Genomic DNA, 273,922 nt, shown 5'->3' with positions numbered 1-273,922 from the left:
TCGGTCCCCCCCCCCCCTCTCAATGCTGGTCCACCCCCACCCCCACCCCCACCCCCACAAACGCCGGGACTCTCTCCTCTCCTCTTCCCCCCCCCCCCCCCCCCCCACTCCTCACTCGCTAGGTCATCTGAACGGCGTCACCATCATCAATGGTTGACGCCGTTATCCGGCACGGAGAATGTCTGTCTGATAAAAATCAATGACATCCCGCCGGTGGCAGCTGTTTTCAGAGGCTGCCGGCGGGATTTGCACAACGCTGGTTTTTGGCCGTTCGGAGAATTAAAAACCCGGCGGGAGCGGGAATAACGCCGCCGCCGGCCGATTCTCCGACCCTGCGTGGGGTTGGAGAATTTCGCCCCAATTCTCCATTTGTCAGCTGATGTAAATTAAATTTAAAATTCTAAATGTGTATTAAAATAAAATGTGATAATTCCAAATTATCTCTCCTGCAGTGTAATTATAAGACTGTAGTGCTATGTTAACATCAAGGAAGAATGAACCTTTGTGGGCAGAATTTAGACAGCGCCAAATTATTGAACCATAATTCATGAGGGCTGCGTGATTTCCTGTGCTGAAATGAAAGTGCAGTCATTTTACTATTTAGTACTCCTTGAACCCCCTCCCCCTGTCCCATTGACTCTTGAGCTTTTGCAGCACCCTGTAAAGGTGTGAATGGATGTCTATATTAAGTATTACATTGATTAAAACTCATAACACATGATTAAACAAGAAAATCAATGCTGTTCTTTTTATTCTCCAACATTTGTTGTCCATCCCTAATTGCCCTTGAGAAGGAAACAAGCAGCTAACCTTCTTTCACTGCCATGGTCCATGTGGTGCAGGTACATTCAGAGGGCTCTTATGGAGGAAGTTTCAGGATTTTGATCCAGCAATAGTGAAGAAATGGTGATATACCACGCGACAAGATGGTGCAAAGCTTGATGAGAACTTGCGACTTTTGTAATTCGAGATGGCAGAGATCTTCTGCAGGATTCTCCATCAGTGGGATCCTCTGTTTTGCCGGCAGAGCACCCACGCCTGTGGGTTTCCCGACGGCGAATAGACCGTGAGAACGAGAGAACATTAGGCTTTATTATCCATGAACTCGCCTGCCAGAGTCGGCTGTACAAATGAGTGCCACCCACAGGTAGCCGGTCTATATATGGCCCCGGTGAGGGCGGAGCCAGAGGCGGAGCCCACCAGGGTTCCAGTGCAGTACCTGGAAGTAGGCCGTGTCATCACTTCCAGGTCATAGGTCACAGCACAGTACAGACAGTTCATACTTAGGTGAATACATTCACCACAAGTTGTTTGTCTAAGTGCCACATGAAAAAATTAGCTGAAAGCTGAGGAATGGGGAAGAAACTGGCTAAAGGATGGGAGATAATCATGAGTACTGCTTTGAAGAGATTTGTCAAAGTAAGTGTGCACCCCAAGGCTCAGTGTTTGAAACACGACACTTTCTACTTTTGATGAGTAGCCTGGATTCAGAAAGTGGCCAAATTGGTAAATCATTCCAAACTGGGAGTGACAGTGGAGTTGAAGAATGCAGCTCATAAATTACAGAATTAATTGCTCATAATATATAAATAGATAGAATAATATATGGCCCTGAATTTTCAGGATGGTGAGCGCTATCCATCCCACTACCTCTGACAGGCCCACTGCCATTTCATGCTCAATTGAGCATTGATTGGCAGTAGCCGGGTCTTCTGTCTTCCCTTGGAAGGAAGTCACGCCTTGAGATTGGCTGACAGCTCTCAAGCCCACTCAGGCACAGCACTGCAGTGGCTAGAAGAGGTACTGCAGCACACTGGCTCAGCCTATGTCCTGGGACTGCACTTGAGGTATCCATGCAAAATTACACCCTGCCCCCCCAGTGCCTCAGAACCCGCATTGAAATGTCAAAAACGTAAATGGCGCGATTCAGCAGACTTAAGTTAAAGTCCTCTGAACAAGAGTGCTTAACGGGGTGTTTCTTGGCACCTGCAGCGCCGAGAAACATCTCGCTATTCAATGGCACTTTGCCATTTTTTGGGGTCCAGGGGAGATACTCTCCACCAAGGCAGCACTTACAGGGATTTCTTGCTGGCCTGCTAAAGACTCAAAGAACAAAGAATAAAGAAAAGTACAGCACAGGAAGAGGCCCTTCTGCCCTCCAAGCCTGTGCCGCCCATGCTGCCCATCTAAACTAAAATCTTCTACACTTCCTGGGTCCGTATCCCTCTATTCCCATCCTATTCATGTATTTGTCAAGAGGCCCTTAAATGTCACTATCGTCCCTGCTTCCACCACCTCCTCCAGCAGCGAGTTCCAGGCACCCACTACCCTCTGTGTAAAAAACTTGCCTCGTATATCTCCTCTAAACCTTGCCCCTCGCACCTTAAACCTATGTCCTCTAGTAATTGACCCCCCCTACCCTGGGAAAAAGCCTCTGACTATCCATTCTGTCTATGCCCCTCATAATTTTATAGACCTCTATCAGGTCACCCCCCAATCTCCGTCGTTCCAGTGAGAACAAACCAGGTTTATTCAACCTCTCCTCATAGCTAATGCCCTCCATATCAAGCAACATCCTGGTAAATCTCTTCTGCACCCTCTCTAAAGCCTCCACATTCTTCTGATAGTGTGGCGACCAGAATTGAACACTATACTTCAAGTGTGGCCGAACTAAGGTTCTATACAGCTACAACATGACATGCCAACTTTTATACTCAATGCCCCAGCCAATGAAGGCAAGCATGCCGTATGCCTTCTTGACTACCTTCTCAACCTGTGTTGCCCCTTTCAGTGACCTGTGGACCTGTACACCGAGATCTCTCTGACTGTCAATACTCTTGAGTGTTCAACCATTCACTGTATATTCCCCACCTGTATTAGACCTTCCAAAATGCATTACCTCACATTTGTCCGGATTAAACTCTATCCGCCATCTCTCCACCCAAGTCTGCAAATGATCTAAATCCTGCTGTATCCTCTGACAGTCCTCATAGCTATCCGTAATTCCACCAACCTTTGTGTCGTTTGCAAACTTACTAATCAGTCGCGTTATATTTTCCTCCTAATCATTTACATGTCGATTGGTTTAACCAGGTCAGTCAAGGCAGCCTTGAGGAGGGGTTTATAGAATGTATCCGCGATAGTTTCCGAGAACAGTATATAATGGAACCTACAAGGGAACAAGCGGTCCTAGATCGGGTCCTGTGTAATGAGCCAGATTGATTAATGATCTCATAGTTAGGGATCCTCTCAGAAGGAGCGATCACAATATGGTGGAATTTAAAATACAGATGGAGGGTGAGAAGGTAAAATCAAATACTAGTGTTTTGTGCTTAAACAAAGGAGATTACAATGGGATGAGAGAAGAGCTAGCTAAGGTAGACTGGGAGGAAAGACTTTATGGTGAAACAATTGAGGAACAGTGGAGAACCTTCCAAGTGATTTTTCACAGCGCTCAGCAAAGGTTTATACCAACAAAAAGGAAGGACGGTAGAAAGAGGGAAAATCGACCAAGGATATCTCAGGAAATAAGGGAGAGTATCAAATTGAAGGAAAAAGCATACGAAGTGGCAAAGATTAGTGGGAGACTAGAGGACTGGGAAATCTTTAGGGGGCAACAGAACGCTACTAAAAAAGCGATAAAGAAGAGTAAGATAGATTATGAGAGTAAACTTGCTCAGAATATAAAAACAGATAGTAAAAGTTTCTACAAATATATAAAACAAAAAAAGAGTGGCGAAGGTAAATATTGGTCCTTTACAGGATGAGAAGGGAGATTTAATAATGGGAGATGAGGAACAGAACAGGTTTTTTGTGTCGGTCTTCACAGTGGAAGACACAAATAACATGCCAGTGACTGAAAGAAATGAGGCTATGACAGGTGAGAACCTTGAGAGGATTGTTATCACTAAGGAAGTAGTGATGGGCAAGCTAATGGGGCTAAAGGTAGACCCTGGCCCTGATGGAATGCATCCCAGAGTGCTAAAAGAGATGGCTAGGGAAATTGCAAATGCACTAGTGATAATTTACCAAAATTCACTAGACTCTGGGGTGGTCCCGGCGGATTGGAAATTAGCAAACGTGACACCACTGTTTAAAAAAGGAGGTAGGCAGAAAGCGGGTAATTATAGGCCAGTGAGCTTAACTTTGGTAGTAGGGAAGATGCTGGAATCTATCATGAAAAAAGAAATAGTGAGGCATCTGGATGGAAATTGTCCCATTGGGCAGATGCAGCATGGGTTCATAAAGGGCAGGTCATGCCTAACTAATTTAGTAGAATTCTTTGAGGACATTACCAGAGCGGTAGATAACGGGGAGCCAATGGATGTGGTATATCTGGATTTCCAGAAAGCCTTTGACAAGGTGCCACACAAAAGGTTGCTGCATTAGATAAAGATGCATGGCATTAAGGGTAAAGTAGTAGCATGGATAGAGGATTGGTTAATTAATAGAAAGCAAAGAGTGGGGATTAATGGGTGTTTTTCTGGTTGGCAATCAGTAGCTAGTGGTGTCCCTCAGGGATCAGTGTTGGGCCCACAATTGTTCACAATTTACATAGATGATTTGGAGTTGGGGACCAAGGGCAATGTGTCCAAGTTTGCAGACGACACTAAGATGAGTGGTAAAGCAAAACGTGCAGAGGAAGTCAGGGGCTGGTTTAGCTCACAAGGCTAAATCGCTGGCTTATAAAGCAGACCAAGCAGGCCAGCAGCACGGTTTGATTCCCGTACCAGCCTCCCCGGACAGGCGCCGGAATGTGGCGACTAGGGGCTTTTCACAGTAACTTAATTGAAACCTACTCGTGACAATAAGCGATTTTCATTTCATTACAGAGGGATTTGGATAGGTTAAGTGAATGGGCTAGGGTCTGGCAGATGGAATACAATGTTGACAAATGTGAGGTTATCCATTTTGGTTGGAATAACAGCAAACGGGATTATTATTTAAATGATAAAATATTAAAACATGCTGCTGTGCAGAGAACCTGGGTGTGCTTGTGCATGAGTCGCAAAAAGTTGGTTTACAGGTGCAACAGGTGATTAAGAAAGTGAATGGAATTTTGTCCTTCATTGCTAGAAGGATGGAGTTTAAGACTATGCTGCAATTGTATGAGGTGTTAGTGAGGCCACACCTGGAGTATTGTGTTCAGTTTTGGTCTCCTTACCTGAGAAATGACGTACTGGCGCTCGAGGGTGTGCAGAGGAGATTCACTAGGTTAATCCCAGAGCTGAAGGGGTTGGATTACGAGGAGAGGTTGAGTAAACTGGGACTGTACTCGTTGAAATTTAGAAGGATGAGTGGGAATCTTATAGAAACATATAAAATTATGAAGGGAATAGATAGGATAGATGCGGGCAGGTTGTTTCCGCTGGCGGGTGAAAGCAGAACTAGGGGGCATAGCCTCCAAATAAGGGGAAGTAGATTTAGGACTGAGTTTAGGAGGAACTTCTTCACTCAAAGGGTTGTGAATCTATGGAATCCCTTGCCCAGTGAAGCAGTTGAGGCTCCTTCATTAAATGTTTTTAAGACAAAGATAGATAGTTTTTTGAAGAATAAAGGGATTAAGGGTTATGGTGTTCTGGCCGGAAAGTGGAGCTGAGTCCACAAAAGATCAGCCATGATCTTATTGAATGGCAGAGCATGCTCGAGGGGCCATATTGCCTACTCCTGCTCCTAATTCTTATGTTTATGTTCTTATATACTACGAACAGCAACGGTCCCAGCACTGATCCCTGCGGAGTACCACTCGTCGCAGCCCTCCAATTAGAAAAGCTCCCTTCCATTGCTACTCTCTGCCTTCTCTGACCTAGCCAGTTCTGTATCTATTTTGCCAGCTCACCTCTGATCCTGTGTGACTTCACCTTTTGTACCAGTCTGCCATGAGGGACCTTGTCAAAGGCCTTACTGAAGTCTATATCGACAACATCCACTTCCCTACCTGCATCAATAATTTTTGTGACCTCCTCGAAATACTCAATAAAGTTACTGAGACACGACTTCCCATTCACAAAACCGTGCTGCCTCTCGCTAATACTTGCTTCCAAAATAGGAGTAGATCCTGTCTCAAAAAATTCTCTCCAGTACTTTCCCTACCACTGACATAATGTTCACCAGCCTGTAGTTCCCTGGATTATCCTTGCTACCCTTCTTAAATAAAGGAACAACATTAGCTATTCTCCAGTCTTCCGGGACATCACCTGAAGACAGTGAGGATGCAAAGATTTCTGTCAAGGCCTTAGCAATTTCCTCTCTTGCCTCCTTCAGTATTCTGGGGTAGATCCCATCAGGCCCTGGGGACTTATCCACGTTAATATTTTTCAAGACGCCCAACACCTCGTCTTTTTGGATCTCAATATGACCCAGGCTATCTACACACCCTTCAACAGACTCAATATCCACCAATTCCTTCTCTTTGGTGAATACTGGTGCAAAGTATTAATTTAGTACATCGCCCATTTCTTCTGGCTCCACACATAGATTCCCTCCCCTGTCCTTCAGTGGGCCAACCCTTTTCCTGGCTACCCTCTTGCTTTTTATGTACGTGTAAAAAGCCTGGGGATTTTCCTTAACCCTATTTGCCAATGATATTTTGTGACCCCTTTTAACCTTCCTGACTCCTTATTTAAGTTCCTTCCTACTTTCCTTCTATTCCACAGAGGCTTCTTCTGTTCCCAGCCTTCTAGCCCTGACAAATGCCTCCTTTTTCTTTTTGACGAGGCCTACAATATCTCTCCTTAACCAAGGTTCCTGAAATTTGCCATATTTATCCTTCTTCCTCACAGGAACATGCCGGTCCTGAATTCTTTTCAACTGACATTTGAAAGCCTTCCACATGTCAGATGTTGATTTACCCTCAAACATCCTCCCCCAATCTAGGTTTTTCAGTTCCTGCCGAATATTGTTACAATTAGCCTTCCCCCAATTTATCACATTCACCCTAGGACCACTCTTATCCTTGTCCACCAGCACTTTAAGACTAACTGAATTGTGGTCACTGTTCCCGAAATGCTCCCCTACTGAAACGTCTACCACCTGGCCGGGCTCATTCCCCAATACCAGGTCCAGTACAGCCCCTTCCCTAGTTCGACTATCTACATATTGTTTTAAGAAGCCCTCCTGGATACTCCTTACAAACTCTGCCCCTTCCAAGCCTCTCGCACTAAGTGAGTCCCAGTCAATATTGGGGAAGTTGAAGTCTCCAATCACAACAACCCTGTTGCTTTTACTCCTTTCCAAACTCTGTCCACCTATCTGCTCCTCTATCTCCCGCTGGTTGTTGGGTGGCCTGTAGTAAACCCCCAACATTGTGACTGCACCCTTCTTATTCCTGATCTCTACCCATATAGCCTCACTGCCCTCTGAGGTGTCCTCCTGTAGTACAGCTGTGATATTGTCCATAACCAGTAGCTCAACTCCTCCACCCCTTTTACATCTCCCTCTATCCCACCTGAAACATCTAAATCCTGGAACGTTTAGCTGCCAATCCTGTCCTTCGCTCAACCAGGTCTCTGTAATGACAAAAACACCATAGTTCCAAGTACTAATCCAAGCTCTAAGTTAATCTGCCTTACCCACTATCCCCTGGTATATGCCCGATGTATTGGCCATCTATGACCCTGAGCAGGATAAAATCCGATCCACCTACTGTAGTGATATGTATATGTAAATGTAAATATGGCCATGTTGGACACCTTCCGTACCCCCTTTCTCTCTCTCAGCAGCCGCCACACTGGTTTCATGATTTTAAAAGCACAAGTGAACCTTGCTGTCGGGAACTCAGCCCATCAGAGGCGGAGAATCGTGGAGGCCCCGGAGAATACCGGGTCGGGCCCGCTAATGACATGCAAACAGTGTCCACTGTACGTTCATTAATGAACGCATTGACGCAGTTTTTGAGGTGTTGGAGAATTGTGATTTGTCGTCAAATTGGCGCCTGCCATGATTTCGGGGTCAAAACCGATTCTCCACCCGCTCGCGTTTCCCGATTTCAGCATTGACTTATGGAGAATCCCGCCCACTATCTGCAAATTCGGAAAGGGAGCTACAAAAAACAAACGAGGAACATCTGAAGAAATCTTTCAGAACTATAAACCGGCAACAGGAGAAGATGAAAGTTTGAAAACACCTCAGTATCTTCGAGCAACTGGTAATGTAGATGACAATTCGCGTGTATTTAAGCAACAGCTCACGTTGTATGTGGCAGCCTTTGGATTACAAGTGCAGCCAAATGAACAAAAAATAGCGTTATTGCTAACTGCAGTATGCCCCCAGGCAATAGAGATTTACAACACATTTGTTTCTAAACGGGAGGAAGATAAGATGGAAAAAGCTTTGACGCCATTATTAAGAAGTTTGATGAACATTCCAAAAATGAACAAACTTTTAAGCAGTACATATTTAGAACATACACACACAGCAGGCATGCGAGTCCTTTAATAGCTTTCTTACCGACCTCAAACTGAAAACACAAACTTGTAACTTTGCGACGTTAAAACCCTTGATGATTCGAGATTAGATTATCTTCGGAATTAATAATGATAAGGTGTGTGAACATCTCTTATGGGAGAATGAGCTTCAGTTAGAAGACGCAATTAAAATTTGCCATGCGAATGAATTAGCTGCATTTAAATGCATGATGTTTTGGCATGAAAATCGGGAGAGATGCTGGTACAATTGATGTTACGACGCACTCAAAAATAAAACATGGTATCAGCAGCGGCGACCATTTTAAACCGAAGCAGCCATTACGCGTAAAAGATGTGGAAACAGGTACCTACCGGGCGGCACGGTACCACAGTGGTTAGCATTGTTGCTTCACAGCTTCAGGGTCCCAGGTTTGATTCCTGGCTTGGGTCACTGTCTGTGCAGAGTCTGCACATTCTCCCCGTGTCTGCGTGGGTTTCCTCCGGGTGCTCCGGTTTCCTCCCACAGACAAAGATGTGCAGGTTAGGTGGTTTGGCCATTCTAAATTGCCCTTAATGTCCAAAAAGGTGAGGTGGGTTACTGGGTTACGGGGATACGGTTGAAGGTGTGTGCTTAAGTATGGTGCTCTTTCCAAGGGCCGGTGCAGACTCAGAAGAGGGCCAAATGGCCTCCTTCTGCACTGTAAATTCTATGTAAATTCTAATGTCCAGCATAAGGGAAAAATGGCACCAAGTCCAAAGCAAAAAACGTTTTGGCAAACAATGTTTTACAAACAAGAAAGTTCATCCAGAAAATTCTATCAATACTATTGATGACATTAACTTAGAGGGCACATTTTTCATCGATGTAATCTCGAATGAAGACAGGACCAGCGAAGCCAAACAGAGTAAAATGTTGCCTACAGAAGGAAAAGTTATAACAATGATATTGCAAAAGTAACAGAAGATAACTGGACAGTTTTGGTGTTAATAAATAAATCACTCATAAATGTTAAATTACACAAAGGAGCAAGAGCGAATCTCATCAGCATCAGCGATATTGAAGCTATGAAAATAAAACCCCAAATATTAAACAACTAAATTTTCTTGAAGGACTGTAACGGTCAGAAAATTGACACATTAGGCATGTGTGAACTCGATGTCTAAGTAAAAGACAAGTTCACAAAGTCAAATACTCCATAGAGATCGCGAATTGCTGCCAGATGTTGAAGCATGTGAAACACGAACTGGTAAAAAGAGTGTATAGCACTCACTGTGTACTGAGCACACACAAGGGATTGGCTTTATCAGAAACTTTTCAGGGTTCTGGTGTTCTGCCTTGCACCTACAAGATTCAACTCAAGAATGATGCTCAACCAGTGATACATGCTCCACGAGGAGTTTCAGCAGCATTACATGACCATCTAAAAGGTGAATTAGACAGAATGACAAATCTTGGTGTGATCAAAAAGATCAAAGAGCCGACAGATTGGGTCAATTCGATGGAGTGTGTGAAAAAAACAACATAATGATCTCAGGAAATGCATGGATCCTAAAGACCTCAATGCAAGCATATAAAGGGAACACTATCCAATACCTAAGAGACAGATCACAAGTGAGATGTCTGGTGTGACATACTTCAGCAAACATGATACTTCACAGGGATTCTGGCAACTCAAGTTAGATGAAGAGAGTACTAAGTGTGATGATATGCATCACTGTAAACACACAAGGGGTTAATGTAAATACACTATGACTAAGTAAACACTAGAGGGAACACCAGAGACGTCATGACATGCAGACATACAGCTAATGAACACATAGAATAGGAAACAACCAATGGGTGGTCAAGACACCCAGAGGTGACACTACCACAAGGGGGCATTACACAACCCACATATAAAAGGACAGGGCACACATGCTCTGTCTCTTTCCACAGGCAACACTTAGAGAGCAGGACAGGGGCAGATCAGAAGCATCACACCCACCATGTGGCTTAGAGAAGACTGGTTAATTGGACTGAGTTACTATAGCAAGATTAACAGAAGAGTTGAACTCATAGAGAACTGTGCTAATGGTTCAATAAATCACATTGAACTTACTTCAAGGTCTGGAATATCTTTTGGTCAAAGCTGCATCGAGTTGCAGCCTGTGTTATCCCAAAGTACATAGCACAATATGGTACCAGTTGTGCTTGTTCAACTCAACAAGGTCCGTGACTACCAGCAACAGCACCCAGGCAAGTTGATTGAGATTCCGGTTCCTCAGTAGCTCAGGTACCACGGAGGACAGGGGCAGATCCGAAGCATCACACACACCACGTGGCTTAGAGAAGACTGGTTAGTTAGCCTGAGTTACTGTAGCAAGATTAGCAGGAGAGTCGAATTCATAGAGAACTGTGCTAATGGTTCAATAAATCACATTGAACTTACTTCAAGGTCTGGAGTATCAAGCTGCATCGAGTTTCAGCCTGTGTTATATCAGAGTACATAACACAACAATAAGTATTGTATGTTCAGTACTCCGTTTGATAGATATTGCTTTCTTTGTTTGTTCTTTGGCATAAGCTCAGCATCAGAAATCTTCCACAGAGCGATGGAACACGTTGTTGAGGTCATTCAGGATGTTCGAGTATATGTCGATGTCATCATCCTTTGGGGTTCCACACAAGAGGAACACAATGAAAGGCTAATGAGAGTATTGCAGAATGTCAAGAAAAATGGGCTATGTCTCAACAAGGTCAAATGTCAATTTAGTGTGAATGAAATAACGTTACTCGGAGACAGGTTGACTGCTTAAGGAATAAAGTCTGATGACATGAAAATATAAGCCACTATGAATATGCCTCGACCAACAAAGAAAAAGGGAGTACTGACAGTAGTACTAGGCATGATTAATTTTAGTGGTAAATTTATTCCAAACCTCTGACAAAGACTGCATGTCTGAGAGAAGATCTAAAAAAAAAGTGAATTACTTCACTTGGACAGACAAACATGAACAAGAGTGGATCACAGCTTTAATAACAACTCCAGTTCCAACATTTTCCAACCCGATCAAGTACACCAAGATTTTGACAGATGCAGCAAAGGATGGTTTAGGTGCAGTTTTGCTGCAAGAGGAAAATGGACGTGATTGGAAACCAGGAGCATATGCATCCAGATCAATGGCAGAGTCTGAATGTCACTATGCTCAAATTAAAAAAGAATATCTAGGATTAGTCAGCGGATTGGAGAAATTCTACAGTTACATGTATGGCCTACCTACTTTCCTTGTAGAAACAGATCACGAGCCATTGGTAGCCATAGTCAAGAAAAACCTTAGTGAAATGACACCTCGCATCCAAAGGGTGGTGATGCAACTTCAGAGGTATGACTTTGACTTGATCTATACACCGGGAAAGCACTGCAAAAGATTCATGAGGGTCACCTTGGATTCGAGAAATGCAAGAGAAGAATGCGAGATACGGTATATTAGCCAGGAATAAATAAAGATATACAGACAATGGTGGAAATGTGTACCACTTAGCTCAGGGCTAAATCACTGGCTTTGAAAGCAGACCAAGCAGGCCAGCAGCACGGTTCAATTCCCGTAACAGCCTCCCCGAAGAGGCGCCGGAATGTGGCGACTAGGGGCTTTTCACAGTAACTTAATTGAAGCCTACTCGTGACAATAAGCGATTTTCATTTCATTTCACTTGTCAATGATACTAATATCGACAAGCAAAGGACCCGATGCAGATCGGCGAAATTGTGTCAGTTCCTTGGCAAAAGGTGGGGATAGACTTATTCTACCTTGAAGGCAAAGAATATTTGCTAATAGTCGACTACTATTCAAACTATCCTGAAGTAGCATAGTTGTCAAGCTCATTAGTGAATTGTGTTATTCTGCACACAAAAGCAATATTTGAACGTCATGGCATTCCACAGGTCGTTAGGAGTGACAATGGTCTGTGTTTCAATTGTAACAAATGGAAGCCATTTACACAGCATTATGGCTTCAGACATGTAACATCGGGTCCAACATATACTCAGTCTGATGGCAAAGCGGAAAAAGGTGTGCAGATAGTTAAACAACTGCTGAAAAATCCAAGCTAATCCATATCTAACATTGCTCAGCTATTGAGCATCACCTTTAAGTAATGGTGTGTCACCATCCAAACTGTTAATGAGTCGAAAGCTACCAACAACTCTGGCATGCCATACCAAACAGCAAGTAAATGACTAGTCGAGGAATCAGCTGCAATCTCATGAGAAGAAGCAGAAGAGTTACAATGACAAGTCAACCAGGGCTCTGAAACGGTTAAATCTGAATGATGTAGTGAGGGTGGAGGATCCTGATGACTGGTCAAAATGTGCAAGCATGTTTCAGAAAAATCCGAAATCTTACACTGTAATCACAGAGCAAGGACAGGTATTGTGGAGAAACAGACGGGCACTGCTGAAAGATAAACAACCTGTTGTTCAACTGCAAGCAGACAATGTCGATGAAAACTTGTATCCTTCAAAACCAACACAACCCCAGAGGAAGAATCAAATATCATTGTACAGTCTGAAGTTCCAAACAGTTATGTGGTCATACCAGTTTACCTCCAGAAATGCAAGACTGTCAAGAAGATTAATCTGATCTACCGAACAAGGCATAGAAAGAAACCTGAAAGACTGAATCTGTATTTGAACAATACAGCTGGGCATGATATAAATTATTGTGATATGCATACCATATATAATATTTATTGAAATTATGTATGTATGTTTTTGTTCAAAATCTCAAGGAAAGGGTATGTAGTGATCTGCATAAGCAATTGTACATGTGAATATATTTAACCTCCAACCACTAGGTGGCAGGCAAGTTATACCATGTCACACTGCAACCTAGGGGAAGTCTGTAGAAGAAGTCATCGTGGTTAGTTGTGTCTGTGATTGTTCCAGTTGTTAGTATTAGTTTACAACCTTTGTTTTGTTATACAATAAGAAACTTGACTCGTCTAGAACTAGATGTTTTTTGGTGCATTGACTCAATCATTGCCCATGCACTAGAACATAACAGCCTTTTGACCTGGCTGCTCACATGGAGATACCTGAACCCATTCGCTTCCATAAGCCCATATTTCTCCTTCAGTTCCCCCAGATTAGCGAATCAACCCTCTAAAAACAAATCTCCCACCTTCTCCAACCTCTTTTCCTTCCACTCCCTAAACCTCGCATCCAGACTGGCAGACTCAAATAACTGGTTTGCACAAATGGGAGCTAGCCTCGAGGCAGCCTTCAAATTGACTGAATTACCTCCAAATTTTTAACGTGGCTCCTACCACCAGGTTAGTCGAGTGTTTCTTCAGCACCACTGGGCGTGGAGCCGTTACCCATGCCCCCAGGCATGCCTCCTTCACAGACTCTGCTTCCACCTTGACTCACAGCTTGTCCGAATCCCTGCATCACTGCAGCACTTATTCAGCATTGGCCTCTCAATAATAATATTGAAAGTTTGGCAATGCCAAACCCCTGCTTGTTTCTTCCTCTGGAGCATCGTCTACCTGATCCTCGGGCCCCTACCCTTCCAAATCAACCCAGTCACAAGCCGGTCGATCTCCCTGAAGAACACCTTAGGCAGGAACACTGGGAGGCACTGAAATAAAAATAAAAATCTTGGCAAGATATCCATCTTAACCAATTGCACTCGACCCAGAAGGAATAGTGGGAGACCGTCCCACCTTTGCAGGTCTGCCTTAACCTTCCCCACCAGACTCATGTAGTTCAACCTCTGGAGTTTCCTCCAGTCCCTTGCTATCTGGACCCCCAAACACCGAAAATGACTTCCTGCTAGCCGGAATCACAACCCACCAAGCCCCCTACGTCGCCCCGGTGCCCCAACCACCAAGTGTTCGCACTTTACCCTGGTAGGATTGGGAATACAAATTCAAACATCAGCAGCACTGATTTTTCTTTAACTTATAGTTACTGGGTAATTGATATCAATTTCCATCTTAGAAGTAACACTGAATGAATATTTAACTAAGACATTGAGAGTCATCAGGAAAAGGAAGTGAGATATGATAAAGTTATGCCTAGAAGATAATAAAGTGGTCAATATATCATAACAAGGCAGCCAAATGATCAACAACGGAGGGTAGTTTGGTAGGTAAATATCCAGGAATTTTGGATGAATAACCTTTGGGATTTGGAAGTTGTTCAGAAGCTGTGCAGAAAATTTCAATTGAAGTTAAAATGAGTTGGCAGTAAAGTCTATGATAGAAAACATTGCACGTTATCTATGGAGTAAAAAAGATTAATGGACCAGATAGACTTTCATCATTGCAAGTAGTCTGGGCTCTTACATCCTTCAAGACATTAAACAGGCATTAAAAAGAGGAAGAATAGCAGAACATCACCTCATCTGTGGTTCCAACTAAAATCCTTTGCAAAGCAGAGGGAAATAATTGCTAGAACAGGAGATTAAAGGGACATAACTTTCATGTTGCACTGCAGTTCAAAAAGTAGTATGCCAAGTCTGTCACAGCTGAACTGTATGAACTGCTGAGAACCGAACCAAATGTACCCTGTGCGTTGAATCATCTCAAAGTGTGGTGAAGGCTTTCTAGCTATATAAATATTTTATGATTTTTTTCTGAGTTACCAGCCATTGGAAGCATGGAAGAGATTGAGAGGGGGTTTGATCCCATGAGATATAAAGCTTTAGAAATGGTTTTGATCCATTATAGCCTTGCTGCAGTCTTCAAAACAGCATAATTCACATTGAGCGTATTCGGACTGTGACAGATGAAAGATTGAAACAGGTGTGTATGAATCAACATTAATGATTAATAACATGAATTAAACTAACCTCAAACCAAGCTCAGCCAAACGGAATAGTCAGAACCAACCAAAGGACAAATAACAAAGAAAGGTACAGCACAGGAACAGGCCCTTCGGCCCTCCAAGCCTGTGCTGACCATGCTGCCCATTTAAACTAAAATCTTCTGCACTTCCAGGTTCCGTATCCCTCTATTCCCATCCTATTCAGGCATTTGTCAAGATGTCCCTCCAAAATGCATTACCTCACATTTGTCCGGATTAAACTCCATCTGCCATCTCTCCGCCCAAATCTCCAAACGATCTAAATCCTGCTGTATCCTCTGACAGTCCTCATCGCTATCCGCAATTCCACCAACCTTTGTGTCGTCTGCAAACTTACTCTTCAGACCAGTTACATTTTCCTCCAAATCATTTATATATACTACGAACAACAGCAAAGGTCCCAGCACTGATCCCTGCGGAACACCACTCGTCACAGCCCTCCAATCAGAAAAGCACCCTTCCATTCATACTCCCTGCCTTCTATGGCCTAGCCAGTTCTGCATCCACCTTGCCAGCTCACCCCTGATCCCGTGTGACTTCACCTTTTGTACCAGTCTGCCATGAGGGACCGTGTCAAAGGCCTTACTGAAGTCCATATATAACCATTGAAGTTGGCGGAGCAAAGTGCACTGAAAACTGAAGCGGCTTGAGTAAAGAGTACCAATTTGGAATGTAAAGGCAATAGGGCGAGACTTCTGCCTTTCTCCCATTTCCCATTTGAACTCACCGCCAGACTTCTGTTTAGTCTGCTATCGGGGCAGCCTAATATTTGTCATCTTTAAATGCATAGCCTGAATTTACACGCTTCCTTGCCAGCGAATGTTTAGGCTGGAGGGGGAGTGTGAAATTGAAGGAATGGGATTCCCTCTGGTTTCCTGTCCAGCCTGACTTGCAGCAATTTCATGCTAGGGTGGGCAAGGCCTCAGCTGCGATGTCCACCCTTGTCCCAGTTGAGGCCCTTAAGTGGTCAATAATTGGCCATTCAAGGACGGTTTCCCATCCAGCCTCAATTTTGAGGTGACAGGAGGATTTACCTGGCGTGGGGGAAGCCTGAAAAGAAACAGTGATCTATTTCCAAGTCAGGATAGTGAGTGGCTTGGAGGGGAACCTTCAGGTGGTGGTGTTCTGTTGTATCTGCTGCCCTTGTCCTTCTAGATGGAAGTAGTTGTGGGTTTGGAAAATACTGTCGAAGGAGCCTTGGTGAGTTTTTGCAATACATCTTGTTTATGGTACACACTGCGTGCTACTGTGTGTTAGTCCCACAGAGGGGTGCAGTGGTTAGCACTGCTGCCTCACGGCGCCGAGGACTCGGGTTCGATCTCGGCCCTGGGTTACTGTCTGTGTGGAGTTTGCACATTCTCCCCGTGTCTGCATGGTTTCACCCCCACAACCCAAAGATGTGCAGGGTAGGTGAATTGGCCACACTAAATTGCCCCTTAATTGGGACAATTAAAAAAAAACGATACCAGCCACAGAGACGAGCCTGGCCTAGCCCAGCACTGCGCCAAAAAAAAGACACATGCAATTATGTCCCCAGGATCTCTCACACAACCCCAAACTATACCTTGTCGAGCCTGTGCCTAGCCAACCCCATCTGGGGCAGGGAACCACTATACACACACAAGGAAAGGTAGGATAATACTGTATCCCTGGCCAGGAGAGGACACCAATCCGAAGGAAGAAGGGCTGGCAAGAGACTCACTGATGGAAAGAAGGCTCGTCCTCCTCCCACAAGCCACCCTCCCCTCCCCCGCACCATCCTACCAGGCCATGCCAAAACCAGCACTATGTTCGCCCAGATGAGAGAAGGAATAAGAGACCCCCAGGGAGGGAATACCCAAACCAATTTGCGGAAACCACTAACATGAAAAGGATACCCACGGCCACCCTCAAATTGCCCCCAAACTCAACCACGGATTCTGATTCAACTTCACACGACTCTAGACAAGACATTATCAGCTCCAATAATGCCGAAAAGCAGATCCATAGAGAGGCCAATGTAAGGAGAAAAGTCAAACTCGATGCACGCCAGAATGACAGGGAGTGGGATAGCTTGATCGTGGTTTCAGACAATGCTCGGCACAACATCGAGGGCCGAAGGGCCTGTTCTGTGCTGTACTGTTCTATATTAAAGGAAGAGTCAGACAGAACGCAGTCCTACCCAGGATAACCCCAGGCAATGGCAGGCATTCCAGAAATGAATGGGTGAACTCTAAAGTTGTTTATTCCTATTTGGCGCATGAGTAGAAAGTGAACTATGGCCAAACCATGACTTACAAGGAAAATCAGAAATAATAGTAGATGTGAAGAAGAGGCATACAAGTTAGCAAGAAAAAGCAGTAGACCAGAGGATGAGGAACAGATTAAAATGCTGCAAAGGCAGACAAAGGAATTGATTAAGAAGGGGAAAATACAATATGAAAGTAATCCAGCGGGGAACATAAAAACTGACTGTATAAGTTTCTATAGGTATGTAAAGAGAAAAAAATTGATTGTAGGCCCCTTACAGTCAGAGACAGGGGAATACATAATGGTGAACAAAGAAATGGCTGAAGATCTAAATTTGTACCTTGCTTCTGTCTTCACAAAGGAAGATATGAATAATGTATCAGAAGTTCTGAGAAGGACAAGTTTTAGTGAGGAGCTGAAAGAAATTAGCATTAGTAGAGAAATTGTTTTCGAGAAATTAATGGGATTGAAGGCATATCAATCTCCAGGGCCTGATAATCTTTCTGGCAGAGTACTTAAGGAAGTAGTCCTAAAATAGTTGACCCATTGGTGGTCATTTTCCAAAATTCCTTGGGCTCTAGAATGGTTCCTACAGATTGGAGGGTAGCGAATGTAACCCCGCTATTCAAAAAGGGAGGTAGAGAGAAAACAGGGAACTATAGAGCAGTGAAACTAACATAGGTAGTAGGGAAGTTGCTGGAGTCCATTATCAAGGATTTTGTCGCATAATATTTGGAAAGCAGTGGAATTATCAGACAAATACAGCATGGATTTATGAAAGGGAAATCATACTTGACAAATCTACTGGAATTCTTTGGAGATGCAATTAGTAGAGTTGACCAGGGAGACCCAATGGATGCATCTTATTTAGACTTTCAGAAAGCTTTCAACAAGGTCTCATATAGCAGATTACTCTGTAAAGTTAAAGCGCATGGAATTACGGGTGGTGTTTTGAGATGGATAGAAAGCTGGCTAGCAGACTGGAAGCCAAAAGTTGGAATATATGAGTCTTTTTCCGATTGGCCAGCAGTGACTAGTGGGATATCGCAGGAATCTGTGCTGGAACCCCAACTGTTCACATTCTATATTAATAATTTTGATGTGGGAACTAAATGTAGTATTTCCAAATTTGCAGTTGATACAAAGTCAGATGGGTGGGTGAGCTGTGAGGAGGGTGCAGAGATGCTTCAGTGGGATTTGAAAGGCTGAGTGAATGGGCGTATGCATGGCAGATGCAGCGATAACATGGATAAATGTGAGGTTATTCACTTCGGTAGCAAAAATAAGGCAGATTATTATTTGAATTGGTGTAAATTGAGAGGTGGTTACTCAGCGAGACCTTGGTGTCTTAGTGCATCAGTCGTTGATACACGCAGGTACAGCAGACAGCAAAGAAGGCAAATTGTTTGTTGGCCTTTATAGTGAGAGGATTTAGGTACAGAAGCAGAGATTTTTACTGCATTTGTATAGGGCATTGGTGAGGCCACATCTGGAGTATTGTGTGCAGTTTTGGTGTCCTTATCTGAGGAACAATGGCCTGGATCCTTCCCTACCTGGCGGGGCGGGGGATCCCGGCGAGAACCACTCCGGCGTTGGGCCTCCCCAAAGGTACGGAATTCTCCGCACCTTTAGGGGCTAGGCCCGCGCAGGAGTGACTCCCGCTCCGCCGACCGGCGCGAATGGCTTTTGGTGCCCTGCTGACCAGCGCCACGGCTGGCCGAAAGGCCTTCGCCAGTCGGCGTGAGTCCGTGCATGCGCCGGAGCATCAGTGGCCACTGACCTCACCCCGGCGCATGCGCGGTGGAGGGGGTCTCTTCTGCCTCTGCCATGGTGGAGGCCATGGCGGTGGCGGAAGAAAAAGAATGCCCCCATGGCACAGGCCCGCCCGCTGATAGGTGGGCCCCGATCGCAGGCCAGACCACCATGGGGGCACCCCCTGGGGTCAGATCCGCCCCGCGCCCCCCCCAGGACCCCGGGGCCTGTTCGCGCCGTCTGCTCCTGCTGGCTCCAGAGGTGGTTTAAACCACGTCGGCGGGAGAGGCTTGACAGCGGCGGGACTTCAGCCCATCGCGGGCTGGAGAATCGCCGCGGGGGGGCCCGCCAACTGGCGCGGTGCGATTCCCGCCCCCGCCGATTCCCGGGTGGCGGAGAATTTCAGCCACGGCAGGATTTACGCTGGCCTTGGGCGAATATCCGACCCTGCGGGGGGTCGTAGAATTCCGCCCAATGTTCTTGGTATTGAGGGAGTGCAGCAAAGTTTTACCAGCCTGATTCCTGGGATAGCAGGACTGCCATGTGAGGAGAGACTAAGTCAGTTAGGATTATATTCATTGGAGTTTAGAAGGGTGAGAGGAGATCTCATAAAAAGTTCAAAATTCTAACACCCATGCCCCCACTTTGGTGGCTCCGAGTCCCACCAGCACAACAAAATCCACCTCCGGGCTATCAGGGAGGCAAAGGCTACCATGTCAGCCTCTCTCCCTACCTGCACTCCCGGATCCTCTGACATCCGAAATATCGCCACCCACAGGCTCGGCGCCACTATACTCCCAAGATCTTCGACATTACGTTCGCAAACTCTTTACAAAATCTTTCAAACTTCGGACATGCCCAAAACATACGGACATGGTTCGCCGGACTCCCTGCTCACCGCCCACATCTATCTTCACCCCGGGAAAAAATAGCTCATCTTAGACCCCATCATATGAGCCCTCTGCACTACCTTAAACTGTGTGAGACTCAGTCTTGCACACGACGGAGCCGGGTTTATCCTCCGCAGCTCCTCCCTCCACATCCCGCTTGCATCGTCCCTCCCAACTCCTCCTCCTACTTACGCCGGACCTCCTCCACAGGGGAGCCCTCCCTCTTCATCATCCCCATTATCTCATACCTTGCCCTCGCCTATCTCATCCTTGGACAGAAGCTTGTCCTGGAGCGCTGGAGGCACAGCTGCGGGAACGAACCCAACTCCTCACAAACTCCCTCACCTGTAGGTACCTGGACTCATTTCCCATCGGCAGCAAGTACACCTCCTCAAGCTCCTCCAATTCTGCAAACTTACCCCCCCCCCCCCCCCTCCCCCCCCCCCGGCCACAAACAGGTCTCAAAAATACTCGATACCCATATGCCCTGCCTGAAACCCGTCAGAACAAACCTGTGGTTGCCGCAAATTGGCACCCACAGGGACATGCCTTCCATCCTACAGTGCTGCCAACATTGATTCTGGCAACGTAGTTGCCGAGACATTCCTTGTCTTATTATGCTCCATATAATTCCGGAAAGCCACCCTATCCTCTCACAGACCGCCTCATAACCCCACATCCGACCTCCACTGCAGCCTCTGGGAGCTCGCCCTCGCAAATCCACCCAGTGTGGCGTACAGTTAGGCACCATGATTGTCGAATACCATTGGAGGAGCTAATGGGGCTGAGGGAAGTGATTGATAGCATTAGTAGGATGAAGCCCGGGAAGGCTCCGGAGCCAGATGGCTTTCCGGCCTAGTTCTATAAGGCGTTTGCAACGGAGTTGGCACTGCATTTGTTGGGGATTTTTAATGAGGCGTTGGAGAAGGGGAAGCTGCCGGAGACACTGACACAGGCGTCGATCACGATAATCCCAAAGAAGGGGAAGGATCCGTTGGAGGGTGAGTCTTATAGGCCCATTTCATTGCTCAACACAGACAAGAGTGTGCTGGCTAAATTGGTGGCAAGAAAGATGGATGGATGTGAGGACCAAACGGGTTTTGTAAAGGGCAGGCAGCTCTCCAGCTGTTAAATGTGGGTATGACTCCGTTGATGGGGCGGGTGCTGGAGGTCATTGTCTCTATGGATGCAGAGAAGAATTTTGATCAGGTGGAGTGGATCTATTTGAGATCTTGAGATCCGTTGCTGTTTGCGCTGGTGATTGAGCCCTTGGTGATGGCCCTCAGGGTGTCAGTGGAGAGGCAAGGGATTGAGGGGAGAAACAGGGAGCACCAGGTGTCACTGTATGCGGACAATCTGTTGTTGTTTGTGTCAGACCCGCTGGAGAGTATGGGTAGGATCATGAGAATATTGGAGAGGTTTGAGACCTAATCTGAAGAGCGAGATGTTTCCGATGAATGCGGTGGGGCTGGGGGCCAACTTAGGGATGTTGCCATTTAAGATAGCTAGGGAAAGGTTCAGGTAACGAGGGAATGGGCTACGATGCACAAGTGGAATTTGCCAACGTTCGTGGAGGAGATTAGGGGGAATCTCAAGAGATGGGATACACTACATCTGACACTGGCAGGGAGGCTGCAGGTTTTGAAAATGAATGTGTTGCCAAGGTTCCTGTTTGTTTTGCACACCCTCCTGAACTTTCTCCCGACAGCCTTCTTTCAGAAATTGGAGACATAATTTCAGAGTTCATATGAGCAGAGAAGGTGCCGAGGGTAAAGAAGCCTCTTCTACAGAGGCAGAGTTGGCACTCCCGAGTCTGCTGCACTACTATTGGGCAGCGAATATGGGGAAGGTGAGGTGATGGTGTGGGGGTTGGGGGTGGGGAGGGGGGGGGGAGTGGGTCAAGATGGAGGAGGAACCTTGTAGGGGGGATTATGCTCCCGTTAGCTTCAGGGAACTATACGGGGAGCCCGGTGGTACAGTCGATGGTTAGGGTATGGAATCAGCCGAGGAGATACTTTAAGTTGGAGGGGATGTCAGTGTTGATGTCACTGTGAAGGAACCACAGGTTTAAGCTGGGGGAGATGGATGGATGGATGTACGGGAAGTGGAGAGAGGTGGAACTAGAGAGGGTGAGGGACTTGTATCGAGAAGGGCAATTTGTGGGTCTGGATGATTTGCACAGGAGGTTTGAGTAGGTTTGAGTTGCCGAGGTGAGTGAATTAAATATATGCAGATGCGGGACTTTGTAAGAAAGGAGTGGAGGGTGTTTCCCAGGTTGCAGGGATGTACCCTATTGTAGCAACTGCTGCTCCTGGATGAGTCGGGGGACTGTAATGTAATGTTCTTATCAGATGGCCTGATCTATATTATAATACTTGTAGCTAAAGCAATAAACGATTTATTAACATTAACTGTGGGTAAACTATATATAAAACAACTGATGAATAACAGTATGATCATGCACAAGCAACCTCTTTCTCCACCTTCCTCCAGCCAGTCTGAGGGGGTCACCTGACTCTAACTTTCACTTACATACTAATAAGATTCCTAGTGGTTAGTCGGTGAATTACAACAAAACCATATCACTACAGGTAGGATTGGAGACATATATGGGTGGTTGGGGGAGCACGGGGTGCACAAGTGGTGAGGATTAAGAGCAAGTGGGAGGAGTTGGGGAAAATAGACAGGAGTCTGTGGTGTGAGGTGATGCGTAGGGTGAATTCAACCTCCTCTTGTATAAGATGAGCTTGATTAGTTCAAGGTAGTGCATAGGGTAGGGTGCATGTAAGCCTATTTGTGACAAGATTACTATTATTATATGACTCAGGCGAGGATGAGTGGGTTCTTTCAAGGGGTGGCCGACGAGTGCGAGAAGTGTGGGCGGGGGCCGGCGAATCATGCGCACATATTCTGGGGTTGTGAGAATCTGGAGAGGTCCTGGGAAGCGATGTTTGGGACATTGTCTAAAATTGTGATGGTGGAGGTCAGGCTGGACCCGATGGCGGGATCTTTGGAATATCGGAAATGCCGGAGCTGATGGAGGGGAAGGGAGGCAACGTCATAGCGATCGCTTCTGTAATTGCCTAGCGTAGGACAATGTTGAATTGGAGGTCGGATACGGCATACAGCTAGGTGGCCTAGCTGAGGGACCTGTACGACTTTCTCTGGTTGGAAAGGATCAAATTTGAAGGTGTCGGAGGAGGACTTCCAGACACGGTTGGGGCTGTTCATGATAATGTTTGAGGAACTGCGTCACGGGGATGGATAGGGAGGGGGTTTGGGGGTCAAAAGAAGAAAATTGTACAAACTGTGAGGTTGTGGGGTGTGTTGTTGTATATGTTACTGTTTTAACACACATTTGTAATAAAATACATTTAAAAGAAAAAGATTGCCGAATACTCAGCCCCAACCAACCAACCCCGCTAGCAGTGCCTTGTCCAGGACAAAAATCAATCCAGGAGTACCCCTGTGGACATGCGAAAATAACAGAAATCCCTTTGCCCTCGGCCTCCCCCAGCCTTCCATGATCAGCTGACGCGTGTCCAGGCCTGGGATCTTTGCGAGGACTCGCCTCAAACTTCACATCATTCCAATTTGGAGCATAAATGTTCACCAGCACCAACCTCCCGCTTACCGTCACAAATCTATCCTCAGGGTCTGCAACTATACTCCCCACCGCAAAGAACACCCTCTTATTAACCAGCACTGCCAACCGACTCATCTTCATATCCAGCCCTGAATGAAACACCTATTCCACCCATCCCTCCCTCAGGCTTATCTGATCCACCACCCTTTAAATGGGTCTCTTGCAAAAATACAATGTCCGCCTTCAGACTCCTCAAATGCTTGAACACGTGCAACCTATTAACCGGCCCATTTAGTCCCTGTTCATTCCATGAAATCAGCCGGATCGGGGGGGAGGGTGCGAGGGGAGGGTGCGGGCCCCCTCTCCTCCAGTCAGCCATATCTCTGCTTTAACCAGTTTCCCCAGGCCCACATCCCAAGCCCTTCACGGTCCTCCCCATGATGTCTGCTGCCATCACCCCTGAAGCAACTGCGCCACACCAAATCCGTCCACGTCAGCAACCATCCCTACTCCCCACCCCTCCAACAGAGAAAAAGAAAAAGAAAACCAACCCTTTCCCCCGCCCCCATATCAGACCTATTCCCCGCTTCACTCCCATTGACTAGCCTATCCGCTAGCATGGTGGCCCCCACTCGAGGCAACTGCCTTCCCCCAACCTCTCATCCCTGTTCCTCCACATTCCCACTTATATCCACGACCCCACTAACCCGCATAATATAAAACATGATACAATATTCAACCCAGCTGAAGAGCATCAACATTCTCCCCACTGGTATCTCCATGTCCAAAGTTCTTACAAGTCCTACAAGTCTCTCCACTCGCAAAAACCTGTTCGCCTCCTCCAGCGTGTTCATGTGGAACTTCTGGCCCTGGTATGTGACCCACAGCTGGGCTGGCTACATCACCCCAAATTTCACTCCTTCCTTGAACAGGACCGCTTTAACCGTTCTCAACCCAGCCCTGGCCAGCTCCGCAGTCAAATCCTGGTAGATCCAAAACACATTCCCTTTTCAAGTGCACTTCCTCATCTCTTTCACCCACTGCAGAATCTTCTCCTTGTCTAGGTATCTGTGCAGTCATACCACCATCACCCTCGGCTGCTCACCCTCCTCCTCAGGGACCTGTGCGCTCCACCCACCTCGAGGGGTCGGTCAACTACCCTGTCCCCCGCATCACAAGCATGTCCACTACATACTTCTATCGCACTCCTTGAAAGCTCCTGGTCTGACTGTTGCCACTTTACAGTTGCAATTCCTGTTTGATAGGGTTGAGATATGCCCACCCAGAGGAGAATCCTTATCTCTGTCTGTTCCTGTACTTTGTACCAGTAATCACCCCCTGTGATCAGGTAACAAGGACCAAACAATCCTGCCTCAAGTGGAACCACCAAATGTGCGACCACTCACTCTATGGCCGCCACCGCAAGTCCATTTCTGGACGTTTTGGTCCCACTCTTTACCTTTACAGGAACATGTGGGTCCTGTACTCCCTCTATTTAGTTTTTGAATGATTTCCACTGCTTTGATGTGGATTGTCCTACTAGTAGCTGCTCTCAGTCCACTTTGGCCAGATCCCGTCTTATTATATTAAAATAAGCCTTTCCTGAATTCAAAACCTTTATTTCTGGTTTATTTTTGTCCCTTTCCATAATTACCTTAAATCTCACCAAGTTATGGTCACTATCATCAAAATGCTCCCCATTGACACTTCCACCACCTAGCCAGATTCATTCCTTAAATTTAGGTCCAGAACTGCCCGCTCTCTTGTAGGACGTTTCACTTGCTGGCTCAGACAGCTCTCCTGGATGCACTTCAAGAATTCCACCCCCTCTAAGCCTTTCACACTTTGTCTATCCCAATTAATATTGAGGAAGTTGAAATCCCCTCCTATTATTCCCATATTTGTTTACACTTCTCTGAGATTTGCCTATTTAATCTGCTCTTCTATCTCTCATGATGGTTTGGGGGTCTATATATGCTCACAGCAATGTGATTGGCCCTTTTGTTTTTATGTTCCACCCATATGGCCTCAATTGAGGAGCCTGCTATCATCCCTCCTCACTGTAGTAATTGATTCCTTGATTAATATTGTGACACCACCGCCTCTTTTATCCAACCCCCCCCCCCCCCCCCCCCAGTCTCGCCTTAAGATTCTATGCCTGGAATATTGAGCTGCAAGTCCTGCCCCTCCCTCAACCATGTCTCTGTGATAGCAATATCATACTCCCATGTGTTAAGCAATGCCCTTAATTTATCTGCCTTACCTGTAAGACTCATTGCATTAAAATCCAGCCTTGCCATATTCCCTTGCCTCTTAATATGTCTATCTACCCTCTGCCTTCCAGATCAACTTGGTTTTTCTTCTATATTTGGCTGTGCATCACCCTCTACTCACCACTGTACTTCCACTCCGAATCCCATCCCCTTGCTAAATTAGTTTCAACCCTCCCAACAGCACTAGCAAACCTCCTCGCAGACATTGGTCCCATTCCGGTTCAGCTGCCACCTGTGTGACCTGTGCAGGTCTCACCTTCCCCAGAAATGGCCGCAGAAACGACTGTCTGCACTCCTCATTATTGCGTTTCCTATCACTATTGCTCTTCCACTTTTACTCCTCCTCCCTTGTGCAGCTGAGTCACTCAGTGCCGTGAACTTGGCTTCGGTTGCACTCGTCGGATGAACCATCCACTCTCACTGTATTCCAACGCAGAAAATGGTTCATGAGTGAGATGCACCCTGGGCTTTCCTTTTTTTAAATATAAATTTAAAATATCCAATTCATTTTTTCCAATTTCCAAAGTGGGGGCCAAACCTACACAAACACGGGGAGAATGTGCAAACTCCACACAGTGACCCAGAGCTGGGATTGAACCTGGGACCAATATGAGGCGACCGTGCTAACCACTTGCACCACTGTGCTGCCCTCTCTCTGGGACTTTCCTGACTATCTGCCTGCCCCCTCCCTTCTTCTGAATGGTGATCACCCATTCCCCCTCTGCCTGCACTTCCTTCAGCTGCAGGCTGACGACGTTTAGAAATGTGCTATCCACAAATCTCTCAGTCTTGCGGATGCACTGCTGTGCCTCAAGCTGACACTGAAGCTCCGAAACCCGGCTCTCAAACTGGTCAAACCAGAGGCAACAGTACCTCTTGTGCTTTGCACTGAATTCCCACTTAGCTCTAAAATCCCAACTGTACTCATTCTGACTGTGCTCTCTTCCAACTGCTCGTGCGCGAATTTTACTGATTCTACTGCCTGTGGAAGTAGTTGAGTCGGAAACATGAGGGACCTTTAAGCGGATATTGGATAGGTACATGGATTATGGTAGAATGATGGGTTGTAGATTAATTTGTTCTTAATCTAGGACAAAAGTTCGGCACAACATCGTGGGCCGAAGGGCCTGTTCTGTGCTGTTTTTTTTAATGTTCTATGTTCTTCAACGCGCCACCTATTTCCAGTGTAAGTCCAACCTCTCACCAGCACAATATTTATGCCAGCACAAAAGACATTAAAGGTGTCATAAACTTGCCAATTAGTTCATTGATGCATTGCATATTCAACAAAATCAACCAGAGCAGTTATGCACCTTTAACATAATAAAGTATAAAGGTAATTGAGCAGAAATTAATTCAAACTGGCTGATGTTTTCCACTGCAAATGTATCTGTAGCTGTTAGCTGACACAAGTTTGATCATTGTATGCCAATAATTTGCCGATTTCAGCTTGCAACAGCTATAACTAAAGGCAGCAGCTATATCAAGAAACCTGAGCAGAGGTGACAGACAGCTTTACGCCAGCAATTGGCAACACATCCAGGAGCAGGAAGGTAGATGAAAGTAAAGGTCTCTAGGAAGTCTTTTTCTTTTCAATTTGCTTCTTGGTATAAATTGATGCTGTATTAACCGAGAGAATGTCCAGTTTTGCCAATTATCCACTAAAAGAACAATAAAAGTAAACATTAGACTGATTCACATTCAACTGCAAGTGATCAAATGTGAAATAGCTTTCTGACTGAGGCTCCATAATGCTCATTAACTTTGATTGATGTTGTTAAATAGCAATCTTCACTGCTATGCTGGAGACTCGGCTGTGTTTGAATGAATTACTGCAAGGCACAGCTTTTGATCTTGTAGAAGATTTTTTAACTGATTTGGAATGAGGAAACTGGCTCTGGGTTCAAAATCAGAGCTGGTAATTTCTCATCAAGCTGGAGCTAGAACCAACCTTCTAAAATTATGCTCCTTTAGACAGTGATATATTAAATAATGCAATGTGGTTTGAGGCCAGTATCAACACAATGGAACCTGTCATTGAAGCCAAGTGGTCCAATCTCAATAGTGACAAGAGAGATCCGAGTAAGAGAACTTTCAATGCCCTAATAGCCATTCAAAAGTAAAGTCCAACAGACTGCTAGGCAGTGAATCAATGACTATTGGTTACACCTTTGCCAGAATATCCATATAACCTTCAATACAGGGAACACCACCTTGAATTGCACACTCGGGAGGAAACTGTCACAGAAGCTCCAGGCACCATCGCAAACCCTGTCTCTGTCATGGCAGAGCTGGAGATCAAACTCGGAGTGGAGAAACTTAGCAAAGGTTTTGATTCACTTATCATGGCAAAGCTCCATACTGCCTGAACCCAAACAACTGGGAACCGACATTCCTACAGCAATTGTGTAATCTTCTCTGTCTGCAGTGTCTCCGGATATGTGTGTTGCAAAGATTGTGACCCTGTACAAGAACTAGGTTGACCGCAGCAATTGAAACAGCTACTGAGGCATCTCCCTGCTGAGTACTGTCAGAAAAGTATTTGCCTGTGTTTCCCTCGTCAGACTGCAGATCATGGCTGACCACATCTATCCAGAATCCCCGTGTGATTTCAGAACTGGAAGATCTGCAGTTGACATGGTCTCCTCAGTCTGGCAGATGCATGAGAAATGCTATGAACAAAGGAGACCATGATATATTACCTTCAGTAATCTCAGCAAAGCACTCGACCATGTGAGTAGAGGTGATCTATTTAAGCTGTTGGAGAAAATTGGCTGCCTGCTGTTCCAATCCCAGCAGATGTTAATATTGGACAAGTCAGATCCTAGAGTGAAACCTGGCTTGATAGATCCTAACTTTTTTTCATGAATAGTGGAGGAAAGTTACTGAACAAATTCACAGGAGTCTGCTGTGAACGTTTAACACAAAGAATAGAATATTTATTAAACAGAAAAGGTGTACGATATTACATCACACAGAAAGGGTGGGAAAATCTCAGTACAAACACAAGATGATCCAAATATTCACCTAGTCTTTCATCCCAGCAAATATATTTTCAGACACATACACATTCAGAAAGATAAAACAATTTACAATATCTACCTTATACCCTCACATTCAGGTAAGTATATGGTACATGTGAATTAAGATGTGAACCTTGGTCAGACACACCATACATTAAAGTAAGTGACAGATGCGACCAAAGCAGATTCGGTGGATTTCTCAACAACCTCCAAAGACTTTTGTCTCATTGTGAACCAACCAGCTTCACTGAAACCTTGTCTTTCTCACAAAGATTTTCAATTTCCCCATTTAAAGAACTCACCGTGGAATTCTCCCCAAATATTGCTCCCATTTGGACGGCCTAACAATGCCCCACCTCGCAGAGTTTCAATCTTAACTCCCCCTTCCATGCCCTGCTCCCTGAGACACACTTATCAAAATAGCGCTGAGTTATCAGATGACCTGACCTGCTTTTTGCACTGGTTCAGGGCTATTTCCCCAAAGAACATATAAAACATGAAATGCACATGTGTGACCATTTCCCCATGCTCACCGGGAACTGGAGTCCCCAACCTCCAAAGGTAAGTATTTGAGTTTCATCACACCAACCAATGCTGCTGAGTGTGATATCCTGCTTCATAACATCATGATGTGAGGTCAGCCATGAAGAGGCAACAATGGACCGCTTTGAAATCCATGGTACAATCAGAAGGGGATTGTGTTCTGGCATATTCATCTTTTTGCTGCAATTGTATATCTTCAGGTCATTTACTTATCTAGAACTGACGGAAAGCTGTTCAACCTTGCTTGTCTGAGATCCAAGACAAAGGTAAGCCAAGTCCTTATCAGAGTGTTGCTCTGTGCTGCCAGTGTCACACTAACATTCCATACTGAGGAACTCCTGCAGTGGCAAATGGCCAGACTTTCTCATACCTGTGTTGCACTATCAATTACGACGAGACGAGAGTAGAGTGTAATTGAGGCTTTATTAAGCAGAGATGTGTAGCCTCCTGCAGCTGCTGCCGAAATGGCTGAAGCTTGGTGAGCACACACATTTATACTCCGCCTACTGGGTGGAGCCAGCAGGCAGGGATCTACCCCGTACCTGTAGTACAGGAGCCTTACATACACGCATCATGCAAACAGTGGTGACTACCACATTCACCCCCTGTTAAAAAAAGAGTCCAGCGGGTTGGTGGAAAACTATGTACTGGTATGTGAGCGTTTTTTAAAAAACTATTTATATTGTATGTGAGCATTCATGTTGTATGTGGATGGGTGGCGCCGGGGCAAATGGAGGGGGAGGGGGGTGTGGGGAACCAGCTGGTGCCTTGGCGATGTCGGCCTTGATACGGTTGAAGGCCTGGTGGGCCTCAGCCTTGAGGGGAAAAACTGTGGAGTGGATGAGTGGGCGGACCTTGTCCGAATTGTTAGGGACCTACTGGGCACAGTATGAGAAGAACCCCAGGCATCGTTTGAGGGCCTTGGGGCAGTGGGGGAGGGGGAGTTCCATGAGGGGGTGCATGCGATCGGGGTCGGGCCCTAGAATTCCATTTTGCACCACATTGCCAAGGATGGCTGAGTGGTTGGTGCTGAACGCACTTCTCCTTGTTATACGTGAGGTTCAGGAGTTTGGCGGTGTGGAGAAATTTGAAAAGGTTGGCGTCATGGTCCTGCTGGTCGTGGCCGCAGATTGTGACGTTATCTAGGTACGGGAAGGTGGCTCGCAGTCCGTACCAGTCAACCATTCGGTCCATCTCCCGTTGGAAGACCAAGACCCCATTATTGACGCTGAAGGGAACCCTAAGGAAGTGGTAAAGGCAGCCGTCTGCTTCGAACGCAGTGTATTGGCAGTCCGCCTTCCGGATGGGGAGCTGGTGGTAGGCAGATTTCAGGTCCACTGTGGAGAAGGCCCGGTAATGTGCAATCTGATTGACCATATCAGATATGCGTGGAAGGGGGTACACGTCGAGCTGCGTGTACCGATTGATGGTCTGACTGTAGTCAATCGCCATCCTGTGTTTCTCCCCAATCTTTACAACTACCACTTGGGCTCTCCAGGGACTGTTGCTGGCCTTAATGATGCCTTCCCACAGCAGCCGCTGGACCTCCGACCTGATGAAGGTCCTGTCCTGGGCACTGTACCGTCTGCTCCTGGTGGCGACGGGCTTGCAATCCGGGGTGAGGTTTGCAAACAGGGAGGGTGGGTCGGCCTTAAGGGTCGTGAGGCCGTACACGGTGAGGGGTGGTAGGAGTCCGCCGAATTTTAGAGTTAGACTTTGGAGGTTGCACTGGAAGTACAGGCCGAGTAGCAATGCAGCGCAGAGGTCGGGCAGGACGTAGAGCCGGAAGTTGCTGAACTCTACGCCCTGGACGGTGAAGGTGGTGATGCAGTACCCCCGGATCGCCACGGAGTAGGATCCGGAGGCCAGAGAGATTCTTTGGGTCACGGGGTGTACCGCGAGGGAGCAGCGCCTTACCGTAGCGGGGTGGATGAAGCTCTCCATGCTCCCGGAGTCGAGAAGGCAAGATGTCTTGTGGCCATCGACTTTCAGCGTCGTTGTCGCGGTTGCGAGGTTGTGTGGGTGGGACTAATCGAGCATGATGGAGGCGATCTGTGGCTGATGTTGGTGGGCCTCGGGTTGGTCGGCGGCGGTTGCGGGTGATGAGCGGCCAGATGAGGTGCCAGACGAGCAGGGGTCCTGAGGCGCCGTCCAAAATGGCGTTGAAGATGGCGGCACCAACAGGGCGCACGTGGCGGGTGGCGTTAAAGATGGAAGCGCTCACGGGCCGCACGTGTTCTGCTGAGAGGAAGATGGCGGCGCCCACGGGCCGCACATGGGCTGCAGTGATGAAAATGGCGACGCCCATGGGTCGCGCAGGAACAATGGGACTGGATACAGCAGCGATGGACTGGGCCTGGCAGATCGCAGCAAAATGCCCCTTCTTCCCGCAGGTCTTGCAGATTGCGCTCCGCGCCGGGCAGCGCTGCCAGGGGTGCTTTGTCTGCCCGCATAAATAGCACTTGGGCCCCCTGGGGTTGGCTGGCTGCGGCTTGGGGTTGGTTGGGAGCGGCTGCTGGTGGGGCCCACGATGTCCATGAGGGGGGTGCTGTGCGGTCAGGGGCGTACGCTTGTACATTACGGGATGCTACCGTTAGTGAGGTCGCGAGTTTCTTGGTCACCGTGAGGTCGAGCGTACCCTCTTCTGAAAGGCGCTGGCGGATGTACGCCGTCCCTATACCCATAACGAAAGCGTCCCTGATTAGGAGTTCAGTATGTTGAACGGCCGAAACTGCCTGGCAATCGCATTTCCTTGCCAGAAATCGTCTAATGACTCATCGGGGAGTTGTTGCCGGGTGGACAGGAGGTGCCTGGCGTAGAGTTTGTTGATTGGCCGGACGTAGTTCTCTTTCAGAAGCGCCACGGCCTCAGCGTAGGTGGGTGCATCCCGGATAAGAGGAAACATATCGGAGCTCAACCGTGTGTACAGGATCTGGAGTTTCTGTGCTTCAGAGGGTTGGTTTGCCGCTGCTCTGATGTAGGCTTCAAAGCAAGCTATCCAGTGGTCGAAGGCCAACGTGGCGTTGTCTGCTTGAGGGTGCACCTGCAGGCGATCTGGCTTGATGCGTAGGTTCAACGTTGTAAAATCTCTGCTTAATAAATTGATGCACTATCAATTACAACGAGATGAGAGTAGAGAGTAATCGAGGCTTTATTAAGCAGAGATGTGTAACCTCCTGCAGCTGCTGCCGAAATGGCTGCAGCCCGGTGAGCCCACACATTTATACTCCGCCTACTGGGCAGAGCCAGCATGGAAGGGATCTAGCCCCGTACCTGTAGTACAGGAGCCTTACCGTGGGCGAAATTCTCCGACCCCACGCAGGGTCGGAGAATCGGCCGGCAGCGGCGTTAATCCCGCTCCCCAGGGTTTTTAATTCTCTGACCGGCCAAAAACCGGCGCTGTGCAAATCCCGCCGGCAGCCTCTGAAAACAGCTGGCGCCGGCGGGATTTCATTATATTTTTGTTTCCACAAATCTCCGGCCCGGATGGGCCGAAGTCCCGCCGACGTGGCCATGGGTCACGTCGGCGAAAATCACAGTAGCTTTAAAACGGCGTCAACAATTGATGATGGTTGACGCCGTTCAGTGTCGGGGGGGGGGGGTTGCGGCATCGGGGGGGGGGGGGGGGGGGGGGGGGGGGTTTGGGGGCAGCGGCGTGCAGAGAGGGGGGGGCGACGGATGCCCGGGGCCAACGCACCATCACCCCCCCCTCTGTACGCCGCTGCCCCCTACCCCAACCACCCCCCCCTCACCACCCCTACCTCCCTCCAACGCCCCTACCCCCCTCCCCACCACCCCTACCCCCCTCCCCACCACCCCTACCCCTTCTCCACCACCCCTACCCCCCTCTCCACCACCCCTACCCCCCCTCCAACGCCGCCCCCCCCATCTCTCGCAACGCCGCAACCCCCCTCATCGCCGCAACCCCCCCCTCTCAACGCCGGGTCCCCCCCCTCAACGCCGGGTGCCCCCCCCTCAACGCCGGTACCCACACCCCGTCCCCCTCCCTCTGAAGGCCGGTACCCACACCCCCCCTTCCTTCCTCCTCCCCCCCTTCCTTCCTCCTCCCCCCCTTCCTTCCTCCTCCCCCCTTCCTTCCTTCCCCTCCCTCCTTCCTCCTCCCCCCCCCCTCCTCCTCCCCCTTCCTTCCTTCGTTAGTGGGGGGGGGGGTGCGGCGTTAGTGGGGGGGGGTGCGGCGTTGGAGGGGGGTAGGGGTGGTGAAGGGGGTAGGGGTGGTGAGGGGAGGGGGTTGGGGTAGGGGCAGCTGCGTGCAGAGGGGGGGCGACGGTGCGTTGGCCCCGGGCATCCGTCGCCCCCCTCCTCTGCACGCCGCTGCCCCTACCCCAACCCCCCCTCACCACCCCTACCCCCTTCACCACCCCTACCCCCTCCAACGCCGCCCCCCCTCCAACGCCGCCCCCCTCTCTCAACTCAACACCGCAACCCCCCCTCTCAACTCAACGCCGCAAACCCCCACCCCCCTCTCCTCTCCACTCAACGCCGCAAACCCCCCAACTGTCTCTCTCCCCCCCCCCCCAATGCCGGTCTGTCTCTCTCTCTCTCTCCCCCCAAATGCCGGGTCTGTCTCTCTCCTCCTCCCCCCCCCCCCCAAATGCCGGTCTGTCTATCTCCTCCTCCTCCCCCCCCCCAAAACGCCGGGTCTCACCACTTCCGCAGCTGGTGAAACTGACGCGTATCGCGTCAGTCCGCTGCTGGCCCCTCCAGGAACTGAGAATAGCCGCCTAAAAGAAGGCCCCCAAGCCGGAGTCATCTATACCAATTTTGCTCGCCGGAAATCGGCGTTACGACGGTCTGCAGAGAATTTCGCCCCGTATTACCTCTCGTATACGTATCATACAAACAGTAGTGACTACCACAACCTGTAAGGAGTTTAGTTTGACTATCACCATCAGGAAAACAAACGTTTTGGTCCAGACGTGTTACTTTACTCACTTTGTTAATAAGAATACAAAGGCAGATTAAGTGCTTAAGCAAATTGATAATTTGCTGATAATGGATCAGCGTGTGAAAATAAATAAAAATAACCATAATATTCTCACGGATATTGAACAAGCAAGATTTTATTATATAAACAAAGCAAACAGGATTACTTCAGTATTTTTTGGAAATATATTTTTTCTGTGAAAACTTTAATCATGTGAGTGCCACCATTTCACTTTCTGTTGGCAATAAAAAGACAAAACTGCAAAGCTAGAACATAGAAAATCCTTCATCGGAACTCAGAAACAGCTCTTATCCAAATTATTAGGGCAAAATTTCTGTTGTTTGCATGCAGTGTACCTCATCACCCTATTTTAATTGTTAATCTTTTCTTCACAAGTTTAGTGTCTGTAACACACCACAATACATCAGAGTAAATTTCCAACTGGCTAACATCCATTTCAGAACCCAGTTTCACAATGATAGGCTTGGTCCCACTTCATAGTTTCAGGGACCCGACTCTCTTGTCCCTGTGTGCTTCCAATCAGTTCAGGTCAATGTGACCCAACTGAAAGTGATGTCCCAACGTTTTTATCTGAGCTTCCCCAAACTGATTTGTTTTTAAATTGTGAGACAGTCAAATCCGTGCCCAATCCAATTGCGCACTTCTGATTGTCGCTGAAATATGCAGTATTTCAGTCAGGAGAATGAATTCTTTGTGCACTGCAGGCACCAAAACATGAAACAATATGAGGGCCACACCGCTGATGGGAACCTCACCTGCCAGTCATGCAAATCAGAAATATGGGTGTTGGCCACCGCTCTAACAAGAACATTTAGTAAATTGTGGGCAACGCATGTCTAAATGTCTGCTTTGGGCTGTCGGTGAACAAAGCTTCCACCAGTAGCCTGGACTCAAAGTCACCCCATATTGAATTGGGTTTTGCCGACTGAGGAAGTGCTCCGAGTAGGTGGTACAATTAAGCTCAAAGCAAAATTTGTCTTTGTGGTTGTGGTAAAATCCCAAAGGAAGATGTGGATATTTTTAAGTCGCAGACATAAATCACATTATTTGCAGTTGATCTATTCTTATTATTTATGCAAATTTAGCCAACAGAAAGAGAAACAATATTTTGAGACAGAAGATAATGACATTAATTCTCAAATTCTTAAAACATTGTTAAAAGATAACCCAAATTATCCCTCATTTATTAAATTAAAATGATTAATACATTATAAAAACATGTTTATACAGCAGTTATAACAAGCAAAGGCACTGCACAGAAGTGTAAATCAGACAAAGGTGCTCAACCTAATAAGCATAGATTAGGAAGTGTGATTTGGGAGGGGAGGAACTCCAGAACCGAATGTTTGGATGCCGATAGTGGGGTAGGAAGGACTGGGGGATGCACCAAGAGCCAGAGTGGAAGGAAGCCAATGTTCTTGAGGCTTGTAGGGCTTGAGGCTGGAGACAGGGAGAAAGTCCGTGAAAGGATTTAAACATAAAGATAGGAATGTTAAGTTTGACACATAGAGAATTAAGAGTCAATGTGGGTCAGTGAGTAATGAGGTGATAGATGTGAAGGACTTGGTGCCGTATAGAATGCAGGCAGCAAAATGTGGATTAGCTGATATTTATGAAGTTTGGAGAATGGGTGGCTAGCTAGGAGATTAAAGGTGTAAATAAGTCTTGCGAGACAAAGGCACAGATAAGAGTTTCAATAGCCAATGGAATGAACAAAGGTCTGTGCTGGGGAATGTTACTAAGGAAGTAGTAAAGGATATGTAGTCAGATGTTCAACTCAGAATCAAATAAGTCTTAAATAAGTCTGATAGAGGGTGAATAGGGATCAATAGTGATCAATTCAGTCAGGTCACATCTGGCCATTGAGTGGTTGAGTATATGATATGGTGAATATACTGTCCAATTTACCAAAAGATATCAATCAGTTTTATGTTACGTGAAGAAAGAATTGACTTGAATTTATATACCTATCGTGTTTACTGATTGATAAACGTTAGCCAGCAGAGAGGAAGAATTCAAGACAATAGCAATACACGGTCAATGCTGCGCTAAAGTGCCACCCTAATTGTATGTGCTCAATTTTCTGAGCGGGGTTTGAACCCACAACCTTAAACTCAGAGGTGAAAATTCTGCCAAATAGCCAAGGCTGAAACCACTAATATTTTTTTTAAAACAAAAATACTAATCACTTCCCGGTGTCCTTGTTTAGTCTGTTATTGAATTAAAGATTTAATACGCTATACCAGAATGTTTTGTTAATTAGGAATTCTTATCTTATTCATTTATAGTAACTCTGCTCCCAAGTATGACACCTCTTGCAGCAGTTGTATTTTGAATGAGAACTGTACGAAGGTCAATAAACATTTAACATTTCACAACTAATAAATACTTACAGAATTGTAAAAGGACTCAAATAAAAAATCCTGCAACCTTATGGCTGATGAACAAACAGTTGTTCCAAAGTATTGCACAGTGGTTGAGACTCCGTGTACATTAAAAGCAGTATGTTGATCCAAATTGTTTCAATTTCAGTATCACTGCAAATGACTTTGCGTTGATGCCATCTTCCGGCCCAATTTCTGTAGCTACATCTTGGAAAAGCCAGTTGCTAATGCTCCTGCTGATATAGTGCAGAATGCTATGCCAAGAATAATATAGTTCCTCAGTCCCTGTGGAGAGAAGAAAATTGTGAAACAGAGATTCCTAACATATGCGCAGCGACTGACAGACATGCTTATTGTGGCACTAAATGATGGATATGAAAGTATAAATCACTGATAATTTCAGTTCATCACAAATTCTACTGGGAAAAAAAATCATTTTTGGGTTCCCCCAAAATTGAGTAATGTCAATGTCTTGAACTCCAACAAGCTTTTAAAAAAAAGCTAATTGCAATATTCACACGTTTTTGTTTTACTGAGTATTATCTATTTTATAGTTTTTCCTCGATCTTTATAGATCGATCCCCTGCCCACACCAAGCGCCCAGATGTTTATAGACATCAGCTGGTACTCCTTCTGAACATACAGCTGGTACAAATGCAAAAGCTGCAGCGATTTACTCACACCTTGATTTCTGCCTCCCTCTGCTCTCTACCCCCTCATTTATATATCGCTGAAAAAAAGTCATGTTGAAGCTTTTAGTCTTGCACTCGTTCGCCAAAATACCAAATGTAAAGAGAACAACAATTTATACTTAATGAGAAGAGAGTGCTAATTTGTTGACAAGTGAACTTTGATTGGAAGAGGCATTGCCATGGAGAATGCACAAGTTAACTGATGACTGACAGTCAACTGCCAGGCTTTGTTTAAATTGAAACCAGACAGGTTGACTGATTGGTCAAGATATGAACTTGATCACTGGGGAATGAACCAGAGCATGGCTGTCATTCATTTTGTTCAGTTAAAACAGATGCAATGTGTGTACATGTCCTTTCTGACTGCAAAGAGCAGGCTCTGTGAATTAAAATATGTAGCTTCTCACACATCTGAGTGTGCAGCACTGTAAGCATGACTGATAGCATAAGTCAAAACACCATGTCCAATATTTTATGTGATTTCACGATTGGACGTTCCTTAGTGTTCTAAGAATTATGCTGACAACCAATTTAAGATTATCAGTCAGGCTCGCAGTACAGCACACTTATCCGTGTTAGATGCTATGTGTATTGATACCAAGAGACTGTTCCTTACAGTCAGAAAGAGCATGTGCACACATTCTGCCTGTTTCAACTAAACAAAAATAAATGACAACCATGCTCTGGCTCATTCCCCAGGGCAATGCCGTGACCAATCAGTCAACCTGGCTGGTTTGAATTTAAACAAAGCTTGCCAGTTAATTGTCAGTCATCAGTTAACTGATCAATTGCCATAGCAACACCTATACCAATCCGAGTCCACTTGTCAATCAAGGAGCAATCTCCTCCCATGAAGTATAAATTGTTGTTCCCTTTACATATAGTATTCTTACAACTGTCCTGATGAGTGTTAGATGAAAAGCTCTGACATCTCATTTTTCAGTGATACTCAACTTCTGTACTACCAAATGACTATTTAAGATAAATTTGCTTTCATTATAGTAGTTAATGGATAGACGATACTGGGAAATGCTGTATCCTATCATTCAGCACTGCGGTAAATTAATGTTCTAACATACTGAGCTACATATAGTGTTATTATACTTAAAGAACAAAATATCTTAATGCAAGCTACGCATGCAGCATTTTCACTTTGAAAGGAGTGAAGGTTAATGGCCACTTAACAAGCATTCTATATGTTTTAACAATTCATTACATGCAAAGTTCATATATCATTGCATTTATTTTAAGATTTATTACCTTAATAATAAAAATACATCTTTCAACAGAAACAAGCTGATTATATTGATAAGTTTTATGACATTCATGGAATCATCTCAGAAATTCACAAAAACTGGTTGGTTTTAAGATAACTTTTTGTGCAATGTTTTGACCATGCTGCTCAATTTTATTGAATTTCCAAACACACTTTATGATGTTTATCGAGTTCTTTTGCAAAGGAATTAATCAATTATATCATCATCTGTTTTGTTTGGAGAGTGAAAAGGCCATTATGTTCCAGCAAGCTGACAGGAAACATGGGCGCAATTCTCCGCACTCACGACTCACGGAGAATAGCGGGGTTCGTAAAATTTTACGGCCACGCTAGTCTGACGCCCTCCCGCTATTCTCCCCCCCCCCATGCCCGATACGAATCGCTGCCGCCGTTTTTTTATGGCCAGCAGCGATTCTCAGCTGGCCGATGGGCTGAGTTCCAAGCCCTTTACGGCTGTTTTTACGAACGGCAAACACACCTGGTCTGGCCGTTTGTAAAAACGGCCGTAAAGTGCCGATTTTTAAAACCATGGCACCGATTGGCACGGCAGTACCACGGCCGTGCCAAGGGTGCCATGGGCCCGCGATCGGTGCCCACCGATCGCGGGCAGCGGGTCCGATACCCGCGCACTCTTTGTCCTTCCGCCGCCCCGCTGTATCACTTCGCGGGGCGGCTGAGGGGCATCCCGGCCCGCGCATGCGCGGGTTTCGCACAAATGCGCGATGACATCATCCGCGCATGCGCGGGTTGGAGTCTTCCAATCCGCGCATGCGCGGCTGACGTCATGTGACGCGTCAGCCGGCGCAAACTCTGGCAAGCGGGCTTAACGAAATTCGTTAAGCCCGCGATGCTGGAGTTTACGGCGGCGGCATGCTAGCCCCGACCGGGGACCAGAATCGGTTCCCGGTCGGGGAGGGGGAGGCTGGCGTCAAACCCGCCCGGATTTGACGCCAGCCTTACGATTTCTCCCTCTCTGGGAGAATCGCGCCCCATATATTTGAGATTTTAACTTTTATTTGATTTGTAATATTTAATGTTTGATAGCAATCAGAAAACATTTTTGAGATAAGCAAGGTATGAATTGCTTGACACTGCAAACACCATTTAATCTGAGAGGGTAACTTAAGTCATGTAGCACTGATACAAACAGGTTGTACTTCATTTTTTTTAAATAAGTGTGTATTTTTACTTAAGGAGCTGGCATTCATAGAAAATAATTTTGCAAACTATGGGGAAAAACACATTTTGAAAATATGTGTATGTTTGTAAATAAACAAAAAGAAACAATATTTTTCAACACTACTTTTGAAATAGTGAGTCAGGTTCTAAATATTCATAAAACAGAATGTATTTAAGAAGTATATGCGTGAGTACTGTGGGAATCATGATGTTTTATTTAGTAATCTAAATTGATTAAATGGATATTACATAGTTGGGCATTCAAAGTTTTTGTAGGTCAAATGAAGCACGGACTATTACTGATACACGCATGTGATGATTCAATTCAGTTATCAATGAAAGAGCTTGGGGTGAATTCTCCGCTGGCAGGATTCTCCGTTCTGTTGGCAGCATACCCTCGCCTGCGGCATGGGGTGGCTACAATGGGAAATCCCACTGGCCAGTGGCAGGAATGGGGAATACTGCTGCCAGTGACAGAGCGTCGCCAAGAAACACCCACTAGGGAGGCAGAGAATTCACCCCCTTGTATTTATGTGGCACGTCTAATAAACATGGGATGTCCCAAAGAAGTTCACTGCCTAAGAAGGAATCTTGAAGTGCTGAGATTGTTAACCATGATGTGGAGATGCCCGCGTTGGACTGGGGTGAGCACAGTAAGAAGTCTTACAACACCAGGTTAAAGTCCAACATGTTTGATTCAAACACTAGCTTTCGGAGCACTCAGGCGAATCTGAGGAAGGAGCAGTGCTACGAAAGCTAGTGTTTGAAACAAACATGTTGGACTTTAACCTGGTGTTGTAAGACTTCCTACTGAGATTGTTAAAACATAGGGAAATATGTCAGAACAAGTCCCACAACCAACAATGAAATAAATGATCAGATATTCTGCTTCAATGAGGTTGAATGGGAGATCAATATTAACCAGGACACTGGGAGAGCCCTCTTGTGCTTCTTCAAATAGCAGCCTCTCCACCTGAGAGAACAGAGGGGGAAAGGAGAGGGATCGATTTAACATCTCACCTGAAAGATGGCACCTTTGACAGTGTCCCTTTCCCTCAGCAATGCAGTGAAATGTCAACCTAGATTAAATGTTCAAATCGATGGATTGGCTTGAACCCAGATGCTACTTTCTTACTCAGGTGTTGGTCACTGAGCCAAACCAGTGGAAAAGAATAACCACAGGTAGGGAAGTCACGTGGTCAATAAAGTTGCTGCAAGGATTTAACAAAGGATCAGCTGGACTCGAAACGTTAGCTCTTTTCTCTCCCTACAGATGCTGCCAGACCTGCTGAGATTTTCCAGCATTTTCTCTTTGGTTTCAGATTCCAGCATCTGCAGTAATTTGCTTTTATTTAATAAAGCTGCTACGTTTCATGAAACTGTAGAAAGAAAGAATATAGAGTCTAAATACTTACTTTTATTTCTTTGAACACTATCACTCCCCATAAAGCAGCAATGAAGCCTGGTACCTGAGAGAATAAGCTTTATTAATACATTTGTATATGGTTATCATGTGAATAAAAAGTTAATTTGTTTAGAAAATGAAACCTTGTTTAATGTAGTACACAACTCTTGAAAATTAAATATGGAATCTTAAAAATATTGTTTGGGAATTACAAGACTGCATTTTTTGCCTGCATCACAATTTAAATCCATCTGAGTGTTAAAAGTTGTCGTCTCTCAGATATCTAATAACCAAAAAAATGATTTCAGCAGAGCATAGCGGCAAAGGAATACAATCAACCATTTGGTAGTTCCTTAATGATTTTTGTTAATGGCTATTCTAATTAATTTTCTGCTGCATCCAATTTTAATTCTTATAGTAAACAAAATGTGCACTATTAAAAAACACACACTGTGCTCCATCTGTGCCTCGGTACTAAGGTCCTCAATTACAATATTCAGTATTGAAATTATATAGAGTTGCAAACTTCTTTTGAGATATTAGGTTTTATCAGCTGCAAGTGTTATTACACAATGCATAATACACGCACAGAAATGAAATAAATTAATACTATTGGTTAATAAATCACTGCTCAAAGTTAACTAAACATGTAAGTATTACTATTATATACATGTCTCCAAAAGAACAAGTAGGGCCTTAAAATCCACTGGCTTCTGACATTCTCCTGTCATAAACCGTGGTATGCCCATGAATTATTTTTGTTTATTCGTTCATGCTGCTGGCATTTATCGCCCATCCCCGAGGGCATTTAAGAGTCAACCACATTTCTGTGGCTCTGGAGTCACATATAGGACAGACCAGGTAAGGACGACAGATTTCCTTCCCTAAATTACATTAGCTTTTACAACAATCGACAGTGGTCAGTGGTGGGATTCGAACGCGGGTCCCCAGAGCATTACCCTGGGTCTCTGGATAACTAGGCCAGCGACAATACCACTATGCCACTTTCTCCTAGGCCTGTGTCAGTTATTCCATTGGTGTTGTTTGGTGCAGAAACTCTGTTCAAAAACAGGAACCCCCACCTTCATTATCGGAGGATTTTCTGGAGTATCGGGGAGCCTGAGAATGCAGGTTCCCATGTTCCTGGGTTCCAGTGGGTGGTTAGTTTGTCGGATAAAGCAAAGATAAACCAGCCTCCTGGCTAGCCGATCTGGGCTCATCAGAAGGCTAAAGCTAAGATCTATACCTTCCTCCTAAGACAGGATCTATAGCATGCATCTCATTAAGGACACATGTGTAGCTCTCAACCTTGATCGATCCCATTTTGATGCTAGTTAAATGGATTGTTTCTTTCATGTTTAAACTCTTATTAACATTGTACTTGAGAAAATATTCAATTAACAACTTTTTTGGAAGAACCCTCAAGATGTTGTTGAATGTCTTTCTGCCCAATTTCCCAATAATAATTGGCATTTGAGCAACTGTCAGGGTCACAGAGCTGCAGATTCAGGAGATTGAAGATTGGAGAAATTAGAAGTTGAGTGGTCAGGTCCTGTATGTAGAAAATACGTTTTCTTTTTAAAAGAGAATTGTAAAAATTATTTAAAATGGAAAACTTAAATAGAGGTAGAAAACTTGAAAAAAGCTATTTGTATTATTTTGAGGATCTGATTGGTGCATGAAACAAGGGCCAATCAGCATTTCTCGCAGATCTCTACAAATATTAGACATCTATTTAGTGGCTTCAATATCCTGAGGTCAGAGGTTAATTCTTGATGTCTTAAATTTCTGTGGATTGGCAGATGCTTGGCTCCTCCTATTATCTCAAGAATTCTCCAAATTACAGGGCATCCAAAGGTTGGAAAAACAGCAGTGAATAACTAGATTTCTTCCTGTGAAGTTTACCAATTTGGTGGGTGACTGGGGGATATGTAGGTTGGCAGGATGTACAGGATCTTCCACTGTGATTTTACAAGGACAAACCAATTAAGGATGGCGAACGGTTCATGGTTCTGGCAGCTCCCTCTGAAGCACCATTTTTATAGGTGCATGTGCAGCATTCAGGCAAGCTGCAGACGAAGGTCAGAAAGGAACGGCTGACAGCTTTGGAGGGAGTGGAGGAATGGCTTCAACATCAGGAACAGCCACTCCAATTCAGTCACCCCTCCCTGGAGGTGCTCCTGCAAGCATCGAGAGAAAGAGAGATGCCCTGTTTCTCTCAGAACGGAGGAGAATATCAGTAACCTTGGCCAAGAAGACATGGCTGGAGGTGGCAGCGCAAGTCAGCAGCTGCTGAAAAAACCTGGATCGAGTTCAGGAAGAGATTTAATGACCCGGTGCATTCTGAAATGGTGGGTGGCATTTAGAGTTAAAACTGGAAGCCCAGCATGAATTAAAAGATGCCCATGAAATGTAAGACCATGTGGTAGACCCAAGTTTGGGCCAATACCCGTGCACCCAAATCCCATGGTCAGTAATAGGTGAAGGGTGCACTTAGTGACACATGGTGAATGGCCATGTCACCATGCAATTCCAATGCCTCAGAGTGACAAGTACAGGTGGGCAATGAGATGGGAGTGACATGATTCATGTCCATGCTTGCAGGAGAAGCTTGCTAATAATGCCTGGGAGCATGAATGGACCAGAGTGCAGTGTCTTTTATTGCCCTGTGACACTGATGAAGGAGGGATGTGTAACTAAGGATGAGACAGGTGTGGAAGCAATGGAGAAAGAGAGTAAAATGATGTTTGCATCCATCATTTCCTAGACCATTTGTGGGCCACTGTCAGCTCCTCATCAAGAGGCACCAGAGGTTAATTATTGGGCCAGTTGTTTTCCTTAAATCATGTATCTCCAAGCAGGTACAGATGAGGAACCGACCAGAGCTTTTGCGAAGCTCAGAGGATGCAGTGTCATCACTTTATTCCAGCTCACCCTCTACATGGATACACTCATATCAGTGGACATTGTGATACTTGTAGAACAGGTAGCACAATCTGGTGAGCTCTGTTCAAAGGAGTAGTAACCGAGGTAGTGACAGCTGCATCTCGTTCACCTCAGCCGAGTGAGGAGAGACCCTCTGATGCTCAGCTTTGGGCAGATAGTGAACCTCGGGGCCATCAGCAAAACGTGAAACATGTGAACATATGTCAGTGTTTCCAGAGTCAATACAGTCCCATTCACAAACAATGGAGGACAACATCCATCTGTCAGGTGAGTGCATGACACCAAGAGTGGCAATCCTCATAGAGAGGCAGATGAAGCACAGCACCGAGCTGATGCTGATGTTGTGCACAGACGTCCTCCTGCATCGCAGCGACGTGTGGACAAGATGGGTCAACCACATCTCCAGCTGACTCACTGCAGGCAAGCATGTGAGTGCAAGTGGGCACTGAAAGGGCAGAAGAGGGGCAGGCTTAAGGGGTAACTCCTCTCAAGATCTTTTGATATGTGAAGGCATACTCTCTCTTGGCCCTGCTAACAGGGACAGATACTCTCCATGCTGGTCTGATGTTAGAGGCGACCCCTGCACAGATACAGATAGCCTTAAATCTAAAGGGCCTCAGTAGTTTCAGGCATTGAGAGGACATAATCCATGGCTATCTAATGCTCCAGAGCAAGAAAGGCAGAAGCCTTACCCAGCTAACTCCATGCACAGGGAGAGCAACTCGCTAAAGTGACCATAAGCATGCACGGTGTGTGCAAATTCATGGATAATCACTTGCTGTCTCACTGGATGATAGTTTGTTAGCTGAAGAAACTTTAATGTTTAATAAGAGTTAAGGGTCTCAAAATTCAATGTATAATAATTTATGTGTTTATTTCTGTGCAACAGTTATCAGTGACCATACGTAGTAGCAAATATAAGGGCAGTTTGTTAAGCTGAGCAGCTAAGAAATGTATGGGTTGACAGAAAGCTTTGACATATAATGCACAGGGAGATGGTAAAAGTCTCTCAGGAAAGGTCAGCCAGGCTGCTTCTGGGAAGGAATTCCTTGCTTAGGTGGCCCCTTGAAGCTCTCCTTACATAAAGCGTCTGATGATCAGTGGGTCACAAATCCTCCTGCATCGCTTGACATTGTCTAATGAGCTGGGCCCCATGGTGCCATCTTCATCAACTGGTATCTATTGAGGTGTCTTATATTCAGTTTCCTTTTCTGAGGATGCCTCTCGCTCAGTGTCTTCCTCAAGCTCTAGTGCTGCTCCCCTCTTGAGGCATCAGGTTGTGCAATGTGCAGCAAATGGCATTGATGGGGTGTACCCTTGTGAGTATATTTTACTGAGCCCCAACTCTAGCGCGGTATCGCAACCTCATCAGGAGGCCAACAGTCTTCTCAATGGTGTTCTTTGCAGCAGTTATATACGCCTACTGCCCATGTATTCGGGTTGTGTACAGGGATCAGAAACCATGGCCGGGATTCTCCCCTACCGGGCGGGGCGGGGGGTACCGGCATGTTGGAGTGGCCCACTCTGGCGTCGGGCCACCCCAATGGTGTGGACGTCTCCGCACCTTTAGGGGCCAAGCCCTAACCTTGAGGGGCTAGGCCTGCGCCGGAGTGGTTGCCACGTCAGCCGGGGCCGAAAGGACTTCGCCGGCCGGCGGAAGTCCGCGCATGCGCCGGAGCGTCAGCGGCTGCTGACGTCATCCTTGCATGTGCAGGGAGGGGGTCACTTCCACGTCCGCCTGGTCCTGCTGATGAGGTAAGTGGTTTGATTCACGCCAGCGGGACCGGCATGACAGTGGCGGGACTTCGACCCATCGTGGGCCGGAGAATCGCGCTGGGGGGGGGGGGCCTGCCGACAGGCGCGGCGAGATTCCCGCCCCTGCCGAATCTCTGCTGCCAGAGACTTCGGGAGATGGCGGGGGCGGGATTCACGTCGGCCCCCGACGATTCTCCGACCCTGCAGGGGGGGTCGGAGAATCCCGCCCCATGTGTTCAACAGGTATCCCTTAACCCCCAGTATCCAGCCAAAAAGGTATTCAGCTGGCCTGAAGAGCTGAGGCACTTGGACTGTATGAATCTAGGACTTTTGGCAGCTTCCCAGAAACTTTCCGCACAGCTGCATGATCCACTTATGGTTGTCACAGATGGAACTGAACATTGAGGGAGTGGGACCCCTGGATCTGTGCAGGCATACCCTTTCTTGGCCTTGTTGATAGGGACACCAACACTCTGGAGGCGCTGGCTGCTTTAAGGGTGTCTTGCTGACCACCTGAGTACAGTTAATGATCCTCTACGACCTTGAGACTACGTGCTGCCGCAGGTGGAGAATTGTAATAAATGCGTGCTGCCACTAGGAGCGCTGGCAAGCAACAATTCATATCATGGAAATGGGGCAGCATGCAGTCCACGTGCAGCCCGCCCGAGGCCAGGCCCTGCGGGCATCTGATTCACTGGTGCCGGGATTCGCGTTGAGAGCCTGACAAGCTGGTTACAGCATACAAGGAGGCCATTCAGCCTATCAAATCCGCATTGGCTTTCTGGAAAGACAATTCATCTGCTTTCCCCATATCCCTGCAAATGTTTCCTCTTCAACTGCTTAACCAATTCTCTTTTGAAAGCCACAATTGAATCTTTTTCCGCTACACTCTCAGACAGTGCATTCCCAATCTAACCAACTCACTGCTTCAAAAACATTTTTGCATGTCGCCTTTGGTTCTATTTCTATACATTTTTGTAAAATTATTAAGTTTGTAATGTGTCCTTGTTTTATATAAATGTAGACGAGGTGTCAAGCACTCTCAAAACCTTCACCTAAATATAAATGCACAGAGCATGCTGAGGGAAAAACTGGAAAAACAGGATTCTTCCTCTGTTAACACTGCTCTTCGGCTAACACAAATCTGTACGGATTGAAAAAGGTCAATAAAATAGTTCACAATATGTTTTAAAAAGCAGCCATTCCCCCAAATCTTATAGCATATAAACAACGCTTGATCAACTTACAGCAGTGATTATCGGAAAACTAACGACCGCACTGAGGAAATTATTTGCCAGAAACCAGCAGCAGTTGGCAATAGCCCACATCACTCCTGAAGCAAAGCCTAACAAAGAAAATAACATGTCAGATGTTAATAGCCCTGCCTTTATTTTGCAACGCTACTGAAGTTTCATCAAGTATCATGCAGTTCTAAAATATATAGTTTTGAAGCTAAGCCGAGACAGAAATTTAATCTTTATTTTCTTCCCAGTTGCGTGTTCCAGCATCTCTCGCTACCACATACATGTCTGTATTTTGGTAAGCAGTGCTGTAATTTCACAGAATCGCACTCTAAATGGGACATACATAGAGGTAATTAATAATGCCAGTTTAATACACTCACTCCTGAAGTTCAGGTCTTGACTGATGAACAATTGTGGTGGGTAACAGGGAAAGTGCATCAACAAAAATAAAACTGATTTGCGGCAGCTCATTTCCCCTTTCTTCAGTTATCAGCAATGCCTGGAATATTCAACAAAATATCCAGGGTTGTTACTGTACCACTAGTTGGGAGTTAGATTGGACTGCTGCTACAGTAGATACTGGCTCCACTTTAAATTCCGGGAATAATTGGCCTGCAAGAGGGCTATAGTAGAGTTTAATCCAGGAAGTGGTTGAAAATCAATGTGGCGATTTACTGCTCCGACAAGGGAAGTGAGAGATTCTTAACAGAACAAAGGTTTAATTTTAAAAATTCTTCCAACCATGCAGGTGAATAATATAATGCTTTGGCACTACGGGGCAATCAATTTCCACTGACATTAATTACCTCTCCTTCCAATCATTGTTTGGGCCTTCTTAAGATTCAATAAAAAATCATACCTGTTCTAAGGTTGCTCAATGGCTTCAGCTGGGCCTAACAAAGAGAAGTCCAGAAAGAGCCCCAACAGCAACTCCCCTTCAAAGGGATATTCTGAGGTTGTGAAATGTGCTATATCAATACAAGTTCTCGATTTCCTTGCAGGTATTAGTTTTCAGAGACAGTGGGACCACACGTGCAGAACAAGATGCGGTTTAAATAACCCTATGATGTACCATCAATTGAACGCGAGACGAGTTGCTGTACAAAAGTATGGCTTTAATCAGCTAGATGTTAGCCCTGCGGTCGATTACAGTATATGGACGACCGCCGGGGGTACTGGGTATTTATACCCCGCCCTGGAGGCGGGGTTAACTCAGCCACTCGACCAATCGGGGAGCCGTCACATGACTGGTCTCAACCAATCGGTCGAGAGGCACATGACCGACCAAGGCCTATGGTAAGCCACTGTTCTGCACCAATGGCAGGCAGCTATGCTAATCATACCACCACACCCTATAATGAAAAGATTTGAAGTGAAGGATACAGAAGAGAGCGCAGAGAAGATGTACCAGGGTGATGCTTGAAATGCGTCACTATACATATAAGGAAACAATGAACTGCTAGGTGTCATTTCACTTGAAATAAAACTGTGGGGAAACCTAAAATTACGAAAGGTTTTGATAAGAGTGCATAGAAAGAATGTTTCCTCGTGTGGGGATGAGCAAAACCAGATACCATCACTATAAGGCAGTCACTAAGAAATCCAATAGGCAGTTCAGAAGAAACTTCACTAACCAAAGAATGAGGAGAATTTGGATTTCGTTACCACAATGAATGGTTGAAGAGAACAGTGTAGATGCATTTAAGGGGAAGCTAGATAAACATGAGGGAGAAGGGAACAGATGGCTACAATAGTAGACTTACACGCGGGAAGGTGAGAGGAGGCTTGAGTATGGCATAAACACCAGCATGAGCTGGTTGGTTCTGTTTCTATGCTGAATGTCCGATGCAAGTGTGACAAATGGTTTAATTCAAACTATGACATATCAATGATACCATTGCTTAATGATGATTTTAGATGACAGGGATGTCAAACATTAATAATTTTTAACGTATATTTAGTTCAGAGACACAGAGGGTCCCTGTAGGGGAGGGGAGGTTTCCTTAGTTAGCGGGTCTCTGCGGGAGTCCCTCTAGCGAAGGGCTCTCTCTTTGGAGGGTTTCCTTCAGTTAGGGAGTCTTGGGAGGTGGGGGAGAAGTCTCCCCATTTAGTGGGTCCCTGGGGAGGGCGGTCTCCCTATTCAGGGGGTTCCTGAGGTAGGAGTCACCCGAGTTAGGGAGTCCTCTGGGGGTGGGGTGGGCAGGCTGGGTCATCCCTGTACTTGGGGGTACACCCAGGCAATCGCGGGATGGGGGCTGCTTTGCAGTGCGCAGAGTGGGGTGGGGAGGGGGTCGGCGTCCGATGGGAATTTGCTATTGGGCCACTCGCCAAAATGGCGGCCCAATAGTGGGATTCCCTCGGGAAACCCTTGTATTTCTTGCCATGCATCAATTTGCATGGCAAGGGTTATGAATTGCTTCCCTATTTGCGTTCCCAGGGGGAGCATAAATCGGTTGCAATTCTCCTCCAGTGGAAGAACATTGGGCAGGACTCACTGTTGGCCAACGTCAAAATCACGAAATGTGATGGGGCGGAGAATAGCCTCCGATGCCAAAATCGTGGTACAGGCTGATTTGACGCAAAATCGGGATCCTCTGGCACCGTGAAAATGTTGTAAATGCGTTGCTCACCACGCGCCGTTTAAGCACTGTTGGCATATCATTAGCGGGGTTGACCCTCTATTCTCCGGGGCCTCCACGATCCACCGCCGCCGATGGACCGAGTTCCCGACGGCGCGGTTCACCTATGGTCTCAGCGGTTGGGAACCGGCGTGGCAACTGTGGTCTCTGTTCAGCGCCGCCACAGTTGGCTGGGAACCGTGCTGCTGGCTGGGGGGAGGGGGGGGGAAGGGGGGGCTTCTGCGGGGGCTGGGGGAACTGGCCAGGGGGTGGCCAAGGGGGCAATATTTGACCGGTCGGGTCCTCACACGGCCGGCGCTATGTTTTATGGCATGACCACTGTCGGGGAGCTGGGAGTTTTACTTGCCGTGGCTGCCAGCCCCTCACCAGTTGCAGGATCGGTGAGGGTTTGGCGCCGATTTTTTCAGCGTAAAACGCCACAAATCCTGTGCTGGTGTCAACACTTAGTCTGAGAAATGGTTAATCCAGTCCATAGTCTTTCAAACAGAGAATCCCGCCCACTTTTCTTTCATTCTTCTTGTCAAAGTGGATAGTTCACATTTTCTACATCCCCGTCTACCAAATATTTGACCACTCAGTTAACCTGTCTAAATCCCTTTGTGGACTCTTTTCCTTCTTGACAACCTATTTCCCAACCAATCTTTGTGTCATCGGCAAATTTAGTGACCATACATTCATTCCCTGCATCCATATCATTGATATAGATCACAGATAGTTGTGCCCGCTGTATTGATCCCTGTGGTGCATTGTGCTAGTTATAGCTTGCCAACCAGAAAATAACCTATTTATCTTTAATTTCTGCTTCCTGTTAGCTAACCAATCCTCTAACCATGCTAATATAGAATTAACTTTTTCTTAGTGTCGTAACCTTTGACACGGAACGTTATCAAATACCTTTTGGAAATCCAAGTGCACAACAGCTATGGGTTTCCTTTTATCAACCTCGCTTGTCACTTCCTCAAGGAAATCTAATAAATTAGTCAAACACATTTGACCTTTCACAAAACTATGTTCACTCTGCCTAATTGTATCATGATTTTTTCAATGTTCTGCAATAACCTTTATAATAATGGATTCTAGCATTTTCTCCATGACAGATGTTAGGCTAACTAGCCCAATTTCCTGCTTTCTGTCTTTCTCCTTTTTTGAATAGATGTACTACATTTAAGATTTTCTAATCTGTGGGACCTTTCCAGAATCTAGGGAATTGTGGAACACCACAAACAATGCAACTTTTGAGTTGAACATCCATGGGGCGTTGTGGGCCATCAGCAACAGCCAAATTGTACATAGCCCCAATCTCATGGCTCAGCGTATCCCCATTCCACCACTACCATCAAGCCAGGTAATCAACCCTGATTAAATGAACAATGCAGGAGGGCATGGCAGGAGTAGAACCAGGCATACCCAAAAATGAGGTGTCAACCTGGTGAAGCTACAACACAGGACGACTTGCATCACAAACAGTGAAAGCAGCAATTGATGGACAGAACAAAGCGATTCCAGAACCAATGGATCGGATCTAAGCTCTTCAGTCTTGCCATCTCCTGTCATGAATGGTGACGGACAATTGAACATCTAATAGGAGGAAGAAGCTCCACAAATATCCCCATCTTCAATGAAGGGGGAAGCACAGCACATTATGAATCATTTGCAACAATTTTCAGCCAAAAGTGCCAAGTGAATGATCCATCTTGGCCTCCCCCTGAAGTCCCAAACATCACAGATGTCAGTCTTCAGCCAATTAAATTCACTCGATGTGATATCGAAAACGGCTGAAGGCACTGGATACTGCAAAAGGCTATGGGCCTGAACAACATTCCAGCAGTAGCGCTGGAGATTGGTGCTCGAGAACTGAATGGGTTTCCTCTGGGTGCTCCAGTTTCCTCCCACAAGTCCCAAAAGATGTGCTGTTAGGTAATTTGGACATTCTGAATTTTCCCTCTGTGTACCCGAACAGGCGCCGGAATGTAGCAACTAGGGGCTTTTCACAGTAACTTCATTGCAGTGTTAATGTAAGCCTACTTGTGACAATAAAGATTATTATTATTATTCCATTCAGCTACAACACTGGCATCTACTTTATTAGATTTCCTTGAGGAAGTGACAAGCGAGGTTGATAAAAGGAAACCCATAGCTGTTGTGCACTTGGATTTCCAAAAGGTATTTGATAACGTTCCGTGTCAAAGGTTACGACACTAAGAAAAAGTTAATTCTATATTAGCATGGTTAGAGGATTGGTTAGCTAACAGGAAGCAGAAATTAAAGATAAATAATGAATATGAAGAGACACCATTACTCAATCTTAGTCGCAACGACTGACACCAAGCTAAAATAAAATATAATAAAACAAGAATCGCAAATAATGAGACATGAGACTCAATTCTGCAGTAGCGGAGGTGCCAGCTCACCAAAGGGAGAGGTTGCACATTGTTCAGCTGCATAGGAGTCAAGTGAGGACTATTATGAGCTCAGCTACAGAAGAAAGGTGATGAGTATGTGAAACCAAATATTTTGTGCACTGGAATGCCTGTCAGAATAGCAGTAGTGTGCCCTCTCAGGATGACTGCATGCATTCTCCCACCCTTGCCACTCCAACAGAGCACCTTGAATGGCCAGTCAGCCAGTCTGCCCAAAGTGCAGTCTGAAGCCTGGCTTTCTAGGCTAAGGACAGGTGAAGGTTGACTTCCAAGGCCATCTAAAGTTGCCTCAATTGCAGGTCAGCTACCATCCACATCTGCAGCCACTGGGTCAGAACCTCATTTGAAGACTAAGTGGGGCAAATGTACAAGAGAGCCATGAAGGGAAGACAAGTGGTGATTTTTTAAAATTTTCTTATGCATTATGTCGTACCTAAATTCATAAGTTTGGATTGCAATGTGCAGGAGAACAGCAGGAGATACAAAACTCTGAGAACACGGACAAACAGACTCAAAAACAGCTTCTTCCCTGCTGTAACCAGGCTCCTAAACGACCCTCTTATGGACTGACCTCATTAACACTACACCCCTGTATGTTTCACCCGATGCCAGTGTTATGTAGTTACATTGTGTCCCTTGTGTTGCCCTATTATGTATTTTCTTTTATTGCCTTTTCTTTTCATGTACTTAATGATCTGTTGAGCTGCTCGCAGAAAAATACTATTCATTGTACCGTGGTACACATGACAATAAACAATATCCAAATCCAAATTTTTTAGTTGTTATTTTTGTGTTCTTGTTTTATGTACGGTAGCTCATTAATATTTCAAGGAATCGTTCAGGCTTGTATCTTATTATTGCTGTAGAAGATGTTTATTTTAACTTTGTTTTTTTGTATTACATATTTCAGTGAGTTTGATTTTGATAAAGGAGAATGCTGCTATCAGGATATGGACAATAATCATTATATCCATCCTCACCTCCAGCTATAAGTTTTCGGAGCCCATGGATTTCTTTGGCACTAAAATCAAGATAATTTGGGCAGTTGCCTCTGCCGCATCCCTCCCTTCCAGTAGCTTACTGGGTTATGTGTCCGCTAAAGCCATCCCTGCCCTAGACCTGAACTTGCATCTTTCTCTAGTTTCTCCCGTATCTCCCATTGTGCCCTCTTTGAGCTTATCTTGCCCATGAGACTGATCTCTTGCTCCCTCGACACTATTCCCATGAAATCACTGACCACTCAACTTCCCATCCTGGTCTCCACATTAGGCAGTATTTTTTTATTGTTGTTTTTTTTAGGCAATATTGTTGATGGTTCTTGTTCTTTGGGTGTTGACCCTTTGCCTTTTACGTATACCATCACCCACTCTTTGACCCTATTGTCCTTGCAAACTACCATCCCATTTCCAATCTTCCTTTTTTCTCTAAAGTCCGTGAAGGGGTTGTTGCTTCCCAAATCCATGACCATCTTTATGTTATTTGGCTTTCGATGTTTGAATCTCTCTAATCTGGTTTCCAACTTGCCACAGTCCTGAAAAAACTTTTAGCAAAGTTACAAGTGACATCCCATGTGACTTTGACAAAGGTAAACTACCCCTTCTTGTCCTTCTCAACTTGCTAGCAGCCTTTGACATGGCCGACCGTCTCTCCACCGTAGTAAAGTTGGGTGAGACTAGTCTCAACTGGTTCCATTCTTACCTATCTAATTGTAGCAGACTATCACTGACAATGGCTTGTCTTCCCAATCCCACAATGTTTTCTCTGGTATCCCTGAAAGATTTATCATCCTTGACTCCCTCCGACTTTGCATCGACATGACACCCCTTGGCAATATCATCCAAAAGCAAAGAGTCAGTTTTCACATGCACTCTGTGAGACACAGCTCGACCTCACCACCAGCTCTCTTGATTTCTTGGTTGCTAAATTATCAGCCTGTTTATCCGACATCCAGTGTTGGATAAGCAGAAATTTCCTCTAATTAAATATTGGGAAAACTGAAGCCATTGTTTTCAGGGCCCAGTGGAAACTCCATTCCATAGCTATTTACTCTATCTCTCTCCTGGCAATAGTCTGAGACTGAACCACTCTATCCATTTGACCCCAAGATTAGCTTCCATCCACATATTCGTGTCATCACTGAGACTGTCTATTTCCACTTCTGTAACATTGCCAACTTCAGCTCACCAACTGCAAACCTCTCATTCATATTGATGCTACCTCTAGACTTTACTGTTCCAAAACATATCAGCTGGCCTCCCACATTCTACCATCTGAGGCTATCCAGGTTCGATTCCCGGCTTGGGTCACTGTCTGTGCGGAGTCTGCACATTCTCCCCGTGTCTGTGTGGGTTTCCTCCGGGTGCTCCGGTTTCCTCCCACAGTCCAAACATGTGCAGGTTAGGTGGATTGACCATGCTAAATTGCCCTTTGTGTCCAAAAAGGTTGAGTGGGGTTACTGGGTTATGAGGATCTAGGGATAGGGTGGCGGTATGGGCTTCGGTAAGCTCTCTCCAAGGGCCGGTGCAGACTCGATGACCTCCTTCAGCTCTGTAAATTCTAGTTCCACAATTCTAATTCTAGAACTTTGCTGCCAGTGTCTTAATTTGCACTAGTTCTGTTCCCTTATCAGCGCTGGGCTCATTGACCTACATTGGCTCCCAGTCAAGCAATGCCTTGATTTTAAAATTCTCATCCTTGTTTTCCAATTCATCCATGGCCTGACCCCTCCCTATCTCGAATCTGCACAAGCGCCACGACCCTCCAAGGTATGTGGTCATCTAATTATGGCATCACTGGCAGCCATGTTTTCAGTTGTTTACACACTAAGCTCTGGAGTTCCCTCCCTATTCCTCTCAGCTTCGCTTTCCTTCTCAAGACACTCATTAAACACTTACTTCTTTGACCAAGTTCCTGATTACCTGATCTAATATCGCCTTGCATGGCTTGATGTCATATTTTGTTTTATAATGCTCCTTGGGAGGTTTCAGTAGGTTAAAAGGACTTTGCGAATACAAGTTGTTTTTTTTTATCACCCCTTTAGCTAAACAACTTGTCTCAAGGACAAGAAATAGCGTTATAGATTTTTAAGAAGTATTATTAGCAAACAAAATATTTTAAATTTAAAAAAAATTAAAATACTTGTATGACATCCAAATTCGTACCTGGCAGCAATACTTTTGGGTAAACCTTTGGCTTGTTCTTCATTATTGCACAGTATATCACAAAGTAGATTGTACTCGTCAGAAATATGCCACTAAAATGTGCAAATACGTAGTCCAGATCTGGGAAAAAAACATATTTTTACAAAAATCCTTATTATCAAGTTGTTAAAAAAATTCTGATATATAGTTCAATCACAATATTGATGACACTTGGATGTCTATTATGAGTGTATGAGTGTATTAATTTAAAATGCATTAGAATTAATATTGGTCTTCAAACTGAAAAGTAAATGACCTTTTAATGAAATGAATTTTGTCTGCAATAGAAAGAAAGACAAGCATATTCACTAGTCTGTTTTAGTGTACCGTAGAATCTGAATTGAAAAAGATACTTCGATCAAAAGGCAGAAAATTATTTAAATAATTGTCTAAAATTCCCTGGGGCTCCGCCTGCCTCATTCCGTAACTCCGATGGGAGACCAGTGAAAACATCTTCCACAGTGACACGGTGGTTAGCATTGCTGCCTAACGACGCCAGGGACCTGGGTATAATTCTGGCCTTAGGTGACTGTGGTGTTTGCCCTTTTTCCCCCCGTGTCTGCGTGGGTTTCCGGGTGCTCTCGTTTCCACCCACAGTCCAAAGATGTGCTGGTTAGGTGGATTGGCCATGCTAAAATTGCCCCTTAATGTCCAAAGATGTGCAGATTAGGATGGGTTACAGGGATAGGCAGGGGAATGACCCTAGGTAAGGTGCTCTTTCAGAGGGTCAGTGCGGGCACGAAGGGCCGAATGGCCTCCTTCTGCACTGTAGGAATTATTTGGTTCTATGTGTCCAGTCCAACAAGAAAGAACCAGCATGGACCTGGTTCTTGGAAATGAGGTGGGCCAGGTCGATGAAGTGTCAGTGGAGGAACATTTAGGAGGCAGTTATATTACAAGGTTTAGGACAATGGGAGAAAAGGAGAATTGTAAAATTACAAATGCTTCAATAAAATATTTTCTAAAGAAAAAGAAAAGGACAATTGTAAATCCAGAGTAAGAATAATTAACTGGGGGAGAGCCGACTTCAATGGGGACAAGAACTGAGCTGGGCCGGGTCGGCTGAAACCAAAGTTCGGCAGCAAAAACTGTAGCTAAACACTGGGCTACCTTCAAAACAGAAATGGTTTGGGCACAATCAAGGTATATCCCCTCAAAAGGGAAAGGTGGGGCAGACACATCCAGAGCTTCCTGGATGAAAAAGGGAGAAAGAAATTAAAATAAAGAACAAATATGTTTACATAGATTTACATAGATATAGAATTTACAGTGCAGAAGGAGGCCATTCGGCCCATTGAGTCTGCACCGGCTCCTGGTAAGAGCACCCTACCCAAGGTTAACACCTCCACCCTATCCCCATAACCCAGGGCTTTTCACAGTAACTTCATTGAAGCCTACTCGTGACAATAAGCGATTTTCATTTTCATTTCATTTCAGTAACCCCACCCAACACTAAGGGCAATTTTGGACACTAAGGGCAATTTATCATGGCCAATCCACCTAACCTGCACATCTTTGGACTGTGGGAGGAAACTGGAGCACCCGGAGGAAACCCACGCACACACGGGGAGGATGTGCAGACTCCGCACAGACAGTGACCCAAGCCGGAATTGAACCTGGGACCCTGGAGCTGTGAAGCGATTGTGCTATCCACAATGCTACCGTACAGGTGTCAGGTAGAAAATACAATTAAGAACCAGGTGGAGGTTCAGAGGGAAAGTGAGAAAACAAATGAGAGAAGTGAAGAGGAATTATGAGAAATACTGGCAGTCAGCAGAGCATAAAGGGGAATCCCAAAGTCTTCTTTTGACCGATAAATAGTAAACGGGTGGTAATAGGAGGAATAGGGACAATTAGGAATCTAAAAGGGAATTTACACATGGCGGTCAGAGGCATGTCTGAGGTGTTAAATGAATACTTTGTATCTGTCTTTACCAAGGAAGCAGATGCTACCCAGGCCATAGGTACAGAGGAAGGAACTCCGTCACTAGAAGGATTCAAAGTTGATAAGGCGGAGATATTGGATAAACTGTCAGTACTTAAAGTTGACAAGGCACCAGGACCGACTGAGCTGCATCCAAGGATATTGAAGGAAGTGAGAGTGCAGTGCACCATCCATAAGCTTTCAGTCTTCCCTCGACTCAGGGGAGGGGCTAGAGGACCAGAGAACTGCAAACATTATGCCCTTGTTGAAAAACGGTTGTCGGATAGGCCCAGTAATTACAAATCTGTCAGTTTAATTTTGGTGGTGGACTAGATTCTGGAAACAATTAGTCGGGATAGATTTAATAATCACATGGCAAAATGTGGGTTGACTAGGAACAGCCAGCATGGATTTCTTAAGGGAAAATCATATTTAACTAATTTGCTGGAATTTATTTGAAGAGGTCACGGGGAGGGTTGATGAGGGCAATGCTGTTGATGTGGTCGACACAGAATTCCAAAGGCATTTGATACAGTGCCACATCATAGACCTGTGATAAAAGCTATGCTCATCGAATAAGAGAGATTGTAAGAATGTGCATGCAGACTTGGCTGAGTAATAGGTAACAGCGAGTAATGGTTATTTTTCAGGCTGGAGGAAGTTTATAGGAGAGTATCTCAGGGGTCGGTTCGGGACCCTTGCTTTTCCTGATATATATTAATGGTCTAGATTTTGGTGTGCAGAGGACAATGTCAAAGTTTGTGGATTATATAAAACTTGAAGCATTGTCAACCGTGAGAAGGGCAGTGTCGAATTGCAAAAGGACATAGACAAATTGGTGGAGTGGGCAGATCGGAGCCAGATAAAGGTCAATACGGAGAACTGTGAGATGGTTCATTTTGGTTGCAAGAACATGGAGAGACAAGATAAAACAAGAGGTACAACTCTAAAGAATGTGTAGGGGCAGAGGTACCTGGGTGATTCTTTAAATACATTCAAATTATGTGGACCTTGTATCCCTAAATGCAAGTTGGTCAGGACTAGGAACTAAGAAACCAAATCTACCAGAAAGAGAGGGAAAATGGTAGAGGGGAAGGAGCAGCATTAGTGATTAAGGATAAAATCACATCAGTCACAATATGAGATAAAACAATGAGAGGTAAACAGGCAATGGAAACTTTATGGGTAGAATTAGGAAATACAAAATAATTTAAGACTCGTTAACAAGCCTCTGAATGTATAAATGCTGATATTAGACAAGCGTGTAGCAAAGGCAGAGTAGTTTTTAAAAGAAGTTTAACTTTCACATAGCACTGGTCAAAAAGGTAGGGAATTTCTTAAGCATATCCAAGGTAGTTTTTTGCAGCAATGTTCCAGAACCAAAACAGGGGCAAGCCAAGTCATGTCTAAGAATGAATAATGAGTCAGATTTAGTTAACAGCCTAATGATGTGTGAACATATATCCAATAGTGATCATAATATGAAGAAATTCAAACTCCTGTTTGAAAGAGAGAAACTTGTAACAGCTATTAAGATTCTAGATTTAGGGATGGCTGACTTCAGTGGGATGAGACTGGGTCTGTTCACAGTAAACCGGGCATATCTGCCAGTAGGTAAAATGACAGATGATCAACGTGAGATGTTCAAAGAACTTAATTTGACTCAGAATCATTTAATACCCTTAAGAAGCAAGGGCTGTTGTTTAGATATGAGAGTTACAGGAAGATTCAAGAATTGTGTAAAATCAAGATTAAAAATGACATTGGGATAAAATAAAGAAATCATATAAAAGAGGAATTGTTGAGTGGAGCTGTCTGAATGGGTGTTTTTGAAAATTTTTGATAGTGACTTGAGAAAAATGGTATGATAATAATCCATTATCAAAGATTTATAGCAGAGAACTTAGGAAACAGTGGCAGGATCGGACCGAATCAGATTTATGAAGGGGAAATCATGCCTGACAAGTCTACTGGAATTCTTCAAGAATGTAACTAGTAGAGTTAATGTGGGTGAGACAGTGGATGTGGTGTATTTGGACTTTCAGAAGGCTTTTGACTAAGTTCTGCATATAAGATTAGCGTGTGAAATTAAAGCGCATGTGATTGGGGGTAGTGTATTGAGATGGATAGAAAACTGGTTGGCAGACAGGAAACAAAGAGTAGAAATTAACAGGTCTTTTCCAAATTGGCAGGCAGTAACTAGTGGGGTACCACAGGGATCAGCGCTGGGACCCCAGTTATTCACAATATATATATTAATGATTTAGTTGAGGGAACAAAATGTAATATCTCGAAATTTGCAGATGACACCAAGTTGGGTGGGAGGGTGAGCTGTGAGGAGAATGCAGAGATTCTTCAGTGTGATTTGGATAAGTTGAGTGAATGGGGAAATGAATGGAAGATAAATTATAATTTGGATAAATGATAGGTTATCTACTTTGGTAGCAAAAATGAGAAGATAGACTATTACCTGAATGGCCGTAAATTAGGAAAGGGGAATGTGCAATGAGTCCTGAGTGTCCTCGTACACCAGTCACTTCAGGTAAGCATGCAGGTGCAGCAGGTGGTAAAGAAGGCAAATGCTATGTTGGCCTTCATTGCGAGAGGATTTGAGTACAGGAAAGGGATATCTTGCTGCAATTATACTGGGCCTTGGTGAGGCCACACCTGGAATATTGTGTGCAATTTTGGTCTGCTTATCTGAGGAAGGATGTCCTTGCTATAGAGGGAGCGCAGCGAAGGTGAACCAGACTGATTCCTGGGATGGTGGTACTGGCGTATGAGGAGAGATTGAGTTGATTGGAATTGTATTCACTGGAGTTCAGGAGTCTTGTAGAAACCTAATAAAATTCTAACAGGACAAGGCAGGATATATGCAAGAAGGATGTTCCTGATGGTGGGGGTATCGAGAATCAGGGGTCACAGTCTCGGGATTAGGCTATTTAGTTGGATGATCAGTCATGATCATAATGAATGGCAGATCAAGCTCAAAGGGCCAAATGGCCACCTCCTACTCCTATTTTCAATGCTTCTACATAGAAATAGATGTTAGAACTAAACAAGAAGTGAGTTCAAAGTGAAGAGAGAAGAATAGATGTTAAAAGCCTAGTCTGAGAGGTTCTCGAGATAAATGAAAAGGACAATGTATGTAATAGGAGGATAGATGAGTACAGCAGGTGAGAAGCAGATACCATCATAGCCATGCCCAGCTGGAGAAAGCAGGCTCTCCCAAAAATAAGTATGGATTTTGATACAATATGGCAAATAAAAACAGCCAATTACATTCTTACCAAACTGGCTCGCATCTTTATATTTAGTTTCATTCTTCAGGGCATGGTTCTTGATATAAATCACTGGCACAAAGCTGGAACCGTATAATAACCCTGAAATCACTGCAAGGAATGATCCTCTAAAGCAAAGGGGGAAAAGCAAGAATCAATATGATAAAAATATAATATTTTGCCTGGTCCACATTTTCTCCAATTTTTTCCGAACGTTTTGGGTAGGAATCCTTTATCAGAGCCATGTTCAGTTGGAGGAGGTCGTTTTGAGTTGGCATTTCTGGCAAGGAGCCTTGTCCACCTGGAGCACATATTGGCAATTTGAGTATGCATTTTAATGGTCAGATATTCATGCCGAGCATACAGCCAAATTTGCAAAGGCTGAAGTTTTCCGCTGGGAATAAAGACTGGGGGCTGGAATGAGGCTATGTCCCCACGCCGGCGTGGGAACGGTGGCGTTTTGCAACAGAACAAAATGGCATAAAATGGCTACCTATCCTCCGTTTGGCTGGGGGCTAGCATCAAGGCAGCGTAGAGCACCCGGCTCTAGCTGCCGATATGGCCCGGAGAATTGTTGGGTCCGTGGCCGCGCATGGACACGGCGGCGGCCTGCAGCGGATCCGGCCTGCGAAATAGCGCTCCCCTTTGGTGGGCTTGAGCACCCCAGGCCACCCCCCCACAGTGCCCCAGCCCCTGGCAAAGTCCCCCCTGCCTGCAATCGGCCCTCCCCCGATTGTGGCGGCGCTGGACTGAGTCCGCAGCTGCCACGCTGAGTTCCCGACGGATGAGACCATGAAAGACCCACGCCGTTGGGAACTCGGCCTGTTTGGGGCAGAGCATCGGGGGGGGGGGGTCTCAGGCTACGTCCCAAGGCCATCGATACGCTGCTTTGGAGGGGGCAGAGTACCACGAAAGCGGCGCCAACCCCGATTTGGTCGCAAACTTTGATTCTCCAACCGATCACCGAATGCGATTTCAGCGTCGGAAACCGGAGAATCCTGCCCTGGATATTTTGCAAGACATTACTATTGTTGAAAAAAACATGTAAAGCCATCTTCAGACAAAAGATCAACAGCTATATCTTCTCTCTCTCCACTTTTGCTGTCCTGATGTGCTGAGTGTTGAAAACATTATTTGCATGTGTATTAAAAGCTGAAGGTGTTCTTAAAGCACAGGAAAGAAATGTTTTGAAGCAGATTTTAAAACAAGCACGTGAGATAAAAAATAGCTACGAGCATGTCACATCAATGCAATATTAGTGCCTCTTCAGTGTGTTGCAATTTGTACATCTGGAGATGAGAGCTTGACAATTTGGAGGCCAAATTAAGCTAAATGTATCAATGAATGACGGGACTATATTATTTGGAAAAGAATGTGGCCAACAGATACTTTTTTGCAGGCCTTCCCTTGGAATGCCCATTTGAAACAAGCAGTGTACGTTTGGAGCTCAGATGCTCCGGCTTTGTTCTGTAGAGGCCTCTGATCAGAACGAAAATTGGAGCCACAATAAGCTCTGTGAAGTTTGTACAAGTTCTCCGTGAGCCATGTACTTCCCCAGTGCACAGGCTTACAAAGTGAATGTTGGTATAGTCTCAACACAAACAGCACAGAGCTTGATTTATCTCAAGGGCTGCAAACACCATTGGATGAACAGCCTTTTATATCACTTGCAATGCAATCTACAATACTTACACAAGCCTTTTCTTCAGGGGACTAAGGTTGTCTACCCAGGATTCATCTGACAAGCCAGCTTCTTCACCAGTATTTATGCTCTATGTTTAAAAATAAATGTTACAGACTCCCCAACAGTGTCAAATTTCAAGCTGTAACAGGAATTAATACAGTCTTAGCAAATTGCAAAATCTCGAAGTCAAAATAAGTTGAGAAACTTTCTTTATGGACACTTGTGCTCCTTTATCATTTCTAGCTTACAAAATAGCCATTATGCATTAGAGCTCATGGGGTGCAGTTTGGCATGCATGGAATCCACATGGGAAACGGAATGGGGATGCCAGATAGTCATGGAAAATGAGTAAAATCTACAATCTTAAGTGTTGGATTCAACAAGTATAGAGGGGGATCCTTTAAAATGTTAACTAAAATATACTGGAAAATAAAATAATTCTTGAATTATTGAATTTGTAGAAATATGATTAAGTTATAAAATTGGCTAAACTTTTGGATATGTCCATGACTGTCTCAAATGTTGTGAATAATGTACTGCAAGTAGGCTGTATGAGGGTGATGCACTATCAATTATGACGAGACGAGAGTAGAGTGTAATTGAGGCTTTATTACGCAGAGATGTCTAGCCTCCCGCAGCTGCTGCCGAAATGGCTGCAGCCCGGTGAGCACACACATTTATACTCTGCCTACTGGGCGGAGGCAGCAGGCAGGAATCTACCCCCGTACCTGTAATACAGGGGCCTTACCTTAATATCCCTTGTATGCTGTACATACAATACAACAGTGGTGACTACCACATTCACCCCCTGTTAATAAAAGAGTCCAGTGGGGGTGTTTAACATTTTAAGGAAAAGTTCAGACGATTGAACGCCTTGATCCGTCGTTGCAAGCGCCGCAGTCCCGGTGGCGATTCCGGCGTCGGTGGCTCTGGGAGCGTGTCGATCTCATCTTCATCCCCGGGGTGGGACCAAGGGGAGGACAGATCGTCCTGGAGCGGGGGCTGTGGTGGGGTCTTGGCAGCTGTCGGGGTACACTATGTAGGCGTACTGCGGGTTCGCGTGAAGTAGCTGTACCCTCTCAACGAACGGGTCCACCTTGTGTAGCTGCACGTGCTTGCGGAGGAGAACGGGTCCTGGGGAAGGCAAAGAGCTGTTTATGGGGAGTTTCGTTAGTCGCAGTGCAAAGGAGCGACCGAATGGAGTGAAGGGCGTCGGGGAGGACTTCCTGCCAGTGGGAGGCCGGGGGATTTCTGGACCGTAGGGCCAGTTGGACGGCCTTCCAGACCGTCCCATTCTCCAGCTCCACCTACCCGTTTCCCCGGGGGTTGTAGCTGGTCGTCCTGCTCGAGGTGATGCCCCTGTTGAGCAGGTACTAGCGCAGCTCATCGCTCATAAATGTGGATCCCCAGTCGCTGTGGGCGTAGACGGGGAAACCAAACAGAGCGAAGATGGTGTTGAGGGCTTTGATGACGGTGGCAGACGTCATATCAGAGCATGGGACGGCGAAGGGGAATCTGGAATATTCGTCGAACACGTTAACGAAGTATGTGTTTCGGTCGGTGGAGGGGAGGGGCCTTTGAAGTTCACGCTGAGGCGTTCAAAGGGGCAGGAGGCCTTCACCAGGTGCACACGGTCTGGCGGTAGGAGTGCGGTTTACACTCTGCGCAGACCTGGCAGTCTCTGGTGATAGCCCTGACTTCCTCAATGGAGTAGGGCAGATTGCGGGCCTTTATGAAGTGATAAAAGCGGGTGACCCCTGGGTGACAGAGATCGTCGTGCAGGGTCCGGAGTTGGTCTACTTGTGCGCTGGTACAGATACCTCAGGAGAGGGTATCGGGGGCTCGTTGAGCTTACTGGGGCGATACAAAATCTCGTAATTGTAGGTGGAGAGCTCGATTCTCCACCTCAAGATCTTATCATTTTTGATCTTACCCTGCTATGTGTTGTTGAACGTGAAGGCAACCGACCATTGGTCAGTGAGGAGAGTGAATTCCTGCCGGCCAGGTAATGCCTCCAATGCTTCAACGATAGCTTGGGTCTTCTTTTCGATGGAGGAGTGCCGAATTTCGGAGGCATGGAGGGCGCGTGAAAAGAATGCCACAGGCCTGCCTGCCTGGTTGAGGGTGACGGCCAGAGCGACGTCTGATGCATCGCTCTCGACTTGGAAGGGGAGCATCTTGTCGACCACGTGCATCGCGGCCTTGGCGATGTCGGCCTTGATACGGTTGAAGGCCTGGTGAGCCTCGGCCGTCAGTGGGAAAACGGTGGAGTGGATGAGTGGGCGGGCCTTGTCCGCATGGTTAGGGACCCACTGGGCGTGGTACAAGAAGAAGCCTAGGCATCTTTTGAGGGCCTTGGGACAATGGGGAAGGGGGAGTTCCATGAGGGGGCACATGCGATCGGGGTTGGGCCCGAGCACTCTGTTCTGAACCACATAGCCGAGGATGGCTAATCGGTTCGTGCTGAACACGCACTTCTCCTTGTTGTAGGTTAGGTTGAGGAGTTTAGCGGTGTGGAGGATTTTGGAAAGGTTAGCGTTGTGGTCCTGCTGGTCGTGGCTGCAGATGGTGACGTTATCCAGTATGGGAAGGTGGCCCGCAGTCCGTACTGGTCAACCATTCGGTCCATCTCCGGTTGGGAGACTGAGACCCCGTTAGTGACGCCAAAGGGAATTCTAAGGACGTGGTAAAGGCGGCCTTCCACTTCAAACGCGGTGCACTGGCGGTCCGCCTTGCGAATGGGGAGCTGATGAAGGCCCTGTCCTGGGCACTGTGCCGTCTGCTCCTGGTGGCGACGGGTTTGCAATCCGGGGTGCGGTTTGCAAACAGAGAAGGCGGGTCGACCTTAAGGGTCGTGATACCGCAGACAGTAAGGGGTGGTAGGGGCCCACCAAATTTCAGGGTTAGGCTGTGGAGGTTGCACTGGAAGTCGAGGCCGCGTAGTAAGGCAGCACAGAGGTTGGGGAGTACGTAGAGCCGGAACCTGCTGAACTCTACACCCTGGATGGTGAGGGCTGCGATGCAGTACCCCCTGATCGCCACGGACTGGGATCCGGAAGCCAGGGAGATTTTCTGGTTAATGGGGGGTACCGTGAGGGAGCAGCGCCTTACCGTATCGGGGTGGATGAAGCTCTCAGTGCTCCCAGAGTCCAGGAGGCAGGATATCTTGTGCCCGTCGACCTTCACTGTCGTCAACGCGGTTGGGAGGTTGTGCGGTTGGGACTGGTCGATCGTGATGGAGGCGAGACACGGCTGGTCGGCGGTGGTTGCAGGTGATGAGTGGCCCGATGAGGTGGCCGACGAGCAGGGGTCCTGAGGCGGGGAAGATGGCGGCGCCCACGTGCCGCATGTGTTGTGAGGTGAGCAAGATGGCGGTGCCCACGGGCCGCACGTGGTCTGAGGCGAGGAAGATGGCGGCGCCCACGGGTCGCACGTGGGGGGCGCAGGGACAATAGCGGCGATCGAGCGGGCCTGGTACACAGCAGCAGAATGTCCTTTCTTCCCGTAGGCCTTGCAGAGCGTACTCCACGCTGGGCAGCGCTGCCGGGGGTGTTTTGTCTGTCCGCAGAAGTAGCACTTGGGTCCCCCGGGGTTGGTTGGCTGCAGCGCGGCGTCGGCCTGGGGTTGGCTGGGGGCGGTCGCTGATGGGGTCCTTGATGAGGTGTTCACTGGCGGGGTCCACGATGCCCAGGAGGGGTAGGCTGTGCGGTCGGGGGCATACGTCCTGTACATTGCATGAGGCGACTGTGAGTGAGATCGCTAGTTTCTTGGTCGCCGCTAGGTCGAGGGTAGCCTCTTCTAAGAGGCGCTGGCGGATGAAGGCTGACCCTATTTCCGTAACGAGCGTGTCGCTAACTAGCAGGTCAGAATGTTCAACAGCCGAAATGGCCTGGCAATCATAGTCTCTCATCAGGGCACACCAGAAAATCTTCCACAGACACACCGGGGAGTTGATGCCGCGTAGACAGGAGGTGCCTGGCATAGATTTTGTTGGCCTGCTGAGTGTAGTTCTCCTTCAATGGTGCCATGGCCTCAACGTAGGAGGCGCGTACCGGATGAGGGGAAAAATATCGGAGCTCAGCCGCGTGTAAAGGATCTGGAGCTTCTGTGCCTCTGAGGGTGGTTCTGTCGCAGATCCAATGTATGCTTCAAAACAAGCTAGCCAATGTGCGAAGGGCAACTTGGCGTTGTCTGCTTGAGGGTGCAGCTGCAGGCGATCAGGCTTGATGCAGAGATCCATTGTTGTAGAATCTCTGCGTAATACATTGACGCACTATCAATTACGACGAGACAAGAGTAGAGAGTAATCAAGGCTTTATTACGCAGAGATGTGGAGCCTCCCGCAGCTGCTGCCGAAATGGCTGCAGCTCGGAGAGCCCACACATTTATACTCCGCCTACTGGGCGGAGCCAACAGGCAGGGATCTACCCCCGTACCTGTAGTACAGGGGCCTTATAATACGCCTCGTATGTGGTATATACAATACAACAGTGGTGACGACCACAGAGGGTACATTCAACGAGTTCGAATCAATCTCGAAACTGAGACCAGAGGTGACCTAGGGAGTTTGAATGTGGGGCAAGAGTCATGGGAAAGATAATTAATTTGGAGTAATAGATTAATGTCTAATTAACCAATCACCTACGAAGTGACTGACATTTTCCTGAATAAATCAAGGAAGTCTCAACTGAGAATTAGGACCAATAAAACTAAGTAAGGGGCTAAGCCCAGATAAGGATTCCCTGAAGAAAATGAACCGTTTTACTGATTAGAGAGAAGAATCCTTGAAGCAATCATGAAAATTACTTTTAAAAAGGCTTTTGGTTAAAATTACTTATAATTTGTAAATCTGGAGTCACTATTATTTTGAAGTTTTTTTCTTTCACTCTTCAGTGTCTCAAGGCCATTTCAATATACACGCTGAAAAGTTTTTCGATTTAATTTTCTGCAAATGTACCAAATGAGTTCTTAAAGAAATAAACAGTGCTTTGTCTATCTATTCAACCGGACTGAGACCTGGGGCGGGATTCTCCGACCCCTGCCGGGTGGGAGAATCACCGGGGGTCGGTGTGAATCCCGCACCCACCATCCTCCCAATTCTCCCCAAAAACCCGCCCGCCTCGGAGAATGGCGGGGTCCGGCGTGACTCAATGGGTGCTGGGGCCGCCCGAATTCTCCGGCCCGCGATGGGCCGAAGTCTGCTCGTCTGGTGCTGGTCCCGCCGGAGTAAATTAGAGTAGGTCCCTTACCAGCGGGACCTGGCGTCGCGGGTGGGCTCCGGGGTTCCCCGGGGGGTCGCGGGGTGATCTGGCCCCAGGAGGTGCCCCCACGTTGGCCTGGCCTGTGGTCGGGGCCCACCGAACCGCGGGCGGGTCTGTGCCGTGGGGGCACTCTATTCCTCCGCAGATGAACACTCCCACGCATGCGCGGGGATGACGCCAGCATGCGCTGGCGCTCCTGCGCATGCGCCGACTCGCGCTGGCCGGCGGAGCCCGTTCGGCGCCAATTAAAATGAAAATCGCTTATTGTCACGAGTAGGCTTCAATGAAGTTACTGTGAAAAGCCCCTAGTCGCCACATTCTGGCGCCTGTTCGGGGAGGCTGGTACGGGAATTATGGTATGCCAGCTGGCGGGCGCCAACCACTCCAGGGCGGTCCTAGCCCCTGGTGCGGAGGATTCCGCACCTTTGGGGCGGTCCGACGCCGGAGTGGTTCACGCCACTCCGTCCCGCTGGGACCCCCTGCCCCACCGGGTACGGATGAATCCTGCCCCTTATCTATGAGCGAAAGATAAGGGAAATCTTACTGCAGTAAAAAAAAATTGTTCAATCTTCAGAAAAATAACTTTTGCAATACTATTTTCCAACCAATGTATATAAGAACACAATAAATTATGGAATAAGAAAATGCCATCAATTCTATCAGAGTTGCTACTTGCACAAACAACACACTTAGGATTTGCATCAGTCAATGAATTTCCAGATGCATCGCAGACATTTAACAGCAAGACATGTGTATGTTAGTAAATCAGAAATAGTCTCTCCAGAGGGCTATTAAATGTGGAAGGATGTAAAACTTTGAAAACTATAATTTCAAAATTTACTGAGACCAATGAGCTGCTTCTTGTGAAATAGATGTTGTCTGTCGCGGATAAAATTAAATATGCTAGAAATCTGAAATAAAACAGAAGGACCAGAATTCTCCAGCCATTGGGATTCTCTGTTCCCGCTGACAGCACACTCTCGCCTGCAGGTTTCCCGAAGGTCTGGGGTAATTTCAATGGGAAAGTCCATTGACAAGCGGCGAGAGTAGAGAATCCCACTGCCAGCAAACAGCGCGTCACCGAGGAGCACGCAGCTGGGGGTCTGGAGAATCCAGGACCAAGATGCTGTAAACACTCAGCAGGTATGGCAGCATCCATGGAGACAGAAACAGAGTTAATATTTGAAGTTGTGATCAAAATTCCGTATTTTATTTCAGAATTTATTAGTTGTTTGTTTGAATCATTACCTGAACACATTTACTCATGTCTATATTTGAAATGTACTTTTTGATGGAAAAATCTATCCGAAGTTAAATCTTGATAAATCAAAGCTGTAATCTAACTTCAGGCCTGCCTGCCTCCCCTCACTCTGTAATAATAATCTTTACTATTGTCACAAGTAGGCTTACATTAGCACTGCAATGAAGTTATTGTGAAAAACCCCGAGTCGCCACATTCCGACACCTGTTCAGGGACACAGAGGGAGAACTCAGGATGTCCAAATTACCTAACAGCACATCTTTTAGAACTTGTGGGAGGAAATCGGAGCACCTGGAGGAAACCCACGCAGACAGGGGGAGAATGTGCAGACTCCTTACAGACAGTGACCCAAGCTGGGAACCAAACCTGGGACCTTGGCGCTGTAAAGCAAAAGTGCTAACCACTGTGCTACCGTGCCGGCCCTATACCTGATCCCTTTCACCATCGCTCTCCAATCCTTCACTCTATTGTCCCCCTGTCTTGGCAGCTCCTAATGCTAGTGCTGCTGAAAGAAAAATGAGTAAATACTAATGGAGAACAGGAGGTCAAGGGTATAGCACATAATTCAAATGTTCCCATTTTCCAAACAATGCTTCCTCTAATATTGGTTTGCTATGCATGGTCTGTTTGTTGCACTGTGTGACCCTTTAAGACTGTCCCACAGTCACACATCTGCGTTTTTTGATGGGAATAATGCTTTGTATAGACTGCTTGTTCCCTGCATTTCTGGATTGCTATGTGGTTGCACTCCTGTGCAGCCCACAGGGAACATTATTTGCTGCGTGTAGTAAAAAGTCATAAAATTGAAGGAAAAAAAGTATAGTTATGTATATCAATCACGTTTTTTGAATTAAAAATAGAAAATGCTGGAAATACTCAGAAGGTCAGACAGCACCTATGGAGAGAGAGAGAGGGAGCAGAGTTAATGGTTCAGGTTGATGACCTTTCTTCATAACCATTCTGATGAAATGTCATCGATCTGAAATATTGGGCAGTATTTAATGGAGGCCAGAAGTCTTACCCCAATCAAGCACTTGACTTGCCACCTGCAGATTTTCCCCGGGATCAAGGACCCAAGGGGTGCATGTCCCGCTCACTGAGAACTGCCAGCCAAACAGGGAAAGTCGTTGAGCTGGAATCTGGGTAGGCACGCCCAACACATAATGGAGACGGAGAAGCATCCAGACTTCAGTACACTTCATAGAGATGTGCAGGCTCAGAAGGGGGTTGGTGTGATCGATAGTGCACAGTAGGGGTTCCCAAACTGGGGTCCACGGAACCCTGGAATTCTGTGAAAGGCCCCCCCAGGGGTTCCGCAGGAGTCATAGAGTAAACGCCACCAACAATCACAAAGCACGCAAGATGTCCGCCTGAAAACCTTTGATTTTGTCATTTGCTGTTCGGAATTCAAAGGAACGCAAAAAATCAAATTGGCTAATCGGTGCCCTGCCTTTTTGAGAATTGGCTGCTGATTGGCCGAAAATGCTCTGCTGCTGGGGCATAAAAGTGGCAAGCAGCGAGCAGAGCGGCAACCAGAGATGGAATTAGCGTGGTGACCAGAGCGGTGGTTAGAAGCAGCGACAGTGGCATCTGAAGAGCACCGGCGGCATCTGCAGAGTGGGAGGAGTTGCGACTGCATTTGAAGATATTGATACATAGCGTGTCATATTTTATATACCTGCTGGCAGAAGTGAAATGTCTCCTAAAGTGGATACTACTTTCAGGGGTTAATGTTAAGGGGCCATGGAGGGGATGCACTGCCTGGGAGGGTGGTAGAGGCGGGCTGCCTCATATCCTTTCAAAAGTACCTGGGTGAGTGCCGGCAAATGGGATTAGGTCGGCAGGTAGGTGTTTTTAATGCGTCTGTGCAGGCTCGATGGGCGGAAGGGCCTTTTCTGCACTTTATTATTCTGTTATTCTGATTCTATGGCCATGGGAGGATGGCTGAGTCAGGGATTGATGTTAAGGGGCCATAGGAGGATGGCATAACCTGGGCTTAATGTTAAGGATCATGGTTAATGACATCAAGCGAATATGTGAGCAAAGGACGCAGCATCACTCGCACACTGAAGACGACAGGAAGGTCAGCCTTCATTTTATTAGCAAAAATGGACTTTGTGGCAAAATAGGGTCGCCGACTGTTATAACCTGCCTGCTTACCATTGGCTGGGGACTAATGACAATCCCACAATCCTCTGGGAGTATGAGCTTCCCCAATGAGGGGGCGGAGAAATCATTAGCAGACTCCCTGCATAAATAGAGCTGGCCAGTTTGGAACCAGCGGAGAGAGAGGAGTGAGCAGCAAGGGAAGTTGCTGCTGCTGTTGTATATATATATATATATATGTTATTGTAAATAAATGTTATTTCTTTGTATCCTGAAAACACGTGCTGGATTCTTCGTGGCCCTCACAAAACCGACGTTGCGAGAATGTTTGGGGTTGCCCGAAGCTCTTGGGAGGTCACTAGGGTTTCCGCAGCTCAAAGAAATTGGGAAATGGTGGTGTACAGAATACGAGGAACTCAATGAGTTAGAGAACAAGGGAACAGATCCTATCCAACAGATACAATACTGCAAGGTTATGAATAAAAATGGATAGAATGATAGGCGGAGAAGAAGGTTCTAGTTGTTATGATCCATGTTGGAACCAATAACATACAGATAAGCAAACAAGACGTTCTGTTTCGAGAGTACCAGGAACTATGAGGTAAATCAAAAGTGGGGCGGGATTCTCTGTCCCCCGCACTAGTTTTCTGATGCGGCATGCCCCCTCCGGCAGTGGGATTCTCCGTCGCATCAGGTGGCCAATGGGGTTTCCCAATGTGGGCAGCCCCACGCCGTCGGGAAATCCCCGGGCGTGGGTGTGCTGCTGGCGTTATGGAGAATCCCGACAGTGGAGAATCCAGCCCGTGGAGTTTAAGGGTAATATCCAAATTATGGGCAAATCAATTTAGGGACAAAGAGATTAGGGAAATTAACACTGCGATGACCTTTCAGTGAGAAAAAAATTGTAATTTCTTCAAAAGGTCTAATTGTTCTCAAGAATATTTGAAAAGTATGGGGTCACGTGATGCGAGGCAGGGTGGTTGTTCCGACTCTGCGTGTTTTCTAATCCGTCGTTTCATTCTGGTGCACATTTACTTGATTTCCCTGTGCTACGTGGCTTGTGCCATTTCCCTGGAGGCTTCTGATTTGTTGTTTTGGTGAGAAAGAGCCAAGTTTTAAAATGCTAAAATCCTCGTTCACCCGTAGCAGTTGGGAATGGAGCAGTTGCTGCTAAGCAGGCTCTCGTCTTGACGGTGCCGTGCGCATCGGATGATGGCCACCTTCGAAAATATTGCCTTGACTGAGAATGTCGGCCCTGCCGTGCAGGTTTAGAGTTCATTTCGAGGGATTGCAGGGCACCTTTAGAAGAGCGGTGGAGGCGCGCAAAAGGGTTCTTACACTCAAAAGCACTGTCCCTGGTCAGGGGCCGCGTTCGTGTCGTAGAATTCCTGCTGCATGGTGTATCGGTTATCCTGATGGGTTCAGGAATGGGGGCCAGGTCAGATGTCCTGCTGAGCCGAGTGTCTGGTGAGAGATTAATTTCCAATGGAGTTCCAGAATTGGCTGCCATGCTTTGGTAGTCTTCATTTGGAGGCTGGTAGAATCAGATTCAATGCAGCACACTGGGTCCTGTCTGTGAGGCCAGGTGTTGGTTGGGCCCACTGAACATTGTATCGTCCAGTTCTTGATGCTTGTCGTGAGGGAATGGAGGTGGCCGAGTGGGTCGAGTCATTGCCCCAGGCTGTGGACAGCCTGGGCGTCGGAGAGACGGCATGGTAGAAGTGATGGTGTCTCGTGCTTTGATCAATGGAATCCTGGAGAGATCCTGGACAGTGTTTATTGATCCTGACTTATCCTTACGATTTGTGCGACATGGAAGACATCTTTATCCTGCAATCTACCCTGCAGTTCTTCGAGAAGTTGATTGTTACTCCCTGTTGATCATGCTGTTGCTTTTTTTATTATTGTCTTTTTTCCTATAGGGGCGTGCAAAATGTCAGCCTGATGGCCTGTGCTGTTGATTATCCTCACCGTGTGTTGGAGGTTCATTTTGGATCAATTATAGGAAGTGTGATTTGTGCACAGTTTTACTCCTTCTGGTCATTGTCGCTAATTCTTGTGGTTGAGGGAAGGGAGGGACTTTTGTCATCCCCCGCCTTGTTTATGAAGATGACGAGCGGAGATGGGTTGGGTGAAGGGTGGGTGGATATGGTTGATTGTGTTAGTTCAGTCCACATGGAGATTGAGGATAGCACCGCACCCCCCCACTCCCCCAACCCCCACACACACACACACCCCACCCCCCAATTAGAGATAATCCATTTCAGATTTTTCTTTTGGATTAATATTCTTTGACTTAAGAATCCGTGTCTTCATCCTTCTTTGGCCTGGGCAGAGTCTGTATCCTGGGGAGGACTAGGTTCCTTCTGTCTCTTCCTTAAGTTGAATTTTTTGTTCCGTACATTTGGATCTCTCTTTGTGTTTCTCCCCATGGCTTTTGTGGTGGTTGGGTTGTTGAGGAGGGAGGTTCCTCTGGATGTTCTTTCTGCGAGAGAGGTCTCTTTGAGCTAGGCTGGGTGTCCCCCTCTCTGGGGGTTCTCTTCTCTTCTTTTTATTCAGGTGAGTAATGCGTTGGCTTTTACCCTGGTCTTGCGCGGTGGTTTGAAGGGTTTCTGTATTTGTGCCGGGGAGGAGAAAGTCAGCCCTCCCTCCCAGGACACCTGATTATTGGGTGGCTTGAACAATTCCTCCTCTTCTCGGTTGGTAGCCCCCCCACCCCCTCTTGGCTGGGACTGGAATAATCATCTTCTTGAATTGAAAATTGAATTGAAATTGAAAATCGCTTATTGTCACGAGTAGGCTTCAATGAAGTTACTGTGAAAAGCCCCTAGTCGCCACATTCCGGCGCCTGTCCGGGGAGGCTGGTACGGGAATCGAACCGTGCTGCTGGCTTGCTTGGTCTGCTTTGAAAGCCAGCGATTTAGCCGAGTGAGCTAAACCAGCCCCAGTGGTGTGTTGTTCTGGATGGGGTTGGAAAGGTACAGATTTGACTGGGGTGCAGGTTTCTTGGGGTGTGCCGGAGGCCCGGGGAATATAGTGTTTATCTGTCATTTGGTGCTGGGATAGGCCAGGCCCTGTGCTGTGGCTGTCATCCTGTTGCCTCTAGGGGCTCAGGCTCTCCCCCTCCAAGGGTGTGAGGAAGGGCTTCCGTGGAGGCTGAATTTTGTTTCCCTGTCTCTCTGGTGCATAAGGGTCTGGGGGTGGTTGAGTTCTGTGCCTTGGTGGATATCCTGTGGTCCCCCTTTAGTGTTGGGTCACCCTTTGGATAATTGAGTGGCCTGTTCTCCTCTTCACTGGTGGGTGTTGTCATCTGGTGGGATAGCCTAGGTGGGTCTGTTTTTTTTTCGCTCTTCCTTCCCTTTTTTTCTACCTTGGGAGGCCCTGTGGGCTTGACCAGCGCCGGCTCTAGGGTTGCTGGCGCCCTGGGCAAGCTGAACTTCGGCGCCCTTGGGGGGGGGCGGGGCCGGGGGGGCGGGGCCGGGGGGGGGGGGGGGGGGCGAGGGGGGGCGGGGCCGAGGGGGGGGGGGGGCGAGGGGGGGGCGGGGCCGAGGGGGGGCGGACCCGCGGGGGGGGGCGGACACGCGGGGGGGCGGACGCGGGGGGGGGCGGACGCGGGGGGGGGGGCGGACCCGAGGGCGGGGCGGGGGGGCGGACACGAGGGCGGGGCGGGGGGGCGGACCCAAGGGCGGGGCGGGGGGGCGGACCCGAGGGGGGAGCGGGGGGGGGGGGCGGACCGAGCCGGGGGGCCGCCCTGGAGGCGGGCGGCCACCGCGCATGCGCTGGTTGACATCGGCCCAACTGCGCATGCGCGGGGCCCGAGTCTCTGGCGCCCCCGAGCACATCGCGCCCCGGGCGACAGCCCGAGTTGCCGGTGCCTTGAGCCGGCCCTGGGCTTGACCATAGTCTGAACATGTTGCCACTGTCGCCGGTTCTCTCTTCCGCTCCTTTCTTTATAATTGCGGTTCTGCCCTCGGCTTTGGTTTGAGGGTTTTGTTGCATTTGGCAGTATGTCCGCAATTCTCGTCGAACTGGGGTCTCCGCGTATTTTCTTCTGTTTTTGCAAGGGTGGGTATGACAAATCCATTCCTGGCTCCGACATGGGTGCAGGTGGTCTGGAATCTGAAAAAGGAAGACTGTGTTGGGTCACTGATGCCACTGGTGCTGCTGGAGTTGAGGGGGATGTGTGTTGATGCGTACCCGATCATGGTGTGGGACGTTTATCCTGATCTTCCGTGAGGATTGTGAGGCTGCGTGGCGTGAGAGGGTGTGCACCATTTTGTCACGCTGTCCTGTTTTCCTGATCTTATCCTGTTTTTCCCTCAGTCTCTGGTGGGGCGATGTGGGGATCTGATTTTATCTAATAAACCAATTGTGATGTTGTTCTCCTGTTCCATACTGTGCTCATGTGGGTTAAGCCGTTTCTGTTTTTTCCTTCCTTGATTTGGGTGCTGTATTTAGTTTGTTACATTTATAATAATAATCTTTATTGTCACAAGTAGGCTTGCATTAACACTGCAATGAAGTTACTGTGAAGAGTCCCCAGTCGCCACACTCCGGCGTCTGTTCGGGTACACAGAGGGAGAATTCAGAACGTCCAGATTACCTAACAGCACGTCTTTCGGGATTTGTGGGGGGAAACCGGAGCACCCGGAGGAAACCCACGCAGACACGGGGAGAACGTGCAGACTCTGCACAGACAGTGCCGGGATTCGAACTTGGGACACTGGCGTTGTGAACCAACAGTGCTAACCACTGTGCCACCTTGCATACTTGGTTGTGTTATTTTATAAAATGTAAAACCTCAATAAACATACTTCAAAAAAATGTGAAAAGGGCTTTTAAGAGTTTAGATCAATTGCTATTTTCTTGAATTATAAGAAATACTGTTCATGTGACCTGGTGACCCTTGACTTTGAAGCAGCACCAGACACAAAGGAGAGCTGCACCACATGGGAGAACAGACAAGGCACATCTACAAAGAGCTGTGTGTGTCAGCAGTTACTAGGACAGAAAGCCAAAGGATTTTACAGCATCCCGTGGCGTATTTTCTGGTGGCAGAGGTGGCTTGCCATTGGCTATCGGCGGGGATATGCAGTGATGTCCATGGCGTTTTGCAAGCCTCACCTGTCCTGCGTCGGGGAACCCGCCGCAGGGGATCGTCTTTGGCGGGAGCAGATGATCTGCTGCTGTTGCTGTTTGCCAGAGCCGACCAGACTGTTTAACGAGGTTTATTGAAGGAGTGGAAGGGGTCTCTGTGGAATCTGTGTCATCAAGACTGTACCTACATAAGGAGGTTCTGCAGGCATGTGCTGTACGGGCGATGACCACCTCCAGGGACCTCAGATGGAATACAACTACTGGTGAATGGGACTTGGTCAAACCAAATGAATGGGAAAGTAAGAGACCTACATACAAGAAGCCAAGTTAGAAATATATGTAGTGCCATGAGTCTGGAGTGGGTGCTGTGGGTGATTGTGGTTGTTTAAGCCTATGTAAAGTGTTGTATTGACTGTTCAAAGTGAAATTTACCTTTTTATTTGAAGTATCATTTGCCTGTTAATTCATGTTCAAATTTGCATTGGTGCTGATTCGTGTCGAAGCAAAAGTTGCAGAAAGTGAAATCTTGTTGGTAATTTCTTCATTTGGGGGTCACAGAATCATAGAACTTACAGTGCAGGAGGCTTTCTGGCCCATCGAATCTGCATCGCCCCTTGGAAAGAGCACCTCATTTAAGCCCACACTTCCAACCTATCTCCGTAACCCAGTAACCCCACCCAACCTTTGGTAAATTTGGTTATTTTGGTTCACGGGTCGCCATTGGGATTGTAACAATATGTGGCTGAAGGAGTAGTCTGGGGGACAGGGGTTCCATTTCATCTGACAGGTCGGAACCTTACCGTCAGGAAGGGCTCCACCTGACTGGCTGGAATGAGGGTTCCAGCGGAAAGGATAAATTGTGTGGTCACAAGGAATTTAACCTCGTAAATAAAGGGGTGCTAAAGTGTAAAAGCAAGTATAAATAATATATCAAAAATAAATGAAAGGGAAGAGAGTAACAAACAGGAATTGTTGTGCTTTCAGTTCTCCAGGTAAAGGGGGATACTAAAATATGGAAGTAATTAAACCAGCAGATAAATAAGAAACATTTAAGTAAACAGTTTGTGCCACTAAAGAACAAAAGAGGAAACAGCAATGAAGAAAATGATAGCACCAAAGAGTGATAAATGCCCAGGAACATATGGGGCGGGATTCTCCCACCCCCCGCCAGGTGGGAGAATCGCAGGGGGTCGGCGTGTATCCCGCCCCTGCCATCCTCCCAATTCTCCTGCCCCCCAAAAACCGGCCCGGAATGAGTCGCGCCCCCTGTCTCGGAAAATGGCGGGGTCCGGCGCGACTCAATAGGTGCCGGGGCTGCCCGAATTCTCCGGCCCGCGGTGGGCCGAAGTCCCGCCTGTCTGTAGCCGGTCATGCCGGCGTAAATTAGAGTAGGCCCCTTACCGGCGGGACCTGGTGGCGCAGGCGGGCGCCGGGGTTCCTGGGGGGCCGTGGGGGGATCTGGCCCCGGGAGGTGCCCCCATGGTGGCCTGGCCCGTGATCGGGGCCCACCGATCCGCGGGCAGGCCTGAGTCGTGCGGTCACTCTATTCCTCCGCATCGGCCGCTGTGGTCCTCCATGATGGCCGATGCGGAGACGAACCCTCCCGCACAAGCCCGGGGATGACGCCAGCACGGGCTGGCGCTCCAGCACATGCGCCGACTCGCGCCGGCCGGTGGAGGCCCTTTGCCGCCAGTTTAGGTGGCGCTAAGCCCCTATCCTGCCAGCCGGCGGGGCACCTACCATTCCGGGGTGGGCCCCTGAAGGGACGCCGGAGTAGTTCACGCCACTCCGTCCCGCCGGGACCCCCCGCCCTGCCGGGTACGGGAGAATCCCGCCCATGGTTGCTATTCCAAGGTTTTAAAGAACGTAGGTGAGAACATTGCAGATTTGAATTGTAATGTTCCAAAGTGCTCGTGATTCAAGAACCATTCCTTTTGAATATAAAACCAAACTGGTAACTGCTATTTAACAAAACTGAAAGGTGAAAACCAGGGAGTTATAGTTAATCTAAAGTCTGATTCAGAAAATTACTAGTTTTTATAATATAGGGTGGGGGTGACTAACACCTCGAGATTTTTCAGCTGGTCAGAGTCAGCTTATATTTGTAAAAGACATGTCATGCTAAACAAATGTGGTCAAATTTTTTGAAGAGCTGACCAAAGTAGTGAAGGGGGGAATATCTATCAATGTATTTGAGATCATAGAATTTACAGTGCAGAAAGAGGCCATTCGGCCCATCGAGTCTGCACTGGCTCTTGGAAAGAGCACCCTACCCAACGTCAACACCTTCACCCTATCCCCATAACCCAGTAACCCCACCCAACACTAAGGCCAATTTTGGACACTAAGGGCAATTTATCATGGCCAATCCACCTAACCTGCACATCTTTGGACTGTGGGAGGAAACCGGAGCACCCGGAGGAAACCCACGCACACACGGGGAGGATGTGCAGACTCCGCACAGACAGTGACCCAAGCCGGAATCGAACCTGGGACCCTGGAGCTGTGAAGCAATTGTGCTATCCACAATGCTACCGTGCTGCCCCAACGTGATTTACAAAGGCATTTGATAGAGTCACTCATAAAAGACTATCAGCTAAGGTTGAAGCAGATGGAACTGAAGACAAGTTATCAGCCAGCATGCTAAGCAGCAGGAGACAGAAAGTGAGGCAAGTACTCTAATTGACAGGATCTGATGAGTGATATTCCGTCGGAATCTGTTTTGGCACCTCAACTATTCAAAGTACTTACGGACAACTTAAGATGATGCGATCAAAAGCCACATGTCCAAGTTTCCTGATGATACGGAGATTTGCAGCATTGTGGGTTGTGCAGAAAGAAGCACTAAATTACATATATGTTATTAAATTAAGTGAATGAGCAAAATTGTGGCAATTGGATTTCAATGTAGTCAAATACGAGGTCATGCACTGTGGGTAAAAATAAATATAAAAAAGGTAGAACCGAATACTCTCTAAATGGTGAAAAGCTAGCAGTAGTTGAGGTTCCAAGATACGTACAAGTCCAGATACATAGGTAATTGAAATGCCAACAAGAGGGACAGAAAGGCTAAAGGAATGCTGGCCTTAACAGGCGGGTCCTTCCTGTTCTCACTTTTCACCCCACCACTCTCCACATTCAAAGGATCACCCTCTGCCATTCCTGCCAACTCCAGCATGATGTCACCACGAAAGCCATCTTCCTCTCACCACCCCGTCAGCATTCCGCAGGAACTACTCCTTCCACAACACCCTGGTCCACTCCCCCATCTCTCCCAACCCTTCATCCCCTTTCCATGCTACCGTCCCATGCAATCACAGGAGGTGCAACACCTGCCCCTTTACCTACTATCTCCTCGCTGTCCAAGGGCCCAAACTATTCCTTTCAGGTTAAGCAGCATTTAACTTGGAGCTGCCCAATGCAGCCTCCTCTACATTGAAAAGACTAAATGCAGACTGGATGACCGCTTTGCGAAACATCTCAGGCATGACCCCAACCTTCCAGTTGCTTTCCATTTCAACTCATCATTCTGCTCCCATGTTCACAAATCCGTCCTCAGCCTACTGCCGTGCTCCAGCGAAGCCGAACACAAACTGGGAGACCAATACCTCACCTTGCCATTAGGCCTTCCCGACTCAACATTAAATTCACAACTTTAGGCTGCGAACTTCCTCCTCCATCTTGATTCCCCAATTTTGTTTTCTGTTTTTCCGTTCCCCTGACTTATCCTAAACCAACCCACCCCTCCCCAACATGGCCTCTGCCCCTAGTTGTTCTGTTTTGCTCCCACTGAGGGCTGATCTGTTTTCCTTATTTCTAGTGTTTTCTGTTTTTTACTTTTGGAGTGTAGTTATGCTGAAAGCATTGCAAAATGCGGAGACAATTTGCGCACAGCAATTGTTATAAACAGCAAATTAGGTGAATGAGTAGGAATTTTTCGTGGTTCTGATTTTGGGAGGTGTGTTGACCAGAACATCAGAAGAACTTTCAACTAGGCTTTGAATGTCTTGTGGGTCTTTATTTTATCTGAGCAAGCACCTCAGTTCAAGTCCCACCTGAAGACAGCACCCAAACTGCAGCACTCCTTCAATATGGCACCAAATTGTCAGCTTATGTTATGAACTCAAATTCTGGAACCATCATAACTTTCTGACTTGAAAAAGTAACAGTGCTACCAACAGATGCACAAAAGCCCAAAAATACCTTACTGTTCCTGTTTGGTGTGTTCCATCATTATTAAAAGTTATTTGGATACAACATTTACAGAATGCAGAGTCAAAATGTAAGGACAATCCAAAGCAAGGAATCTATTTAACTTGCACTACAGCAAACTCTTGTGTGTAAAGGAGTTTCTCCAAGACCAACTCCACAGGGAGCTGTTACTCACGTTATCAATCAGTAGTGTTGATTCAGAACTGTTTGCAGCATTCATATCACTCTTGACAAAGAAAAATATGATGGCACTAAAACAGAAAATATTTAAATCAATACTTTAACTGAACAAATCAAAAATATCAGACTTCAAAATTCAGTGTAGCTTTAAACTAACTGCAATGTTATATCTTATTCGAACAGTATTTGAAGGATTCAGATGAATAGATTATTTTGCTATAAATTCCTTTCATCTCTACATTGTTATTTATAAATTGAGTAAGAATTGTTTATTAATTAGAATATCAACACATACTTTTTTTCAAAATTGCAAATATACAAAATTCCTTCACATATAAGCTATAATTTCCAGGACAATGCACATCTTACAACTCTAGCTCATAAAATGAATACAAATTGCATCAATTACTCATATTTCATTCACAATGGTAGTCAGGTTTACCTCGTAAAAGACAGAGCTGCTCCAATGTAGTTCAGCCAAGGTTTTGCTACTTCTTCTGGGTCAATGCCAAACCAGCCAAATCTGAAATAAATTATACAGGACAGTTCTGACAGAGGGTCATTGATCTGAAACGTTAACTCTTTTGCTCTCCGCAAATGCTGCCAGACCTGCTGAGTAATTCCAGCATTTCTAATTGTTCTGCACTTGTGCCTTCAAAACTCAAATCACCTGAACCACACTGCAACCAAACCGGAGTTTTCCACAAAAGTACACTGCTCCTATGGAAATTGATTATTTTTTAAAATAATTATTAAATTAAAGCGTTCCTGCGCCTATTAAGTTTGGGTCTGTAAAGTGATGAGGGAATGTATCAGAAAGGAATGTTGCACCTGGAGTATTGTGTGCAAAAAGAAAAATAATCTTGGGTGCACAAAACCCTTAAGACATTACGAGATGTTATCAATACCTTTCGTTTCAGTCAATTCCAGATAAGGGAGATGTAGTCTTCAGAATCTTGGTCTTTGGAATCTTTGTAATAAAGACCAACATCCCATTTGACTTCCGAATTACTTGTTGTATCAGCATGTCATTTTTTGTGATTCATGAAGAAGAACATCCAGACACCTCTGTACTGCAGTCTCTCTCCATTTAAATAAAATTAAAGTTTTTCATCTTACACTTATCAGGACAGATGCAAGTATACCAAATTTCATAGGGAATTACAATTTATACTGTGAGAAAAAAGGTGCTGATTCGTTGGCAAGTGGACTCTGATTGGTCAGATAATTGTCATGGTGAATGCACTAGGCAACGGTTAATCGCCAAGCTTTTTAATTGAAAAAGTGCAATACCTCGATATGTTATTTCTGTTTTCAGAGGGCAGGATCCTGCGTATGAATATAGAGATAACTTCCAGCAAGTGTAAGTAAATCACATAGCGAGCCCAATTGATAATCCCAAATCAGTTGTTTGTGTGTAATCATTGGCACACTTGGGACTGTTCAGTAAGTGCTGTCCAATTGAATCACACCTAATGTTGAACACTGTGGGTAGAATTCTCCGATCCCCCGCAGGGTCGGGGAATCGCCTAGGGCTGGAGTAAATCCCGCCCCCGCCGTGCCCGGAATTCTTCGCCACCCGGGACTCGGCGGGAGCAGGAATCACGCCCCGCCGATCGGCGTGCCCCCCCGCGACGATCGGTGTGCCCCCCGCGGCGATTCTCCGGCCCGCGATGGGCCGAAGTCCCACTGCTGACAGGCCAATCCTGCCGATGTGGTTTAAACCACCTCTGTGCTGACGGGATTGGCGGCGTGAGTGGGCCCCTGTGGTCCTGGGGGAGGCCGGGGCAATCGGACCCCGGGGGGTGCCCCCACGGTTGCCTGGCCCGCGATTGGGGCCCACTGATCGGCGGGCGGGCCAGTGCCGTGGCAGAGGCAGAAGAGACCCCCTCCACCGCACATGCGCCGGTGGTGACGTCAGCGGCCGCTGACGCTCCGGCGCATGCGCGGACCGGCGAAGGCCTTTCGGCCAGTTTTGGCACCATCAGCGGAGCGGGAGCCACTCCAGCGCGGGCCTAGCCCCTAAGGTGCGGAGAATTCCGCACCTTTGGGGAGGCTCGACGCCGGAGTGGTTGGCGCCACTCCACTACGCCGGGACCCCCTGCTGCGCCAGGTAGGGGAGAATTTTGTCCTATGTTCTGAGTTTTTGCAAGCACGGGCTAGTTAAATATGATCAGATTCCTTTCCATAATCCATGTAATTTTGGAAGATTACAACCAATACATCCACCATTTCAGTAACCACTTCTTGTAAGACCCTAGAATGCAGGCCATCAGGTCCAAAGAACCTGGCAGCTTTTAGTGCCATTAGGTTTCCTGGTACTTCTTTCCATAGTTAAGTCCCTTCCTCCCTTTTGATTTTCTATAATAATATAATAATCGCTTATTGTCACAAGTAGTTATTCTTAGGGTGATTTTTGTATCTTCTACCATGAACACAGATATAAAAAACTTATTCAAAGCCTCTACCATGTCCTTGTTTCCCATTGCCACGTGGGCAGCACGGTAGCATAGTGGTTAGCACAGTTGCTTCACAGCTCCAGGGTCCCAGGTTCGATTCCCGCTTGGGTCACTGTCTGTGTTGGGTCTGCACATTCTCCCCGTGTCTGCGTGGGTTTCCTCCGGGTGCTCCGGTTTCCTCCCACAGTCCAAAGGTGTGAAGGTTAGGTGGATTGGCCATGATAAATTGCCCTTAGTGTCTGAAAAGGTTAGGTGGGGTTACGGGGATAGAGATGTGTGGGCTTAAGTGGTGTGCTCTTTCCAAGGGCCAGTACAGACTCGATGAGTCAAGTGGCCCCCTTCTGCACTGTAAATTCTATGATTATTAATTTTACAGTCTTGTCCTTCAAGGGATCAACATTTACAATAGCTACTCTTTTTCTTTTGCGATGAATGTAATAAATTGTTATATATTGGGCTGGATTCTCCCAAAATGAGACTAGGTCCCCATGATGGTGTAAAAAAGGTGGAGATTTACTCCCGAAATTCCAATAAAAAAGTTGAGCTAATTCAATGCCCTGCAGGGGGCTCGCAGGGACACGGGGTAAATCTAGCAGCTTTAGCTGCGGATAGGGGCCCCTGCACTTCCGGTTCAGAATCCGCACATGCGCACGGCAGCGGCCTCGCCGAGCTCCATGGCGGACTCGGACCATGGAGACACACACAGAAAGGAGACCCCCCCCTGATCGGCTGCGCACCCAAGCCTGAAACCGCACAGATCTAATCCCCGGCCGCTTATAAGGCCCCCCCGGCCTCCGAGCCCCACGCCCCGACCAGGACAGCATCCCAACCAGCAATAGGTGGTTAGTTTCACACCGTCGGGAGCGGAGGTTTGCTGGGCGTGCAATGGGCCCTGGCTGTGCGCCGTACTCCGTGGTCATGCCATTTTTCGGAGAATTGACGGACTGGCGCCGGGCCCGATTATGGCGTGAAAGTGGATTCTCCGCGCCCACGGCCCCGGCGCCGGTCGCGATTTCGGCACTGGGCTGCGGAGAATCCAGCCCGTTGTATTATATGTATTTGTTGCAGTAATGTTTTAAAAGTTTTAGTTAGGGAATGTATATATCAGCTCTAGTAATTCTTTAAAAACAAACCTGGTTTAAAAAAAACTGAGGGCGGAATTCTCCGCTCCCCACGCCGGGTGGGAAAATCCCGGGAGGGCCGGGCGACGCACGACATGCCCCCCCGGGATTCTCCCACCCACCGCTCGGACGAATCGCCGCTCGCCATTTTTCACGGCGACCGGCAATTCTCCGGCCCGGATGGGCCGAGCGGCCTGCCGTTCCCGATCGGTTCATGACGGCGGCAACCACATCTGATCGCTGCCGTCGTGAACATGGGCGCCAAAGTGCCGTGTGAAGCTTGTGGGGGGTGTAGAGGGGAGTGAGCACCATGGCCGTGCTCGGGAGGCGACTGGCCCGCGATCGGTGCCCACCGATTGTCGGGCCGGCGTCTCAAAGCGACGCACTCTTTCCCCTCCGCAGCCCCGCAAGATCAAGCCGCCACGTCATGTGGGGCAGCGGAGGGGAAGACGGCAACCGTGCATGCGCGGGTTGGAGCCGTCAGCCAATGTGACGTCAGCCGCGCATGCGCGGGTTGGAGCCGGCCAACCTACGCATGCGCAGCTGACGTCACATAGGCGCCGCCGTCGCGTCATTCTCGGCGCGCCTGACACAAGCGTCAAGGCCCGGCCACCGAGAATAATGGAGCACCGGAAAATTCCCCCCCCCATGATGTTTCGGCCCTCAATTTCAGTCATCCTTTGCTGGTTTCTCAAATGTTATCAATCTTCTGGCCGACCACTAAGCTTTGCAGCATTGTATACCTTTTCTTTCGATTTGACACCATCCGTTATTTCCTTATACAGTCACAGATGGTGCATTCTTCTTGTAGAGTCCTTCTTTCTCAATTGAATATACTTTTGTGGAGAGCCAGGAAATATCTCTGCAAATGTCTGCCAATGCTTATCTTATCATTTAACCCATCTTACCAGTCCACATGTAGCCAACTGTCTTCGTGCCTTGTAATTTCCTTTACTTAAAACACTAGTTTCAGACACAAGTTTCTCTCTGTCAAATTTTATCATGTTGTTATCACTCCTGCCTACAGGATCCTTTACCATGAGATCATTAATTCATTCTGTCTCATTACACATTGCCAGATCTAAAATTCTGTTCCTTAGTTGGTTCCAGAAAGAATTGTTCTTAGAAATTGTCCCAAATACAGTCAATGAACTCATCCTTTGCCAATTTGATTTGTCTAATCTATTTGAAAATTATATTTAACAGTGAATATTGCCATTACTTACAAGCCCCCATTTATTATTGATGGATACTCAGTCCTCCAGTGTAGTTACTGTTAGGTGGCCTAAAATTTACACTCACTCCCCAGTGTGTTATTTTTCTTTCTATTTCCTATCTAGATCCATGCTTCAGGATTTTCCTTTCACAGGATCTCCGCTTCGCTGGCAATGCATCCACGCCCGCAGGTTTCCCAATGGCATGGGATGGCCACAATGGGGAACCCCATTGGCCGACTGCGGGAACGGATGATTCCACTGCTGGTGGGGGCCAATGCGCCGGAAAATCCCCCCCCCCCCCCATGATGTTTGGATGCTAACGAAAATGTTTTACGCAGGAATCTATTTTATGTTCAAGATTCAGTCAATATTATGTTCAGACAATTTTATGGGATCTGTAGAAAAAGGCAATATCTGTGGAATGGCTGTAACTGGTGTCTTTTGATAATTCTAATCTGCTACCTGCTTGCTTAGCTTTCCTGTACTCGTGAGGACAGCTTTTTTTCTGTTCACTCATGGAGCATGAGTATCATTGGCAAGTCTAGCATTTATTGCCTAACCCTTGAGAAGATCATGCTTCGAGGCTCTGCAATGCTCACTTGATGTAATTCAGGGTAATACTAAGAGTGAAGTTCATGGATGAGGTCATTGAAATGACCTACCAGCTGAGCTTCGTGAAAAATACTATCGTAAGGAAGTTTGGGAGAGCAATGAGACCTTGAGCTCAGCAACTGTAACCCTACTGGAGACAGCTCATGGCTCTGTGAAGGCTAAAAGTATATTTTTTCTAATAAAATCTGTAAAATTTAAGACTGAATTTAGAACTTTCATTCCTGGCTCAGAGGCAACAGCTCTATATGATTCCTCTAAAAGTATTTATTAACAAATGCTTACAACAGAGGTTGAGGAGGTGTCTGATGATTTATTATTACACGTTTGAATGTTAGAAACCAAGAAAGAACTGAAGCAAGGATAACAGCCAGTAGGATAGGAAAAGCATGCGAAAATTTACAAATAGAAGGAAAATTACTGGGAGTAAGAGTAGGGTTGCCATCTGTGGTTTCATCGCATGACCTCCCTCCAGCCATTAGTCAGCCAACACATCCATCCTTGTGACACACTGCCTTCCTCTGCTAATTGGAAAGCAAAGAGACCCAGTGGATGATACTTTTTAAAAAAATATAAATTTAGAGTACCCAATTATTTTTTCCAATTAAGGGGCAATTTAGTGTGGCCAATCCACCTATCCTGCACATCTTTTGGGCTGTGGGGGCGAAACCCACGCAGACACGGGAAGAATGTGCAAACTCCACACGGACAGTGACCCAGGGCCGGGATTCGAACCCGGATCCTCAGCGCTGTAGGCAACAATGCTAACCACTGTGCCACCCTCAGTGGATGATACTTGACAGTCAGCCAAACATTCATTTTGGCCCATTTTCACCATGTTTACATCTGGTAAAGAGAAACGTTCAAAGAAAATAACAAAAAAAAAACAATCTTTTTTTAACACCCCAACAATTTTTCTCCAGGGTTGCACATCGTGTAGTGTCCTGGAGATTAATCGTCAATTCCTGAAAACTTCAGCCCAATCCGGGAGGGTTGGCCACCTGAATTAAGGGCGAGCAAAGACATTACATTTGGCAGAGGTAGCATCAGTTGGTCTCAACGGGGTCAGGCATACTATAATATCCGAGAAACAGAAGATAAAAGTTGATGATTGTTGTGATGATGAACCGGAACGGCGCAGTGGAAGGTGATTGTTTCCCAAGATCATTAGGATTGAGAATTAGAAGAGAAACACAGGCCACAAAAAGAAATGAGGACAGCTAGCAACCATACGATCAGATTGAAAGAGGGTTGTGATAGAAATCTAACTTTTAATATACAAGTTTAAAGGAAGCAATAGTTCAGAATCAAAATGATTTATTAAAATGGTTCAGAATTAAAATGGTTTATTAAGATCACACAGTTCAAACAGACAGTGAAAACTGCTGAACAGCACGAGAATGATCAGATTAAAATTCCAGACAGAAGCAAGGACACATTTATTAGTATGTAAATCTGGACAGTGTTCCCAGGCCAGTTTTCATGACAACGAATAAAGTTTGGTGGGAACGAAATATCTCAGTCACAGCATATCTAAATTTTATGGACTGACATTTCAATTGAATTAAATGAACTGTAATTATTATGACCCAATCACAGATAGAAAGGGGACAGAACATTGATGACAGCAATTACCTTAAAGCTAGGTGACGGTTTTGAATAATTCATTCCGGAATCATCTCACTTCATTTCTTTAACTATTTCCTGCGCTTTGCTCTGAAAGCCGTCATTTTGTCTATTTTCAACTTCTCTGTATTGTGTATTTTGATTTGAAGAAATCATCAAGAACTGTAATTTGTATTGAATTCAACTCAGTCATCTGTATTTGCTTGGACAAAACAAACTTTTAAAAACTCTGTATTTGCAAGCAAAATGACCCAATCAAGAGACATTTTAAAACTGACTGAATAAAGCTACAATTTACTTCACGCATGAAGCTCAGTTTTATGTTCTGTTGAGTGATATATAATGCGGCGACACACAAGATATATTAACCAAGTACAGATCTATCAGGTTGGAAAAGAATAATGAATAGATTTAGCAGATATATTTTTGGTAAAGAACCAGAAATGACCCAAGGAGCAGGATAACTGAAGAAAACAAGAGGCACTCACAATTCAAAGAGATGCCATGAATGTTCAGTATAAGTTGGAGTGAGAAGAGGAAACGGCCGATTAAGCAGATACAATTCTTTGTGGTCACAGAGACCACAACACATTGACGCATGTTTCTTTGTTACAGATCATGATGTATACCGCAGGCTTTCAATGCCCTATTTCCGATATTCTCCCCAACTCTACAGAAAGCATCAATACTTTAGATACAAAGCTGTAGGCACCAGCAACCTTCCAGTATTTTGCCCAAAAAGTTATTATTTGTACGTTAGCCTTAATATAGAAGCATCAGCAGTTATTTCAACTCTATCTTCATTTATTGGCTGCAAATATCCGAGATCACTGAATAGAAAATCAGAATTGGAACACATGCCTACTTTCCCCTTTAACCCCAAATCCCAGGGATACCAAAGCCAATGGTTGGCTTCCTTATCACCACCAGCATTCATCTGAGATCAGGTTACCAAGCACCAGGATCAAACGTTAAATATCACTAGTTCTTATGAATCATTACCCCATTTGACTGTGTAGTTATCAATGTAACATCACAAGAGCTCAGTCTCCATTTTCTTTATAAGAAAGGAATTTCACTCACCCAAACAATTTACAAAGCAAAGTTACTGAGTATCCAAATCTGAAAGGGCTCTTGGTGATTTATTAATCACCTCAAATACATATCAAAATCATGCATGGTTTTAATATCCATTGTAAAAGTTAGCTCTTTAATACTCCGAAACTTCAACTTGAATTTTGGATACTTCACACAATTTTCATTTTTACCACTAAGTCATAATTGTTATAAAGATACAGGGCAGGATTCTCCGTTCTCCCACGAAATAGAATCGCGCCTGGTCTGTGCTCTTGCTAGCTAACAACACTGTTTTTATATATATATATATGAGATAAGTGCGAAAGTGAAAATGCTGGAAAACCTCAGCAGGTCTGGCAGCATCTGTAGGGAGAGAAAAGAGCTAACATTTCGAGTCCAATGACTCTTTATCAAAGCTAACAGTCAAAGAATGTGGGGAATATATATATATATATACTGTGGAGTGAGAATGAAAGATGAGTCCCAGCCACAGAAGCCCAGGGAAACGGGGTGCTAATAGCCACAGAAACCAAGGAAAAAGTGTGCTAATGGCAGTCCCCAGAGAGAACAAAAGGTGTGAGAGGCAAAACAGCAGAGAAACTAACATCAGAGGGTGAACTGTGACAGATGGAGATGTGGGGGGAGGGTAAGGGGGAAGCAAAGGGGAGAGGGGTAAGGAAAGGTGGATAAGATTGGGGCGGGTTAAATATATATTCAGAAAGACAAGAAAGAAAGAAATGGTAAGAGACAGTTGAAATGAAATGGGATGAAAACAAATGGGTCAAGGTGGTGTAGAGCTAATCATCTGAAGTTGTTGAATTCGATGTTGAGACCGGAAGGCTGTAGCGTGCCCTACCGGAAGATGAGATGTTGTTCCTCCAGTTTGTGTTGACCTTCACTGGAACATTGCAGCAGGCCAAGGACAGACATGTGGGCATGGGAGCAGGGGGCGCGATTCCCCCAACGGGAGACTAAGTGCCGACGCCGGAGTGAAACCCGGAGTGTTTAATTCCGGCGTCGGAGGTCGCTCCTCGCCCCCTATTCTCCCCCCCCCCCCAGGGGGCTAGGAGTGGCGGCGCGTGAATTCCAAGCGCCCGGCCTTGATGCTTGCGTCAAAGCGGCGCGCCGGGAATGACGCGGCCGGTGGCGCCGAAGTGACGTCAGCCGCGCATGCGCGGTTGCCGTCTTCCCCTCCGCCGCCCCGCAAGACATGGCGGCTTGATCTTGCGGGGCGGCGGAGGGAAAAGAATGCATCTTTTAGAGACGCCGGCCCGACGATCGGTGGGCACCGATCGCGGGTCAGACATCTGCTGAGCACGCCCGTGGTGCTCGATCCTCCCTCCGCCCCCCACAGGCCCCACACTCACCGGTTGCGCGCTGTTCACGCCGGCAGCGACCACGCGTGGTTGGCGCCGGCGTGACCCGGTCGGGTTCGGCAGGCAGCTCGGCCCATCCGGGCTTTAGAATCGGCGGTCGCCGTGAGGAACAGCAAGCAGCGATTCTCCGAGCGGAAAAACGTGGCGTGGCGTGATTCGCCCGGCCCTCCTGCGATTCTCCCACCTGGCGTGGGGTCCGGAGAATTGAGCCCAGGGTCTTTTGCTAAAATGGCAAGCAACGGGAACGACCCATTTGTTTTCATCCCACTTCATTTTAACTGTCTCTTACCATTTCTTTCTTTCTTGTCTTTCTTAATATATATTTAAACCCCCCAATCTTATCCACCTTTCCTTACCCCCTCTCCCCTTTGCTTGCCCCTTCTCCCCTCCCTCCCCCCACATCTCCATCCACTACAATTCACCCTCTGATATTAGTTTACTTGCTGTTTGGCCTCTCACACCTTTTGTTCTCTCTGGGGTCTGCCATTAGCACTCTTTTCCCTTGGATTCTGTGGCTATTAGCACCCTGTTTCCCTGGGCTTCTGTGGCTATTACTCACCTTTCATTCTCACTCCACAGTATAAATATTCCCCACATTCTCTGACTGTTAGCTTTGACAAAGAGTCATTAGACTCGAAACGTTAGCTCTTTTCGCTCCCTACAGATGCTGCCAGACCTGCTGAGATTTTTCAGCACTTTCTCTTTCGTTTCAGATTCTAGCATCCACAGTAATTTGCTTTTACCTAGGAGATAAGTGCCTTAATTTCCTCTTTTTCTCAGCAGAAAGTACTTAACTGCTTTTGAAGTGGTGATGACCTGTCAATCATAGGTAGATGTTTATAAACATTGTGGTTAGGTTCACAACAGGGGTATTTGAATTGCATTCAAGGGAACTTAAAATAACCAATCTAGACACCTGGTTGTCTGGGAGCTATTATCCTGTCAATTATAACCTATTTAAAGCTATTTCTCTTTGAAAGTGAAAAGAACCCTCACAGATCAAAGGATCTGAGGGGTTTTAAAGCCTTGTGATGTGTTTTGGCTTTCCATGAAGTTACAATTGCTGCTTTCAGCACTCCTGTCAGAGGCAGCAGGTGTAAGGAATAGGTAAGTGAAAAAAACAGTGATTTCTCATGCTGCTGTCTGGAATGTTCTTTAGCTTCAAGGGGTGATTAATGGGGGGAGGGGTTGTCTCTGGGTAATTTCATGGGGGGGGGTTCTGATAGGGGATCTGGAGAACAAGATTTGTGTTGTGGGGGGGGCCCGGCGATGGACTTCGGAGGTACCCAAGTCACATACTTAACCCATTGACCCACCACGAGCACCTGGGCCATGTTTAAACATACTTTCACCATTCCACGACCATGTGAATCCTGGCCAAGAGGGCTTGAGCGTCACAGAGGTGTGAAGAATTGGGTGTTGAAATTAACCCTTTGCATCCTCCTGCTGGAGGGGAACAGGAGCATTGGAAAGGATTGGCTCCATTTTTTTCCCAATGCACGATTCTCTGTAGCATCGGGAACTCCGCTAGCAAAGTGGTGGCGAATCCACCCAACAGTTCTCCTTTACAGAAAAATCTTCCTGCAAACCACCTGGTATTGACTTAAGCACCAGAAACAACAACAGCACACCCATACCTCACCTTATTAACACTCAAGAGGATTGTGTCAAATTTGGAAGAGCTTGCCCACAGAGCAGTCAAACAACAGCCTGATGTAATCATATTTACTAAATTATACCTTACAACCGATGCCCACTTGGTGGCACTACAGGGCAATGTAAATCAAAGATTACATTCAATTTTCAACACACAACAGTTTCAAAAGTATACGTCAGCTTAATGACTGCAATACTTTTTCTTAAAAACCTCATTCCTACGCCAACTGCCCATCCCTTTCCACAAGCTGTCTCAGCTAGATTTTGCTTTGGTAAGTTTATCTTAACTTTAAGAAACTGATAGAGTATGTATAGGATTTACCAACATACCTGCTCTCCTTCAGTCCTCACTAAACTAGAGTGAGAAATCTGCTGAGGGTTCCCCACCACGGTCTACTGCAAGCCGATCTTCATTGGTCAATATATGCATTGGGATTCTCACAGTTCTTCGTACTTTAAGATTGGCCTGATCGGCAACCTTATAATTAGGGCCCAAGCCATTTGTTCAGAATGCAAGCTTGATGCTAAAATAGGGCACATCAAAGGCATCCTGTGGGATTATGGCTACCCTGATCAGATCATTTTGCGCTGTATATCGCACAAATTCATGAAGGGGCCTAAGGTCATCACTTTCAGCCCTGAAAATTGCTCAGTCTACCTCAGATAACCCTGGAAGGGCAAGGTATCTCAAAGATTGGAGAAACAGGTGAGGCTAGCTGTTCCACGCTGCTGCAATGCAGTAGGAACAGGAGCGGTATTCACCGCTATGAGGATGCTGCCGACAAGCCAAAAAGACGTTCTGCCCATCATACAAATGAGTAATGTGGGATATGAATTTCAGTGCCAGTGTGATGCTAGTTATACAGACCGTACATCCCAAAGGCTGGCGGACCATAAAAAAACAGCATGTCCCTTCGCCGGTTGCAACGAGCAAGGTACAGACTGTACCGAACCATCCCATTTTTGCAAAACTCAAAACACTGTGTCCAACATTACATGTTATTCCGTGATTGTATCACATTTGCTAAATAATTCGCAGTATGCTAAGAATTACATTCACAAACAATTTAAGATTGTCATTCGAGCTCACAGCATGTTGCATTTGCATGTATTGGAAGCTACAGGGCCCTGTTATTTGCAGGCAGAAAGAACATGTACACACATTACGCATGTTTCAGCTAAACAAAATAGGTGACAGCCATTCACTGGTTCATTCCTCAGAACAATCAGCTTGACTAATCAGAGTCGAGCTGCTTGGTTTAAATTTCAAACAACACTTGGCAGTTAACTGTCATTCACTATCAACTGGGGCATTCTCCATGGTAATGCCTCTACCAATCAGAGTCCACTTGCCAAGCAATCAGCACTCTCTTCTCCAACAGTATAAATTTGTTGATTTCCCTTACATTGTATTCTTGCAAATGTCTTGATGAGTGCAAGATAAAAAGCTTTAAAAAAACTATTTTTTTTTTACAATTGATATAAATAACTTGGATGAAGGGACTGAAGATATGGTTGCTACATTTGCTGATGTAACAAAGATAGGTCGAAAAGGAAGTTGTGAAGGAGGCATGACAAGGCTACAAAGGGATATAGATAGGTTAAATGAATGGGCAAAGACCTGGCAAATGTGGGAAAATATAAAATTATCCATTTTGACAGGAAGAATAAAAAAGCACCATAAGGGTCTCAGGTTCGATTCCCGGCTTGGGTCACTGTCTGTGCGGAGTCTGCACGTTCTCCCAGTGTATGCATGGGTGTCCTCCGGGTGCTCCGGATTCCTTCCACATCCAAAGATGTGCGGGTTGGGTGGATTGGCCATGCTAAATTGCCCTTAAGTTAAGTGGGGTACTGGGTTCCGGGGATAAGGTGGAGATGTGGGCTTAAGTGGGGTGCTCTTTCCAAGAGCCGGTGCAGACTCAATTGGCTGAATGGCCTCCTTCTGCACTGTTAATTCTATGATCTAATGAGACGTTGCAGAGCTCTGAAATGCAGAGGAATCTGGGTGTCGCAGTACATGAATCACAAAGGGTTAGAATACGAGATCAGTAAATAATTAAGAAGGCAAATAGAATGATATTGTTTATTACAAGAGGATTTGAATATAAAAAGGAGGTTATGCTTCAGTTATACTGGGTTACAATGCACTTATTGGTTTCCTTATTTAAGGAGGAATATAAATGTGTTGGCCGCAGTTCAGAGAAGGCTTACTAGACTAACCTGGAATGGGTGAGTTATGTTATGAGGAAAGGTTGGACAGGTTAGGCTTATATCTGCTTGAATTTAGAGGAGTTAAAAGGCAATTTGATTGGAACACATAGATCCTGAGGGGTCTTGACAGAACGGGTGTGGGATGGAGGTTTCCTTTTGTGGGAGAAACAGCGGTCCCTGTTTAAAAATAAGGCGTCGCCTATTTAAGAGAGAAATTAGGTGAGTTTTTTTCTCACAGAGCGTCATGGGTCTTTCGAATTCTATGCTTCCACCGCCTTTCGAGGAAGTCTTTGACTTTTTTCAAGGCAGAGGTAGATAGATTCTTGATAAGTAATGGGGTGAAAGGGTATGGGAAAAGGCGGGAATGTGGACAGGTCAGATCAACTGTGATCTTATCGAATCGCGGAACAGGCTGGAGGGACTTCACATGTCCATTAGTTATTATTCAATCCTCCATACAAGCAATATTTCAACTGCTACATTAATACCCACAGCAGAAAACTGCCATCATGTGCGACTGAATAAAGGCTTTTTTTCTGCCCCGCTGCTTGTGTCTCTGGATACAATTATAAAACTCACAGTCGCATGCCTTGAAAAGTCAGTCCAATTTTTATTTTATGAATATTAAGTGAAGATAATTGCTTCCTCTAATACCTTTGCTAGAAATATACTGGAATGATAACTAATCCCAGTTTTACTGTCCAACGTTAACTGATGGAAAGATCATGTAGTTCACTACATTGACACTCCATGCCTGAAGGAATTCCGCTTTAATCTACAGCTGACAGTGGTAGAAACAAATTTGTTCCATTTTACTCTGGTTGGCTTTAATGCATGAAGGTTTCTATTTACAGACTTCACAGTAAAAACACAGGCTGTCGAGTGCATCAGAGACTAATTCAGGAGGCCAGAATTTACCGAAATAAAAGCTGGCTACTATCTCTTATTACCATCGAACAAGGAAATTGTCTGGCAAGTGTTCTGAAAATTAACAACTGGCAACTTCTCAGAGTAGTTTATTATTTATTGAACCACATTTACATGCCTGAAGCAGACACTGTCCCATGACACTTAACCTGAAAACAGAACTTGCCAGCTGGAAGCATCAAGTACGTTTTGTGTGACTCGACATCTATAACACATGGAGAAATTCAATGTCTGCTGCTCCATCACGTTGCCAAAATTTATTATCTTTACAGACTTCTATTTTACTCACTATCACAGTGAAGGATGGCAGTGCAAGGGAAATGTAGAGCAAAGCTTCCTGGGCACTGAGCTCAACTTACACAAGGTTACATGACTAGTGTGACATTTTCATTTCCTATTCCAAGCATTGTGGCCTGAATGAGATTGCCAATTCAGTGAAAAGTAATAGTCAATTTTGTACTGCAAATTAATGCCCACAGGAAGGTAGACACAAATTACCCAATTCGCTTTACAGATATATGCAGGACTTATAATCAACAAAACCAGTCTGAGGGTTTTCATCTAATCAGTGTGAGCATTATTTGAGTTAAACTTGCCAGGATGAATTGAGTGTTCTGATTCATAATTCCACTGAAGCCCATGTTTGATCAATTTTAGTTTTTTTCTAACGAGAAAACAATTTTAGCAGGTTGTGTGGTCTGAAGTCATGTGTGTAACCACACTGCATTTGTAATTCTCTTTTGAAACTGAATAGTTTCCAACCTCAAATCAGGAGTTTTAGGGAAGCTTGGTTAAAGCGAGGTTGGCAGTGGGGGCAGGGGGAAAAGGCTGAGAGGTTCAAAACTGCGAAATCAGGCCAATTGGGCAAATGAAAATGGGGACCATAGGTTTCAAACCTCAAAGTGGACATTTCACCCATCAGATTTACAACAATGAAAACCAAGTTCATCGCCCATTTGTGCTCATGATTTTCCTCTGCTTCAAATATTTCACTAAAGTTTCCTTAAAAGGGTGAAGCGATCTCTGCCTTTACTGTTATCTGATGTGAAGCATTGCATATTCAAAGTAAATTCAATAAATAAAGAAATGGGCAGGATTCTCCCCTACCCGGCGGGGCGGGGGGTTCTGGTGACGAATTGTCCGCACCTTCAGTGGCTAGGCCCGCCCCGGAGTGGTTTGCGCCCTGCCGACCGGCGCCGAAGGGCCTCCGCCGGCCGGCGCGAGTTGGCACATGCGCGGGAGGGTTCGTCTTCGCATCAGCCATCGCGGAGGACCACAGTGGCCGATGCGGAGGAATAGAGTGCCCCCAGATCAATGGACCCCGATCGCGGGCCAGGCCACTGTAGGGCACCTCCCGGGGCCAGATCCCCCCCCCCCCCCCCACCCGCCCGAGAACCCCGGAGGCCGCCCATGGAATTGGGTCTCGCCGGTAGGGGCCAACCTTGATTTACGCCGGCGGGACCCTCATTAAACAGGCGGGACTTCGGCCCATCGCGGCCCAGAGAATTCGGGCGGCCCCGGGGCCCATTAAAGTTGCGCCGGTCCCCACCATTCTCCGAGGCTGGCGGCGCGATTCACGCTGGGGCGATTTTTTGGGGCCGGAGAATTCAGAGGACGGCGGGGGCGGGATTCACACCGACCCCCCCCAGCGATTCTCCGACCCGAGAACCCCGCCCGTTTCTTCTCACTTCTCTCCTCACTCTCAAGTGGCATTTCAAATTGATGAACCCTCATTAATGGTTTCCTAGCCTGGATTTAGGGAAACACTATTAAAAGCCTAATTAATTGTTTAAACTCTCTTACAATCTCCTCATTTTTCTCTGATATCAATTGTGGTGAATATACACAGTTTATTCTTTATGGCCTAAATGGAGGAGGGTGGGAGAATGGGAGGATTCAGGAAAGAATAAATTCAAAATGACATTCATAGCTGAGGTGATGTCAGGAAAAATGAGAAAAAGTTAAAACAAAAGGCCCGACAACCGAACACACAAAGCAAATAATACTTGACCTTTAGAAGAGATAGACGAAATGAAAAAAGAGGAAGAGCAATCCTGATAATAAAGGATAAGATAAAGAAAGTAGAGAGAAAGGGACCGCGATTCTCCGCAACCACGATGGGTGGGAGAATAGCGGGAGGTCCGCTCCCGCACCTCCCGCTATTCTCCCACCCCCCCACAAAATGGCGTGTCCGGTTTTCCGACACGCCGCTCGGAGAAACGCGGGCTGCCGTTTTTCACGACGGCCCGCGATTCTCCGACCCGGATGGGCCGATCGGCCTGCCGTTCCCGACCTGTTCACGACGGCGGCAACCACACCTGGTCGCTGCCGTCATGAACATGGCGCGCCAGTTAAGTGTGGGGCCTAGGGGGGGCGGATCGGGGATCGAGCACCACGACTGTGCTCAGAAGGGGACTGGCCCGCGATCGGTGCCCACCGATCGTCGGGCCGGTGTCTCAAATGGACGCGCTCTTTCCCCTCCGCCGCCCCGCAAGATCAAGCCGCCACGTCTTGAAGCCAGGGACAAGGCCCGGCCACCGAGTTTCCCGGTACGGCCCACCTATCCCCCCGGGTAGGGGGCCGGGAGGCCGCAGTCGTGAACCTCTCCAGGTTTCACGACGGCGCCGGGCCTTGCGGAGAATTCCGCCCAGGATCTCGGCTCAGAAACCCAAGAAGTATAATCAATTTGGATGAAACAAAGAAACAGCAAGGGGCAGAAAACATTGGTGGAAGTTGTTTATAGGCCTGCTAACTGTAGTTGTATGTACCACATAAGAGGTTATTACACAAAATTAGGATTCATGGGATTGAGGGTAATGTATTAGCATGGATTAAGGATTGGCTATTGGACAGATATAGTAGGAATAACCAGGACAAACAGGATTGGCAGACTTTGACTACCGGGCACCGTAAGGATCAGTATTTGGGTTCAGCTATTTGCAATCAACGTGAATGATTTAGATAAAGGGACTGTATGTATTATATCAAAGTGTTCTGACATTGCAAGGTTATGTATCAAAGTAAGTGCCCAGGAGAACACAAGAGACCACAGAAAATACAGATGGGTTGGGTGAGTAGGCAAGAATATGGCAGGTGGAATACAAGAGGGTAAAGTGTGAACAAAGAACAAAGAAAAATACAGCACAAGAACAGGCCCTACGGCACTCCACGCCTGCCCGTCTAAACTAAAATCTTCTACACTTCCTGGGTCCGTATCCCGCTATTCCCATTCTATTCATGTATTTGTCAAGATGCCTCTTAAATGTCACTATCGTCCCTGCTTCCACCACCTCCTCTGGCAGCGAATTTCAGGCACCCACAACCCTCTGTGTAAAAAACTTGCCTCACACATCGCTTCTAAACCTTGCCCCTCGAACCTTAAACCTATGCCCCGTAGTAACTGACCCCTCTACCCTGGGAAAAAGTCTCTGACTATCCACTCTGTATATGCCCCTTACAAGTTTGGAGACCTCTATCAGGTCGCCCCTCAACCTTCTTCGTTCCAGTGAGAACAAACCAAGTTTATTCAACCTCTCCTCATAGCTAATGCCCTCAGTACCAGGCCACATCCCGGTAAATCTCTTCTGCACCCTCTCTAAAGCCTCCACATCCTTCTGGTAGTGTGGCGACCAGAATTGAACACTATGGGGCCGATTCTCCGAGCCCCGCGCTGGGCCGAAGTATCGGAGCAACCATGACGCCCCTATGCCGGTGCGTAATTCTCCGAGGTGCGGAGAATCGTTGCCATTTGCAGCGGCACGTTCGGTGCGGCGCCGGCCGCTAAACGGCGGGGCCGCTGATTCTCCGGCCCGAATGGGCCGAGCGGCCGCTCCGACCTGACAGAGTCCTGCCGGCACTGTTCACCCCTGGTCGCTGCCGGCGGCATTTCTGCGGGAGGAACAGTCGGGGGGGCTGACTCTGATGGTGTCTGGCCCGTGATCAGGGCCCACCAATCGGCGTGGCGGCCTGTCTGTCGGCGGGCCTCCATTCCTCCGCCGGCAATGTTATATCCCTGCGCCATTTCTGTGCGGGGTGGCCTGGGGAGGACAGCCACTGCGCATGCGCTAGTTAGCACCTGCCCAACTGCACATGCGCGGAACCCAAGGCGCCACATCGAGGCCCCGCCCCCACAAATCATGCCTCACCCCTACCAGCCCCACTGAGGCCCCAGAATGGGGTCTAGCAATGGGCGCCGATGCCGGAGTTAAACATTCCGGTTTTTACTCCGGCGTCGGCACTTAGACTTCCGTTGGGAGAATCCCGCCCAATACTCCAAGTGTGGCCTAACTAAGGTTCTATACAGCTGCAACATGCCCAAGTCTCCAAACAACCTAAATCCTGCTGTACCCTCTGACAGTCCTCATCACTTCCGCAATTCCACCAACCTTTGTGTTGTCTGCAAACTTACTAATCAGACCAGTTACATTTTCCTCCAAACCATTTCTATATACTACGAACAGCAAAGGTCCCAGCACTGATCCCTGCAGAACACCACTAGTCACAGACCTCCAATCAGAAAAGCACCCTTCCATTGCTACTCTCTGCCTTCTATGACCTAGCCAGTTCTGTATCCATCTTGCCAGCTCACCCCTGATCCCGTGTGACTTCACCTTTTGTACCAGTCTGCCATGGGGGACCTTGTCAAAGGCCTTACTGAAGTCCATACAGACAACATCCACTGCCCTACCTGCATCAATCATCTTTGTGACCTCCTCGTAAAACTATATCAAGTTAGTGAGACACGACCTCCCCTTTACAAAACCGTGCTGCCTCTCGCTAATACAACCCCTTGCTTCCAAATAGGAGTAGATCCTGTCTCGAAGAATTCTCTCCAGTAATTTAAAAGTTATCTACTTTGGTAGAAAAAACACAGAAGCATAATATATATTGAATGGTGAGACACAGGGAAATGTTTGTCTCCACAAGAACTCGGGTGCCCTTGTAGAGGAATCATAGGAAGTTAACATGCAGGCACAGTAAGCAACTAGAAAGGCAAATTGCTCATTAGCTTTTGTTGCAAAAGGCATTGGAGTACAAGAGTAAAGAAGTCTTACCCCATTTAGACAGATGTTGGTGAGGCGACAGCAGAAGTACTTTGTGCAGGCCTGGTTACCTTATCCAAGAAAGGACATACTTTCCCTAGAACGAGTGTAACAAAGGTTCACTAGATTGGGATGAGTGATTCGTCCTATGAGGCGCGACTGAGTAGACCCCGGGATAAATGAGGCAATCTAACATCAACATATAACATCCTGAAAAGGTTTGAAAGGATAGATGCTGAGAAAATGTTTCCCCTGGCTGGTGAATCTAGAACACAGATCACAGTTTCAGAATAAGGGGCCAGCCATTTAGGAATGAACGAGGAGAAATTTCACTCAACGTGCAGTGAATCTTTGGAATTTTCTATCTCAGGAGAACTGTGGATGTACAGTTGTAGAGTATATTCAAGATGGAGATTGATACAATTTTGGATACTTAGAGAATGAAGGGACACAGCTATGGGGTTGTTTAGCACAGGGCTAAATCGCTGGCTTTGAAAGCAGACCAAGCAGGCCAGCAGCACGGTTCGATTCCCGTAACAGCCTCCCCGAACAGGTGCCGGAATGTGGCGACTAGGGGCTTTTCACAGTAACTTAATTTGAAGCCTACTTGTGACAATAAGCGATTTTCATTTCATTTCATTTCATAATGTGGGACGGTGGCTAGATGTGGTAGAAGATCACCCATAACTGAATGGTGGGACAGGCTCTAAGGGGTAAATGGCTGACTCCAGCTCTTATTTCTTGTGGGTGAGATGCAGATGGGAAAGAGGTAATGTGGGGCGGGCATTCAATGGTCTCATTGGTGGGGGGAGGGGGTGGTCTCTGTAGGTCACAGTGTAATAGGTTCAAGGTAGGGAGGAGTCAGGTCTATGTGGGCATCGATACATCAACAGCAAAAGGTTCAGGAAGTAGGCCAGGGATATCTACGACTATAATAATGGGACCAAAGATTATTGGGGATGTTGACACCAGAATAACCCTGGTGTCAGGGTCAAGGATGTCACTGAGTGGCTGAAGGAAATTCTGAAGGGGGAAGGGAAACAGCCAGAGACCCTGGTCCATATCCGTAACAACAATGTAGGTAAAAAGAGGGATAAAGTCCTGCAAGCAGAATATAGGAAGCTGGGAAATAAATTAAAAAGCAGGATGTCAAAGGTAGTCATCTAAGCATTACTCCCAGTGCAACTTTCAAGCAAGAGCCCATGTCCATGTCATCCACCTGAGGCATCTGCACACAACTGCTAGATCGCAGATTTCTAGCAGGAAATGCAAGGACCAACATGTGTCAGCGAGGTCAAAAGTTCAAAAACATGGAGGTGGGAGGGTGGGCATTATATTTGGGGTGATATGCAGATGCACACGTGGATAGGAGATAATGCTACAGACATGCAGCAGGGCATAAGAGCTCAGAATTTGGGCTCATTGGTAAAACACACTCAAGGCTGACAGAAAGTAAATGCAGGACAATGAAAGATTTTCCATGTGTTTGACATAAATTGAACATTCTACAAAACAGAAGCAATAAATCAAGCAGCCTCCATGTTCTACACTCATGACTCAACATCAGATGATCCTTTGCTGCAGATCTGCGTGTTGCCTTGGCCAACCACAAAGTTATTTGTGGGTGTAACTTCACTCATGTCGGTACTGAGTACAGAACAGACAGAGACTGTTATGAGATGGTTCTACACACCATAGTGCTGAGGTACAGAATGGGACATCTGCGAGGAGGGGGTGCAGGGGTTGGATAGTTAGGGGGGTGAAATTTGTGACACTGGAATGACCACAAAATGTAGCATCAGATGAAAGAGGAATACACAAAATAATAAGTGGAATGAGTGGAGATCTATTTACAATAGTGCAAACTCCGTACAGATTGTGAACACCCACACAACCTTGGCATTTCCTTTTTTTTTTAAACCCTCGTCTTGGTGCACCCCTGATATCCATAGCAGAGGTGGAGGCAACCTGCTGACTGTTACGTGTTGTCTGTAATGACCTTGGCGGGTGCCCTCTGGAGGACTCAGGGCTAGAAGGCTCCAGCCTGTTTGAGTCTCCTGCTGTGGGGCAGGTGCACTCTCCTCAGCCTGTGGAGCTGCAGTTGTTGTGGTCGCAGGCAGAAGGGATTCTGATTAGCTAGACACTCTCGGAGTCACTTGGGTTCATGGCCCCAAGGTGTCCAACTGCTAGTCCGCCTCCCTGTGGGCGCCCGAGGGCCCCTGGCTGACTCACTGAGGAGAAGGTGCACCTGAGTGAGGTCGAGATGACCTATCCTCCTCTCACTTAGCCACCAGTAGATCATATCTGTGCCTATAGCAATGGCTTGCAACTCCTGGCATACTGCAGGCCTTTTGACCTGGACAAAGATCTCCATGGCAGTCGCCATCCTACCAATGATGACCTTAGAGCGCTGGCATGTCGGTGCAATGACCTCAGACTGAACACAGACAGATTCCCCCATTTTTGGTTGCAGTCTGTTGACCATATTTGACAACCCTGCCTGATATTAATGTCTCTGTCGTTGCAGCTCCAACATCTGTGTTCAGACTGAGCCCACAGACTCAAACACAGTAGAATTCTGGCCTCTAGCAGTCCTCAGTGATTGAGACTTTGAATGTCCCTGCCTCGGATTGCTGTGAACCAGAATCTGTGCTGTGCTCAACAGATGGTGACCCTGAGCCTGCTCCGCAACTAGGTTCCACCGAGGTATTTCTCTTTGTGCTGGGGTGATTGCGGGTGAATGCAGTGATGGCTCCACATCTAGTAGCTCCTGAGGATCCTCATCTGAAGTGGTTAGGGGGCTGCGGCTGAGGGGCTGGCTTTCAGTGGGCCTCTTCTGTTTCCTGCTGGTGCCTGCCAAAGAGAGAAGGGATAATTAGTGTTTTGCTGCATAGTCATTAACATTTCAAACACTCACAAGTTTGTTGGGTGAATGACGCACGAGTGATGGGTCCTCACTTGCTTGGGAGTTGCTGGTCTCACCGTCAGCGCAGGCATTATCCCAGTCCTTGCCGGCCAGCTTTGCCTTACGCTATTCAAACTGATTGAAGGGCCAGAGTTCAGGCAACCCCTCTCCACTCTGGGGTCTCTGCCTTTTGTTGTGGGCCATCTTGTTCTGCATTAATACAGATGATCAGACTGTGAGCAGGATGGATGCCAAGGCAGATAATAAAGATGCTTGCCTTCTGTGGGTGCTGAATGAACCTGTGTAATGGCTGGGGAAGTGAGCTGCACAGGATATGAGCACAGTAAGAAGTCTTACAACACCAGGTTAAAGTCCAACAGGTTTGTTTCAAACACGAGCTTTCGGAGCACGGCTCCTTCTTCAGGTGAATGGAAAGGCTTGTTCCAGAAATGTTTATATAGACACAGTCAGAGATGCCCCGGAATGCGAGCACCTGCAGGCAATCAAATCATCAAAGATGCAGAGAGAGAGGTAACTCCGGGTTAAAGAGGTGTGAATTGTCCCAAGCCAGTTCAGTCGGTAGGCCTCTGCAAGTCCAGGCTTGTTGGTGGGGTCACATCATGGCACAGGATATGAGAAGAGATGAAGATGTCAAAGTGTGTGAAAGTGAATCAGTGGTGACATCTCTTGTGCTGTGGGTGTGTGACAACCCTATGGAATGTAACCCTGTGAATGCCTTATGGCCTAGTGAGAGTTAAAGTTGAGAGTGCGAAAAAGAGTGACCTACCCTGGTGGTGGAAATGAGATTATTCATTATTTTTCTGCACTTATTGGTGGACTGCTTCTGTGCTGACTTGGTGCTGGTCACCTCCTCCCAAGCCGGAGTGGTGAGGTTGTTGAAATGAATGAAAATCGCTTATTGTCACAAGTAGGCTTCAAATGAAGTTACTGTGAAATGCCCCTAGTCGCCACATTCTGGCGCCTGTTCGGGGAGGCCGGGACAGGGATTGAACCGTGCTGCTGGCCTGCCTTGGTCTGCTTTCAAAGCCAGCGATTTAGCCCTGTGCTAAACCAGCCCCTGCGCGTGAGTGAAAGAGAGAAAGAGAAGTTGGACCTACTTCTCCCATCACTGGGGTAAAGGACATCTTGGTGTTCCCCCACTGCATCCAGAAGTCACGTCATCACATTGTTTCTGATCTTGGGGGAACTCTGGTCTCTTGCCTTTGAAGAACATAAATCTCTTCGATCACTCTGCACACAGTGAAGGATGTGTGCGAGTGCAGTTCAAATATAGCATCCGAGTAGATGATCCGATGAGGTCACGGTGGGGTGGACGAATCACAGACCATCCGACTATGAGATCCAGCATGCTTCCTGCTCATGCATATTTAATAACCTGAAAATCGGATGATCTGGCACAAAAGTCCGCCATTTTGGCTGGCTGGAAATGGGCCGCTTTTCATGCCCACCACTGCACTTGGGCAGAAGTCTCCTAACCAGTCCATGGCGGGTTTGGTGGTGGTGCAAGCACGATGAATCAGGTGGGAGCCAAAAAGCTAGAAACCCGACAACATAAAATCACGTTGCAATTCTCCCAATGGCGGGTCACTCTTCCCGTTGGCTGGTGGTGTATACGTCATTTGCATCTCATGAATGCTCATTAAAACAGCTACCACAGCACCCCGTCAGGTCTTTCAATCTTGCATCGTGCCTGCCTTGGCGTTAAATCTAATTGTTAATGAGTGCACTGCGCATGGCAGTCCTCAGTTCACCAGAAACTTTGGGGTGAGTGCAACAACCTTCTGCCATAATGCTGCGCGATGCTCCTCCTGATGCGCTGTTCACCATTCCGCCAGGGCAGACCAGTTCCTGCCTCCACCTCCATGCCGACACGGACAGCACCATGCTGCTGAATCCAAGGACCCTCCTGTATCACTGAGACAGATCAGTGCAGCACCTGGGGTTGGGGAGTGCAGGGGTCTCCTTGCTCCTAGTGCCACCCAGCAGTGTTTAGCTGGACAGGACTGAGCTGTGGGACTCATGATGCCATAGTAACAAAGGTCCAGAACTTCGACTGGGATGGCGCACGAGTCAAGAAAGGCAATGTGGAAGGAGGGCTGTACAGGGTGGGGGTGGGCCAAGGGCTCATGATTACAGGCAGAGGAACAAGGACGTGGATGAAGAAGATGAAGAATGGAAGGCAGCAGAATGACTGAGGAGAGGGAATCTGGACCCCAACAAAGCTGCATGAAAAGTTCACAAACAAAGAGGTCAAAGGAATACCACATCGTTCACTGGAAGGGGATGGATTAAGTCTCCAGATGCACTGGGTAGAGGTCCGATGGAGCATGGGCACTTTGCAGCTGATGGGCTCAGGGGGAGGGTGGTTTAATCGAGGAACAGAATTCCTCTTGAGGCTGCTAGCCTTTTCCCTCTAAATTGCTGACGTACTGTGCAGTCTGGTGAAGACAGGTGGGCCGAAGAGAGTGATATAGATGTGCCAGAATGGTGTTTAAATGCAACACCGGGACCTTCAAATCCATCAGCTGATGGTGGGCAGGGGAATCAGCTGCCCACCCGCCAGGAGAGTCAGAGAGGAACTCACTTGTGTTTAATTAATGAACTTCCAAGCGGAGAATCTGACGTGGGATCCTGCTAATTTGGTAGGTGGAACAGGTGGTCCGCTGGAGCAGCCAGCCACTTCATTTAGTCCCAAAATGGGAGAATTCTGTCCTCAGTCGCCAGAGCGGAAAATCCTGGCCTATGTGTTCGACAGCAATGAATTCAAATTGCACACAGCACTAAATATGACCAACCAATGCCGTAAACAATTACATTTTTAATCTTTTACTCTATGCTGCTATTTATGAAACCCGAATTCTATGGTATCATCTTTCCGAACGTACAGTTTCAAGGAATAATCTATATTACATCTTTAGGCCTGTTGTGTCATGATAGAAAGTGCCTTTTCATTGAATTTATGCTCCATTCATCATGTTACATTTCTGCTAATCTGTCAAAGTCTTCTATGGTTATCCTTGCCAAACCTTCTCATTTTGTTGAAGATTACGTAGACGTATTAAATAATTAATAATAATTAATGTGGCTATGCAAACCCGCACGGGTCCCAGTTTTGCCTGCCTCTTAATGGGGTATGTGGAACATTCCTTGTTCCGGTTCTACTCCCACCACATCCCACAATTCTTTTATCGGTACATCAACGATTGTTTCGGTGCTGCTTCATGTTTCCGTCTAGACCTGGAAATATGTATTAATATTGCTTCCAATTTCCACCCTCTATCACCTTCACATGGTCCATCTCCAACACTTCCCTTCCCTTCTTTGAGCTTTCAATTTCAATTTCTGGGGATAGACTGTCCTCTAGCATCCATTACAAACCCACGGACTCCCCCAGCTACCTTGACTGCCGCGCTTCACACCCCACATCCTGTAAGAACTTCATCCCATTCTCCCAGTTCCTTCACTTCCGTCACATCTGTTCCAATGAAGCAACTTTCCAACGGTGCCGCTGACATGTCTTCATTCTTCCATAATCATGGTTTCCCACCCACTGTGATCGACAGGGCTCTCAACCATGTCCGACCCATCTCCTTGTACTCTGCTCTCACCCCTCCCCCCACCCCTACCAGAATGCGTGTAGGGTCCCTCTTGTCCACATTTTTCACCCTATCAGCCTCCGCATTCACGTTGGGACCGTTCTCTCCGGGATATCCTGCTCCACTTCTTCCTTCATCACCCCCAACACCTCATCCCTTTCCCATGGCACCTTCCCAGGCAATCGCAGAAGATGTAACACCTGCCCCTTTACCTCCTCCCTGCTCACCATCCCAGGGTCTAACCACTCTTTTCAAGTGAGGCAGTGCTTCACGTGCGCCTCCTTCAATCTGATCTGTTACGTTTGCTGCTCCCAATGCATCTACTCAACATTGGAGAGACCAAATGCAGACTGGGTGACCGCTTTACAGAATATCTCTGGTCCATCCGCAAGCAGGACCCAGACCTTCCTGTTGCAACTCTCTGTCTTTGGACTCACATCCACATGTCTGCCCTTGGCCTGCTGCAATGTTCCAGTGAAGCCCTGCTCAAACTGGAGGAACAGCACCTCATCTTCTGATTAGGCATGCTACAGCCTTCCGGACGTAATATTGAGTTCAACAACTTCAGACTGTGAACTCTCTCCACCACCTTCACCCCATTTTTTTTTCTATCAATTCATCTTCATTTCTTCCATTGATCTGTTTTTCCCTCACCACTGTCCCCCCTCCCCCCACCCCACTTGGGCCATCTGTTTCCTGTCCCGAGTTGCCCTTTGACACGCTGCTCACCTTTGTTCTTCCATTAACACATTCTGATCTCTATATGTGCCTCTATCAGCACCCTCTTAGCCTTACTCATCACATTTACATTCCTTTTGTCTCTTTGTCCATCTCTACCTAACGTTGGCCCTCTATCCAGCTCCACTGCTCCACCCCCCTCCCCCACAACAGTTCTCCTTTCTCTCCCCACAGATGCTGTCAGACCTGTTGCGATTGCCCAGTATTTTCTGTTTTTGTTTCAGATTTCAGCATCCGCAGTAATGTATTTTATTCAATAATTAAACCTGACTCAATGACCAATGGTCGGAGGGTTCCCAAACTTCCCGGGTGGTATTCTCCGCTCCCGATAAAAATCGGGATGGCCGTTGTGAAATCGGCCGAGCTTCACGACGGCCTCGGGGCCCGGAAATGACGCGGAAACGCCGCTTTTCAGATGTCATCCACGTATGCGCGGGTTGCCGGTTCCAACCTGCTCATGCGTGGATGACATCAGCGCGCAGACGGCACGAACCCGCGCATGCGGGGTGCCGTCTTTCTCCTCCGCCGGCCGGCAAGACGTGACGGCTTGATCTTGCCAGGCGGCGGAGGGGAAAGAGTGCGTCCGTTTTGGACGCTGGCCCGACGATCGGTGGGCACCGAACGCGGGCCTGTCCCCTCCCGAGCACAGTCGCGGTGCTCCCGTCCAAATCGGGCCCCTAGATGCCCCAAACGGGCATCTGGCGCCCGTATCATGAATGCAGCGACCAAGTGTGGTTGCTGCTGTGGTGAAACAGGCGTGAAGGGCCGGCCGCTCGTGAAAAACGGCGAGCGCCGATTTTTCCGAGCGGGGGAGGAGAATCGCTGGGGGCGCCAGGGGGGCGTAAAAAATGTCGGGAGGCCCTCCCACGATTCTCCCACGCCACGTGGGGAGCGGAGAATTCCGCCCCCCCAGCTTGCACTAGCCCATGGGATTACACATTTGGTTTAGTTTTAAATAGATTGTCTCTCCAAATTAGTTACTGAAGATATTTTAGACCTGGGCTAACCACTAAAACTTGAAAATATGTCAGAAGAACACTTAGACTATCATTTTCACACACTAATCAATCTCAGATGTTACCATTATGACTGAGGTTTTCCTCAGCTAAAGACCAACTCTATCCACGTATGAAATGTAATTTGCAGTAAGGTGCTTCCTGTAAGTTTTTATACTGATACTGAAACTGGAAACATTATTAAAAGCTACAGTGATAAAAGTGTCAGAGAAGGGGGCCTACATCATTGGAAGAAATCCTCCCACTCGTAATAAAATATTTTCACTGCAATTGTATTCTCTAAACCAAAGCGGGCAGTGATGGTAACAGATAACAGAAGTGTGCAAGTAGCTATTCAGACTTACCTAGAACTTGCCCACCCCATCAGTAGATTAAATGCAGCCCAGATTAAAACTCCAAGACCTAAGCCAATGGTTTTCAGAATCGGAACAACAGTAATATTTCCTGAAAAGAAAACAGAGAAGAAACAAACATAATCAGTTCTTGCCTCACTGTGTCCTCACTTTCCATCCCACCAGCCTCATATTCAGGAGATCATCCTCTGCCATTTCTGCTAACTCCAGCACAATGCCACCAACAAACACATCGTCTCCTCCCTTTCCCTTTCAGTATTTCGGAGGGAATGCTCCCTCCATGACACCCTATTGCACTCCTTAGTCACTCCCAACATCCTCTCACTGCCTTGGTATTTTTCCATCCAAGCTCAACTAATGCAACACCTGTCTTTTTACTGCCTCCCTTCTCACTGTCCAAGGCCCAATAACGCTTCCAGGTGAAACAGAAATTTACTTGCACTTCTTTCACTTCAGCATACTGTATGCACAACTCACATTGTGGTTTGCTCGATGTTAGGGAGATCAAATGTTTTCCCACTTGACCGAACACCTCTGTTCAGTCTGCAAGTGTGATCTGGGTCTTATGAAGGTCTATCATTTCAATTCTGTACTTTGCTCTTACGCTGACTTCTCTGTGCTCGACCTCCTGCAGTGTTCCAATGAAGCACTTTACAGCCTTCAGGATGCAAAGTTGAGTTCAACAATTTCAGATAGTTTGCTGCCCCCATTTTGTTTCCCTTTGCTGATGACATTCATCATTGTCATTCACACCCCCTCTAGACACATCTTTTCTTTCATTACTTCTCCCATTACAACTCCCTTTGGCTTTGCACCACTAACTCTATTATCAATTAATCTCTCCTGTCTTCCAACCTATCACTGATCTTTCATTATTTTTCTACCCCTCCCCATTTCATTGCTGACACCCATTAGGTTTCTGACTCCAACAAAATACTTGAAATAATCAGCAAATCTGGAAGCATAAGTTCCGAAGAAAACAAAGTTAACATTTCAGGTCTGTGATCTTTCTTCGGAACAAATTACATTTCTAAATGTTCCCAATTCTGGTAAATGGTAATTGACCTGAAATGTTAACTCTGTTCCTCTCTCCACAGATGTTGCTTGACCTTGATGGGCTGAATGGCCTAATTCTGCTCCTGTGTCTTATGGTCTTATGACCTGTTGACTGATCCCAGCATTTTCTGTTTTAAATCAATTCTTTAAATTAGTATCAACATTTGTGAACATACCATAAACTGAACTTTTACCAATATCTTCTGCAAGCAATGAATATGAAACTGTACTCTGCACCCATGTTGGAATAGAGATCTACCTACTCACAGCACTGACATTTGTATTGCTGCCAGTATTTTGCCATTTACAGCAACAAGGCCCCAGGATCAAGTCTCCATCCTGGGGTGGGATTTTCTGCCAGTGAGATCCTCTGGTGCCACCAAAGTGGGTTTCTCTGATGGTGGCTATATGGTCATTATTACTTTGCTATTTGTTGGTTGCTGTGTGCAAATTGACTGCCACGCTTGCTACGTTACCATGGTGACTGTATTCCAAAGGTACTTCATTGGCTGTGAAGTGACTTGGGGCATCTGGTGGTCATGAAAAGTACAGTATAAATGCAAGCCTATCTTTATCAATTTTTTCACATCAAATATTGGGTTACCACTAACTTGCTGATGCTTCTTTTTACTCCGATATTACTTAGACCATAAGACCATAGGACATAGAAACAGAATTAGCCCACTTGGCCCATCGAGTCTGCTCTGCCATTCAATCAAGGCTGATATTTTTCTCATCCCCATTCTCCTGCCTTCTCCCCATAACCCCGATCCCCTTATTAATCAAGAACCTATCTATCTCTGCCTTAAAGACACTCAGTGAATTAGCCTCCACAGCCTTCTGCGGCAAAGAGTTCCACAGATTCACCACCCTCTGGCTGAAAAAATTCCTCCTCATCTCGGTTTTAAAGGATCGTCCCTTTAATCTGAGATGGTGTCCTCTGGTTCTATCTTTTCCTACAAGTGGAAACATCCTTTCCACGTCCACTCTATCCAGGCCTCACAGTATCTTGTACGTTCCAATAAGATCCCCTCTCATCCTTCTAAACTCCAACAAGTACAGACCCAGAGTCCTCAAACGTTCCACATACGACAAGTTCTTCATTCCAGAGACCATTCTTGCGAAACTCCTCTGGACCCTTTCCAAGGCCAGCACATCCTTCCTTAGATATGGGGCCCAAAACTGCTCACAATACTCCAAATGGGGTCTGACCAGAGCCTTATACAGCCTCAGAAGTACCTCCCTGGTCTTGTATTCTAGCCCTCTTGACATGAATGCTAACATTGCATTTGCCTTCTTAACTGCCGATTGAACCTGCACATTAACCTTAAGAGAATTGTGAACAAGGACTCTTTGTGCTTCTGCTTTCCGAAGCATTTCCCCATTTAGAAAATAGTCTATGCCTTTGGTGCCACGCCAGCCGGGGCCAAAAGGACTTCGCCGGATGGTGTAAGTCCGCGCATGCGCCGGAGCGTCAGCGGGTGCTGACGTCATACCGGCGCATGCGCTGGGGAGGGGGTCTCTTCCGCCTCCGCCATGGTGAAAGCCAGGCCACCGTGGGGGCACCCCCCTGGGTCAGATCGGCCCGCGCCCCCCCAGGACTCCAGAGCCCTCCCGCGCCGCCAATCCCGCCGGTCAGGTAGGTGGTTTAATCCACGCCGGCGGGAGATGCCTGTCAGCGGCGGGACTTCGGCCCATCGTGGGCCGGAGAATCGCCGTGGGGGGCCCGCCGACCGGCGCAGGGGGCCCGCCAACCGGCGCGGCGTGATTCCCGCCCCCGCCGAATCTCGGGGGGCAGAGAATTCGGGATACGGCGGGGGCGGGATTGACACCGGCCCCGGGCAATTCTCCGACCCCCTGGGGGGGGTCGGAGAATCCCGCCCCTGGTACCAATGCCCCAGGAATTTGAATCCCTCCGTCTTGCACCATCTCTCGAGCCACGCATTCATCCTATCTATCCTGACATTTCTACTCTGACTAGCTCGTGGCACTGGTAGCAATCCTGAGATTACTACCTTTGAGGTTCTACTTTTTAGTTTAACTCCTAACTCCCTGAATTCAGTTGTAGGATCTCATCCCGTTTTTTACCTATATCGTTGGTGCTTATGTGCACCACGACAGCTGGCTGTTCACCCACCTCCGCCCCCAGAATGTCCTGCAGCCGCTCCGAGACATCCTTGACCGTTGCACCAGGGAGGCAACATACCATCCTGGAGTCTCGACTGCGTCCGCAGAACAGCCTGTCTATTCCCCTTACGATTGAGTCCCCTATCACTATAGCCCTGCCATTCTTCTTCCTGCCCTGCTGCGCAGCAGAGCCAGCCACGGTGCCATGAACCTGGCTGCTGCTGCCTTCCCCTTGTGAGCCATGTCCTTCAACAGTATCCAAAGCGGTATATCTCTTTTGCAGGGAGATGACCGCAGGTGACACCTGCACTGCCTTCCTACTTTTGCTTTGTCTTTTGGTCACCCATTTTCTATCTCCCTCGGTAACTTTCACCTGTGGTGTGACCAACTTGCTAAACATGCTATCCACAACGTCCTCAACATTGCGGATGCTCCAAAGTGAGTCCATCCGCAACTCCAGAGCCATCAAACGGTCTAACAGGAGCTGCAACTGGACACACTTCTTGCACGTGAAGGAGCCAGGGACAGTGGAGGTGTCCCTGAGCTCCCACATCATACACGAGGAGCATGACACGGGTCTGGGATCTCCTGTCATGTCTTAAACCTTCGGTTAACTTATACAACTACACTTCCAAAAAACAAAAGTAAAAATAAATAAATAAATAAATAGACAAATGAAAAGAAAAACTACTTACCAGTCACTTACCAGGGATACAAAGCACCTCCTCCCAACCCAGCTTCGAATTCCCACCTAGCTTCAAATTCCCAAACCACTTGCAGTCGTTTTAAAACTATTTACAAGATGATCACATGAGTATCATGGTCTTTTAAGCTTACAGTTAGGCTGCCCTGAGCCCTACAAGGCAAAGCAGGCCTGAGAACAATGGGACTGTGTTATAGCTGGCCTGCCCTTTCACTTCTGTAAATTAAGTAAAATGTTGTTCAGCATAATTTCAGCAGGTGTAAGCAGCTACTTTATGTTTGTTGGGCAGCCATATCCATTTTCATCAATTAGTACAGCTAAGGGGGATGTGAAAGTCAGATTTGCCACATATTAACTACTGCTAAAATAATTAGAGATATAAACTGAAGAGATGAACCGCTGAAATATTATTTGCATGTCAGCTATTGTAATTTAATGAAGTGCATTTATTTTCCTAAACTGTTGAAATAGCTGCTTTCCTCAAATGGAAAAGCAATTTTGCAAAATTATCGTGCAATCGAAAATTAACTTTGAAATAGATTAGCATTCCACAAATGTAAATAAGTACATGACTTATTATCTACTTATTCAATTGACCAATTAAACAGCATCCAGCAGAGGGCAGCAGAGCAGAGCTACTGATCAGCTGTTCTGGGGAAATTTGCATACGTGCAGTGCGGTCAGCCTAAGTAGAAGGTGAATCTGCGAAGGGGACCCGAGGAGTTTGAGTGAGGGCAATCATCCAGCAGAGGGCAGCAGAGCAGAGCTACTGATCAGCTGTTCTGGGGAAATTTGCATACGTGCAGTGCGGTCAGCCTAAGTAGAAGGTGAATCTGCGAAGGGGACCCGAGGAGTTTGAGTGAGGGCAATCATCCAGCAGAGGGCAGCAGAGCAGAGCTACTGATCAGCTGTTCTGGGGAAATTTGCATACGTGCAGTGCGGTCAGCCTAAGTAGAAGGTGGTTTGTGGAGAGGCTGTTGGCAAGTGACAGTTAAACCCGAAACACTTCGTGAGTGTTTCCCACCCTACCTCCTCCTCTAACCAACCCCCCCACCCTACCTCCTCCTCTAACCAACCCCCCCACCCCACGGTGGTTGGGAAGCGGGAGCAGGGGCCTGTCGTGAAGGTGAGTGAGTGCCTTTAAATTTGCTTACCTTTTGAGCGGGAGCAGGGTTTGAGGTAATATCAGGTAAGCTCTTCCTTTCTTTTTCTTTTTCTTGTTATTTTTTAAATCTAGAGGTGATGTCAGGGAAGGCAGTACAATGCTCCTCCTGCAGAATGTTTGAGGTGAGGGACGCCGTCAGTGTCCCTGCTGATTTCATCTGTGGGAAGTGCACCCAACTCCAGCTCCTCAAAAACCGTGTTAGGGACCTGGAGCTTGAGCTGGATGAACTTCGGATCATTCGGGAGGCAGAGGGGGTCATAGATAGGAGCTTCAGGGAAATAGTTACACCAAAGACTGGAGATAGATGGGTAACTGTAAGAGGGACTGGGAAGAAGCAGTCAGTGCAGGGACCCCCTGCGGTCGTTCCCCTGAGTAACAAGTATACCGTTTTGGATACTTGTGGGGGGTGGGACTTACCAGGGGTAAGCCATGGTGTACGGGCCTCTGGCACGGAGTCTGTCCCTGTTGCTCAGAAGGGAAGGGGGGAAAGGAGTAGAACATTAGTAATTGGGGACTCAATAGTCAGGGGCACAGATAGGAGATTTTGTGGGAGCGAGAGAGACTCACGTTTGGTATGTTGCCTCCCAGGTGCAAGGGTACGTGATGTCTCGGATCGTGTTTTCCGGGTCCTTAAGGGGTAGGGGGAGCAGCCCCAAGTCGTAGTCCACATTGGCACTAACGACATAGGTAGGAAAGGGGACAAGGATGTCAGGCAGGCCTTTAGGGAGCTAGGATGGAAGCTCAGAGCGAGAACAAACAGAGTTGTTATCTCTGGGTTGTTGCCCGTGCCACGTGATAGTGAGATGAGGAATAGGGAGAGAGAGCAATTAAACACGTGGCTACAGGGATGGTGCAGGCGGGAGGGATTCAGATTTCTGGATAACTGGGGCTCTTTCTGGGGAAGGTGGGACCTCTATAGACAGGATGGTCTACATCCGAACCTGAGGGGCACCAATATCCTGGGGGGGAGATTTGTTAGTGCTCTTTGGGGGGGTTTAAACTAATTCAGCAGGGTCATGGGAACCTGGATTGTAGTTTTAGGGTACGGGCGATTGAGAGTATAGAGGTCAGGAGCACAGATTTGACTTCGCAGGAGGGTGCCAGTGTTCAGGTAGGTGGTTTGAAGTGTGTCTACTTCAATGCCAGGAGTATACGAAATAAGGTAGGGGAACTGGCAGCATGGGTTGGTACCTGGGATTTCGATGTTGTGGCCATTTCAGAGACATGGATAGAGCAGGGACAGGAATGGTTGTTGCAGGTTCCGGGGTTTAGGTGTTTTAGTAAGTTCAGAGAAGGGGGCAAAAGAGGGGGAGGTGTGGCGCTGCTAGTCAAGGACAGTATTACGGTGGCGGAAAGGATGCTAGATGGGGACTCTTCTTCTGAGGTAGTATGGGCTGAGGTTAGAAACAGGAAAGGAGAGGTCACCCTGTTGGGAGTTTTCTATAGGCCACCTAATAGTTCTAGGGATGTAGAGGAAAGGATGGCGAAGATGATTCTGGAAAAGAGCGAAAGTAACAGGGTAGTTGTTATGGGAGACTTTAACTTTCCAAATATTGACTGGAAAAGATATAGTTCGAGTACATTAGATGGGTCATTCTTTGTACAATGTGTGCAGGAGGGTTTCCTGACACAATATGTTGACAGGCCAACAAGAGGCGAGGCCACATTGGATTTGGTTTTGGGTAATGAACCAGGCCAGGTGTTAGATCTGGAGGTAGGTGAGCACTTTGGAAACAGTGACCACAATTCGGTGACCTTTACATTAGTGATGGAAAGGGATAAGTATACCCCGCAGGGCAAGAGTTATAGCTGGGGGAAGGGCAATTATGATGCCATTAGACATGACTTAGGATGTGTTGGTTGGAGAAGTAGGCTGCAAGGGTTGGGCACACTGGATATGTGGAGCTTGTTCAAGGAACAGCTATTGCATGTTCTTGATAAGTACGTACCAGTCAGGCAGGGAGGAAGGGGTAGAGCGAGGGAACCGTGGTTTACCAAAGAAGTGGAATCTCTTGTTAAGAGGAAGAAGGAGGCCTATGTGAAGATGAGGCGTGAAGTTTCAGTTGGGGCGCTTGATATTTACAAGGAAGCGAGGAAGGATCTAAAGAGAGAGCTGAGACGAGCAAGGAGGGGACATGAGAAGTCTTTGGCAGGTAGGATCAAGGAAAACCCAAAAGCTTTCTATAGGTATGTCAGGAATAAAAGAATGACTAGGGTAAGAGTAGGGCCAGTCAAGGACAGTGGTGGGAAGTTGTGTGTGGAGGCTGAGGAGATAAGCGAGATACTAAATGAATACTTTTCGTCAGTATTCACTCAAGAAAAAGATAATATTGTGGAGGAGAATGCTGAGACCCAGGCTATTAGAATAGATGGCATTGAGGTGCGTAGGGAAGAAGTGTTGGCAATTCTGGACAAGGTGAAAATAGATAAGTCCCCGGGGCCGGATGGGATTTATCCTAGGATTCTCTGGGAAGCCAGGGAAGAGATTGCTGAGCCTTTGGCTTTGATTTTTAGGTCATCATTGGCTACAGGAATAGTGCCAGAGGACTGGAGGATAGCAAATGTGGTCCCTTTGTTCAAGAAGGGGAGTAGAGATAACCCCGGTAACTATAGGCCGGTGAGCCTAACGTCTGTGGTGGGTAAAGTCTTGGAGAGGATTATAAAAGACACGATTTATAATCATCTAGATAGGAATAATATGATTAGGGACAGTCAGCATGGTTTTGTGAAGGGTAGGTCATGCCTCACAAACCTTATCGAGTTCTTTGAGAAGGTGACTGAACAGGTAGACGAGGGTAGAGCAGTTGATGTGGTGTATATGGATTTCAGTAAAGCGTTTGATAAGGTTCCCCACGGTCGTCTATTGCAGAAAATACGGAGGCTGGGGATTGAGGGTGATTTAGAGATGTGGATCAGAAATTGGCTAGTTGAAAGAAGACAGAGAGTGGTAGTTGATGGGAAATGTTCAGAATGGAGTTCAGTTACGAGTGGCGTACCACAAGGATCTGTTCTGGGGCCGTTGCTGTTTGTCATTTTTATAAATGACCTAGAGGAGGGCGCAGAAGGATGGGTGAGTAAATTTGCAGACGACACTAAAGTCGGTGGAGTTGTAGACAGTGCGGAAGGATGTTGCAGGTTACAGAGGGACATAGATAAGCTGCAGAGCTGGGCTGAGAGGTGGCAAATGGAGTTTAATGTGGAGAAGTGTGAGGTGATTCACTTTGGAAAGAATAACAGAAATGCGGAATATTTGGCTAATGGTAAAATTCTTGGTAGTGTGGATGAGCAGAGGGATCTCGGTGTCCATGTACATAGATCCCTGAAAGTTGCCACCCAGGTTGATAGGGTTGTGAAGAAGGCCTATGGTGTGTTGGCCTTTATTGGTAGAGGGATTGAGTTCCGGAGCCATGAGGTCATGTTGCAGTTGTACAAAACTCTAGTACGGCCGCATTTGGAGTATTGCGTACAGTTCTGGTCGCCTCATTATAGGAAGGACGTGGAAGCTTTGGAACGGGTGCAGAGGAGATTTACCAGGATGTTGCCTGGTATGGCGGGAAAATCTTATGAGGAAAGGCTGATGGACTTGAGGTTGTTTTCGTTAGAGAGAAGAAGGTTAAGAGGTGACTTAATAGAGGCATACAAAATGATCAGAGGGTTAGATAGGGTGGACAGCGAGAGCCTTCTCCCGCAGATGGAGGTGGCTAGCACGAGGGGACATAGCCTTAAATTGAGGGGTAATAGATATAGGACAGAGGTCAGAGGTGGGTTTTTTACGCAAAGAGTGGTGAGGCCGTGGAATGCCCTACCTGCAACAGTAGTGAACTCGCCAACATTGAGGGCATTTAAAAATTTATTGGATAAGCATATGGATGATAAGGGCATAGTGTAGGTTAAATGGCCTTTAGATTTTTTTCATGTCGGTGCAACATCGAGGGCCGAAGGGCCTGTACTGCGCTGTATCGTTCTATGTTCTATGTTCTATATTTTTGATTTACAAGGGAGTAAAGAGTTATGAGGGTCAGGCAGCGAAGTTGAGTGAATAACGTGGTCAGATCTTTGCTCGAGGGGCCAAATGGCCTACTCCTGCTTCTATTGTCCAGGTTCTTAATACCATAAAACTACTAATTGATCAATTGCGTGGTGTATGATGATATTAAGTGTGGCTTAAAATCTGACACAGGATCAAATTAATTTCAAATCACTGCGCCAATTCAGGACCGTGACTTTCCCGTTGCTTGCCGATTTAACAAAAGACCCTGCTCCCAAGCCCATATGTCTGTCCTTGGCCTGCTGCAATTTTCCAGTGAAGCTCAATGCAAACTGGAGGAACAACACCTCGGGCGGAATTCTCCGCTCCCAGGAAATCGGGAAGGCCGTCGTGAACTCGGCCTAGTTTCACGATGGCCTCGGAGGCCGCTCCTCTCACCATATTCACCCACACCTGGGGGGCTAGGAGCGGGGCTCCGTTATTCTCGGCGGCCGAACCTTGACACTTGCGTACCCCGAAAATGCGCCGAAAATGACGCGACAGCGGTGCCTATGTCTTTTTTTTTTTCTATAAATTTAGTGTACCCAATCATTTTTCCAATTAAGGGGCAATTTAGAGTGGCCAATCCACCTAGCTTGCACATTTTTTGGGTTGTGGGGGCGAAACCCACGCAAACACGGGGAGAATGTGCAAACTCCACACGGACAGTGACCCAGAGCCGGGATCGAACCTGGGACCTCAGCGCCGTGAGGCCGCAGTGCTAACCCACTGCGCCACCGTGCTGCCCTCAGCGGTGCCTATGTGACGTCAGCCGCGCATGCGCAGGTTGGCCAGCTCCAACCCGCGCATGCATGGCTGACGTCACGACGGCTCAAACCCACGCATGCGCGGTGGCCATCTTTCCCTCCGCTGCCCTGCAAGACGTGGCGGCTTGATCTTGCGGGGCAATGGAGGGGAAAGAGTGCGTCGCTTTGAGACGCGGCCCGACGATCGGTGGGCACCGATCGCGGGCCAGTCCCCTCCCGAGCATGGCCATGGTGCTCACTCCCCTCTCCGCCCCCCACAAGCTTCAAACGGGCCTTTGGCGCCCATGTTCACGACGGCAGCGACCAGGTGTGGTTGCCGCCGTCGTGAAACGGTCGCGAATGGCAGGTCGCTCGGCCCATCCGGGGCGGAGAATCACCGGTCGCCGTGAGCAGCGAGGTGGGAGAATCGCGGGGGGCGCCGGGGGGGGCGTGAAATGAGTCGCCCGGTCCTCCCGCGATTCTCCCACCCGGCGTGGGGAGCGGAGAATCGCGTCCCTCATCTTCCGGTTAGGCACACTACAGCCTTCTTTTCTCAACATCAAATTCAACAACTTCAGATGATGAGCTCTACCCCACCTCGACCTATTTGTTTCCATCCCATTTCATTTTAACTGTCTTTTACCATTTCTTTCTCTCTTGTCTTTCTTTATATATATTTAACCCTCCCCCATCTTATTCACCTTTCCTTACCCTTTCTCCCCTTTGTTTCCCCCTTCTCCTCCCCCCACATCTACATCTGTCACAGTTCACCCTTTGATGTTAGTTTCTCTGCTGTTTGCCCTTTCACATCTTTTGTTCTCTCTGGGGACTGCCATTAGCACTCTTTCCCCTTGCTTTCTGTGGCCATTAGCACCCCGATTCCCTGGGTTGCTGTGCTATGACTCATCTTTCATTCTCACTCCACAGTATAAATATGTCCCACTTTCTCTGTCTGTTAGCTTTGACAAAGGGTCATCTGGACTCGAAATGTTAACTCTTTTCTCGCCCTACAAATGCTGCCAGACCTGCTGAGATTTTCCAGCATGTTCTCTTTGATTCTCAAACCATTTGTTCTCCAATGCATCAGAATAACTGTTAAAAGCCAAAGGAAATTGGGTCATTTCTCTTGTAAGTCTATTCATTTCAGTGCTACGGACCAAGCTCTAGTCAGAGCATTTTAGACTGCCAGGCTTTTCCGAACTACTCCCAAATCCAAAATTATTGAAATGTTTTGAAATATTCAAGCTAATATTATCTCAGTGGTAGATTACTACATGACATGCAAATGAAGCAACACAGATCACAAAGGTCCCAGGTCTCATTTGATTCCAATGGTGAATAATCTGATTCAGTGCATCAGTAAAAGCACTAAAATTGGTCTCAATGATATTGTGCTGGGGAGGCTACCATTCCTGAGTACTATCTTATCTGCAAAACATGCAATTATTCAGGAATAGACTTGGCCTAAATTAGAACAGTTTGCCCACACTGCCTCAGCTCAACCATGACTAGTAGTAATTTGGATTAGGTACGGGTTGCTGCCTACAATCTTGGAACTACACCCTAGCATTAGTGAAACCCTCAGGAAAAGTGGGAAGAAAATTGCTAAAGAAAATACGTTCCTTGGAGAGTGTTACATGGTTTTCTGATGAACACGTTTAATAAATCTCTGATTTGTTTTAGTTGGTTAAATTAAATGATTCATCTGTCATAGAATTACTGGTATCTCATGTTTAATGTTCCTTTTCTACAGAAATTAATCTCTCAATAACTGCAGAGAAATGCACCAAGTCCAAGCCTCAAGACATCACCATTCAAAATAAAGCATTTTGATTAGGACAAGTGGGACAAACACATTAAAAGCTTGGCTGTGCAAGTGGAATGGAATCACCAAGGTACTGGAGAGTCAGCTATTACTGTTCAGCTGAAGTTGAGATTGAAGTGTTAAAACAATTAGAAGTTAAGAGGTTGTGCCTAAATTGCATGAATTGAAGCAAATCTTCATCATCAGCTAATGTCAAAGAAACTGAAAGAACAAATTGCCCACTGCAGAATGCTGAACAATCCATGACTGAAACTGTTCTGATAGCTTGTTAAAACATTTTTCAAATTAAGGGGCAATTTAGCGTGGCCAATCCACCTACCATCTTTGGGTTGTGGGGGTGAGATCCAAGCAGACACGGGGAGAATGTGCAAACTCCACACGGACAGTGGCCCGGGGCAGGGATCGAACCCGGGTCCTCGGAATCGTGAGGCATCAGTGCTAACCACTGCGTCACTGTGCCGCCCCTGATCTGATAACTTCTAAATAAGACAATGAAATGTACCTTGCTGAGCTCTCTGCTTTTTCCCTTTCTAGAAATCGCAAGAATTTTTCTTTATTCAATTTAGCCAGTAGAATGACATTATCATTTATTTAGCTTTTTGAATTGTTTTTGAGAGGACCCACTTCATGCAGAAGGCACTGCATTACCTTAAATTTCTTTATAAAAGTAAATCTAGTGAATAAAGCTGGACAATGCCTAACCATAATGTCCAAAAGTATACATTTGGAGAAGTACAGGCCAATAAATAAAAGGCAGCATGGATTTGTTAAAGACAAATTGTGTTGAACTAACTCTGTGCTGTTCATTTCTATGATTCTATGAACTGACAAGACCTAACTTTCTGCAGTGAGTTTGTTTCATATCTACTGTACAAAGAAAGCAACATCGTGCCATTCAATACAGGCAGCAAAATACCATTTTCCCAAAGTCAGTGGCATTTCGGACATCAACTCTGCATTTAACCACATAACTGCCCCTCATCTGAAATTGCTGCACATTTGTATATACATAACAGAGTGTTATCGCCCTGTTATTTTGTCACCAAATTCACAAGTGTCGAATATTCCAGTTATAAAGGTCAACCTTAGTCAGCAAATGCAATATCATTCACTTTTACAAAGTCCAAGATACTCAAACATAAGATGCAGTATGTGCACTTACCAGTAGCCCAGACAAAACCGCCTAACATAGCAAGAGGCCAGAATTTAGGGCACTTCAATATTAAATTCACAATAAGAGATACAATCCATATTGCTGAACAAAGAATCCATTGAAAAAACATCCCTAAAAGAAAACATAATGAGATTTGTATTAACATTCTGATACACAGCGAGGGTACTATTTCTTGCCTCCTTTCATTCTGTACTTTATACACACTTCAGGTCATTCAAAACTCTACAAAACACATCAATCCCACTTCAGGTTTTCCCCTATCCTTTTCCACTTAAATTGGCACATTGCCTCAAATTTCAAAATTTTTGTATTTAAAACTCTCTCTACCACCATAACATCCACCACCCAACTCCTTGCCCATGTCGACCCATCTACATCTCTTTCTCGAGCCTTCTGTGCATGTTTACTTCCCTCCTTAGCAGCTATAACCCACAGCTTACTATTGTCGGGGTGGGGGTTAAATGAAATTCACAGGGGCATGGGTTCCAGCATATGGAAGCAGAAAAGAGGAATAAGGTGCATAAAGTTAGAATCTTAGGTAGTGCGAGAGAGGGGAAAAGTTCCACATTGAACAGGTATGAACTAAGAGGAAATAGTAAGTTATTAGGTGGGTTCGCAGCACAGGAGAAATTAACTAAGTCTAAATTAGGGGGGGGTCACAGTATTGATTAAAGAGAGTATTACAGTGCTGAAGAAAGAGAATATCACAAAGGGGCCGAGGACAGAATCTGTTTGGCTTGAGCCAAGGGGGAAAAAAGGTGCAACTACACTATTTGATGCAGTTAATGGGCCACCAACCAGTGGGAAAAATGTAGAGGAACAAATCTGTAAGGAAATTAGAGAGGTGAAAGAATTTTTAAGTAATCATAATGGGTGACTTTATCCGAGTATAGATTGGGATAGTAATATTGTAAAGAGCAGAGAGGGGCAAGAGTTCCTACAGTATGTGCAGGAAAATTTTCTACAGCAGTATATTTCTGCTCCAACATCAAAAGAGGTGTTGCTGGACCTGGTTATTGGGAATGAGTTAGGCCAACTGGACATTATACCATAAGGTTCATTGGTGATGCAGAGGGACAAGAAACAATCCAGATTAAGAACAATTAAATGGGGTAAGAATAAATCTGGGTCAGGCAAACTGGAATTAACGGTTGGCAAGCGATGCAATATCTGAACAATTTGCTGCCATTGAAGAATAGTTCAGGCACCAAAAAGGTACATTCACAGGGCAAACAAATCCACAGCTCCCGGGTGATAAAAGAGATAAAAATTAAGAAGAAAACGTGTGCTGATGACAGATGTCAGGTGGATAATACAGCCGAAAATCAGACTGAACAGAGAAGGTTCAGAGGGGAAGTGAAAAAGAGTACACGTAAAGCAAAGTGATACTATGAATATACTAGCAGTTAATATTATAGTAATCTTCATTAGTGTCACAAGTTGGCTTACATAACACTGGAATGAAGTTACTGTGAAAATTCCCTAGTCGTCGCAAAGTTCTAAAGTCCTCTATAAGTATATAAATAGTAAAAGGGTGGTAGGAGAAATGGGGCCAATTAGGTACCAAAAAAGGATTCGAGCACACAGGCGGAGACATGGCTGAGCTTTTAAATGAATACTTTGCATCCGTCTTTACCAAGGAACAAAATCATGTGCAGGTCATGGTGAAAGAGGAAGTAATTCAGACACTTCAAGGGTTTAAAAGTGATAAGGATTAGGTATTGGATAGGCTGTCTGTACTCAAAAGTGCGTAAGGCACCGGAACCCAATGCAATGAGGTTGAGGGTAGTAAGTATGGAAATTGTACAGGCACTGGCCATAATTTTCCAATCTTCCTTAGATTAAGGGGTGGTGCCAGAGGACTGAGAAATTACAAAAAAGGGTTTGGAAGATAATACTTGCATCTGCCAAAAATTATCATCCCCGTCTGTACATGGTGATATCAAAATTCACATAACTGTTTATATATTTGTGTATATATTTCTTGCATGTACATTAGTAAACTTCTGTGAATGCTGGAAATAGAAATAAAACCAGAAAATAATGTAAACACTCAGCATCTGTGGCGAGAGAAGCAGAGTGGCAAAAGCTAAGATTATAAGAAGGGATGGAGTCAAAGGGAAGTAAAGGGAAAGAAAAATCTAGAGGGGCATTCATACCAGTAAATTGCTCGAACCAAATCACTTTCCATAAATCCTACCTGTCCTGCTCAGCATTTCCAGCATTGTCTATTTTTATTACATGCATAATGATCAATAAACACTTTAGGTGATGATTATGTTAGTTTTGAATATTACAATTGTGACCGAGATTAACTAACAAAAATGGAAGAAATACGGCTGCTGTGCAATTGTGTTTTAAAAACTCTGATTTTCATACAATCATATAAAGTTTTCAGCAAAGATGGACATTTACCCCATCCTGCGTTTACTAGCTCTTGGCAATCTGGCATGTCTAAATTTAATTTGAATAAAGTGTCAATTTTGAAGAAATAATGTATAATCACCAAAATAATAATGGGGTGCAGCAGGTAGAATACAATAGTTTGTTTACCAAAAAACAATAGGAATTAACTCTTTCCCTGTTGCAGGTGAGGGGGAAGGTGGGAGAGATGTAGAAATGAGATGGAAAGGGAAGAGGAGAAGATAAAAGAGGAAGTAAGACATTTTCCTTCTGAATTCTAATTTATTTGTTTAAAAATAACTGCAGTTTAAAATTTTAAAAAGCCTCTGAGGAAAACTGATAGGGTGACAGAAAGGGAATTTGACGGTTATGGATTTGCAATACTCAACCTTGATTGGAAGAATAGGAGTGAGTATGAACTGAGTATGATGAGAGTGAATTGATGATTAAGGATGAAGTGGCTGAAGTATGCAGACGTTGAATGGGTTTTTCAAATCGGAGATAAGAGAATGGGAAGTTTTTTATTATTCATTCATGGGATGGGGGCATCACTGGATAGGCCAGCATTTATTGCCCTTGCCTGATTGCCCTTGATATTCTGTAAGAAACAAAACTGATGCATGTGCTGTTAAAAGATTGGTTCATTATTATCCCTATTAACCCTCTCTGCTGGTACATGCGTTTGATAACCTTAAGTGGACTAAATGCACAATGCAATTTTCAATACGCCACATCCCTCCACTGTTGTTTATTCTTTCACGGGATGTGGGTGTCACTGGCTAGGCCAGCATTTATAACTTATCCCTAATTGTCCTTGAGAAGGTGGTGAGCTACATTCTCAAACCGCTGCAGTCCATGTGTCGTAGGAACATCCACAGTGCTGTTAGGAAGGGAGTTGAAGAGGTAGGGTATTGGACAGGGAAAATCATGACTGATCAGGTCAGAGACATGCAAAATAAAGCAGCCGTAGTATTGGCAGCCCAACAGCCAGCTCAAAGGAAACTGACTCTGTCCATTATCAGTGCGCCTGGGCTGTCATGTGTTCCATCTACAAGATGCACTGCAGACATTCAACAAGGGTCTCTTAGCCAACACCCTCCAAACCCATAATTTCTACCATCTATAACAACATGGGCAGCAGGCACATGGCAACCTGCAAATTCCTCTGCAAAACATCCACCATTCCAATCTGGACATATATTGCCATTATTTTACTGTTCTTGAGTCAAAATCCTGGAACTTCCTCTCTAACAGTACTGTGGGCATAGCTACAACTCATGACAATAGCAGTCCAAGAAGGTAGTTCATCTGAAGGACAATTAGTGATGGACAATAAATATATTTGTCTGCGACACCCACATTCCATAAAAGAATAAAAACTGAGATGGTCCACATTTTCTATTTAAACACTCATCCCAATATCAGCTGTTGTTGGCTCCTTCACCAGTCATGCTTTTCCCTGTCCAATGATATACAGGCCAAGACTGCTTTATCCAAAACCCTCGGGGTCGATTGTTTCAGATTTCAGATCATTTTGGTTTTTGGTACCACATATAGTCGGAGGCTTACTTACATTACAATGGCCGAAGCCTGGGCTAGCTATTCTCTAAAGTAAATAAAATGGCCAGAAAAGTGAGATGCATCACTGAATAATACATACAGGGTACCAGCAATACGTTCCCACAAGTGGCGGCATCTGCAATTCTGCTTGTAGGAGAGGGTGCACAAGGTAAACGGTGCAGATAATTAATTAAACTGCCTGCGATATAGGTCAGGTGCGGTCAGCGAGGTTCGTGTCGGATCGGGTCGTGTCAGCTTGGTTCAGAGACTTCCTACTCTAAAGATTGACGAGGTATGTGTCCGGTTTTTAGGTTTAAAGATAAAGGATACTTGACCTGTTATCATGAATCTCTTCTCATCCAAAAAAATTCAAGAAACAAAACAAGACAAGAAGAGTTAAGGAAAGTGAAGCAACAGATAAGAGAGAGAACAGAGGCAGAAGAGACACAGAGGTACAGCAAGAAGTCGGAGACAGATAAGATAGTGACTACATTTTATGATTAACCATATGCAATGGAAAATTAATTAGTTACTTAAAACGTGTTTCAGCTCAGTTACAGCATGGCCACAGCTTTGTGCATTTATTGCAGACTAGATCAAAATTCAGAGTTGTGTGGATGCTTCAATACTTGTTTTGGATTTTCACATTTTCTTTTCGCACTGATTGATTAAATGTTAATCATAACTGGTGCAAAGTGGAATGAAACAAAAACAGTGTTGTACAATTACCATCGCCGGTATCAAATTTCTTCACAGGAACAAAATTGCTCCCAAAAAACACGACTGAAACAGCACAGGCAACAAATCCAAATGCCAAATGACTTTCATTCGTCCCAGATGCTTGTCTTGTGCTGCTTTGTTTCCCCACGATGACTGTGGACCGGTCCCATGTAAGCGCAGCTGTGATATTGGGCCTTTTCCAATCATCTGCAAAAAATTGTAAATTCCATCGGATGATAAATGTATGCAGCAAATCATTAGTTTTATACACTGCAAGGCAACGGGAAGGGGACATAAAATCTTCAAAACAAGATTGCACAGAATATTTTCATAACAATTTTTCAAACATCTTAACTATCACATTACAAAGTGCAGCTGGATTTTAGAGGTGGATTACAAACAAAAAACAACCTACAGAGTTAGGAGTGCAATATATATCTCTCATCTCCATGGGGAGGGTGGTGTCGCAGTGGTAACGTGGTCCTGGGGACGCAGATTCAAATCCCACCATTTAGCTGGTTGAATTTCAATTCAATTAATAAACTCTGACCATCAAAATACTGTCGCTTGTCGTAAAAACCCAACTGGTATGGACATGTAACCTGGAAGCACATATGTCCTGAACACCATTTCGTTTTTAACTTTGAGAGGGCGTCCGTGAGATGAGGAAGGGAACGTGGAGAATGAGCCAGAGGATTGTCTGGGGTCCAGGGAGTATAGTAAGATGGTGATTGGCGTGCGCATTTGTGGGGTGAGATAAGAAATGAAAGCGAGCACAAAAATTGGTGTGGGGGAGGTGGTTTTGAGGTTATCTGGAGAAGACACTTCTATTCCTCCAAGCCCTCATGCAGTGCTCCAAAAGGTACTTACTTTATAGATCTAACCCTTCTTACCTCTTTTTGCCTGACAGCTTTCCTGAGGTTCTGATGTATAGGCAACCTTCCCAGCGTGGATTAAAAATGGAAAGATTTTTAAATCAAGGTACACAGCCTCCTTAAAAGGTTTCAATGATCGATCTGCCTCCTGTGAGAGGATCAGTTGCCTGTCTCCCCATCTCACCTCTGTTAAAAGCAGAAGTGCGTATCTGAGGTGGGTCGGGGCTCCTGTTTCAGATTTGTTTTTAAACTTCATACCCAACTAGCACCCAACCAAAACCCATAAGATTATTTTAGGGTCTAAGTTACCCCATACATTTCGAAAAGTCACTTTTTGTTTGTAAAGTGATCTGGGACATTCTGAAGTTGTGAAAAGCAAGTCCTTTTCCCTTTAACTTAAAGGAATAATACAAAATAGAAAGACTCTCAACTTGTTCTCAATTGCTTACAGCAAAAAAAGTTAGAAGTCAGTTTTCTTTTATTCCTTTCACGGAATGTGAGCACAATTGTGAAGGACAGCATTTGTTGCTCATCCCTAATTGGCTTTGCAAAACGTGGTGGTGAGCCACCTTCTTAAACTACTGCAGCTCACATGATGCAGGTACACCCACAGCGCTCTCAGGAAGAATTTCTGATTTTTGATCCAATGACAATGAAGAAATGGTGACATATTTCTTGCCAGGCCAGTGTAATAATCCGGTGTAATAATAAGGCAGCTAAACGGGATTATTTTACCTCAAATGATAAAGCCGGTACCACGCCATACAACACTAGTGTCCCAGCCTGGGACTACTGGAACTCTGGTCTGGGAGCAGCATTTAAAGGTCTCACTAACAAGTCCCAGCTGGGTGGGCCTCCACTTGCTACTATGGGAACCCGTACTCTACAAGCCCCATGGAGAGATCCCCTGGATCCCCGGTCCCCTGGAAGACCTGGAAAACTGATCGAGGCGACAGAATTTGAGGATTGTGGGGCTGCCCGAAGGAGTTGAAGGGCCGAGGCCGACTTGAGTATTTTGCTGTGATGCTGGCAAAACTATTGGGGGAGGGGGAGGATCCCTCCCAATATGAACTGGATCGGGCTCATTGGTCGTGGAGGCCTGTACCAAAGGCGAGTGAGCCGTCAAGGGCTGTGACTCTGTGCTTCCGTAGGTACAATGTGAAGGAGAAGTCCTGTCCTGGGCCAAACAGAAGCGGATGGTGCAATGGGCTGGAGTTGGTATACATGTATACCAGAACTTTATGGTGGAGCTGGTGAGGAGGCGGGCTGCTTTCAACCGGGTGAAGAGGGCACTGTACATTAGCAAGGTGCAGTGCAGCATTGTACATCCAGCGAAGCTGAGGGTGACTTACAAGCTCAAGGACATTTATTTTGGAACGGCGAAAGCAGCGGAGGAGTTTGCGAAGGCAGAAGGAATATGGCAGAACTGAGAAGTGGAGAAATGGCCATGTGCCGATGTAACCTCATAACTGTATTTTCTTCTTTTTTTGTTTCACTGCGTGCGGGTGTATGGGCTAAAGGAGCCAATGTTGCATATATTTGGACAAAGGAAGTGATGGGACTTTCACTCGAAGTGAGGGCTCTTTGGGGTGTAGGTGGATATGCGGGGTTTGTGTGCTAAAAGGGGATTTCTGGGCTTTCCGAGGGCCGGGCAAGGGGGAAAGGGACCCAGGCGGGGGCCTCCATGCTGGCCGGTTTAAGCCGGCCAGTGAATGGGAGTGAGGTGGGGAGAGTGGCTGTGGCCATCGGAGCCTGGCAGAACAGGGTCCAAGTGGTCTAGCCGGAGTGGAAAGTTGGGGAGAAGGAACCGAGGTTGGGGGGAGGAGTTTTACAAGAGGCAGTGGACGGGACGAGTTGGAGAGGGTGGGGGGGGGGGGGGGGGGGGGGTGTGATTTACAACTCTCGGGTATCATGTATGGTACTCTTTCAGAGGTTGGACGGCATTGAGTGTGTGTGTGTGTGGGGCGGGGGGGGGGGGGGGGGGGGGGGGGGTGGACTCTATGGGCGGTCCCAGACTCCTTTTTTCTTTTTCTCCTTTGTTTTTTGTTTCCACCGTGGGAGGGTTTGTTTTATTGGATGCATATATTGACAAGTGGGCCGTTGTTTGGAGTGGTGGGAGGATGGGATCGTTGTTATTGTTAAGGAGATTGATTTTGTATTTGTTACCGTTTACTGTCTGTGGGTGGGGTGTAAATTTTGAAGGAAAGTGTGAAAATGGAGAATAAAAACATTTATTAAAAATAAATGTGGTAATGCCTTTCTAAGATGGGGCATATATTTATGTCCCAGAGTCCATTTTATAAAAACAGCAGACAGTGGTGGGTGAGATAGAAGTCTCTGGTTTTAATGCCAATGATCCAGTATGTTTTTTCTTAAAAGGAAAGTCTTCTTAACTTGAGTGGCAACCTTCAACGATTTGTGCACATAGACTCATTAAAATTGCACCACTTAGTTATACTTTCTCTCACTTGCAACACAATGTCACCAGCCATCACATCTCCCCTCCTCTATTGAACATTGTGAGGGGACTAAGAACAAAGAACATAAGAAAACAGGGATAGAAATTCTAGCTGTTTTAGCCTGCTCTGCGAGATAGGAATTCTAGCTCTTTTAGCCTGCTCTGTGATTCAATAAGATTGTGGCTGATCCAATTGCAGCTCTACCTCTACTTTCCAGCCTGTCCCCATAATCTTTGATTCCCTTGTAGACCAACAATCTATCTAACTCAGCTTCGAACATTTTCAACAAGTCTGCTTCTACTTCTCTCTGGGGTAGTGAATTCAAACATTAACAACACTCTTTGGGAATAAATTCTTCCTCCCTGTTTGCACTGCAATAGCATGGTCCACTCGATCATCACCCCCAGTACCTACTCCACTTCGCCACAGTGCCAACCCACAATGTTCCATGGAAAGATATATTCAAAGTCCGAATTGAACCCAACTGTTAATAATTCAATCCAAAGTCTCTGTGGATGGTTGTCATCGCGGCACAAAGTTTATCACCAGCCCTTTAAGGGAGGGGGAAAAAGCAAATAATTTATTTGTTCACTCTGAACATGAGCTGCACCCCTGTTATATTAAACATCTTAAACAGGAGATTTGGTGTGAGCGACAGGCATTAACTTCCCATCTAAATGTTGACATTGACTTCACCCCTCTGTCATTTTTAAAGGTTTGAAAATTTTTCATCTCCTTAATAATACCTGTAAAAACCATTTCTTTTTTGTTTTTACTTGCACTCAGCCCACAGTTCAGAGTTTCCTACCTTGAACAAAAGAGCTCAATTTCCTTCTAATTTGGCTCCCCTTTTTACGTATTTACTAGGTTTGTGTCCTATTGGCATTTGCACGCTTCAGCCTTATTAGTGAATAATTCCCACTGCACGATGAATTGCGGTCAAGCTGGATGCTGGCCTAAAGCACAGAGTTCAAACAACACTCGAGTAGTAAACCTTGAATGTTTTTTTTGTTTTTAAATATATTGTAGCCATCTGGGATGGCCACTTACAAAGTAAACATGGACACTTGCAAAGACTCAAGGAAAATAGGCCAATACAGGATTCAGGCAAATCCAGAGCCTGAATGTATATTTGCTGACAGAGAACCAGACCCTAGCCGATTTGCATTCTAATGACCCATTTCCCCAGGACAAAGGATTGGTACTCAGGTATCAGATACAACTCCAGACACATTGGCGCCACTCCCTTCACCCAGGAAGCCCAAACAGCCAAGGTCAATGACCGCTCAGAACACGCCCAGCCATCAAGGCACCCACCCCGTTATTGGCTCAAATCTAAGGCAGTAATCGAAGCCTGCCGAATTATTGGGTCCAAAGCGAAGGACTACCCAAAAGAGCGCGAAACCCCAAAGGAGAAAGAGATACACTGCCATGTGTTCGATCTCTTTTGGCCCTGGTACACTGGCACTCTTCGGCTCGGCCTATACCTGAAGCCAACTGCAGCACCACGGCCAGAAGCAAGTTCAAGATCAACAATCGCTACCAGACGGATGAGCCCAGCAGAACCAAAGTTACCTCTCCAGACCCAGCCACTCCAGATCCGAACAAAGGTCTTGTTCCTCTGCCAAAGCTGGATGCCTGAAAGTTAAGTGCAGATTGTTGTAGTGTTAGGTGTAGTTTAGCTTGTAGTGTTTTTATATTGCATGTCTGAGTGAATCTTGTGTATAAATAAACTATTATTGAACTTGAACTAACTGACTGGTTGTTGGGTCTTTGATCAATATCCAGTTGGACCTTGTGGTGGTATCATCTGATACCTGGCAACTCTGAAAAGCAATATTACTCGATATTATGAAGGGCAACATTATTGGCATCTCCGTTGGAGAATTGGCAACAGTTATTAGTGACGCGGGTAGGATAGTATTCCACTCATCAAAATTGACAACAATATACCAACCCATTATTAACTGGATAGTGAGTGCCACCATCGCTGTCAAAGTATGAAACTAGACTCTCCCTGCTTTCTGCCACAGCACTTGCTCAACCACTGCTGAAACACAGATAATTTTAAGCCACTCCATCACTTGTGGCACAAAATGGAAAAACACAGACAATCATAACACAACTTTTGTTGTGTGTTCATTTTTGGGATGTGGGCATCATTGACAAAGCTAGCTTATTTCAAGTAACCTTGTAAAGGTAGGTGATAGAGTCACCTTGTTGAAGCAGTTCCACACAACAGAGTGGCTTGCTATGCCTCTTCACAAGAGTGGTTAAGATTAACCAGGATAGTGTTGAGGTGGAGTCAAGATATAGGTCACGCTTACAGGTGGTATTCGCCCAAGAATATTAAAGATATGGATGTCGTGGGCCCAAAATCCCGTGAAGATCACTGGCGAGATTTGATGGCGCAATTGTCCCCGGCCCCCTCCATTGACGTAACGTGCTTCCTGTCCAAAAAGGTTGGGACCTCATTTAAATAAATTATAACATCACTACTGAGCTACTCCCCTATATCGTCCCCCACATTGGGATAGTTTCCCTCGTCAATATGGCATGATGCCAGCGAGGTTTACAACAGGTAAAAACGGGAACCAGGCACAGGAAACCCACCATAGGAACAGTACCCTGGAATTGGCCCCTGGCACTGCCCTGGCATGGCTCACAGAACATGGCACTCTGGGAATCCCCTCTGGGGATGTCCCTGGGGGTTCCCATGTCCATGGGGGGGTGCAGCCATGAGGGGGGTGTTGCCCGTATGCCTGGTGGTGGGGGGGAGGGGGGGGGGGTGGGTCTTCTTTGTGCACGAGGGGTCCTAGCACTTTTGTTTAAATTAGAGAACAGGGCGCCCTTCACGGCATTCCTGACATTGCCGGCTTTTTCCAGCCCTCCCTCAGCAGCATGACGGCTGGGGCCATGCCTCCCAATTCTTTTCCATCCAAGTGTTGCACAATATGGTGAGAAAATCCAACGAGCTAAACGCCGCCTTTCTCACCCGAGTCAGCACTTGGATGGAAAAAGGGAACATTCCACCCGATTATCAGCTTTTTACAACAAGATGATCATAAAAACTGAACTCAAATTCTTAAACTGTAGTGGTAGTATTTGAACTTCAATTCCCTTGATTGTTAGTCAAGGTCTTTAATTGCAAGTCCAGTCATAAAATCCCTTCACTACAATGTCCCTACCATCTACCATGATTGCAGTTATAGGTGTATGACACAAGGCTTTGTTGGGCACCTTGGGTGAAATCATTTCTGGGAACGATTTTTCTATGATTTTTCTCCTAATATCTTTGTATTCTCCCTTGTCACGCTCTTCTCTACTTTCCATGTACTCAGTGCATGCCTCTTTCCCTCAATTTTTACTCCATGTCTTTACTGAGCCATTAGTGTTTACTTTCTTACTTTCTTCTTTTTTTTAGTCTCATACACTTGCCTGGACTCTGTCAAACACATTTTGAAATGTTTTCTATTGCTGACCAATAATTTTGCCCATTTTATTTTTTCAAGTATGAATCTCAGCTCCTCAAAATCAGCTCTTATCCAATCCAAAACTCTGGTCTTTGTCACGCATGTGCCCTTTGGAATCTAAACCTAAAGGTTGTCTGCATGCGTAATTAATATGTCCAGTAGATAATGTACTTAAAGCAGCCAATAATCATGGTTAAGTACATCAGTTGTTTGAGCACCTAAGTAGCTGGGCCACGTGACAAGGAAGGTCCTCGGATTGATCCCCAAAATGAATAACCCAGCAAAAGGTGTTATAATTGGTCTTGACTCCTCTTGATTTAGGAAGAAACAAAACAAAATGAAATCTAAAATTCCCACTGCTCTTTGCTATCTAGCAAATTTTACTAGAGGTACAAAGATGTGGAAGTCCAAACTGGGCAAAATTAAACTCATAAAATGGAAAATGGCTTCTTAGGGACATAAGGAATACACAGGAACACAAAAAATAGAAGCAGGAGTAGGCCACCAAGCCCTTCAAGCCGACCACGTCATTCAAATACTATCATGGTTGATCTATGGCGGCCGCCAGTCCTTTTCTATGCCATTTCCCCATAGCCCTCTATTCTTCTATCTATAAAATATTTATCCACCCCCCCATCAGAGACACCCCCCATCAGAGACACCCCCCCATCAGAGAACCCCGCCCCATCAGAGAACCCCGCCCCATCAGAAGATGTGCTTTAACTTCCTCTTTTTCAGCAGCAGCTGTCAATCATAGCTCAATGTTTATAAACATTGTGGTTAACTTCAAAGCAGTGTAATTAAGATGCATTCGATGTGAAGGAATATGAAAGTAAAGAATCCAGACCCCTGGCGGTCTGGAAGCTATTACCCTGTCAATTACAGCCTACTAAAAGCTATTTCTCTTTGAACGTGAATAGATGTCTAGTAGATCAAAGGATCTGAAGTTTAAAGCCTTGTGATGTGTTTGGCTTTCTATGAAGCCTAGGACACGTGTAACAACTGCTGCTTTCAACACTTACGTCTTGGGCGGTAGGTGTAAGGATCTGTATTGTGAGAAAGCAGTGATTTTGCACCATTTCTGCCTGCACTGCTCTTTAGTTTCTGGGCAGGAGTGACTGATGGGGGTTTCTGTCAGTGGGAATCTCTGATAATGGTGTCTCTGATATAGGGGAGGGGGTCTCGGATATGGAGGGTCTCTGAGATGGGGGTGGGTCTGTTGTGGGCCTAATGGGGGGATCTGATGGGTGGGTCTCTGTTGGGGGGGTCTGATGGGGGAGGCTATGGGGAAGGGTGGGCAGGACTTGCACCGTGGGGAGGGGGCCCTCTCATGTGCTTTGGGGGCACCTACCATCTTGACCCATTACGGGGTTCAGAGGGTCAGGGCCACCCTTGAAAATACTTCCACCAATCCACGTTCAGGTGAATTGTGGCCGAGGCGGCCGGTGCATTATGGGGGCGTGGAGAATCGGGCTTATAGCTCATTAATCGGATGCAAATGTGTTCAAATGACCCATTCACATCCTCCCACCAGCGTGGGGCATGTAGCTCGCTGCCACCACCGGCTGGGGACTGGAGCATTGGAACGGTAGCCCGCCGCTCGATTCTCCACCACATCGGGAAGCACGCGACCAACAGCTGGTGGCGGAGCATCTACCCCCATATTCTTTAACATCATTGGTCAACCAAAATAAAAATGTAATTTAAGATGACCATTTGATTGAGTGTGTGTTGTTATTTGACAGGGAGAAGTTCAAACATTAAGCAATCTTTGTACAAAGATATTCTTGATTTTACTCCTGAACGGCCCAGATCTAACATTTGCCCTTGGTAGTCCTAGACTCCCCGAGTGGGAATACTCTCTCTCTGTCTGGCCTATCTACTCCACTTAATATCTTGAAAACTTTGATCTAATCACTCCTTTAAATTAATCTTCTAAACTCCAGGAAACACAACCCCAGCTTGTGTGATCTCTCCTAAATCAACCCTTGAAGTTTGGATAACATTGTGATAAAACTGCACTTGCAGTTCCCCCAAAGCCAATATATTCTTCCTCAGAACTAGTGCCAAAAACTTCTTGCAGGAACCCAGGCATGGTCTAATCAAAGTTTTATATAGCTGGTGCATGTCTTCTATGTGCCTGTATTCTAGTCCTCTAGATGTAAAGAATAACATTGTATGAGCCATTTTGATTAAATTCTGCACCTGCTCATACATTCTAATGATGTATCCACACCCGGCGTCACCCATCCCTCCCACCACATACTATTTCTGGCTTTTCACCATCTAGAAAGTTCCTTGTTCTCTCCTTTGTCAGTCCAAACTAAGTATGTGCTTAGCCTGCTCTGTATAGCTCAGCACTAGGTTAGGACTGGAATCAGGTCTCAGCCTGTTCAGGGTGGCTCAGAACCAAAGTGGGCATGGAAAGCAAACCTAGCTTGCATTGTAGGCCCATAGCAGACCAGACATGGAACTTGGCTCGGCAGCAAGCCAGAGATGGAATCAGGCCATGCCTACTGAGTCGCTCAGTAGTCACTGGTTAGTGAGGCACCAAGGAAATTAAACATGTGCTTGTCTGTAACTGACAGACATAGAACATAGAACAGTACAGCACAGAACAGGCCCTACGGCCCTCAATGTTGTGCCGAGCCATGATCACCCTACTCAAACCCACGTATCCACCCTATACCCGTAACCCAACAACCCCCCCCTTAACCTTACTTTAATTAGGACACTACGGGCAATTTAGCACGGCCAATCCACCTAACCCTCACATCTTTGGACTGTGGGAGGAAACCGGAGCACCCGGAGGAAACCCACGCACACAGGGGGAGGACGTGCAGACTCCACACAGACAGTAACCCAGCCGGGAATCGAACCTGGGACCCTGGAGCTGTGGAAAAGACGCTGTATCTTTTTTTTTAAATAATTTTTATTCAAATTTTTCAACAACAAATTTTCTCCCAACAGTAAAGTAAACAAGGTGTAGAACTAAACAGAAAGAAGGACCCCGCCCCCCCCCCAGTACAAAGCGCTAAATTAATAACTTAATAACAATACAAAAAAAGAAGAGAATAGCAAACACACCATCGCAAAAACAAACCCCCTTAACAAACCCCGAGCCCGCCGCCCCTCCCCCTCCTCCGGTTGCTGCTGAGATTGACCACCCTCTAACCCTCCGCCAGAAAATCGAGAAAGGGCTGCCACCGCCCGAAGAACCCTTGTACCAACCCCCTCAGGGCAAACTTAACCTTCTCCAGCCTGATGAACCCGGCCATGTCGTTAATCCAGGCATCCAGGCTCGGGGGCTTCGCGTCCCTCCACTGTAATAGAATCCTACGCCGGGCTACTAGAGACGCAAAGGCCAGGGTACCGGCCTCTCTGGCCTCCTGCACTCCTGGCTCCAATGCTACCCCAAAGATCGCGAGCCCCCAGCCTGGCTCCACCCTGGACCCGACCACCTTGGACAAAGTCCCCGCCACCCCCTTCCAAAACCCCTCCAACGCCGGACATGCCCAGAACATGTGGGCGTGGTTCGCCCGGCCTCCCGAACACCTCCCACACCAGTCCTCTCCCCCAAAGAACCGGCTCATCCTGACCCCAGTCATGTGCGCCCTGTGCAGCACCTTCAGCTGAATTAAGCTGAGCCATGCGCAAGAAGAGGACGAGTTCACCCTCCCCAGGGCATCCGCCCACCTCCCATCGTCGATCTCTTCCCCTAGCTCCTCCTCCCACTTCGCTTTCAGCTCCTCCACCGAGGTCTCCTCCTCCTCCTGCATCACCTGATAAATTGCCGAGATCCTACCCTCACCGACCCATGTCCCCGAGAGCACCCTGTCCTGCATCCCCCTAGGCGGCAGTAGCGGAAACTCCGCCACCTGCCGCTTGACAAACAGCCTAATCTGCATATACCTGAAAGCATTCCCAGGGGGGAGGCCCCACTTCCCCTCCAACTCCTCAAAAGTGGCAAACTTCCCATCGAGGAAAAGGTCCCCCATCCGCCTGATGCCTGCCCTGTGCCAACTCAAAAACCCACCATCTATTCTTCCTGGTGCAAACTGGTGATTGCCCCGTATCGGGGCCCACACTGAGGCCTTCACTTCCCCCCTATGCCGCCTCCACTGCCTCCAAATTTGAGGGACGCCACCACTACCGGACTTGTAGAATATCTTGTAGAAGATCAAAAATAGCAGGAGCTACCGAACGTGCGGCGTAGCTCCGCATCACCGCAACCGGAAGTCGACAGGCGCTGTTTCCACGGACTGTTTTAACATGCACCTTGTCTTTACTGATCGAATGCTTTATTCAGACTGTTCTATTGTATATCTGATTTCACCTGTTACTCAATGATTTTTGATAGCCATAACGAACAAATATTAAAATGCAATTAAGTAGACAGTTGGTTGAAGTATATTGAAATTCCAACTCGGAAGCTTCAGTGCAAATTTGGTCCAAGCCAAAGTGACAAACTTCTCATCCCTGCGTTGGTTGCAAGAAACCAGAGCAATCAGTGCCATTCTGGCCCCAAAGGTGCAAATTCACAGGTCAAAACTATGTGGACCTGGACAAAACTCCTGGTTGTATTTTTTAGGCACGGGCCAACCGACACTGGCTGCTGGGAGGCAGGGGATGGGAGGGGTTTGGAAACAGGTCTGTCCAGACCATTGGTATAAACCAAACAATGCTAACAACACCATTATCATGGAAGATAGAAAAAAAAAATCAACTTGGGGAATATTTGCACTGCTGGATGCGGAATCACTTCCTTTAAATCACAGTAGACCTGCCATTGACAGCAAATCTATCGGGAGAATGCTGGAAAATCTCAGCAGATCTGGCAGCATCTGTAAGGAGAGAGTCCAGATGACCCTTTGTCAAAGCTAAAAGGCATAGGAAGTGGGAGATATTTATACTGTAGGATGAGGGAATGAAAGATTACCCAATTATTTTTTCTATTAAGGGGCAATTTAGCGTGGCCAATCCACCTACTCTGCACATTTTTGGGCTGTGGGGGCGAAACCCACGCAGACACGGGGAGAATGTGCAAACTCCACACGAACAGTGACCCAGAGCCGGGATCGAACCTGGGACCTCAGCGCCGTGAGGCGGTATTGCTAACCACTAGGCCACCGTGCTGCCCTGAGGGAATGAAAGATGAGTCATAGCCACAGAAACCAAGACAAAAGAGTGCTCATGGCAGTCCCCAGAGAGAATAAAAGGTGTGAAAGGCCGAACAGACGAGAAACTAAGATCAGAGGGTAAACTGTGACAGATGTAGATGTGAGGAGAGGGGGGCACATGGGTGAGAGAGAGATAAAATGAGAAAAAGCGGGGGGGGGGGGGAAGAGGAAGAAGTAAAGGGGAGAAAAGGCAAGGAAAGAGGGGATAAGATAGGGGAGAGAGTGGGGGAAAATATATATAAAGAAAGATAAGAAAGAAATAAAAGGTAAAAGACAGTTAAAATGAAATGGAATGAAAACAAAGGGACTCGGAACGTTCGCCCTTTTCTCTCCTTACTGATGCTACCAGACCTGCTGAGATTTTCCAGCATTTTCTCTTTTGGTTTCAGATTCCAGCATCCACAAGTAATTTGCTTTTAGACAGCAAATCTATAATATAGTTACCACTCCCAAGAGCAGCCAAACCAGTTATGCAAGCTGTCCTACCCGAATGGGAAACGTCCTCTTTGTGACAGCTGACGGCAGGTACTCTGAAGGCGATGCTAAAGCAGTACACCACTGCCCAAAATGCCCAGATGTTCATTTGGTCTGTTTGGCATAACATTCAAAATGGAAATTATTTCCTGAAACCAAAGAAAACATTTTCTAAAATTGGACTGTGTAAAGTTTTTTATGGAGGCCTCAAGCATCACCCGTGTAAGCCAGTAAACTATGAGGATAAAATTCACATCAAATACCGCCTTGCGAAATAGAACAGATTAGGTGTGGTTACCTCCCATCCCTGCAATTCAGTGCCTCAACAAATAATTTGTACTGTACTAGAACTCTGACCTAGATTTGGAAGTCAAATTTGTAATTTCTTTACAACAGAATAGCACTGGAGGATTACAAAGTATTTTGCCCTTTTACGACAAAACAAAGCTCTACCAGATCATAAATAACTTTGCTCGATTTGCTCCAACCAAGTTGCTAACAAGAAATAAAAAACGTGCATTTAGAACCTCAGGCATCCCAAAGTGATGAAGCATTTTTGAAGTGGAGTCACTGTTGACAAGCAACAGCTTTGTCTGTGAATAGTGTCAATAGTGCTACAGACATGGCAATGTTTCGTCTCACACAAATAGAAAGGTGTCTGTAAACAGAAAGGTGCTTTAATTTGTTTCCTTTTTAATAGGTAGTGGCGGATTTCCTAACTCCTCAGTTTTTTTGCGTGATTGATTTCCTACTCATACCCCATAGCAAACTCAAGGTAGGACAAACACAAAAGGTTAGTTTATTGCAACATCCCCCTACGTACACAACAGTAAAGGCAGGGATAGGACAAAGGTTTTGCAATACAGAGGCCACAGAGTAAATAAGTATTGGTTCACATATGACCCAGACAGTAGAATGCAAGTCCCGTGAGGAATTCCTTCAGGGGGGTTTGCAGGCTGAAAACCGGTGGTGCAAGATTCGCTTTTCCGGCGTCGCTGACATCACAAGATGAAATAGGCATGTGGAGGTGAATCCGTTTTTTCAGACGATGCTGCAGAACTTTCAGCAGGGTCAGGGTAGATGGGGCCAGTTGTCCAGGCTGGCCCGAGCTCCTTCTGTGAATAAACAGCAGACTGGTTTGCAGCCCAGGAAGGCAATGTTAACCTGCTCAACAAGCCAGAGTTAATACTTCCAGCTGCACAGGGGCACCAGACAAGGATGCCCACTGTCCCCGCTGCTGTTTGCACTAGCAATCGAACCGCTAGCAATCGCGCTCAGGGCAGCAAAAAATTGGAGGGGGATCCGAAGGGGAGGCAGAGAGCACAGAGTCTCACTCTATGCAGATGACCTGCTCCTCTACATCTCGGACCCACAAAGCAGCATGGACGGAATCATTGTGCTCCTGAAAGAGTTTGGAGCCTTCTCGGGCTACAAACTCAACATGAGCAAAAGCGAGATCTTCCCAGTACACCCGCGGGAGGGGGAGGGGGGGGGGGGGGGGGGGGGGGGGGGGGAGCACTAAAGGGGCTGCCGTTCAAACAAGCCCGACTCAAATTCCGCTACCTGGGGATCCAAATAGCCCATGACTGGAAAGGGATCCACAAATGGAACCTCACCAGCCTGACGGAGGAAGTAAAAAAGGACCTGCAAAGATGGAACACACTCCCACTCTCCCTCGCGGGGAGAGTTCAGACGATCAAAATGAACGTACTGCCCAGGTTCCTCTTCCTGTTTAGATCCATTCCGATCTACATCCCCAAGGCCTTTTTCAAAGCGCTGGACAAACTTATCATGGCGTTCGTATGGGGGGGGGGGGGGGGGGGGGGGGGTAAAAATGCTAGGATCCCAAAGAAGGTCCTACAAATACAGGGGGGGGCTAGCCCTCCCGAACCTACAATTCTACCTCTAGGCGGCAATAGCCGAGCGAGTAAGGGGATGGATCCAGGAGCCAGAAGCCGAGTGGGTGCGTGCGCAGGAGGCCTCCTGCATGGGGACCTCCCTCCGGGCCCTTGCCATGGCAGCACTCCCATCCCCACCCAAAAAACACTCCAGCAGCCCAGTGGTGACAGCCATCCTCCAATCCTGGAACCATCTGCGGCAGCAATTTGGCCTGACCAAAATGTCGGACAAAGCTCCCATCTGCAACAACCATAGGTTCACACCAGCACTGACTGACGCCACCTTCAAAAGATGGAGGCAGGACGGGGGGACACTGACAGTCAGGGACCTATACACGGACGACAGGATCGCAACACTGGACGAACTGACAGAGAAATTTTGGCTAGCCAGGGGGAACGAGCTACGGTACCTGCAGCTCAAAAACTTCTTACGAAAAGAGACAAGGACGTACCCACAACCGCCACGACAGACACTACTGGAAGACCTACTGGACGCAAGTAGACTAGATAAAGGGAACTGTAGCGACATGTATGACCGACTGGTAGAAAGGGACGACACCGTACTGGATGCAACAAGAAAGAAATGGGAGGATGACCTGGGGATTGAGATAGGGTGGGGACTCTGGAGCGAAGCACTGCATAGGGTCTACTCCACCTCCACGTGCGCAAGGCTCAGCCTGATGCAACTAAAAGTGGTACATAGAGCCCACTTAACAAGAAACCGTATGAGTAGGTTCTTCCCGGAGGTGGAGGACAGATGTGAACGGTGCCAAAGTGGCCCGGCCAACCACGCCCACATGTTCTGGTCTTGCCCCAGACTTAGAACATAGAACAGTACAGCACAGAACAGGCCCGTCGGCCCTCAATGTTGTGCCGAGCAATGATCACCCTACTCAAACCCACGTAGCCACCCTATACCTGTAACGCAAAAACCCCCCCCTTAACCTTACTTTTTTTTAGGACACTACGGGCAATTTAGCATGGCCAATCCACCTAACCTGCACATCTTTGGACTGTGGGAGGAAACCGGAGCACCCAGAGACACACCAACGCACACACGGGGAGGTTGTGCAGACTCCGCACAGACAGTGACCCAGCCGGGAATCGAACCTGGGACCTGGGAGCTGTGAAGCATTTATGCTAACCACCATGCTACCGTGCTGCCCCTTGTGGAGTACTGGACAGCCTTCTTCGAGGCTATGTCCAAAGTGGTGAGGGTGGAGCCATGCCCGATAGTGGCGGTCTTCGGGGTTTCAGACCAGCCAGATCTATTCCTGGGGAGGAGGGCGGACGCACTTGCCTTTGCCTCCCTGATCGCTCGCCGTAGAATCCTGTTTGGCTGGCGGTCAGCAGCACCGCCCAGAGCTGCAGATTGGCTGTCCGACCTATCGGAATCTCTCCAAATAGAGAAAATCAAATTCGCCATCCGAGGGTCAGACGACGGCTTCCACAGAACGTGGGAGCCATTCATGTAATTGCTCCGGGACCTGTTTGTGGCCAACGAACAAGAGGAGGAATAGCCAGGTGGCCAAGAATCAGGGGAAAATGGAAGGGAATCGGGGGGGGGGGGGGGGTGTTACGGGTTCGTTATGGGGGTTTAATGGCAAGCTAAGGCCCAAAACCAAATTGTAAATAAATGCCTATAAACATGTGCCTCGGCCATATTGGGGAATGTAAAATATGTATGCCGGTTAAAGGGGGCGGCCACAGTTGTTATTATGAAGATGCTTACCTGTAAATATACATGTTAATTTTTGCGTGTTTTTTTCTAATAACTTGTAATTTGCTGGATATAAAATATCAAAACTCAATAAAAAACATTTTTTTAAAAACAAGCCAAAGTTTAGATCATGTGACCTTACCTCTCCACACTATCTTCAACAAAAGGGTGTTTATCCAGTGTCTGGAAATTGGCTGTGTTCCAGGCTGAGAACGCCTCAACCCTTATAGGTTGAAACAAGTGCTATTTGTTGAGGGTCTGGTGTTTGGGTAGTTATTATTTTCATGGACAGAAGGGGTTTAATTTAAACAGAACTGATTTCTCCTCTCACTAACCATTCGTAGGCAGAAAGGTGTGCTTGATTTTGATTTCCTGCTTTATAAGTCTTGGTGTATTTCCTCCAACTCTTCGGTTCCAATCCTCTATGAATAACCCCACAGCAAACCCAAGTTAAGGTCCAATAAGAGGGTTGATTTATTTTACACACACAAAAAATTAGGAGGGGTTTTTGCAACATCCCCCCCCCCCTTTTTGCACTCATTCAATAAAAGAGGGTTAAGGCAAAGGAAGGGGTACAGGGCAAGACCATTATAAAAATAAGAGTTATGGTTTTATGTGAGTCCTGAGTCCAGAATCAAAGACCCAGCGATGTATTTCTTCAGAGGATGGTAGGCTGACTGTTGCAAGGTGATCTGTCTTTTCAGAAGCCAGAACTTCCATGATGGGAGAAGGCACATAGCAATGGGATAATCTTGAAGGCACAGACACAGAAGGTCCAATATTCCTGTAGTTCACAATGTAGGTGAGAGCCAAGTAATATTAAACCTGGGCATGAGGCTCTTTCTACTGCTATCTGTGAGGGATGGTAAATGGCAGACAGAGGCAGGATACTGGCCTGGAATCCTGCTTCTCTTTTGAGGTCAAACAGTGACTGACTGAGTTCAGTTCCACATAGCAATATTACAGGTTCTCGCAGCTTGTGGGAGATGACGTGGCATATCTCTCACTTCTTCTTCGAGGTGTTGGAAAAAGGATGTGTAGTCCCAGGTCTAGATTCTTAAGGCATTTAATAGAGGAGTCAGGGACCCGCTTGACCTTGGAGACAGAGTGACCCTGGTTTCCAGGATCCTTCTTTAGAAATGTAAAGCAGCATTGTGCAATTCCGGGGAGGGAGGTGTATTAGCAACATCTTTTTGGAGATAATGAGTCTCTGTTATTTGTTTGGAGGTAGAAATTCACCGGGTATGAGCCATGGCTAGTCAGGGTAAAGGCTTGTCCATTATTAAAATAAAAATAATAATTTTATTGAATAGCCAGGTTGACGTATATTTATTTTCCTTCCTGTCTTCTGGCTGGGACAACCCTCTGACTCTGCCTGGCTTATCAAATACAAATGGCCTTCATTTGGCCACCTTTGAAGTTGGGCTGTGCAGTCTGCATGTGGACGTTTAGTAGCTCCTCAGAAATAACAAGGTGTTACATTTGGTTTACAGGTGCAACAGGTGATTAAGAAGGCAAATGGAATGTTGTCCTTCATTCCTAGAGGGATGGAGTTTAAGACTAGGGAGGTTATGTATAAGGTGTTACTGAGGCCACACCTGGAGTATTGTGTTCAGTTTTGGTCTCCTTACTTGAGAAAGGACGTACTGGCACTGGAGGGTGTGCAGAGGAGATTCACTAGGTTAATCCCAGAGTTGAAGGGGTTGGATTACAAGGAGAGATTGAGTAGACTGGGTCTGTACTCGTTGGAATTTAGAACGATGAGGGGGGATCTTATAGAAACATATAAAATTATTAAGGGAATAGATAGGATAGATGCGGGCAGGTTGTTTCCACTGGCAGGTGAAAGCAGAACTTAGGGGGCATAGTCTCAAAATAAGGGGAAGTAGATTTAGGACTGAGTTTAGGAGGAACTTCTTCACCAAAAGGGTTGTGAATCTATGGAATTCCTTGCCCAGTGAAGCAGTTGAGGCTCCTTCATTAACTGTTTTTAAGGTAAAGATAGATAGTTTTTTGAAGAATAATGGGATTAAGGGTTATGGTGTTCGGGCCGGAAAGTGGAGCTGAGTCCACAAAAGATCATCCATAATCTCATTGAATGGTGGAGCAGGCTCGAGGGGCCAGATGGCCTACTCCTGCTCCTAGTTCTTATGTTCTTATTTTAAAAACTACAAAGTGGGTTATTTTGTTCTGGTGACTCAGACACAATAACTCACAGAGGATTGGCCATCTTAATGGTCACTGTTTAGCCAAAAGATTCAGTTTAAAATTACGAAACAGTAACGAGGATACAGTTTTTAAAAACTTAGAGAATTAGGTTCTGTTCTGTCACAATGGAGAGGATTATCCAACGTTAATTAGTACTTCTCAACTGTCAGCTAACTATGCTTCACCAAGAGTCTGTTGAGCAGTGGTCACTTTTGTTCGGCATAGGTATCAGAGGATATGGAGAAAAGAGGCAAGAAGCATGGAGGTACAGATGAACCATGACCTAATTGAATGTCAGAACAGTCTCAATGGATGAATGGCTATCCTTATTCCTATGTTTCAATGTCCTTCTGTATTCAGAAAGGTAGGATCAGAACAACACAAAAGAAGTTCTACGGAGGAGCCAACAAAGTTTGGATAATAATGGAGGATATCATGGCCATCCATACAAAATACTGTAGAAGGAGGAATGACACACCACATTTTAAACTCCAGTAAGATGGAGTTTGAGACTTTGGCTTGGGTCATCTAAATGCTCTGAGATGCTTTGTGGATACGATTAACATCAGTAAGGCGCATTTCTACAAATCATCTCTCCCTTGGGTCACAGAGTCCTGTTGATGTAGCTTTCCAGAGTTCCTTTTCTAATGACCAACCAATAACATCTGCTTCATAGTTTGGCTACTTCCAAGAAAACACTCAGCTCTTTAGAGTCTCCAAGCTATTCACACAGCTTTCCAGATTTTAGACCTTTTTTGCCAGCTCGCACAGTGCCTCCAAGAGCTTCCGTCTCCCTTTCTGCTAAACTGACCTCTTCCTGAGAATGTTTTGTTTCTCTCCCCACAAAAAGTCTTGTTGTCCCTGTCAGCTTTCTTTTTGTGATGGTACCTGTGCGCTGATCACCTGCAGCCTCCAGCTCCCCTTTTTGTAGCTCTCATTTATGCCTGCCAGCCACAGGGCTTCTTTCAGAACTTCCTTCCTGTTGGTACTCATTTCAGGTCATGGGTCACCAGGACACATGGATCAGTATTTATTATCCAAGAAAATTACAAGTGATCCCTTTACAATTGATGCACACTATTAAAGTCCTTTCTAAACATTCTTAGAGATTCCACAGACTTTTTAAAGACAATACAAATTTTCCTACTGTACTACTTTCAGGTCAAAGATAATCAGAGTTTTCCAGTGCTCTTTAAATGGGGGAAGGAAGGAATGCTGTATTGTCACAATCTAACAACCTAAGCGATTCCTATTTTGACATGTGGAGAAAGTAATAACTTGCCTTTGTTACAATCCCAGTTGATGTTATAACTGGACAGGAAGATCACAGAATGGAACCCTGGCTCAAAAGATCGTAATGTTTACTTTGTTTGAAAAACATGGAGGAACAGAGTCACAAGACCCCCAAATAGGTTTATCAACAAGAAATAAAATCTGTTAAACATGAAAAGTTATTGTACAATTATTATAAAATATTCCTTTACTCCCCCCTTAGCTAAACAATTACACACACATTTTAAGGCTATCACGGATTTCAAAGTACATCTTAATCTACAAAGTCTTAAGTCCCCTTTAAGAGCACAAGATGACCGTGGTCAAATACATGCACTCTGCTCTCAACCCATGTTAGTGTCTGTGGATATCTCCTCAGAATGCCCCCAGGTGATTGCCTTATGATTTTTCAAACTCTACTCCTAAAAACGTGCTTTAAAATCTTCTCACCTAATAATGCATTCCCTTGGTGGTTTGCATTCCAAAATTCAGTCCAGGTATTACAAATAACTCTTTTAACCCAAGCTTCCACTCCACTTTAACAGTGAATCCAGTCCAAGATTTTATACCAACCCCTTTAGGATTTCTTTGCCTTGACTGCTTATAAATTGCTCATAATTGCTTTAACTCTCGATTCCTAGACTGTGTTAAAATGGCATCAGGCATTTGATTTATCTTTGAAGGCTGTTGTCCCACTTTAAATCTGGTTACTGTAATTGTCTCTTTAACACCCTTTAACTAGATGGCACGGGGCACAGTGGTTAACACTGCTGCCTCACAGTGCCAGGACCTGTGTTCAATTCCGACCTTGGATGACTGTGTGGAGTTTGTATGTTAACCCCGTGTCTGCGTGGCTTTTTAACCGGGTGCTCCAGTTTCGTTCCACAATCCAAAGGTGTGGAAGTTAGGTGGATTAGCCATGCTGAATTGCCCCTTAGTGTCCAAAAGGTTAGGTGCAGTTATGAGAATAGATGTGGGCCTGGTGGGGTGCTCCTTCAGAGGGTCGGTGCAGACTTGATGGACCGAATGGCCTTCTTCTGTACTGTAGGGATTCTATGAATTCTTCTGGAAAATACCTTCCACTTAACTCCAGTTGTCTTAATGCTCTTCCTGTCCCAATTCCCTGACTCTTTGGACTGTAACTTGTACATTAAGAAGCCTGCCTCTTTCCATTTCTTCTTCTGGTAGAGCTGAGAGATGTTCACTCCCCAAGGTCCTGTCTCCAACTACCCTCAAATTAGTTAATCTAATACTTAAAAGTTTCCCTACCTTAGCGCCCCAGTTGTGAAGCAACACCACGGGCTGGATTCTCCGCCCTGCCATTTTTCAGCCTCGATCCGCCAGCGGGATTCTCCGTTGCGCTGACCGATTAATGGGGTTTCCCATTGTGGGGCAGCTCCACGCCGTCGGGAAGGCACCGACACAACAGAGAATCCTGCCGGCGGAGAATCCCGCCCTACATATCTCTGCTGGCCTATTTATTCTTCATGCCGCAGCCCTCCCCAAGCACAATAGAAACACATTTGGATTTTAACCAACCCTCACACATATATAGCATGAATCCAACTGTAGGCTTTACCCTTCCAGGCACAAAAACATTAAATTAAACACACTTACAATTCTTTCTTATTTCTTATGTTTACCAATGCAAATCCCATAAAACTACCTTTGATTTCCTCACATGTTTATGCAGTACACCACCATAGTAAAATATTCTAAGGTACTTCACAAGGGTCCTTTCAGACAAAAGCAGGGATCAAGCTGAAGGAAAAGACTTGGGAATAAAAATATTCTGGAAATGCTGGAAATCTGAAATGAACACACAAAGTGTTGAAAAATCTAGCTTGTCCGGTAGCACAATTGCAGAAAGAGTTTATGGGCGCGATTCTCCCAGCCCCGCGCCGGGCCGGAGAATCGCCGCAACCACACCATGCCGCCGTCGCGCGATTCTCAGAGGTGCGGAGAATCGGCGGCATTTGCGCCGGCGTGTTTGGCACGGCGCCGGTCGCTGTCCAGTTGGGCCGAGCGGCCGCACAGGAAAAGCAGAGTCCCACCGGCGGCGTTCACCCCTGGTCACTGCTGGCGGGAACTCTGCGCGAAGGGTCGGGTGGCGGCCTGTGGGGTGGAGGAGGGGGGGGGTCTCCTTCCCCGGGGGGGGCCTCCAATGGGGTCTGGCCCGCGATCGGGACCCACCAATCGGCGGGCCGACCTCTTCCCCCCCCGGGCTTACTTTGTTGCGCGGCCGGCCCCTAAACCCCCACGCCATGTTGCGTCAGGGCCGGCGCGCTGAAGAAGTCCCCCACGCATGCGTGGGTTGGCGCAGCGCCTATTTGGCGCCGGGAAGGGAGGCTGGAGTGGCGTGAACCGCTCCAGCGCCATGCTGGCCCCCTCGGTAGTCTACACACCCGTTTCACGCCGTCATGAAATGCAACAGCATTCACGACGGCGCGAACACAGTCTCCATTTCGGAGAATCGCGCCCAATGTTTTAGGTCAATGACATTTTGTCTGAACAGAAGGTATTAGATGGGCAACTCAAAGCTTGGTCAATCAAGACAGTGGGTTTTGAGGAGGGTTTTAAAGAGGAAGAGGGAGATGGAGAGACTGGATGGAGCTTGGGAAAAGGGGGAATTCCGGACACTAGATGCATAGACAGTTGAAGGCATGGCCACCAATGATAAGGTGAAGGGGGTGGGGGATGCACAAGAAAACAGAGCAATGTTGAGTTGTTGGCGGATCATGGGCTGGATTCTCCGCAGCCGCGCTCCCGGCACCGCTGAAGCGCTGACCGGGAATCGCTCGCGCACGACCTTCGCGGCACGGCTAGGGGGCCATGGACAGAGGCCCCCTCCCCGCGATTCTCCGTGTAAAACTGTCCGACTTCCCCACGGCGTGGTTCTAACAACATATCGGCTGTCAATGGGGGTGGGGCGATCAATCAGCGGGGGAAGGGGGCCTCATGGACGGCCATGGGAGCGAGCAGATGGCGTTGATCTGCATCGCGCGCGATCTCGGGGGGGGGGGGGGGGGGCGGTCCTACATAAATATGAAGATACAAACTTTAAGTTGGAGATATTTAAATTATTGGCATGAGTGAGTAGGGCCAAGTGAGAGATATTTTAAAAATCACATTTGTTCACGGCTAAAGAAGTTATTTATATTTAACAATGTCAGATTTTGTTGCAACAAGGTAGTCAAAGGAATCCGCCATTAATTATGTTCCTTTTTCGCATTTATGATTTGGGTTCTTTGTGCAGCAAGTTGTTGAAAGTTTGAGGAAAACAGAACACCTGGGGCCTGACTGAATAGGGCAAAGAAATGAATCCCCTTCACCGTTAAGAGTAAAGGGCTGTGAAATAAATAATCCCAAAACTAAGAAGCAAGTATATGGGTGAATTCAATGCCGAATCAGGTACAGAATGAGAAACAATGAGAGAGTAAGGAAGATTGGATTAGGAAAAAGTTAAACTAAAAGTTTAAATTATATTTTAAAAATCTGACAGTTCATACCTGAACGATTGAGACTCCACATTTGTAATAATTAATTTCAGTGCCAGAAGTTGATTATCAGTAATGAACACTTATCACAACATTAAAAAGGTACTAAGACTTGAAATGACAAGACTCGACTCTGTGGCAACTTTGGTTCGTATCTACTACCATACAAATCCACAAACTTCATTCAATGAATTTCAATGATGAGACATGCATCAAATTAGCATCATGAAGCCCGTGGGTAAGCAGAACAATTCAGACAGCAATCTTTGGATCTCCAGATTTAAACCTTGCAATTTGTCCCTCAGCTGAAGTTACTGTGCAGTTTACACATATACAACAGCAAGGGGGTGAGGAGGATATACAATGGCGGGAGTAATCTTGTGAAATCCCCCACTATGCCCAGCAAATAAAAGGCATTCCTCAATATAGGGCCCAATCCCCCCTCAACATCTCCTCCTCAGTCCTCCCCTTGACATATCCCTCAGTCCCCCCCTTAACATCTCTCCCTCAGTCCACCCCTCAACATCTCCCTCTCAGTCCACCCCTCAACATCCCCCTCAGTCCACCCCTCAACATCCCCCCTCAATATACCCCCCTCAACATCCCCCTCAGTCCACCCCTCAACATCCCCCCTCAATATACCCCCCTCAACATCCCATCAGTCCACCCCTCAATATCCCCCCTCAGATCCCCCCATTGCCCACCAGATTCCCCCCACTCCCAGATTCCCCCCCCCCGCAGATTCCCCCATTCCCCCCCCAGGTCCCCACCCCCCCCCCCCCCCCCCCAGATCCCCACCCCCCAGATCCCCACCCCGCAGATTCCCCACCCACCCACCCCAGATCCCCACCCCGCAGATTCCCCCCATCCCCCCCCCAGATTACCCCATCCCCCCCCCAGATTACCCCATCCCCCCCCCAGATTACCCATCCCCCCCCCAGATTACCCCATCCCCCCCAGATTCCCCCCATCCCCCCCAGATTCCCCCCATCCCCCCCGCCAAGATTCCCCCCCGCCAAGATTCCCCCCATCCCCAGATTCCCCCCATCCCCCCCCCCAGATTCCCCCCATCCCCCCCCAAGATTCCCCCCACTCATTCCCCCCCCAGATCCCACCCCCTCCAGATCCCCACCCCGCAGATTCCCCCATCCCATCCATCCCATGCCCCCTCCCCTGGACATTGCCCACTCGCTGAGACTCACTCTTTTCCTCCGGCCAGCTGTTCGGCGTTCACGTGATGAATGGTTCCACCTCCAGGAAGGAGCCCTCAAATATTCCCAGTCGGCAGATCCTCGGGCGGGAGAGTCTGTCACTCAGCGGGAGTCCGGGCCGAGAGCCGCGCTCGGAGCTGTGAGGCTCGGCCCCCTTCCCGCGGGGCGGGGCGGGGCGGGGCGGGACGGTTCGTTCCGCTCTCACAGAGTCCGACAGCCAGTGTCCACTATCTCCTTTCTGCCGATTGCCTGTATGCATTGGTGGTTCAGTGGTAGAATTCTCGCCTGCCACGCGGGAGGCCCGGGTTCGATTCCCGGCCAATGCAACTGTTTTTATTTTCTTCCTTCAGAGTACATGTAACTTTAAACTAATTTATTTTACTTTCGTTAAGGAGGAGAGTTGGCACAGACATGGCAGGCTGAATTGCCAGCTTCTGTTATGACCAGTCTTATGAGATAGATAAGGTAAGAAGGGAGGACAGGGAGCATTATTGTGAAAGAGAATATTACACTGCTGGAGATAAGCAGTGTTTTTCAAACTTTTTTGCCCGGGACCCATTTTTACCAACTAGTCATCATTTGGGATCCACACTGGCTGACCTTCGTGACCCACGACGCCCAAACTTCGCCCCCCACCATTTTTGCTTACTTTTAATGTGATAGGCGAGCCTGCTTGGTCCTCACGATCTTATTTGCTTTGTCATTCAATTTTACATTTCTGCTAAGGATTTCAGTTGATGATTTAAGATCTCACTACATCCATTCAAAAAAATCAAGAAGTTTGTCTTCAAACTCACCATGCTTATGAGGTTTTGAGGGTTTTAATCTTTCATTTGCCAGTACTTCCCTGCAGATAACACACATGAACTTTTCATCCTCATTTACAGTAGCACAAATAATAAACCCATACCTCAAGAAATCATCTTTATGCTGCTTTATTCCTGTTCTCCACTTCTTCTTCATGGATTGTTCACCAGATGCCCTGGAGCTCACACCAGCAGCTGGCAGCTACAAAGTGGAGGAATCTCTCTCATGCCCAGTGCACCTGCTGTCAGTGTATGGGGCGTGTGACCTGCTCTCTGCTGCCACTACTAGTTAGAACATGCCATCGATTATTTTAAAATAATCTGCTCCTGGGTCAGCACACTGATGTCAGGAGAAGGCGGTCAGCCTTGCTGGGCTCCGGGCCTCCACACTACTGAGGAGGCACGCATGCGTGGGATGGCTGTCATTCAGAAAGCTGGTCGTATCCGTTGGGCACTTCTTCCCGCAATGGGGAACGCTGAGACCAATGGCCCCACAACCCACCTGGAGTCAAGGACAGAATCTATTTGGTTAGAGTTAAGAAATAATTGTGTGTCTTCTGTAGGCCATCAACCAGCAGGAACTAGCACCAACTAGAGGAACAGAATTGCAAATAAATTACAGAGATGTGAAAACCAAATTATAGTTACAATGAGCACGTCTTGTTGGGCTATGTATAGCTAGCACCCTTGCCCCTGAACCAGATTCTTCAGGTTTGAGCCCAGCTCGAGGACTTGATGGCCACAGGCCAGGTTCCCAATCTGTAAATCCTTCCAATACACTTATTGCAAGCAGCAAGAGTTCGAGAGATCGGATTGGATTTGTTTATTGTCACGTGTACCGAGGTACAGTGAAAAGTATTTTTCTGCGAGCAGCCCAAACTGATTATTAAGTACATGAAAAGAAAATAAAATAAAATAAGAAGAAAGAAAATGCTAGTCAGAGCTGCTTAATGCAGAGTGGAATCCATTGAGCTGTCACCTCTGGTGATAGGCTGGCGACCAGTTCCATGGAAGCAAACAAAAATGCTTTGTCTGCCTCATGTGTCATGAGGAATGGGAGACTTCGGAAGGTTTAATTATGCTAACGATTAAATAATCTAATAACATCCTTGACTGGGTGTAGTAATAGCAGAGTGGGGGAAGAGTTTCTGAAGTGTGTACAGGAGAATTGTCTGGATCATATGCTTCCAACCTAATAAGGAACCATTGCTGAATCTTGTACGAGGAAATGAGGTGGGTTAATTGGATCAAGTGACAGCAGGGGAGCATTTAGGGGGCTTTGATTCAGGTTAGCTATGGAAATACAGAAGGAGCGACCTTTAATTGGGGGAGGGCCATTTACAGTGGAATCAAAAAGGATCTAACCCAACTAAATTCAAATCAAAGACTGGCAGACAAAATTGTAAAGGAACAATGGGCTGCCATGAAAAAGGAAATATTGCAGGTACAGTTGAGGTACATTCCCACAAGGAAGAACAAACTAAGCCAGAGGTCGTCAGATGATGAAATAAATAAAATGAAACAGGAAAAGGATGTGTATGCCAGATTATCATTACAAGTGAGAATCACGATGAATATAAGAGAGTGGAAGTGAATAAAGTAGCAAGAGAAGCAAACAACATGTATGAGAAGAGGCAGGCCAATAACACAAAAGGCAATCCAAAAGTCTTCCATTGGCATGTAAATAGTAAAAGGATAGTAAAAGGAAGAGTTAGGGGCTAGAAAGGGAATCTAGGCATGGAGGCAGAGGGCATGGTTGTAGTGTTAAATTAGTACACTACATCTGTTTGTACCACAGATGAACATGCTTCCAAAGTCATAGAGAATAAGGAGTAGTTGAGATTCTGGATGTCCTAAAAATTGATAACTCGAAGGTACTAGAAAGGTTGGCTGCCCAGAACGTTCATATGTCACCAGCATGAAATACATCTGAGGATACTGAAGGAAGCAAGGGTGTTAATTGTGGAAGCACGGTGCATAATTTTCAATGGTGCCAGATTACTGAAGAATTGTTAATCATAGAACCATTGAATCCCTACAGTGCAGAAGGTGGCCATTCAGCCCATTGTGTCTATACCAACCCTTTGAAAGAGCACACCACCCAGCGAGCTCCCCCGCCCTATCCTAATAACCCCTTAACCTAACCTACACATCTTTTTTGGACACTAAGAGGCACTTTAGCCAATCCACCTAACCGGCACACCTTTGGACTGTGGGAGGAAACTGGAGCACTCGGAGGAAATTCAAACAGACATGGGAAAATGTGCAAATGACACACAGAAGTCACCAAGGCCGGAATTGAACCTGGGTCTCTGGCACTGTGCTAACCGCTGTGCCACTGTACTGCTCCTAAATGTTACACCTGTGATGTTACACACTTGTTGGAAAAGTGGTGCAAGAATAATTCCAGCAACTACAGACCTGTCAGTTTAACTTGTCTGGCCTTTGACCCTCTAACCGCCATGAAATATTTGCCGATACCAATCTACTAATCACAACCTTGTATTCATCTTTGGTGTCCTTGTTTCTAGCAAAACTGTTACTTTTTTACTCCTGGTCAGGCCTCTACTAAGAGACTAAGATCTTCACTCCCTTAGGCTACATATGAACTTAAGAAATTAGGAGCAGGAGTGGGCTTTTCAACACCGCCAACATGCTCCGCTATTCAATAAGATCATGACTGATCTGATTATAACCCCAAATCCACATTCCCAATGACTTCTACTAGCCTTTAACTCGGGGCCAAAGATGAGTCATGTTTGACCTGAAATATTAACTTTGTTTCTCTCTTCACCTATGCTGCCAAACCTGCTGAGATTTTCAAGCACTTTCTGTTTTTATTCCAGATTTCGAGCATCCACATTATTTGGTTTGTATTTCACTGGTGCTCAGTTTGAGTTGCGCCAGGGCCACTTAGCTCCTGACTCCATGACAACCTTGATCCAAACAAGGACATTAGGGGCTGAACTCCAGAAGTGAGGTGAGTGTGACTGCCCTTGATGGCAGAATTTGACCGAGTCTGGCATTAAGGAGCCCTGGAAAATTGAAGTCAATGTGAATCAAGGGGAAAACTCTTCATTGGTTGAAGTAATATAACACAAAGGAACATGGTTATGGCTGTTAGCAAATAATCATCTCAGCCGCAGCACATAGAATCCTTACAGTGCATCGAGTCTGCATCGACCCTCCAAAAGAAGACTCTACCTAGGTCATTCCCCTGCTGTATATTCATAACCCCGCATATTGATCTTGGCTAATCCACCTAACCTGCACATCTATGAATTACCTTGGGGTAAAGTCCTCGGCCCAATTATCTTCATCTATGCTACATAGAGAGCTCTGGTTAGATCACATCTGGATTACTGAATGTATGAAATAGCAACATGAACAGGCTATTGGCCCTTCAAGTCTACTCTGCCATTCAACAAGACTGTAGTTAATCATTTACCTCAGCTCCACCTTCCTACTAACCCCATATCCCTTAATTCCATTATTACCCTAAAATCCATCAACCTCGTGCACTCATTCCACTCTGTACTGTCTACTGTGTTTAGTTCTATGCACCATACTTCAGGAAGGATTGGTCTTGGAGGTGACGCGGTGCAAACATTCCAGAACGATCCTGGGACTAAAAGGCTTAATTATGGCTTGTATTCCCTTGAATATCGAATATTAAGCCGTGTCCTAATTGAGGTGGGTTTAAGATGTTTAAAGAATTTAATAGGGATTTAATAGAGTGGAGTGAACTATTTATTTCATTGGAGTGACTCTGAAGTGATGCCATGAAGCTCTTTGTGAAAAGAGTGGAAATCTGGATCTGTCCACCATGAAACATTGTTGAGGCTAGACTGATTAAAATATTTAAAAACTGAAATTGATGTGAAGGGGGTGAGATCAGTTTTAAGATCAGAACATGCAATAACCTACTCTTGTTCCTATGGCGTGCCATAACTGGCTCAATACACAGCAGTGCCCAATTGGTGCTAACTTTTCCATGTTGATGAAGTCAACATGAGCTGGGCTCTCAGGAGAATCTGATGAGTTAACCGGCCCTGTCTATGAAAGAAGCCACTTCAGAAAACACGTGATCTGTTCAAGAAACTCTACGTTGCAGGAGGAATGGAAAGAAATGATGTGGCGCTCAACCAGAAAACTAAAATTGAATGGAACGCGATGACACAACTGACTGGATGTCATTTAAATAGAGTACTGGTGGCGCTGGCATTCAGAGCTCCTCGGTAGTATAGTGGTTAGTATCCCCGCCTGTCACGCGGGAGACCGGGGTTCAATTCCCCGCCGGGGAGATGCTCATCACTTTTACATTTAAATTATTTACTTATTATTTTCGATATTAACTTCCAAAATTAACCCCCAGGAGAACACGTATTTTATTTGGTGTATATATATACCATATGTATATTAGATCATATAAATTAAATTCTCAATGCGCGCTCAGCCTTGAGATGACCTTGTCAATGCTGTAGGTGCCACTGTAAGTTGCTATTTAGCTGATGAGGTACATGGGGCGGTTCATGCGCTACTGGATACAGAGTCTCCACCACTACCAGCTCCATCTGAAGCTGTTCCCCGTGAGAAGCCTCGACCCTCTGCGGAGGAGGAAGAGCGAAGTTATATACTGAAAGGAAAATGATTAATCTTGTGAAACTGAAGCGGGGTAATGTAGTAGGGCGGGGGTGGGGGGTGTTAGAGGATGAGCCTGAGGAGAAACTCTCAATCATTCTCCAGATCCACGGCGAAGGAGTTGGGTGGGGGACAGCAAAAAACTCCGCTGCCATCGGCAGAACGGAGGTCACTCTGTCCATCAAATTAAAATAGGATAAGAATTATTTACCTCTCTTTTCTGTTTATTTCACTGCAGTTTAACGCAATGCTGCGGCTGATTTTTAAAAACAATAATCTTCCCCAATTTATCGTCACATAAGTCTTAGTGCCAAAGTAACTCTTAATATTCCGGGTAAAATTGCTACAGTAATTTTAACTCTTGTCAGTGGCGGCTGGATTGCAAGAATTATTGGCAGGTGTCTTTAAACGAACCAAGAAGTACGAGGAAGACGTATCTTGCTCAGGAATCGTCCTAAAATAAAATCAGTAAGATGTTCAAATAAAGACATTTTAAAATATATCTTGGATATGTTCGTCTTCCTTAATGGCATAGGAAATTTAATTATTCCGCAAAAAATAATCTCTATGAATTTGTGAACATGCATTTATTGCTCTTCCACAATACTTTTGAGGTTTCAACGCTTCTCATTTGAAACTATTTTCTATATGTCAAATAGATTATCCCTTTCTACACACGACAGGCAGGGTCATTTGTGAGAGCAAACTGAAATAATGCAAAATATGAATTGGTAACTGTTGAACTATGTGTTTTAAAGAGGAGCAGGCTATTTGCCCCTTCGAGCCTGCTCGGTCAGTCAATAAAATCAAGGCATTCTGATTGTGGCCTTAACTCTGCACTCCTGCCTGAGTGCAGACAAGAGAGGCAAGGGTTATGGGGGAGCAGCCCATAACCCTTGCCTCTCTTGTCGGTCAGACATCAGTCCAACTGAGCCTTGAATATGTTCAATGATCCAGCCTCCACTGCTTTCTGGGGTAGATAATTCCAGAGATTAACGACCCTCTGAGAGAAGAAATTCCTCATATCCCTCTCAAACTGAGGACCCTTCATTTTGAAAACTAGTTCTAGATTCTCATGTTAGGGGAAAATGCCTACTGTTTAAACCACGTCTCCAAAAGGAAATGTGATACAAACCTGCTCCAGAGATACAGGTTATATGTTGAGAAATGTTGAAGGGAAGTCAATTTACCAGAGGAAAGGTTGAGGGCTCTGGGTCTGTACTCGTTGGAGTTTACAAGGATGAGGGAGGATCTTATTGAAACTTACAGGATACTGGAGGCCTAGATTGAGTGGACATGGAGAGAATGTTTCTACGAGTAGGATAAACTAGAACCTGAGGGCACAGCCTCAGGCTGAAGGGACGATCGTTTAAAACAGAGATGAGGAGAAATATCTTCAGCCAGAGGCTGGTGAATCTGTGGAACGCTTTGCCGCAGAAAGCTGTGGAGGCCTTATCACTAAGTGTCTTTAGGACAGAGATAGTTAGGTTCTTGATTAATAAGGGGATCAGGGGTAATGGGGAGAAGGCAGGAGAATGGGGATGAGAAACATATCAACCATGATTGAAAGACGGAGCAGATGCGATGGGCCGAGTGGCCTAATTCTGCTCCTATGTCTTATGGTCTTATGAATACAAATTTATGCACCGAGGATTATGTGGCCTGTAGAATTGTGACCCACTTTTGGAAAGTTTAACAGAATGGTCATGTGCACACTATGTTTATACAGAGAGACTTGATAAGGGCAATATAAATAAAACTCACAATCTTTTGCATTTAATCAAGATTAAGAACTATTATAACTATAACGTCTATTTATGACATTCCCAGATATTTAAAGTTCTTTTGAGACCATAAGACTATAAGACATAAGAACAGAATTAGGTAATTCAGCCCGTCGAGTCTGCTCCGCCATTTGATTATGGCTGATATGTCCCTCATCCCCATTCTCCCGCCTTCTTTCCATAGCCCCTGCTCCCCTTTTTGGTTCATTTATTTTTCTCTCCTTCTGGCAAAGAGACAGCTTAAATATGATGATGACTTCGCTGAACCTCTATGGTTCGATTATTAAATTTAAACTATTGTTCGAGCTGGAGTTCAGAAGAATGAGGGGGGATCTCATAGAAACTTATAAAATTCTAACAGGACTAGATGCAGGGAAGATGTTACCAATGAAAAATGAAATGAAATGAAAATCGCTTATTGTCACGAGTAGGCTTCAAATGAAGTTACTGTGAAAAGCCCCTAGTCACTACATTCCGGCACCTGTTCGGGGAGGCTGTTACTGGAGGTGTCCAGAACCAGGGGTTACAGCCTGAGGATTCAGGATAAACCATTTCAGACAGAGATAAGGAAACACTTCTTCATACAGAGTGGTGAGCCTGTGGAATTCATTACCTCAGGAAGTAGTTGATGCTAAAACTTTGAATATATTCAAGAGGCAGCTGGATATAGCACTTGGGGAGAATGGGATCAAAGGTTATGGGGAGAAAGCAGGATTAGGCTATTGAGTTGGATGATCAGCCATGATCGTGATGAATGGCGGAGCAGGCTCGATGGGCCAAAAGGCCTCCTCCTGCTCCTATCTTCCATGTATCTATGTACATGTGTACATGTTTTGAAAATATTTTCAAAATGGACCAAGGTCAGCAATTTTATTTCAGAAATAAATCTTGTAGAACGGTGGATATTAAGGTCTGTGCATGGTGTGCATCAAATATTATTCATCTTTTTATAAAAAAACATCTTTATTAATTGCATTTCAGTTGCCTGTGGATTATCTATGACCCGTTCTGTTATTTATAATTTCTCAGGAAAATCAATTACCCCTCATTGCTCAAAAGATCAGTGATGTTAATTGGCCTGGGTGATGTTGCCCAACTACTTACTGTAGGGTCAACAACTCATCCCATGAAGTCAATGATCTTACTGTCGTTTCCCGCTCACTGCATGTTTGTCAGTTCAGCTAATGCTGCAACAAGGGGCCATTTGGCGAACAGTTGCAACTGGACTGTTCTTCCACCCCTAAAATAAATAACACTACAGTCTCATCAGTATCCACCGCTGAACTGCTCTTGACTATTAAAACATGTTAATTTTCTCAGCGAGGAGAACTGTTCGGAGTTGGAGCTGTCCTGTGTTTACAGACACCTGACAATTGAAGCTTTCGCATGAGAAAGGAAATCGATCAGGATTCGGGAGTGTTGTTTAAAATTCACAATCTGTGTTGAAATGACCTGTGGCACACGTGCGGGCCAGCGGCTGCCAGAAGAGCAACAAGACAGTGAAATAAAAACACAACAATGCTGGATAAACTCTGCAGGTCTGTCAGGCTGCATTATGCAGACAGAGAAACAGAACGTTCCCAGTCCATTTGACCCTTCCAGTGGAATAAGTCATCCCGCAGAAAAGGAGTCCAGTCTGGAACAAAAAAAATGAGTACAATTAGAAAAAACATAATGAGCAAAATTAGAAAGGTGCACAATTCTCTGCTACATGTTTCACTCAGAAAGGGTGCCTATAATCCAGAATACAAATTGATATGTGAAAAGGGAGTTTGACCTACCCCTCCCTCCCTCTAAATGTTGATACAAATATCTCTGTTGAATTAGCGCTGTGTAGTTACTGCCCGGCTCCTGTGTATGTCTCCCTCGCTCTCTCTCACACACACATTGCTCTGAGACCAGTTGGTAGAGTTGTCTCCATTCATTCCCTTCAACTTGCTGTTACACAGGGACTCAGCCCAGTCTGGGTGTCCCGATTTCCATATCTGCCAGGTCGCGAGGTGAAAGGCGGATCGTCTTTGGGAGTCATGTCCCCTCTCCGGCCCGTGGAAACCTCGGCTGCCACCTTCATCCCAGTCCATCATGTTGGATCACCGCAAGGATGACTTGTCCGAGACCCGGCAAACTCCGCTTCTTTCTGTTCGCCCTCTGCGCCTGGATGGTGAGTGGGAGGCGCCCCCGGACCAAGAGGAACTTGCTGATCGCCACAGCCTGTCTGCTTTATGCATCTTTCGTTGTGATGCGGGGCGATGTGTTACCCCAGGACCAGCCTGGTGAACATGGGGACGAGGGAGACGGCCAGACTCTCAGGCTGCTCCACAGCAGCCTCCCAGCGGGGGGACATCAGCAAGAGGAGTCCACCCTCAACCCCAACGTGGTGTACATCACCATCAGGTCAAAGAGGAGAAAGCCGGCCAACATCAGGGGGACGGTGAGGCCGAAGGTCAGGAAGAAGCGCTCCGCGAAACAGGCTGTGCAGGACAGTGAGGATGAGCAGGCGGCTCCTGTGCTGGGGTGGGGTTGGCAGGGTGACCAGGGACTGAGCACAGGGATGCCCACCCACACCAGGGAGGGGAGAGGGAGCTGGGGAGACTCTCCGGGTGCAGCGGGCTGGCCATCCAGCGCCTCTGGCAGTAACATTAGGATTTACAGCCAGAGTGCCCCCCTTTGGTTCTCCAAGCAGGACATCTCTGCCATGCGCCTCCTGGCCGATTGCAGCATCTCCCGCATCCACAAGGTGGGCCGGCCCGGACACCGGCCTCTGCTGTTGTTTGAAGGGATTGGCAGCGAACACCCGAGTGAGGGGAGAGCCTCCGCCCCCGGGGGTTTGAGCCAGGTTCAGGGCTGCAGACAGCCGTGCGGGCTGGTGAAGAGACCCGGGGATATCAGCGAGGTTTTTGCTTTCCACCTGGACCGGATCCTGGGTCTGAACAGGAGTCTCCCCGCTGTGGTCAGGAGGATCCGCTTTGTGAAAGGTGAGAGCGGATCGTGTCATTGGTAAACTGTGTTTTAGGCGACTATTGTTGCGGGAAGATAGATTTCATCTTCAGGGACTGGCTCATACTGGAGCCCAGGCTGGTGAACCAGGCGGTGTCTCCACCCAGACTGCCCGGCTCAAACAATTCATTCCAGCTTTGACAAAGAGTCATCCAGACTCCAAACATTAGCTCCCTTTTCTCTCCACAGATACTGTCAGACCCGCTGAGATTGTCCAGCATTTCCTGCTTTTGTTTCAGACTCCAGCACCCGCAGTGATTTGTTTGCAAACATCCCTCCCATTGCTCAGCACCCAACTAATGACCCACATTCCCAAAGCCCAGCCAACAATTAATTGCATTTCAAATGCTTGCAAATTTGGCAATGATCCCACTGTCTTTATGAAGTTATCGGTTTATAAAGTTATCATTGTGGAGTCAGGGAAGAGGCAGGGGAAAGGACAGAGAGTACACCAGCAGATGTGGCCAGAGGTTGCGGAAATGGTATAAAGACAGGTGGAGTGGTGGATTTCTCCCATGGTCCTATGGGGGTCAATGGTGGCTGTACGGGGAGAATTTGGCGGCAGGGCGAAAATTATTTTCACGCCGGCGCGTATTTCCCGCGGTATCTTCTGCTGGAGCCCACCACAGGGGCTGGAGGCCAGCGGGAAACTGATCTGCATCCTCCCTATGGGATGCAGATGTAGGCCCAATGGGAATCTTCTGCGCAAGCCCCATTCGCCGCGACACCAGCGGGAAAACACGCCAGCGCAAAATACCATCTGGAATAACGTGGCGTGCAGCTGTTGGGACTCACCTGGGGCTACCACTGGAGTTCAGGATGGAGGCAGTCAACAACTCTGGACCCCAGCACACCGCAGCAGTGGGTGGGGGGTGGGGGGGGGGGGGGTGGCATCTACAGGTGCACCTTCCAGATTCAGTCGGATTGAGGAGTTCCACCTTCCAACCTCAGAGTATTCCTGGAGATCCATCTTCTTTTACAGGCGGTCTATCTTCTTTCTTCAATCGTGGGTCAGTGATGTTGGATGCCTTTTTAGTACGGCACCTGGGTACGACAGTGGACTACACACCATCAGGCCTGTTCTGCCACAGAATATACACAAAACATTTGGAGCATAATTAATGAGGTTGGGCTCAGAAGATATGATGTGGTTTCCTATCCGCCTCTGCAGTGGGAAACACTCAGCAATCCCGCCCCCTGCCTCTGCCACGGGACTTAGTCCCAGACGGGAGCATTCCACCCTCTTTTTCTGAATGCGCACAGCATTTGTAACAAAATGAATGAATTGTTACACACGTATCGCAGAAACATGGTTGCACGGTGACCAATACTGGGACCTGAATATTGAAGGGTATTTAGAATTTCCTAAGATAGTGAGCTGGGAAAAGGTGGTGGGGTAGCTCTGTCAATTAAGGATGTGATTAGAACAGTAGTAACGGTGATCTCAGCTCAAAAGAGCAAGATATAGGTCAAGATTCTCCACTTGGGAGACTATGTTCTCCACACAAATCAATCCAGTATCCCTCGCCATGCAAATTTATGCATCGTGAGGAATATGAGGGATTCCCAAAGTAATCCAGCTACTGGGCCACCATTTTTAAAGAGAGTTAAGTGAATTCCAATGATGCCCCTTCATGCTTCAGTGATTTTTAAGTGCTGAGCTGGAAATTGATAGCACTTAACTCTCTCTGATATGGTTGCTGTTTGTAAGCATTGTGGTTTCAGTACCTAGACTTGAAGTATGGTTTGTGGAAGCTGTCAATCACAGCTCACTACAAGAAATTAATGAATGGCTTGCAGTTAATGGACCTGAGGGGTTTAAAGACAGTGTTACAGCTGTAATATTTTTTACTGCCCCTGTCTGGATGGCTCTCTAGCTTCCACACAGGGGTCTTTTTCTGTGAGGTCCCCGGGGGGAGGTTCCTCTCATTAGGGCCCTGTAGGCGTCTCTCTAGTTAGGGGATCCCTGTGAGTGGTCTCTTTAGTTAAGGGTTCCCCCTATTTAGAAGGTCTCCATGGGGGTCACTTTAGTTAGGCGGTCTCGGGGAATCCTTTTAGGTAGGGGGTTACTGGGGGGAGGGGTTTCCCTAGTTAGTGGATTCCTGGGGTTTTCCCATTTTAGAGTGTCTCTGGGGGGGCAGTGGGGGTGTCTGATAGTGGAGGGGTGGGCGGGTCATGCATTACATGGGGGAGGATGGCACTCAAATGTACTTTGGGGGCAACTCCCTTAAGGCGCCCACCACGAGGTCCACCATATCAGGTTCACGTTTGGTGATACCTGTAGTAATCCCCACCCACACGATTCCCAGCCCCGAGAACCGGAGAATCACAGAGGCCCGGATATTCTGGTGTCTGGCCCGCTAACTGGATGGAAATAGGTCCTAATGATCCATTGATATTCTCCTTCTGGCGCACGGTCGTGATGCCCGATCCTGCCGCCTGCGATGGGTTGGAGCATAGTGGTCAGTTTGCTGACCGGCATGAATCTCAATTTTGGCCAGACGCTTGATTCTCCGCCCAACCGTGATTCCTGATTCCAGCGGGGCACAAAATCTAGCCCATAGTATTAGTTTGGATAGAGATGTGAAATATGAAAGATAAGAATTCCATAGTTACAGGGTAGAACAGAATATACAAGAAGAAATAAATGGTGCTTGTTAATCTATATGCATATTGGGCAAATCAGATTTGCCAAAGTAGCCTTAAAAATAAGTTCATGAAGTGTATTTGGGACAATTTCTTAGAGCAGTATATTCTAGACCTGGTCATGAGCAATGAAAGAGGATTAATTAATAGCCTCATAGTAAAAGAGCCTCTGGGCGACAGTGATCATGACAAGATAGAATTTCATGTTCGGTTTGAAAGGGAGAAGTCTGGGTCTAAGACCGCGTCTGGGTTTTAAATCTGAATAAGGGTAATCATAAGGGTTTGACAGCAAAGCTATCAAAAATGAATTGGGAAGCTATGTTAAAAGACAGGACAGTTGAGATGCATTGGCAGGCATTTTAATAAAACAGCTTAAAACTTTCAGCAAACATATATCCCTGCGCATAAGACAACTAGGCTTCAATGAAGTCACTGTGAAAAGCCCCTAGTCGCCACATTCCGGCACCTGTTCGGGGAGGCAGGTACTGAAATTGAACCCGCGCTGCTGGCATTGTTCTGCATTGCAAGCCAGCTGTTTAGCCCACTGTGCTAAACCAGCCCCATAAGTAATACAGGGAAAGAGTAACTAAAACTAGTGTTGGCCCTCTATAAAGTGAGTTTGAGGACAGGATAATGGAAAACAAGGAGATGATGGAGGCATTGAACAGGTATTTTGTGTCTGCCTTCACAATATTTCCCAAAGATAATTGAAAATCAAAAGGTAAAAGAGAGGGAGAAACTTAAAATAACTACCATTAGCATGGAAACGGTGCTGGGAAACCTATTGGATCTAAAGGCTGACAAGTCCCCAGGTCGATATGGCCTGCACCCTCGGATCTTAAAATAAGTAGATGCAGGGATATTAAATGCCTTGGTTATAATCTTCCAAAATTCCTTAGTTTCTGGAAGTGTCCCAGTATATTGGAAAATAGCAAATGTAACACCTTTATTCAAGAATGGAGGAAGACTGAATGCAGGAAATACAGACCAATTAGCCTAACATTCATCATAAGAAATTGCTGAAATCATTATTAAGGAGGTTATAGCAGGGCAGCACAGTGGCACAGTGGTTAGCACTGCTGCCTCATGGCTCCGATGTCCCAGGTTCCATCCTGGCCCTGGGTCACTGTCCGTGAGGAGTTTGCACATTCTCCCCGTGTTTGCCTGGGTTTCGCCACCACAACCCAGAGATGTGCAGGGTAGCTGGATTGGCCACGCCAAATTGCCTCTTAATTGGAAATAAAAGTAATTGGGTACTCTAAACTTATTTTTTAAAAAGGAGGTTATAGCAGGACTCTTAGAAAATCATAATGTGATCGGTTTTATGACATAGCTGTGTGAAAGAGAAATCATATCTAACTAAGTTATTAGATGGTAGCCATGATGTGGAGATGTCGGCGATGGACTGGGGTGAGCACAGTAAGAAGTCTTACAACACCAGGTTAAAGTCCAATAGGTGTGTTTCGAATCACTAGCTTTCAGAGCACAGGTTGATTGACCTGAGGAAGGAGCTGTGCTCTGAAAGCCCGTGATTCGAAACACGCTTGTTGGACTTTAACCTGGTGTTGTAAGACTTCTTACTAAGTTATTAAAGTTTTTTGAGGCGGCTATAAGCAAAGTGGATAAAGGGAAACGTGTAGATGTGGTGCACCAAAAGGCATTTGATAATGTGCCATCTCAAAAGTTACTTCACAAGATAGCGCAGGGGATAACCTTTAGCATGGATAAAGGATTAGTTAACTTGCAGAAAGCAGTGTTTCGGGATAAATGGGTCCTTTTTTGGTTGGCAAGCTGTAACCAATTGAGTGCCACAGGGATCAGTGCTGGGGCCTCAACTATTTACAATCTATATCAAAGATTTGGATGAAAGGACTGAATGTATGGTAGCTAAACTTGCTGGTGACTCTGTGATAGGTGGCAAAGTAAGTTGGCAAGAGGTGGTAGAGAGCCTGAAAAGATATATGGGCAGGCTATGTGAATGGGCAAAACATTGGCAGGTGATATATAATGTGGAAAAATGTGAACTTGTTCACTTGGGCGGGAAGAATAGAAAAGCGGTATACTATTTAAACGGAGGGAGATTGCAGACGTCAGTGGTACAGAGAGATCTAGGTACCCTGACACACAAATCACAAAATGTTAGTTATTGGGAAGGGGAAAATGTAAGTGATTAGGAAGGGGAATGTAATGATGGTGTTTATTGCAAGTGAAATGGAATATAAAAGTAGTGAAGCTTTACTCATCTGGAGTACTGTTGTACAGTCTTGTTGCCTTATTTGAAAAAGTATATAATTGTGTCAGAAGCATTTCAGAGAAGATTCACTCAACTCTTTCCTGAGACAAAGGGCTCATCTTATAGAAACATAGAAAATAGAAGCAGGAGGAGGTCATTCAGCCCTTCGAGCCTGCTCCATCATTCATTGTGATCATGGTTGATCATCAAGTTCAATACCCTGATCTCGCCTTTCCAGCATATCCCTTGGTCCCTTTAGCCCCAAGAGCTATGTCTAATTTCTTCTTTAAATTACACAAAGTTTTGGCCTCAATACTTTCTGTGGTAGCAAATTCCACAGATTTACCACTCTCTTGGTGAAGATATTTCTCCTCACCTCTGTCCTAAAAGGTTGACTCCTTATCCTCAAACTATGACCCCTAGTTCTGGGCTCCCCCACCATCGGGAATATTCTTTCTGAATGTACCCTGTCCAATCCCGTTAGAATTTTATGAATGCCTTTATGAAGAAAGTTGAACGGGTTGGGCTTTGGAGTTTAGGATAATGAGCAATGATCTAATTGAAGCATATAAGATTCTGAGCGGAATTGGTAGGATGGATACCAGGAGGATGTCGCTGCTTATGGGGGAGACTAGAACTAGGGCACATAGTTCAAGAATCAGAGGAGATGGGGAGAACTATTTTCTCTCAGAGGATTGTTAATGTGGGAAATTCTCTTCCTCAGAAAGTAGTGGAGGTTGTGTCATTGAATCTGTTCAAGGCTGAGCTAGATAGATTTTTGATAGGCAAGGGATTCAAGGGTAATGGGAGGGAGGGAGGGGGGGGGTGGGGGGGGAGGGGTGGGGGGTGTGGTGGGGGGGGAAGAAGTGAAAGTGGGGTTGAGATCGCAATCAGATCAGTCATGATCTTATTGAATGACAGAGCAGGCTCTAAGGATCAAATGGCCTACTCGTGCCCCTAAGTCCTTTGTTCCTATGAGTCAAACCAAATAATATGAGACTACTCCAAGTATTGTGAAGCTAACGTCTCCAGGATATAGAATTTCATAGAATGTACAGTGCAGAAGGAGGCCATTCGGCCCATCGAGTCTGCACCGGCTCTTGGAAAGAGCACCCTACCCAAGGTCAACACCTCCACCCTATCCCCACAACCCAGTAACCCCACCCAACACTAAGGGTAATTTTGGACACTAAGGGCAATTTATCATGGCCAATCTACCTAACCTGCACATCTTTGGATTGTGGGAGGAAACCGGAGCACCCGGAGGAAACCCACGCACACACGGGAAGGATGTGCAGACTCCGCACAGACAGTGACCCAAGCCGGAATCGAACCTGGGACCCTGGAGCTGTGAAGCAACTTTGCTATCCACAGTGCTACCGTGCTGCCCAATCTCTCACCTTATTTGACTCTTGAATCAATTTCAACCGTTTTTGGGACTTACACTACATATTTAGATGTGGAAACTGCTTTAAATCAACACGAAATGTAATTTTGGTCCTGGCATAGGAATAAGTGTATATCATTTAGGCCGTTCAACCTGCTCCATCACTCATTGAGATGATGGCTGAGCTACAGTCAAACCTTGTATCCATGTTGCTGTTACACCTTTAGTTCAACTTTTCTGACAAACCTATTATGTGTCCCTTCATCAAACACTTTTTGCAAGTCTATATACACCATGGAAAGAATTCTCCGCCGCTCACCATCAGTAGCGGGGTTCTCAATGTGGCAGAGAATCGGGTGCTAGGGAGAAAAATGGGATCAGCACCAGGCTCCGATCTGTTTCCAATGCTCTGGCCCCATGCTGGTGGTGGGATCGAGGCCATTATCATTAAGACCCATGTGCATCCACTTACTAGGCCAAGCAGCAGAGCCTCTGAGTCCGCACGATTCTCCGGTCCTCTGGCTGGGAATCACGTGGGCGGGAATCAATACAAGTATTGCCCAGTGTGGCCCTGACCTGGCGGACCTCGCCAATGGCCAACGGGGTAATTCCTCAAGGGAATTGCCCCCAAAGTCCATCCAAGGACCACTCCATCCCCACCCCCCGCAATGCAAGACCTGCGCATCCCACGAGACACCCTCACCACCCCCCTACAGCCCCCGAGACCCCCGAGATAAAGAACCCCCTTCAGAGTCCCCCTAAATAGGGAGACGCCCCACAGACGCTGCTGAAATGAGACCCCTGTCAGGAAGCCCCCCCCCCAGAAAAGAGACCCCGGCCAGGAAGACCCCCCCCCACCCCACCAATCCCAGAAATAGAAGCCTGCAATTCACTTCTGGCGGGAGAACATAGGGCGGGTTCTCCGATTGCCGGCTCCGAAATTGCATTCGGCGATTGGCCGGAGAATCCCTTTTGATGCTGAAATCGGGGGCAACGCTGCTTTTCGGATGCTCCGCCCCTCTCCAAAAAGGCATCATCGGTGAGTACATCGCATGCCATTGGGACGTCACCTGAAGGCCCTCCCCGATGCTCCGCCCCGACGTGCCGACTTCCCGACGGTGTGGATCACTTGTGGTCTGAGGTTTCGTCAGCCTTGCGTGGTGGCTGCGGACTGTGTCCAGTACCACCACAGATGGGGCGGGGGGGAGCCGTTCCCCTGGCGGGGGCTCGGGGCACTGGTGGGGGGTGGTCCGGGAGTGGCGAGGGGGGTTACAGGGGAGCACTATCTGACAAGCTGGATCCGTGCTTGGCCGGTGCCATGTTGTACAGCAGGATCGCCGCAGTTCGCCGTCGTGCGCATGCGCTGCCATGGTCCCAGCCATTCTCACGTTTGTAGATTGTATACCCTTTTACTCCTGAGGTATGATCACGACATCCCCCCTCCCCCTCATCACCACAATCACAACCTGCGCCCTCCCAGCCTCAATCGCTGACCTTCCCCTTCACCGGATTGCTGGGAATTGTTTACCAATGGGCTCTGGCTGTGGGCACTTGTCACTGGTCTATCATCCCAGCTGCAGACAGGCTGTCAATTTGGCCAAATGTCGGGCAGGAAAGACATCAATAAATGATAATAAGATCCTTCAAGTAACTTCAGCCATCCTCACACACTCCCTGCACCCCTATTAGTATTGGAGCCACGAAGACAGTGAAATAAATTTGCTACGATTACACCAGAAATAGGAAATTACTAAAGAAAAATAAAAAGACTCACATTAGATTGCCACTTTCACAAGTACTTTCATGACTTTCCCAAGTACTCTACAGTCAATTAAGTACTTTTCTTTATGGAGTGGTCACTGTTTCAATTGAGGAAATTCAGTAGTCAATTTGTGCACAGCAAGTTTCCACAAACAGCAATGCGATAATGATCAGATAATCTCTAGAGTAGGGCATGAACCCAAAACCTTCTGCTTCAGCAGCTGGATTACTACCAACACAGCTACAGTTGACACATTATACATTGCATCATTATGTATTGTATAAAATATGAAGGCAATTTAATATTAATGATATAATATGGATACGGAGGGAGGGATTTTTCAGCCGCACTCTCCCGGTGACCAGAAATTCCCACCCGAGATCAACGGACCTTTACATGGTCCCTGTCCAGTCCCTGGCGATCTTGCTGCCGGCATGACCAAACAATTCTGCCCCATATTATGTTTCAGAGGATGTGCATAATTTATAGTTAATTGTCTCAAACAGCCACTCCTTTAAAAAACAATCTTCATCAATGTATAATTAAAAGTCATTTCCATGTTATATTTGTATATGTACACATCTGAACCCTAATTCAAAATGTATTTCTCAAATTTGTGTATTTGTGTTTGTTTTCATTCCTTGGAATTTAAGATGAGGGTGAGAAGAAAGAAATAGAATGAAGGAAGCTGTATACATTACTGTTACTTTCGGATGAGTAGTTGGGTAGTGACTTAATGTCCTTGTATTAAAATCAGGACCGTGCATAAAAGATCAGTTTGGGGACAATGAGTCTAAATCCAATCTCCTGAATTGTAGTGTCTAAGGCATATAGACACGAATATGTAAAGGCATATTTACCAAAGGTCACATAAACCTTGTTGACCAAATGATAGGTAACGCTGGAGCAAATGACAGAAAATGATTATAATTTCCTGACACAGATGCCATCTTGGCATATGAGTCACTAGGCAACGCATGAGCAAATTGAGCACATTCTTGTACAATGTCCGAATCGTCGATTGATATTTTAATTTAATTTGAAGTCAACATCAGCTCCTCCTTCTCCCATCTCAGCCCTGACACTGAGGGGGTGAGCGAGGAGGTGGGAAGACAAACCCTGGGGCTGGAGGTTACTGTGTATCACTCACATTCCCAGTCTTACAGTAAAGCTGAAAATCCTCTGTTCTCCTCATGCTTCTCCCTCCTCTACCAAGTACAATAATATACCATCATTGTCTAATCATTTATGCAAGTTATAAAAATAGGCTTTTTCACCCTAATGGCTCAATTAAATATGATGTGGAGAAAGATATTTGATGTTGAGGAATCGGCTTGTACCATTGGGTAGATATCCTTTTTTACTGGATCTACTCAGTGATTCTGACTTCCTTGCTGTCTTTAATTGCAACTCAGTGCCAAAGTGTGAAGATTTTACTGACATCTTTTCCATAACCATCTACATTTTGCAAAACTTCCTTTAAGTTTTCACCTCCAGTGCTTTCTGTTTGTATGATGTGTGTATGAACTTGCCTGTGTCATCAAACTGCTGTTCATATTATGATAATGTCCTGGGGTGTATAAGCCTTTGAAAATTTGGAGCGATATGAGTGGCAGTACTACTTCGGGCAATGTAACCATTGTGAACTCTGAAAGTGAATGGTTTCAGATCAGTAAGCAAAATTTAAATGCAACCTATATAAACCTACACTATTCTTCTTATGTTTGCCAACTTAAATATCAGTGAAAATCAATGCAAAGTGTGAAGTGGAATTACACCCCACAAAATTATCACTTGAGTTAGAGTAGAGATTAGAATTTGTGTTGACAGGGTGAGAATGAAACAAAAATCCAGGGTGGGGAATTGAGAGTAATGGCTCGGCAGATCTTTAACTGAGGACTGCCATTCGGAAAAGTTGTTGTTTTTAAGTATCTGATTTTGATCCCAGCACAGTCTCTAATTATTTTTATAAGCTGACCTAACTCAGTCCAGAGCTGTTCAACTTGTAGTGTTAGTAGAGGAACGTTTGCTGTAGACGGCAGATTGGGATTGCGATGTGCAATCACCCCACATTGCTTTGATATAATGCTGACAGCGCAGCACCTTCATGCACCCTGCACATTGACATTGGGAGGCACGGTAGTACAGTGGCCAGGACTGTTGCTTCACAGCGCCAGGGTCCCAGGATCGATTCTGGCTTGGGTCACTGTCTGTGCGGAGTCTGCTCGTCCTTCATGTGTCTGTGTGGGTTTCCTCCGGGTGCTCCGGTTTCCTCCCACAAGTCCAGAAAGACTTGCTATTTAGGTGAATAAGACATTCTGAATTCTCCCACTGTGTACAGGCACTGGAGTATAGCGACTGGGGAATTTTCACAGTAACTTCATTGCAGTGTTAATATAAGCCTACTTGTGACAATAATAAAAAGATTACATTATTATGATTTTTGAATGCAGCCGGGCATGAGGGACTGAATGCTTACTCCTGCCCCTATTTCCTACTTCCTGACCCTGCTGTATCATCAGGGACCCAAAATTGATACATGCTAACACTACTTAAAGCTGGCTTGTACTGCATAACTTTATTCTGCTTCTTTTAAAATTAAGGTGCATTGTGACTGTAGGACAGTGGTTCCCAACCTTTTATATGTCATGGCATACCTCTATATTATAGAAACATTTTGAGGAAAACCTCCTATTTTCTCTGTCTTCTCTTACTGGGAACTTTACTTCTCCCTGTCCTCTTTCCTGTTATTTTTATTTTACCTTTCCCTGTCTCTCTCGCTTCTCCCAGGGCTTTTGTGCCCTTTTAGAGTTTTCAATTTTTGAGCAGGCGCAATGGGAGCTTTGACTTCAGCTCCAAGTCCTGTTGGTCATGCGCATGGGCCTGACCAACAAAAAAAATCGAAATCATTCATGTACAGCTCTTTCTCAGCTGGCGCCAAGATTTGTCAAGTCTTGGAGATGCCAACCATAGAGCTGAAGTCTCAGGTTATTTTTGGTTTAATTACCTGAATTTTGAATCATTTTGAATCTTATTTTTTGTGGCATATTTGTGGGGTCTTCACGGCCCGGCACATTGGTTGGGAAACACTGCTGTGGAAGGGAGTCGGAGACCTTTGGTGCTAAATCTGACCTCAGAAAGACAGAGGAATGGCTGGATATTGGAGGGCATGGGTACCGATGTTTTCTGATGCTGCACTGAAGGTTTTGGTGATGGAGCTGGAAAAGGGGCGAAATGTCCTGTGTCCAAAGGGGGTCAGGCAGTCCTTGGAGACACAGAGTGAAATGGCAGTGGGAGCAAATAGCGACAGAGGGCAATGTCAGTAGCTGAGTTGCAATGGTCTGCATGTAGTGTGGCAAGATGTTTATATCTTCACACAAGTGTTGAAGGTGAAGAATGCATCTTCAAATGCCTTGCTTTACCAACTGTACGACTAGCTTCAGCCACTGCTCGAATCACACACCCCTAACACTCACCTACGAACAATACCTATAAATCAGGATTCATATATAAAATGCATATGCTTCACTGCGCCCTTGCGTACTTAACATTGTTCTAAGTTTCACACCCACACCTCACAGCTTGCATACACTGGCAGCTATTCAACCATGACAGCCACATTATTCAACAAGACTCACTGACACACTTCTCTCTCTCTTGCAGGAGAAAGTGATGCGCAACCAAAATCAGCAAACACTAATGGGAGGAGAAGTGCACCATCATGCTTGAACCTCCATGGAGGAGACAGTGCTGGTCACTATCAGAAGGCCAATGCTGAAGCAGTTGCCAAAGGCAGGGATGAATACTTTGAAGATGATAGTTTCTTCTCACCACACAGTTCCTCATCTTGCCATAATCTTTTCTAACGTTAAAGCTGCAAATGGTTTGGGCATGCACCTCATAATTTTCCACATTCTTGTGCCTATCCAATTTCAGGCAACCAAGAAGTGCAGCTTGGCCAGGCAATGCAGGAACACGAAGATGTGAGTGAGGATCATCACACAGTTATTCAATTTCACAGACCTAGCCACCAGCTTAGATATTGACACTGCATGTATCTTAGAGGATAGACTAGAGGTGGGATCTGCATGTGAGAAGATATCAGGCACGGTGTGCTGCAGGACAAGGATGGTGCAGTTGCCAGTTTATCGGAGTACAAAACTGCACCCGAGTTCTGCTGCAGATTACAGAAGAAGGTTAATGGGAACACTCATCGAAATGCCAGATACTTTGGTAGCTTGCTGGAAGGCCTACGTTAGTGTTGAGGAGCTTGACACCAACTTGGCACAGGGCTTTGCGTAGAGCTTGTAGTCCATCCTTTCTAGCATGGAAATGGTGAAAACTCTACGTGATGCAGTGTCTGATGTCCAATGCCTCAGCTTCCATTGCAGCACAAGCAGATCTAGCAAAAGCCTAAGGGCTGCAGTGAAATCCACCATTCTAATCTGTTCACTCCAGACTGTCTTCAAAATTCCTGTTTAGTACATCAATATTGGTTTAAAAAAAGTATTCTGAAAGGGGTTAAGGAGTTTATTTTCTGATGGCTAAGATTGGAAACTTTGATTATCATTGTTCAGCTGAGATTGGTATTATACTTGTCAGTTAAACTTGACAAATGCTGGGCTGCATGGGCATGCTGAAAGGAAAACTGACATTCCTATCTGGGTGTAAACTGATCATACTTTTTTTTTAAAGATATTTTATTCCAAACATACACAACATCAGCAGAATGCACAGTCCCTCACAAAGCATAATCAATAGTTTGTACAGTTATTCCGCTTTTAACAGGATCCTTCGCCAGGCAATCAGAGAGGCGAAGGCCACAACATCGTCCCGCTAACCCCTTCAGCAGCTCCGGCTCCTCCGAAACCTCAAAGATCGCCACCATAGGGTCTGGCCTGATTTCCACCCCCACTGTCCTGGACAACATCCCAAACACTACCTCCCAAAGGCTCTCCAGCTTCTCGCAGCCTCAGAACATGTGCGTATGGTTAACTGGCCCCCGCCCACACCTCTGACTGTATTTTATAACAGCGTTACAGACTCCAGTTTCCAAGCTGTGATATTTTGCCCCATAATTTGCAATGGGTTTGTGTACGTTATTTTGTTCATGGTTTTGGTAAAAAAATGTGTCCCCAAATCTTGCATCTTAGTTTTTTCCATATGCATCGACAAAGTCATCTACCTTGTACCTGATAATTGATTAATATAGTTAGATAGAGCACAATATCTATTCATTTCAATTATGTTTCTATTTCTTTAAACATATGATCTAATGTATTCATCAAAGATAGTTTGCAAAATTATTCTGCTGTGGATCTTAAAATATCTGTCTGTATATCCCCACAGTCCATATGCAGTGGATGATAATAATGTATAACAGGCAGAAGACAGAACATTCCTGTGGGGTGGGAGGTTGAATGTTTTCGTTACAGTTAGAGTTTCCTAATCACTGTTTCCCTGTCAACAGTTTCACCAGACTTACCTTCAGCAGGCTGCACCCTTTCAGAGCTGGCAGCGCATGTCTTAAGTTGCATTGCCCAGGGCTAACTATTAAGTCGATTCATTGCCTACTGGAATTTGTTTGGTGTTTTTACTACATCTTCTGGCATTCTAGAAAGCAGAAAATGTCAAATGCTAAACCCAATTTTTTCAGACTAAAATAACAAATATAAAATCTATTTAAAATGAATAGTTCACAATAATAACGTTTTTAGGCAAATTCCAATTATCTAATTAATTTATAGAAAAAATAAAACTCTTTCCAGTCATTCCACTCTTACCTATTGAACCCTGGCATTCCTACAGTGCAGAAGGAGACCAATCGGCTCATCGAGTCTGCACCAAGCTGCTGAAAGAGCACCCTACCTAGGCCCACTCCCCTGCCCTTTCCCCGTAACCCCCCCTAACCTGCACATCTTTTGACATTAAGGGGCCATCTGACATGGCCAATCCACCTAACCTGCACATCTTCAGACTGTGGGAGGAAACTGGAGCAAACCCATGCAGACACAGGGAGAAAGCGCAAAGTCCACACAATCACCCAAGGCCAGTATTGGTGACATTAAGCTTAACGCACAAGTAACACGGGTTCTCCTGATGTGGTATGGCCTTGGCTGTCATGTTAGAGTAATTTCTTTAGGTGTTCACTGATCATCCATTGGAGTTACAGCGGCGGCTCAGGAAGCCTCACATTCTACCACAGAGGGCCAGATTTAATCTTCAATCCATGAAGTAAATTCTTGGAAGCAAAATATCCTATAAAATTGTGAGCAGTGACAGGATACAAAATACACATTCTTGTTAAAGAAAGATCACCAATTATATATTGGGAAGCCTTGAGAATTAAAAAAAAGGTTTAGAGTTCCACTCTATTTTTAATTATGTTAACAACAAACCAACTCTTAATTTGCAAATTGTAATAACTACTTTGAATGTTCTTATGTTGTGCACACAAAAATGTTGTGTGGAATTGTAGTTTAGCTTATTTAAGCCAATTATGCTTTTATATTTAGTCTGATTGGTGCTTTTATCATTACACCTGTGATTCAACTCACCACCAAATTGGGACCTTGGGATCATCATGGAAACTGCAGGAATAAAACTACAATCTAAAAATAATTATTTATATGCTGTACTATAAAATGTTTATATTCTATAACTATGAAAATAATTATTTTGAAATCAGCACTGAACTACCTGCAATCCAAGTAAACTTCACCAGAAGTGCCACAGTGGATGATGAAAGTGAAGTTATGCAAGGCCATGCATGCAAACTCAGCCAGCTGCAATCATGGCTTCAGATAGTGGTGTTCAAGAGGACATGCAGGGTCTCGCAGCAGTCCAGCAGTCTGATCTCCAACAGGTTACCAGAATTGCTTGGGCATTGTTTTTACAGAGTACCAGCCTGCTGCCATGTCTCCTGATAGCATTGTTGTTAATCTGCCAGTGCCCTTGCTGTTGGCTGTCAGCCAGCCTGCTCAACCTACTGCCACCCACACTACGATAGTTGCAAATTTAGGCCTTCTAGGCCAACAGACATTTGAGGTCATCCTCCAAGGCATCTGAATTTCAGTGGCCTTCCACTGTAGCTACTGAGTTAGTACTTTTTTTTATTCTTTCATGGGCTGTGGGCATCATTGGTAATGCCAGCATTTGTAGCCCTTGAACTGAGTAGCTTGCTAGGCCATTTCAGAGCCGAACATATTGATAAGGATCTGGAGTCGCATGTGGGTCAGACCAGATAAGGATGGCAGATTTCCTCCCCAAAAGGACATTAGTGAACCAGCGGTGTTCGTTTTTACGACAATCGATGGTAGTTTCATGGTCACCATTTCTGAGACAAAGGGCGGAATTTGATAAAGTGCCAACACTTTATCTGTAAAAACAATGCCCAAGCAATTCTGGTAATCTGTTGGAGATCAGACAAAAGTATCCCCACTTTGTCAAAAAAAGATAAGGGGCGGGTCCCAAGACATCACGCTGGTGGGGCAGGCTCCTGCCGGCAAATTGAGCTCTTGAAAAGGGCGCCCTAATGTAAAAAAACATTTAAAAAAGGAATATCCCACGCTCATAGATTCCCCTCCAGTACCTCCCAGACAATGTACATCCTCCCCCCCAACTGCACTTCATGGACATGGAACCCAATCCTCACCACGGAATGCTCACCATGGAACTGCCTCCACCACGGAATCTCTGGCACCTCCTCCTCAGGACCCCCTCCCCCACCCCCCACCCCCGGGACTGCTCCGGAGCCTTTAAACGTTGGGTCCCCATTATGTCACTGGCGCGACGTGGGGCCAATTGAGCGGAGAGGTCCTGCCAATGTCAAAGTTGTTTCGGGTTTCCCACTCGATTATCTGCCCCCTCTGTCGTTGCCAGCCCCCGAAAATGGGGTTGGAAAATCCCTCTCAAGACTTAAAATCTGAGTTTTTCATTAACTGAATTAAAAGTCCACCAGATACCTTCGTGGGATTTGAACACATGTCTCCAGAATAGATTACTCGTCCAATGACACAACTACCACAGTACCATCTCTCATAGTACATGGGACCACTTATATTGGCAAAGGCACCTGTAAGACAGGGGCTGGGATTCTCCATTCTCTGTTGTTAGACTGTCGAGTGGAGAATCCTGGCCAGGCACTAAAGGTGTGCATATGTTTGATAAGTTTACGTTTGTCAGCAATATGGTTTGAATTCACTGATAAATTTGGTTTGGAGCGTTTATGCTGCGGGACTTTTTATTTTTGCATTGTGGACAAGAAGGTAATGTATTAGTCAACGACAGAAATTTGGGGCTGATGTTACCAGTATTGATTTTGTTCTTCATGTGCAGTCAGGGCAGAAAGGCATTGCCTCCTTTTTCTTCCTCCTCCTCTGCTGCACTAAGGCCATGCAAAAGTATGACTAATTTACAATTGTATGCAATATGGGAGTGGAATCTCTTTTGGTTCTGGTATATAACAGTGTGACATGCGGTGTCAAAACGTGATGCACATGCAGTGAACGACACGCTGAGTCACCGGGGTAGACTACAACCCTCGAGAACTCTCATGCTCATTCTGCCTGCTTGTTTTTAGCAGGGGAGAATTAAATATAGTTAGCTGTCTGAATAGAGGGCCTCAGTGGCCTCCCTAATGAAACAGTGGATGCAAACTGTGCGATGTTGCAAATATCTCCAGCTCCAAACTGCAATGAACTGGAGGCATAAATATTAATTGCGATGGCCAATGTCATAGCAACTGACAATGCCTTACCTTCAGTGAGGACCTCTCACACATCAATCTTCACTGAGGTTCAGGTAGAAGCATTGCTTTTTGCAGCCCTGGGTGGATATGGGTGCCTACTCAATGTTCCTTCCTCGGTCTTCCCCCCACCTCTTCCAGCAGCTTGACCCTGCTCTGTGTGGCCTCTGTTCATTCGCTCAGTCATGCTCTATTCCAAGGTGAATGCCTACTCGTGCACCCATGTCTGGGAGAAACTTGTTTGTGCAGAAGCTTTGAAGTCAGCACAAATCGTTCCAACACCTACAACACAACTCCCTGTTGGCTTTTGAAAGAACTGTGGGAAACATCAAAAATGTGTTAAATTAGAGCAGCGGCCTTAACAAATCAATTAGCAACCAAGTACTTATTGAACTCTTTATGCAGCATTGGTGGATGAGAGTCCTTTCTGCTGCTTTATACACGTTCAGTTATGTAAGGTCAAAAGAAGGTATCAACTACAGTTGGCAGCACTAGCATCAAATCAACAGAGCACGGTGATTGCTGCCATGATCTGCCTCCTCTGCATACTTCCAACGGATGTTGGCTGTACATCCGAACACCTTCACCAAAATGGCGTGAATTGTGGCAGAAATGTGTGCACAGCAGACACCACTTTGATCCCCATAAGGCGCCTATTGTGTCCAAGCAACGGATGCTGCTGAGCTCAGTTTTGTGTCCATTGCTTCATAAACAATTACTGTAAATAGGAAAGTGCAAAGCAATTGGACAAGTAATGGATATGCAGGGGTATGGCATTAGTTACGATATATTTGTACAGAAAACTCCAAGATAGGTCACATTGAAGGTTTATATATCTCTTTGGAAATGGATTTGGTAATGTCTGGATGTACTTTGTATGGGCGGATGTGTGCTTTCAGGCATTGTGCTTTATGCGCACTTTCAATTCTCATGGCAGGTTGCAGCTTGCTGGCTTCTGTGCTTCAACCTCATGTATATATGGTGCAGAACAGAAGGTAAATGACCTTTCCCTTTTTCAAAGGCTGAATTGTTGCAGCCTTGAAAGCCATATAATTGTTCCTTACTCCACTGACTTCATGAATATTGTTAAGTGTTGCAAAGTTGATATCAAAGGCTGAATTTTCAGGACTCCCCGCAAAGTCAGGAACAGAAGTGGGGAAGCCCCAAAAGGCATCAGTAATTCTGACGCCAGTGATAATCAGCAGGGTGGAGGAGGGCAGGAATCCAACTATTTAAAATCTCATTAAGAACTTGTCAAGATGTGGCAGGGCAGGCAGAGAAAGCGATTAATAGAGCACAGCGCACAGGATCAGACAGGATTAGACAGGATCAATGAGAATGGTCCCACAGAAGAGGAGCTTTAATTAGCAGCTAGGTTGGCAAAGTTAGGATTGTATCCCTTGGAAAAGAGCAGACCGAGAAGAGATTTAAGGAGGTACTCATAAGCAGGAGCAGTCCATACAGAGTAGATAGAGATAAACTATTCCCATTAGTGGAGCGATCGAGAACCAGAGAGAACAAATTTAAGATAATTGACAATAGAAGCAAAAGTGACTTGAGGAAAAACAATTTCATTATGAGTGGTTAGGATCTGGAATGTACTGTCTGTGAGTGTGGTGGAGGCAGGGTCACTGTCTGAGAGTGTGGTGGAGTCACGGTTACTGTCTGAGAGTGTGGTGGAGACAGGGTCACTGTCTGAGAGTGTGGTGGAGACAGGGTGACTGTCTGAGAGTGTGGTGGAGGCAGGGTCACTGTCTGAGAGTGTGGTGGAGGCAGGGTCACTGTCTGAGAGTGTGGTGGAGACAGGGTCACTGTCTGAGAGTGTGTTGCAGGCAGGGTCACGACCTGAGAGTGTGGTGGAGGCAGGGTAACTGTCTGTGAGTGTGGTGGAGGCAGAGTCACTGCCTGAGAGTATAGTGGAGGCAGAGTCACTGTCTGAGAGTGTAGTGGAGACAGGGTCACTGTCTGAGAGTGTGGTGGAGGCAGAGTCACTGTCTGAGAGTGTGGTGGAGGCAGGGTCACTGTCTGAGAGTGTGGTGGAGGCAGAGTCACTGTCTGAGAGTGTGGTGGAGGCAGGGTCACTGCCTGAGAGTATAATGGAGGCAGGGTCACTGCCTGAGAGTATAGTGGAGGCAGTGTCACTGTCTGAGAGTGTGGTGGAGGCAGGGTCACTGTCTGTGAGTGTGGTGGAGGCAGAGTCACTGCCTGAGAGTGTAGTGGAGGCAGGGTCACTGCCTGAGAGCGTGGTGGAGGCAGGGTCACTGTCTGAGAGTGTGGTGGAGGCAGAGTCACTGTCTGAGAGTGTGGTGGAGGCAGGGTCACTGTCTGAGAGTGTGGTGGAGACAGGGTCACTGTCTGAGAGTGTGTTGCAGGCAGGGTCACTGTCTGAGAGTGTGGTGGAGGCAGGGTCACTGTCTGAGAGTGTGGTGGAGACAGGGTCACTGTCTGAGAGTGTGTTGCAGGCAGGGTCATGACCTGAGAGTGTGTTGCAGGCAGGGTCGCTGTCTGAGAGAGTGGTGGAGGCAGGGTAACTGTCTGAGAGTGTGGTGGAGGCAGGGTAACTGTCTGAGAGTGTGTTGCAGGCAGGGTCGTTGTTTGAGAGTGTGGTGGAGGCAGAGTAACTGTCTGAGAGTGTGGTGGAGGCAGGGTCACTGTCTGCGAGTGTGGTGGAGGCAGGGTCACTGTCTGAGAGTGTGATGGAGGCAGAGCCACTGTCTGAGAGTGTGGTGGAGGCAGGGTAACTGTCTGAGAGTGTGTTGCAGGCAGGGTCACGACCTGAGAGTGTGGTGGAGGCAGTGTCACTGTCTGAGAGTGTGGTGGAGGCAGGGTCACTGTCTGAGAGTGTGGTGGAGGCAGAGTCACTGTCTGAGAGTGTAGTGGAGACAGGGTCACTGTCTGAGAGTGTGGTGGAGGCAGGGTCACTGTCTGAGAGTGTGATGGAGGCAGAGTCACTGTCTGAGAGTGTGGTGGAGGCAGGGTAACTGTCTGAGAGTGTGTTGCAGGCAGGGTCACGACCTGAGAGTGTGGTGGAGGCAGGGTAACTGTCTGAGAGTGTGTTGCAGGCAGGGTCACGACCTGTGAGTGTGGTGGAGGCAGAGTCACTGTCTGAGAGTGTGGTGGAGGCAGGGTAACTGTCTGAGAGTGTGGTGGAGGCAGGGTCACTGTCTGAGAGTGTGTTGCAGGCAGGGTCATGACCTGTGAGTGTGGTGGAACCAGATAATGATCCAATTCCCTTTTGAAAGCCACAGTTGACCCTGCTTCCACCAGACTCACAGGCAGGATCCCTGAAAAGGTAAAAAAAAATGCACGGCCACGAGGACAGGCAGAGCAGTGACCTGAGGTGAGGAACTCCTTCAGAGAACCAGCACTGACACACTGGGCCAAATGGGTTCCTACTGTGCTGTAACTATTCTATCAGTCATTCTATTAAATATAAATACAGATAGCAGGACGGTGGGGAGGTTACCTGGATACTTTCTTTCAGGATGTAATCACATTCCTTTGGCTACATATTTCTGATTTGGTTCATGGTCCAGGACAGGAAGATGTGGCTGTGTATAGGGCAAGTATGGTCCCCGCAAAGCAGCAATGAAGGGATGAAGGGAACTACCTTATGAGCAAAGAATACAATAGATTAGATTGAAAGATGTGCACATAAATCGCTGCTTCAACCTGGAAGGAGTGTTTGGGGCCTTGGATGGGAAGGATAGAGGAGCTAAAAGGGCAGGTGTTCGATCTACTGTGATTGTGATTGGGCGGCATGGCGGCACAGTGGTTAGCACTACTGCCTCACAGCGCCAGGGAACCCGGGTTCAATTCCGGCCTTGGGCGACGGTGTGGAGTTTGTACTTTCTCCCTGTGTCTGCATGGGTTTCCTCCGGGTGCTCCGGTTTCCTCTCACGGTTCAAAGATGTGGTGGTTAGGCGATTGGCCATGCTAAATTGCCCCTTTGTGGCCAGGGATATGTATGTTAGGTTATGGGGTTACGGGGCTCAGTGGGATGAACGGGGGCGTGGACATGGTAGAATGCTCTTTTGATGGGTCGGTGCAGACTTGATGGGCTGATTGGCATCCTGCACTGTAGCGATTCTATGATTCTATGAATGGAAAGATGCCCTGGGAAGGGATGTTGGATGTGATAGAGGATTGAACTAGGAGAGCATGGAGGAATGGTCCCTTCCGAAATCTGGAAGGAATGGGGAAGATGTATTTGGTGTCGACATCATGGTGGAAATGATGGAAAATTATCTGCGAAATACAAAGGTTAGTGAGGAGAAAGGTAAGGACAAGGAGAATTTTATCATAATTCAGGAAGGGGAGAGTGCATAGGTGCAGGAAATGTGGAGGACGTCGTTGAGGGCCCTGTCAACTACAGTGCGGAAGGATCCTTAGTTAAGGAATAAAAGAAGAAACCTCAAAAGAACTGGTGTGGAGGGTTGCATTAGCGATGGAGATGGAGCAACCGGCAGAATGGAATCGAATCCTTACTGGGTTTAGGGTGTGAGGAAGTGTATTTGTGGAAGTCAGTGGGTTTATAATGAATATTAATTGATATTAGTGATAGCCCATCACCAGCTCAAAGGATGCCAAAGCCCCAGCTTTTTAAAGTATTTTCGTGAATTCTCCTTACAAGATTAAAATGTTGAATATCATGAGGTGAAAAAATACTTACCTGGAAGCTAGATTAATTAATAATTGAAATACAACATGACTACGCACCTGGAAGAAATAATCTGGGATTTGATTCACACAATTCCCGGGTACTTCAATAAACTATTTATAGGCGACAAGTACATGTAGACAAAGGAATTTTTAGTGGAAAAGATGACAACATCTATTCAAGTTGTTTGGCAGGAAGTCTGTGCAGATGTAGATTTTTAAATTATGGATGGAATTCTCCCAAAAATGTACTAAGTCTGGAATTCTCTGGTCCTGCAGGCAGGGCATCCCTGCCCAAGGGTTTCATAGCCGCATGGGATGGCTTCAATGGGAAATCCCATTGGGAGGCCGGAGAATCCAGCTGTAAGTGTCATTTTGGACTGGAAAACCAGTGCGAATCAGGCCGGCTGTTCCGGCAGGATTCCCATCACATTTCTCCCACATTTCATGATTTTTGTTTGGAGCCAGGGTGAACCCCACTGGAAAAGTGATGTGTGGGATCTGAAGTCTGTGCAAACCCGCTCTCACAGAGATCGGGGTGTCTTTTTTAAAGGGTCTCCAATCTCAAAATAAGAATGCAGCCCCCACCTCAAGGTTTGCTGGCATTGGAGCCTTCCCAAAAGGTCCTCCTTTAGGCTCTGCCCCCTTCGAGCCAGCATTGGGCCCACCTGCAATCGACTTCACTAGGAGCCCCGTCCCATGTGTACAGCATTCCTCTGTGGGTTTGTCAAATGCCCCCCTTCATGCACCCCAGTCATGCTTCACATTCATGCCCCCCTCTACAACCATGCCCACTTTCAGCCCGCCCCTTGGCAGTGCCCTCGGCACTTTGGCAGTGCCAACCTGGTTCTATGGCAGTGCCAAACCTGCACCCTAGCAATGCCAACCTGGCACCCTCGCACTGCCAACCTGTGCCAGACTGGCACTGCCAGTGTGCAGGGTGCCGGGTGCCATGACCCAACCAACCTTGGACTCCAATGGCCTCCCAGTCCCCTGGCTTGGTCACCAGGTCTGTCTTCTGGTGATGGAGACCAGGGACGCAATTCAGCCCGAAAATTTCAAAGTGTCATTTTGCGCAAGTTTGGTGGTGTGTTTCGTTTCGGCTGCAATGGCGAGATTGTGGCCTGTATTCACCCATACTGAGCCCCAAAAATGAGCCCGCACATGAATTTCAGCATGCATGGCTCGCTATCTGTCTGAATTGCCCACGTCACGCCTCAGCTGCTAGCTGCTAACAAGGGCGAGCTGTTTTTGAACGCTCCCGCAAAACGCACTCCCAGTCAAGAAACAAGGATGGCAGCGTGAAGACATTCTCCTCGCGTTGGGGATGCTGACCTGGCCAGGCTTCTCATCACCATGGATGAGAGATGGGAACTCTGTTCCTCCCATGGGGTGGGAGAACCAGCAGCAGGGTCAGTATTGCCTCCAAAGGCTGTGGCAGCTACAATGAGTGGAGGCAGCATGACAAGGAGGACCATCGTCCAATATCAGAAGAAGACAAATGACTCCAACGAGCTGCAAGGGCAAGTTACCACCTCTCTCAAGAGTCCTGCCTGCCATCCCTCAGTTTCCAACCCCCCCCCCCCTCCCCAACACCCCAATCCACTGGCTGACACCTCACACGCACCCGACATCCAATTTTTAAGCTTGTTCCTCAGAACCCCCTGGCACCCACCAGCACAATCCCTTCATGTCTATGGGTAGTGCCCACACATGCCACCTGCTATAGAGCCCCCTGACCCATCATGTGTGTGGCTCACAGTGTTCTCACTTTGTCCTCAAGGAGAAGATAGTACATAAAAAGAGGGAAAAGGCGAAGATGAGGGGGAGGAAATCCAAGGATCCGAGTCCTTACCTCCCATGAGAAATGGATCCTGGAGTTTACAGGGTTGACCGAGGAGACAGCAAGGTTGGCCAGCACCAGAGAGGTGAGGATCCACTGCCACTTCATCCAGATGACCTGTCCCAAGTGAGTTGTTGATGTCCAACAAAATGATCCTCTCTCTCATTCACGACATGTCCATTGTCTTGCAGGATTGCCATCTGAAGAGGCCAGGATATCCGGAGTCATCCCTGTCCCACCATCCAAGTGTCCACCTCAGAGGAGAGCACCAAGGAAAACATCGACGATGCGTCAGAGATTTCACCCGCACCTCCCACCAGCGCAGAGAAACACACATCAGTGGGTGACATTAGTGGGCAGGCTTCTGGGGCACTCTCTGGTGAGCAGCACACAGTTGCTGATGCACATCAGGTGGAGGCAGGAACATCCAAGGGAAACAGGTAGTTGGATCCCAGGACTCGGCTGGGTCCCAGCCAGATGTTGAGCCTCTGGACAAGATTCTCATTCAGGAAGGGGTGTCAGTGACATTCCAGTGACTGCAAGGCCGATTGGAGAAGTCCTAGCGTCTTCAGGTGCAGGAGATGGTGCTGGCAATGCGTGGCACCGAGGCCAACACTGCTAGGGTGGTGACCACAGTGGCAAACCTGGAGCATGACATCTTTATCGTGAGTCCAAGGCATGGCTCAGTCTGTGATGACCATGGCTGAGGGCCTTGACATCATGTCCCAGTCGATGAGGGACATGTCCCGGCCACAGATGGACATTGCCGAGGAACTCCAGAGCATGGCTGAGTCATTAAGGACCATCGCTGAGGCTGTCGACACCACAGTGCATCCAATGTGGAGCCTCCAGGACTGGCAGTGCCAGATGACTCAGAGGTTTCGGAGCTGGCTCCAGCTGCCTCTCTGTCCCATGGAGTCACCCAAGGCCCAATGGACACCCTCAGTGAGGAGGAAACGCTGGAGCCCAACCCAGGGCCTTCCACCAATGAGACTACAGCAGTCTCCAGTTCTTCTGAAACCACCCCTCCTAACACCGGTGCATCTCAAGGGCAGCGGGCAGAACAGGGTAGCACAATGATGTGACACCGATAGAGTCAGCTGGGGCCCTCTGCCAAGGGCATCAATGGCAACAGGGCGCAGTAAGCAGCAGGCTGCCTCTACCTCTGATGTGCATCCCAGGCACACAACTAGGTGCAGCAGTTGACCATGAAAGATGAAGAAGAGTGAGGAGCACTGAGTGGGCACTGGTGAGGTCACTGTCCGTAGCTTGGGGGGGGGGGGGAGGGTACGATAGAAATCTGTCACATTAAAATGTTCACCATTAAAACATGTCACACCTGATACATGTGACGCCTCTGTCATTTTAGTCTTCACAGCAGGCATGTCTGCACCCCCAAACCCTGTCCCAGCTGCTCCGCCTTCACCCCCCACCCCCGCATCCCACCCCGACACAGTAGTCCAAGATCAAAAGCCCCCGCCTCAGAGGATGGGTGTGAACATGCTGTCAGCAGAAAGACAAGAGTCAGACTTTAGCAATAACTGAAGAGCACCAGAGCTCTCCTCACAGTGAGTGATCCTCACTCTCCTGCTTTGTATGGTGACCCACTGACAGTGTCAACACAGGCCCATCACCCTGCAGTTATGTTACATAGACCCTCAGGGGAGATCAGAGTAATCGGGGAGAGGGGGTGCAGTGCTTGGGATGGAGGGGGGAGGAATGAGGAGAGGGGTGTTGAGCTGTCAGATATAGCCTAATCCGAGGAGAATCTGGAGACAATGAGGGCCTCACTGGTACTCCTGATATGCCAGCACCTTGCCACCACCTGTCTTCCATCCATCAGTTCCTCCTCGGGCTCATACTCGGGTCCCTCCTGGTCAGCCTCCTCCTCTTCAGATGAGGCCGCATGTCCCTCTGCCTCCTCCTCCTCCTCAAGCATGTTTCCAGGCTGCTGTGCCAGATTGTGGAGGGCACAACAGACCAGCACAAAGCATGATACCCTCTGGGGGAGCATACTGTCGGGCTGCACCAGAGCACTCCAGATATCTGATATCGATATCAAATTTCTAAATATCTGAACAATTTAATAATTAATTAGTTAATTAATTTTAACAAGGCCAGCGGAAAACATTCACAAAATCTATGGGTGCGATTCTCCGCACCCGCGAAAAATCGAGAAGTTGGCCGTTAAAACGGGCGCGTTTTACGACGGTCGGGAAGGGTCCATTTCCCGACGTATTCATGTCCGGGAAATGAGCTAGGAACGCGGCCGCGTCAATCACCTGCGCGATAACGACGGAACGCGACGACGATACGACCACGTCCACGTGACGCCGCCTGACGCCGTAAAAAGGCGCGGGCGAGCACAGAATCTGTCGGCCATGATGTCGGAGCTCAGGAGAGCTGCCCCTCGGTTTGTTGAGGCCGATGTCGAGACGCTGCTCGATGCCGTCGAGCAGAGGAGGGGCATCATCTGCCCGCGTAGAGGGCATCGCCAACCTGCCAGCGCTGTGCGCCAGGCCTGGCGTGAGGTGGCTGCCAGCGCCGGCCCTAGGGTTGCTGGCGCCCCGGGCAAGCTGAACTTCAGCACCCTTCGGGGGGGGTGCGGAGCCGGGGGAGGGCGGGGGGGGGGCGGAGCAGGAGGGGGGGGGGCGGGGGGGGGCGGGGCCGAGGGGCGGGGGGGGGCCGAGGGGCGGGGGGGGCAGGTCGGGCCGAGGCGGCGGGGTGGGGGGCGGGTCGGGCCGAGGCAGCGGGGGGGGGCGGGTCGGGCCGAGGCGGCGGGGGGGGGGGGGGGGGGGGGGGGGGGGTCGGGCCAAGGCGGCGGGGGGGGCGGGTCGGGCCGAGGCGGCGGGGGGGCGGGTCGGGCCGAGGTGGCGGGCGGGGCCGAGGGGCGGGCGGGGGCGGACGGAGGGGGGGGCCGCCCTGGGGGAGGGCGGCCACCGCGCATGCGCTGGTTGGCACCGGCCCAACTGCGCATGCGCGGGACCCGAGTCTTTGGCGCCCCCTAGCACATGGCGCCCCGGGCGACTGCCCGAGTTGCCGGTACCTTGGGCCGGCCCTGGTGGCTGCTGCCGTTAGTGCTGTTGGGCAGACCCCTCGCTCAGCAGAGCAATGCAGAAAAAAGATGCACGACCTCACCAGGGCTGCCAGGGTAAGTGCCAAGAGGGTGCCCCCTGGTCACAACCATCCCTCCCTCCTTAACTTAATCACCCACCTCCCCCCCTGGCACGGGGGGGTGGAGGGGGATTGGGGCAGAGTGAGTTGAGGGTGGTTACAAAGTTGTCACAGACCCAGCACTCTGGCCCCCGTGGAGAGATGCAATGGTCTTATGACAACTTGACCCCCAAACTGTGCCAGTATCTGAACGGACTGCTGATACCTGCCGTTTTGTAATGATCTACCTATGTACCCTCCCCCAACAGGCCAAGTCCGCTCACAACGCCCGTGAGTGGCACCAGACTGGAGGGGGTTCACCCAACCTGCACCCCCTCACCACATTTGAGCAGAGGGCACTGGACCTTGTTGGGGGGTCTGGCACCCGGGAGGTCGCGCTATGCGAGGTTGGCGGAGCTGCAACAAGTGAGACAACCCTCCATGACAAACACCTCCCCCTCCCACATCCTCTGTCCCTTCACACACCCTGCCCACTTGGCCACCTCCCCCATCCTCTGTCCCTTCACACACCCTGCCCACTTGGACACCTCCCCCATCCTCTGTCCCTACACACCCTGCCCACTGGGACCGTCCAGCGCCCGGCCGAGCGAATCTAAATAAGCCGTTTCATTCTCTTCCCTAGGACGTGATGCCGAACGACCAGGGCCGTCTGCCTCCAGGCGGAGACACGCATCTGGCCCCACCTCACCCAGGGCTGCACAACATTCGGTGCCCTATCAGCAGGGAGTCCCATCCTCCCTAACAGAATCTGTGGAGCAGGACGCCCAGAGGGCGGCGACACAGCAGGAAACAGAAATGGCCCGCCAACTCCCTGTGGCCTCTCACCTGGACGATGACACAGAGGAGGTGTCAACCCAAGACGACCTCGAGCTTGCGGCACAGCTATCTCCCACACCATCCACCATCCCAGAGACACTCACCCCGGCGGGCTTATTTAGTGATGAGCCTCCTGGGTCACAGTCTGGTTCGCACATCACAGCTGAGCAGGTACAGCAGGTGGAGGTCGGAGCAGACGAGGGCCCGGACTGGCGGAGGCCAGGCCAGGCCCAGCATGCAGCTGGCTCCCAGACGTTTTCTGAGTTCCTGGAGTTTCTCAACCCACCTGCACAGCCGATGCCTCAAGAAACCCAGGGAAACAATGACGGGATGAGGGCTGTTTTCCAGACTCTGCAGACGCTGTTAGAGGAGTCGAACCGCGTCCACGAGCAGGGAGTGGTGCCGCTCATGGCAGCAACCCAGTCCGACACCGCACGGATGGCATCCGCGGTGGAGGCAATGGGTCAGGTTATGCAAGGCGTTGGGGTTAATGTGCACGCGTGATCCTCGGCCCTGGACAGGGTTGCCCTCTCACAGGCAGCAATGTGCCAGAGCCAAAACGACATTGCCGGCACCCTGCGGGCCTTGGCCCAGTCTGACCAGGTCATGGCCCAGTCGCAGCAGTCAGTCGCCGAGAGCATCAACCGCCTGACACATGTGCTGGATGGCGTCGTGCACTCATAGGTTGAGGTCGCACAGTCCCTGGCGGGAATGTCTAACTCCCTGGACACCTTGTCTGCAAACGTTCGGATCCTGGTGGATACCGTCGCTGGTCTCCAAGACTGGCAGCGCCAGGTGTCAGTGGCTCGACGGGGCACCTCCCCGCTCGCACCTCTGTCCCAAAGTGAGGCCTGGGAGCCACCGGGCTCCCCGAGGGAGGAGGAGGTTTCGGGGCCTGTCCCATTAAGTCCATCACGGGACGTCCCGGAATTCTCGGCCTCCCCCCGTCCCATCCCTGGTGAATCGGGTGGGCAGCAGGCAGAGCAGGGTGGCACAATGTCACCCGAGATGCCCGCAGAGCAGCCTGGCCCATCAAGGCCAGGTCGCCCCAGGAAACGCTTGCCGAAGGAGAAACAAGTCGAAGGGGGCGATTCGCAGCAGTCCTCCTCCACTCCTGCTGTATCATCTGGGGACTCACGTAGACGTAGTGGTAGGGCCCGTAAGGCAACAAAGTGAGACACAGAGTAAGTTGGCACGGGTGAAGGGCACAGTTTAGTTGTAGGGGCTAGGGCACCTGTAAATTATTGTTAACATTAAATGCACTGTTCCACCTTACTTGTAAAACCGTGTGATTGTTCCACAGCCACAGGAATCATGATGGTGACCGAGTGTCGCTGGGGTTGACGAGCGGTGAAACTTCGGTGCCGGGTGTGCAGTCCCTGCCCCTCCCCCCACCCCCTCCCACAGCTAGCCCACGCGGGCATGTGATGGAGTGTCGGTGACGAACTCAGCGGCCACCAAGGTGGATGGTTCAGCTAGTGCCATGGGTCAGACTCTCTCTAACGATTCTGAGCTCACAGCTCTTCGCAGAGCGGGCTGTCATCATTCCACATGGCACTGATCACACCCGCTGACACAGCCATCAATGTTGTGCCATACCGTCTGGACCCAGTGGTAAGGGTGATGTCGAAGTGGAGCAGTGTACACTGAGGAGGGGGGGGGGGGGGGGGTGTGGTTGGGCGGGGGGGGGGGGGTTGTGGTGGTGGCAGTTGTGTGTTGACCCTCTGCACGACTAGCGATGCAGGTGGTGGTTTGGTGTTCAGCGGGGACGTCACATGCGACGCGTGAACCGTGCTGCCACCAAGGCGTCGCGTGCCCGCCGTCCTCGCCGGGTCCGTCGTGCCGCCTCCTGGACATCACCAGCACCTGGGTTGTGTGTGCGTGCTGCGCCCGCCACTCCACCAGCCTCCTCCTCCTCCTCCTCCTCCTGCTCCTCCTCCCTCTCCTCCTCCTCCTCCTCCTCCCTCTCGTCCTCCTCCTCCTCCTCTGTGCTGGCACCACTGCCACTGGCTTCTCCCGCCGCCTCCTGCAGCAGGTCATCTCCCCTCTGCATCGCGATGTTGTGCAGCGCACAGCAGACCACAACAATGCAAGCGACCCTGTCGGGCTGGTACTGCAGGGCCCCTCCGGAGCGGTCCAGGCACCTGAATCTCATCTTCAGGAGGCCAAGGCAGCGCTCCACCACACCCCTGGTTGCTGCATGGGCCTCGTTGTATCGGGTTTCCGCATTGGTCTGAGGCCTCCGTATAGGCGTCATCAGCCAAGACCTCAGCGGATAACCCCTGTCGCCTAGCAACCAGCCCCTCAGCCGGGGGGACGTCCCTCAAACATCGCAGGGATGAACGACTGCGCCAGTATGTAGGAGTCATACTGGGAACCTTGCACAGACATTCATGATCCTCATGTGGGGGTCGCATACCACCTGGATATTCATGGAGTATGTCCCCCTCCTGTTTGTGAACACGTCCCTGTCCCCTGCAGGCGGGCGCATGGGGACGTGGACACAATCGATTGCCCCCTGCACCATCGGTATCCCGGCCACTCTGGCAAATCCACAAGCTCGTGAGTCTTGAGTTGCTCAGTCCTTGGGAAAGGTGATGTAGAGGTCCGCGATGGCATAGAGGGCGTTGGTCACATTCCGGATGCACCTGTGCACCGATGACTGGGAGATCCCGGAGAGGTCCCCGCTCGGAGACTGGAAGGAGCCGGTCGCATAGAAGTTAAGAGCGACCATCACCTTGATGGCAACCGGGATCGCGTGTCCTCCCCCTGTTCCACGTGGGGCGAGGTGCGCCACGAGGTGACAGATAAGTATCACCGTCCGCCTACTCAGCCGGAGTCTCCTCCTGCAGGTGATGTCCGTCATTGTTAGGAAAGACATCCGGGCACGGTACACCCTCAGCCTTGGTCGTCGCCTCTGGCGCCGTGGCTGAACCCTCACTCTCTCCTCTTCCTCCTCCTCGTCCCCATGCTGCTCAATGACTGGCAACTCCTCGGCCCTTCCCTCTGCTGCTGCAGCTGGCCCTGCATCCACTGCGGGTTGTAGGTGTGGATGCTGCTGCATCGCCAAATGCAGTGCAGCGGCCCCAACCACTGCACAGAATATAGCCATTCTGTTCGCAGACATTGTGCTAACCTACAGAAGGGTGGTGGGGGGCAGAGAAACGGGACATGTTAGACGGAGGTTAATCGACACCTCGGCAGCCGCGTGCCACGGGATACCTGTGTGTCCTGGTGGCCTGGACGCGCTGCTGATATGCGGGCAGCCTAACCCCTGGTCACTTTCTGCATCCAACGGGCAGTTAACTACGTCCTCTTCACCGGTGCGTCAGTGGCCTGTGGCCGTAAGCCACAGGGCAAACAGCGGCCTTGTCCTTGTGACCGGCACACCATGGCATGGTGGCAGGCATATTGTAACGGGGTTGGACGGGTCACTCGCTCACTCTCTCCCTAACACCCCCCCACTCTCACTCCTCCCCCTCCATCTCCCCCCTCCATCTCCCCCACTCCCCCCTCCGTCTCCCCCACTCCCCCCTCCGTCTCCCCCACTCCCCCCTCCATCTCCCCCACTCCCCACTCCCCCCTTCGTCTCCCCCACTCCCCCCCTCCGTCTTCCCCACTCCCCCCTCCATCTCCCCCACTCCCCCCCACTCCCCCCCTCCGTCTCCCCCACTGCCCCCCGCTCTGGACCCCCCTCCCGTTCTCAGGGATGCTTTCCCCGTTGTGGCCAGACTCCAGCAGTGCGCTGAGCGGTGCGCTCACCTCCTCGAAGCTCTCGTCAGCCAGCACGACTGGTTGACGAACTTGAAAAGCAGGTGTGTTGGACGCCGTGTAAACAGTGCGTGATGACGTCGGGACGAGAATAGCGGGGGGCCAAAAACTAGCAATTCTGGTCGTGTCGGGGGCGCGTTCGAGGCGTTTAACGGGAATGGCGACTTGGAGTTTGTGCGGGGCTCGGAGAATAGCGGGAGGGCGTCGGACCAGCGTCGCCGTGAAAATTTGCGCCGCCCGCTATTCTCCGACCCGTCGTGAGTGCGGAAAATCGCGCCCTATGTATTTTCCTCTACCTTGGTACTAGATCACCCAACAGTGTTGCTTTCCTGAGGTGACAGTTGCCAGTGCTGGGTGTGGGGGTATGGGGGGGCGGGGGGAGGGGGGGCGTAGAGGGGCGCAGTGCTTGGTGTGGGGGTATGGGGGGCGGGGGGGGGTGTGGAGGGGCGCAGTGCTGGGTGTGGGGGTGGGGCGGAATTTCAAGTTTGACTCTGGTCGTTATGTTTAATGTTATTTTGGGTTTGGAAACATATACAACTGCTGTACATGTGGGATATTCTGGTAGATTGAATTGTTCACTTTGATCAGAATTCTGCTTTGTTTGCCTGTACTTTATCTGACAGATTTGGCACAACCTCTGACATACGCGGTGCAGTTTAAAATCTCTTTAGCAGGGCCTCTGCCATAAACTGGAATGTTTGAAATTTTGTGAAACACCACTTTTATATTTTGCTTTTGTAGCATTTTTGCTGATGACAATATGTCAGTAAAACTGGGAGTACAATAATGTTTTACATCAAAATTTCATCTGAAATGTTATCCTTTTTTTGATTGTACTGATACGGTTATATTTTTGCTCCTGTCGTTCAGGAAGTTCCACTGATCTGGTAATACTTGCAATAGTTCCTCTTCCTGCTTATGCTCCATTGCCTTTGGTGTTCCCACAAGGGGCCTCACGATAGCATGGTGGTTAGCATCAATGCTTCACAGCTCCAGGGTCCCAGGTTTGATTCCCGGCTGGGTCACTGTCTGTGTGGAGTCTGCACGTCCTCCCCGTGTGTGCGTGGGTTTCCTCCGGGTGCTCCGGTTTCCTCCCACAGTCCAAAGATGTGCGGGTTAGGTGGATTGGCCATGCTAAATTGCCCGTAGTGTAAGGTTAATGGGGGGATTGTTGGGTTACGGGTATATGGGTTACGTGGGTTTAAGTAGGGTGATCATTGCTCGGCACAACATCGAGGGCCGAAGGGCCTGTTCTGTGCTGTACTGTTCTATGTTCTAAGGATTGATCCTTTGACCTCTCCCGTTTCTTATTTACATACTGACCCTCGCCAAATCATCCCAAAATACTCCATTGATTTTCTCATGGATGCTGAAAACATCCAGATCGACCTCACCGCCGTCTCTCTCAACTCTTCCACTGTTGCTAAATTATCAAACTGTTTTGCCCAACATCCAATGTTGGATGAGGAGAAATTTTCTCAAATTAAACATTGGAAGACTGAAACCATTGTCTGCAGTCTCCACCATAAATTCCATTCCCCAGCTGCAGACTCTATTCGCGTTTGCTGACAGCCGTGTGAGACTGAGCCAGGCTGTTTCAAATTTTAACCTGAGTTGAGCTTCTGACCGCAAACCCATGACAACATTGAGGCTATCCATTCCATATCATGACATCATTTACCACAGCCTCGACCTCAGCCTTTCTGCCGTTGAAACCCTCATCTATGTCAGTGTTTCTCAAATATGTTTTCCCGGGACCCATTTTTGCAAATCGACCGACCATTAGGACTCATGCCATTTGACCTGGGCGACCCACGCCGGCCGACCTTAGCGACCCACACCGGCCGACCTTTGCGAAACAAATCACGTTCTCTTACCTTTAATGTGAAAGGGGAGCCTGCTTGGTTTTCACAATCTCACAGGAGATTCACAGGCGGAGAGGTCAATACGCATATCAGATGCAGATTTCAGTCAGTTCCTTTGTGCCATCTTCACCTTTGTAAGAACAGAAAATCCAACCTCTCACATGTATGTCGTCGTGAAGGGCAACAGTAACAAAATGCTTGTTTTACTCAGCACTGGATACTCCTGAGAGATGCTACTCCAAAATGCTGACAGCCTCATGGGCTATTGCCATGTTTTTAATATGCTATCACAGGTCAGGAACAGCAGCAGAGTCTTTTCATTTGGAGTCAGCTGTAAGTTAATAACTGACTCTGAGATTTCAACCTCATTGGAATTTTTCACACACCAGTTATTTTTCAAAAGCTGAAACTTCTTATCTCATTTGCCGGTACATCTCTGCATATAACACACATGGGCTTTGCATCCTTATTTGCATTGGCACAGTTCGCAAAAGCATACATCAAGAAATTATCTTTATACTGCATTGTTCCTGAATTAAGTTTCTGCTTTGCTTGCTGTTAACCAGAGACTCTGGGGCTCTGTACAGAGCTAACACTAGCACTGGTCTGTCCTGCCCTGGACTCTCCTAAGCAGCTCTGTCCAGCAGATTCAGTTGTGAGAACCTGGCCAGTAGGTGCACTGTCTATTTTTGTCTCTGGCCATTTCTTACTTGTAAGGACATGATTAATCTTCATCATCCTCTTGCCTTGCTTGCTAGCAGCCTAAAATGGAAGAAGTTCTCCTCTGTCATTTGGTGCCAAAAGCATGTACATCCAGGGTGCTTGACATCAGGCTCGGAATTCTCTGACCCCCCGCAGGGTCGGGGAATTGCCCGAGGCTGGCGTAAATCCCGCCCCCGCCGTGGCCGGAATTCTCCGCCACCCGAGAATCGGCGGGAGCGGGAATCACGCCCCGCCGGTTGGCGGGCCGCCCGCAGTGATTCTCCGGCCCGCAATGGGCCGAAGTCCCACCGCTGATAGGCCTCTCCCGCCAGCGGGAATTGGAGCACCTTTGGTGCCAGCGGGATTGGTGGCGCGAGAGGGCCCCCGGGTCCTGGGGGGGACGGGGGGGCAATTGGACCCTGGGGGGGTACCCCCACGGTGGCCTGGCCCGCGATCGGGGCCCACCGATCGGCGGGTGGGCCAGTGGCGTGGGGGCACTCTCTTTCTTCTGCCGCCGCCATGGCCTCCACCATGGCGGAGGCGGAAGAGTCCCCCCCAACCGCGCATGCGCCGGTGGTGGCGTCAGCGGCCGCTGACGCACCAGCGCATGCGCGAACCGGCAAAGGTCTTTCGCTTAGCCCCAGCACCAGGCGGCGGACGTCAAAGGCCATTGGCGCCGGTTTTGGCGCCAGTCAGCGTGGCGCCCACCACTCCGGCACGGGCCTAGCCCCTAAAAGTGCGGAGAATTCTGCACCTTTGGGGAGGCCCGACGCCAGAGTGGTTGGCGCCACTCCGCTACGTCGAGACCCCCCGCCCTGCCGTGTAGGGGAGAATCCCGGCCCAGATGTCTGTGCAGGACACATGACCAGCTCACTGCTGCCACTTCTGGCCAGTAGATTCCACAAAGCCTCATTTCCTTATTATGTAAAAGGTGGCAGCGGCTGCCATTCTCAATAAAGATGCGGGTTGCAGTTGTTGGGCACTACCTCTGTGATTGGGACTGCCCTGGAAACCCCACACCGATCGCTCCGTGACCCTCCGGACAACTGCCCACGACTCACCCGCGTGTTGCGATCCGCACTTTGAAAAATCCTGATCTATGTTATTGTTACCTTTTGATTTGACTATTCCATTACATCCTTGGCTGCCTCGCCCCTCTGTAAATATGAGGTCAGCCAAAAGCCTGTTGTCCGTATCCTTACTCACACCAAATCTCATTCACACATCATCCCTGTGCTTGTTGACATTCACTGGTTCCCAGTTAAGCAACATGTTGGTTTTCAAATTATCATCCTTGTCTTCAAACCCCTCCGTTGTCTTTCTCCATCCCTATCTCTGTAATCTCCTCCAACCCGACAACCCTCTGAGATATCCGAGACATCTAATTCTGACTTCTGAAGCCTCCCCAATTTTAATTGTTCCACTATCGGTGGCAGTTCTGGGTCAGAGCTCTGGAATTCCCTCCCTCAACCCCTCTGCCTTTCCACCTCGCTTTCTGCCTTTAAGACCTTCCTGAAAACCTCCCTTTTTGAAGCAAGCTTTTGATCATCTGACTCTTAAGTGGCTCAGTGTCATATTTTGCAACATAATGCTACAATGAGTGCCTTAGGATTATTTCAAGGTGATATATAATTGGGCACTCCAAATAATTAAATAAAACAGGACATATTTCCAGAGGAAATGCATGAACTATTCTTGCAAATTTTCCACTGCCTCAATGATGGAAAGTATATAATTTTTCTGAGGTAACACTCGATGGGCTAGATTCTCTGATTTTGAGGCCATGTCCTGAAGAAGTGTCGAGTTTTACCATGAAAAAGTCGGTGGCGCCCCTGCACCGATGCTCTGCCCGTTGGGGGACGAGCAGCCGTGCCACGTAAACCCTCTGGCGTTCCCGACAGAAACGGCTGGAGAATTGCCGGGTTTGTGGCTGTGCATGCATACGGCGATGACCTGCAGCGGTCGCATCGTACAACATGGCGCCAGCTGCGTACGGACCAGCCCTTCCAGACAGTGCCTGTCTTTAACTGCCCTCGCCAACCCCAGACCACCCCTCACCAGTCCCCCCAGCCTCCGCCGAAGTCCCCCGGGCAGCAGAATTGTGGTGGCGCTGGACACAGTACCGATTTCGGTGTCAAAAGGGATTCTCCACTTAATCGCAGAACATGATTTTGGCATCGGCAAGCGGAGAATCCCGCCCTATGTTCCCGGTTCCCCATTTCCATTCATTTGACAGCACTTTCACCGTTCGGTCAAAAAATGATGTGTTCACGGTGTTGACGTTAACACTCTCTGCAACAGATGGGACAGAGTCAGGTTAGAAATGTAAAAATGGGAAATGTGGGGCTGGATTCTCTGCCACCCATTGCCGGTAGCGGAGTTCCCGATGCGGTGGAGAATCCAGCATCGGAGGAAATACTGGATTGGCGCCCGGCTGGATTCTCCATGATTTCATGATTCTCATAGAATTTACAGTGCAGAAGGAGGCCATTCGGCCCATTGAGTCTGCACAGGCTCTTGGAAAGAGCACCCTACCCAAGGTCAACACCTCCACCCTATCCCCATAATCCAGTAACCCCACCCAACACTAAGGGCAATTTTGGACACTAAGGGCAATTTATCATGGCCAATTTATCATGGCCAATCCACCTACTCTGCACATCTTTGGACTGTGGGAGGAAACCCACGCACACACGGGGAGGATGTGCAGACTCCGCACAGACAGTGACCCAAGCCGGAATCGAACCTGGGACCCTGGAGCTGTGAAGCATTTGTGCTATCCACAATGCTACCGTGCTGCCCTCTAGGCCGGGATTCACTCAGGCATGGATTGGCACAAGTATTTGCCAGCATGGTCTAATGCGGTTGTCCTCGCGGTGGGTCAATGGAGTAAATATTAAAGGTCGGTGTCTCCAAAGTTCTTCGGAGGGCCCCCTTCCCCCAGAATGCAAATTCTGACAGATGTCTGGATTGTTTATTTTCATTTCCCTTCCCTCTTGAATGGATTGTATGTAGCCTGCTGTGAAACTAACAAAAATGTTGATAATCGTCTGGGGGTTAAGTGCCTTCACTTCCTCTTTTACTCAGCAGAAAGTGTTTAATTGCTTTTAATGTGGTCATGAGCTGTCATTCTTGGAATTATAGAATCCCGAAAGTGCAGAAGGAGGCCATTCTGACCATCGAGTCTGCACCGACCCTTTGAATGAGCACTGAGCACATATCCACTCCACTGTCCACCCTGTCCTATTCCATAACGTAACCTGCACATCACTGGACATTAAGAGGCAATTTATCATAGCCAATCCACCTAACCTGCACAGCTTTGTACTGTGGGAGAAAACCGGAGCACTCTGATGAAACCCATGAAGACACAGGGAGAACATACAAACTCCACACAGAGCGACCCAAGGCCGGAATTGAACCTGGGTCCCTGGCACTGTTACATCATACCTAGATGTTTGTAAACACTGTGCTTAGGTCTCTAGTTGGGGGGAATGCTCTCTATTGGGGTTTCTGGCCGATTCTCTGGCAGGGATCTGGTGGGGGTCTCCGGTGGATTCTCTGGCGGGGATCTGATAGGGTCTCTGGTGGGAGTCTCTGGTGTGTGTCTAATGGGGTGGTCCAATGGAGGGTTCTCGTGGGAGTCTCTTGTGACGGTTTCTGTTGGATGTCTTATGGGGGTTCTGATGGTTAGGTTTGATGGGGTGATCTGGTGGGGATATGATAGGGGGGTCTGGTGGAAGGCTTTGATGGGGTCTATTGGGGGTCTGGTGGGGGTCTATGGTGGGTCCCTGATGCGGGGTTTGGTGGGGGGGGGGATTGGGTCACCCTCACGTATGAGTACTGTGGAGGGGGTTGTGTGTGACCCAGCAATTCCCCTGGTGGCGGGGGGAGGATGACTCTACTTATCAGTGGGGCTAAGGAGGAGTTGTGATGCGGGGGTGGTGGAAAATGGGGGTGCTGCTAACATTTTGAATGGGCAGTCCGATCGTGGGATTTGTGACAGAATCCCTTGTGAATCACGCCATGTATCTATTTGCCTGGTAAGGGACAGTGAATCACTTTGGGCACTGCTCCCAGTACCAGCACAAACCAGAAGTGATTCAGCTCTGGCAGGAGGACATAGTCTCCCAAAAGGAAAATTGTGAGCATGTCTCAAACACCCAAGTATGTGTACTTTGCCATTTGTTTGACAGTGGATAGCATGTTGTGCAAGTGCCCACCCTTGACAGGCGGGGCACTTCATAGACATATTTTAATCAGGCTCCCAGAGTGCGAATTGGGAATCACATTTAAATTATACAGTAGCTGACACGGGATTTTCAGGACTCAGGAAACCCAATAACGAAGTGCTGGTGGGATGTGCCGCCTCCAGAAGATAAGTACTTTCTTCAGAACTCCTGGTGGTTCATGAGGAGGAGAAAATTCCCCACCGCCCTTCAAGGAAACCTTTGACCTCTCTTCTATTGATGATAACCTCCCCTCCTGCAAACCTTGATTGTTGTTCCCACTCTCCTGATTGTGCATCCCCCACCCCACAAGTGTCCCAAGCTGTGCCATCCTGCCTATACCGCTTTGTTCCCTGACACTTTGCTCATCTCCCTGTAAATATCAAGGACCCAAACCTAATTGCAGAACTTGAGCAAATAATCAAGGTTGCTACTTTGTTACAGTGCTGAGATCATGCTGCATTATCATAGAATTTGCAGTGCAGAAGGAGGCCATTCGGCCCATCGAGTCTGCACCGGCTCTTGGAAAGAGCACCCTACCCAAGGTCAACACCTCCACCCTATCCCCATAACCCAGTAACCCCACCCAACACTAAGGGCAATTTTGGACACTAAGGGCAATTTATCATGGCCAATCCACCTAACCTCCACATCTTTGGACTGTGGGAGGAAACCGGAGCACCCGGAGAAACCCACGCACACACGGGGAGGATGTGCAGACTCCACACAGACAGTGACCCAAGAATCGAACCTGGGACCCTGGAGCTGTGAAGCAATTGTACTATCCACAAGGCTACCGTGCTGTCCAAAGTTGTGTCAGAGGTGTGATGCTATCTTCCTGCCTACCAGTTCTGGTGGATTTGTAGCATCCCATGGCAATTTTTGAAAGTGAAAGCAGAGCCCCCAGTGCCCTGACATTCATGCCACGCAAGTGCCAGGCAATGACCATCTCCTACAAGAGAGGATCTAACCACCTCCCATTGACATTCAATGGCATTATCATCGCCGAATCCGCCACAATTAATATCCTAGAGTTTACCATTGACCAGAAACTGAACTGGACTCGCCACATTAATACTGTGGCTACCAAGGCAGGTCAAAGGCTAGGAATCCTATGGCGAGTAATTCACCTCCTGACAGCCCCCAAAGCCTGTCCACCATCAACAAGTCAGAAGTGTAATGGAATGCTCTCCACTTGCCTGGATGAATGCAGCTCCAACAACACTCAGGAAGCTTGACACCATCCAAGACAAAGCAGTCTGCTTGATTGCTCCCCCTTCCACAAACATTCAAGCCCTCCACCACCGATGAACAGTGGCAGCCTTGTGTACCATTTACAAGATGCACTGCAGTAACTCACCGCGGCTCCTTAGACAGCACCTTCCAAACCTAGGACCACTACCATCTAGAAGGACAAGAACAGCAGATACCTGGGAACCCCACCACCTGGAGGTTTCGTCCAAGTCACTCACCACCCTGACTTGGAAATATATCACCGTTCCTTCACTGTCGCTGGGGCAAAATACTGCAACTTCCTTCCTAACAGCACATTGGGTGTACCTACACCTCAAGGACTGCAGCAGTTCAAGAAGACAACTCACCACCACCTTCTGAAAGGCAACTGGATATGGGTAATAAATGCTGGCCTAACCAGCGGCGCCCATATCCCATAAATTATTATTTTTTAAAAATTGCTCTCACTAAATGTGCAAGGGCAGTCTTGTTGCACAAGGGTAGTGTTTCAGTGTCTCTACCTCTGAACCAAAAACTCCAGGTTCCAGTCCAACTCTAGGACATGTTGGCTATGAAAGGAGCATTCAAAATGTGGTTGAACGGACTGATTCTCAGACTGGGGCACCTTCCACTATTCCCAACAGGGAAAAAAGCGTGTGTATGTGGGAAGATGCGCTACAAAAAAACCTTAATGGGCTTTCTAGTTTATTTCAAAAGCTGGAGATAATATTGTGTGCTGTTGGTTGCTGGTGTACCTTTTGTAAATTTGATCAGACAATCCTAAAACATTTTTCCTCTTTCAAAGATGGCCTACCTCGTCCAGTTATTACCTGGGATCCTTCCTTGTCAATCAACGATAATGACACCCAGTCTACAGTCAAATTGAATTGGATATCTTACCAGCGATCGCTAAAATGGAAGTGTTGGGCCCATGGCAAAGTTCCGAAACCAGATTGGAGTTGTACTGATATCCATCACTACGAATGGTGCAAACTAGCTCTTTTTGATTTTCTACTTCAGGTGAGGAACAACTTGACAGTACTGTCCATTCCCAATTTCATAAAAAACCTCCTCCAAAAAAGACCCCAAATTAAAAAAAAATTATATTTCATGTATGTTTTGTAATGCTTAGTCCTATGTATCAATTTCTCCCAAGAGTTAAATTTCTAATTTATTAGATTTATATAGTAGTAAATACTTTTCTTTGACTAATCGAGGAAGATCAATGACAGAGAATTGAAGAGTTTATGATTTTGGATCATAATAATAATCTTCATTGTCACAAGTAGACTTACATTAACATTGCAATGAAGTTACTGTGAAAAGCCCCTCATCGCCACATTCCGGCGCCTACACGGAGGGAGAATTCAGAATGTCCAAATTACCGAACACCACGTCTTTTGGGACTTGTGGGAGGAAACCGGAGCACCCAGAAGAAGCCCACACAGACACAGGGAGAACGTGCAGACTCCGCACAGACAGTGACCCAAACCAGGATTCAAACCAGGGACTCTGGTGCTGTGATGCTACCATGTCGCCTGGGTCATTAAAGTTTACAGTGGGTTCTCACGACCTTGCACTGTAACTATGATGTATGATCAGGGAAACAGCATCAACAATTATTTTTAACCATTTACGGTGCTTCCCCATGCAATTTTGTGTTTTTTGACCCAAATCAATCGAGTCAAGATTTCCCCCTTGCGAAATGTGGCAATCATAAAATTAATATGACTTTTCCCATTAACTTCACTAAAAATTCTCCATTTCTCACAATAGGAGAGCAATCCCAGAAAAACAGCATAAACAACTATAAACATTGCTCTGGGGTGATGGTAGGAGATCAGGGAACCTCTGGAAATTCTACTACTGTGTGTTTATAAGAAACACACTTCTAATTATCTTAATGGAAATTTCCTCTCAATGTTACTACTTGATCCTTTGGTAAATATTTTTTTCCCTATTTCCTTGAATCAAATGACATTTATTTGGGTAGTATTCAGCTTTCAGCACGAGGAAGAGAGATTAAAAATCCCCCAAATTATTTTGCTTTGGACCACTACAGCATTTTCAATTCAATGTCTAGGTGGATGCAAAATTAGGCCAAAATTAGGTCTTACAGGCAAAAGAGCAAAGGAGTAAGTTACTGTTTGCAGCCGGAATCTAGCCTGCTAGCTGGAGAACAGGCCCTGTGTCACTTCAGTTGGGGCAGACCTGCTAGTATTAATTACCCCTCAGGTACTTAATCGGCAGGTGTCAGGCTTTCCCTGGGATTAAGGGCCCTGGGGGCTGAAATCCTGCCCTGAGAGCTGTCAGAGGCAGCTCTCCATTCCCATCAGAGGACAATGATCAATGAGGGAGCCCAAGGCAAAGGAACCCCAGGGGCTCTGAAGAAGAGTCATATTTGACATGAAACGTTAACTCTTTCTCTGTCCCCAATAATGCCGCAGACCTCCTGGGTTTTTCCAGCAATATCTGTTTTTCCCCATGTCAAAGTGTGAGGATGGGATTGGGATCATGGGCTGAGGGTCATGGGAGAGGAATAGTAGGGGGCTTGGCCGCAAGGACGGTGGGTGGCACTCAGCGGCCAACACACCCCTGGCCTTCCTTGCACCCCGTACTTTCTCAGTCCCTTGATCAGGCACTGAGTGCCTTTGAATGAGGGATTGTCTCTGACAGCCCACAAGCTCGTCTCTCCTCATTCTTTCCACCAAAATGTATCACTGCACACTTCTCTTCATTTAATTTCTTCTACCTTGTGTCTTGCCCAATTACTTTTCTTGAACAAGCAAAACATATTCAAATCCACACATTCCTCATTGATTTTAGAAAGCTGTCAATGATAACCATGTGCTCCAATATGCAAAATGCTGCAACAAAAATGGCAATGTACCAGTTTGGGCTCAAGATTCCCGACATGGTGAGATGCTAATTTGTTCACTCCCATTTGAGAAAACGCTGGGATTAATTGTGATATCGAGAGCATAAAATAGACAATGGGCTGGATTCTCCACCACTTGCTCCTGGTATCAGACATCTGGATGGGGCGGAGAATCCAACGTCATCCAAAAATTCCCGTTTCGACGCTCCGGTCCCCGGCTGGTGGCGACTTCGAGATTCGCGCCCTGCGCCACTGGGATGATGTGAATAGATTAAATTGACCCATTTACTATATTAATGAGTTGGGCACCAGATTCTCCAAGTCTGTGTGATTCTCCGGTTTTCTGGGCCAGGATTCACTTGGGTGAGAATTGGCGCAGGTATTTCCCAGCCTGTCGCTGGTGCAACTGAACTTGTGGTGGGCCAGTGAGTTAACTCTTTCAGGGAGTTGCCCCCAAAGACTGTTGGAGGGTCCCCCTTCCCCGCACAATGCAAATTCTGTCCATCCAACACTCACAAGACCCTCATAAAGAGACTCCCCATTAGAGAGACCCTCCACCAGAACCGCCCACCCCCATAAGAAAGACTCCCACCAGAGGCCCCCCATTACTTTAAGGGCAGCACGGTGGTACAGTGGTTGGCACTGCTGCCTCACAATGCCAGAGACCCAGGTTCGATTCTGACCTCGGGTGACTGTGTGGAGTTTGTACACTCTCCCTCTCCCTCTGTCTATGTGGGTTTCCTCCAGGTGCTCTGGTTTCCTCCCAAAGTCCAAAGATGTGCAGGTTAGGTGGATTGGCCATGATAAATTGCCCTTAGTGTCCAAAGGTTATGTGGGGTGATCATAGAATCATAGAATTTACAGTGCAGAAGGAGGCCATTAATCGAGTCTGCATCGGCTCTTGGAAAGAACACCCTACCCAAGCCCACACCACCCTATCCCCATAACCCAGTAACCCTACTCAACCAAAACTAAGTGCAATTTTGGACACTAATGGCAATTTAGCATGGCCAATCCACCTAACCTGCACATCTTTGGACTCTGTGAGGAAACTGGAGCATCCGTAGGAAACCCACGCACACACGGGGAGAACGTGCAGACTCCGCACAAACAGTGACCCAGCCGGGAATGGAACCTGGGACCCTGGAGCTGTGGAGCAATGGTGCTAACCACGATGCTACCGTGCTGCCCATTTAGGGATAGGGTGGGCGATTGGGCCTAGGTAGGGTGGCCTTTCAAAGATTCGGTGCAGATTTCATGGGCCAAATGGCCTGCTTCTGCATTGTAGGGATTCTGTGATTACACACATTCCCACCAGAAACCCCTTCATTACAGAGACTTCTGCCTAGAAGCTAGAGAGCAGTCCGGATGGAGAAGGTGAAAAGAATCACTGCTTTAAAACTCACCTGTACAATACACCTACTGGCTCAGGCAGAGAAAGCAGCACATGTAAATTTCTAAAAAGTTAAAACCAGCTGATTTAAACTCTCTCAGATCTTTGATCTGCAAGCCTTTCATTCACATCAATGGGAATTGGTTTTACTAGGCTCTGATTGACATCTTACTGATAGCCAGCTGTATGGATTCTTTAATTTCATTTCCCTTCACGCTTGAATATACCTCAAGTACCCAGCTGTGAAACTAACTGCAATGTTTATAAACATCTAACTATGATTGACTGTTCCTGGAGTACATCAAAGCAGTTAAGTTCTTTTTGCAGATCCCCTTCTTTACTGGTCTGGCTTGGTAACAAACCCACCGTTGCCCAGTCAAACCCCTGGTAAAAGCATGCATATTGTTAGCGAGTACCCAGCTTTGATCATTTGTCCTTGCCACCTGTGGAGCAGATTAAAATAGTGACAGATAAAATAGTTCCATTGGTGGTGAATGACCTGGGTAATGTTAACTGTCTGCCCATCTGGATGGGCTCCCTGGGATTCAAACCCATATAAATAGATGTGATGAGTTCTGGTTAAACTTTCTGCACCCTCAGTTGGGCAATGGTGGATGACATAGAGTAATTAAAGGACGATGAAAATACATAAAAATTGAGGTGTGAATTTCTTTGAAAGATTCATTTCTAGGTTAAGAAGTAATATCCTTGATACAGAGTAATGCTTAAGTTATGTGACATGTTCCATTGAACAAACAATGGATTTAAAGCCATTTCAAGTTACCCAGAGTGGAAAGGCATGATGATTCAATGCTTTTCAAGGCTGAGCCTCTTTTTCATTTCCTGATCTTCCTTCGGCCATGAATCCATGCTGTCTTTTTGCAAAAACCTTGAAATAATTTCTCCCAGTCTTTTCTAAAAGTACGTTCTGATGATAATTTCAAACAAAAATTAAATTCCATGAGAAGCAGAGTGGTAGCTAGTCTTTTGTGCTTACGTCATATTTACTGGTCTGATAGCAATTAGCAAAGGAAATCCTTTTCTAGTGCTCTTCTGTGTATAAACGTTCGAAACAATCAGCTTTGCACTTGTTTTTCTTCTGTGTGAGCAAAAGTTATTTGACCCTTCAAAGTTCAAGTGAACCTTGAATAGTGTGAGATCTTGTGGAAGTGCAGGCAGAGCATAACAGGCATCTGCCGTTCTTTCGGAAGTCGCATCAAAATGTTCCGGAAGATTAACAGAGGAGTTGTGCCAGTGAAAAGAAAGCTCCTTCAAAGGGAATACGACATTGGGGAAGTCAGAGAAAGAAGTGTGCAATAAAGCAGCAGAAATCTAAAGGCTAACATGCAAAACAATGGAGCAAACATACATTTTCTGTTCTCAGCTAGGCATCCAGCAAACCCAGAAAACCATCACCATGTTTAGGAGTCTTCAGCTCAAACTACTGAAAAATGTATTCAATTAGAGCTTTTATTTGTCAAAAATGGAGTGCACACTGTCTCTCCATCGGAGGATATCCCTCACAATTTATGTTCAGGACTCTGACCCCAATATTCATGGAGAGGCCTCTCTATGATTGTTATTATGGTGAAGTGGCTGAAAATTATAAGTTCATTTCCGTGGGGGCAGGATTCGAGGCAATTTGCGTTTTGCACATGCATGTTTTATGGAGGCAGCTGACTATTAGAAGCATCAGCTCCCTTCAGTGAAACCAGGTTACGGTAGCCCGGAAGTGCAAAACCTGAAGTGTGCAGATAGACAAGGCAAGAGCAGATTGGAACTTTGTGGATTTGTTTGGATAGTTCTTTGGATACCTCTTTGCAAAGGTAAGGCACTCTTTGGATATCCTCCCAGGAGGTCAAGTGCCCTCTGATGGAGTTAAGGTATCCTTTGTCGGGTGTCTTCTGGGACAGTTAAAAGTTGGCATGAATGTGCATAAAAAGTGCCTAAACTCATTAACTGTAAAGCAAATTGGAACTGTCAGCCGACCCTGTCAAGATGAACTGTCAAAAATGAATTGGGGACCTGTCAAAAGTCTCTCAAGAACCAGTCAAAAACATCTGTAAGGGGGACCTGACAGAACTGTCAAGAAGAATTGTCAAAAAACACCTGAGAAGAGGGCTTGTCAAAACTGTCAGAAAGAACGGCCATAAAGCCCGTTGAATGCAGCTGCCAAGCTGTCAAGATATTTATAAGTCTTGCCGATTAAATATTTGAAAATAATTTTTGCATTGTTTTAAAAAAACGCTTGCTGCTTCACTCCGTATGTTGACGTAAGTGAGAGGGTTTCCATTACTGGATTAGTGCTGCATGACTAATTTCATAACCATGCATTATCATAATTGGGTGCCTATCATTCCACAGTTTGATTGACATTTGCAAGTAGTTATGAACTCTTTGAAATGGAAGTATGAATTTCAATGCTTGTTGTTATAAGGGATTGTGAACTTTAATGACAAGTTTGTTGTTATAAGGCATTATATATTTGAAGGAATGAAAGTGTGGAAGTTTTTGTATTATAATAGTTCCCCAATATAATGAATTCTGCAGTAGGCACCACAGGTGGAATCTTGGCTTTCATAGGTGCCAAGGTCAGAGGCATAAAGGGCATGTACCTTGGTTGGATGGTAATATGCCCAAACCCCACCAACCTTTCCGACTCCACACGAAATACGTTCGGGTTGGGAGTGAAGCAGCAAGCATTTTTAAAAAACAATGCAAACATTATTTTCAAATATTTAAACGGCAGCACTTTTAAATATCTTGACAGCTTGGCAGCTGCATTCAACAGGCTTTATGGCAGTTCTTTCTGACAGTTTTGACAAGTCCTCTTCTCAGGTGTTTTTTGACAGTTCTTCTTGACAGTTCTGTCAGGTCCTCCTTACAGATGTTTTTGACAGGTCCTTGAGAGACTTTTGACAGGTTCTCAATTCATTTTTGACAGTTCACCTTGACAGGGTCTGCTGACAGTTCCAATTTGCTTTACAGTTAATGAGTTTAGGCACTTTTTATGCACATTCATGCCAACTTTTAACTGTCCCAGAAGACACCTGACAAAGGATACCTTAACTCCTGCCCCAATGCCAACGAAGGACCACTCACGGGCCTCATTCCACTTCCGCTGGAATTAACTTAGGTGGTGAAAGGCCTGTTGCCATGCGGTGTGCACAACGGCCGCTACCTCATGGGACGATTGTCATCTCCAGGGGCTGGGTTCCTAGATTAAAGGCAATCCGTGCCTGATTGAGAGACAGGATATTGGGAAGTGGGGAAGCTACTGAAATCCACACATGCCCTTGCTGCTGATCACCCTGTCCCCCAATCCCCCACTGCCCTCCACCCCCCGGGTCACTTTGTGATCCTGGGATTGTTCTTCCAATAGCTGTCACGGCCTTCTTTGTGCCAATTTTTGAGTGCAAAATCTGGCAGCCTGTTATTGGTTGCCAGCGCTTGACCGCCAAGACTTCCACCCCTGGGAACCTGATTCTAGAGGAAGGCCCACCACTGGCCTCATCACTTCCTGATTGGCATATGGTATGATGAGCCTTCTAGGAAAGGAACAGCATGGATCTCTTGCTGGCTCTCCAGCTGTCAGATGAGACATCTGATGCTTCAACAAGTTTTGGCCCTCAGAAATATATTTGATAGAATTGTATTTTATCATACCTCTGCATGGGTCCTGAGGTCTGCCCATGGTGGATATTGGATTAATTGGCACGGTATGTGTACGGACAAAGGGTGGTGGGTGGGGGCATGGATTGGCATGAATTAGCACCAAGTTATCATTTAGGCTATGAAGAGTCTGGGGGTGGATACAGGGCATGCGGTGGCATTTGTTGGCATGGATGGGGCATAGGAAGTGTGTTTGATGGGTGAGGGCTGGCGCTGTTTTTTTTCTTTTTTTGAAAAATATTTGGTCATAGTTCTGAAGCCCCAAGACAGACATTCCGCACAGCCCACCTCCGTACCTGGATGCCTCCTCAATTCTTCCCAAGTCACCCGCTGTGACCTCTACTCTTGCCCCCTCCCATGGACTGAAATTCCAACACCTTGGGGGTGGGAGGGTGGGGGGGGGGGGGGGGGTCCAATTTGGGTTTGTGGAGCTGGGAGTTCTCCCAACTCTGCACACCCAACCTGGGGACACAATTTTGGGCTATTTGCTCACATGTAAGCTCCAACTGTTGTATCAAGATTCAAGAGTTTCCTCTTTACCCGTCCAATGGGAATCTGGTGGAAGTGCGAATATGGTCTTGGCTGCCACAGGTAGACATTAGGCAACAGTCACAGTAGTAGTCACCAGTCCTCATCAGGTCTGGCATAGCATGACTGTAGTGAGAAGTAGAGTTCAAATTTCAGGCCGATGACTTTGTCAAAACTGGAAGCAGTTGGAGATATAGCCCTTTTAAACAAGTACAGTCCATTTAAACAAGTACAGGGGTCTTAATACCGGTTACATCCCTCATTTGTGAAATATTTACAGCATTTGTTTAAGTTTATTATTAATGAAAGGGAACATTTCCAGCAATTGATAGGATCTTCTCCTATTTTATTTTAATGATGTAAATGAGACAGTGAACAGATTTGTCATGAAAATATGGAAAGTCAAGCCAAGGTTAAAATAATTTAATGAGCCTCCTGATATTTAGGTGGAGACCATTTCACACTGACACCAGAAGCCCAGTGTTTGGCACCATTTCCACTCATGTATTTATCATATATTAACAGAAAAGCCTGCTTCAATGTACATAATTTACCCAATAACATTGATATAATAAGATGCAACGTATCTATAATTTTATCTTTCGTGTCACATGTAAGGCAGAATGACAACCTCTATCAGTGCCTTTAATAGATTTGGCACCAAGTGGGCGTTTGCGGATTGCAAATATTTTTGCTGTACCAGGAATAATTTTTGCAGTTTTCATCAGGAACGTTGACCTGAATATTGCTTCAAAATCAGAATCTCATAATTCAATATTTAAAAATGAATCTGAGACAAATTAGGTCAACTGCTTAACCCTTTGGATGACATTTTAATTTAAAATATTATGTGTAAAATTAAGCCATGATATAGAGATGCCGTCGTTGGACTGGGGTAGGCACAATAAGAAGTCTTACAACACAAGGTTAAAGTCCAACAGGTTTGTTTGGAGTCACTAGCTTTCGGAGCACAACTCCTTCCTCACTTACCTGATGAAGGAGCTGTGCTCCGAAAGCTAGTGGCTCCAAACAAACCTGTTGGACTTTAACCTGGTGTTGTAAAACTTCTTACTGTGTAAAATTAAGGCCTGGACTTTTGCTCCCAGGTCAGGGACATCTCCTGGCTCCGTAAGCCCGGCCTAGGATAAAGAGGCTCAGAAGGTCTGGCTATCGTTCTGTGGTGGGGGCAGGAAGGTGAGTTGGATGAGAAGTTGGGCTCTCCAAGTCTCAATCATGTGCGGAGGCTGCTCGGTGCAAATGTGGGCTGGGCAGAAGACCTGCCTCTGTTCCCTGGCACTTTGTTGAAGTTATTTTCAAAATGAATAAAACAGAAAACAGCCCTCCGGCTCTAACCTCTCACACTCTTCATACTCCTCTGTACACTCCCCATGCCAACATATGCAATCTCATACCCCCAAACGCCTTCATGGCCCTCACTCGATGCCTCTCTATCACTCCCATGCCCTCTTCATGCCTTAATCCAACCTATGCCCCCACTCATCCCCATGCCCCTTTGTAGCAGCTATGCAAACTTAGTGCCTACTTATGCTGACCCATACCACAGCCACCATCTTTTGCTGTTATGTCTTCCATGCAACTTGTACAGAATCCACAATGGGCAAACCCGAGATGCCATGCTGACATAAAATAAAGTGTCCATTATTGATGTCACTTTTACAAAATTATTTCATTCATTAAAAACCATTCAATACATTGAAATTCCTTCAATCAAGCTCTTACAAAAACAACCATTTCACTTAAGAACTCATCTCTTCTGAAAATAAATATTTATATTCTATAACCATTTGGAGCTGCCAATCAATTTGCTCACTTAACAGACGTCCCACTGTGTTAATGTTCTGTTGTAAAATCAGTCATGCAACACAAATCCTAACATGAAAGCCCTCAGTTTGTGTCAACAGAGTCAAATAGAACGCTGTGTTTTTTCTAACCGCACATATTTGTTTCAAAATTGAAAGCCCAGCAGAGGTAAATGACTTGTCAGCTTTGACAGTTCCAATAATATTTGACAGTTCCAATGAGTTTTGATGGGTCTTTGACAGCTTGACAGTTCTTTGGCAGTTTTGACAGTTCTTTGAAAGTTTGAAAATTCTGTAGGCGAAATTTAGCCACCATGTTGCGTCCGGTGTGGATTTGGCACAATGGGCGAATCCCACGGGAGCTCGGTTTTGGACTCGGTGCCAGGCATTGGGCCAATCGTGAGTCACCCTTACTTGTCGTGATCCAGGTTAGCATATTTAAATGAGCCTAATGGCTCATGCCTGGGTGGCACCTACAGAGTTCTGGGGCAGTTACAGGGTGACAGTGCCAAGGTTCCCAAGTGCCAGGTTGGCACTGCCAGGGGTCAGGCCTGGGGGGCCTTGCCCATTAGAGGGGGTGTGGGGGGTTTCCATGGGCCATGACAAGAATGGGGAGGGTGACTAGGGGGTCCAGAAAATGGGGGAGGGGCCCTGGAAGGGGGGGAGATCGGGACAAAATGGCGCTTCACTCTGCGAGGTGTTCAGCCCACTCGCGGGAAATTTTTTAAAGTATGGTATCAGCAAGGAGAAATTCCCACAGGCCCAAAAAACTGACAAAGTAGTGGTGAATAGGGGATGAATCCTGGTGCTGCAGCTGCTGAGAAACACCCCGTCAAATGGGCCTAAAACGGGACTTTGTTTCAAATCCGTTGAATTCTGCCCTTTAGCAACGTGACAGTTCTTCGGCAGCCTTGTCAGTTCTTTGACTTCTTGACAGTTCTTCGACAGCATTGACAGTTCCAACAGGTTTATACATAATCATGTCTACTTTTAACAATCCCAAAGCAAACCTATCCTGGTTATGAAGAGAGGCCAGTTAGGTTGGGGTTGTTTTCCTCAGATCAGAAAATGCTGAGGGGGGACATGATCGCGCTGTACAAAATTATGAGGGATATAGATAGGGTAGATAGGAAGGAATGTTACCCCTTAGTAGAGTGCTCAATAACCAGGGGGCATAAGTTTGAGGTAAGGGGCAGGAGGTATGGAGGAGATTTGTGGACAAATGTTTTTACCCAGAGAATGTAAGAATCTGGATTTCACTGCCTGAAAGGATTGTAGAGATGGGAAACTTCAAGAAACATTTAGACGAGCGCTTGAAACCTCATACCAAGCAAGGCTATGGACCAGGTGTTGGAAAATGGGGTTAGAATAGGTAAGTGCTTGATGGCTGACACAGACATGATGGGCTGAAATGTCTCTATTTGTGCTGAAAAACTATAACCCTATAACGCTCCCAAAGGGATATCTTACCTGTTCCAAAAGGTACCTCTCTCAGAGCGCACTTGACATCGCCCAAAGGTGTCCTGGGACTATATCCAAAAGGGTACCTTAACTTGTCAAAAGGGCCCTAGTAATCTAAATTAAACAAGGTTCAGACCTGCTCCTACCAGCTCTCATCGGCACACTTTGGGTTTCAGGCACCTAGCTCACCAAAATCACACATGGGTGGAGACAGCAGCTGGTTTGTATGGGCACCAGCCTCTGTGAACCATGGATGAGCAATTTGTAATCCATCACCACTCTGCCCCCTCTTCCACCGCCCCCCCCCCCTCCCCCGCAACGGAAATGGCAGAGGATGGGATTGTGTCTGGAACTTTCGGATGCAGACCTTTACTGGCAATTTTGAGCTTCTCTGTGGAAATTCAGGCATAACTGTAGAGGATATGTTTAGAACATGACTATAAAATTTATTCAAGCTCTGGAAATAAATTTCTTCATGCCTTTGTCAATAGAAACTAAAGGTAGGCATTCACAGTATTGAGCACTTAATAAGCTTTTCCTGTCTTGAACACAATTATGATAGACAAGTACAACTTGTATCATTGAAATGATTGCTGTGTGCTGTAATCATATTCAGAATTATTGGGTGTGAACGTCCCAAAAAGGAACAGTGGGCGGGATTCTCCGGCTAATCACGCGACGCCGCTCCGACACCGGTATGCCAATTCTCCGGCAACCTAAGAATTGACGCCAATGGCCGCTCAATGCGGACCGCCCAGCGATTCTCCCCGCGCAATGGGCCGAGTGCCCATAGGGTTCGGCCGAGTCCCACCGGCGTCGTTCACGTGTGATCCTACCCGGCGGGACCATGCCGTTCATGCTGTGAGGGGCGGCCTGGTGGGGGGGAGGGGTGTCCGACTCCAGGGGGTTGTCCACGGTGGCCTGGCCTCCGATCGGGCCTATCCCAGTGGGATCCTATATTCCTGTGCGCCGGGCCCCTGTAGGTCTACGCCATGTTGCGCCGGAGACGGCAGCCCATGCGCATGCGCGATCTCGCGCCAGCCGTGCTGATGCTGGTATCGGCAGCTGGAGATCTCCAGTGCCGTGCTGGTCCCCTGTGCGGCGCAGGATCACTGATCCCAGGGGCCAGATGACGCCGGTGTAAAAATCTCCGGGGTTTACAACGATGTCAACACTTAGCCACAGGATCGGAGAACCCCGCCGAAAGTTCCCGAGTGAGCGCGCTTAGCCGCGTGTTTCCCGGCACTCACAGTGTGCCGGGAAACAATTGTGAAATTATTGGTGTCACAGCAGGTGCGATGAAACATGCAATCCCGCGACTCGCTTTGAATAAGGGAATGGGGAATGCGTGACCTCTCTCCAGCCCAATTGCAACAAGGGAGGAACCCTTGGCCCCCCCACTGCCCCCAACACCCACGACGATCAACCGCGGCCCGATTGTATGTGTGTAAAAATGCCAGCTTGACACCTTAGCAGTGCCAATCTGGCATCCTGGCAGTGCCTCTGCCAGGTGACAGTGGCACCTGTGAATCTTGGCAGTGCCAGGCTGGCACCCAGGTGGCACTGTCATGGTGGCAGACTGGCAGTGCCAGGGTGCCAGGATGGCACTGTCAGGCTGCCCAGGTGGCATCAGCGGAGCCCGGGCACCCCCTGTACGAAAGGGCATTCAGCTTGGGCCTCTGATCCCCTGGGAGACCCCCACGAGTGCCGTTCTGTCTGGTCCCCATTTGCTCCTACCATTGGGGAGACAATATTTGAAATGTGGAAATTGGTGGCTGGAGCTCGGAGTTTGTGTAAAAGCCTTTAGCCCATAGGAAACCTGAAGCAGAAGAAAGAAAGCATAATTTAAAAGATTACTTGTAAGTGCAACCTTTGAATGCAGAATTTGAAATCACTCGCGTGGAAGCCAGAGTTCAGTGAGATTGATAAGAAATCATCGGGTGTGGGGGGGGGGATTTTGACGAGAAATCCACAGAAATTCAATTGGGTTCAGAGAGGAGTGTGCCTTACCACAGTCATCTTGTGTGCTTAAAAGGGACTTTGTATGTCAATGAAATCATTGAGGCTTAAAATATACTTTGTAATCTGTGTTAATCTTATAATCTATATGTAATTGTTAAGGTAAGGGGGGAATAAAGGGGCATTGTATCATAATCCCATTTTTTCATGTTTAATAAATATTTTTTTTCTTGGTGTTAAAACAAATTGACGGGTCCTGTGACTCTGTTCCTCCAAATTTTATTTATAAAAGTAAAAGTTACGGGGCTGGGTTCTCCGTTCCCACAGCAGGCCAATGGGGTTTCCCGTTGCAGCCACCTCATGTCGGGAAACCTGTGGGCGTGGATGCGATGCTGGTGGACTGGAATTCCGCGAATGGTCTTTTGAGCCAAGGGTATATTCTGGGATCTTCCCGTCTAGTTAAAACATCAACTGGGATCGTAATAATCTTAATTAATACTTACTTCAATGTCGTTACAGTATCATTTTAAGCAACCCTTTTCTTTCAGGTTTATAATCGTCTTGACAGAAATTGCTGTGGATTCAGACCCAGAAAGGAGGATACTTGTGTTCGAAAAGGCTTGAAGCTGAAATGTGATAATCAGGATAACATCGACTTGGTTCATATCATACACAGAGAGGACGATCATCGGCATTTAGTCTTCGTAGACAATAAAGGCTACTTTGACAGAAATGAAGATAACCTAAATTTTAAAGTACTGGAAGGAATCACTGAGTGAGTATGATGTTTAGAATGGGAAATTCAAATAGCCAGCATGGTGATGTGCTATATTGAAGCCCATTAGATATATTGCAGTTGCAATTTAATGTTGAGGGGACTTGTGGATATCTAGGGCAGAATGTTTGTCCCCATATACCAAGTTTTTTTTTTGTTTTTTTTAGTTTAAAAAAAAATAAATTTAGAGTATCCAATTCATTTTTTCCAATTAAGGGGCAATTTAGTGTGGCTAATCCACCTACCCTGCACATCTTTGGATTGTGGGGGCAAACCCACACAAACACGGGGAGAATGCGCAAACTCCACACGGACAGTGACCCAGAGCCGGGATTGAACCTGGGACCTCAGCGCCGTGAGGCTGCAGTGCTAACCCACTGTGCCACCGTGCTGCCCCCCCATATACCAAGTTGGGTGGGTGGGACATTTGTCGTGCTGGCTAGTTTGATGGCACCGCCCATTTCCCAAGCCTTTTTCCCAGAGGCGGGATCGACAACAGAAGGGTTACCTGCCAGAAAGTGTCAGGTACCAAATTAAAATTAGCAAATGACCACTTAAAGCCAATTAACAGATGCTGATTGGAATTTTCCAGTTGGTTTGAGGGCTCCCAGGAGCATTAGGAACGAGGTCACGTGGCTGGAGGTGTCCTCCCGACAGCAGATTGTGGGGATGTGGGTCCAGTGCTCCAAGCAGACTTTGAGGCACTCTCCATTTACCTGACCATAGCCACGGCTGTATAGTGCCCTGTGGAGGTGTTTCTCCTCCATGAAAGTAGCATGGCTGTCAATGCTTTTCTCTTCAAAACTTTTAGACGTGGCAATCAGGGTATCCTACGATGGAGACTCCTTCCCTCTCCCTTTCTTGCTTGAATTGTATGCTGAAACCTCTTCCGAAGACTTCCTATTGGCCATTCAGCTTTGAGATTTCTTGTGGTCTCCTTAATTGGATGGCGAACTGGCTCTCTGGTCTCGAATTGGAAAATTCAGGGGAAATACCATTGGACTGTGGCAGCTGCCGTACCAAAAAGCCCTAGTTTCTCTGAATTGTATCTTTGAATCATTATCCATGAGGTAAAATATAAAAATAACCAGGATATCGGTACATAAATTGCCAGAGGATATGATGTTAACGCCTCATGTTACTTTACCGATTTTCCTTTTCATTCAACCTCGTGAACTTGTTATTGGTCCAAGAAAGGCTGGCTAGTAGGTGGCAAGGGTTAGAGTTAAGAGTGAACTTTTAAATGCCCTATTACTGATGTTTCCCGTGCTCCAATTTTGAAGATCCACAGGGTCGACTCCACAAAACTCTGGCATGAATAATCAGTGCAGTGAGGAAGGAGCAGGTAATCTCAGAGTGGAACAACCAATGGGAGAAGGGTAGAAATGTTTGTTCTCAGAGTGGAACAGTCAATGGGAGTATGGGGGAAGGGGCAATCTTAGAATGGAAAATTACTTACAGAGAGGAAGGGGTATTCAAAGTGCAATAGTCCATGGGAGTCAGGGAGGAGCAGCTAATCTCAGATCGGAACAGTTGATAGGAGTTTGGGGTGGGTAGGTAATTTCAGAGTAGAACTATTGAAAACAGTGAGTTTGCTCCTGAGTTCAAATCCGATAGCATCTCAAAAATAAAATGCACCCATTAGTACTGTATATGGGCAAAAAAAGTAAAATATTCAGTGTGTCCCATCTGTGCCAAGATATATATCCCTGTGGGAAAGAAATAATGCATAACGGAATGTGTTATATCCATATTAAAAATACCACGTAGCAATGAGCCGTGTGAAATCTGCAGATTATCTGATGAGTTATGATGATTAACCCATATTTATAGATTTCCCACAACGGCTATGATATTTGTGCAAATAGAACTTGACATCTCCTTGAACTGTTAAATTTGAGATGGTTAATTCAGTTACAGCATCACAATTCCCAGGATAACAGAGCCAAGTTTGTTCGCAGCCGGATCTGGAATTGTGAAGCCCCAATGTGAAGTTGAATCTTGAATTCATGAATAGTTATTTAACTGGTATGTTGGCTGGTATTTCTATTGATTGGCATCCATTTTGATTATCCAGACGAGCAACTGAGGTGACCAATTTATTTTTCTACTTTGAAGCATTGGCAGTGGATGAGCCAAGGACCTGGGCTTCAGGCAGAGCTCTCCTGGAATGGAAATGGAAGCTAACTTAAAAGAGCAGAACCCATTTGCAATTGAAAGCTTCCCAATAACACGTCCATTTTAATTTACCTAGCAAAGAGAAAAGAGACTTGCATTTAGGTCGCATCATTTATGACTGTGTAAAGTAGTTTGCACACAATGAGGTACTTCTGAAGTAATCACTGTGGTCATGTAGGACGTGGAGCATTCAATTTGCACGCAACCAGCTCCTCCCACAAACAACAATGCGATGATGATCATCTGTTTTTAGGAAGATGCTGGTTTGGGAAAAAAACAATGGCCAGGATACCAGGAGAACACCCCTGTCCTTCTTTAAATAGTGCCATGGAACCTTTTGGGGTGGAATTTGAATCCCAAGTAATGGGTTTAGGTGGGAAGAAGTTTAAGTTTCCTCATGGGCGGATCGGTAGGCAATCGGGGGGGCATAAAGTTATGGGTAACGCGATGGGAACCTTCCCCGCCTGCCCTTGACCCCACCACAATTTTACATGTGGCAGGTGAGGTGGGTGATGCCCACTCACCCTTGAGCCAATTGAGGCAATTAAATAATCACTTAATGACCACTTAAGGGGCCTCTCCTGCCCACATTGAAATTTTTACTGCAGTGTGTGGAGGCCAGAGCCAAGTTTAAAACCCAACAGCGAACACTCCTTCTGGTGGAAGGTGTTTTTTTCCTTTACAGACTCCTGGGCCCACCCCACACCCCCATTTTACCTACTCGCCATGGCTTGTGCACCCTAGCACCCAGCCCGCTTGTTTCCATCACTGAGGCTCCTATCTTTGTCCTGTTGAGAAACCCCAACTTACCTCTCCATCTGCTTCAGCAAAGATCTCGGGCGTGATTCTCCGAAAGTGGGGCTATGTCCCCACGCGGTGGGAAAACTGGCGCCAATCACTCCGGCGTCAACAGCCCCCGAAAGTGAGGAATTCTCCAAATTTTCGGGGGCTAGGTTGATGCCGGAGTGGTTGGCGCCGCTCCAGCCAGCGCCGAAGGGCCAACGCGGGTTCGCATATGTGCGGAACAATCGGTGTGATCTCGCGCATGCGTGGACCGGCCGGCATATTTCCACGCATGCGCAGACCGGCCGGCATATTTCCGCGCATGCGCGAGGGTTCCCTTCTCCGCGGCGGCCCCCGGGCAATATGGCAGAGCACTACAGGAGCCCAGCGCGGAGAGAAGAAGGCCCCCCCACGGAACCAGCCCACCTGCAGTTCGGTATGCCTCGATCGCGGGCCTCGCCACCGTGGGGGCACGCCCCGGGGTCAGATCTCCCGCCGCCCTCCCTGGACCGACCAGCCACACTTACCTGCCAGGTCCTGCCGTGCGTGAGGTGAGTAATTCACGCCGGCGGGACTGGCCAAAACGGCCACTCGGCCCATCGAGGCCCGGAGAATCGCCGGAGGGGGGTGGGGGCTGTCAACGGCCCCTGACCGGCGTGACGTGAATCCTGCTGGCCCCTGAAAAATGGCGTCGGAGAATACGGAAGCTAGCGGTGGGGCGGCAGGGCGGGATTCACGCCTCCCCTGGGGGATTCTCTGACCCGGCACAGGGTCGGAGAATCCCAGCCCTCCTCTCCCAATGGGCTGCTGGAACCAAAGAGATGCCAGCCATTTGATTGGCTGGAGGATTTCAGAGGCAGGACGTCCTGCCCTAATTGGAGTGGAAGTTTTGTCATGATCCAATTAGCTTCTCCACCAGCATGACTGCAGGATTAGTGGAGTACTTTCAAAGAAATCTTTCATAGTGCTCAACAAAAGTATATTCCAGTGAGAAGGAAGAATTGTAAGAAAAGAGGTAATCTACCATGGGTGTCTGAGGAGATACATGAGGCTGTCAAATTGAAAGAGAAGGCTTACAAAGAGGCCAAGATCAGCGGGAAACTAGAAGATTGGGAAAACTTTAAATGTCAGCAGAAAGCCACGAAAAGAGCCATAAAGAAAAGTAAGATAGAACACGAAAAAAAACTGGCACAGAATATAAGGACAGATAGCAAAAGTATGATTTACTTACTGTGTGCTTTGCGATATATGACCGTGAACTGGGGACGTGCTTTCATGTGTGTTAATCAGTAAATTGTTAATTGAATTGCCTTGGTCATCTGGTCACTAAATCCCACCTTTATTGTTGTGCAACTCCTTGCAACATCACAATTGGTGTATAATGTGGGCAGACATAAAACCAGTGAGCTTCCAGTTCTGGAACACCAGTCTTTTGGAGTATCCATGACCTCGCTCTGGGTTTGTGGAGAAGTTTAGTTTGAGTGCGCTCTGGGTTCATTCCCTCCGATTTCCTGACCTTCATTAGTACCTCAGTAGCCATATGTCACTCTGCCAAGTGCACTGCTTGAGCCCCTGTCTGGGAGTTACTCTGGTTCACTGTCCATCTGACCATCTCCGGGAAGACGTCTCAGGAAATATTCTTACACCCTAACCACACCAAGGTGCTGGCAAGAAAGTAGGTGGAAATAAGCAATCTTAGCAGTGTTGTTGTCCTGACGCAGAGCCCTGGGTCAAACAGAATGCCAATGTTACGTGAAACTTGCTTCAGCCTAAGTGAGCCACCAGGGAAGGAGTTGGAATCAATGGTAAACATCTGTGAACAAGTGAAAATTATGACTTCCACCTGTGGAAAAAATATTCAGTTGTGAAACATTCTGTCTTTCCCAAAACTTCATTTAAAATAGAACATTAACACAAAACATGATGGATAACTCAGCAGTTCTGGCAGCATTTGTGGAGGCAGAAACAGTTTCATAAGTTCATAAGATATAGGAGCAATATTGGACCATTTGGCCCATTGAGTGTGCTCCGCCATTTGATCATGGCTGATATGTTTCTCATCTGTTCCTACAATGCTGCAGATCAATAGCTGGATGGCAAAATCAGATAGAGCATCTCCTCCCTAGAACACATGGGCTGGATTCTCCGATCCTCCGCCAGGTGGGAGAATGGCCGGGGGCCGGTGTGAATCCGACCCCGCTGCTCCAAGGCCAACTGCCAAATTCTCCAGCGCCAGTTCTCGGGCGGGTTGGGGATCACGCTAGTCGGGGGCCGTTGGCAGCGGCCCCCCCGACAATTCTCCGGGCCCTGATGGGCCGAGTGGCCACCCCGTTTTCGGGCAGTCCCACCGGCGTGAAATGGACAAGGTCCATACTGGTGGGACCTGGCTTGGAGGGTGGTTAGCGGGGTCAACGGGAGGGGGTGGGTGGAACAGGGGGATCCAGCCCCGGGGGGGGGGGGGGATGGCCCCCATGGTGGCCTGGGTCGCGATCGGGGCTCACTGATCTGAGGGCCTGTGCCGTGGGGGCACTCTTTCCCTCTGCGCCGGCCTCTGTAAGGCTCCGCGATGGCCAGCACAGAGAAGAAACCCCCTGTGCATGCGCAGGAATCATGGCTGCGGTTCTGCGCATGCGCCAGAGCACGCTGGCGGTCCTGCGCATGTGCCAAGTCGCACCGGCCAGCGGAGACCCTTTGGCGGCGGTTGGCGTGGTGCCAACCCCGCCGGTGCCAGCCTAGCCCCCGGAAGTGCGGAGGATTCCGCACCTTACCGGCGGCCCAACGGCGGAGTGGTTCACGCCACTCTTTGGCGCTGGTACGGGCCGCCCCGCTGATCGTGGGAGAATCCCACCCATGATCTAGGAGCAGGAGTAGGCAATTTAGTCTCCCGAGCCTAACACCCTCAATGTGATCATGGCTGGATCCATCATGGCCTCAGCTCCCCTATCCTGCCCGTTCTCCATAACCCTTCAGCCCATTACCAATTAAAAATCTGTCTAACTCCTACTTAAATTTACTCACTGTCCCAGCATCCACCGCACTCTGGGGTAGCAAATTCCACAGATTCACAACCCTTTGGGCGAAGTAGTTTTTCCTCAAAATTGTTTTAAATTTGCCATCTCTGATTCTAAGATTATGACCTCTCATTTTAGAATGCCCCACAAGAGGAAGCATCAGCTGCACGTCTACTTTATCCATACCTTTTAGCATCTTGTGTACCTCAATTAGATCTTCCCTCATTCTTCTAAAGTCTGAATTTCGAGTCCACGTGACCTTTCTACAAAACTGAAGAGGGATAGAAATGTAATGAATTATATAGTTGGAGAGGGTGGGGGAGTGTGGGGGAGGTGGGGCAGAATAGAAATTCATGGATAGGTCGGAGCTAAGGAGAGATTTCCAAAGATGTCATAGACACAAGACAAATGGGGTGATCATGGCGGCATTAAGGACTAAATAAGTGCTAATCGTGGCATTAAGGTGAGATGGCAGAATGTGTTATGGGGAGAACAAAGATCAGTGCTCAGTGAAAGCAAAAGTAAAGAACAAGTGACAGATGGCCCTGTGGGGGAAGGGAGGGTGGTATTGGGACAAACCAAGGAAACAAAAAGGGGGTCAAGGTGGAGGGGAAAGTTCACAAACTAATTTAAATAAGTTGTCTAACAGTCATTGTTGTGGGTTTAAGAACAGCAGAGGAGAGATAGATCTGTGTGTTGTCAGCATATATGTGAAAGCTGTACCTTAGATCTATGGATGTTGTCATTAAAAGGCAGAATGTGAATCAGGAGCAGGAAGTTCTTGAATAAAATAGGAATTCAGAGATTTGCAGTAAGTGAAGGGAATGGATGGATCAAAGGTACTCGTTTTGTGAGGGTAGAGGTGATGATGATGGTTTAGAAAAAAGAAGGGATAGTATATTATGGAAGGGGTGTCAGTGGAAGAACACATCAGAGTTAGACGCTATATTTAGGAGTGAGCTGGGACAAGGAAGAACAATAAGGACATTGTAGACGAAAGTAGGTAGAATAATTGTAGACTCCACTAAAGCAGCACAGATGGATCAGTCAGGTAGAAAACAAATATTCTCTTTATTCACAATATTACACTCTCCACTCCCCAAAGGGCCTCCTCCCCGACCTGCTGCCAGGCCATCGTTTTTATACTGGAGAGCCGAGGTCCCACATTACCAGGGGAACTCATATTCAGAGGCGGTCACCTGGAATCTAAGTGCCCTTACCTTGTGACCTCCCTGAGAGTTATAAGAGTAATATAGCTTGTGAGAGAAATGAAGAAGTGGGAAGAGATTTTCATATCGATGATAGTCTCTCAGAAGGGTTAAAAAGGGAAGGCCTGGGCAGCATGGTGGCCTAGTGGTTAGCACAGCTGCCTCATGGCGCTGAGGTCCCAGGTTTGATCCCAGCTCTGGGTCACTGTCCGTGTGAAGTTTGCACATTCTCCCCATGTTTGCATGGGTTTCACCCCCACAACCCAAAAATGTGCAGAGTAGGTGGATTGGCCACACTAAATTGCCCCTTAATTGGAAAAAATAATTGGGCAATCTAAATTTATATTAAAAAAAAGAAGAGAATGCCCAGAGAGTAGGGAGGGTGCTGAAAGTTGACTTGTCAATGAAAGCCATATGACTGTCATGGAAGCATATATCAGATACCTTGTGAAACATTTAGCATGGTGGAGAGCCTTTGATGAGCAAGAAGGAGTAATGACCTTTAAGCCAAGGTCCCATAAATGCTGGAAATTAACTAATTATTCCATAATGTGTCAGAAATAATGAGGGAGCAAATATGCTGGGAGTAAAGCAGAGAGCAGTGACTCAGCGGCGGAGCTTTGGACTGAAGCATGATGAGTAATGGGGAAACGGAAAGTGTTTGAGACATTAATCCCGAGGGAATGAACTAAGTGGGCCGATTGCTGAGATCAGCAATTGAAATTGTTATTCTGAGAGGGAAAATAATAGGTGCCGTGGAGAGTGCAGCAGCAGACATACAGAATTTTAAGTGTCCTGGGTGGGTGCATGCCCGATCTTGAAGAGCACAATATAGCATGCGATGCTCAATTGAGCGCTAAATGGCAGTGGGCTATTGAGAATTGGCAGGAGCGTGTTGCACGCCTACTCTCAGGATGGCGAACACTTATCCTAGAAATTCTCTCCATGGTCTAACTCCAATGTCATGTCAATCCTGATAATCCTCCGGTGGTTCAAGGTCTGCCAGAGCACTAGCATCGAGTCAATGGTGAGTCTGCTTACATTATGAGGAGGGTAAGTGCTGATCTGTATTTTAAACATAGAACCAGGAAGAGCAAGCTCCATACAAAACACTCTCCTAGTGTGGAAGGTTGCATTCGCCATTCCCCAACCACCATGCTAGCTCTGGAAAATGGGTGCTGCGCCATGCATTTTTCATGTTTGAAGATAATTCCTGCAGGATTGCAGTCATGATTTATGAGGGCAGCACGGTAGCATAGTGGTTAGCACAATCACTTCACAGCTCCAGGGTCCCAGGTTCAATTCTGGCTTGGGTCACTGTCTGTGTGGAGTCTGCATATCCTCCCCGTGTGTGCGTGGGTTTCCTCCGGGTGCTCCGGTTTCCTCCCACAGTCCAAAGGTGTGCAGGTCAGGTGGATTGGCAATGATAAATTGCCCTTAGTGTCGGGTGGGGATACTGGGTTATGGGGATAGGGTGGAGGTGTTGACCTTGGGTAGGGTGCTCTTTCCAAGAGTCGGTGCAGACTCGATGGGCCGAATGGCCTCCTTCTGCACTGTAAATTCTATGAAATGATAATGAAGTTCTGGGGCACGGGTTTTCGGGCTTGTTTGACGCGCATGCAAATTCCGTTATGGCCGCCATATCTCCCGAGAGGCCACAATGGAATTTGCGCTGGCAAGGTCTCAAAAAGGATATGAACCTGATTTCCATTAATTTCAATAGATTTAAATATAATTAAACCACTTCATGCTGTACCTTCCAACCCATGTGATGTCCCCCCCCCCCCGGTGACATTGTGTGACGCCGGTGTGATTTACTACATTAAAAACTAGTCATGATGACCACGCCAGGGGTGCGGTGGTTTCTGGAGACCCCGGTGTTGAGGGCGGAGGCTGTACAGTGCCCCCTGGCATTCTAACAGTTCCCCAAGCCCTTCCCTCTGTGTCAGTGCCGTTCCAGGAAGAACTGCCAAGGGGAATGCCAGGGCACTGCCCAGGGGCACTGAGAAGGGGCACTGAAAGATAGTAAACCATTCTCCATAGGGGGAGGGGGCTTCCCCTTATGGGTGAAGGGGCAGAGAGGGATGTGTACCAGAGAACGCATGGGGGGGGGGGGGGGCCGGGAAGGGGTGGTGCCCCCCCAATATGCCCGTGGTGATCATCGGGGGGTAGGGGGGGCAGTCACCCTGAAGTTTATGGGTAGGTCCTCCATGGCTGAGGGGGTGTTGGAAAGGAGTTCAGATTGCTTGCCGATTGGGGCACCCTTTAAGAATGGCTTGCTGGCTCTATGAGACCCCGCCTCATCACAGTGATAGCGCCAAACATGCCCACTGATTTGTTTTCTGACACACTGCCAGAAGATCTGGTCAGAAAACCTGGTTGTGTTTCTGGGGAGAAACAGGTTGGTTTTCAGTTGGAAACTGACACTTGCCATTCTTTTCAGAAAGTTCCAGCCCTGATGTCATGTAATCGAGGTTAGAGGTGACAAAGCATCTGGTTTACTGAGTTGCAGAGCCACATCCTGGACATTCAGGAAGCCAGCATTTAAAATGAAAACACAGGAAATAGCTTCTTAGATTGTGATGGCAGCCTTTTTTGTTTTTATTTCCAGAGTTGGGCTATTTCCTGATCAGGGGGATGCCTAAGGCCTATGAAAGTTGGGAAAATGGCTGCTGAAGTTTGGGAGGACCATGAAAATTATGCAATGGTGGATATTTTTGTCCTAATAGCACAATTTATTTCAAGGCAAGCATACTGTTTACTCTTAGGATTGGAATATGGAGGCTTAGTGAAGGAATGGATAAAAGGAAGCAGAATGACAGAAGCGACAATCAATTCTGAATTGAAGCCAAATTGTCACAAACAAGCACCTTGAAACAACAAAGCTGAGATTTATTTTTTTAAATTGGGAGCAAAGTGTAATTATGGACGTTTATGTACTCCTGCATTACGTTTGGTCAATAAACAGGCTATGTTCATCATACTTTGTCCACAGGTAACCTTGAGTAGACCTCAGAATATTGTGGGTTTAGGTTCCCACTCCAGACCCATAATCTAGGTTCACACTTCAGGTTACGGCTGAAGAAATATTGGCCCAAATTTGCCATTTTCTGGATGGTTGGAGGTGGGACATACATTGGGAGGTGTACGTCAGGACCCTGTAGAAGTCCTGATGGACAGCCATAGGTGGACATTCCCCAGGAAATTTAAACTTCCAATGGGCTAGAACCTTGCTACTCGGAACCCTTTGCAAATGTCATGGCAAAGACGTGGGCAAGATATACAGAACATACCTGCATTCTTATTCAGGAAATGTTAGACATTTTAATACCTGGTATAATTCAGTGGCTAGCCAGTGTAACTCAACTAAGCAATACACTGACACCTTCAATCACCAATCTCATCTTCCCCCAAAACCATCACCAACCGCCAACATCCCCCCTGACCCCTGACCACAGAACTATCCAATCCAACTACCGAATCTGACTGCCCACCTGAAACCTGGCCATCCCCTACCTGACCCGACTACTGGACCTGACCCCTGACCATCTGACTACACGATCCAACTGCTAGATCTGACTACCACATTAACCAGGCCCGACTAACCCTCTAACATCTAACTAAACCCACAAACACCCAATTAACTGACAAACCATTTAACCACCTGACCAATCCCCCGATTCAACTGCCCATTCACTCACCTCCTCACTTCAACGACCTCATTCATCTACCCACTCATCCACAAACTTAATCACCTAGCTACCCATTCACCCAACTATCCACTCACTCCTTCATGCACCCATCCACCTAATCTACTAATCATGCACCCATCCACGCTAATCTACCTAACCATTCATTCACCCACCTCACCCATATACCCTTTCACTTATCCACTCACCCACTTCACCAACCTACACATTCAGACACACATCCACTCACTCACGCACGCAAGTAAATCAAAAATAACTATTGTCCTAGATTGCCATAGGCTGCTTTCCGCTTTGACGGGAAGAGCTAACTGGTGGTTATTTAACCTGAGGATTACCACACCTCAGGCGAGGGGCAAGGTTGAGAAGGCGGGCCTCATGAATAACCTCAACCGGTACGGGAATTGAATCCGCGATGTTGGACTTGCTCCTCATCCGCTGGGGCAGCACGGTAGCATTGTGGATAGCACAATTGCTTCACAGCTCCAGGGTCCCAGGTTCGATTCCGGCTTGGGTCACTGTCTGTGCGGAGTCTGCACATCCTCCCCGTGTGTGCGTGGGTTTCCTCCGGGTGCTCCGGTTTCCTCCCACAGTCCAAAGATGTGCAGGTTAGGTGGATTGGCCATGATAAATTGCCCTTAGTGTCCAAAATTGCCCTTAGTGTTGGGTGGGGTTACTGGGTTATGGGGATAGGGTGGAGGTGTTAACCTTGGGTAGGGTGCTCTTTCCAGGAGCCGGTGCAGACTCGATGGGCCGAATGGCCTCCTTCTGCACTGTAAATTCTATGTAAATCTATGAACCAGCTGTCCAGCCAACTAGGCTAAACCGACCCCTAAAATGAGTGTCAGGCGTGCCCCGTTCATGAACCCACTCACCCATTTACTGATCCATACTTCTTCATTGAAAGACTTGAGACTTTAAAACTTTACTGAATATGGCAGCTAGTGTCATAAAAAGGGGATGTGTCCTCTCCTTCCCCCAACTCTCTTATGCTCACTGGACTTACCCTGGAGTGACTGCATTGGCCCATTTCTGCTTTGAGTGGGATCGGAAGATATGGCTGAAAATGGGTAGCATAGTGAAATCAGAGAAGGTTTGGCGAGCAGCGGGAGACACCCAACATTGCGGCTAATTGGAAAATCTAGGCCAATATATTGTTGGACGTGGTATCTTTCAGAGGAGGTATTAAAATGAGGCATATCTGTCTATACAGGTGAATTGTAAAAAATTCAGAAACAGAAGATCTATGAATTGTTTCTCTGTGGACATAACCAATGAAAGATCATCTAGTTAACCAACTCATTCCTGTTTGTGGGACAATGCCTCAAGTACTTTATGTCAGTCAAATGTTTTTGGGAACTCTGAAAATGTGATTAATTGATATTTTTTTCATCCAGGCAACTGCCGGTCTCCTTAGCTCACCTTATAATCTCCATACATAATATAATTTATATCTCCATTATGCGCACTAGGCAAATCAGTTGTGAACAGGACGTAAAATGTATCTTTTTTCATTATTTCCATAGATTTCCAGAATCTGCCGTATCCGTCCTAAAGAATGGACACCTCCGGGAAAGGCTTCTTCAGTCTTTGTTCCTTGACAAACTTTACTGGGAAAGTCAGGGAGGTCGCAGAGGAATTGAGAAGCTGATTGATGTGATTGAGAGGAGGGCAAGGATTTTTCTCACTTACATTAATGCACATGGATTCAAAGTGCTCCCGATGAATGAGTGATTGTTTGCACTATTGATTAATACCCTGCAAAGAAGCATTTATTGACAACATAGGTGTATTCCTCAAGATTGTGCTTTATTTCTGACAGAATTTTCTTCACATATAAACTTTATACCACAGACATACAGTCATCAAAAGGTAAGACAGACATTGAAGAGGCAGGACGAGTGTTTGCAACTGAGCAATTACTTTCCAGCAAGAGGACCATAATTCAAGGTGGAGAACATTTATACAGAGCATTTCCCCATTACATTCTGAAAAACTAAATTTATCAAAGCTTGCTTCATTTTTAAAACATTGGTTTGCTTGCCTGTTGAAAGCCGTGGGGTTGACCTTTTCGTGTTAATTGGGTTCCTTCATGACATCGCATTAATCAGTTATTATTCCAGAATTGTGAAACTCTTGATTGCTTGCAGACTGCTGTGAGATTACACCCCCTTTAAAGAATGCACAAGGCACTCCATCAGTCATCTATGGGAATGGCATGGTCGAAGAAGATACTTGACATCATGCGGCTTTCAAAAGGTTAGGAATATTGTTGGAAATAAAGAATGGAAAACTACAAACGTTGCATATCTCAAACAAAGCCAGAAAATTCTAAAATGCAGTCACTGTCCGTGGAGAGAACAGATAAGTTAATGACTCATGCATTAGCACCTTAAAGCTGTATGTGCTCACTTCAATTGAGTTCTGTAAAACGTGATACAAACAGAAGCCTTTCTTCAAATACTGATTGCCCTGCAGCATGTTTCCAGCATTTTCCAAGCAAACTAATGTTTGTTTCTTAAAGAATTATTGATTATTCTATCCATCGCCATCAAAGAAAATGGGAAAACCTTCAAATATACTCCCCCAGACTTACTATTTGTCCAATACTTAGAAAACAATCATCTCTGTGGCATGTCTGAGCTATTTCATCTTTTCCCGCTTAAGTAAAACTAAAGTAGTTATAAATGATAGGCCAGTGTCACATTTTCTGTGTTTTATCAACTTTCACATATTATTTTGTGATTAAATGCAGGGAGGCAATAGCAACATTAAAAACACCAAGGAAATATGATTGGTTATTTAATTTTAGCAAATAATTCCACCTCATGCAAGCAATAGATAAGTGCCGGACTTCTCCGGCTGTTGGGATTCTCCATTCCCGCTGGCAGTGCACCCCCACCTTCGGGATTCCCAGCAGCGTGGGGTGGCTTCAATCGGAAATCCCATTGACAAGCGGCGGGAAGACAGAATCGTGCCACCGGTGGAGGACACGCCACAAAGAGACACATGGCTGGGGGACCGGAGAATCCTACCTAAGATGTATTAGCAATCCATAGAAGTTGCATTTTGAAAGTATGTTATAAACCCCAATTCGAGCTTCATTTCACAAAGTGTAAAATAAGTGCAGATTTATTTCAGGTGGAATTCAGTCCAATCATGGAGCTGAATTTTATGATGGGGCTGGGTTGCATGGGGGCAGAGGTGTAATGCTTGTCCTTCCCTCTGTCCCTCTCCCCCACCCCTGGAAGGAAACTCTGTGATGCACTGAATGACACTCAACAATAACATGCTGCCAGTCATCTCAGCGGGAAGATATCCTGCCCTTGAGATTTATTGATTGGAAGTTCTACCAGTCCCACCGGTTCTAGAGCTCAGCATGTGGGAAAGCCCACAGAAAAATCAATGGATTTTGGGTGAAGTTAACTTCAGGGATTTTAAGGGGATGGGATTGGGGACGTTAGGAGGGGTTCCCTGGTAGCACTGTCGGTGAGCAACACAAATGGCTGTTGACTTCGGCAGACCATAAGATCGCGCCGGCAGCCAATGGCGAGCTGCCTCTCCCACCGGAACACCCGTTGTTGGAGTGTGTGGGGGGGGGGGGGGGGGGGGGGGTTGAAAATCCCAGCCTAGGAAAGAGGGCAAGGAATGGCTGGGGGAGTAAACAGAAGCCAGGTAGGGCAGGACATGGGATGGGGGTGTTACATCCTGGCAGGAGGTCCTCGATGCACACAGGCCCTCCCTTTAAAAGATGTAAACCTTCTTTCCAGCTTTTCTCACAAAGTTATTAGAAAAACGGCCTTCTGAATCTTGCCCACCTGCCCACACCAACTGTTTTATGGCACAAGTAGTGTATTATTTGGGTCAATTACCCGTTAACTATTTATTTATAAAATGGTGGGAAAGTGGCCGGTTATGGTGTTTGCTTACATACCGCTTTAAGAAGGACACGGGGAGTCGACACTGAGTAAAAATAAGAATGAAGTTTTATTTGCAAACCATATATATATATATATATACACTACCCGGTTGACCCTCATGGGTCTTACTGGCCAACCTTGTATACTCTGGGTAATTGAGATACCCCGTCCCTAGCCAGGGAGCTCGCACTCTGCAAGGAGCATGGGGAAGACAAGCATTCCCGCCGCGGGTCCTGTGCGGGAAATTACAACTGTATTATTGTGATCAGATCGGGATTGGACGGGAATGTGGTGGGCTAGCCATTTGTCTTATTTTACATACTTCTCCACTGAAAACATGCCCAGTTTGGGTGGCATGGGAGTGGGGGGCATAACATCCAGCCTATACTAATAAACTGCAATGGTAACAGCATATCATATGGTTCTTCCAAAATGCTGCTGTTGAAAAATTGAAAAATGATAGTAATTCGGGAACTAAATTATGAGTCAAAGATATTCGGAGTTAGTGATGAATAGTTAAGATCCTGTCAAGAGAAACAATGGCCGGGATTCTCTGAGCCCCCGCGCCGAAATGGCGCAGGGCATGGGGGCAGAGAATGGGGCCTCAGACCCGTGATCGGGTCCGACGCCGGGACGCAATTTTCTGGTGACCGGAGAATCGGCGGCAGTCGCGCGCGTGTGCTCAACAGGGCGCCGGTAGGGGGCGATTGAAAGAGGTCCTCTCTGCGGTGGACTGGCCGAATTCCCGCCGGCGTGGTTCATGTTTGGTTCCATTTGGCGGGAGCTCGGCATCGCGGCTGCGTTGGGTCCTGGTTGGGGGGGGGGGGGGCAGGGGGATCAGTCTCTGGTGGGGAGGGGCCTGCACGACGGCCAGACCCGCGATCTGGGGGGGCCAACTTTCTTCCACTCCAGTCTGCTGTGTGGGTCGGCCATGTTGCGCTGCGCCAGCTCAGAACCGCGGCTGAACGTGCAGGGCCGTGTACTGCAGCTGGAGCAGCGCGGAGCACTCTGCCGCCGTGCTGGCCCCGTGTGGGCCACAGAATTGCTGGGCCAAGAGGCCCCTTGACGCCGGCGTGAAACACTCCGGTGTTTATGCCAGCGTCAACACTTAGCTGCGTTTTTAGAGAATTCTGGCCAATGTATGTCCAAGCAGAAAAGGCATCAGGCATTAGGATGGAATGGTTTGTGACTTTGGGAGGATTGGGCTTTAGAAGAGGTCTGCTTCAGGATTTTGAAGATCATATGACTTTTACTGTTGTTGCAAATATCCCACAAACCTGAATCTCTAGAAAGTTTTGGTATCTTGTAATGCTGACATTAAATAACTTCCCTGTCACTGGGCAAGTTTTTGCCAGTTGTACGATACAGTATGGTTGCAGGATAATTCTTTCTCAGGAAGGTCACGATCTGATCAGGTCCATCTCACCCTGCAAAATAACATTTTCTGTCAACTAACATTGCAGTGCAGTATTGTTAACCTTGGAGGACCCTGTTACTGGGTAACCAAAACCTTCCTGCAAAGTGAGCAACTGGAGACCCTAAAATGGACAACTAGCTGATGGAGGGAAACTGACCAACAATATGTCAAATAAACATGTTTATTTCTAATTGATACTTGTGTATGATGAATGTATAAATTACACCTCAGAATTTATGTTGACATGTTTCATTCTCAGGACTTGGTTTCAAAAGATTACAAATATGTTCATGTCTGTTCACATTTAAAATATATGCTGCCATAAATAATTAAAACCTCTACATACTGTAAGTATTTTGTCACATTTATTTTTGCCTTTCATCAAATAACATATAATTCATAAAGAAACAGACACCTCTACTCTCTTATCATGAGTCACTCAGTCTATTTAAATCATCAGCTGCCTCCAGTGAAGTTGCGATGTGGAGATGCCGGTGTTGGACTGGGATGAGCACAGTAAGAAGTCTTACAACACCAGGTTAAAGCCCAACAGGTTTGTTTCAAACACGAGCTTTCGGAGCGCAGCTCCTTCCTCCAGTGAAGTGAGGAGTGGGTATGGCTCAGTGGCAGAGTATTTAGCTGCAGGTGAAGAAGTTCCTGGTTCAGATGCCACTGTCCCATTTGATGTCATGATTTGTACATAATAATGATGACAACACTCTTGTGAAGTAGGATTTTGGAAGGCCAAGACTGTGAAACTGAGAGATTATACCAGGGCCAGAATTTTATGCATTCTTTTCGGGCACCTGGCGGGAAAAATGTGAAATTGGGTGTGAGGAAGCCAAGCATGCATCCTGATGTCATAGCGCACTCATGTGATATTTTGGTTGGTGGGCGCGAGTATGAGTGGGCAGCGTGTCCACTGACAATTAATCGATCGGTTCAGGCAATTAACTGTAATTTTACGTTGCTTGTGTGATTTTTAGGTCCGTGTATGGGCGTCATGGGCAGGCGGCTGTGCTGTTTTTCCACTTTTCTCATCCAAGGTGTGATGAATGTAGACATTTGAGATATATTGTATTGTATTATATGTAATGTTGCCATAGACCCAGATAATCATCGGCTTTTTCCTTTGAGGGGGAGAGCTGACTGGGGGAGACTTAACCTGAGAATCATCACACCTCAGGCAAGAGGCAAGGTGGAGAAAGCAAGGGGTTGAAACAAGGGGTTGAAAAGGTGTTGAAGTTCAATTTTAGTTTTTGACTGGAGGGTGAGCTGAGACGGTTTTCTGAAGAAATACAGCCAGAGATTGTGCACTGTTCTGACAGGGTCTTGTAACTGTCCCTTCCTGTTTATTCCCTTATTTTCCCTTTCTTTTATTTTGCTGTTCCCATTTTTGATCCATGGGTGATTAATGGTCATGTATCTTTGAGAATGAGGAATTCAGAAGTTACAGGAGAGAACTCTTTACTATCCTCTGCTTGTTTGAACAGGAGCTTCAGACCTTTTCACACCCGAGAGGGAGATAGGGTGCGACTTGGTTTGACTGGCTGGTGGTCAATCAAATGGCCAAAAGGCTGAAATCTGCCCGGGTGATTGTAAATTATCCCAGTCGGAGGGTTCTCAGAAATCTCTCTCCCCCCGCCCCTCCCCAGACATCGGGTGAAGCCTATGGAGTGCAGTACTACTCAGTAGAGAAGAAGCGTGAAGAGATCAGTTCAGTCCATATCAGGGTCGTTCAGGAGTCAGGTAACCAGCGGGGAGGAAGCTGATTTTGAATCTATTACTGTGTGTTCTCAGACTTTTGTATCTCCTGCCCGATGGAAGAGATTAGAAGAGAGAGGGCAGCATGGTGGAGCAGTGGGTTAGCACTGCGGCCTCACAGCGCCGAGGTCCCAGGTTCGATCCCGGCTCTGGATCACTTTGTGGAGTTCGCACATTCTCCCCGTGTTTGCGTGGGTTTTGCTCCAACAGCACAAAAATGTGCAAGCTAGTTGGATTGGCCACACTAAATTGCCCCTTAATTGGAAAAAATGAATTGGGTACTCTAAATTAAAAAAAAAGAAGAGCGAATAACCCTGGTGCGAGGGGTCTTTGATTATGCTGCCTGCTTTCCCAAGGCAGTGGGAGGTGCAGATAGAGTCAATGGATGGGAGGGGGCTTCTCGTGATGGACTGGCCTGTGCTCACGACTCTCTGTAGGTTCCTATGGTCTTGGGCCGAGCAGTTGCCATACCAGGTTGTGATGAAGCCAAATATGATGCAAGTTAAAGCAGGGAATTAGCAATTAGATAATAGTTAACCAGTTGTTTTGCTGCATTTTCCATTATAGTTCTTGTTATAAGTAAACAGTAATTGTGTTTAAATTTCCAAAACTTGGATAGCCAAGTGCCGAAAATAATTGGTTAATTCACCTGCGTAGTGACTCCAGGTCAAGTGGGGCTGGGACTGACCGCACACAAGCTCAGGGTGTCATAACAGTGTCAGTTTTTTCTTCAAGCAGTCTCAAAAAATTTCTCTCTCTCAAAGTGGAGTATTCAAGACATCCTTATACAGCAAGTATTCCTGGGAGATGATTATATTTAAAAGTGGATTGTGACCTAAGATGGTTCTGTTGTTTGAGTGGGAATAAAGATTGCACTTAAGGGTTATTGTGTTACTGTACTGATCAGCATTGTTTAAGGGGTAATTGTAAACTATTTTCTTGTGTGATGTGAAAGATATTTTAATGCTGTGTTAGTAATAATGTTTGCTTTCATATACCATGTCCTGAATTTTTGTGAAATCACTCTTGGAGCGAGGTATCCTTTCCACACATTCTTACAAAATTAAAATAAAATATTGGAGTTTCCGTCCAGTGTCCCAGCCACTGTTGGGGTCTCATGTTGCTCGTTCTGGGTGAGTGTGCTTTACACTCAATTTGGCTCTGTTTTATTGCTTAGCTCTAGAGTCGCCACAAGATTCAAGTTCAAGTTCAGACCAATAACTCAATGCACCAGTTAGTAAGTTCAAACAAGACACGTTTATTATAATACAGTTATCTACTAATTATGCATATAAAACTAAAAGACTAGGCTATTCCTGCCACTAACAGGCCAATACTCATCTGGAATAAGGGAACTGCCGGATCAGGGAACAATGGCCTCTTGCCTTGTCCTGGATCCGCAGGCTAAAGGGGTCAGGAGTGTCTACTCTGGTAGCGTGCGTTGTATGACACTTACTTGATAGCGGCTGCTGACCAGGCCTCTCCTTCTCAAGGTCTTCTGCTGCAAAGGTGTTCTGCCGGGAGGGCCGGCTGGTCAAGAAGAGCGCTGGGAGGCTGGTAGCGCTGGGAGGCTGGTCAAGGAGAGCGCTGGGAGGCTGGTCAAGGAGAGCGCTGGGAGGCTGGTCAAGGAGAGCACTGGGAGGCTGGTAGCGCTGGGAGGCTGGTCAAGGAGAGCGCTGGGAGGCTGGTCAAGGAGAAAGAATCAGTCCTGGGACCTGACTTTTATAGGTCCCAGGGGCTTCGTGTCCTTCTGGGCGGACCCTCTATAAACCTGCAATCGATTGGGTCTCTTCCCAATCGATTGATTTGAATTTCCCCAATAACGGGGCTGTTCCTCGATCACCGGGCGGTTCCTTCCACCTTATTGGTGTCCTTTGTCTTAGACTCCACTGGCACCGGAATGTCTGACCTTCCATAGAATGTTTCAATTGCAGTTAACTGTTGTGTCCATTGTGCCTGGGAATCGCCGTAAATCGCTTCATTAATATGCGTAGCTCGTTGGTTACAATTCTGTCGGGTTTCTGTGGCAGCTAGATTACAGGGGATTCTGCAGACTGCTTGTTTCTTTGCCAATGTCCATTTTACTCTGTAATCTTTGCGTTCTTCCATTTTGTGTGAGCATTGTCTGCGTAAATTGTTAGGAGATCAGGTGAGAATTTGCTGTTGCTTTGGTATTGAGAGTTCAGACCTCTGTTTTCTTCTGAAGTATTTGTTCTGTTAGCCTTGCTCTGAGGACTTTTTTTGTTTTGTCAACTCTGTTAAAGCCCATTGCAGCCTTCAGTGTACATGGCAGTGCCATCCGCATTTCACTAGATTGGGACTGCGTACTAAACTGGAGGCACCTCCTCTGAGGAGGAAGAAGAGAGAAACAGAAGGGAGAGGCAGCCAAGTGACCACAGGCAGCATAGAAGAGAGAGACCTGTGGAAAGGGAGGGGTAGACACAGACAGAGCAAGGAGGACGGCACTACAGAAGATACGACTATCCTGCTGCTAGAGTATACAGGCAACGATCAGGCTACCTCAACATGTCTGAGGCCCAGTGCTGAAGGAGGCTCGACCACTCTAGGGACCCCATGACATAATTATGCAGCACGATTGGTCCAGAGATCACCTCCATCTGTGTGGTTGGGCACCCAATACCAATAGCTCTGAAGGTCACAGTAGCCCTCAATGTTTATCCATCCAGATCATTCCAGGGGCCAGTGGGGAATCTGTGTGGAGTTTCTCAATCAGCTGTCCATAGCTGCATCAAGCTCTATTCAGAGAGCTCTCCACATTCATTAATTACTGGACAGAACAAGCCTGCCAGTCTGAGTGAGCTAGAGACTTTGCAACTATTGCTAGGTTTCCCACATTCAGGGTGCCATAGACTGTACTTATGTGGCCATCAGGGCACCAGTGGTTCATCCAAGTGTCTTTGTGAATTAGAAGGACTATCACTCCATGAACATGCAGATAGTATGCAAACACAGGACCCAGGTTCTTCAAGTCTGTGTAAGGTACATGGGCAGTCCCATGATGCATACATTCTGCAACACTCCCAGGTTCTTCATGTCTCCAGCTCGGCAGGATGGTTGGTTGCTGGGTGACAAAGGGTATCCATTGAAAAACTGTCTCATGACACCACTCTGCCACCTTGGGACAGAGGTGGAAGAGAGGTACAATCCATGTCATGCCTGCACAAGGGGAGGGTAATTGAGAGGACGATAGGGCAACTGAAGGTGAGGTTCATTTGCCTGGATCATTCCAGTGGAGCCCTGCAGTACCCTCCAGAGTCAGTGTCGCTTATTGGTGTGGCCTGTTGCATTCTACACAATGTGACACCGGCAAGGTGCCTCATCCATCTCTCACACTGGCAGTGTTCTCTGGGAGTGACCCCCAGGAACCCCGGAGTCTGTTCATGAGAGTCATCACTCTCACAATGGAGGATGCTGTGCGCTCGGTTCTCAGGGTCAATGCAGTGCTTTAGATACTCCTCCATACCGAAGACCATGGAAAGCAGATCCTAAGCGATCTCAGCCAGTTCCTCCCGTTGGACATCCAGCATCCACTTGGATTGACAACTCCAGAATCTCAGCATCTGTCTCAGACACAGCCTCGCCCTGGGTGCAAAGTTCCTCATATGACACACACACACAAACAAACACACACACACACACACACACATGTAAATGTGCCTTTGTTGATCTGATTGCTAAACCCCTGAGCGCTGCAAATGATGGCCGCTCTACCAGACATCGCCACAATGGACCCTAACAACCCGGTACTCACCCTTGTTAAGTGCAGAAGATCATTGAACCTTTTTGAGTGCTGTATCCGGGTTTGGTGCACCACGTTGTGCCCGCTGACCGTAGCTGACACACTTGGTGGGGTGGCATCCTCTTGCCATCTCACGGAAAAAGGATGGCACTCACCACCTCCATTAGAATGTGCAGGCTGTCATCCGAGAAGCATGAGACAGAGTGCCCACTGGTATTGCCCTCCCGTCTGATAGTCCCAGTCAGCGCTTTGACCATAACTGATGTACGATTTTAGATTCTATCCAGGACGCCTCCCTGAAGCTCCTCATTGACGCCTGTCAGCATTCAAGGAGAAGCCTCCACTCTATTTAAAGGCCCCACTGGAACTGGGGCCCAACAAGCTCCCACCGTGCTGGTAGAGCAGAGTCTATGTCTGGCACCTTTCACACTGACAGGCCTCTTACTGGGCAGGCAAAGTGAAAGCACATGTCAGTTGCAATCGTGGTCTGAAGCCCACCGATGGCATGTGCAAAACTCAGGTAAAAGTACCAGGCTGGTCTGAATTGTTGGATTCATTTTTTACGCCAGGGAACCCCTTTTGGAGATGTAAGTTATAACGTTGGATAGGGCCCTAGACGTCTTTGAGAGAGGTAAGGCATTCTTTAGGGGAACAAACGACACCCGTTGGGATTATTATGGCTGAACATGATTATGCACTTTTTACATACAAACGCAATGGAACTGCCAAGCTCTTAAATAATTGTCCAATTGTCAAAGAACTGTCCAGCTGTCATAGACTATTAATTAACTTTCCAGCTCTCCAAGCTGCCAAGGAAGTGTCAAAGCTGTCAAGGATTGTCAAGGAAGCGTCCTAGGACACTATTTGAGTTGGCATGAATGGTAAAGAAAAAGGGTGGTGGGTGGGGCACTAAGTTGGCATGGAGGTGTGAGAGGCAATTGGGGTTGGTGGATGGTTGGGCATTGACTGGCAAAGGAGGTATGGGGCCATTGGAGGTGGGTGGAGATGGGTTTGCATAGGGAGTGTATGGGGGATGAAGGATGAAGGGAAGATTTTTGTTTTATTCGAGTAGAATCATAGAATCCCGACAGTGCAGAAGGAGGCCATCCGGCCCATCAAGTCTACACTGGCCCTTGGAAAGAGCATCTACTTATGCCCACTGCCCCACCCTATCCCCACGCCTTCACCCTATCCCCACCTAACCTTTTGAATGTTAAGGGGCATTTTAACACTGCCAATCCACCTAACCTGCACATCTTTGGACTTTGGGAGAAAACCAATGCACCCGCAGGAAACCCATGCAAACATGAGGATTTTATAATTATTTATTGATTTAAACACAGTGCCGGAGCATAGATGCTGGGTCTTCTGGACCAGTCCAGTCCACTTCCACATCCGGCAGCCACCACACTGATTCCAGCGCCAACCATCCTGACTCCTATTTCAGTCCACACCCCTCTCCCATCAACAACTGAAAGTCCAACCTACCGGCGGAAACTTTTAAAGGCCAGCGTCACAGAGCTATAAAATCTCCTGTCTCCGAGGATCTAACTTGGGGGTGAAAATCATAGTCGAACAGTGCATTGACTCTATGTTTTGAGTAAGTTTCAAACAATTGCATCTGTGAATTCCCCATATAATAATCATCTTAGTATGTCCATTCCAGGAGAAGGCCCTCACCCATTGTTATTCAATTTTGAACTTTCCAGAAGCTTGATAGTCTGCGTTGAACAAACAGAAGTCCCCTGACCCCTTGGCAGCCATCTTAACCATTCATCATTGTCCATTTTAAACAAATGAAAGATAGTTACAGAAGCTTTCATACAAGCTCAGTCTCTGTGTAAAGTTATGAATACGACATTTGTATTTGCATCACATTTGGGCTGTAAGGAAGGTCAAAAGTAGGGTTTCCCACAGTTGGTGTTAACTCTGCTGTTCTTCTTTGATACATATCAATGACTTAGATTTTGGGCCACATGGCACAGCTTCAAAATTTGCTGCTGATACAAAACTCGGAGGTTTTGTGAACTGTGAACAGAGGGTACGGTAGAATGCCCTTTGAGAGTCAGTGCAGACTTGATAGGCAAAATGGCCTCCTACTGCACTAAAGATTCTATACTTACTGTGAATACTGTTAAACATTAACAGAACATTAACAGGGGCACAAATGGCAGATACAATTTAATGCAGAGAAGTGTTAAATGATTGATTTTTCACACAGAGGGATGCAATATAAAATAAAGGATACTGTCATGTCCCGTAGACTGGCTGATGTGAATGAAGAGCTGCAGAACATTTAGTCTAAATAATTTATCATGAAACGACTGCTGAAAAAGATAACTGAGATAAATAAAATAATAAGCTACTAACACTAATTGACAAATTGTAGAGCTACTGCAAAATAGATCTATTCTCCAACACAACTTATCCCAACTCCCCAGACATAGGGTCACGTGGTGGGTTTACACTGCCACCTAGTGGTCGGAGGTCTTATACAACATTATGTACAGTGTTGCTTGATGCATATAATCACAGTTACAGTTCGACAGGAGCAGAGAGACCTGGGTGCACCTATGCACAAAACATTGAAAGAGAACAGTTAATGAAGCACGTTGCATCCTGGGCCAGAATATTATACTCCTCCCAGTGGGTTCTGATGGGTTTTGTTTTTCTTTCTCTTTTTTTAAAATAAATTTAGAGTACCCAATTCATTTTTTCCAATTAAGGGGCTATTGAGTGTGGCCAATCCACCTACCTTGCACATCTTTGGGTTCTGGGGGCGAAACCCATGCAAACACGGAGAGAATGTGCAAACTCCACACGGACAGTGATCCAGAGCCGGGAATGAACCTGGGCCTCGGCGCCGTGAGGCAGCAGGGCTAACCCACTGCGCCACTGTGCTGCCCTGATGGGGTTAATAGGGGGTTGTGTTGGGCTGTGTGAAATTGCATGGACAGGATTACCTCTGGCATCCCACTGCCCCACAACCCACCCCCCCCCCACCCCCTGTCTGACGCGGTTACAAATCAAATTTACAAAGTGACAGGCGGCACCTCGAACGGGAAGCCCACCCATGCCTCAATTAAGCCCTTCGTGGCCTTTTTCTGCTCAGCCTCAATTTTTAATCGGGCACGTGATAATTCAAGGTGGGAACCCCAAAATTGAACAAAGTTCAATCCTAGGTGGGAAGGTGAAGGGTCAGTCACCTCCATCTGGATCTTCCTTGATCTCCATCCAGACCTAACCCCCCCCCCCCCCCCCCCCCCGGTCACCCTTGTCTCCTTTCTTGCAAACCCCCAGGCCTTCACTACCCCGCAACCCTTGACCCCTGCCAGTTCCCATTCTTCCAGTTCCCAGCAGCTAGGTGTAGTGTCTCTTCTGCCTACTGCAATTCTGTTCCTGGAATGAAAGATGCCGGCCAATCCAAGGGCATTTCTTCCAGTGATGGGCGGAAGTCTCACTTTCTGCCAATCAGCGGTTGTTGGAGAGTGAAATGGCAGCGCGCCAACTGGAGTCAGCTGTGACCCCTCGGATGGCGGGGGCCATTCTTGCGATGACGACTGTTTTACACTGTACCTGTTGTATGCTGATACCTATGGATTGCTTTTCTCCTCTTTTGTTTGTTTTGAAATAGCACCCTGATCTTGCAAGTCCCTACGTGACCCCCGAATCCCACTGAGCTCCAACTCACCCATCTTCCCCCACCATCTTCCGCGCAGGTGGCACTGTCAGCTGACCGAGGCACTGCAAAGGTGTCAGGTTGCCTGTGCCAGGGGTTAGGCCCAGGGTGCCCTGCCCTTAAGAGGTGGGGCAGGGGCTCGAGGACCCCCTAACATGTAAGTTGAAGCATTGGGGGGTTCGGACCCCGGGGTGGGGAGTCTGAGGAGGGGTCAAGAGATCGGGGTGGCACTTCAAAAGGAAGTGAGGTAAATGTGGCCTTTGGCGCTAAGGCCAAAAAAATAGAGTCCCATTTAATAGAGGGGTCGTTCTCAACGCTGCAGATACTGAGAAACACCCCGCTGAACACGCCCAAATTTCCACAATAAATCACGCCCTTCATTTTACTTTTCACCACATTGGAGTTGTCGTTGGTGACTTTGCAACAAAGTAAAGATGGATGTGGAGAGGTAACTCAGATTTGACCTTACATTTTTCTGTTTCCTCTGACTTTGTACATGTTACTTTACAGGTAAACTGAATGTGGTAGAAAGTGCTTGCTCGCGACAGAACTGTTTGTTAACAACAGAAGCTAACGCACAAGAGCCAACATGCCTCCTTTACTGTGTGCTGTAATACTGTGAAAACTCATCAGTCAATCGATTGTTATTCAAATTAGATGACTACCTATTTCTTTTGTTTATAGGTAATCTTTTGCATTTATCAAGCTCAAAAATGACCATCACAGCAAGAGCACATTTCCACTCTTTTCCACGCAGTCCCAAATCAGACAATATTGGATGCAGCTTGTTCTGCATGTGTCTGAACATGATTCTTGCTGCAGCTATCCAGGCCTGTGCCATTGTGAATTCATTTTCTCCTTGCAATAGGCATTTCTGACTGAGATACGTTGATGAAATGATATACACTTTCTTCTGTGACGACTGGGAAATTGGGTGAGGCTACTTTAACACAGTTCGCTTCCGCCCTACTAGACAAAGGCATGTGAGTGACATAATAACATTAATAACACGGACATTATCACACAAGGAACAGTTTTACACGTGAAAATAATAATAATCTTTATTAGTATCACAAGTAGGCTTACATTAACACTGCAATGAGGTTACTGTGAAAATCCCCCAGTTGCCACAGACCGGCGCCTGTTCGGGTACACAGAGGGAGAATTCAGAATATCCAATTCACGGAACAAGCATGGGTGGAATTCTCCGTAGGGGGCCGAATTTATGAAGGCCGTCGTGAACTCGGCCGAGGTTCACGACGGCCTCGGATACCGCTCCCCGCAACTAATTCAGCCCCACCCGGGGGGCTAGGAGCGGGCCTCCGTCTTTCTCGGCAACGACCTTGTCATGCCGAGAATGTGAAGTCACCCGCGCATGCGCGGGTTGCTGGTTCCAACCCGCGCATGCGCGGATTACTTCATCGCGCAGACGGCACAAACCCGCACATGCGCGGTGGCCATCTTCTCCTCAGCCGCCCAGCAAAACGTGGTGGCTTGATCTTGCCGGGCGGCGGAGGGGAAAGAGTGCATCCGTTTTGGACACTGGCCCGACAATCGGTGGGCACCGATCGCGGGCCTGTCCCCTCCCGAGCACAGTCGTGGTGCTCCCGTGCCAATCAGGCCCCTAGATGCCCCAAACGGGCATCTGGCGCCCGTTTCACAAATGCAGCGACCAGGTGTGTTTGCTGCCGTGGTGCAACGGGCGTGAAGGGCCGGCCGCTCGGTCCATCGGGCTCGGAGAATCGCCGTTCGCCGTGAAAACGGCGAGCGGCGATTTTTCCGAGCGGGGCGGGGAGAATCGCTGGGGGCGCCAGGGGGGCGTAAAAAATGTCAGGAGGATGAGAAGGGAGATTTAATAATGGGAAATGAGGAAATGGCTGAGGAACTGAATAGGTTTATTGGGTCGGTCTTCACAGTGGAAGACACAAATAACATGCCAGTGACTGATGCAAATGAGGCTGTGACAGTTGAGGGCCTTGAGATGATTGTTATTACCAAAGAAGTAGTCATGGGCAAGCTAATGGGGCTAAAGGTAGACAAGTCTCCTGGCCCTGATGGAATGCATCCCAGAGTGCTAAAAGAGATGGCTAGGGAAATTGCAAATGCACTGGTGATAATTTATCAAAATTCACTAGACTCTGGGGTGGTCCCAGCAGAATGGAAATTAGCAAACGTGACACCACTGTTTAAAAAAGGAGGTAGGCAGAAAGCGGGTAATTATAGGCCACTTAGCTTAACTTCGGTAGTAGGGATGATGCTGGAATCTATCATCAAGGAAGAAATAGCAAGGCATCTAGATGGAAATTGTCCCATTGGGCAGACACAGCATGAGTTCATAAAGGTCAGGTCGTGCCTAACTAATTTAGTGGAATTTTTTGAGGGCATTACCAGTGCAGTAGATAATGCGGAGACAATGGATGTGGTATATCTGGATTTCCAGAAAGCTTTTGACAAGGTGCCACACAAAAGATTGCTGCATAAGATAAACATAGAACATAGAACAGTACAGCACAGAACAGGCCCTTCGGCCCTCGATGTTGTGCCGAGCAATGATCACCCTACTTAAACCCACGCAACCCGTATACCCGTAACCCAACAATCCCCCCATTAACCTTACACTACGGGCAATTTAGCCTGGCCAATCCACCTAACCCGCACATCTTTGGACTGTGGGAGGAAACCGGAGCACCCGGAGGAAACCACGCACATACGGGGAGGACGTGCAGACTCCACACAGACAGTGACCCAGCCGGGAATCGAACCTGGGACCCTGGAGCTGTGAAGCATTGATGCTAACCACCATGCTACCGTGAGGCCCCCTAAAGATGCATGGCATTAAGGGTAAAGTAGTAGCATGGATAGAGGATTGGTTAATTAATAGAAAGCAAAGAGTGGGGATTCATGGGTATTTCTCTGGTTGGCAATCAGGAGCTAGTGGTGTCCCTCTGGGTTCAGTGTTGGGCCCACAATTATTCACAATTTACATAGATGATTTGGAGTTGGGGACCAAGTGCAATGTGTCCAAGTTTGCAGGCAACACTAAGATGAGTGGTAAAGCAAAAAATGCAGAGGATACTGGAAGTCTACAGAGGGATTTGGATAGGTTAAGTGAATGGGCTAGGGTCTGGCAGACGGAATACAATGTTGACAAATGTGAGGTTATCAATTTTGGTAGGAATAATAGCAAAAGGGATTATTATTTAAATGACAAAATATTAAAACGTGCCGCTGTGCAGAGAGACCTGGGTGTGCTAGTGCATGAGTCATAGAAAGTTGGTTTACAGGTGCAACAGGTGATTAAGAAGGCAAATGGAATTTTGTCCTTCATTGCTAGAGGGATGGAGTTTAAGACTAGGGAGGTTATGCTGCAATTGTATAAGGTGTTAGTGAGGCCACACCTGGAGTATTGTGTTCAGTTTTGATCTCCTTACCTGAGAAAGGACATACTGGCACTGGAGGGTGTGCAGAGGAGATTCACTAGGTTAATCCCACAGCTGAAGGGCTTGGATTATGAGGAGAGGCTGAGTAGTCTGGGACTGTACTCGTTGGAATTTAGAAGGATGAGGGGGGATCTTATAGAAACATATAAAATTATGAAGGGAATAGATAGGATAGATGCGGGCAGGTTGTTTCCACTGGCAGATGAAAGCAGAACTCGGGGGCATAGCCTCAAAATAAGGGGAAGTAGATTTAGGACTGAGTTTAGGAGGAACTTCTTCACCCAAAGGGTTGTGAATCTATGGAATTCCTTGCCCAGTGAAGCAGTTGAGGCTCCTTCATTAAATGTTTTTAAGATAATGATAGATAGATTTTTGAAGAATAAAGGGATTAAGGGTTATGGTGTTCGGGCCGGAAAGTGGAGCTGAGTCCACAAAAGATCAGCCATGATCTAATTGAATGGCGGAGCAGGCTCGAGGGGCCAGATGGCCTACTCCTGCTCCTAGTTCTTATGTTCTTACGTTATGCTTCAGTTGTACAGGACACTGGTGATATCACATCTGGAGCATTGTGTACAATATTGGTCTCCTTATTTAAAGGAGGATGGAAATGCATTGGCAGCAATTCAGAGAAGGTTTACTGAACCGATACCAGGAATGTATGGCTTGTCTTAGCTACTGGAGTATGAAAGAGAAAGAGTTGACTTGACTGAAACATATAAGATCCTGAGGGGTCATGACAGATTGGACGTGGAGAGGATTGCCCATTTAAGACAGAAATAAGGAGCAATGTTTTCTCTCAGAGGGTAGTGAGTCCTTGAAACTCTCTTCCTCAAAAGGCACTGAGCCACTGACTGCCCTTCAAGACACCAGCAGGTGAGCCGGGTACTTTAGAGAGCTCCCACTCGCTCAACGTCTAGATTGGGTGTGACCACAAGAGTAAGATTCTGTAGGTTTGTGCCAGGGATCCAGAAAGCTGCCAGAATACCGCCATCCCGCATTACTCACAGGTGCCAAGGCTGTTCGATACACCCGCAAGATTGGATGCCTGGCTACTGGGGCACAAACACTATTGACTAAAAATGTAGCTGAGGAGGGCTACAACTGCGGTCATGCCCCCCCCCCCCCCCCCCCCCCCCACAAGGGCAAGGGCAATAATTGAGAGGACAGAAGGTCTGCTCAAGATGAGGGTTTGCTGCCTGGACTGCTCAGGGGGATCAACGCGATATCCTCTGGATTGCCTATCCCTTAATGCATTGCTGCACCATACACAATGTAGCTTCCTCAAGGGGGAGACTTTGGAGGATGAAGACTATGCTGAATCTGAGTAGAAGCTTGATTAGCCTGAGGAGCAACATCCTGAATGAAGGATACTTATGGGAGGCATGGAGACAAGGGAAGCTATGATTCAGGAGATTTTCAGTTTGGAATCCAAAACCAGGAATGATAAAGATGCCAAGGAGTCTGCCACCTACCACCCGGTGGCTCAGTGGTTAGCACTGCTGCCTCACAGCGCTGAGAACCCAGGTTCGATCCCGGCTCTCGCTCACTGTCCATGCGGAGTTTGCACATTTGCCCCGTGTCTGCGTGGGCTTCACCCCCAGAACCCAAAGATGTGCCGGGTAGGTGGATTGGCCATGCTAAATTGCCCCTTAATTGGAAAAACATTTTGAAAAATAAAAAAAAAGGAGTCTGCCACCTTACTGTGCTGTGCTGTGCTGACGAGGCCCCCTGTCCTCCTCCACTCCTATCCCAACCTCTGAAATGAACTTTGCAGCCCTCTATGTGACACACGACTCCCAGGTCACCTTCCTAAAATTGCATGAAGCACATCCTAATACATACATCCAAAGAGATGTATGTACACCATTACATACATGTGACTGAAAAATAATTCACCTGCGAGATTCCTTATGTGATCATAGTCACCTATTCTCCACTTACAAGTGCTACATCTTGTGCTTCCCTCTCGCCAGCAGCTACATTGGAGGCAGGCAGCTGACTCTGATATCCATCGTCCTTGATGATTTTCGTGGACGTCCTCTGGTCACCACGTTCTATGTGGGCCATTATTGGACAGGAGAGTACAGTGCCATGGCTGGGCACCTCTCAGTTGTCATGGGGTCTTCAGGTGCAAAGGGACACCAATCTGCTGCCATCTTCGGGAGTGCCCTGAGAGTAGCCCCCGGATGCATGGAGTTGCTGGTCATCCACCAATCAGCTTGTTTGAACCTCCTTGCTCACCAGAGATGGGCAGGATGCCAGCAGGGTCACTAGGCACCTCATCCATCTCTCACATTGGCTGCAACCCGTTGAGGTCACTGCCAGTGTGTGGGCTTGCAGGTCTGAACACAACCCCAGTAATCCCTAATTGAGTTCCTGGAGCTGCTGCCCCCTGAGAGTCGCCACTCTCTCGAAGGAGGTAGCAGTGCATTCTGAGCTCTGGGCTAACACAGTGCTCATGCTCAGCATGGACCCTGCCAAAACAGAGAACATGACATGCAGATCCTCAATAAACTCTGCCAGATCTTCACATGTTTGCATCCCAAGGGACATCTCGCAATTGTTCTACTATCTGTCTCTGCACTGGTGCATGGTGCAGAGGGGGGGGGGGGGGATGTGATGCAGGTGCATCTGGCTGCAAGTACTCTTCTGATGTTAATAGAGGGTCCACAGGGTTGTTCTTTGGCCCAGAGGATGCTCCATTTGAGCGAAGGGCAACATATGTAACTCTTGAGCAGTATTAAGAACTCAAGAGTGCATGCTTTCTGGCAGCTTTTCAGATTGGGCATCTGGCAGAGCAAAGACTTGAGTGGATGAGCAATGGGGATTAGTGGATTTCACAAGCCAGTCTTACAACCACTACCCTACATCTCTCATACCCTCCCCCAATCTCTTCCATGTCCACTGAACTCCTACCCTCCTCCAAGATCCCTGTCTCCCCATGACCAGTGGACCTGGCTCCACGTTTGCACGCCATTTCCAGGACCTGTTCCCTGCCTAAATTAATATTAGCAGGTTGGGGCCACCACCACCCATTTGTCCTCACCCTTGCGCATTGTGACTCCTTTTCTCCTGTAACGACATGAATGCTTATGTGAGTCCCCTTGTAGATGTCCGAGCATACCAGCCGCCCACTCGACAGATACTGGTTCAGGAACCCATTATATTACAGCACATCACCCTTATGTTCATGCCATCCATCCAGTCTAATCACATACAGTCTTTAAGGACACAGGAGGTGGTGCCAACTTCAGTTCAGGATTTCATACCCATGTGTTCCATGTGACGCAAACAAATATATCCCTCCATGGTTACATCTGGACTCATGTTGGTAGAGCGCAGAAAGACATTGAACTTCTTCCTGCACTGTATCCAGGTCCTTTGGTCATGTCTGCTGACCTAGTTGCCAACTCAGTCCAGGCTTTCTTTGTTAAGTGTGGGTGGCTTCCTCTTGCCGCCTCCCGTCGTGCACTGTCTACCTCCAGCAGAACCTGTAGGAACTCACCAGAAAGGCAGGGACCGACTGGCGCAGGTCAGTTCCATCTTATTAGACATGGGTCCAGGTTCAGAAGACATATTCCAGCCACACTTCACAGCACAATGCCTCTGAAATGTTGTATGAGCCTTGGAAATCACACAAGTTCCCTGAGGCAGTTCCATGATAATTCTCAGCCTGCAGGGAACTTCCTTTAAACTTCCTGCCCTCATTCACCCCAGCACTCACCCTCATCCCTCCCCCCCACCTCCCCCCTGTCATCCCCACCTCCTACCAGCAGCTCACGTTTCACCTCAGTGCGTGTTTCACGCTGGCTGGCACTGGCAGTTAGTGTGAAATTGCTGTCGGAAGCCAATCATAGCCAGGAGCGGATTTCACATCCACCTCCGATAGACATAAAATTCAGGCCAAGGTATATTTGGAAAGTAAAAGGAACAAGGGAGGAATGTTCGGAAGAGCACTGACCTCAGTAACATCATTTAAAGCAGCAAGAAAGGTGATTTGTAATTAGATAATTTTGAAAGAAATTACATTTTGAAAGTCATCATTCCACCTTCTAATGATTGCAATGAAAAGCAATTCTGTCACGCTGTGATTAGGCAGATCTTTTATGACAGTTGCATTATTTTGAAGATATGTTATTAACATTCCCTTCAACGTTTTTTGTTAGGACTTGCCAACATTCTTATAAGGTATAATAATTGCTGCAGTGAAGAATGATGCTCATACAAAGAATTTTGGCATGCCGTGTGCCTACTTGACATTCTTACCAAGGTTTTGGTTCAAGTTGTCAGGAAGTATAATGCACAGAGCGATTAATTGCCTTACTTTCTGCTCTTCAAGGTGCCAAAGCTTACAGCTTTGTAGTATTAGGATTGCTTTTACAGTATACATTTCAAAACTGTGTTTGGTTTAATAAAGCTTTTTCCTCACACATTAATGAGATGACAATGGTGAGATGGTAGCATGGTGGTAATGTCACTGGATTAGTGAACTAGAGGCCTCAGGCCGATGCTCTGGGGTATGCGGTCAAATCCCACCAAATTTGGAATATAAGGCTAGTCTCAGTCACGGTGATCATGACAACTATCCTTGATTGCTGTAAAAACCCCTCCAGTTCACTGATGTCCTTTAGGGAAGGAAATCTGCCATCCTTACCTGGTCTAACTGACACGTGACTCTAGACCCATGGCAACGTGGGTGACTCTTAACTGTCCTCCGGAATGGCCTCGAAAATCATTCAGTTCAAGGACAATTAGGGGTGGGCAACAAATGCTGACCTTGTCAGGGATGCTCACATCCCACGAAAAAATTAAGAAAATAAATGTTTGCATTGCTGCCAAATTGCCTATGTATAGTTTTACTTGAGTTCCCATGGCCGCTATTCTCCACTCCCCACGACGCCTGGGAGAATAGCGGGAGGGCCTCCCGACATTTTTTACGACCCCCACTATTCTCCCCCCCCCCCCAACGCTCGCCCCACTCCACGAATTGCTGCTCGCCGTTTTTCACGGCGAAAGGCGATTCTCCGTGGCCGATGGGCCGAGTGGCCGGCCGTTTACGACCTTTTCACAACGGCGGCAATCACACCTGGTCGCCACCGTCGTTAAACGGGCGGCAGAAGCCCGTTTGGGGCTTATAGGCGCCCGATTGGCACGGCAGTACCACGGCTGTGCCAAGGAGGGCAAAGGCCCGCGATCGGTGCCCACCGATCGTCGGGCATGCGTCCGTAACGGACGCACTATTTTCCCTCCGCCGCCCCGCAAGATCAAGCCGCCACGTCTTTGTGGGGCGGCTGAGGGAAAAGACGGCTCCGCGCATGCGCGGGTCGGAGCCGTCTGCGTGATGACGTCATCCACACATGCGCGGGTTGGAGCAGTCCAACCTGCGCATGCGCGGCTGACGTCATACAGGCGCAGCCGCGCGTCATTCGTGGCGTGCGGCCTTGATGACTGTCGTCAAGGCCGTGCCGCCGAGATCCCTAGGACCCCGCTTGTAGCCCCGATGGGGGGGGGGGAGAATCGGGTCCCGGGAGGGGGCACGGAGGCTGCCGTGGGTGACGGCTTCTTTCACGGCAGCCTTCCGATTCTCCGCCGTTGCGGAGAATCGCGCCCCATATGTTTTCTGCCTTTTATTTCTATGTGGTAGAGATCATGGTTTTGGGAGATGCTGTCAAAGGAACTTTAACAAGATGCTGCACTGTGTTTTGTAGAAGACATACGTGCCTCAGTGGTGGAGGGCGTGAATATTTAAGGTGATGGGTAGGGTGCCAATCAAATGGGCTGCTTTGTTCTGGATGATATCGAGCTTCTTGAGTGTTGTTGGAGCTGCACTCATGCAGGCAAGTGAAGAATATTCCATCACACTCCTGACTTGAACCTGGTAGATGGTGAATAGAATTTGTGGAGTCAGAAGGCAAATTATATGCTGCAGAATTCCCAGCCCTGGTGTTGCGCACATAATGGGCGGGATTCTCCGGCCTCGTGCCGGGTCGGAGAATCGCCGGGGGGTGCGCGAATCGCGCCACGCCGCCCCGACACCGGGACGCAATTCTCCGCAGAGCGTTGGGTGGGTGGCACTCTGTGTGGAGGAGGGGGGGGCCTCCGATGTGGCCTGGCCCGCGATTGGGACCCATCGATTGGCGGGCTGGCCTCTCTGTCTCCCGGCCTCCTGTCTTCCACGCCGGCGCCTGTCCTCCTGCGCCATGTTGGGTTGGGGCCGGCGCGAACAAGGGAGACACCGCGCGTGCGTGGGTTCACGCCAGACCCACTGCACATGCGCGCATCCACTGGCGCCCATTCCACAGCCGAATCAGCTCCAGCGCCCTCCTGGCCCCCTGTAGGGGCCAGAATTGCTGATCCTGGGGCCGTGTTGACGCCGTTGAGAAACGGGACGGCGTTTCCGACGGAGTCAACACTTAGCCTCAGGATCGGACAATCCCGCCCAATATTTAAGTGGATAGTCCAGATAATCTGACCAATCTAACTCCCAGAATGTTGATTGTGAGTGATTCAGGGACGGTAACGTGGTTGAATGCAGTGGGAAGGTGGTTAGATTCTGTCTTGTTGAAGATGGTCAGTGCCTGGCGCAAATTTATACTTGCCACTTATCAGCCCACGCCTGAGTGTTAATCAGGTCCTTTTGCATGTGGCCACGGAATGTGTTAGTATCTGAAGAGTCGGAAATGGAAATAAACCTTGTGCAATCATCAGCAAACATCTCATCTTCTGACCTTATGATGGAGGGAAGGCCATTGGTAAATCTTAATCATTGAACAGAGAATGCTTGCATTTGCCACGTGGTGCCACAGCTGCCCTCATAAATGTGGGGCGGGACTCTTCGCAATCGGCAAGATGGCCCGATGCCGGCGTCAAACCACTCCGGCATCGGGCCAAACCATCGGAAAACCTCCGACCCAGAAGGGGCTAGCAATGGCGTGATGCCATTCGCGATGGCATCACCCGTCACTGACGCGTGCACCGTAATTAATGCTGCGCGACGTCGCAGTACAAAAGATGCCCCCGCCGGAGACCCGGCAAAATGGCTACCCACCATTCAGCGCCGAAGTTCCAGGAGCGCGACATCGAGGCGCTCCTGGACGCAGTGGAGCAGAGGAGGGAGGCCCTGTACTCCGGACACGGCCGCAGGGTCGCACCATTCCTCAGCAGGCGCCTGTGGAGGGAGGTGGCAGAAGCCGTCAGCGCCGTGGCGGTAACAGCCAGGACAGGCATCCAGTGCCACAAGAAGGTCAATGACCTAGTCAGGGCAACCAGGGTGAGTAGACCCCCTCCCCCACGCCGCAATGGGCGGGACAACCCTAGCTGAAACCGACATGGCAGCACCCACCCATGCAGGCTGCATTGGCAGGATAGGGTGTGAATCTATGCCATCATACACACAACCTCTGATCTGCATATATATGTTTGCCTAACAGTGTTGCCCATTATCCCTGGCCACTCCCACCGCCCCCCCCCCCCCCCCCAGGAGAAGCGCGCTCATAACAACCGGGAGTGTGATAGGACCGGAGGGGGTCCACCTGGATTGCTCCCCCTCACCGTTCATGAAGAGAGGGCAGTGGACCTTGCAGGCGGATCCGAGGACCGGGAGGTTGCGGATGCAGAGGTCGGGGGCACACCACCAAGTGAGATGCCCCACTGCCTGCCCCCCTTTCCCCCATCCCCCCTTTCCCCTTCTCCTTCACCCATCCCCCTTTCCCCTTTTCCCCCTTCACCCAACCCCCCTTCCCCATCCCCCTACACCCATCACCCCTTTCCCCCTTCCCATTCCCCCTTCCCCATCCCCCTTCCTCCATCCTCCCTTCCCCTTCCCCATCCTCCCTTCCCCACTCCCCCATCCCCCTTCCCATTTCCCCTTCCCCATCCCCCTTTCCCCATCTCCCCTTCCCTCATACCACCAGCCCCCCTTCCCCCATACCCACTTCTCCCTTCCCCATCCCCCCTTTCCCCATTCCCCCTTCCCCATCCCCCTTCGCCCTTCCCCATCCCCCCTTTCCCCATCTCCCTTTCCCCTTCCCTATCCCCCTTTCCCTCTCCCCTTCCCCATCCCCCTTCCCCACCCCCTTCCCCCATACCCCCTTCCCCATCCCCCTTCCCATCCCCCTTCCCCACCCCCTTCCCCATACCCCCTTCCCCATCCCCCTTACCCTATCCCCATTTTCCCCTTACCCACCCCCCTTCCCCACACCCCCTTCCCGCATACCCCCATACCCCCTTCCCCATCCCCCTTCCCTTCCCCATCCCCCCTTCCCCCACACCCCATACCTCCACCCCCCTTCCCCCATACCCTTTTCCCCATCCCCTCTTTCCCCATTCCCCATCCCCACTTCCCCCACCCCACTTCACCCTTCCCCATCCCCCCTTTCCCCATCTCCCCTTTCCCCCTTCCCTATCCCTCGTTCCCATCTCCCCTTTCCCATCCCCTTCCCCACCCCCTTCCCCACCCCCTTGCCCCATACCCCCTTCCCCATCCCCCTTTCCCCTTCCCCATCCCCCTTCCCCCACACCCCCACCCCTTCCCCATCCCCCTTTCCCCTTCCCCATCCCCCCTTCCCCAGCCCCCCTTCCCCCATACCCCCTTCCCCACCCCCACCCCCCTTCCCCCACACCCCCTTCCCCCATCACCCCTTCCCCCCTTTCCCCATCCCCCCTTTCTCCTTCCCCATCCCCCTTCCCCATACCCCCTTCCTGATCCCCCTTTCCCCTTCCCCATCCCCCAATCCCCCACATCCCCTTGCCCCTTCCCCATCCCCCTTCCCCATTCCCCTTCCCCCCTTTCCCCATCCCACATTCCCCCCTTCCCTAGCCCCCTTTTCCCCCTTCCTCCATCCCCGTTCCCCCATCCCCCCTTCCCCCACTCCCCTTCCCCGTCCCCCTTTTCCACCTCCCTCTTTCCTCCTTCCCCATCCCCCCTTTCCCAATCCCCATGCCCCACTGCGTGTCTAACCATGCATGCTGTATTGTGCATTGCAGGACCAAACATCGACCCACCCGTCCCTGCGGATGTCGACCGCCCCCAGGACATGCCAGGGCACCCACGAGACAGGGATAGATCCGGCCCATCGGGTATACGATGCCCCCAGGACGTACCAGGGAACCCACAAGACAGGGATAGACCCGGCCCATCGGGTATACGATGCCCCCAGGACGTACCAGGAAACCCACAAGACAGGGATAGTCCCGGCCCGTAGGGCATATGTTATGGGAGGGGCGTTTCCAGAACTCCAAAATGTATCATGGAGTTCAACCAACCCCCACTTTAATGTATTGTTGCTTTTGAAGCACACGGCTTGTTCTCCAGGTGTGGTATTACAATTATGGACACGTGGATTTTTAAACACAAAACAATGTTTATTCCATGAATTCAACTTAACCTTCTTAAATAAACATTGGATCCCTTAACACCCCTTCAAAGATAACCCCGAAAATAATACAACACTAAATAATCCCTCAAAATGTTCCTTCAAACCTCCAAAAGACTTAAAACCTTTAAACAGAAACACATCAGGTTAAAGACATTACTATTATGAGTTTAAATCACCCAAATGATTCAGAGATAGTCTTTCATGGCAGAGATCACAGCAAATCCAACTCCCTGCAAACACAGACACACCCAAGCTCTTTTCCTCCAAAGTGGCTTTCTCCTTTCAAAACAGCTCACAGCAAACCAGCCAGGCACTTTTCAGCTGCTTTCTCAAACTGAAACTAAAAGCAGAAAAAGCAGAAGTGATCTCAGCTCAGCTCCCCCCTCTGACATCACTTCAGTAATATGAGCTGCTTCATTTCTTCAAGGTACATTGCTTAAACATCCATTTCTTAAAGGTACTCTCACATGACACATACGACACCCCCACCCAGTGCCAGGGTGCCCACGAGACAGGGATAGACCCGGAGCGGCAGGCGTAAGCCACCCCCATCTAGTGCAGTGCGGCGACTCCGGCGGGCCACACCCAGCAACGAGGAGGGCAGCCACAGCAACAGGCCCACGTCCCTGTCGACCCGGGACACTGACACACACGACACAGCCACCCAGGAGACCCACATACAGGACATACCCACCCAGGACACACCCACCCAGGACACACCCACCCAGGACACACCCACCCAGGACACACCTACCCGTGACGCGCCCACCCAGGACACACCCACCCAGGACACACTCACCCAGGACACACTCACCCAGGACACACCCATCCAGGACACACACACCAAGGACACTGACACGCAGGACACTAACCCACAGGACACTGACATACAGGACACCCACACACAGGGCACAACCCCCCAGGACACCCAGACACAGGGGGCAGACGGACAGGAATCACCACTCCAGTGGACCCCGGACTTCAGGTTAGATGAGGACCTCAACATTATGCCACTGCAATCTCCTACACCCTCCACCATCGCAGAGACACTCACCTCGGTTGGGCACTTTAGCGATGAGGCCTCTGGTACACTAACTGGCGCGCACCACACAGCCGTCCCGGTACAGCAGGTGGAGGTAGGGGCAGCCGAGGGGCCGAACGGAAAGAGGGTAGCCCAGTGCAAGCAACCATCTGCCGCCCAGATGGGTCCCGGGTTCCTGGAGGTACAACACCCAATCATAGACCCGATGCAGTCATGGACCCAGGGACGATCAAAGTGGGTGGCGGCCGGCTTGCAGCAACTGCAGACACAGGTGCAGGAGTCCACCCGCGTCCAGGAGCAGGGAGTTGTGCCGGTCATGCGTGCCACCCAGGCCGAAACCGCATGGGTGGCGTCTGTGGTGGAGGCAATGGGGGCGACGGTGCCAGACATGGGGAGCAGGATGCAAGGCCTGGGGCTTTCCGTGCAGGCGCCGTCTGTGGCCCAGGACATGGCTGCCCTCTCACAGGAAGCTATGAGCCAGAATCAGCAGCAGATCGCAGAGATGCTCAACGCCATGGCCCAGTCCCAGCAGGCCATGGGCCAGTCCCAGCAGGCCATGGGCCAGTCCCAGCAGGCCATGCGCCAGTCCCAGCAGGCAATGGCCCAGTCCCAGCAGGCCATGGCCCAGTCCCAGCAGGCCATGGGCCAGTCCCAGCAGGTCATGGTCCAGTCCCAGCAGGCCATGCGCAGTCCCAGCAGGCCATCGCTGAGGCTATCGGCGTCATTGCAGGTACTGGCCGGCGTCGCCCAGACTCAGACAGGGATGGCCAACTCCCTGAACTCCATGGCTGCAAACTTGCAGACCCTTGTTGATACTGGGGAAGACCTCCAAGACTGGCAGCGCCAGGTGCCGGGAGTGTGTCGGATGCTGGATCCGTTCGCACACCCGACCCATGGAGAGGCCCTGGGCATGGGGCATCCCGAGGGAGGAGGAGGTGCTGGGGACTGTTCCGGGTCTCCCTGCAGGGGAGGTCCTGGAACACAGCGACACCTTGGACTCTCCCCCTTCCGTCCCAGCTGCATCTGGTGGGCAACGGGCTGGACAGGCTGGCAGCTCGCCATCCCAGTCGCCCGAGCCGGCCTGGCTCACCCAGGCCGGTCCGCCCCAGGAAATGGCCGCCAAAGGGGACACTAGTCACAGGACAGGAATCACAGGAGTCCACCTTCAGCTCTGCTGTACTGTCTGGGGAACCACCTAGACATAGTCATAGCCAAAAAATTAGACACTGAGTAAGTTGACACGGGAGCAGGGCACAAACTAGTTATAGGGGCTGGGGCACGTGTATGAACTGTTTGTCACTACAGAAGCTGCCTCTGTGCTCTGTCCGATCCGTGCGGGGGTGGGATGTGAGGTGAGTGCCAGTGTGTGTGTGAGGGGCGATAGGGTGTCGGCCTTGGGTGAGTGGGACCCCCTTCCCCCGGGTAGCCCTCGCCAACCCCCCGGGCAGAAAACGGGACCGTGCGCTGCAGTGTCATGGCTGCATGCAGGGATGGTCCGGTGGAGGGTGTTACTGTGACCATGGGTCAGACATTGTCTAATCATGTAGAGCCCGGAGCCCATCGCAGAGCGGGTTGTCATCAGCCTCCATCGCCTGCAATAGACACGCTTCCACTGGCGACTGTGTGAGCCCTGCCCAGTGTGCCTCAGGTGGATGTGCAATGGAGGGGCGGTGTACATGCGGGTGATGTGAGGGTGGTTGGTGGTGGGTGGGTGGGTGGTGTGTTGGTGGTAGGCTGGTACCATACTGTGCTGTCTGTGCCCATACCCGGAGATTCCCACACACCCCTAGTCTGTGAAACTGGCAGCTATCAACCCGTCCCGTGCCCGCTGGCCCAGCCGGTAATGGTAGGCAGCCTCCCGTCCATGTCCAGGCTGTCTGTCCTGTACATTGCCCCCATCCTCCTCATCTGGGGAGGCCTGCCCTTCATCGTGCTGCTCCTCCTCTTCCCCCTCCTCTGCCTCCAGCACATCGCCCCTTTGCTGGGCTATGTTGTACAGGATGTAGCAGACCAAAACGATGCAGCCGACCCTATCCAAAGGGTACTGGAGGGCCCCTCCGGAGTGGTCCAGGCACCTGAAGCGCATCTTCAGCAGCCCAAAGCACCTCTCGACCACACCCCTGGTCGCTGCCTGGGCATCGTTGTAGCGGTTCTCCTCGTCAGTCTTGGCATCCATAGAGGCGTCATCAGCCATGACCGCAACGGGTAACCCTTGTCGTCCAGCAATCAGCCCATCAGCCGGGGGTGGCGTCCCTCGAACATTGCGGGGATGAACAATTGTGCCAAAATGAATGAGTCATGTCCACTGCCCGGGTACCGAGTGTGACCTGCTGGATACACATGTGTTGGTCACAGACCACCTGAATATTCATGGAGTAGGACCCCTTCCTATTCATAAACATGGCCCTGTTATCAGCTGGTGGCCGCCGGGACATGCATACCATTGATCGCCCCCTGGACCATGGGCATCCTGGCCACGGCAGCGAAGCCCGCTGCCCGGGCATCCTGGCTGGCCCGATCCACAGGGAACTGGATGTAGCGGTCTGCGATGGTATAGAGGGCGTCAGTCACTGCACGGATGCACCTGTGCACCGTTGCCTGGGAGATGCTGGACTGGTCCCCACTCGGCGACTGGAATGACCCCGTCGCGTAGAGGTTCAGGGCCACCGCAACCTTAACAGTCACAGGCAGAGGGTGTCCTCCCCAAGTGCCATGGGGTGCCAGGTGTACCATTAGATGGCAGATATGGGCGACAGTTTCCCGGCTCTTCCTGAGTCACCTCCTGCATGCCCGGTCTGTGAGGTCCTGGTGCGACATGCGGCACCGGTACACCACGGGGCCCCATCGGGGTCTCCGTCGCCGTGGCACCACCACCTCCTCCTCATCCTTCTTCTCCTCCTCGTCCTGTCAGGCGGGTGGGCCTCCAGCCTGGGGGGCTGCCTCCTGCCTCTCTGTGGCATGTGCCTCTGCGACAGCCTCCGCTGCCTCCCTGGCACGCTCCTGCCCCAGGTCACCCAGGGCAAAATGTAGAAGGGCAGCTCCCGCCACAGCGGCCAACATCGCTGGGTGATGCCCAAACATAACGGTCTGCAGGGGGTGGGGGGTGGGGGATGGACGACATATCATCATTGTCCATACCCTCCTCCGCAGCCAGGTGCCATGGGCTGCATGGTCGCGATTGTTGCCACCTGGCACTTGGGCAGGCATCCTCCCCCCACCCCTGGTACTCACCCTCCCCATCCCCCCCCACCCCGGCACTCACCCTCCCCGGCACTCACTCAACCCAGCCCCCCCCCCCCCCCCCCCCTCCCCGGCACTCACCCTCCCCGGCACTCACTCGACCCAGCCCCCCACTCCCCGGCACTAACCCTCCCGGCACTCACCCTCCCCAGCCTCCCCCTCCCCAGCACCCCCCTCCCCGGCACTCACCCTCCCCGGCACTCACTCTACCCAGCCCCCCACTCCCCGGCACTAACCCTCCCGGCACTCACCCTCCCCAGCCTCCCCCTCCCCGGCACTCACCCTCCCCGGCACTCACTCTACCCAGCCCCCCCCCTCCCCGGCACTCACCCTCCCCGGCACTCACTCTACCCAGCCCCCCACTCCCCGGCACTAAACCTCCCGGCACTCACCCTCCCCAGCCTCCCCCTCCCCAGCACCCCCCTCCCCGGCACTCACCCTCCCCGGCACTCACCCTCCCCAGCCTCCCCCTCCCCAGAACCCCCCTCCCCGGCACTCACCCTCCCCGGCACTCACCCTCCCCAGCCTCCCCCTCCCCGGCACTAACCCTCCCGGCATTCACCCTCCCCAGCCTCCCCCTCCCCAGCACCCCCCTCCCCGGCACTCACCCTCCCCGGCACTCACCCTCCCCGGCACTCACCCTCCCCGGCACTCACCCTCCCCAGCACTCACCCTCCCCAGCCCCCCTGTCCCCGGCACTCACCCTCCCCGACACTCACCCTCCCCGGCACTCACCTCCCCGACACGCACCCTCCCCGGCACTCACCATCCACGGCACTCACCCTCCCCAGCCCCCCTGTCCCCAGCACTCACCCTCCCCATCCCCCCCTCCCCGGCACTCACCCTCCCCGATACTCACCCTCCCCGGCACTCACCATCCCCGGCACTCACCCTCCCCAGCCCCCCTGTCCCCAGCACTCACCCTCCCCATTCCCCCCTCCCCGGCACTCACCCTCCCTGATACTCACCCTCCCCGGCACTCACCCTCCCCAGCCCCCCTGTCCCCGGCACTCACCCTCCCCAGCACTCACCCTCCCCATCCCCCCCTCCCCGGCACTCACCCTCCCCGATACTCACCCTCCCCGGCACTCACCCTCCCCAGCCCCCCTGTCCCCGGCACTCACCATCCCCGATACTCACCCTCCCCGGCACTCACCCTCCCCATCCCCCCCTCCCCGGCACTCACCCTCCCCGATACTCACCCTCCCCGGCACTCACCCTCCCCATCCCCCCCTCCCCGGCACTCACCCTCCCCGATACTCACCCTCCCCGGCACTCACTCTACCCAGCCCCCTGCTCCCCGGCACGCACCCTCCCCGACACTCACCCTCCCCGGCACTCACCCTCCCCAGCCCCCCTGTCCCCGTCACTCACCCTCCCCGACACTCACCCTCCCCGACACTCACCCTCCCCGGCACTCACCCTCCCCGGCACTCACCCTCCCCGGCACTCACCCTCCCCGGCACTCACCCTCCCCAGCCTCCCACTCCCCAGCCTCCCCCTCCCCAGCACTCACCCTCCCCATCCCCCCCTCCCCGGCACTCACCGTCCCCGATACTCACCCTCCCCGGCACTCACCCTCCCCAGCCTCCCAGTCCCCAGCACTCACCCTCCCCATCCCCCCCTCCCCGGCACTCACCCTCCCCGATACTCACCCTCCCCGGCACTCACCATCCCCGGCACTCACCCTCCCCAGCCCCCCTGTCCCCAGCACTCACCCTCCCCATTCCCCCCTCCCCGGCACTCACCCTCCCTGATACTCACCCCCCCCGGCACTCACCCTCCCCAGCCCCCCTGTCCCCGGCACTCACCCTCCCCAGCACTCACCCTCCCCATCCCCCCCCTCCCCGGCACTCACCCTCCCCGATACTCACCCTCCCCGGCACTCACCCTCCCCAGCCCCCCTGTCCCCGGCACTCACCATCCCCGATACTCACCCCCCCCGGCACTCACCCTCCCCAGCCCCCCTGTCCCCGGCACTCACCCTCCCCAGCACTCACCCTCCCCATCCCCCCCTCCCCGGCACTCACCCTCCCCGATACTCACCCTCCCCGGCACTCACTCTACCCAGCCCCCCGCTCCCCGGCACGCACCCTCCCCGACACTCACCCTCCCCGGCACTCACCCTCCCCAGCCCCCCTGTCCCCGTCACTCACCCTCCCCGACACTCACCCTCCCCGACACTCACCCTCCCCGGCACTCACCCTCCCCGGCACTCACCCTCCCCGGCACTCACCCTCCCCGGCACTCACCCTCCCCGGCACTCACCCTCCCCAGCCTCCCACTCCCCAGCCTCCCCCTCCCCAGCACTCACCCTCCCCATCCCCCCCTCCCCGGCACTCACCCTCCCCAGCCTCCCGCTTCCCAGCACCCCCCTCCCCAGCACTCACCCCCCCGGCACTCACCCGTGGTCACGCCGCCGGGACTTCGGCCCATCTGACCAGGAGAACTGTAGCAGCCCCGGGGCTAATAGCGTCGTACCGGCCCTCGCTATTTTGCGAGGCGCGATTCCCGTCGGCACAAATTTTTGGCTGCCGGAGAATATCGCAGGCGGCGTCAGAGCGGTGGGATGGGATTCACGCTGTCCCACGGCGATTCTCCGACCCGGCGGGGGGTCGGAGAAACCCGCCTGTGGTATCTAAAATGAGTGAAATATCCTGCATCTACATGCCAGCAATATGTTTGAATAGCTGCACCTTTGAACAGCAGCAGGATTTGACAATTGACTGCTGAGTACTGTTGCTTCACAGGGCCAGGGTCCCAGGTTCGATTCCCCGCTGGGTCACTGTCTGTGTGGAGTCTGCACGTTCTCCCCGTGTCTGCGTGGGTTTCCTCCGGGTGCTCCGGTTTCCTTCCACAGTCCCAAAAGACATGTTGTTAGGTAATTTGAACATTCTGAATTCTCCCTCAATGTACCATAACAGGTACAGGAGTGTGGCGACTAAGGGCTTTTCACAGTGACTTTGCAATGTAAATGTAAGCCTACTTGCGACAATAATAAAGATTATTATCAGCCTGGCCTGTGGCTCTGGACCAGGGCAGCTGCATAACTTGTTTGTGCCTAGGACCTGCCCTGAGGAACTACTGCAGGGATGTCCTGGGGCTGAGATGATTGACCATTGAACTCCAACAAGCAAAACCATTTTGCTTTGCACTAGGTATGACTCCAATCAATGGAGAGTTTCCTAATTCTCACTGACTTCAATTTTGTCAGGGCTCCTTGATGCCACAGTTTGTATACTGCCTTAATTATCACCTCACCTCTGGAATTAGGGTAATTTGCCCACGAATGGACCAAAACTGTAATGAGGCCAGGAGCTGACTGGTACTTAGCAGCATTGCATTAATTCAATAATAACTTCATGTTAAATGTAACAGCGATTACAGTGATTGATCATGTCGGGGTTTGTTTGCACAAGTCATTGTCAATTTCTGAAGATTCTTCTCATTTTAACTATTGCATAATGCTTCAGGACAGCCAACATTTCTTTCAGAAAAATAATTATTGCAAGTCACACTATTGCAAAATCTGCCAAGTTAACCAAGCACTTAACAAGCCAGTGATGGGGTTTCCTGGAGGATCATAGACTCCAGGGTAAGACGTTCCAAGTGCCAGTCAGAAACAAGCAGTTATACCGTACTCCGCAACATCATTGGGGAGGCAGTGGCTGCTGCTGGCATGACACTCACCCGAGATCTCGGATCAAGGACAGATGTAGGCACAGGTGAAGAAAGGAATGGGGTGTGGAAAGGAACAAAGAACAAAGAACAATACAGCACAGGAACAGGCCCTTCGGCCATCCAGGACTGTACCGGTTATGATGCCACCCTTGGCTAAAACCCTTAGCACTTCCTAGTACTGTATCCCTCTATACCCATTCTATCCATGTATTTTTCGAGATGACTTTTGAACGCCGTTAATGTATCCGCTTCCACAATCTCGCCTGGCAGCGCGTTCCAGGCACTCACCACCCTCTGTGTAAAACATCTGCCTCGCACATCTCCTCTAAACTTTGTCCCATGGACTTAAACTTGTGCTCCATAGTAACTGACTCCTCCACCCTGGGAAAGAGTGTCTGCCATCCACTCTATCCATGCCCCTTATAATCTTACAGACCCCTATCAGGTCGTCCCTCAACCTCCGTCCTTCTAATGAAAACAGTCCAAATCTATTCAGCCTGTCTGCATAGCTAACGCCCTCCAGACCAGGCAACATCCTGGTAAACCTCCTCTCCAAAGCCTCCACATCCTTCTGGTAGTGTGGCAACCAGAATTGTGTGCAATATTCCAAGTGCGGCCTTACCAAGGCTCTATACAACTGTAGCATGACTTGCCAGTTTGTATACTCAATATCCCGTCCAATGAAGGCACGCATTCTATATGCTTTCTTTACTACCTTGTCCACTTGTGTTGCCACTTCCAAAGATCTGTGGACCTGTCTGCCCAGATCTCTCTGACTCTCTTGCAGTAATAATCAAGGCCTAGTTTTAAGGCCGATTAAATTGGATATTTTAAATTAAAGAATTGGGCACTTTAAAAACCACAGTCTGCAGAAGCCTACAGAATCTTGTATGTACAGTGGGTAATTTATGGGTTAACGAGACTTAATAAAATGTGTTGCATTATATCTGTGTCCTACTTTGTTCTCCTCATAAATAAAGACATTTGGGTAAATTTTAATTAAAGAGCTGGTTGAAGTATCTGAATTGGACAGATACAACACTCTATATTCCTAAGAGTTTTGCCATTTACTGTATATTTCCCCTCTATGTTAGACCTACCACAGGCAAGGGCGGAAAGAGTCCGCAGAAAGGGGATGGCTCTCAGTGGGCCCCCTTCCCGATGCTGGCTCTCGGCACTAATGAGTGGAAATGGGCAAGTGGCTGGGTCTTTACCGTCCAGCCTACTGTCAAATTCAATGACCCAGCCACAACCAAACTTGCAACTGGGAGAGCAAATGATGTTTCAATCAGTCAAAAGTGATTTGCTGGCTATTTCCTTGGTGACTCACTTTTAGTGGAATGTTAAAAAACGCCCACCAGTTCCTGTCATTCTTTTAATCCTTGTCCTAAATGAATGAACAGGAACTCTGCCGTTAGTATAAATATTGTGACAGGCCCTTTCCAGTTAAAGCAATGAAGATGTATCAGTTGTCAGATTGTAATACTTGGTCCAGCTTCACATTCTCTTCAAGCCAGCCAACCCTTAGTGCTTCCAAAATATATTCTCCAAGGAAGAAAGAAAGAACTTGAATTTAATTAGTCACTTTTACAACATTAGGACACCACAAAGTGTTTTACAGTCAATGAAGTAGGTTTGAAATGCAATCACTGTTACGATATGGGTAAGTGTGGTCCTGGTGTAGAATTAGGAGAGCCAAGGGCTGTCCTCAGTTACAGCTCACACACATCTCTCAACTGCTTCCTCCCCCACCTCCATCCTCTTTGTCACTGCCTCCTTCCTTCATTCTCCCGATCATTGCTCCCTCCTGTTCCCATCACTGTCCAGTCCTTCTCCCATCACTGCTCTTTCCTTTTCTGGCCCCTCCCACTTCCGGTCACCACCCCCACCTTCTCCTGAACATGGTCTCTCTCTTCCTCTCCTGGTTGCTGTCTTTATCTCCCAAATGTTTATTCCCATTACCCTCCTCCCTCCTGATTGCATCAGCTCCTCCTCTTCCTGTTGCCCCAATATGAGTGCCCACTTCATTCCTCCAGTCAACCCCTCATTCATGATCACTTCTGCCCATTTGAAAACCGACACATAGGTCACAATGCAAGTAATCTTTGGCAACAAGGTTCCTGAGGATGCCCAGCAGGCCCAGCTTAGTGTCATACTGAAGATAAACATTTATTTCAGGGTTCTTTGAAGGCTCTGATAGCACTGGTATTATAGCTGACAAAATCAAATCTATCAAGGAATAACACTTGCAATAACACCCAGGTGAAAGATTATCGGGAGTTGGCAGGAATGTGGGGTTAAGGTTACAATCAGATTAACAATGATATTATTGAATAGCGGAGCAGGCTGAAGAGGCCAAGAGGCCTACTCCTGCACCTAATTCGGATATTCAGACATGCCCATTATGCTCCAGTATAGGTACAATCAGAGTGTAAGAGCTGACAAAACCCAATTAAAAACAGTCACACAAATGTTAGAGCACAGAAGGAGGCCATTCAGCCCATCTTGTCCATGCCAGCCTGAGGACACCCAGTTGCTCTTTCTAATCCCACCTTCCTGCACCCGGTACACAGCCTTGCAGCTTACAGCATCTAAGGTGCAGATCCAGGTATTTTTAAAAAGAGTTTAGGGTCTCTGCCTCCACCACCAATTTGGGCGGCAAATTCCAGACTCCCACTACCCTCTGAGGCAATACGTTCTTCCTCATGTCCCTCTACATCTTCTGCCAGTTGTCTTGAATCTATGTTCTCTGGTTCCAGAATTCTCCACCAAGGGAATCAATTTTATTCTGTCCACTCTATCTCTTCCCCTCAGAATTTTGTAAACCTCAAATAAATCACCCCGAGCCTTCTTTGTTCCAGGGAAAATATCCCCAACCTATCGAATCTCACCTCGTAGCTACACTTTTCCAGCCCTGGCAACATTCTTATAAACCTCTTTCGCACTCTCTCCAGAACAATTATGTCCCTCCTGTAATGTGGTGACCAGAACTGCACACAATGCTCCAGTTGTGTTTTATGCAATTCCAACATTTTATCCTTACTTTTATATTCTAGCATTCCATATGCTTTCTTTACAACCTTATTTACTTAAACTTCAGCCTTTAGGGACTTGTGTACTTATATTTCAACATCTCTTACTTCATTCCCATACCAGCCTCCCCGGACAGGCGCCGGAATGTGGTGACTAGGGGCTTTTCACAGTAACTTCATTGAAGCCTACTCGTGACAATAAGCGATTTTCATTTCATTTCATTTCATTTACACCTCTTAGTATATTCCCATTTATTGTGTACTCCCTATAACTGTTTGAACTCCCTGAATGCATGACCTCACACTTCTCTGTGTTAAATTCCACCTGCCACTTTATCGCCCACCCAGCAACCCATCTGTATAATTGTGGAGATTATAGCTATCTTCTATACTGTCCACCACTTGGCCAATCTATGTGTCATCTGCAAATTTCCCAATCGTGCCCCCCACATTCATGTTGAAATATATAACACCAATTCCGAGCTCTGTGGAACATCATTTGCAACATCTTTCCAATTGCAAGGGCAGCCTTGGACCGTTATGCTTTGTTTCCTGTTACTCGGCAACTTTTATCCAGTTTTCCACATTGCTCTGTATCCCATGGGCTTTTACTTTTTTGACCAACCTTCCATGTGGGACTTTGTCAAACGCCGTGATAAAATCGATGTACACAACTTCCACTGCACTACCTTCATTAACCTCTCTTGTCACTTCTTCAAAGAATTCAATCAATGCTTCACAGCTCCAGGGTCCCAGGTTCGATTCCCGGCTGGGTCACTGTCTGTGTGGAGTCTGCACGTCCTCCCCGTGTGTGCGTGGGTTTCCTCCGGGTGCTCCGGTTTCCTCCCACAGTCCAAAGATGTGCAGGTTAGGTGGATTGGCCATGCTAAATTGCCCGTAGTGTAAAGTTAATGGGGGATTGTTGGGTTACGGGTATACGGGTTACGTGGGTTTAAGTAGGGTGATCATTGCTCGGCACAACATCGAGGGCCGAAGGGCCTGTTCTGTGCTGTACTGTTCTATGTTCTATGTTCTAAGTTTGTGAGGCAAGACGTTCTTTTAACAAATCCATGCTGACTATCCTTGGCTAGTCTATGCCTTTCTATGTGACAATTAATCCTATCTCTTAGAATTTATATGACTAATTTTCCCAACACTGATGTTTTTTAAAATAAATTTAGAGTACCCAATTAAGTTTTTTCCAATTAAGGGGCAATTTAGCATGGCCAATCCACCTAGCCTGTACATCTTTGGGTTGTGGGGATGAAACCCACGCAAACACGGGGAGAATGTGCAAACTCCACACGGACAGTGACCCAGAGCCGGGATCGAACCTGGGACCTCCGCGCCGTGAGGCAGCAGGGCTAACCCACTGCGCCACCGTGCTGCCCTTCCCCAACACTGATGTAAGACTAACTGGCCTATCATGGTTTGGCATGTGCTTCAACCACTTTTTAACAATGGAACTGCGTTTGCATTTCTCTCATTCTCTGCTACCTGCCCTGTATCCAGTGAGGATTGGAAAATCATCCACAGAGCATCTGCTATCTCCTCCCTAACCTTCTTCAATAGCCTTGGAAACAATCCATCTGGCCCTGACTTTTCAACTTTCAAGGATTCCAACCCTTTGAGTATTTGAATATTTTCTCTCGCTTTATGATTATCCCATCCAATATCTCATAGTGTTCCTCCTGGACTGCCAGATTTGCATCATCCATTTCCTTTGTAAACACGCAGACAAAATATTCATTTAAAACCATTCCCACAGCCTCTACATCTGCATGTTCCCTTCTTCACCTCTGATACGTCCCACTTTTTCCTCAAGTAACCATTCACCATTAATATGTTGGTAAAACATCTTTGGGTTTTCTTTAACTTGACTTGCTAATCTTTTTTCATGCCCGCTCTTTGATTTCCTCACTTCCTTTTTGACGTCATCCCTGCATTCCTGTACTCATCTAGGCTATCTGCAGTAATTAGCTCTTTGCGGCAATCATATTCTTTCTTTTTCTGTTTGATCTTCCTCAGTATTCCTTTAGACAACCAGGCAGCACCACTCTTACTTTTGGAGGAGACATGTCTATTTTGTATGTTTAGGATCTCTACTTTTAGTGCTTTCCACTGGTTTTCCACTGATTTATCCTCTAGCTGTGCTGGCCAGTCCACTTCAGCCTTCTTATTTCTGAAAAATTTGCCTTCCCCCATTCAAAATATTTATTCCTGCTTTATCTCTGTCCTTTTCCATGGTCTAAATCTAACTGAATTGTGATCATTATCCCTGATATGGCCATCAACTGTCACTTCACCCACTTGCCCTTCTTCGTTCCCCAAGACTAGGTCTTCAATTGCATGTCCTCTCATTGGGTTTGTCATTAATTGGTTGAAAAACTTTCCTGGACACACTGCATGAGTTTTTCTCCCTCAGTTCCCCTTATATTGTTTGAATCTCAGTTAATATTGCGACAGTTAAAGTCTCCTACTATTATTCCCCTCTTGTTCTCACAGGCAGAAATTTGCCGACATATTTGATCTTCTATCTCCCTTTTACTATTTGGGGTCTGTAGTATAGACTCAGTAGTGTGACTGCCCCTTTTTTATTTCTAAACTCAACCCATAAAGCCTTGTTTGTTGACCCATATAGTGTGTCAACCCTTCTCACAACTGAAGTTGATTCTTCAGCCATTAGTGCTTCTCCCCCTCCTTTTTTATCTCCCACTATCGTATCTGAAGACTCTATAAATAGGGATATTGAGCTGCCAATTTTGTCTCTCCTTTAGCCAGGTTACCATTATAGCAATAACATCCTGCTACCATGTGTCTGCCTGTGCCCTTAATTCATCTCCTTTGTTTGTTATACTCCTTGCATTGAAGTATGAACAGTCTAACCCCATCATTTTCCCTTGCTGCTTACATTTTAAACTGCTTTTCCTTTAATTCCAAGTCTATCACTACATCTTTACATCACTAGCTAATGTGCTGTACTGTTCTGTGTTCTATGTTCTATGTTCTAGCTTCATTTTCCTGATCTGAATTTGACCTGTTTGATCCTACTTCTGGGATCCCACCCCGTGCCACACCAGTTTAAATATTCTCTAACAGACCTAGCGGAAGCCCCTGCAAGGACATTGGTCCCAGCTCTGCCTGGGTGCAACCTGTCTGGTTTGTATAGGTCCCACCTTCCCCAGAACTGGTCCCAGTGCCTCAAGAATCTGAATCGCTCCCAGCTACACCATCTCTCCAGCCACGCATTCATTTGATCGATCCTCTTACTCCTGCTCTCTCTAGTGCGTGGAACTGAAATTAAATGAAATGAAAATCGCTTATTGTCACAAGTAGGCTTCAAATGAAGTTACTGTGAAAAGCCCCTAGTCGCCACATTCCGACTGGGAGTAATCCTGAGATTACTACATTTATGGTCCTGCATTTTAGCTTATCTCCTAATTTCCTGTACTCTGCTTGCAGGTCCTCGTCCTTTTGTTTAGCTGTGTCATTGGTGGCAATATGTACCACGACCACTGGCTGTTCACCTTCCTTCCCCAGAATGCCTTGCAGCCGCTCCGTGACATCCCGGATTATGGCGCCAGGGAGGCAACACACTATCCTTGATTCACATTTGTGGCCATGGAAGCATCTATCTGTGCCCCTAACTATTGAATCCCCTTTGACTATGGCCCTGCCACATCTTTTTACTACCACCTGTCTGAGCAGTAGAGCCACCCTGGGTGCCGTGAACTTGGCTGCTGTTGCTTTCCCCTGAGAGGCCATTACCGCAGCAGTGTTCAAAACGGTATAACTGTTTGAGAGGAGGATGACCACAGGGAACCCCTGCACTAGATTCCTGGGTCTTTTACTGTTCCTGATGGTGACCTATTCCCTTTCTGCCTGTGCAATCCTCACCTGCAGTGTGACTACCTTGCTAAATGTGCTAGCCATGACTTCTTCAGCATCGCAGATGCTCCACAGTGAGTCTACCCGCAGCTCGAGCTTCAAATTCAGGTTAGCTAGAAGCTGCATTTGGGCACACCTTCTGCACATATGGCGTCATGATAGTACAGTGGTTATCACAGTTTCTTCACAGTTCCAGGGACCCGGGTTCGATTCCTAGCTTGGATCATGTCTGTGTGGAGTGTGCACGTTCTCCCCGTGTTTGCGTGGATTTCCTCCGGGTGCTCCAGTTTCCTCCCACAAGTCCCGAAGGATGTGCTTGTTATGTGAATTGGATATTCTGAATTCTCTCTCTTTGTACCCAAACAGGCGCGTAGTGTGGCGACTAGGAGATTTTCATAGTAACTTCATTGCAGTATTAATGTAAGCCTACTTGTGACACTAATAAAGATTATTATTATTAGTATGGTCACCAGGGATGCTGGAAGCGTCTTTCATTTCCCACATAGTGCAGGAGGAGCACACCATGGGTCTGAGTCTCCTGCCATGATGTCCCTCTTGATTAAGCTAGTTACTCCCTAAAAAACAATTTATGTTAGCTAGAAGCCTTATTTAAATTAGCTAGGAACATTTGGCGGGATTCTCCGATCCTGGGGCTAAGTGTTGACGCCGTCGTAAACGTTGGAGTGTTTTACGACGGCATCAACAGGCCCCTAGGAGCAGCGATTTTGTGCTGCACAGGGGGCCAGCATGGCACTAGAACTGCTCACACAGCTCCAGCTGCCGATACGGGCATCAGGACGGGTCCCGCGGGTCCGCGCATGCACGCCATGGCTGCCGCGTGACCGGAGAATCGGCGAACCGGCGTCGGAGCAGCATCACGTGACTCGAACCCCCACTCTCCCCCCTCCTGGCGATTCTGCAACCCGGCGTCGGAGAATCCCACCCATTGTTTTTCATCAAACACTTCTATTCGAGTTGTACGGTACTATTCCATGCTCCTTTTCTTTTGGTCCCTACCTTAGTATTAAGCAATGAATTAGTTTAAAAGATTGAAAATACTCACTAGGACTTACTCAACACCAGCTGCTTTGGTTGATACCATGTCTCTTCCTGAACCGGCGTTTGTATTTATCCTTCTCCTCTCACGCTCTTTTTAAACTCCCAGCTCCTCTCACGCTCTTTTCAAACTCCCGGCTCCTCTCGTGCTCTTTTCAAATTCCCAGCTCCTCTTTTCAGTTCAGTGATATTTGTACATAATGTGGGCTCTATCCTATTTTCTGGGGAGTTGGGAAACGGTCCTACAGGCTGGATCTGCAGGGCCTATATCCCTCTGTAGCTTAATTCTTTTTCCATGAATTGCCAATTCCCATGATACAGATTGCTTTAATCACAGAGTGAATGAATTTCTTTCATTCTTTTAACATTTAGATAACAGCACAGATTTTCTAAAGAATAAATAGCATTCCAGAAGACTGTCGTTATACAGCTGCCGTGCTGTGATATGATCGCGCAACAATTGCTGAATCCAATGAGGTGCCAGTCCGGTTAGTGCACAGGGTTTGTGAGGTGGTTGGAACAAATGTGCTGGTGCATATTCACCATTGTTTTATGACAAGATAGTAATTGAGTACAAGTAGCGTAATGATTATATTACTGGACGAACAGTCCCAGAGGTTTGCAATTGTAATCCTAGCAATGTGAGTTCAAATCTCAGCACGGCACTTTGCGAATTTATGTTCAATTTCAAGCAATCTGGAAATAATTCTTTCGGAAAGGAAATGACTGCTATTACCTTTATCTGGTCTGGCCCATATGCGACTTCAGTCCCATGCCAACGTGTTTGACTTTTAACTGCTTTTTGAAGTCAAGTAGCAAGCCACTCAATTGTACCATGTTACGGCTAAAAGTAAAGAACCACAAGATCTCCCATCATCATCCTTACAGTTCAACCATGCGTTGGCAATAAATGCCAACTGTGCTAGCAATGCTCACAACTCAAGGATGAATGAAAGATACAGAACTTCAAAGAATATGTCTGCATTTTTGTGGGAGCTCTCCCGATCACCCACCGTAAGGTCATTAGAAATCCCAGAGAATGACTGGAAGACCAGGAAACCCTCTTGTGGACCTTCTAACCTGTAATAAAAGTAACTAAAATAACTGGCATAGAAGCGGGCCGGTAATATTCAGCGAAGAATTTTGCTCATTAGCGGCACGTAGTAGAAAATTGTGGGCAGCCTGCTTTAGCTAAGATTCCCTGTCAACAGCACAAACTTGGAAAATCATCCATAAAGTTAGCATGGGAATGTACAATTTGAAAAGATAGCAACGCTGAGTGCTGATGTACATGTCACATGTTGTGAGCTAAAAATGGGGCTACTTTCAGAACTAATCTGCCAATAAATCACTGGTATTCATTCCACAAAGCTCAAAAATATACAGAACAATGGAAGTCATTCACTGGAATCCTGCACCAGCTGTATCTATGTATTTATACACTTTTATTTATGTTATTTAGATATTACATATATGGTGTAAAATGTTTTAAGGTAACTTGTTTTAAAATGGGGAGGGAGTGTATTTAAGTTCAAGTTCAAGAGATAACTAGATAGACATGAATGAAGGCAACAGAGACTGCGGCTCGGAACAAAATGAAATATTCTGTACTGTTTGTATTGAGAGTTTTTACACTTGTAGAAAATTCTTGAAGGAGAGATTATAGAGAGAAGACAATTATTTTGTATCTTCACAGACACATTCTTCCCCTTTGAGGGATGGTGCGGAGGCGGCAGGAGGTTTATAAACTGACTTTTAACCTTTTTAATCAGGTATGCTCCATTTGTGGTGAACAAATGGGTTGAAACCAGCCAACTGTCTCAGAGATCAGGGCAATACCAATTGCGCTACACAACCTCCTTAAGGATGCAATAATCCTGAGGCCATCATTTGAAGAAAATGTCAAGGATTCTCATGGGTGGCAACTTCCAAGCTCCAGGGCATTGTGTCTGGCGGGGTTACCCCAGAGATGCGCGAGGGAACACTCCCCACACCACCGTGGGAGTTCCCAGGGTAGGATTTAAATCATAAACTTTGGATAATTCTGACTGTCTTGCAGCAATAGAAGAATTAAAACCACTTCTAGCTTTGGGTATCCATTGTACTAACTTCCAGTCCACCTGATCCCCAGCAACCAGCACGACCCAGGAAAAAAGCCAGCACCACAATAAAACTGGCATACTAAATGGACCTACCCCTAAACAGTCTTCCCCAGGGAAAAAAAATACAGGCTATCTAATGGGCATGACGCTCGGCCAAAAGCATCCCAAAATCGTCACGCACTCAGATACCAAACAGCCTCTCCCGGCTCCCCAAGCGCACTTGCCCCTCAGGAACAATGCGATACCTATCACGGCGCCAAGCCTGGCCTAACCAATGCCACCCCATAAAATACTCAGGAGGATATGACGACAGGATCTTGCACACAACCCCAACACCTACACCCTGCCAAGCCTGCACCTATACATTGCTAACCAGGACAAGGCCTCTCTCCCACCTATACATACAAGAAAGGAGACACACTCTGACCTTAGCTAGGAGGGAAACCCTATCCCGAGGAAAAAGAACCATCAAGACACGCACAAAATTGACCCGCTGGGAAAGAGGGTCGATCCTCCCCCCCCCCCCCCCCCCCCCACCTACCCCCCCCCCCCCCCCCCCCCCCCACCCCCACACACTGTGCAGGAACCCCCACCTGTCACACCCAGTCAGGTTAGAACCAGCACCAGCACCACCCAGATGAGAAAAGAGAAGAAAAGGAAACCCCCCAGGGAGGGGTTCATCTAACCGGATCACCAGAACCACCGTCACACAAAGACCACCCTCGTCCCCAATCCCCAACCTCAGGACCCTCTCTAGTGCGGCCTTCTCCAGAGATGGGGGGTGGGGGTGGGGGGGTGGGGGGTGGGGGGTGCTATCTTCAATTGCAGTGAGGAAACACTAACCCTACCACTCCAACCTTTCATCCCTCTCCCTGCTCTGGCTCGACTCATCCTCCTTTCTAAACGAGAGAGGGGGAGACAGAAAATAGCAGCCCCCTTTCCTCCACCGCACGGATTACCAGACATAATAAAGCCTAATTATATGTAGGATTAAGGCTGTGCACAAATCCCGCATCCAACTTTCGACTCAACATGATATGAACTTATAAAATCAAGATAACCAGCAGTATAGGCCATCACACCTGTATTATACATTTCCCTCTCGGAAGGAAAACATTGACACCATCAAGTAGAGAACAACATGATCAACAAGGAGTAATATCCAGGCTAATGACTGAGATACAGGGCAGTCCTCAGGATAAAGATGTCTTCATGGATGCACGAAGAAAGCAAAAGCCAAGGATAAAGCAAGATCAGCGAGCACTCTTAAGGATCTATCAAAGATTCCAATGATTGAAGCATGAGTCACCATTACTTCCATCATACTATCTCACCAGCACCCAGGCGGTTCACCACCTACACTCCAGCCGGAGGGGAGGGAGAAGCGGGGTGACTCAACTGGTTTGGCCAACTCCAACCCCTCATGATGAGCATCAGGAACAGGACAAAACAGGACCAGTGTCCGGATGTCAAACCTACACCAGGTATTGAAGACAGGATATGCTGTGCTCCATGTGCCCCATCGATTTCAATATGCCCAGCTTCCATATCCAGATTTCCAAAACATGGCACGTAATTCTCTAACTCAGTTGAGAGCTCCTCCGCGACTTCACTTCGAGGACTAAGCTCAGTGGTATACCTCTCTCAGTCCCCCTCTCTCTCCCGAATCTGTCAGGATGGACGACAGGCAAGCAGGAGGAACTCGCCAGTGCGGAGACGGGCTCGCACCAGGGACCTCGCTCTCCCTAAGGCAAGAACCTCCTCGTCCGCTTTCATTGCCTCCAGCAAAAAAACAGCTCATGGAATTGAATCTTGATGACCTGTACTACACAGCCAAAACTTTCATTCTGAGCACACAGAATCATAAGGGTGGGATCCTGCTCAGTACCAACTGTGCCACTGAAAGCAGGGGCCCCAGCCCAGTCCAGTCCAGCTGACAGGAAAAAAACGAGGATCTAAACATTCTATCTCGGCTCTTTCATGCAGAGACATCTGCCAAACATCTCTCGGGACATAGCACAAGCCATGTTAACCAAGAAAATAAAAAAATAAAATCTGCACTAAAATGAAAAGAAGGACTAGAAAATGAGCAGAGCTGGAGCTCTTAAACGCAGCTGCTTCCACTCTCACATTACGTGTCCCCCCATCTTAGTTTTTTTTGTTCACGGGATAGGCGTGTTGCTGGCTAAGCCACCATTTAATGCCCATTCCTAATTGCCCTTCAGAAGGTGATGGTGAGCTGTCTTCTTGAACCGCTGCAGCTCATGTGGTGTAGGTACACCCACAGTGCAGTTAGAATGGGAGTTCCAGGATTTTGACCCAGAGACAATGAAGGATGGTGATATATTTCCAAGTCCGGGATGGTGAGTGGCTTGGAGGGTACCTTCCAGGTGGTGTTGTTGCCACTGTGCGTTGGTGGTGGAGGGAGCGAATGTTTCTGAAGGAGTGACAATCAAGCGGGCTGCTTTGTCCTGGATAGTGTCAAGCTTATTGGGTGTTGTTGGAATTGCACTCATCCAGGCAAGTGGAGAGTATTCTATCCCAACCCTGACTTGCGCCTTGTAGATGGTGGAGTAAGCAGATAAGTTACTCACCGCAGGATTCTCAGACTCTAGCCTGGCAAGTTTATGGAGGATAGAGACCAGCCAGGAGTGTGCTGGAATCAAGACTGGAGGTAACGAAAGAATGGATGAGGATTTCAGCAGCCAATGAGCTGCAACAGGTGTGAAGTTGACCATGTTACAGAGGTGGAAACGGGTGATAAAGTATGATAAGAATGATGCCTGGTGCATTACCTGGCCTTGACCTGGGCACCGTGTTTACATATGAGAAAAGTAAAACTAGCTCAGTCACTTTTGCATGTCTGAACATGGTGGCTAACATCTGGAGACTTCAGATGATATTGGGAGGGCTGTCCCACAGACTAGCTGAGCAAAAACCTGACATACTCACAAAATGAGAACTTACAGCCAATGACATTAACTCTTCCATCACCATCCCTGGGTATGTCCTGTTCCACCAGCAGGACATATTGTCACAAGTCTGTCAGTGATGTTGGCATACAGTCAGGAGGGAGTGGCCCTGAATGTCTGCAACATTGACTCCATGTCAATAGCATCAGGCCAAGCATGGGAAAGGAAAGATCCTGATGATTATCATTGATTGTCCTCTCTCAGCTGATAAACCAGTACTTCTCCATATTGAACTCCAGTGATGGTGGTAAGAGTAATCTGGGTGGAGGATTTCAAAGTCTATCATCAAGACGAGCTCAGCAACACCACTATACTGACCCAGCTAGCAGGAGCAGCATCAGGCACACCTAAAATGAGGTGCCAATCTGGTGAAGCTGAAAGACAGTCCATTCATATTAAACAGCAGAAGCAGCATGCTGGAGACAGAACTAAAAGATCCCACTAACAAAGTATCAGATCAAAGCTTTGCAGTCCTTCCACATCCAGTCATGAATGGTTCTG

The 273,922-nt window shown here is 47.7% G+C and overlaps 2 protein-coding genes and 2 non-coding genes across 4 annotated transcripts; 3 read left to right on the top strand and 1 right to left on the bottom strand.

The window, feature by feature from the left end:
* Positions 1-34,610: 34,610 nt before the first annotated feature.
* LOC119963324 (transmembrane protein 144-like) lies at positions 34,611-150,549 on the bottom strand. The gene is made up of 13 exons (XM_038792303.1): positions 150,376-150,549; positions 138,591-138,727; positions 126,127-126,324; positions 121,423-121,545; positions 108,603-108,702; positions 81,104-81,184; positions 80,657-80,732; positions 62,553-62,632; positions 60,870-60,988; positions 55,617-55,736; positions 47,400-47,497; positions 41,462-41,515; positions 34,611-37,184 (listed from the first exon to the last, which is right to left on the bottom strand). Exons 2-13 carry the CDS (start codon positions 138,706-138,708, stop codon positions 37,101-37,103), a joined length of 1,251 nt encoding a protein of 416 aa, XP_038648231.1. The 5' UTR covers positions 138,709-138,727; positions 150,376-150,549; the 3' UTR covers positions 34,611-37,100.
* Positions 150,550-150,639: 90 nt separating this feature from the next.
* trnag-gcc lies at positions 150,640-150,710 on the top strand. The gene has a single exon. It is a non-coding gene; the product is annotated as a tRNA-Gly (tRNA).
* A 4,712-nt stretch (positions 150,711-155,422) lies between these two features.
* Positions 155,423-155,494, top strand: trnad-guc. Its single transcript has one exon. It is a non-coding gene; the product is annotated as a tRNA-Asp (tRNA).
* A 3,957-nt stretch (positions 155,495-159,451) lies between these two features.
* gask1b (golgi associated kinase 1B) lies at positions 159,452-227,840 on the top strand. The gene is made up of 4 exons (XM_038792302.1): positions 159,452-160,590; positions 200,484-200,698; positions 213,938-214,164; positions 226,578-227,840. The coding sequence occupies exons 1-4, from the start codon at positions 159,717-159,719 to the stop codon at positions 226,783-226,785; spliced, it is 1,524 nt and encodes a 507-aa protein (XP_038648230.1). The 5' UTR covers positions 159,452-159,716; the 3' UTR covers positions 226,786-227,840.
* The last annotated feature ends 46,082 nt before the right edge of the window (positions 227,841-273,922 follow it).

The sequence above is a fragment of the Scyliorhinus canicula genome, chromosome 3, assembly GCF_902713615.1.
Source record: "Scyliorhinus canicula chromosome 3, sScyCan1.1, whole genome shotgun sequence".
NCBI classification, from domain to species: domain Eukaryota; kingdom Metazoa; phylum Chordata; class Chondrichthyes; order Carcharhiniformes; family Scyliorhinidae; genus Scyliorhinus; species Scyliorhinus canicula.
The sequence above is the reverse complement of the archived record's forward strand: the minus strand, read 5'-3'. Positions and strand labels throughout refer to the sequence as shown.

Excerpts from the sequence above, each read along its gene's own strand:
- LOC119963324 (XM_038792303.1), bottom strand. The coding sequence starts at position 138,708 with ATGTTATGCCAAACAGACCAAATGAACATCTGGGCATTTTGGGCAGTG. Across the intron at positions 81,185-108,602 it reads ATGGGGTGGGCAAGTTCTAG|ATTTGGCTGGTTTGGCATTG; the intron begins GTAAGTCTGAAT and ends AATTTATTTCAG. Across the intron at positions 47,498-55,616 it reads CCCAAAAGTATTGCTGCCAG|GCTTTGCTTCAGGAGTGATG; the intron begins GTACGAATTTGG and ends TTTCTTTGTTAG.
- gask1b (XM_038792302.1), top strand. The coding sequence starts at position 159,717 with ATGACTTGTCCGAGACCCGGCAAACTCCGCTTCTTTCTGTTCGCCCTC. Across the intron at positions 160,591-200,483 it reads GAGGATCCGCTTTGTGAAAG|ATGGCCTACCTCGTCCAGTT; the intron begins GTGAGAGCGGAT and ends CCTCTTTCAAAG. Across the intron at positions 214,165-226,577 it reads GTACTGGAAGGAATCACTGA|ATTTCCAGAATCTGCCGTAT; the intron begins GTGAGTATGATG and ends TTATTTCCATAG.